This window comes from Loxodonta africana, chromosome 7 (assembly GCF_030014295.1).
Source record: "Loxodonta africana isolate mLoxAfr1 chromosome 7, mLoxAfr1.hap2, whole genome shotgun sequence".
In the NCBI taxonomy this organism is placed as follows: domain Eukaryota; kingdom Metazoa; phylum Chordata; class Mammalia; order Proboscidea; family Elephantidae; genus Loxodonta; species Loxodonta africana.
Window position 1 is genome coordinate 56,093,222 of NC_087348.1, and position 288,358 is coordinate 56,381,579.

The 288,358-nt window shown below is 38.9% G+C and overlaps 3 protein-coding genes across 3 annotated transcripts; all 3 read left to right on the top strand.

Moving 5' to 3' along the window:
- The first annotated feature begins 39,007 nt into the window (after positions 1–39,007).
- LIN7C (lin-7 homolog C, crumbs cell polarity complex component) lies at positions 39,008–52,125 on the top strand. Its single transcript, XM_003412310.4, has 5 exons — positions 39,008–39,096; positions 44,220–44,338; positions 44,599–44,670; positions 47,916–48,125; positions 48,712–52,125. The coding sequence occupies exons 1-5, from the start codon at positions 39,012–39,014 to the stop codon at positions 48,865–48,867; spliced, it is 642 nt and encodes a 213-aa protein (XP_003412358.2). The 5' UTR covers positions 39,008–39,011; the 3' UTR covers positions 48,868–52,125.
- Positions 52,126–82,781: 30,656 nt separating this feature from the next.
- LGR4 (leucine rich repeat containing G protein-coupled receptor 4) lies at positions 82,782–206,809 on the top strand. The gene is made up of 18 exons (XM_064288342.1): positions 82,782–83,074; positions 149,066–149,137; positions 172,118–172,189; positions 176,279–176,350; positions 185,859–186,074; positions 186,928–186,999; positions 188,761–188,829; positions 189,725–189,796; positions 189,979–190,050; positions 190,563–190,631; positions 192,175–192,246; positions 193,691–193,756; positions 195,439–195,510; positions 197,395–197,466; positions 197,762–197,887; positions 198,726–198,841; positions 199,097–199,180; positions 202,761–206,809. Exons 1-18 carry the CDS (start codon positions 82,890–82,892, stop codon positions 204,026–204,028), a joined length of 2,847 nt encoding a protein of 948 aa, XP_064144412.1. The 5' UTR covers positions 82,782–82,889; the 3' UTR covers positions 204,029–206,809.
- A 2,767-nt stretch (positions 206,810–209,576) lies between these two features.
- CCDC34 (coiled-coil domain containing 34) lies at positions 209,577–234,725 on the top strand. The gene is made up of 6 exons (XM_064288343.1): positions 209,577–209,951; positions 214,293–214,428; positions 220,815–220,922; positions 231,036–231,194; positions 231,906–232,047; positions 233,700–234,725. Exons 1-6 carry the CDS (start codon positions 209,605–209,607, stop codon positions 233,912–233,914), a joined length of 1,107 nt encoding a protein of 368 aa, XP_064144413.1. The 5' UTR covers positions 209,577–209,604; the 3' UTR covers positions 233,915–234,725.
- The last annotated feature ends 53,633 nt before the right edge of the window (positions 234,726–288,358 follow it).

The following is a 288,358-nucleotide window of genomic DNA, read 5'->3' on the forward strand; positions in this document are numbered from 1 at the left end:
TCTTTGTAGTCACACCCTCACCTCATCCCTTGTCTCTGGCAACCAGACATAAAATTATGTCAATGAATAAAGCTGGACAATGAATAAGGAAGATGGAAGAAGAAATGATTCATTTGAATTATGGCGTTGGCGAAGAATATAGAATATATCATGGACTGCCAGAAGAACAAATTTGTCTTGGAAGAAGTACAGTCAGAATGCGTCTTAGAAGCAAGGATGGTGAGACTCTGTCTCATGTACTTTGGGCATGTTATCAGGAGGGATGAGTCCCTGGAGAAGGACAGCATGCTTGGTAAAGTAAAAGGTCAGCGAAAAAGAGGATGACCCCCAATCAGATGGATTGGCACAGAGACTACAACAGTGGGCTCAAACATAGCAACAATTGTGAGGATGGCACAGGATTGGGCAGTCTTTTGTTCTGGTGTACATAGGGTCACTATGAGTCAGAACCCACTTGATGGCATCTAACAGCAACAATAACGACAAAGTTCTATCTTTTCAAGAATATCATACGAATGGAATTATACTGTATGTAACCTCTTGACACTGGTTTCTTTCATTCGGTTTAATGCCTTTTAGATTCATCAAAGTCCTGTGTCCATAGAATTTGTTCCTTCTTATTGCTGAGTGGTATTGCATTGTGTGGATGTAGCACAGTTTTTTTTATCCATTTACTCATTGAAGATATTTGAGGAGACAGAATATGCACAAATGAGACCATATCAATTAGCAATAACTATCATTTATTTAAAACATATTATGTACCAGACAGGAGCCCTCATATGCAAGGTACTTTATGTACTTTTAATCTCTACCACCATCCTGCATGGTATAAATAATAGGGAGGATAGTCTCATGGAAAGAGCATAGGTTTTGGAATCAGAGACTGGAGTTTGAATCTTTCCTCTCTTGCTTATTAGCTGTATGACCTAAAAAAAAAAAAAAAAAAAATCTGTTCCATCAAGTTGATTCCGACCCATAGTGACCATGTAAGACAGAGTAGAACTACCCCAAAGGGTTTCCAAGGAGCAGCTGGTGGATTTGAACTGCTGACCTTTTGGTTAGCAGCCAAGCTCTTAGCCACTGTGCCATCAGGGCTCCACGTGACCTAAGTCCATTATTTAAACTCTCTAAACTTTGATTTTTCATTTTAAAAATGGGAATGAAAGTTGCTGTGAGAATTAAAAAGTAATAATATATCAAAAGAGGAAAGAGTCTAGTAGGGGAGAAAAAGTGGGGGTATTAGAGTCCAAAATACTTCACTTCAAACCCCAATATCACCACATAAGAGCTTTGAGACCTTCATCAATTTACTTAACCTCTCTGAGTTTTGAAAGCTTATATATAAAATGGAACTTATTAAATAGATAAATAGACAGATGGACAGGTTACCTTCCCATTCACTACAAAACCTCTTCCTCCTATAGGCATTTCCTTCTCAATTATTGGCAGTTCCATCCAGCCTCTGAGTTGTTCAGATCAAACAACTCAGTCATTTTTGACTCTTCCCATAACATACAATCAATTTGAGAGCAAATTTCATTACTTTTACTTTAAAAATTGATTCAGAATCCTTCTACTTTCACTGCCTTCTCTTCTAGCATCATAGTCTGAGCCACTTTTCCTATTTTTATACCCTTCTAACTGGCTTTCCACCTTTGCCCTGCCACTCATTATTATCACTACCACAGCCAGAGCGACACTTTTAAACATAAGTCAAATAAAATTCTCCACTGGCTTTCCATCTCAGTCAGAGTAATAAGTCAAAGTTTTTACAGTGGCTTAAAACATCCCTCCAGAGCTCTGCCACAACTGCCACCCATCCTACCCTGCCGTGATGGTTAATTTTAAGTGTTAGCTTGGCTAGGCTATGGTGTCCAGTTGTTTGGTCAAACGCTAGTATAGATGTTGTGATGACTGTATTTATAGGTTATTAACATTTACAATCAGTTGACTTTAAGTACAGCAGGTTACCTTCTATAATGTGGGTGGGACTTGTCCAATCAATTTAAGGCCTTAGGAGCAAAAACTGAGGTTTCCCGAAGGGTAAGAAATTTTGCCTCAAGACTGTAACACAGATACCCTGCTAGAGTTTGCAGACTGCCAGAGATTTCAGACTTAAGACTGCCTGCCCTACAGATTTCAAGCTTGCCAGCCCCCAAAATCAAGTGAGCCAATTTCTTAAAATAGATCTATTTCTCTCTCTCTCTCTCTGTGCGTGTGTGTATGTGTGTGTATGTATACCATATCCTATTTCTGTTTCTCTGACAGTGTACTCTCACCAAGTTACCCCTGTGACCTCTTCTCTCACCTGCTCCACTCCAGACCCACTAGCTTCCATGCCATTCTGGAATACTCCAGGCTTTCTCCACCTCAAGGACTTTAAACCTCCTATTCCTTCTACCTGGAATGTTCTTCACCCAAAGGGCCTCAAGAATCAATACCTCACCTCCTGTAAGTCTTTGCTCAAATTCCCTTTTCTCAGAAAGACCTTCCCTGACTACTCTATTTAAAATTCCCACAGCCCACCCTCCACCCAGTACCCTCTGTGCCCTTGCCCTACCTTACTTTTCTCTGTAGCATTTTCCACCATTTGACATTGTTACATTTTACTTATTTGCCTTTTTGTCACAGTTGTCAGTTCCCCCAACACACACTCATACAAACTAATATACTAGAATGGAAACTCCGTGACAGCAGGTATTTTGGTTGTTCTGTTCATTGCTGTATCCCCAGAATCTAGAATAGTATCTAGCACTTTCTCCTTCTTTCTTTCTATTTCTGTCTCTCTCTCTGGCATGTATATGTATACATGTGATGTCAATAAAATTCCGTTGTTCATGGGACCCTAGAGAAAGCGGTATACAAGCAAATCTCAGCTTCCATAGCTTGTTAGAAATAAACCTCCTCTTCACTGGGGGGGAAAAAAATTAATACGTATGTGTTAACACCTACTGTGTGTTGGGTACTACTCAAGATAAAAAAGACATAATTCCTGTCCTCATGTGCACTAAGTATCTATTTTGAGAAAGAAACAAGTAAGAATGTAAAAAGTAAGAGAAAGGTGCTCACAAAAATATTTTACTAGTGAGGAGGGAATTGTGAGAGGTTTAAAAATACATCTAATGCGGGCAAGATAAACCCAGCAATAACAATCAATTAGAGAGAAGGCAAATGGCACAGTGAGTTTGGTGCAAAAGATTTCCCATTTGATCAGCCTAGGGGGTTGGTCAAGATGATTCAGGTTCCTTTGACTGTGAGTCATCCATAGTTTCATGAATGTTTTTTGCCTGTGTTTGTGGTTATGAAATGATCCTCAAGCTACCTTTCTTAATATTAGAAGACTTCATTCTAACCAGTACAAATTGTTAGGCCAGGGAGTGGGTGTTTACAGTATGGGTTTATTTGTTCTCCAGCAGGCCTGGGTTGCAGTGAACTCAGCATTTACAGGATAAGAAACACCTGCTAGAATCTTCTTTAATTCGCTGAATGGGACTAAACAAGAGGTGCTTAGGGGCACATTTAGGGGAACTCAAAGAGCTAGATAGAGGAATGGGGGTGGTGAATAGTAATAGCTAAAGTGTTCCTGTATTCTGAAAACAAAATTGTCCCTCTGAGTAAACATTTAGCAAATTGGCAGATACATAGCTCCAGTGGACTGAACATGCCAACAGCAACAGTGAAAAGAAGTCTTGAGGACACACCTCCAATTTCCAAGCCTTATTTCATTAGTGGAAACTTTTGGAGCTCTGGTTCATGCCCTAGAAACCTAGCTCTGAGGTAAGGTTGCAGGGACCTGTGGACACAAAAGAACATCTGCAAAAACTACACATTCTTTAATGGAGCTTGTTATGGATTGAATTATGTAGCCCAAAAAGATATGTTAACAACAATAACAAAAAGATGTGTTAAAGTTCTAACCCCTGTACCTGTGAAAGTGACCTTGTTTGGAGAAACACAGTTTTTCTTTGTGGATGTTATCAGTTAGGCCACGCTAGAGTAGGTTGGGTCCTAATCCCTTCTGAGTGGTGTCTTATAAAAAGAGAGAACAGACGCAGAGACTGAGTCACACAAGGGGGAAGAGAGAAGCCTTTGAAGATAAATCTACAAGCAACAGAGGAACAGAAACTAGAAGAGAGGTGTGGAAAAGTTCCTCTCTCAGAGTCATCATAAGGAATCTGCACGGCTGTTACCGATTTGAACTTGTAGGCTCTAGACTGTGAGAAGATGAGTTTCTGTTTTTTGTTGTTGTTGTTAGGTTCCATCAAGTCAGTTCCAACTAATAGCTACCCTATGTACAACAGAACAAAACACTGCCTGGTTCACCATCCTCGTTATCATTGTTAGGCTTGAGTCCATTGTTGTAGTCACTGCGTCAATCCATCTACACACTGAGCATCTTCCTCTTTTTCGCTGACCCTCTACTTTACCAAGCATGATGTCCTTCTCCAGAGACTGGTCCCTCCTGATAACATGTTCAAAGTATGTGAGATGAAGTCTTGCCATCCGTGCTTCTAAGGAGCATTCCGGGTCTACTTCTGAGACAGATCTGTTCCTTCTTTTGGCAATTTACAGTATATTCAATATTCTTTGTCAAGACCATGATTCAAATGTATCAGTTCTTCTTCAGTCTTTGTTATTTATTGTCCAGCTTTCACATGCATACGAGGTGATTGAAAATACCTTGGCTTGGGTCAGTCATGTCGCTTTGAGGACTAAGGTGCACCTGACCCAAGCCACAGTATTTTCAATCACCTCATATGTATACAAAAGCTGGAAAATGAATAAGGAAGACTGAAGAAGAATTGATGCCTTTGAATTATGGTGTTGACAATGAATATTAAATATACCATGGACTGCCCAAAGAATGAACAAATCTGTCTTGTAAGAAGTACAGCCAGAATGCCCGTTGGAAGCTAGGATGGAAAGACTTCGTCTCAAGTACTTTGGATATGTTATTAGGCAGACCAGGGCCTGGAGAAGGACATCATGATTGGTAGAGGGTCACTGGAAAAGAGAAAGACCCTCAAAGAAGTGAGTTGACAAAGTGGCTGCAACAATAGGATCAAACATAGCAACAATTTTGAGGATGGCACAGGACAGGGCAATGTTTCTTTTTGTTGTACACAGGGTCTCTATGAGTCAGAAATGATTTGATGGCGCCTAACAACAACAAACATCTTTCTGGTATTCTCTGCTTTCAGCCAAGATCCATTTGCTATCAGCAGTGATATCCCTCATTCCGTGTCATCTTCTGAATCCGGGCTGAATTTTTGGCAGTTCCCTATTGCAGTATCCTGCAAAGCTATTGAATTATCTTCAGCAAAATTTTACTTTCATGTGCTGTAAATGATATTCTTTGGTAATTTCTGCATTAGGCTGGATTTCCTTTCTTGGGAATAGGCATAAATATGGATCTCTTCTAGTTGGTTGGCCAGGTACCTCTCTTCCAAATTTCTTGGCATAGACAAATGACCACTTCTAACACAGCATTTGTTTGTTGATACATCTCAGTTGGTATTCTATCAATTCCTGAAGCCTTGTTTTCCACCAGTGCCTTCAGTGCAACTTGGACTTCTTTCTTCAGTACTATCAGTTCTTGATCATATGTTACCTCCTGCAATTTTTGAATGACGACCAATTCTTTTTGGTTCAATGACTCTGAGTATTCCTTCTCTCTTCTTTTGATGCTTCCTATGCTGTTCAATATTTTCCCACAGAACCCCTCAATATTGGAACTCAAGGCTTGAATTTTTCCTTCACTCTTTCAGTTTGAGAAATGCTGAGCATATTCTTTCCTTTTGGTTTTCTAACTCCAGGTCTTTGCACATATCATTATAATTCTTTGTCTTCTTGAGCTGCCCTTTGAAATCTTCTTTCAGCTTTTTTATGTGATCATTTCTTCCCTTTACTTTAGCTACTATATGTTCAAGAGCAAGTTTCAGAGTCTCTTCTGACATCCACTTTGATCTTTTCTTTCTTGCTTGCTTTTTGTTTTTTTTAATTACCTTTTCTTTCTTCGTGTATGATGTCCTTGGTGTCACCTGGCAACTCATCTGGTCTTCAGTCATTAGTGTTCAATGCATCAAATCTATTCTTCCGATGGTTTCTAAATTCAGGTGGGATATACTCAAGGTCATACTTTGGCTCTCGTAGACTTTTTAAAATTTTTTCTCCAGCTTCAATTTGAACTTGCATATGAGCAACTGATGGTCTGTTCCATAGTTGACCTCTGGTCTTGCCCTGACTGATGATATTGAGCTTCTCCATGGTCTCTTTCCACAGATGTAGTCGATTTGATTCCTATATATTCCATCCAGTGTAGCCCATGTGTATAGTTGCCTTTTATGTTGTTGAAAAAGGTATATGCAATGAATAATTTGTTGGTCTTGCAAAATTCTATCACATGATCTCCTGCATTGTTTTTATCACCAAGACCATATTTTCCAACTTCCGATCCTTCTTCTTTGTTTCCAGCTTTCACATTCCAATCACCAGTAATTATCAGTTCATCTTGATTGTGTATTTGATCAATTTCTGACTACGGTAGTGGGTAAAAAATCTTTAATTTCTTCATCTTTTGCATTAGTGGTTAAAGCCACCCATTTTGTGCTATTTTATTATGGCAGCCCGAGGAAACAAAGACAGAATTCTTTTGGAAATGATAGGAGTAGCTGAAAACTGTACGGTATTTGCTGATTTCACATGCATTATCTCGTCTAATCCTCACAGCATCCCTGAAAAATACTATTGTTGTCTTCTTTTCATAAAATATCAAACTGAGGTCCAAACTGATGAAATGACTTTCCCCAAGTGGCAGAGCCAGGATTTGAATCCTGGTGTTTTTACTCCCAATCCTACACTCATCTTTCCCTACTTGCTGGACTGAAATTCTGGAAAATAGAATTTGTAAGGCTCTGATATAGAACAGTGTTTCTCAACCTCGATTGCACATTGGAATCACTTGGGAAGATTAACAAAACCCTGATGCCTGGGTACCAACCTTAACTAACCTTAGAGATTCCGGTTTAATTGGTCTGGGGTAATTACAGTCTGGGAAATATGGTCTTTTAAGCCCCCAGTTGATTCTAATATTTAGTCAGTATTGAGAAAACCTATGGAGGAATTATGTAAATTATAGATTCCCTAAGCTCTGTCCCAGGACTATTGAATTAGAGTCCCTGGAGGTGAGCTGGAGTAATAGTGTTATTTTATAATTTTTTTAGGCCATTCTAGTAAGTAGTCAGATTTGGGAACTGCTGGTCTATCACATGACCTTTAAAGCTGCTCATGGTTGGAAATTACTGAAGGTTCAGGTACTCTTTCCACCTCTGTCATTGCCTGTATGTTCTTGGGGAACTGATTTATCTTCACAGCACCTCTGTTTCTTCATGCTAACATAAGGCTATTGACATTTGTTACAGTAATCTCTCTAGAATCTTCAAAGAAAAAGTGATGAATATGAAAGTGTTTTAAAAGTTAGAATACATCATACATTTGCAAGGCATTATTACCATTTCTGCTCACTGGTCTTCCTGGTTTTTATCTCTAAAATTGACTGCTTTTTTGAATAGGACACCTCCATAGAAGAGGGATCATAGTCTTCACTTCCTACTCTTTCTCTTATCCTGTCTGCAACTCACAAGAAGAGTCTATTGGCTAAGAAGAAGAGTAGCTGCAGATTCTCTTTCCCATCAGAGACAGAATCCATAGAGGAACTTGCCTGAATGGAAAGAGATTAGAACTGTCTATCCCCTTCCCCAACACACACACAGGTATTTGTTGTCAAAGATACAAATTCTACCAGAGGACTGAACATTAGCCAATATGCTTAGCCACACACAAATTCAATTCAGAAATGAGATTGTCCACTACCAATAACATCCCATCCCATTGAGAGCATGCAGCTTCTTCACTGAGGCCACACAAGGGCTTTCTGTGTCTAGCTCTATAATGGGAGTATTAGGAGTGACTTGGGAGTGTGGAGGAGATACATAAAGAAACAGAACACATTACACAGATGCTTTCTCAGTTCAGATCTAGCTCCTGGCTTCTAATAGGTCCTTACTCTTCTCCAAATTTTCAAGTGGCCAACATAAGGGGACTGATGGCCTTCTAAGAGGTTTTAACTCCTTCAACCATGGGGAAGCCTCTGAAAAATACTAATGTCTGGGATCCACTCCCAGAGATTCTGACTTTAATGTTCTGAGGTGGCACTAGTAATCTGTAAAGCTCCCAGGGAGATTCTAGTGAGTCCTCAGCGCTGAGACTCTAAGGAGAGAAGGTGACAGATGATGAGGGGCCATGTCTGTATGCCCTGGACTTCACTTTGCTCTGGAGGCTTTTCTGTGATCTAACTGCCAATCCAACACCATACTGACCTCAGGGGAGTGTCTATCTCTTTTAAAGCTTGTTTCTTGAGGGATAGAAGTGATTAGGCCATGACTTTTAAAAAGGCTTGACTAAATTCTGAGGGAGAACCAAAGTAAAATGACCAAGGAAACACAGGAAGAAAATAGAGTTGTAAATACAGATTTTTTACCATAACTTCAGTCACTCTATAGCACTTGTTAGCAGCCTATTCCTACCTAAAATCCTGAAAGCAAAAGCTATTCACTGGCCCACAATTGCCAAGAGGATGTTTCCCAGGATGTAAATAGATATTATAGCACACACACACAAAGTTCTGTGATTGAGTAAGTTTGGAAAACACAGGGTTAGACAATTATACGTGTGAGACAAGGGCCCCCCTCTCCAGCTTATCCCTCAGAAAAGAAAGAATTGTTGTATATTCCAGTTTCTATAGTCTTTCATATTACTGGATTTTCTTGTAGTTGCTTTATTATAACCAACGGCGTATTATTTAGAAGTGACACATGAACTGAATTTGCCATTTAGGTGTTTACCTAAAATAATCACTACATAGAAGACAAATAAATGAAGAAAAAAAAAAATCCCAGAGTTATATAAATGGGTACTTGAAGCTGGTGGTGTAATTTCCTAGGACAGTTGACACACAGAGTCTAAAAGTGCTGAGGCTCAAACAAGGAAGAAGATAAGTGCTCTAGAAAACTGTTAGATGACTCAAAAGGCAATTTTAATAATGAGGAAAACACTGATGTCTTCCTCATAAAATGTGAGCAGAAGAAAAACACATGAAATTTGAGTTTTAAAAAAGCAGTATTTCTACATATATATTGTTCTATATTATGTAATTACGAATATCCACATGCATCTAAATTCATAGATCAAATATTGTAAGTAGACATTTGCTTATTTCACGCATCTCTAGTATGTACTTACCCATTGCCATCAAGTTGATTCCAACTCACAGCGACCCTACAGGACAGAGTAGAACTGCCTTGTAGAGTTTCCAAGAAGTGGCTAGTGTATTCTAACTGCCAGCCTTTTGGTTAACAGCCAAGCTCTTAACCACTATGCTACCTAGTATGTACTTCCCAACCCACCCAGTATGTACTTATATTCCTCCAAATCCCTTTTTTTTTTTTTTTTTTACAATTTTCCTGGGGAATATGGGGAATCACTTATGATCATGCATAAATAGAAGTGTTGATTCTTATAGTGTTTTTCAGAGCTTTAAATATAATCGTAATGCATTGCCACACCCTAAACTGAGGAAAAGCTATAATATAGTATATTTCTCATTCTTATTTGACTGTGGAAACTTGATTCATGTGGGACAAGCGTTCTGCAGAATAAATAGTGGGGAACACTTTTCTTACTCAACAGAACCCAACCAGCCTCAAAAATTCCTTTCCTTTGATATCTAAGCAGCATGCCTCCATGTGTGGGTACCATCTTACTGCTCACCATATTGAAGCTATCTTTTGATGGGTTAGTCCATTTCATCCAAGAGAAGCCTTTAACTTTGTTCTTTTCTGTGTCCTGCCACTCACTGGGGTTCCAACCTTACTGAGTCATTGGTATAACAAACAAGCTCACCATTTAAGTGGGATCCCAACCCCTAAAACAGAGTGTTTTGGTCATTTTCAAGCTCATTAGTCAAGAGTATAATAATCCCTTAACCATACAGCATTCAAAACATCTATCCTAAGAATCATACACTAACACAGTTCAACCATTATTTCCCATATGCCAGGTGATATAGGGATATATGATGATGGGTAATAATATAAATTGTAACTTGGGCTCCTTTGGTCTATGATACTGATGATAAAGTGAATAATAACAACCAATGATATTAATGATTGTGCATTGAATGCATACTATTTGGTGGGCTCTGTACTAAGATCTAACGTTTAATGCTTACTACAGTGATCCCCATAAAATTGGTGCTGTTATCTTCAATAATTTTCAACTAAGGAACCAGTTACCATTGAGTAGATTCCAAGTCGTGGTGACCCTATGTTTGTCAGAGATTTGTGCTTCATAGGGCTTTCAGTGACTGATACTTCCAAAGTAAATCAGCAGGCCTTTCTTCTGAGGTTTCTTTGGGTAGACTCAACCCTTCAGCCTTTTGGTTAGCAGCCGAACACACTAATCATTCATATCACCGTTTGTACTCCCAGCTAGGGAAACAGAGAGTCCAAGTCAAAGTAACTTGCCCAGAATCACATAACTAGTAAGTGGTCAAGTCCACTTACTTTACCCTTTCTGACACTGCGTTTCTCTATCTTTAATTTTCCATGGATTTTTCCCAAGCTACCTGAGAGCAAAAGCAGTATAGTTCTACATTCCAGGTTACACCTTGAACCCAAAGTGACTGGCTTTTATACAGTAGCTTCAGCTTGTGGCAGACTGATGGAAATAAAGTAGATTAGTAAAGGTCCTATCTGATATTTCCCTGAATAATCCAGAAATCCAAACACTTTGACAATTGACCAGACATGTTTTTGGCAAACAAGTTTTTATGTATATTATTTTTAAAAAGGCACTTGGTCTGTTGTATTTGATAACTCTTCTATGAAGAAAATTCTGGGAAATGTTTTCTCCCAAGAAGGGTATAGTGGAGAAAGCCAGGCTGATTTAGATTAAAATCTGGGCCTACGCATGACTTTGGGCAAGTTACTTAGACATTCCTCATATAAAAAAATGGGAATAATTATGTTTCCTTATAGAATTGTTATGAGATGTAAATCAAATAATATCATCTGTAAAACCAGGCACATAGAATTGGTCCAATAAATGATAGCTATTTGAAAAACAACAACTGAAAAGGGTCCATTTGCTCTTCTGCCCATTAAATTGCATGTTGAGTCAGTTCTGACTCATAACGACACTATGTACAACACAATGAAACATTATCAGGTCCTGCACCATCCTCATAATCATTGTTATGCTTGAGTCCATTGTTGCATCCTCTGTATCAAAACATCTCATTGAGGCTCTTCTTTATTTTGCTGACCCTCTACTTTCCCAAGCATGATGTCCTTCTCCAGAGACTGGTCCCTCCGGATAGCATATTCAAAGTATGCGAGACGAAGCCTCACAATCCTTCCTTCTAAGAAGCATTCTGGCTGTACTTCTTCCAAGACAGATTTGTTCATTTTTCTGGCAGTCCATGGTATATTTAATAGACTTCGCCAACACCATTACTGAAAGGCATCAGTCCTTCTTTGGTCTTCCTTATTCACTGTCCAACTTTCACACGCATATGAGGCAACTGAAAAGACCATGGCTTCGGTCAGGTGCACCTTAATCCTCAAAGTGATATCTTTGCTTTTCAACACTTTAAAGAGGTCGTTTGCAGCATATTTGCCCAATGCAATGCATCTTTTGACTTGTTGATTGCTGCTTCCATGGATGTCGCTTGTGAATCCAAGTAAAATGAAATCCTTGACAACTTCAGCCTTTTCTCTGTTTATCATGATGTTGCTTATTGGTCCAGTTGTGAGGATTTTTGTTTTCTTTATGTTGAGGTGTAATCCATACTGAAGACTGTAGTCTTTGAACTTCATCAGTAACTGCTTCAAGTCATCCTCACCTTCAGCAAGCAAGGTTGTGTTGTCTGCTTAACACAGGTTGTTAATGAGTCTTCCTCCAATCCCGATGCCCTCTTCTTCTTCAGAGAGTCCAGCTTCTTGTCTTGATTGCTCAGCATACAGACTGAATAAGTGTGGTGAAAGGATACAATCTTGATGCACACCTTTCCTGACTTTAAACCACACATACCCCCTTGTTCTGTTTCAGTGACTGTCTCCTGGTCTATGTACAAGTTCCTTATGAGCACAATTAAGTGTTCTGGAATCCCCATTCTTTGCAACGTTATCCATGATTTGTTATGATTCACACAGTTGAATGCTTTTGCATAGTCAATGAAACACGGGTAGACGTCCTTCTGATATTTTCCACTTTCAGGAAGGCTCCATCTGACATCAGCAATGATATCCCTGATTCCACATTTTCTCCTTAATCCAGCTTGAATTTCTGGCAGTTCCCTGTCGATGTACTGCTGCAACTGTTTTTGAATGATCTTCAGGAAAATTTTACTTGTGTTTATTAATGATATTGTTGATTAATGATATTGTTCGATAATTTCTGTATTCTGTTGGAGCACCTTTCTTTGGAATAGACATAAATATGAATCCCTCCCTGTCAGTTGGCCAGGTAACTGTCTTCCAAATTTCTTGGCATAGACAAGTGAGCACTTCCAGCGCTGCATCCGTTTGTCGAAACATCTCAATTGGTATTCTGTCGATTCCTGGAGCCTGGTTTTTCACCAGTGTCTTCAGTGTATCTTGGAGTTCTTCCTTCAGTACCATCGGTTCTCGATCTTATGCTACCTCCTGAAATGACTGAACATCAACCAATTCTTTCTGGTGCAGTGACTCTGTGCTTTCCTTTCATTTTCTTGTGACGCTTCCTGTGTCATTCAATATTTTGCCAATAGACCTTCAATATTGCAAATTGAGGCTTGATTTTTTTTTTTTTTTTTCGGTTCTTTCACCTTGAGAAATGCTAAGCATGTTTTTCCTTTTGGTTTTCTAACTCAAGGTCTTTCCACATTTCATTACAATACTTAGTCTTCTGAAGCCACCTTTTGGAATCTTCTGTTTTATCTCATTATTTCTTTCTGTCTCTTTAAAACCAAAAAAATCAAACATGTTGCTGTAGAGTCTATTTGGACTCTCCGATAGGACAGAGTAGGACTGTTCCATAGGGCTTCCGGGGAGTGGCTGGTGAATTTGAACTGCCAGCCTTTTGGTTAGCAGCTGAGCTCTTAACCACTTTGCTACCAGCACCCTTTTTTCAGTTGAGGTCCTTTAATTAACTGATGTAATATTACTTACAAGTTTTCCTTTAGGGGGTGAACACACTGCTCAGAATGATATTTTCTTTTTAAATGGCTCATATTTGGCAGAAAAAGATAACATTAACTATAAGCAGGCTTCTAAACCTGCCTGAGGCTTACCTTGGGCAAAGATGATACAACTTCCCCACCAAAGGTAAAGCATAAATGTACACTGATGGAGCTTCGGTGAAGAAAGCTGCAGACCAGGGAATAGCCTCAATATTTCCTAAGTGCACATATATCAATGTACATGCTGGCAGTTCTCCAGCCACCAGAAAGTCTTTGTACTCAGACAACTCATACTGGGGAACACTTTTTTTACCCAAAAGAGCCCAACCAGCCCCAAAAATACCTTAAGCAGTTTCCTTTTCTTTGATCTCCAAGCAGCATGCCTCCGTGTGTGGGTACCATCTTACCGCCCACTAAAATGAAGCTATCTCTTGCTGGGTTAGTCCATTTCATCCAGGAGAAGTCTTTAACTTTGTTCTTAGTAAGAAAATCCTTCAAAGTAGAGTTATGAGGACTATTTGCATACTCTGTCTATTAAAACCACATAATATAATTTGGGCTTTTGATAAAGGTCATAATTAAGAAAAGCTTTAATTCTTCATAAAATTATGTGTGCAGGAACACTAATATGTTCTTTTATCCTTCTAGTTTATTAGCAATTATTAATAAATTATTTGTATCATTAGCATTTTACAGATTTATATTTAACTTTTAAGATATAAATAAGTCTTTACTGTTGTTCTGGATGCAAAGGACACTTATTTTTTAAAAAATCAAATACAGTGGCATTTGCCAAGGTCAAGGAAGTGACTATGATTTTGCAGGATTTTTTAATGTGTCAATAATGTAAATGCTTTAGATCAGAACACACAGTGAATTAAATATGTCATAGGAAGAGGGCACCAAAAAAAAAAAAAGAAACCAAACCCGTTGCATCCCTTCCTACTCGTAACGACCCTATAGGACAGAGTAGAACTGCCCCATAGAGTTTCCAAGAAGTACCTGGTGGATTTGAACTGCTGACCCTTTAGTTAGCAGCTATAGCACTTAACTACTAAGCCACCAGGGTTTCCAATATTGATGATGCAACTTACTAGCCTCAGTTTACTTGTCGATAAAATGAGGATAATATAACTTGCAGAGTTGCTATGGAGGTTAAGTAAAATGACATTTGTAAAGAGCCTAGCATGAAACACAGTCCAGAGTAGACATGTGATATACAGTGGTTCCTTTTGTTTTTCCCTCTGTGGAGATAGGCTCCACCTGGCAGGTTCTGACTCCATGGAAACAACTTAAATGTTCTTAGGGGACAGAGAAGACTGCTTTTAGCAGGCAGCTCAAAACCTCATAGATCCAGGGTCAACTCAACCCGGATCTATGGATAAAATAAATTAAAATCCATGCTGAAAATTGTGGACATAGACTTATTAATTTATATTTTAAATGTGTAAATGAAAAAGAAGGAGGTGAGAATCTGTCTCAACTCAGACAAAAATTCTGTGACTTTGGGAAAGTTTATCCTCATCTTTATGCCTCAGTTTATCCACTTTCCTCCCAGGGATAAAATAATGAAAAAAAAGTACACTGTCATGGATTAAATTGTGTTCCCCAAAAACATTTGTCAACTTGGTTAGGCCATGATTCCCAGTATTGTGTGGTTGTCCTCCATTTTGTGATTGATATAATTTCCTGTGTGTTGTAAATCCTAATCTCTGACTGTGGGTAATGAGGCACGATTAGGTTATATTAAAGAGGATTAGGGTGGGATGTAACACCCTTTCTCAGGTCATATCCCTGATCCAATGTAAAAGGAGTTTCCTGGGGTATGAGCTGCACCACCTTTTATTTTATGAGATAAAAGGAAAGGGAAGTGAGTAGAGAATAGGGAACCTCATACCACCAAGAAAGCAGTGCTAGGAGCAGAGCATGTTCTTTGGACCCAGGGTTCCTGCACAGAGAAGTTCCTAGTTCAGGGGAAGATTGATGACAAAGACTTTCCTCCAAAGCCGACAGAGAGAGAAAGCCTTCCCCTGGAGCTGACGCCCTGAATTTGGACTTGTAGCCTACTAGACTGTGAGAAAATAAATTTCTCTTTGCTGAAGCCATCCATTTGCAGTATTTCTGTTACAGCAGCACTAGATAAACCCATTGCTGTCAAGTTGACTCTGACTCATAGTGACCCTGTAGGACAAAGTAGAACTGCCCCGCAGGGTTTCCAAGAAGCACGTGGTGGATTCAAACTGCCGACCTTTTGGTTAGCAGCCATAGCTCTTAACCACTACACCACCAGGGTTTCCAGTACTAGATAACTAAGGCATATACTAAAAGTCTCAGAGCTCTTCCCTTCAGAACTCATTATCATGACATTAAAGCAGTTCTTTGTAAAGCAATGTTTAGAATTACTGTTGCTATGTAATTAGAAGGAATAAGATTTTGTTGTCCTCTATTTATCGGAAACCAAATTCTGAGTGGCGGCCATTTGGGTAGAAATGCTTGATCACCAAAGGACTTATCGTCTTTTGCTTCACGGGGCTGGCAGCCCAGTTCAACCTATACCCAAACGAAGAGAATTTAAATAACATACATGATAATTCAATGAACTATCCAACAAGAACATTTTCTTATTTTGGCTCATTTCCAGTCATTTTCTTGGAACATTGAAATTGTCTTCCACTTAGGATCAGCAAGACCACCCACCAGGTAGGTTACATCATGTACCTAGCTCACAGGAGAGCATTAGTATATGATAATAACAATGGCCCACATTTGTATAAATAAAGCACTTTCATATCCATTAACTTATTTGATCCTCAATAACTCTGACACTGGTTTTTCTTACTATCCTCATTTTACTCATGAGGAAACTGAGGCTCAGTGAGGTTACATAGCAGATTGCAAAGCTAGAAAGTGGGAATGGGAATGGGTAGGAAAAGGGAAAATTTGACTCCTACTCAAAGAGATGATGGACAAGAATAATAGCAGAAGTGCTGTCCATTCTCTATGGGAATGGGGCCGTATGTAACAAATACAATTTTTTAACAGAGCAGGGAGTGGATAATCTGTGGTAGCAGTGACACTCCACCTGCATGTCATCTTCTGTGGGTTCCTGGGCCCAGGCCTGAGATGTTTTCCAGTTGGTTACATGAATGTAAGCAATGTGATTCATTCTGGCACCATTTAAACTTTAAGTTCATCTCAGATGTAAGGACAAAGGAGACTACGCCACCAACCTTGTTTATTTTGGTAATATAAAAGCAGATTACCCAAAGCTTAAAAAAAAAAAGCTGTCTTCCTTGCCCTACCCTTAGGGAGTGCTAGAATATGTAAACTAGAAGGGCTTACATATTGTGTTAAGTAGCAAGAAAGAAGAGGAAAAACAGAGTAGGTCAACCCAAAGTCAAAATCAACAACCTTTATGAATCTAAGCCTTAGACTCTTTGCCTAAAGGGGATGAGGGAGGAGCCAAGTTTCCACCCTCTTAATGCAGAAATGAGACCAATTGTTGATGGAGAAAGGAGGATCTTTTTCTGTCCTCCTCTCCCTAGAAAAGTCGTGATTAAATAACAACACAATGGTGCTGCTCTAAACCCTCATATCCTAATTAAAAAAAAAAAAAAAAATAGAAAGCAAAAATTGCAAGGTTTTTTTTTTTTTAATTATATACTCAATTCATCTATAAGTCAATAACAACAAAGTAGGGTGTCTCCAGTCTTGGATCTAGAATTAACAACAATTTGTAACCAGCCCTTTTGGCTCTGTTCAGATGCCAAGTGTGGTAGTCCAGTGGATTGTCAGTTACAGGTATAGGATTCCCTAATCTACAGGCACTAAAATTCCTGGATGATGAGCAACAGATTTCAAATGGTTGCAGAGACTTGAAGGAAAAGAATAAGACTCCTGGGACTGAAAATCAACCAGACATCTGGGTTGCTTTCTTGGTGTCAAATGTCATCCCTCTGGTCCACAGACCTCTTTTAGACAGAACCATACTCAAGCTCAGCACGTTCAGCAATGCACAGACCCAGCCCAGCACTTAGATCACCGCCAGCCTGAGATCAGGCCTGAGGACATCTGTCCCAGCCAGGAGAGGAGGAGTGCCAGAAAGCTTGAATTCGGCCTGCCTTCCCATGTTTGTTGGGACTTGCAACATCAGTATCAACAGAGAATTTTGATGTCGGGTGGCAAATCCCTGTAGGCTTGGCTTTGTACAAGGTTGAACAGAAAAATCTGCTTAATGAAGGCTTTCAAGGATGGATTATGGTCCTATGGTGATCAAACCATTTCAGCCATTCCCCCACAATAGGGATCGCATCACCATCAATGGAACCAGGCCAGTTCTGGGCCACATTAAAAAGTAGGCCAAATCTGTCCTTGGTGTGCTCAAAGCCAAGTGTCTCTACCCATCTCCCTTCTTTCAACGTGCTCTACGTTCCCTGTCTTTTTCCTACCCTTCACCTCAGCAAGGCCCAAACCCTCCTTGCTGCCTCTAACTATCCAAGGATTCTTCCCAGTAAACTGATTATCCGAAGCAAAGACTTGCCACACTCCAACAAATATTGAGTTTTAACCATGGGACAGACAATATGCTTGATATAAGAAATGCAAATGTATGAAAGACATGCTCCTGAGCCTGGATGAAAAACCCATCGCCTTCAAGTCAATTCTGACTCATAGCAACCCAATAGGACAGAGCAGAACTGCCCCATAGGGTTTCCAAGGAACACCTGGTAGATTCCAACTGCCGATCTTCTGGTTGGTAGCCATAGCACTTTACCACTATGCCACCAGGGTTTCCCCTGGATGAGAAGAGCTGTATAATTCATGCAACCGTATGTGCTGAACTTCCTACTAAGGGCATGAAGTAGTGCTAGGCATGCTGGAGGATATGAATATTAAGGAATATGCACTTTCTACCTCCAGAAATTTCTCAAAATCAAGAAAAGACAGAGGCAAAAGAGGCTGAGCTGTGTAATGAAAAGACCAATAGTGTCTTCCCAGTTACCACAAAAGCTTCTAACCACCCCTTGCTTCTATTTTCTTCTCTGTAATATTAATAATAATAATCCATTCACCACTCAGAAGCCAGGGTTTTTAAAAATTTGAATTAGATCATGCCACTCTAGCCTAAAACCTCATAAAGGTTTCCCCTTGTGGGTAAAATAAAATCCAAACTCCTTCACCATGACCGGACAAGGACCTGCATGACTGGCCCCTGCCTACATTTTCAACTTCCTCACTTCAGACACTCTGAACATTATTCTGTCCCTCTAACATTCCTGCCTCAGGGCTTTTATCTTTGTGGTACCCTCTGACTGAAATGCTTTTCTTACAGAGTTTTGTATGGCTAGCCTCATCTCGTCATTTAGCATTCAGATTACATGCCCTTTCCTCAGAGAAGCTATAACAGTCCAAGTTTTCCAGAGAACCAGAACCAAATATATATACGTACATATAAACAACAACAAAAAAAAACTCACTGCCGTTGAGTCGATTCTGACTCATAGTGACCCTATAGTACAGAGAACTGCCCCATAGAGTTTCCAAGTAGCACCTGGCAGATTTGAGCTGCCAACCTCTTGGTTAGCAGCTGTATCACTTAACCACTACACCACCAGAGTTTCCATATATATGTGTGTGTGTGTGTGTGTATTATACGTGTGTGTGTGTGTGTATAATATATATACACACACACATAAACAGCCCTGGTGGTGCAGTGGTTAAATCACTTGGCTGCTCCTGAAAGTTGGTGGTTTGACACTATTGGTGACTTCAAAGGAGAAAGATGGGGAAGCTGGCTTCCATAAAGATTTATACAGCCTTGAGAACCATATGGGGCAGTTTTACTCTGTCCTATAGGGTCACTATGAGTTGGAATTGACCCAACGGCAGTGGGTTTGGTGTGGCTTTATATGTTGTGTTGTTAGGTGCTGTTGAGTCACTTCTGACTCATAGCAACCCTATGTACAACAGAACAAAACACTGCCCAATCATGCGCAGTCCTTATGACCATTGTTATGCTTGAGCCCATTGTTGCAGCCACTGTGTCAATCCATCTCGCTGACCCTCTGCTCTACCAAGTATGATATCCTTCTCCGGGGACTGATCCCTCCTGATAGCATGTTCAAAGTACATGAGACGTAGTCTCGTCATCGTCGCTTCCAAGGAGCATTCTGGCTATACTTCTTCCAAGACAGATGTGTTCCTTCTTTTGTCAGTCCATGGTATATTCAGTAGTCTTTGCCAACACCACAACTCAAAGGCGTCAATTCTTCTTCAGTCTTCCTTATTCATTGCCCAGCTTTCGAAGGCATATGAGGTGACTGAAAACACCATGGCTTGGATCAGACACACCTTAGCCCTTTAAGTGACAGTTTTGCTGTTTAACACTTTACAGAGGTCCTTTGCAGCAGATTTGCCCAATGCCATGCATCATCTAATTTCTTGACTGCTGCTTCCATGGGCATTGATTGTGGATCCAAGTAAAATGAAATCCTTGACGACTTCAAACTTTTCTCTGTTTATCATGATGTTGCTTACTGGTCCAGTTGTAAGGTTTTTGTTTTCTTTAAGCTGAGTTGTAATCCATACTGATACATATATATATGCATATACACACACACAGAGAGATTGATATATTTTAAGGAATTGACTCACACAATTGTGAGGGCTGGTAAGTTTGAAATTTGTGGGGCAGGCTGGAAACTCAAGCAAGAATTGATGCTGTAGTATTGAGTTTGAAATCCATAGGGCAGGCTGGAAACTCAGGCAGGGTTTCTGTGTTGTAGTCTTGAAGCAGAATTTTTTCTTCCCTGAGAAGCATCAGTTTTTGTTCTTAAGGCCTTCAGTTGATTGAATGAGACCCACCCGCATTATCAAGGGCAATCTCCTTTACTTAAAATCAGTTGATTGTACACGTTAATCACATCTATGAAATACAGCAACTGGGTGCCATAGCCCATCCAAGTTGCCAATAAAATTAACCATCATGGATGCTTTCACTGACAAGCCTATCTAAATGAGCCCCTGCCAGTCACTCCCACAGCTATTTTCTTTTCTTCATTACACATATCACTATCTGAAATGATTTTGAGTTTTTATTTTTTAAACTTGCCTAAATAGAAAACTCAATGTTAACAAATTCAAAATTGAGCTACATATTTGCCTGCTTCAAACCTCCTGCTCCATCTTCAGTCTTCTCCATCTCATTTTAAGGCAACTGCATTCTTCCAATTCTTTCAGTGGTTCGGATCAAAAATTCAGGCATCATTCTGAACTCCTTTCTTTCTGTACAATACACCTAGAGATTCTCTTTGTTCTACCTTCAAAACGTAACCACTTTTCACCACCTGCTTCACTAACTCCCTGATCTAAGCCGTTATCACCTTTCACCCGCATTGTTGTAAACAGCCTCCTAACTGGTCTCTCTGCGTCTTGCCTGCTGCCACATCATCTACTTTCAACACAGCAGCAAGAATGACCTTTTAGAAGTAAGTTGAGTCGTGTAATTACTCTCCTTAAAATCTTCCAATGGCTTCTCATCTCGCTCAGTAAAACTAATGACCAGCATGTAAACCTATACTGTCCAATACGATAGTTACTAGCTGCTGATCACTTAAAGTGTGGCTAATCCAAATTGAAATGGTCTGTAAGTGTAAAATGCACACCAAATTTCAAAGAATTAGTATGAAAAAAAGAATGGAAAACATCTCATTAATAGTTTTATATAGTACACATTTTTTGCATTCATTGGATTAAACACAACATGTCATTAAAATTACCTTTTTAAACTATAAAAAACTATAGCTGCTAGAGATTCAAAATTATACTTTTAGCTCACATTTGTGGCTTGCTTTGCATTTCTACTAGAAGCACTGATATAGAGAGTATGTAGTTACAAGATTGGATAAGATAATCTATGGAGTAGATATAGATAGAGAACATTAGAGGTCTAAGGATGGAATCCTGGGTCCCTGCAAAATTAAGAAGTCAGGTAACCTATATTTGAAATGTGAATTTAGAATATAATTCTGGACATTAAGGTGAGGTCCATGTTCAGGGAAATAAAAAGGAACAATTGAAGAAGATTAAGAGTGTCTAATGAGGTCAGGAAAGACTCAAGAGGATGATACTCCAGAAGTCAAAAGAAGACAAGGTTTCAAGGAGGGCAGGATTAATTGTTTCAAGTGGTTTTGGTGGGTCAAGTGAGATGAAGTCTAAGAAGTGACAATTAGACTTGGCAATATGGAAGTCATTAGCGACATTGCAAGGAAAGTTTTGGTGGGGTGGTGAGGCTAAAAGTCTGATTAGGGTGGAGTCAAGAAAGAGAGGAAGCAGAAGCAAGGACTACAAGCATGGACAACTCTTTGGAGGAGTTTTGCTATCTAGGAGATAAGAAAAATGGGAAGATAGCTGGAGGGAAACATGGGACCAAAAGACAGTATTTTAATATGAGAAATACAACATGTTTACATGCTTATGGAAATAAACTGATGATGAAAAGGAGAGATCCTCTCTAAAATTGGAACAGTGAGTTTGCTAGTGTAACATTCTATACAGATGTGAGGTACTAGAACCTGCTGCACAAAAGGGGGGGTCTACCTTGGATAGGAACCTGGACAGTTCTTCGAAGTAGCAGAATGGAAGATGGAACATGGGCATAGATGCAAGTAGATTGGTAGAAGTGATAGAAGCAGCATGTGGAAGGTTTCTTCTAATTGCTTCCATCTTTTTCCAGTGAAAAGGGAGTCAAGGTCATCATCTGAGAATAAGGAGACATGAGGAAGTGTTCAAAGTCTGAGGAGAGGCGAGGAGTTTTGAAATTTTGTGTGTGGAGTAAGAACGAATAGACTAGAGGTAAAATTGCTGGGCCCACTTGAGTTTAGTGGTTCATAAGTTTGAAATGAGACCATGAAGCAAGGTCTCCAGCCAAGTTCAGCAACCATAAAAACAGATGCAGGGTAGGAAGAGCACTGTAAATAGCCAGGATTGGAGTTTTGCCAAAGAAGGAAAAAGAAGTGTGAGAGGTGCCAGAGTTGAGGGTATGTGAAGTGAGTAATTATAATGATAGACTATGATATCTAGGATGGATAAGGAGTGAAGTACGGGTATGTGGAGTATGAGGGACATTGAAAAGATGGCAGGAAAAATGAACTGGGTAAAAGAATTTTTAAATTAGAGTGCTAGGAACAGTGAGCTAGAAAGATAATGGTCATGGTCTTAGAGTGGAATGTTTGAGGTTGAGATTATAGAAGGGTAGCAGTTATGGATAAGGATAAGGTCTAAGATAGGGTATGAATAGCCCTTTCTTTGGGAATGAGTGGCTGAGGCTGAAAAAGAACATGATCATTAGAGAAGACATCAAGGGACTCAGAGGCCTGAGTACTGAAATGATAATATACATGATGACTCAAATTGCAAGAATTATGACAGGTATATTGTTGGGGCAAATGATGGTGACCTGGGAACTCAAATCTTCAAGGAATGTTGAGGAGTGACCCAAAGTTAGAAGGTGACTGCAATAAAGAGCAGCAGCTGGTAATGATGTCACACACTTCTTGCCAAGGTTCTTTAAGGGAGAAAAGTACTTGGCCTGGTAGGAGCAATGAAAACCTCTAGGTCCGGAATTCTATTCTAAATTCACATTTCAAATATAGGCTACCAATCCCATAAGAGTCATACTGTATCCCCAAAGAAGCTGGTATAACTATAGGCCTTCTGCTTTAACTTAAGCACGACTTGACCAGGCTGCAAGAAAGCAGAACTCTGGAAGTTTCAAGTTTCAGTTAGAACAAGAATGTATAGGGAATGTTCAGAGAAGAGATTGATGAAGGACCACAGAAAAGTGGGAGATGGGGCACGGGGTCAAATTAGGAGCTCTACAGATGAAATGTTGCTTATCAGGAATGGCCTGGGAATTTGGGTCTTCTTGTGGTGTTATGGATTGAATCATGTCCCCGGGAATATGTATCGGAAATCCTAACCTCTGTGCAAGTGGTTATAATTCCATTTGGGAATGGGTTGTTATTGTGATGTTAATGAGGCAGGATTAGTGTAGGGTGTATTTTGAGTCAATCTCTTTTGAGATATAAAACAGATTAAACAAGGAGCAAAGCAGAGATGGAAGAAGAGAGGTGTCAAGCCACATGAAGATTGTGCAGCCCCAGATGCTCAGAAAAGACAAGGACCTTCCTCCAGAGCTGACAGAGACAAAAAGTCTTCCCCTAGAGCTGACGCTCTGAATTTGGACTTTTAGCCTTCTAAACTCAGAGAAAATTAATTTCTCTTTGTTAAAGCCAACCACTTGTGGCATTTCTGTTATAGCAGCACTAGATAACTAAGACATGTGGTAACTGCTGTAAACAGGAATAAGTAGGAGTGGTGAGATTGTTCTTGACTGTCTCTTAGGCAGACTGTGGCAGGAAGCTGTGGGTATTGAGAGGGAAGAGAAGGCAAGAGTATGGCCAGGATCTTGCCAGGGTGCTGGGAACGCTTTGAAATTTGGTGCCATCATCACCATGCCCTCAGACCCAGGATTCATAGCTCTTTCATTAAACCTTGCCCTAAAAGAGTTGAAAAACCCTTAACTGAATCAGTTCATACTTTCATAAGGAGGGTTACTAAATTCTGAAGTATGTAAAAGAAGTAACAAACAGAAAGGACAAAATATGCACATTCCAAATGTAGATATCTGATACCAGAAGAGTCTTACCCTATCCACAAAGAAGCTAGTATGACTAGAGGCTTCATGAAAGCCTTATTAATTTCAGAGACTAGAGGCATTGCATAAGACCTGTAGGGAGAAGATGTTTGGAAAGCCACAGCCACATGGTGGGTATTTTTCTGTATGTGCAGCTGTCCTTGTATAGAACCTTCTTCATATCATCATCATCAACAACAAAACACGTAAAAATCAGCTCAACAATAAATGTTTACTAATGGTTACAAAAATAAAATTGTACCTGATAACTCTGAATGAGGGATATTCAGATCAAGTTAATTGAGATCTAGCAAGATGAGTCAGTGGCTAAGGTCTGTAGAAATGCTCTTAATGATTTTTACAATTGTTTCCTTAATAATGGAATCTTAATAAGCAGGTCGATGTTAAATTAATAACATGGAAGCATTCTAAAAAGCATAGTGAAACATGATTTTAATCCACTCACTCAGAATTAAAGTCATACTGCTGTTTTTTGGTTGTTTTTCTTCCTGATATAGAATATCATCTATTGGAAGGAAATATTTAAGCTAGAGGATGAAATTTAAAATGTAATTTTTAAGCATAATAAGGAAGAAAAGTATAGTTTTAACAACAACCATGCAAAGCCTATGTAGGCCCAGAGCTCTAATCTTTCTACCACTCACTTGCTCCACCCATACTTCATTCAATAAATGATCATTGCGCATGGGTAATATGCCAGGCAGTTGCTACCTGCCAGAGAGTTAGAGAGGAATAAAATACTATTCGTACCCTTGAGAAGTTCACTATCTGGTTGGAGAGAACAAATACTTGAGTAAACACCACATAAAGCGCAGTACAGAGAATGAAACTTTTGAAGTGGGTGTTGAAGGGTGAATAGAAGTTTGTTGGACAGAGAAGAAAAGCATGTCAAGCAGAAGGCAGACAGACATGACTAAACACGGCCTATTTAGGGAACATGAGCAGTTCTGTGGGACAGGCCTATAGGAACCTAAAAGGGAGCAGTGGAAAATGAACACTTTGCTCCACTTCTAGCCTTGACTTCTAGACGTCACTTCTCCACAATGAATCAGAATGATTTTTCTGAAATTTGGGTTTTAGCTGGGGCCGCCCTGCTCCATGTCTTTGTACATCCTCCCCACCTTTCTACCCCAGTCCCTAGTCAATCCAAGTATAGCAATTTTCCATAAGAAATCTAAACACAACAAGCATGAAGTGATTTCTGTAGATGTTACTGAAGATTTGCAGGCCATGAGGAAGGGTGTCACAATACAAATCTCAGCATCGCACCTCTCTCTCACAGCCCTGCCTTGCTTCTCCTTGTCAAACTCCCCTCTCCCCCACATCCTTCCAGGTCCAATTATGCAGAACTGCTCTTCTCTTCTTTGAAGTTTTGGCATTTTCCAACAGCCAGGTCTTATCAATTAACAATACTCTAGCAAAGTTGACTGTCTCACCAAAAGGAATGCTCTTACTCTCTACTGTGAGAGTAAGAAGCCCCGGTGGTACACTGGTTAAACACTTCACTGCTAACCGAAAGGTCGGTAGTTAGAACCTACCAGCTACTCCACCGGAGAAAAATATTGCAGTCTGCTTCCATAAAGATTACAGCCTTGGAAACCCAATAGGGCAGTTCTACTCTGTCCCATAGGGTCACTGTGAGTCAGAATCGACCTGATGGCAATGAGTTTTTAATGGGTACTGGGAGAACCAAAGCTGCTCTCTCTGGTTGTATTTCTAAAACATAGTTCTAATCCTATCATTTCTGTTTTTTAAATCCCTCAGCAGCTGACTCTAGCCCAAAGAATAAAATCTAAGCTTTCAGGAGCCTCTATACCAGCCTCTAGCTATCTCTTCAACTCTGCTTTTCTGCCACAGTCTCCTCAACCCCAGCCACGTACCCTATGTCCTACTGAACCCCTCCACATTTTCCTAAACAGGACACACATTTTTTCCTGAATGGCTTGGCTCACATAGTCCTCTCGCTGAGATTCCCATTCCCCATTTATCTACTTGTGAAAATTCTAGTCATTCCTGTACAAATGTTTCCTTCTCCCTAAAACAAAATTTCTCAACCTTGGCACTATTGACCTTTTGAGCCAGACACTAATTCTTTGACTTTCTATTATTGAATTGTGTTATTTAAATGTTCTATACCAATCTGAATCAGATATATGATTTGAACACATTTTCTCCCATTCCGTGAGTTTCAGTTTCTTGATGGTACCTTTTGCAACACAGAAGTTTTCAATGTTGATGAAGTCCAGTTTATCTATTTTTTCTTTTGGTGTAATAGCTAAGAAACCATTGCTTAATCCAAGGTCATGTAGATTTGCCCCTATGATTTCTTGTAATAGTTTTATAGTTATGTATATAGCTCTTTGAAACATTTTGAGTTTATTTTTGCATACAGTGTGAGATAGAGATTCAATTTCAACTTTTGCATTGGGTTGTCCAGTTGTCCCAGCATCTTTGGTTGAAAAGATTATCCTTTCCCCATTGAATGGTCCTGACAACCTTGTCAAAATCAACCGACCATAAATGTATGAGTTTCTTCCTGGATTCTCAATTCTATTCCATTGATTTATATGTTTATCCTTATGCTGGTACCACAATATCTTGATTATGGTAGCTATGTAATAAGTTTTGAAATCTGTAAATTTGAGCCCTACAACTTCATTTTTCTTTTTCAAGATTTTTTTTGGCTACTGGGTTCCATGAATTTTCATAAGAATTCTAGTATCAGGTTATCAATCTGCAGATCAGTTAGAGAACATCACCATCTCCACAATATTAAGTGTTCTGCTCCATGAACATAGAACGTCTTTCTGTTTATTTAGGTCTTCTTTAATTTCTTTCAGCAACGCTTTGTAGTGTTCCTAGTACAAGTTTTGTCCTTCTTTTGTTAAATTTATCCCTTAATACTTTATTCTTTTTGATGCTGTTGTAAAGGGAATTTACGTTTTTCTTAATTTCATTTTTTAATTGCTCAGTGCATGTAGATAGAAATACAGTTGGTTTTTGTATCATGCACCCTTGCTGAACTTGTTTATTGTAATTTTTTTACTATATGATTTTCTATATATATATATGCATTATAAGAGTATATCCTCTGAAAATAAGGACTTTTACTTCTTCCTTTCTAATCTTTTTTTTTTTTTTTGCCTTATTTCCCTGGATAGACCTTTCAGAATAATGTTGAACAGAAATGGTGGTGGGTGAAATAAGTCAGTCACAAAAGGACAAATGTTGTATGAGTCAGCTATTATAAGAACTCAAGAAAAGTTTAAACACAGAAAAAGCATGCTTTGATAGTTACGAGGTGGGGGGGGAATCACTAACTAGATAGTAGACAAGAGTCAACTTCAGTAAAGGGAAGGACAACACACAATACAGGGAAAGTCAGCACAACTGGACCAAAGCAAAAGCAAAGAAGTTTCCTAGACACAGCCAGACATTTCGAGGGACAGAATAGCTGGGACTGGGCCCTGGGGACCATAGTTTCAGGGGACATCTTGATCAACTGTCACAATATAGCTTATAAAGACAATGTTCTACATTCCACTTTGGTGAGTAGCATCTGGGATCTTAAAAGCTTGTGATCAGCCATGTCAGATACATGTATTGGTCCCATTCTACTCATAGCAAAGAAGGATGAAGAAAACAAAAGACACAAGGAAAAAATACTACCCCAAAGGACTAAAGGACCGAATGAATCAGAGAATCCACCAGCCTGAGACCGGAAGAACTAGATGGTGCCTGGCTACCACCAATGACCACCCTGACAGGGAACACAACAGGGACTCTCAGGCAGAGCAGGAGAAAAATGTAGAACAGAATTCAAATTCACGTAAAAAGACCAGAGTTTATGGTCTGACAGAGACTGGAGAAACCCCCAAACCAAGGCCCCTGAATTCTCTGTTAACCCAGAACTGAAACCATTCCTGAAGCCCATTCTTCAGGAAAAGATTAGACAAGAATATAAAAAATAATACGAGGAACGTGCTTCTTAGTGCATTCAAGTATATGAGACCAAATGGGCAGTTCCTATCCAATAGCGGGATGAGAAGGCAGGAAAGGATGGGAACTGATTGAATGGACACAGGGAACCCAGGATAGGAAGAGGGTGTGTGCTATCACATTGTGGGGATTGCAACCAATGTTACAAAACAATATATGTATAAATTTTTGAATGAGAAGTTAGCTTGCACTGTAAACTTTTACCTAAAGCACAGTTTTTTTAAAAAATGATGAGAACAGACATCCTTGTTTTGTTCCTTATCTTAGGAAGTGTCTTGGGCTGGGTTCTCTAGAGAAGCAAAACCAGTGAAGTGTGTGTGTGTGTGTGTGTGTGTGTGTGTGTGTGTGTATAATGGAAACCATGGTGGTTAAGAGCTATGGCTGCTAATCAAAAGGTTGGCAGTTCAAATCTACCAGGTGCTCCTTGGAAACTCTATGGGGCAGTGTTAGTCTGGTTCTTCTCTGTCCTGTAGGGTTGCTATGAGTCAAAATTGACTCGATGGAAATGGGTTGGTTTGTATATATATATAATTTTGACTCATAGCGACCCTATAAGACAGAATAGAACTGCCCCATAGGGTTTCCAAGGAGCACCTGGTGGATTCAAACTGCCATCCTTTTGGTTCGCAGCCATAATTCTTAACCACTGTGCCACCAGAGTTTCCATATGTATATATATATCTTAGAGAAAGAAAGAGACTTGTCTCAAGGAAATGGCTCATGCAGTTTTAGAGGCTGGCAAGTCCCAAGTCCATGGGTCAGGCATCAAGTGTCACACTGGAGGCTTCTCCTGACTCACATAGCTGCAGGGGTTGACAAACCCAAGATATACACATCAGACGGCAGGCTGCTGGTCCAAGTTCCAAGAACTGGAGGTCAGATACTGGTGAGCAAAATCCACATTCTAGAGCAGAACAAAAGCCAGCGAGCTTTGCCATAAATTCCACACATACTGGATGCGGGTCACACCCCCAAGGAAACTCCCTTTTAACTGATTGGCTACTCACAGCAGATCCCATCATGAAGGTGATCATATTATATCAGATCTCACCATGGAGGTGATTATATCATTATACGACTGCCAAACTACATCATAACTGCCAAGCCACTGAGAATCAGGGCCCAGCCAAGCTGACATACAACCTTAAGGATCGCAAAAAGCATTCATTCTTTGGCCATTAAGTATAATGTTAGCTATGGGTTTTTTTCGTAGGTGCCATTCATCAGGTTGAAGACGTTTCTTTGTATACCTAGTTTGTTAAGTCTTTTTATCATGAAGGAGAGTTCAATTTTTTCAAATGTTCTTCTGCAGCTATTGAGGTGATCATGTTTCCCCCCTTTATTCTTTTAATATTGTGCATAACATTATTCATTTTGGGATGTTAAACTAATTTTGTATTCCTTGAATAAATCCCATTTGGTCATGGAGTGTAATCGTTTTTATATGTCGCTGGATTTGGTTTGCTAGTATTTTGTTGAGGGCTTTTGCACCTATATTCTCAAGAGATATTGGTCTATAGTTTTTTGTTGTTGTTGTTGTTCCTTTTTGTTTGTTTTCTTCTGATGTCTTTGTCTAGTGTTGGTATCAGGGTACTTCATTTTTATGCGAATAATGCATGCCGTCTGTGTTTGCCTGCTGGCTGCTCCCCCACCCCGCCAGACACTCTCACAAGTACCACTTTGCCAAAACTCTTTAACATGATGCTGTAAAAAAAGAAGTAGCATAGTGCACCTATGAAAATACCTCAAGGGGGGAGGGGAGCACTGCTGGCAAACAAACACAGAGGGCAGGCACTATTTGTGCAAAAATACTGTAACACTGGCATCATGGAACTAGTTGGGAATTGTTTTGTCCTCTTCTGGTTTTACAAAGAGTTTGTAAAGAATTGTTATTAATTCTTTTAAAAATATTTGGTAGAATTCACCAGTGACACCATCTAGACCTGGACTTTTTATTTGTGGATAGTGTTTTGATTACTAATTCTATCTCTTTACTTTAGGTCTATTCAGATTTTCTGTTGCTTCTTATGTCACTTTTGGTAGTTTGTGTCCCTCTAAAATTTGTTCATTTCATCTAAGTTATATAATTTGTTGGCATATAGTTATTCATAGTATTCCTTTATAATTCTTTTTACTTCTTACATTCTTCGTTTGAATCTTCTCTAGTTTTTTCTTGGTCTGTCTAAAGTTTTGTCAACTTTGATGACCTTTTCAAAGAATGAAATTTCCATCTTGTTGATTTTCTCTATGGTTTTTCACTCTCTGTTTCCCCTCTTATCTTTATTATCTCCTTCCTTCTAGTTGCTTTGAGTTTAATTTGCTCTTCCTTTTCCAGGTCCTTAAGATAAAAGCTCAGGTTATTGATTTGAAAACTTTCTTCTTTTTTAATACAAGTATGTAAAGCTACAAATTTCCCTCTAAGCATTGCTTTAGCTGCATCATGACTATATTCTAAAGCCTTGCAGAGAACTCTGATGTACATGCTTGGTGAGGATTCCTGCAGTTTTTTGCCACTGTAAACTCTATGTTTGTTTTTTCTATTCCCAAGCATGGTTGCTAATCCTTGAGTAAACAAAGCTTTTCTTATAAAGCCTTGATTTGGATTTGATTAGACACTGCAGAAAGACTTTTGCATGCAGCTCAAAGATTTCTTTCATAGCCCAGTCCACAACAGAAGGACTCATTTGTTTTACTTGGTTTTCTCTGTGAGGTGAGGACTTCCTAGATTATATGGGCCCTTCCTAAAGGACCCTTTCAGTTAAAAGTGTCCTTTTCTGCCTGCATGTCTGCTACTCATATTTGTGGCAGCTGTGACACAATGTTTATATATTTTTAAGCAGAAATCAGTGAATAATGAAAGGTTTCCAGGCTACCAAAAGTCCTTTCTCTTTGGTCTGTGTACTTTGCTATTAGCCTTGCTTTTTCCATAATTTGGCAGCATTATTACCCACTCCACGTGACAGCTGACATCATTGCTGTAATGAGAATTCCAAGCAGCGCCACTGGATCAAAGCCCATCTGTGTGCCTGCTCCCACACTTGACAAAACAAATTCCAAATTCATTCAGCATGCCAGTGCCATTTAGTCACTGTGACATATCCCAAATTTTGGACTCTGTGCAAAAACCAATCCGTGCCCACAAAATTAATCATGGAACACATTTTATGACGTTTGACAACAACTTAAAAGGTTCTCTTCTCTGGCAGGTGGCTCTGCCAATCTGCAAGTATGTGCACGACAAATTCTGAACAATATATTGTGTGGCTGAAAATACATCGTGCAGAATGCACACCCTGGAGATAACCAGAGTAACTCCAACCAATCCTGAAATCTGTCTGTGGGACACATAAGCCAGAGCACTGTATTGTGAAGGAAGGATGATGGCCTCAGGTACATGTAGAAAGCCAAGGAAAAGGCAACAGCTCGTGTGCCAGTAAATGCTGAGAACATTGGCACAGTCGCCTGTGTTGGCAGAATCAAGAGTTTGGGGAGGCTAATTTAAGCGACAAGATCCTGGCAAACAGATTTATTTAGGGCAAGGGTGCGTCAGGAAGATGCCAGAAAAATACATCAGTTTGTGCGTTTACATGTTCTATAGAGTGATGATGAAACAAGTGACATTAATAAACTAAAGCTTCATTTTAATATAATCTGCAACTCATCATAAGGAGCCCCGGTGGTGCAGTGATTAAGCACTCAGCTGCTAACCAAAAGGTCGGCAGTTCGAACCCACCAGCCGCTCTGTGGGAGAAAGATGGGCAGTTTGCTTCCTTAAAGATTTGCAGCTTTGGAAACCCTATGGGCCAATTCTACTCTGTCCTACAGGGTCACTATGAGTTGGAATGGACTTGACGGCAGCGTGTTTGATTCTTTTTTTTCTTTTGGCAACTCATCATAACAAGGAAAAGGAGGGTTTACTTTAGATCTCTGGTTCCCCAAGACGAAGTTTTGTGTTCTGATCTGAGATCTGTGACTAGAAAAATTCCCTTTAAATGTGGTCTTGAAAAGAGGTTCCCCAAATTGATCAGACCAAGTAGTTCTATATATCATTCAATTCATTTTAAAACACAGGCTGTTTTACATTTTACAATATCATTCACTTCAAATAAAGCAAGTCTTTTATCCAAAATTTTACATTTCTGAAGGGCATATCACAGGAATTCTGTTGGTACAAGAAAGAAGCTGATACTTTAATTGTACTGCTAAATGCCTGCATCATTCCCTTTACTTAAGAATAATATTTTACTCCATAATAAGACATAACTGCTTTAAATATCTATAAACCCGTTGCTGTCAAGTCGATTCCAACTCATACAGACCCTGTAGGACAGAATAGAACTACCCCATAGGGTTTGCAAGGAGCACCTGGTGAGTTCGAACTGCCAATCCTTTGGTTAGCAGCCGAACTCTTAACCACTGCACCACCAGGGTTTCCTAAATAACTGTACTATGTAAATATCTATACTATACAGTAATTTGCATGTTCATTTAATGTGCAAATTTTATCACTGTGTATGGTTTGACGGGCAACAAACTAGTAAAATATTCCACTGTTTATCTCTTGCTTCCTTGTACTACTTTCCACTTTCCTAGTACAAGACAGCTTCCTACCCCCAACTATTCCCCCCTCACTCCATTTTGGGTCTTATTGATGCTGTTTAGAACATTATATCTGCGAAGTTTCAGGTTAAGAAAGCTTCTACAACCTGGCAGCCTGCTTAGGACATTCATTTTTTACACAAAGGCTAAATTTGCATAATTTTGCTTTCTCTGGGATTTGTCTAGACCCAGACTTCCTATTCTAGTTTGAGTGTATCTCTTTATTCAAGGCAGGAAGTAATAGGAGGAAGCAAGAGGTGAAGAGGAGCTCTTCCACAGGAAGAGCAGTTCTTGATTAGGAAGCCTGGCGATTTAATAACCTGTCAGAGGCATAAAAGCAAAAGCAGCTTTGCCCTATTCGTGCTCACAATTGCCTCCTTTGAGACATGGGACTCCAATCAGCCTTCTATACAGTGAAAGAGATGGGCTCTCCAGGTCCCTCCCAACTCTCATACTAGAGAATTTCATGATACAGGAGGAACATTTTAGATCTCTCCTTCTACAATAGCTGCCTCTTTTTTTTTTTTTAATTTTGTAAGTTGAATACAAATGGATTGTTAGTTAATTGAATCGTGTTTCACCCTCTCAGAAGGAGCTCCTAAATAGTTTTTCTTGCCTATGCATCAAATAATTAACGATGTGTAAAATTTTAGTCCACTAGAAATGCTGCCCTTCATGTAAGATCACTGTATTCTTTTGTAATAGAAATAATTCTCTCAATAATTTGCTTCTTCAGTGTCACAGAGAAACAGATTTTGAGCCAGAAAAACACTAGAAATAATCTAGTCCAAAAGACCCCAAAACACTGGCCCTTGTGTCAGGGTGGCTGCATCAGAATCACAGGCAAGTTTTTTAAATGTGTATTCTCAGAGCCTATCCCCAGATATTTTGATTTATTAAGCCCAAGAGGGCCAAGAGAATCTGGATTTAAATAAATATATATTTATATTAACACATTAAGTTATATATATACATATGTGTGTGTATATATATATTTATATGTGTATATATATATACATATGGAAACCCTGGTGGCATAGTGGTCAAGTGCTACAGCTGCTAACCAAGAGGTCGGCAGTTCAAATCCACCAAGTGCTCCTTGGAAACTCCAAGGGGCATTTCTACTCTGTCCTATAGGGTTGCTATGAGTCGGAATTGACTCGATGGCAGTTGGTTTGGTTTTTAAATATATATATATATATATGTATGTATATATATATATACACACACATACAGGAAACCCTGGTGGCATAGTGGTTAAGTGCTACGGCTGCTAACCAAAGGGTTGGCAGTTCAAATCCACCAGGCGCTCCTTGGAAAGTTTATGGGGCAATTCTACTCTGGCCTGTAGGGTCGCTATGAGTCGGAATCAACTCAACGGCACTGGGCTGGGATACACATATAAGAAACCCTGGTGGCGTAGTGGTTAAGTGCTACGGCTGCTAACCAAAGGGTCGGCAGTTTGAATCTGCCAGGCGCTCCTTAGAAACTCTATGGGGCAGTTCTACCCTGTCCTCTAGGGTCGCTATGAGTCAGAATCGACTGGGTTTTTGGGATACACATATATATACACATACATATATATGCATGTATACATACATATGTATGTATAGGAGCCCTGCTGATGAAGTGGTTAAGAGCTCAGGCTGCTAATCATAAGATCAGCAGTTAGAATCCACCAGCTGCTCCTCAGAAAACCTACAAGGGAGTACTATACTGTGTCCTACAGGGTCGCTATGAGTCAGAATCTACTCGACGACAATGGGTTTGGTTATAGACAATTTTCATATGCAGACAGATCTTAGTCAACAGATGAGGATACAGATCTGGAGCATATAGTGAAAGTGATATTCTCAAGGTCACACTATCTCTTGGTGGCTTAGCCATGATTAGAAACCAAAGCTCCTGACACCTAATCCAGTGTTTTTCCCGTAATATCAAACTGCTACTCATCAAATTTGAAACATGTTGTTTCCCAAATGTATACGTAATATACTAGACAGGCCAAATACATTGCCTGCCATGCCCTTATCCATTCTGAGGGAAGATGTTCTGCCCCCAGACCCTACAAAGGAGAGCCCTTAGTTAACCATGCATGGTGCCACACCGTCTCTACTTCACCAGGGGAGGAGGTATCCTAAGCTCACAAACGGGTCCTCTCTGGCCTGGCTGGTGGCCACACTGCTTCTCCTTGCCCCTGACCTTGGGTCTCTAGCTCCTGCTTTCTCTCTGGATTCCTGGCTGGGACCCAAAGAAGAGCTCCCTACTGTTGCCAGAGTGGGTCAGAGAAGCAATTAAAATTTGCAGAATTTTAAAAAATCATTTTAAATTTTGGCACCCCAGATTAAAAGCCACAATTGCCCTACCTTAGTTTTTATTTTTGAACTAGGGCCATTATAAAAAGAGGATATGAAGTTTTTTTCTATCCATGATAAGATATAACATAGATTATGTATTTTTAAGGAGCCCTGGTGGTGCAATGATTAAGTGCTTGGCTGTTAACCAAAAGGTCAGCTGTTAGAACCCACCAGCTGCTCCATGGGAGAAAAGACCTGGCAATATGCGGCCATAAAGATGTCAGTCTAGGAAACCCTATGGGGAGTTCTACTCTGCCCCATAGGCTTGCTATGAGTCGGAATCAACTCAGTGACACACAACAACAGCATGTATTTAAAAAAATAATTATATCAACCTTTTCTATCTTTTTTTGTATTGATTATTTTTTAAGATTCCATTTTCTCTTTTTTGGGTTTTTTCTATCTTTTTTTGGATTGATTATTTTTTAAGATTCCATTTTCTCTTTTTTGGCTTATTATCTCTCTCTCATAGTTGCTTTAACTTATTCAAGTCTACATTCAAAGTAATATACCATTTCGTGTATAAGAATCTTACAACAGTATATTTCTACTTCCCCTTCTCCTTTGGTAAACCTCAATAAGTTGTTATAATTTTTGTTTTAAACAATCTATTTCATAGTTTTGTTCCTTTCTATAGATCAGCATTTCCTTTTGGAATTATTTTCCTTTTGCCTGAAGAACTTCCTGTAACATTTCTTGCAGTGCACATCTGTTGGTGATGAGCAAACAACAGATAGGACAAATAGAAAACAAATAGTGAGATGCTAGATTTTAAACTGAAATTTATCAATAATCACATTAAATATAAATGTGATTTTGCATTTAAAATCTCTGCCAATTATAAGGCAGAGATGGTGAGATTTGATAAAAAGCATGACACAATTATATGCATATAATTTACATATAAATACTTTAAATAAAAACACAATATATAAACACAAAAATACATTAAAAGTAAGAGAATGAAAAATGACATACAACAGTAATACTAATCGAAAGCTCAAGTGGCTCTATTTCATAGCAGATTTCAGAGCAAACAATATTACCATGGATAAAGAAATAAAAGCATATGATAAAGAAGTCAACTTAATAAGAGGAAATAAATATGTATTCACTAATATCAGAGCTTCAACATGCATGAAGCAAGAAATAACAAAACTGCAAAAAGAAATAGGCAAATCCACAATTTGAGTCAGAGATTTCAACACTTCTCTCTCAATATTTGATAGAAAAAGTAGATAGAACACAGTAAGGATATAAAATATTTAAACAGCACCGTCGGCCTTGACCTAATTGACGTTTATAGACCATTCTACCCAACAGCAGACTTTAGTTCCTTTTAAGTACACACAGAACCTTTACCAAAATAGAACAAATTCTGGGCAAGGCAACAAGTCTCAATATATTTAAAATAACTCAAATCGTATACAATATTTTCTCTAATCACAATGGAAAAAAATCAGAAATAACAAAAAGATATCTTTAAAATACCCGCATATATTTGGGAACTATGAACACTTCTAAATAACTCTTGGGTGGAAGAAGAAAACCAGAATGTATTTTGAGGAGAATGAAAATTTGTGAGATGCAGATAAAGCAAAATTTAGAGGGACATTTATAGTTTTAAATCCCTGTATTAGAAAAGGAGAAAAGCTCAAATCAAAGAACTCAGCTTGCACATTAAGAAGTCAGAAAAAAGAAGAGCAAATTAAACTCTAAGCAGAATGAAGGAAACAATAAATATAAGAACAACAATAAAAAAAAAAATAGAGAAAACCAGTTCTGGGTCATAGAGAAAATCAATAAAATTGATATACTCTATCTATAATGGTTTAGAAAAAAGAGAGGGAAGACTAAATAAAAATAATAAGAATATTATTAACAACTTTGTCAGTAAATTCAATAAAGCTTAGATAAAATGGACACATTTCTTGAAAGATACCTACTACCAAAGCTCATTCAAGAATATGCTCTTTAAATACCCCTATGTATTTTAAAAATTGGATTTGTGGTTAAAAACCTTCCCATGGGCACACACATATATATATATATATATGCAAATCTAGGCTCAGATGACTATGTTGGTGAGTTCTGTCAAACCCTTTAGGACATAAATAATATTAATTCTACACAACCACCTCTAAGAAACTGAAGAGGAAGAAATACCTGCCAACTCATTCAATGAGTCTACCCTTATCCTGATACGAAAACCGGACAAAGACATGATAAGAAAGAATCAGATTGATATTCCTCATGAATGTAGATGTAAAAATTCCTTTAAAATTTAGGAAATCAAGCCCAGCAGTATATAAAATGATAATACATCATGACAAATTGAGTTTATCCCAGGAATGCTGAAATTTCATACAACTGTTAGGAAATGGACCCAGACAGTATAAGAGCAATGTCTGCATTTGTCTTCCTAGTGCCTAGCAAGGCACCTGGTAGATATTAAACATTTAATAAACACTTACTGAATACATTTGTTATAGAACAAATGACAACACTGAATAAGAGATAAGCACATGAATACCACCTCAGGGTTTTTAAGGGCCATGAAAGACCAAAGAAGGGAGGGGGGGAAAAAAACCCATTGTGGTAGAGCCAATTCCAACACAAAGCAACTCCACAAGGTTTTCAAGGCTGTGAATCCTTACACAGAAGCACACTGCCACATACGTCTCCCTCAGAGCCACTGGTGGTTTCTAACCAACCCTTCTGTCAGCAGTTGACGGCTTTACCCACTGCATCACCAGGGCTCCTTCAAAGAAGAACAGTATGGAAAAAGGGAAGGCTTAGTAGAAGTGGTATTTATTTGGCACGGAGCTGAAGAAAGGGTTCAACTTAAGGGTGGACACAGTTCAGAGAATCAGATGAGATAAAGAAGGGAAATCCAGGCAAGAACAACAGGAGTGAAAACTGGAAGCAGGAATAAACATGGTTTTGAATATACTACCTCAAATGGAGTGGTGGCTGCTCTTGGGGGGGTAACGAGAAAAAAGGTGAGTTGGATGAGTTAGGGTCAGAATATGCTAGGTTTCAGCAATAGGAAATAGGGAAAAAAACATTGAAAGTTTCTGAACAGACACCTGTGGTGATGAAACCACTGTTCAAAGTAAAAAAAAGAAAAGTAGTGGTGACATTCATGATGGATTAGGAGAAGAAAATACAATAGCTGAATGGAGAGGGTTAGACCCAGGGCAACCAGGAGATGTTAAAGTAATCCTGTCATGAAATGTTTAAAACTTGTACATGAAAGCATCTAACTCAAGGTCAACACAGCCTAGGGCTTGGGTAAATGTTAGTGGAATCTAAACTGAAATTAGAAACCTATTTTTTCTTGATTCAGGAACTTCTCAGTGGTCCTAGGAATCCGTAACGCATCGAGAATATTATTCGCTTTATAAAATTTCATTTATATGAGATTTTGGATTAGCTTTTTAAAATTATTACTTTAGGGTGTACTGAAATGCCTTGCTCTCTGCCTCACCCAGATTGTTTCACGCTGTTTTTACTAAACGCACATTTCCACCCTTACTCTCAAACAGATTTGTAGGGAAGATTCAACCGTTGAATTTTTAAAATTAAAGAACTGCCACAAAAGGAGAAAGTGCTATGCGTAGGCAGTTTATTTTCAACATCTCATTTACACGCCTAATGGCCACGTACTCCCAGAGATTAAGAATGGAAAGGAGCTTGGAGATAATACCCCAGTTCCACAGAAGGGATTAGGGGAATGCGAGGGTGAACTGTACACGGTCACGAAGCCGCTAATTGTCACGCAAGGACTAGAAGTCCAGGCTTCCTGACTCTTTTACGCGGGGCCAAGAATTCCAATAGAGTAGGATAAAGCTTGAACCCCGAGGCAAGGACTAAGTGTCTGGAAAGAAGCTTTGGTAGATCTCGGGAGGTCAAAGCACTCCAGAATTTCCAGACTCCTGACAGAGAGGCCAAGGCGTAACCCAACTGCACAGCGAACCGGCACCCTCACCCGCACCTCCCGCTCTCGCGATACTAGCCGGCCCTCGTCCTCTGGGCGAAGCCCCGCCCAACACAGATGCCCCTCTGTCGTCATTTCCTGTGGGTCTGCAGGCAAAGGGAGAAGATGGCGGCTCTAGGGGAACCTGTGCGGCTGGAGAGGGGTGAGTGCTGCCAAGGCCGGATCGGGATGGGCGGAGGGGGTGGCAGTGTGCCGGGTTGCCGGAGGGGAGGAGGGGAGACCCAGGCTCCGACACCCGGAACTAGGCGTCTCTTGCGCTGGCTCCGGCGACCACCGAAGTCGCTGCGCCCGACCCCGGGGAGGGCGCTTGCGGTCTCTTGATTGATACCCAGACCCCGCCTTTGCTCTCACGAACTGTCCCAAAGCACAGCACAGTCACACACAACATGATTCCTGCGTTCGCAAACACACACTCGCTGTCTGGTTGCACATAGCAGACGCGGCATTCAGAGACACGTAAACCGGAGAAGGAAACATCACACACCACTTAGAGCTTTCGTTATGTAGCCCTCACGCAGTGCCTCTATATATTCGTGCATAAACCCAGTGTCTTCGCCTTCACTTACATATCGCACACTTTTCAGACGCAAAGTACATTCCCACAGAACCCCATTTATTTACACGGAAAAATTCTGTCGTTACTTTCACCACTTCACTTGTATTTGGGGCGGGGTATTTCCTGCCTTTAGTGCCCCTCCCAGGGGTGGTGTAGGTGTTTTACTGACTTAGTCTTGGAAACGGAGTTGCGTAACTTGGTTACCTAGGCGGAATAGTGGTAGATGGTAAGTAATTGGGATTGCAATCTCGTTCGTTCTGTACAAACCCTACAGTTGCTAGCTGCAGTTGGTTACTTGCCTTTTAGGAAAGATGCCAAGAAGAATAAAACCTGTTCTGCTGAGTAGTTAGAGAAAGCTTGTTGAAAATCCTTGACTATGCTCCTACCAGTGTCCTGCTACAGATTTTCAGTATTCCACTCTTTCCTCCCCAAATCCTTTATTTCAAACAATTTCAAAGTACGCGTTTGACATAGCAGTGTCAGAAGTCATCGATGAGACTTAAGGAGTACAGAATGAACAATTTGAGTACCAGTAGTAAACAAAGTAAGTCCCTGGGTGGCCCACACGGGTTGCATTGGACTACTAACCTGAAGGCTGTAGGCTGGAACCCACCCACTGGCAATGCAGAGTAAAGACGTGGTGATCTGCTTCTGTAAAGATTACAGCCAGGAAAACCCATTAGGAGCAGTATTACTCTCTTACACATGGTGTAGGTCCAGGAGTCTAAATTGGCTGGATAGCACCAGGTTAATGACGATGTAGATTGAAATTATCTTGCAAATATTAACATCTTGCAGTTACAGTCTGTATGCTAAGTAACTTCTCTAAGAAGTGAATACATTTTCAGAATTATTGTACTTACAGAAACCTTTTTCCTCATACCGTCACACAAACAAATGCATGCTTAACATTGTTAGTTTGTTCCTTATGGTTTTCAGTTGGGAAGTCTCTTTTTAGGTGAAATTGTTTCTCTGCAGCCCACCAGGCTATTAATTAAAGCATTATTTTTGACAGAGGAGTAGCTACTCTGGGAAGATTTGCTAAGTTAGGCCTAAGACTGTGACGTCTTCCTCCTGAGTACAGTGGCACTGTGCTTTGTAGCTGGGAACAAATCTGTTTGGTGTTAACAGGAGTAGGTGTTTTTCTTTGAAAGCTAGTTGTAGGATTCTGACATGTTGGCAGTCTTTTGTATTTTTAACTGCATGCAGCACACAATCATAGGGAACTTCACATTTGACATTTAGTTTTGGTAGTTATGGCCTTCCCCCCACTCCAGGTCCCCCCTTCTTCAGTTTCTAATTAATAGTATGCATTACTGGTGGTAACCATTTAGGAGCATAAGACAGTCAGATTAACATCAATTCTGATTCTTTAGAATTCTTAACAGACTTTATTGTCAAACAGTTCAATGCATTTTACAGTGTCACATTGATATGCCTGATCAAGATCCTGAGTGCCTTCTGAATCATCCAAACATGATTCATTGGAACGCGTTTAATCACGTATTAGGTACAGTGTAAAGAATATTTTACTTTTGCAAATTTTTTGTTAATTGGAAATTTTTATATGGCTTATGTATTTTAACTTTATAAACCAAAATAATTGATGAACCATCAGTCCTGTTCATCAGCCATCCTGGTGGTGGGAAATCATAGTGGAGATTTGTTTGTTTCCATTGCGATTGATTAACGTCGTTTTCAGCTTTTATTTACCAACAATCGTGAAGATGGCACAGGACTGGGCAACCTTTTGTTCTGCATATATAAGATTGCCAAGAGTCAGAGCCAACTTGACAGCACCTAACAACAGCAACGTTTTTATTACCTGAAATTGAAAAATCTACTTCTTTCTTCTTTACGTTTATTCCTAGTTTTCCATCTGTAAACATAAAGGCTGTATAATTCCATAAAAAAATTTTTCTAGTCCTTCAGTATAATATGACATTCAGAACTTCCTTTTTTTAAGTCAAAAAGAGATACGGTAATAGTAGAATAATAGGTATTATAGCCCCCTGGAGTAAAAAAACAAGAAAAAATAAATAAAGTAGAGATAATCATTAACACTATTATAACATGACTCTGAAACTTATAAAATTTCATAATTCAGAAAACGTATTTGAACACTTATCCTCACACTTCGCATTGAGAATTGCCTAACATGCTAAATATATTTTTATAAATATATATAACTCCTTATTATTTCTTATGATTAATTGATGCCAGTATAATACTTATGCTTGTGATATGCCAGGCCCTGTTCCATATATTGTTTGGTTCTGTTTTCAAGTAATTTATGAGGAAGATAGCATTATTTCCATTTTACGGTGTTGGCAGCTGAGACATAAGAAAACCATTGCCGTGGAGTTGATTCCAACTCATAGTGACCCTGTAGGACAGAGTAGAACTGACCCATAGGGTTCCCAAGCTGTCATCTTTATGGAAGCAGACTGCCACATCTTTCTCCCATGGAGCACCTGGTAGGTTTGAACTACCTACCTTTCAGTTTGCAGTTGATCCCTTTAACCACTTTGCCACCAGGGCTCCTTAACTGAGAGGGAGGTTAAATAACTTGTCCAAGCTATTTTTGGAGCTGGATTGACAAAATTAATTGTTTTTATTTTTCTATTTTGTAAGCATGTGTATTGAATTAATCTTGTTTTGATTAAAACACCATGTTAATGATCCAAATTTGAAAATAGACCAGTTAGTTTTATTCATTTATACTATTGTTTCAAATATGTCTCTGCCACAGACAGTTTATATCTATATATGTATCTGTTTTCCTTTGAGAAAAGAACAGTGATTTCACCAGCACACAGTGTTTTGTACTGTTCAGTGCTTTGGTTACTAATAATGATAATTAGATAAATTTTTATGACAACAAAGTTTCTCATAATACTGTCACCTTTTCTGAAGCAGTACATTGTTCGTGTTGTCTATCACATTTCAACATTAGTTCTTTCCTGGACATCTGTAGTGTTTTGTTTTCAATTTTTCTGTGTCTGTCAAAGATGTTATTTTCCAAATTTTATACTTGTATGCATTTGAAGGGCAAAATATTGAACGATGCAGGAAGCATCAAGAGAAGATAGCAGGAACACACAGTCACTGTACTAAAAACAACTGGTTGACGTTCAGCCATTTCAGGAGGTAGCATATGATCAAGAACCGATGGTGCTGAAGGAAGAATTCCAAGCTGCACCGAAGGCACTGGTGAAAAACAAGGCTCCAGGAATTGACGGAATACCAATTGAGATGTTTCAATAAACGGATGCAATGCTGGAAGTGCTTACTGCTCTATGCCAAGAAATCTGGAAGACCACCCAACTGGAAGTGATCCATATTTATGCCCATTCCAAAGAAAGCTGATCCAGTAGAATGGAAATTATTGAACATTACCATCAACATCACACACAAGTTTAATTTTGCTAGAGATAACTTCAAAAATGGTTATGCCAGCACATCGAGAGGGATCTGCAAGAAATTCAAACAGAATTTAGAAGAGGACGGGAACGAGCAGCATCATTGCTGATGTCGGATCTTGGTTGAAAGCAGAGAATACTAGAAAGGTGTTTACCTGTGTTATATTGACTGTGCAAAAGCATTTAACTGTGTGGATCATAACAAATTATGGATAACATTGTGAAGTATGGGAATTCCAGAACACTTAATTGTGCTCATGCAGAACCTGGACACAAAGTCCAAGAGGCAGTTGTTTAGACATGAGGAGGGGCTACTGCATGATTTAAAATCAGGAAAGGTGTGAGTCAGGGTTGTATCCTTTCACCATGCTTACTTAATTTGTATGCAGTCTTCACAACTGGACGAGTAAGCAACATCATGATAAACGGAGAAAATATTGAAGTTGCCAAGGATTTCATTTTACTTGGATCTGTAATCAATGCCCGTGGAAGCAGTAGTCAGGAAATCAAATGACTTACTGCGTTGGGCAAATCTACTGCAAAAGACTTCTTTAATGTTGAAAGATAGCACCTTGAGGACTAAGGTACGCCTGACCCGCGCCATGGTATTTTCAGTGGCCTTGTATGCATGCAAAAGCTGGACAGTGAATAAGGAAGACCAAAGAATTGACGCCTTTGAATTATGGTGTTGGACAGGAATATTGAGTATACTGTGGACTGCCAGAAGAATGAACAAATCTATCTTGGAAGAAGTACAGCCAGAATCCTCCTTAGAAGCAAGGATGGTGAGGCTTTGTCTCATGTACTTTGGACGTCTTATCAGGAGCAGCCAGTCCCTGGAGAAGGACATCATGCTTGGGTGAAGTAGAGTCAGCGGAAAAGAGGAAGACCCTCAACAAAATGGATGACACAGTGGCTACAACAGTGGCCTCAAACATAGCAATGATTTGAGGAAGGTGCAGGACTGGGCAGTTCTGTTCTTTTGTACATAGGGCCACGATGAGTTGAAACTGACTTGATGGCATCTAACAACAACAACATGACACCAGTCTATCTTCCTAATGTACTGTAAGATTTATCATTCTTCTTAGTTTTTGCTTTCCTACCCTCCATGCACACACACTTATACACATATGCACGCTCACACTCTGACAGTTTTTTGTCCATCTTCTACGTATTTCTAGTTACTCCTCAAGGAGTGAATCCTGATAACTTCACTGTTACATAGTCATGTAGAGACTCCCCAGAGAAATTGATCTATCAATGTGTGTCTGTTTAACTCTGTAGATATTTGTAGAGCAATTGAATTGTTGGAAAAACTGCAAAGGAGTGGCGAGGTACCACCACAGAAACTTCAGGCATTACAAAGAGTTCTGCAAAGTGAGTTCTGCAATGCCGTAAGAGAGGTGAGTAAACCAGATTAAAATTTACTAAAAACTTGAGCAGATTAGGTAAGATAATACCCTGAAATTCGGGTTCACAATTTTGTAAGGAAATAATCTTTAGAAAAACATTAGAATTTACCCTGCTTGTTTTTTGGGTTTCTAAAAAAACCGTTTACAAAGATGTGTAACTTTGCTAAAATTTTAACATTCGTTAACCCCAAAAAGACCTCAAATGTGGTATTTTCTGGAATTTAAAATTGTGGTGCTAATGTTTTTTACAGGTATACGAACACGTCTATGAGACTGTGGACATCAGTAGCAGTCCTGAAGTGAGAGCTAATGCGACTGCAAAGGTAAATTTTTTTCATTTACCAAAAGTGAGAGAATTCTTCGTAAATTAGAGACTTAAAACATATAAATGCGATTATTAGATTTATAATAGGCTTATTTTGAAAACTAACACAGTGTCTTTCAAACTGTACTGAACTTCTCAAGTGCTAAGATAAGCAGGAGATTTTTAAATTAGATTCCTATAGGATATTTTCTGAAGTTTAGATAGTGCATTAAAAATGAACTTGCACACAAATGATAACATACATATACACTACATAATTGTTATACCTGGAATTATGCAAATTTTAATCAAAATTCTGAGGTATAAATTATTACTTTTATTTTATTGATGAGGACAACTATGGCAAGCAAGATTGGGTTGCATGTCTCAAACTACAAAATTAGTAAATGATGGGGCTAGGGCACTTTCTCCACAGCCTTTGCTGTCTGCTTTAGCTCTGCAGATACAGTATAATGTCTGTATGGATGACCTGTTCAGAGCTGCACATGGCAGGTTTTATGTGCTTTTCTACACCAGTGTTTTCCTCAGATAATTCAGGTATTGACCTCTATGTTCATTAGACTCCATTAGGGTAAATTACCAGCAGAAGGTGACCTACACTAGAATTAATATTAATAAATGATTTTTCATTAATAATGTCTTAGCTGGAGCCCTGGCAGCACAATGGTTAAGAGCTATGGCTGCTAACCAAAAGGTCAGCAGTTCAAACCTACCAGCAGCTCCTTGGAAACTGTATGGGGCAGTTCTGCTCTGTCCTGTAGGGTTGCTATGAGTCAGCATTGACTCCATGGCAGCATGTTTGGTTGGTTTCGGTTTAGTGTCTTAGTTAGCTGGTGCTGCTGTTAACAGAAGTACCACAGTTAGGTGGCTGTGAGAACAGGAATTTATTTTCTCATGGTTCTGGAGGCTGAAAGTCCAAATCCAGGTCGTGGCCTTGTTGATTCCTTCCTTGTTGGTAGTCTCGGGTGTTCCTTGGTGTTCCTTACTTAGTATCCATCTTTCCCAGTGTGTGCATGTGCCTGTTTAATCTGCTTTTTTATGAGTCAGAAGTGATTAGTTGTAGGACATAGCCTACAAAGGTATGGCCTCATTAACATAATACAGAACCCTATTTCCAAATAGGATTACACCTACAGAGTAGGGGTTAGGATGTGTACAGTGTTCGTCTGCCCACCAAGCCTGTTTGCCAGGTGCTGTGCACACAGGACTGCACAGCGCTTCAAGGCACTGGATGGGCCAGGAGTGACCTGAAATATCTTAACACTTTCTACATAATCCCAGGGTATTCTTTCCAGTCATCTCTGAAAAAAATTTGTCAACATTCAAACTTCAGAAACATGTGCCTCAAAAGTAGTTTTTAGTCTATAGGAAAATCCAACACTTCTACAACAAAAAGACAAATAACCCAATTAAAAAATGAACAAAGACTATGAACAGACACTTCACCAAAGAAGACATTCAGGCAGTTAACAGACTCATGAGGAAATGCTCTCAGTCACTAGCCATTAGAGAAATGCAAATCAAAAGTACAGTGAGATAACCATCTCACCCTGACATTACTGGCACAAATCGAAAAAAACAGAAAATAACAAATGTTGGAGAGGCCGTGGGAAGACTGGAATTCTTACTGCTGGTGGGAATGAGATATGGTACCACCATCTTGGAAAACAATACGGTGCTTCCTTTAAAAGCTAGAAATCAAAATACCATACAATCTAAAAATCCTACTCTTAGGAATATATTCTAGAGAAATAAGAGCTGTCACACGAATAGACATGTGCACACTCATGCTCATTGCAGCACCGGTCACAATAATAAAAAGATGGAAACAACCTAAGTGTTCATCAGCAGATGAATAGATAAGCAATTTTGGTGAATACACACAATGGAATACTACACAGTGATGAATCTGCAAACATCTCACAACAGATAAATCTGGAGGGTATTATGCTGAGTGAAATAAGTTAATCACAAAAGGAGAAATACGAAATCACTACTGTAAAAACTCATGAAAAGGTTTATACACAGAAAAACAATCTTTGATAGTTATGAGGGAGGGGAGGGGTAGGGAGGAAAAAACACTTAACTAGACAATAGGTAAGTGGTAACTTTGGTGAAGGTTGAGACAATACACAATACTGGGGAGGTCAGCACAACTTGACCAAGGCAAAGTCAGAAGATTCATAGACACATCCTAACTCACCGAGGGGCCGAGTTACTGGGCGGAGGACTGGGGACCATGATCTCTGGGGATACAAACCCCAAAACAAACCCACTGCCGTCAAGTTGATTCTGACTCATAGCGACCCTATGGGACAGAGTAGAACTGCCCCTTAGAATTTCCAAGGAGCGCCTGGCAGATTCGAACTGCCAACCTTTTGGTTAGCAGCCGTAGCACTTAAGCACTACACCACCAGGGTTTCCGTCTCGGGATATCTCCCTCAATTTGCATAACATGATTTATAAAGAAAATGTTCTACATCCTACTTTGGTGAATAGTGTCTTAAAAGCTTGTGAGTGGCTATCTAAGAGAAATCTGCTGGTCCCATCCTGTCTGGAGCAAGGGAGACTGAAGAAAACCAAAGACAGAAGGGAAAATTAGTCCAAAGGACTAATGGACCACAACTACCACAGCCTCCACCAGATTGAGTCCAGCATAACTAGATGGCGCCCAGCTACCACCACCAACTGCTCTAACAGGGATCACAGTAGAGGGTCCCAGACAGAGCAGGAGAAAAATGTAGAACAAAATTCAAACTAACAAAGAAGGACCAGACTTATTGGTCTGACAGAGACTAGAGAAATCCCAAGAGTTTGTCCCCTGGACACTCTCTTAGCTCGGTACTGAAGTCACTCCTGAGGTTTACCGTTCAGCCAAAGATTAGGCAGGACTATAAAACAAACAATAACACATGTAGTTCAACCCTGTAAAACCCAGTCCCGGTGCCGTCTGTATATGAGACTAAATGGACACACCAGCCTGGGGGCAAGGACCAGAAGGCAAAAGGGGACGGGAAAGCTGGATGGATGGAAATGGAGAACCCGAGGTTGAGAAGGGGAGAATGTTGGCACGTGGGGTTGGCAGCCAATGTCACCAAACAATATGTGTATTAATTGTTTCATGAGAAACTAATTTGCTTTGTAAACTTTCACCTAAAGCACAAAAAAAGTAGTTTTTAAAAGAGATAAGAAGAAGTGAAGTAAAAAAGGTCATATTTTTAAGTATGTAAGATTTTCTTACAGGCTACTGTCGCTGCATTTGCTGCCAGTGAAGGACATTCTCATCCTCGAGTTGTTGAGCTGCCAAAAACAGAAGAGGGCCTTGGATTCAATATTATGGGAGGCAAAGAACAAAACTCTCCAATCTATATATCTCGAATAATTCCAGGTGGAATTGCTGATAGACATGGGGGCCTCAAACGAGGAGATCAGCTCCTTTCTGTTAATGGAGTGGTAAGGATGCATTTTATTTCTGTTCATAGTGATGTGTTGTGACCACTTGGGAGTGTATTCAAGTTATAGAAACAAGATGTTGACTGGGGCGGGGGCGGGGGGGGGACCAAAGAAACTTTGTAGTTTAGAAATCCCCTGGGTGAATCCCAGGCAGTATTGTCTTTTTTAAAGAACTTAAAAGTGTTTTTTGTTTCTTTCCAGTGTAAATTAGCAATGTTTAGTGTGGTTTTTATGAAGTAATTAAGCTCTTTAGTAGTTAAGGCAATACATTAAAGTAGAAATCTACCCTCATTTTAGTCTCCTAGAATGGTAATTGCTTGATTTACTTCTGACTTAGTGAAATAACAGGGCCGGTAGATTGATGTGCTGATATTCGGAACTTATAAACCAGTACCTAGACTATAAGCAGAATATGATTTAGCAGAGGATTTCACACTGGTTAAAATGACAAGGCCAGATTTTGTTTAGTTTTATAGTACTGAAATGATCTAACAACATTTTATTTGTATGCATTTTAAATATTTTTACATTTTGAGCTACTTACAAAACCTAGATAATAATTGCATGTGTGTGTTTTTTTTCCTAGAGCGTTGAAGGAGAACATCATGAAAAAGCTGTAGAACTGCTGAAAGCAGCTCAAGGGAAGGTTAAACTAGTAGTACGATATACACCAAAAGTCTTAGAAGAAATGGAGTCACGCTTTGAAAAAATGAGATCAGCAAAACGCAGGCAACAGACATAATGCAGTTTACAACTTTATATTCCACTTTGCTTTTAGCTAGAGAAGTTTTGCTTGTGACCTACTGATGGCCGCAATGCCAGTGATTGTAAAAAACAAACAAAAACTTCCATGAATTCTCCTTGCCATTTTATAAATGCCTATTTTAACATCATTTATGGTTCCAGAGATGCAGATGCTTTTTTCTGACAAGAAAAAGTAAAAGGGGATGAGGGCAATTCTGTCCCGCTGTTTTTACAGGCATTTTTCAAATGCAGATTTTGTCATAAAGTTGTTATAGATTTTTAAAAATGCTTTTTTAATATTAAAATGTACTTTTAACATTCTTAATCTTTTTTTAAAAAAAGCTTTCTTCATTTGGCTGCTTATTTAAAAATAACAGCTCTCCAATCCTTTTTTTGCTTACTCTGTTTTTTTTTACCTGTAAAATTTCTTTATGGTTTTCCAAGAAATTCGACATCAAGTCTCAGCTCAGCAGTTCACTACACTGTCAGTGGTAACATCACCGCTGCGTTTTGTACTTTTGAACACACACACAATACCGTAATCAATGGGAAATCATAACTTGGCACAGTGGAAGTTTTTTACTTTTATTTAAACATAATGTATAAGGAATATTCATTTATACTGATTTATAAAAAGTTTTTAAACACTGAAACAATCATTGCTAAAATATGTATTCTTTCAAAATATTAGAGCAGTAAGGTAAGGGGATGTAATTTGATTGTTAGCATCCCTGATTACATCCCTTTCTATTTATATTCAGTAATATATCTTAAACTACAAGTGCATAAACAAGTTCAAATTTCATCTTTCGCAAATTTGTTTAATGCTATTCATTTTTATTTAAATAGAGTTCTTTTATTTTGGTCCTTTTCGTTCCTAGAGATGAGCCAGTTTTAGTTTTCATGAGCAATAGTGGAAGCAAAGAAGAAAAAGCAATTCTTTTCACCTCAACTAGCTGCAAGAGTTACACAGTTTTACTAGCTCAATTTAAATGATTGATTTTAAAGAAGAAGGAAAGATGTATTTAAGATGTATAGAAATTATGAGGTGATACATTAAGAATCTGCAGACTCTTTGTCAAAATGAATAAGAACTCATTCATATTGAAATGGTTGGGTTTAGAAATGCAACCTTTGTTTAGTCATCAGAATGATGGGGATTTTGAGGGGTTACTTTATTTCATTTGTCCACTGGAGGTCACTGTTTCACTGAAAGGCAGCTATTAGTATATGACTGTGACTGAGGTCTTTTTAAAGGCTGAAGTTAAATGAGGTTCCTTTTTCATCACAACTTAGAGGAAAATTTGTATGGTTTTTAAAAATTTTAGGTGACAGATGCTAAAAAGAAGATAATGGATTGAAATATATAAGGAATTTGGCTTAATTACCCTGTGTAAAAAGTGGGCATTTTGTAACATTCCTTCAGGAAGAATAGAAATGTGTACCTTTTCCTGCATGTTTGTGAGCACTGTTAGTCTTAAAAGATTATTCCAGTCTTCAATGATTTTCAGAATAAAAAGTCAGTCAGCATTGTTATTTATCATTTAGGTATTGAACACTGGATTGCATGGTTGAATGTGTCTCTAGTCCGCCTCCAAATGTGCTTGTTATTGATAGGATCGTGTTGTTAAATTGTATATTTTCAAAATTAGTTGATGTTTTTAAAATGTTGAGACCAAAGTAGTGTAGGAGAATTAAGGACTTAATTTAATTGTGAAATTATTAGAGATATTTGTTGTAGAGGTTTATATATTAAAGAGAGGTATCAGTGCATATAAAAAACAGTAATATTATTGTTATGCTTGTATTCTTGCATTACAGGGTAAGTAAACCCTGAAGAAATCTTATTTTAGTGTAGCTACAGCTGAATAGTTTTTAAGGGTATGTCAGCATTTCATTATAAATTATAGCTTCCTGGTTCAATATCAGCTGTTTCAGAACTTTCAGCCAAGTTAAATCTCTTTTGGTGTTGCAACTTAGTAAATTGAGTAAGCTGTTTTTTTTTTTCGTTCCACAGTAATCCACAATCTGTTCTTTGTGTGGGTTGGCACGTATTTATAATTCTTAAAATGAGGATAGTTTAAAGGAGCCAAATACAGTAGTTTTACTTGCTACTATTAAGCCTGAGCAGCAGTAGTTTGTTTTCATTAATACGGTTTTCAGTGTATCCCAGAATTTTAAATCTTGACCATAGAAAAAGTCATTCAGTGACAAAGATGTACAGTAGTGGTCTAGTATAGGGAGGAAATGAAAGGAATTTTTATCTTATAAATATATGGTTCATGAACACAAGTTGGCACATTTAAGTGCATAATAGATGTTTGATTTGTAAATTATAAATTATCTTCTCCAGTTTCCATTTATTTTCATGGTATTTCAAAATGGAGTGACTCTTTGGTTCTCAACCTTAGTTAAATATTAGAACATTCTGCTGAGTTTTAAAACAATATTGATACCTGGGTCCCATCCCTCACCAACTAAATCATAGTCTCCAGGGTGAGGGTAGGCACTTAAAATTTTTAAAAGTTTTCTAAGTGGTTCTAATGGACACCTGAAGTTGAAGGTCACTAGTTTTCCCCCTTTAAAAATGCTCTAATCACACTGGACTTGGTTTGGAAGTATCAGAATAATTCAGTTTGCAACTACTTAATGATTGCTTATATTTCTTAGTAATTTCTTTAGGAATAAAAGGTACTTGGCATTCCTTATCTGGGAAGTAATTGCAATCTACCTTTATTATTGTTTTTTAAGATACAGTCTGTCAGGAGTTTAAATGTTAAATGTCTGTCATCTTTCCGCTCTCTTCACCTTTAAAACTTACAAAAGTAGATGTTTATTATTTGAGAAAGCATGTTTAAAAGTGCAGATGAGAAGTACTGTCATTGAGAATTGTGTGCTGTCTTAAATGGCCACGTTATCCATTCGTATAATATCAGATTATAGTGCCTAGTTCTTGGGGTTTGATGATTCAGAGATGTGTTTTTTTTTTTTAATCATTGTCCTCCTCTAAATTTTTAAGTCATTTTGTTCAAGTACTTAAGTAATTTGGCTCAAGTACTTTGTTTACAATTAAAATGGATATTATAGCATTTAATAGAAGAAATGGTTATGACCTAACTGAAAAGAATGTCAGCATGACTTGGTGTGGATTTAAGAGAATACATGTGAATATTTTATAATGTGGAAAGATCATTGAAATATCAAGGATACTAGTAATTGTATTTCCTGAATAAATGAATGTTTATGAATTTTCTAACTGCTAACAGTCTGGTTTTTATACTTTTTACTGCCCCACATTTCATTAGCTTCAAAGGTTGTGCGGTTCTCTAATGGTTAAGTAAAAGGGGAGGGGGGAACGGGTCACTTGCTTATTAATTAACAAGAACTTGCAAACTAATTTGTACCTGGATATGGTTTTTAGTAATGACAAATAGTATGCTTCTGCTTTAATTTTTAACTTTAGTTTGAAGTAAAGAAATACAATACCCAAGTGGATTTAAAATAACTCTTTCCAACAGATGACCTCATTATTTATCCATTTAATTCTGACTCTAAGGTTCATTCAAAAGAAATCCCTATTAAATTCTTGTCCTGTGGATTTGAAAAAAATCAGATATAACTGTACACAGTAGGTGTGTTTCTTAAAGCTGTGTGTAAAATAAGTTTTAAATGGAGTAAAAGTGTTATCAGTGGTGGTTGTGGAAATGAAACTTCAAATTCCTATATTTTGGCTTTCATTTTTCATAAAGTACAACTGCAAGAAAAAATTCTTGTAATATTTTAAGAGAGGCAGTATGGTAGGGAGTACAGCGACCCAGACTTGAATATCATGTCCATCACTCATTAACTGAGTAACTTTAGACAAGTTACCTAACTTCTCTCTGCCTTAATTCCCTCACTGTCATCAGAAATCAGAACGCCCATGAGTGTTACAAGGATGTCATTATTTCGTGCAGAGCAGAGTAAGCACCGTTTGTTTTTTGCTGTTATTTTCATGTAAAATACCTTCAAGACCTTATTAGCTCAAGAAAGATACTGTGAGGAAGTGATTAAAATTAGCAAGTCCCTATTTTTGATGCCTAGAAAACATAACCCTTAAATTATGCTTTATACCTTTATCAAGATTAAGACAAAGGAATTTTCAGATTTCTGTCCATTCTGATCAAAGAAACTCGTATGGAATTCTAAAATTAGTGGGGTTTTTCCAGACACAAGGTGGGGGTTGAGGCCACATTCAGAATGAAAAATCAGGAAAATCATGTCCAAGTAAAGGATTTGTTCAATTAGAAAAGCAAATTGTAGGGAGATTATGTCCTAACTCTAGAGGCAATGGATTGCTGGAATGGGTGTAAAATTCACTGCTGTGACATTTGAAAAGGCATGGTAATGTACAAGTAATCAGGTACAACTAAAAACATTTATTGTTAGACCTCTCTTTAAAATTTTAGTAGACCAGAATACCCGTTCTGTAAATCGATTCTGGTTTTGTTATAGTCACTATTGTTGCTTATTCTGATTTTTAATATGATGAAGTGATGAGCCAATGTTTGTATGTTTATTTCTTTAGTGGCAGATAGCCTCCACCTGATGAAATCTTTGAGTTGCTTTAAGAGCAAAACGTAAATTCAGTCAGAACCTGTTGGTCAATTTGGTATCTTTTAATTCTTTTAATAATGGGACACATGCTTCACGTAAATAACCAGGTAAATGTAAGAGTGCTCCTAAGTCTCAATCAAATGCCAAAGTTTTTTTGAACAGAGCCAAGACTTGGTCCTTTTTAAAGTGTTTTCTTTAGGAGAGGAAGTCTCAAAGAATTTTAACATGTTACAATTTCTCCAGAATTGTTCTAACTAGTTGGATAAAAAAGAAGAAAATTTAGCCATTGGCTGCAGGTAAGTTCCCTTTATATGGCAGTAATCAAAACTAATTCATTTCAAGGTGGGGCCAAGATGGTAGGGTAGCCAAACGCTTCCAGTGATCCCTCTTACAACAAAGACCCCCCCAAAAAAAAAAACACGTGAAATGAGTATATTTATGACAACCTAGGAGCCCTGAACATCAAAGGCAAAGTTAGAAAATGGACTGAGCAGCAAGGGGGTGGGAGAGAGGGTTCAGAAGTGGAGAGGAGCTGCTAGACCTCAATTGCCAGGATCCCTCAAGCACCATTCCTAGGAGCAGCTGTGATGGGCTGGTGGTAGCTTTTGACTGAAGTTTCCTCAGGGAGAAACAGCCAGCCGCGCAGCCTACTCACAGCTCCAGAACCAGAGAAGAACGGCGCTCTTGGCAAAAGCCAAGTACTTGCGTATATTGTAAAGTGCCCCCTTCCCCCAAACTGGTTTCAGTGGCTGTTGATTTCCCTGGGCCTGAGATAGGTCCTGCTGAGCGTCCTGAGCCATTCTCCTGGCCTTGGAGAAGAATTAAATTCACAGGGGAAAAGATAATTTGCCAGCTCCACTAACCTGGGGACCTCAGGACAGAAGTGGCTTCTGCCCAGGCATAAACAGTCCATGGACTTAGAATACCTTTCCCCACAGCATGGACCTGTATGGGCCTATTTCAGGAGAATAGGCCCTTGTTGACAGACTGCAACTGTTTCAGCTGTGTGGTGGAGAGGTGGGTGGCTTATGTTTGACACCGCTTTGCCTGTTAAACAGGGTCCTCACTTACCCACATGAGGGGCCTAAGGATTAGTGGCTCCACTCAGGTCACCCAGCCATCTGTGACAAAGATCCAAGGGTAACTGGTACCTCCCAGTCCTTACAACCAAAAGCATTTGGTACCCATGGTGTGTCTGCAGAATCCACCCACCTGTATGCTCTAGGGAACAAGGATGTGCTTTCCTCGCAGACACTCAAGAGTTGGTTGTCAGCCCCCTGCCTTGTTCAGATCTTGACCCCCTACTGCAACCGAATACCTGTACCTACACCAATCACCCCTTCTCCTCTAAGTCTGTAGGACAGAGTCTGTACCACACACTTGATGACCAAGTACCCGGACACCTAAGCTGAATCCATACAAGAAAAATGAATGGAACCCTAGGCTGATATACCTGATAACAGCTCTAGCCATCTGGTGCCAGGACATCAGAGCCTCAAAGGTGAAAATAAGCTAGCTCACTCAAGCAACCTATCTGGGCATATCAAAACAAAACAAAGCAAGAAGCTAGGATACAGTAAGCAAACAAACTAATACAATAACATAGATGGCTCAGAGACAACAGTCAATATCAAATCACATACAGAAGCAGACCATGATCGCTTCAACAAGCTCTGAAAACAAAGAATCAAGGGATCTTCTGGAAGAAGGAGCCTTCCTGGAATTACTGGATGCAAAATACAAAAGATTAATATACAGAACTCTTCAAAACATCAGGAAAGGAAAATATATAAACATAATCTACTTAGCACATAAAATTAAATGGGAAAAAGAAACTGTCAACACACAAAAAGGACATCAAAATGATAGCACTAAATTCACACCTATCCATAATTATGCTGAATGTAAATGGACTAAATGCACCAATAAAGAGACAAAGAGTGGCCCACAAAAAAAAGAGTGTCAGAATGGATTAAAAAACATGATCCGGCTATATGCTGCCTACAAGAGACACACAAGCAAACTAAAACTCAAAGGATGGAAAAAAATATATCAAGCAAACAATCAAAAAAGAGCAGGAGTGGTAATATTAATTTCTGACAAAATAGACTTTAAAGTTAAATCCATCATAAAGGATAAGGAAGGATACTATATAATGGTTAAAGGGACAATATACCAAGAAGATATAACCATATTAAATATTTATGCACTCAGTGACAGGGCTGCAAGATACATAAAACAAACTCACCATTGAAAAGTGAGATAGCTCCACAATAATAGTAGGAGGGTTCAACATGCCACTTCCGGTGAAGGACAGGACATCCAGAAAGAAGCTCAATAAAGACACGGAAGATCTAAATGCCAGAATCAACCAACTTGACCTCATACACAGAACACTCGACCCGACAGCAACCAAGTATACTTCCTTTGCTAGTGCACATGGAACATTCTCTAGAATAGACCACATATTAGGTCACAAAGCAAGCCTTAACAAAATCCAAAACACTGAAATATTACGAAGCATCTTCTCTGACCATAAGGCCATAAAAGTGGAAATCAATAACAGAAAAAGCAGGGAAAAGAAATCAAACACTTGGAAACTGAACAATAACCTGCTCAAAAATGACTGGATTATAGACGACATTAAGGATGGAATAAAGAAATTCATAGAATCCAATGAGAATGAAAACACTTCCTATCAGAACCTTTGGGACACAGTGAAAGCACTGCTCAGAGGTCAATTTGTATCAATAAATGCACACATCCAGAAAGAAGAAAGGGCCAAAATCAAAGAATTATCCCTACAATTTGAACAAATAGAGAGCAACAAAAGAAACCCTTAGGCACCAAAAGAAAGCAAATAATAAATATTAGAATTAAGTGAAATAGAACACAAAAACAACTGAAAGAGTTAACAAGACCAAAAGCTGGTTCTTTGAAAAATTTAACAAAATTGCTAAACCATTGGCCAAACTGACAAAAGAAAAACAGGAGAGGAAGCAAATAACCCAAATGAGATTGGTGATATAACAACAGACCCAACTGAAAAGAATCGGATCAGATTACTATCAAATATTGTAGTCTATAACTATGAGCCCAGGAGACAGAAAGGGCCACATGAACCAGAGACTTGCATCATCCTGAAACCAGAAGAACTAGTTGGTGCCCAGCCACAACCGATGACTGCCCTGACAGGGAGCACAATAGAGAACCCCTGAGGGAGCAGGAGATCAGTGGGATGCAGACCCCAAATTCTCACAAAAAGGCCATACTTAATGGTCTGACTGAGACTAGAGGAATCCTGGCGGTCATGGTCCCCAAACGTTCTGTTGGCCCAGGACAGGAACCATTCCTGAAGACAACTCATCAGACATGGAAGGGACTAGACAGTGGGTAGGAGAGAGATGCTGATGAAGTGAGCTATTTGTATCGGGTGGACACTTGAGACTGTGTTGGCATCTCCTGTCTGGAGGGGGGATGGGAGGATAGAGGGAGTTGGAAGCTGGCAAAATTGTCACGAAAGGAGAGACTGGAAGGGCTGACTCATTAGGGGAAGAGCAAGTGGGGGTATGGAGTAAGGTGTATATAAACTTATATGTGACAGTCTGACTTGATTTGTAAACGGTCACTTGAAGCTCAATAAAAGTTAAAAAAAAAAATTGTAGTCTAACAAATCTGAAAACCTAGAAGAAATGGATGAATTCCTGAAAACGCACTACCTACCTAAACTAACACAAGAGGTAGAACAACTAAATAGACCCATAACAAACGAAGAGATTGAAAAGGTAATCAAAAAACTCCTCCCCCCCACCAAAAAAAAAAAAAGCCCTGGCCCAGATGGCTTCACTGCAGAGTTCTACCAAACTTTCAGAGAAGAGTTAACACCACTACTACTAAAGGTATTTCAGAGCACAGAAAAGGTTGGAATACTCCGAAATGCATTCTATGAAGCCAGCATACCCTGTTACCAAAACCAGGTAAACCAAACCAAAAAAACCACTGCCGTCGAGTCAATTCCAACTCATAGCGACCCATAAGGACCAGGTAAAGACACCACAAAAAAAGAAAATTACAGACCTATATCCATCATGAACTTAGATGCAAAAATTCTCATCAGAATTCTAGCCAATGGAATTCAACAACATATAAAAACAAATAATTCACCATGGCCAAGTGGGAGTCATACCAGGTATGCAGGGATGGTTCAACATTAGAAAAACAATGTAATCCATCATATAAATAAAATAAAATACAAGAACCACATGATCTTATTAATTGATGTAGAAGAGGCATTTGACAAAGTTCGATACCCATTCATGATAAAAACTCTCAGCAAATTAGGAATAGAAGGAAAATTCCTCAACATTTAATAAAGGGCATTTATACAAAGCCAACAGCCAACATCATCCTAAGTGGAGAGACTCTGAAAGCATTCCCATTGAGATCGGGAACCAGACAAGGATGCCCTTTATCACCACTCTTATTCAGCCTTGTGCTGGAGGTCCTAACCAGAGCAATTAGGCTAGACAAAGAAATAAAGGACATGCAGTCAGAATCGACTCGAAGGCACTGGGTTAGATTGGTAAGGAAGAAGTAAAAGTATCTCTGTTTGCAGATGACATGATCTTATACACAGAAAACCCTAAAGAATCCACAAGAAAACTACTGAAACTAATAGAAGAGTTCAGCAGAGCATCAGGATACAGGATAAACATACAAAAATCAGTTGGATTCCTCTACACCAACAAAAAGAACATCGAAGAGGAAATCACCACATCAATACCATTTACAGTAGCCCCCAAGAAGATAAAACACAGGAATAAATCTTACCAGAGACGTAAAAGACCTATACTAAGAAAACGATAAGACACTACTGCAAGAAACCAAAAAAGGCCTACATTAAGCGGGAAAACATACCTTGCTCATGGATAGGAAGACTTAACATTGTAAAAATGTCTCTTCTACCAAAAGCAATCTCTAGATAAGATGCAATTCTGATCCAAATTCCAACGACATTTTTTAATCAGATGGAAAAACAAATCACCAACTTCATAGGAAGGGAACAAGGCCCCAAATAAGTAAAGCATTACTGAAAAAGAAGAACAAAGTGGGAGGCCTCACTCTACCTGATTTGAGAACCTATTATACCGCCACAGTAATCAAAACAGCCTGGCACTGGTACAACAACAGATACATAGACCAGTGGAACAGAATTGAGAATCCAGACATAAATCTGTCCACATATGAGCAGCTGATATTTCACAAAGGCCCAAAGTCAGTTAAATGGGGAAAAGACAGTCTCTTTAACAAATGGTGCTGGCATAACTGGATATCCACCTTCAAAAAAATGAAACAAGACCCATACCTCACACCATGCACAAAAACTAACGCAAAATGCATCAAAGACCTAAATATAAAATCTAAAACAATGAAGATCATGGGAGAAAAAATAGGGGCAATACTTGGAGCCCTAATACATGGCATAAACAGTATACGAAACATTACTAAGAACGCAGGATAGAAACTGGACAACTGGAAGCTCCTAAAAATCAAACATCTATGCTCATCCAAAGACTTCACCAAAAGAGTAATAAGATTACCCACAGGCTAGAAAAAGTTCTTAGCTATGAAATTTCCAGTCACCGCCTGATCTCCAAAATCTACATGATACTGCAAAAACTCAAATAAAAGAAGACAAATAACCCAATTAAAAAATAGGCAAAGGATATGAACAGACACTTCACTAAAGAAGACATTCAGGTAGCTAACAGATACATGAGGAAGTGTTTGCAATCATTAGCCATTAAAAAAAAAATGCAAATCAAAACTACAACTAGAGGCAGGGCCAAGATGGCGGACTAGGTGGATGCTACCGCGGATCCCTCTTGCAACAAAGACTTGGAAAAACAAGTGAATCGATCACATACATAACAATCTACAAACACTGAACAACAAACACAGATTTAGAGACGGAGAACGAATAAATACGGGGAGGCAGAGATTGTTTTCAGAGCCTGGAGCCAGCGTACCAGTCAGCGGATTTTCTGGAAAAACTAGTTTCCCAGTGATGGCTCAGAGACAGCAGTCCATATCAAATCACATAAAGAAGCAGACCATGACAGCTTCTCCAACCCCCCCAAACAAAAGAATCAAAATCTTTCCCAAATGAAGATACAATCCTGGAATTATCAGATACAGAATATAAAAAACTAATTTACAGAATGCTTCAAGGCATCACAAATGAAATAAGGCAAACTGCAGAAAAAGCCAAGGAACACACTGATAAAACTGTTGAAGAACTCAAAAAGATTATTTAAGAACATAGTGGAAAAATTAATAAGTTGCAAGAATCCATAGAGAGACAGCATGTAGAAATCCAAAAGATTAACAATAAAATTACAGAATCAGACAACGCAATAGGAAGTCAGAGGAGCAGACTTGAGCAATCAGAATGCAGACTGGGACATCTGGAGGACCAGGGAATCAATACCAACATAGCTGAAAAAAAATCAGATAAAAGAATTTAAAAAAATGAAGAAACCCTAAGAATCATGTGGGACTCTATCAAGAAGGATAACTTGCGGGTGATTGCAGTCCCAGAACAGGGAGGGGGGACAGAAAACACAGAGAAAATATTTGAAGATCTCCTGACAGAAAACTTTCCTGACATCATGAAAGACGAAAGGATATCTATCCAAGATGCTCATCGAACCCCATTTAAGATTGATCCAAAAACAAAAACACCAAGACATATTATCATCAAACTCGCCAAAACCAAAGATAAAGAGAAAATTTTAAAAGCAGCCAGGGAGAAAAGAAAGGTTTCCTTCAAGGGAGAATCAATAAGAATAAGTTCAGACTACTCAGCAGAAACCATGCAGGCAAGAAGGGAATGGGACGACATATACAGAACACTGAAGGAGAAAAACTGCCAGCCAAGGATCATATATCCAGCAAAACTCTCTCTGAAATATGAAGGCGAAATTAAGATATTTACACACAAACACAAGTTTAGAGAATTTGCAAAAATCAAACCAAAGCTACAAGAAATACTAAAGGATATTGTTTGGTCAGAAAACCAATAATATCAGATACCAGCACAACACAAGGTCACAAAACAGAACGTCCTGATATCAACTCAAATAGAGAAATCACAAAAACAAACAAATTAAAATTAATTAAAAAAAAAATACACATAACAGGGAATCATGGAAGTCAATAGGTAAAAGATCACAATAATCAAAAAGAGGGACTAAATACAGGAGGCATTGAACTGCCATGTGGAGAGTGATACAAGGCGATATAGAACAATACAAGTTAGGTTTTTACTTAGAAAAATAGGGGTAAATAATAAGGTATCCACAAAGAGGTATAACAACTCCATAACTCAAGATAAAAGCCAAGAAAAACGTAACGACTCAACTAACATAAACTCAAACACTATGAAAATGAGGATCTCACAATTTACTAAGAAAAACGTCTCAGCACAAAAAAGTATGTGGGAAAACGAAATTGCCAACAACACACATGAAAAGGCATCAAAATGACAGCACTAAAAACTTACGCTGAATGTAAATGGACTAAATGCACCAATAAAGAGACAGAGAGTCATGGACTGGATAAAGAAACACGATCCATCTATATGCTGCCTACAAGAGACACACCTTAGACTTAGAGACACAAACAAACTAAAACTCAAAGGATGGAAAAAAATATATCAAGCAAACAATAAGCAAAAAAGAAGAGGAGTAGCAATATTAATTTCTGACAAAATAGACTTTAGACTTAAATCCACCACAAAGGATAAAGAAGGACACTATATAATGATAAAAGGGACAATTGATCAGGAAGACATAACCATATTAAATATTTATGCACCCAATGACAGGGCTGCAAGATACATAAATCAAATTTTAACAGAATTGAAAAGTGAGATAGACACCTCCACAATTATAGTAGGAGACTTCAACACACCACTTTCGGAGAAGGACAGGACATCCAGTAAGAAGCTCAACAGAGACATGGAAGACCTGCTTACAACAATCAACCAACTTGACCTCATCGACTTATACAGAACTCTCCACCCAACTGCTGCAAAGTATACTTTTTTTTCTAGCGCACATGGAACATTCTCTAGAATAGACCACGTATTAGGTCATAAAACAAACCTTTGCAGAGTCCAAAACATCGAAATATTACAAAGCATCTTCTCAGACCACAAGGCAATAAAACTAGAAATCAATAACAGAAAAACTAGGGAAAAGAAATCAAATACTTGGAAACTGAACAATACCCTCCTGAAAAAAGACTGGGTTATAGAAGACATCAAGGAGGGAATAAGGAAATTCATAGAAAGCAACGAGAATGAAAATACTTCCTATCAAAACCTCTGGGACACAGCAAAAGCAGTGCTCAGAGGCCAATTTATATCGATAAATGCACACATACAAAAAGAAGAAAGAGCCAAAATCAGAGAACTGTCCCTACAACTTGAACAAATAGAAAGTGAGCAACAAAAGAATCCATCAGGCACCAGAAGAAAACAAATAATAAAAATTAGAGCTGAACTAAATGAATTAGAGAACAGAAAAACAATTGAAAGAATTAACAAAGCCAAAAGCTGGTTCTTTGAAAAAATTAACAAAATTGATAAACCATTGGCTAGACTGACTAAAGAAACACAGGAAAGGAAACAAATAACCCGAATAAGAAACGAGAAGGACCACATCACAACAGAACCAAATGAAATTAAAACAATCATTTCAGATTACTACGAAAAATTGTACTCTAACAAATTTGAAAACCTAGAAGAAATGGATGAATTCTTGGAAAAACACTACCTACCTAAACTAACACATTCAGAAGTAGAACAACTAAATAGACCCATAACAAAAAAAGAGATTGAAACGGTAATCAAAAAACTTCCAACAAAAAAAAGTCCTGGCCCGGACGGCTTCACTGCAGAGTTCTACCAAACTTTCAGAGAAGACTTAACACCACTACTACTGAAGGTATTTCAAAGCATAGAAAAGGACGGAATACTACCCAACTCATTCTATGGAGCCACCATTTCCCTGATACCAAAACCAGGTAAAGACATTACAAAAAAAGAAAATTATAGACCTATATCTCTCATGAACATAGATGCAAAAATCCTCAATAAAATTCTAGCCAATAGAATCCAACAACACATCAAAAAAATAATTCACCCTGATCAAGTGGGATTTATACCAGGTATGCAAGGCTGGTTTAATATCAGAAAAACCATTAATGTAATCCATCACATAAATAAAACAAAAGACAAAAACCACATGATCTTATCAATTGATGCAGAAAAGGCATTTGACAAAGTCCAACACCCATTTATGATAAAAACTCTTACCAAAATAGGAACTGAAGGAAAATTCCTGAACAGAATAAAGGGCATCTATGCAAAGCCAACAGCCAATATCACTCTAAATGGAGAGAACCTGAAAGCATTTCGCTTGAGAACGGGAACCAGACAAGGATGCCCTTTATCACCGCTCTTATTCAACATCGTACTTGAAGTCCTAGCCATGGCAATTAGGCTAGACAAAGAAATAAAGGGTATCCGGATTGGCAAGGAGGAAGTAAAGTTATCACTATTTGCAGATGACATGATCTTATACACAGAAAACCCTAAGGAATCCTCCAGAAAACTACTGAAACTAACAGAAGAGTTTGGCAGAGTCTCAGGTTATAAAATAAACATACAAAAATCACTTGGATTCCTCTACATCAAGAAAAAGAACATCGAAGAGGAAATAACCAAATCAATACCATTCACAGTAGCCCCCAAGAAGATAAAATACTTAGGAATAAATCTTATCAAGGATGTAAAAGACCTATACAAAGAAAACTACAAAGCTCTACCACAAGAAATTCAAAAGGACATACTTAAGTGGAAAAACATACCTTGCTCATGGATAGGAAGACTTAACATAGTAAAAATGTCTATTCTACCAAAAGCCATCTATACATATAACGCACTTCCGATCCAAATTCCAATGTCATATTTTAAGGGGATAGAGAAACAAATCACCAATTTCATATGGAAGAGAAAGAAGCCCCGGATAAGCAAAGCATTACTGAAAAAGAAGAAGAAAGTGGTAGGCCTCACTCTACCTGATTTCAGAACCTATTATACAGCCACAGTAGTCAAAACAGCCTGGTACTGGTACAACAACAGGCACATAGACCAATGGAACAGAATTGAGAACCCAGGTATAAATCCATCCCCGTATGAGCAGCTGATATTTCACAAAAGACCAGTGTCAGTTAATTGGGGAAAAGATAGTCTTTTTAACAAATGGTGCTGGCATAACTGGATATCCATTTGCAAAAGAATGAAACAGGACCCATACCTCACACCATGCACAAAAACTAACTCCAAGTGGATCAAAGACCTAAACATAAAGACTAAAACGATAAAGATCATGGAAGAAAAAATTGGGACAACCCTAGGAGCCCTAATACAAGGCATAAACAGAATACAAAACATTACCAAAAATGATGAAGAGAAACCCGATAACTGGGAGCTCCTAAAAAATCAAACACCTATGCTCATCTAAAGACTTCTCCAAAAGAGTAAAAAGACCACCTACAGACTGGGAAAGAATTTTCAGCTATGACATCTCAGACCAGCGCCTGATCTCTAAAATCTACATGATTCTGTCAAAACTCAACCACAAAAAGACAAACAACCCAATCAAGAAGTGGGCAAAGGATATGAACACACATTTCACTAAAGAAGATATTCAGGCAGCCAACAGATACATAAGAAAATGCTCTCCATCATTAGCCATTAGAGAAATGCAAATTAAAACTACGATGAGATTCCATCTCACACCAACAAGGCTGGCATTAATCCAAAAAACACAAAATAATAAATGTTGGAGAGGCTGCAGAGAGATTGGAACTCTTATACACTGCTGGTGGGAATGTAAAATGGTACAACCACTTTGGAAATCTATCTGGCGTTATCTTAAACAGTTAGAAATAGAACTACCATACAACCCAGAAATCCCACTCCTCGCAATATACCCTAGAGATACAAGAGCCTTCACACAAACAGATATATGCACACCCATGTTTATTGCAGCTCTGTTTACAATAGCAAACAGCTGGAAGCAACCAAGGTGTCCATCAACGGATGAATGGGTAAATAAATTGTGGTATATTCACACAATGGAATACTACGTATCGATAAAGAACAGTGACGAATCTGTGAAACATTTCATAACATGGAGGAACCTGGAAGGCATTATGCTGAGCGAAATTAGTCAGAGGCAAAAGGACAAATATTGTATAAGACCACTATTATAAGATCTTGAGAAATAGTAAACCTGAGAAGAACACATACTTTTGTGGTTACGAGGCGGGGAGGAAGGGAGGGTGGGAGAGGGTTTTTTATTGATTAATCAGTAGATAAGAACTGCTTTAGGTGAAGGGAAAGACAACACTCAATACATGGAAGGTCAGCTCAATTGGACTGGACCAAAAGCAAAGAAGTTTCCGGGATAAAATGAATGCTTCAAAGGTCAGTGGAGCAAGCACGGGGGTCTGGGGAACATGGTTTGCGGGGACTTCTAAGTCAATTGGCAAAATAATTCTATTATGAAATCATTCTGCATCCCACTTTGAAATGTGGCGTCTGGGGTCTTAAATGCTAACAAGCGGCCATCTAAGATGCATCAATTGGTCTCAACCCACCTGGATCAAAGGAGAATGAAGAACACCAAGGCCACACGACAACTAAGAGCCCAAGAGACAGAAAGGGCCACATGAACCAGAGACCTACATCATCCTGAGACCAGAAGAACTAGTTGGTGCCCGGCCACAATCGATGACTGCCCTGACAGGGAGCACAACAGAGAACTCCTGAGGGAACAGGAGATCAGTGGGATGCAGACCCCAAATTCTCAATAAAAAGACCATACTTAATGGTCTGACTGAGACTAGAGGAATCCCAGCGGCCATGCTCCCCAGACCTTCTGTTGGCACAGGACGGGAACCATCCCCGAAGACAACTCATCAGACATGAAAGGGACTGGTCAGCGGGTGGGAGAGAGATGCTGATGAAGAGTGAGCTAATTATATCAGGTGGTCACTTGAGAGTGTGATGGCAACTCTTGTCTGGAGGGGGGATGGGAGGATAGAGAGAGAGGGAAGCTGGCAAAATTGTCACGAAAGGAGAGACTGAAAGGGCTGACTCAATAGGGGGAGAGCAAGTGGGAATACGGAGTAAGATGTATGTAAACTTATATGTGACAGACTGATTGGATTTGTAAATGTTCACTTGAAGCTTAATAAAAGTTAATAAAAAAAAAAAAACTGCAACTAGATTCCATCTCACTCCAACAAGGCTGGCATTAATCAAAAAAAAACACAAAATACATGTTGGAGAGGTTGTGGAGAGAGTGGAACACTTATACACGGCTGGTGGGAATGTAAAGTGGTACAACCACTTTGGAAATCAATTTGGAGCTTTCTTAAAAAAACTAGAAATTGAACTACCTTACAGTCCAGCAATCCCACTCTTTGGAATATATCCTAGAGAAATAAAAGCCTTTAGAAGAACAGATATATGCACATCCATCTTCATTGCAACACTGTTGACAATAGCAAAAAGATGGAAGCAACGAAGGTGTCCAACAATGGATGAATGGATAAATTATGGTATATTCATACAATGGAATACTACACATCAATAAAGAACGATGATGAATCTGTGAAACATTTCATAACATGGAGGAATCTGGAAGGCATGCTGAGTGAAATTATTCAGTTGCAAAAGGACAAACATATTATGAGACCACTGTTATAAGAACTTGAAAAATAGTTTGAACAAAGAAGAAAATATTCTTTGATGGTTATGAGAGTGAGGAGTGAGGGAGGGAGGGAAGAAGAGGAGTTTTCACTAATTAGACAGAAGATAAGAACTATTTTAGGTGAAGGGAAAGACAACGCACAATACAGGAGAGGTCAGCACAACCGGACTAAACCAAAAAAGTTTCCTGAATAAACTAAACACTTCGAAGGCCAGTGTAGCAGGGGTGGAGATTTGGGGACCATGGTTTCAGGGGACGTCCAAGTCAACTGACATAATAAAATCTATTAAGAAAACATTCTGCATCCTACTTTGGAGAGTGGCGTCTAGGGTCTTAAAAGCTAGCAAGAGGCCATCTAAGACACATCAGTTGGTCTCAACCCATGTGGAGCAAAGGAGAATGAAGAACACCAAAGACACAAGGTAATTATGAGTCCAAGAGACTGAAGGGGCCACATAAACCAGAGACTACATCAGCCTGAGACAAGAACTAGGTGGTGCCTGGCTACAAGCGATGGCTGCCTGACAGGGAACAAAACAGAGAACTCCTGAGGGAGCAGGAGAGCAGTGGGACGCAGACCCCAAATTCTCGGAAAAAGATCAGACTTAATGGTCTGACTGAGACTAGAAGGACCCCAGAGGTCATGGTCCCCAGACCTTCTGTTAGCCCAAGAAGGAACCATTCCCTAAGCCAACTCTTCAGACAGGGGTTGGACTGGACCACGGGATAGAAAATGACACTGGTGAAGATAAACTTCTTGCATCAAGTAGACACATGAGACTATGTGGGCAGCTCCTGTCTGGAGGGGAGATAAGAAGGCGGAGGGGGTCAGAAACTGGCTGAACGGACACGAAAATAGAGAGTGGAGGGAAGGAGTGTGCTGTTTCATTAGCGGGAGAGTAACTAGGAGTGTATAGTAAGGTGTATATAAATTTTTGTATGAGAGACTGACTTGACTTGTAAGCTTTCACCTAAAGCACAATAAAAATTAAAAAAATTAATTCACTTCATCTTAGGGTAACAAAAACCTAAACTTTAAATTTTGTTTTCTATTTGGCCAAAAAAAAAAAAAGTCATGAAATAAGACAATATTTTTTATTTCTGGTATCTCTTATGCAATGTGCTTTTGAGCCCAAAGTTTAGATGCTATCTAACCTTTCACTTTGTGTTATAAGGGAAAGAATGCTGGCCTTAAGTTCCAATTCTGCCAGTGAACGTGTGGCTCTTGAGTCCTAACTTCCTTGATGAGAGAGGTTGATGGTTTTCAATCTTCCTCCTCCCCTTCCTCCCCTCCCTCCTCTCCCATTTCCCCCCTCTCCTCCCCCCTCCTCCCTTCCTCCCCTCCCCTCTTGCCTCCCCTCCGTCCCCTCCCCCCCTCCCCTTCCCTCCCTCTCTTCTTTCCTCTCCTTCCTCCCCTCCCTCCTTCCTTTCCCTTCTCCCTTCCCTCCCCTGTGTTTCCTCTCCTTTCTTCCCTCCCCTCCCCTGTGTTTCCTCTCCTTTCTTCCCTCCCCTCCCCTGTGTTTCCTCTCCTTTCTTCCCTCCCCTCCCCTTCCTCCTTCCCCTCCCCTCTCTTTCCTCCCCTTCCTCCTTTTCATCTCCTCCCTCGCCTTCCCTTCCTCCCCTTCCCTCCACTCCCCTTCCTCCCTTCCCTCTCTTCCTCTTTCTTTCCTTCCCTCCTTCCTCCCCTCCTTCCTCCCCTTTCCTTCCTTTTCCTCCCTTCCTCCCCTTCCAGCCCTTTCCTCCCCTTTCCTTCCTTCCTTCATCCCTCCCTCTCTCCCTTCCATCCATGTAGTGATCAAAACTACTCTGGTTCAAGGACTTCTGGGAAAACCCTTATCCTGCCCCGCCCCGTGCTCCTTCCCATGCCTCAGAGCTTATGGTTTTCTCTGAGCACAGTTTGAAAACCTCTATCCTAGACTATCTCTAAGATCCATGTCTGTTCTAAAATTCAGTATTAAAATGCTATTGATTTAATGCAAGTGATTTTTATCATGTGACATATAAGCTAAATAGTTCATATATAAAGCATTTGTTGTTATATCTGAAATATCGATAATAATAACTGTTTTCCGTTAAGCATCTAGTAGGCACTGAATGTAACAACCCAGCAGTGTAGGTGTTAGCCCACATTCCCGGAATCAGAGGCCAAATCGGTTTTCCCAGATCACACTGTTAGTAATCAACAAAGCCAAGATTCAGCTCCAAGTTTGTCCTGAAACTCTTACTTTTTCCCCAATACCGCATTGCACTTTTAGCTAGTTTTTTCCTCTATTTTATTTTTTAGGTTTCTTGATGGTTTTTGCTTAGATATTTTCTATTTTAAGTTAGAGTCCTGTGTCAGAAGAAAAGCAGAGAATGTTTAACCAGTCAATTTTTACACATCAGTACTCGCTTGGATATTTTCAGGTTGGCATCTTCTCCCCAGTATATAGGTATAGATATTAGAGTTCCATTAAACCACGTTAGCACAATATCACTTTCTACCTAATGGGTTACGCTGAATCACAAAATTACAAATAATAAGTAGGTTGTAGCAGTTAAAAAGATTTACGCTATGAATGCTATAGAAAGTGACCGCAATTTAAGTGAATTATAGCCATAGCAAAAAAAAAAAAAAAAACCTTAAAAAATGACAAAAGAGTATTTTAATGACTGTTTAAAGAAGTGGAAGGTACTAATTGCAGAAGTGACAATGGGAAAAGTTGAAAGAAGAACTTTATTGGCTGTGTTTTCATTCATTTCAGTAAACTTAATTTTGAGTCCCGTTTCAGTAAGTAGAAACGTAAAATTTCTCCTCCCATTTAGCCGTTTGCTCGGCAAGTGTGTATTTTGCTCGGCAAGTGTTTATTGTGCATCTGTGCTGATATGAGCTCATGTTCTAGTGGGAGAGTCAAGATACAGAAAATGTAATTTTAGGTGATGAGTGTTATGAAGTCTAGCAGGGTGGGAGGGTTAGAAAATGATGAGAAAAGTAAGACTCAGGGACATTGAATCACTTGTTAACGTTCACAACTAGTGAACCCATAGTTCTCCCCCCATACTAGGCCGTGTCTAGGGTGGGCTCAGGGTTGCGGGTCCAACATGTCTGAGCAGTTAGGTTTGTGGTTTTAGCAGGAACCTCCATACAGCACCCTTCCCATGATGCTTGCAGTTACTAAGTCTTGGCACTGTTTTTACCATCTGTCAGTTTGTCATACTGTGGTGGCTTATGTGTTGCTGTGATGCTCGAAGCTATGCCACCAGTATTTCAAATACCAGCAAGGTCACCCATGGTGAACACGCTTCAGTGGAACTTACCCACTAAGACAAGGAAGAAAGGTCTGGCAGTCTACATCCAAAAATTAGCCAATGAAAACCTACGAATCACCTTGTTTGACTCGCTTGCTTTGGAGATGTATTTCATCAGCAGAAATCAATCACTTGAGGAGGACATCATGTTTGGTGTGGTAGAAGGCATGGGAGACCTTTGCAGAGACAGACTGGCACAATAGCCACAAATGTAATAGACTCGGACATGTCGGCCATAGTGAGGATGACATGGGACCGAGCAACTTTTCATTCTGTTGTACACAAACTCACCACGCGTTAGCCTTGACTTGATGACAGTTATCTACAGCACTATTTTAGAGCACCTTTTTTTTTTTTTTTACTCTGTGCTGATGACCCCTCTCCGTCAGTTAGTCTTCACATATCCACTGGCTCCCCACCCCAAGGAGAATAAAAACCTAAGCACTTCGTCATGATCCACCTAGCCTGCAGTGTCCAGGTCCTGCCTCCCTCGCTAGCCTTCACTCATTCTCTTTCCCTCTACACCTCTGCTTTTCACCTGTCTCCCATGTGGCAGGCCTTTAGACTTGTTTATTCCCTCTGCCTGGAATCTCCTCCACCCTCTGCTGATGTATTTGTCTATTTCGCCCCAAGATTATAGACTTGTTGCGACAGGCAGGCACCTATCTGTTTTTTTCAAAGGCATATACCCAGAGCCAGTGAGGAACAGTGACTGGCACGAATGGGCACTATGAGGTCAGGAAAGGTCTTTCGGAGGAAGTAACATTTGATGGCAGACCTGAATGCTGTGAATTGAAGAAGCCAGTCATGCGAATATCCGGGGTGTTGGTTTTTTTGATATGACCCAATAAGTAGAATTTCTTCACCACTAAGGTTCTGAGTATGGTAGGAATAAATGAGTGGTAGATGGGGGACAACATATCACCTTTATTATTTATTCATTTCATACCACAAATATTTATTGAATTTCTATTAGTGCCAGTCATGTTCCAGGAAGTAGGAATATGGCAGAGAAGAAAACAAACGCTTGCCCTAGTGGAAATTAACTGCCTAGTAGTTGCTATCGAGTTGATTCCGACTCATGGTGACCCCGTGTCTGTCAGAGTAGAATTGTGCTCCATAGGGTTTTTAATGGCTAATTTTTCAGAAGTAGATCACCAGGTCTTTTTCTGAGGTGCCTCTGGGTGGACTCCAACCTCCAGCTTTTAGTTAGCAGCTGAGCACATTAACTGTTTGCCCCACCCAGAGACTCCTCGTGGAGCTTACATTCTGTTAAAGGCTGAGCAGGAGAAAATAATTTAGGCTTGAGAACTAAAAGGGCTTCCTCAAAGACTGACTTACTCAGGACCAGGACTGAATTCTCCACAGCCGTATCCTGCTCGAGCAGAGCTTGTGCACTCCATACAGGGAAAAGAGCAATGGTGACATATGCAAGCCTTTCCTTCTTCCCAGGTATACCAATTGGATCCTCATTCCATTCAGTGGAGCAAACAGAACAATGTTGCAGATGATAACCAGGAGTTGTTTTAACAGAAGACAATCCCAAGGGTAAAGGAGAACATCCTTACCTAACAAAGGAGAGCACAGAGGCTGAGCGCACAGCAAGAGAACAGGCCCTTGGAAGGGAAAGACTTGGACATCAGAGGAGCTCCTAGAGGGCCAGTGAGGCTGTGTGAAGACAGAACCTTGAGAGTAGGCTAGAGAGCTAGGAAAGGGCCAGATTCTAGAGGTTCTCATAAAAACCTGTTGCAGTCGAGTGGATTCCAACTCATAGGTACGCTGAAGGACAGAGTAGAACTACCTCATAGGGTTTCCGAGGAGTAGCTGGTGGATTTGAACTGCCAACATTTTGGTTAGCAGCTGAGCTCTTACCCAATCTCTGGAGCCGACTAGGGAGGGCTCCAGAGATTGTTATAGGCTATGATAAAGGGTTTAAGTTCTATTTCAAGTGAAACAGGACTTCATCGAAGCATTTAAACAGGGGAGTTATGTAATCTGATTTGTGTTTTTAAAATATCATTCTGGCAGCTATACGAAGACAGCTGTGGGTAAAGGGTGTGAGCAGGGAAACCAGTTAGGAGCGACCCTGAGGTAGAAGTAAGACCTAGAATGTGTGGTGTCCCGGAAGCCAGGCAAAAGCATGAAAATATAAAAATATCTTTTGAGCAGAATACCTGAAAAGAAAATTGAAACCTACATTATTCAACCACGTTTGTAGCAAATGTTGACAGAATTGGAATTCTAGAAACCAAAATGTGACTTATTTTATAACATTAATATTTTTCTAGGGTTATTTTAAAGCTGGTTAAAACGGCTTTAAATCATTTTTTCCCGTTTTGTCCTACTTTTTCATATTGTACCACAAGATGGCGAGAGAGCACTACTTTTTGTATTTTAGTTTTTTTTTGAGGGGAGCAATTTTTAACACAAGATCACGTCTATGCTTAAAAACGTATACAATCTTTTAAACTCGAAATTAATATTTAAGTTTATTTTACAATATTCTAAATATTGTATTTATAATATTCTAGTATTGTAAATGTGGAGAAACAACTCTTCCCAAACAAAACAAAAACCAAAAAAAAAACTAAACCCAGTGCCCTGGAGTCTATTCCGACTCACAGCGACCCTATAGGACAGAGTAGAACTGCCCTATAGAGTTTCCAAGGAGTGCCTGGAGGATTCGAACTGCCAACAAAGCTATATAAATTACCAAACTACATAAATATCCACCATTTAATACATAGGTTTTCTGAGTGAGTGTGTGTAGGGGAGAGGAATGTATGTAAAATTGTTTTAGTCCTTTTACTAAATATAATGATCCCTGGTGGCAGCAATGGTTAAGTGCTTGGCTGCTAAGCAAAGGGCGAGTGATTTCAACTCACCAGCCATTCCTTGGAAGAAAAGACCTGGCCATCTGCTCCCTTAAAGATTTATAGCCTTGGGAACCCTACCGGGCAGTTCTACTCTGTTCTATAGGGTTCTATGAGTTGGAATCAACTCGACAGCACACAACAACTAAATGTGGACAACTTTAGTAAACGGAAATTATCTTTGGCTTTGCATCTCTTAGTTGTCTTCAACCAAGCTCAAACAAGATGTTTAATTAAGAGAAAAGTAGATTCAGGCAGGGCATGGCAACTTCCTTTAAATAAATCAAAGCCCATCTGAGGTATTGAGATTAATTTGCTTTGTAAGACACTGAATTTGTCAAAAACTTTTACTTTTCCATGAAATTTAAAAATGAAACCAAGTATACAGTGGAAAGAGCAATTGACCTAGATATTTGCTCTAGTTCTGCTAGTAACTTGCTATGGTGCATTGGATAATTTAGTTATCCTCTGTGGGTCTGATTTCTCACTGTTAAATGAGGGGATTTAACAGACGATCTCCAAGGCTCCTTCTATTTCTAAGGATTTGAAAAGCGCCAAGGAGAAAGCGTTTGGCGTGACATAAGAGAGCCCTTTCTAACAGCCAGAACCACCCAGAAATGGACTCTACTGCCTATGAAGAAGCAAATACACTATCCCTAGAGGTTGTCAAGGAGCCCTAAGTGGTGCAGTGATTAAGAGCTACAGCTGCTCACCAAAAGATTGGTGGTTCAAATCTACTAGCTGCTCCTTGGAAGCCCTATGGGGCAGTTCTACTCTGTCCTATAGGGTTGCTATGAGTTGGAATCAACTTGACATCAACAGGTTTGGTTTTTTTTATTTTAGAGGGATCCAGAACTCCCTGGATGTTGCAAATGGTTAAGTGCTTGTCTACAAACCAAAAGGTTGGTGGTTCAAACCCATTCAGAAGTGCCTCAGAAGAAAGGCCTGGCGATCTCCTTCTGAAAGGCCACAACCATGAAAACCCTATGGAATGCAGTTATACTCGGAACCACATGATGTCATTATGAGCCCGAATCAACTTAATGACAACTGGAAGAAGTACCAAAACAGCATGGATGTTGTTGAGCATTCTTAAGCCTTTAGTAGGTGATTGAACTGTCTTTAAGTTTTCTAAATTTTGTAAGTTAAATTGAATTAGAAGCTGCTTGAAGGGAGGGACTGCATGTCATACCTTATATCCCAAGGCTGCCATAAAAATGTACCTCTCAGATCTCTGACTGTGCGAGACTGACTAACAGTCCCCACTGTGAAACCTTTACCGCATTTGTGCCAAGGTGTTGCTTTCCGTAGGCTACCCCCAGCCAGTGGCTGAGCTCAGCAGGCATAGTAAGGCAGGCCCACTCCTGGGAGACGTGGAACTCCTCTGATGGGTGATTTTGTCTTGAGGACTCCCCACTGGGCTTGCTGGACTTTTATAGAACTGTAGTGTGGTCTAAGATTCTTTCACCCGATCTCTTTTCTTTCCTTTTATCCCTTAACCAGGGTCAGATCTGCATCTCACTGTAATGGCTCTGCCAGCCTCCCCGGCGCCCTCCCCATTCTCCCTTCCAAGTGTTTCCCTTCATACGTCTCTTGCGTGAATAACCCCATCGTGGTGTCTGCTTCTCAGAAGACCCAAACTCACATATTCCTTGATCAGAGTTCCAAATGGTGGGGGCGAGGGGTGGTACATCAGAATGAGAAACTTCTTCAGCATTGAGAACCCAGGGTCCTATCCCAGACCTACTATATCCAAGTCAATGAGAGTGGAATGTACAATTTCTATTTTTAAAATCTTCCACAGGCGTTCTATATGTAGACAGCCCATTATTAATCTAAACTCTTTACATCCTAGCAGAGTAGATTCTGAAGAATGGGCGCATGGTAAACATTCCTTGAAAAAAAAAATCCAAAAATTGTTGAAAAAACTCAACAACTTTATGTCACTTTAGAATAAAAGGAGAAAACTGGCAGTTACTATAATGCATTTCCTATCACCTTAAGAGCTTTCACTATCTCTTTTGCATTGAATTTTTTTTAAACTTTCCCCACTCTGCTTTACTAATCAAATTCATATGTTTTAAGGCTAACATGAGGAAAAAAAGAAAAAGTTTAATAAACAGCACCATCTTTTGCCAACCAGACCCCAAGAACAGCACTTTCTGCATCATCCCTGCATCCAGCACCATTGATTCTGTTCCCACAGCTTTCTTTGCTTTGCCCCCTTTCTAAAAAAAAAAAAAAAAAGGAACCCTGAAAATTACAAATGGATGGTAGTTTGCTTCTGTTTTAAAAAGTATCGTTTTGGAGGTTTGGTTTTAAAATTAGTTCAAAAACATTTTCAAAACCTTGTTGTTACGGTTGTTGTTAGCTGCCATCAAGTTGTCTCCAACTCATGGCAACTTTATGTGTAACAGAACAAACCCTGCCTAGCCTTGTGCCATCTTCATTGTTGCTGGGTTGTTAAAAAGTGACCTTGGGGTTGTTAAAATTTTTACTCTGACTGTTCCTTCCTGGTATTTTGAAAAGAAACATGGTGGCAGTCACTAGACAAAAATAAAGATTTGGGAATTACCCAAAAGGTGTTTAACCCTTTGCCGTCGAGTCGATTTGGACTCATAGTGACCCCATAGGACAGAGTAGAACTGCCCCATAGGGCTTCCAAGGCTGTAATCTTTACAGAAACAGACTGCCACATCTTTCTTCCGTGGAGTGGCTGGTAGATTTTAACTGCTGACCTTTAGGTTAGCAGCTGAGCACTTTAACCACTGCTCTACCAGGACTCCTTAAGAGGAGTTTAAGAGTATCTTTTTTTGAGACAATATTAGGTGTCCAAGTCAGGAAAAGAATGCAGAGTTACAGAATGTATAGCCTTCCTTCCATAGTTTCTCCTTGGGTCTGAAATTTCTTATTCCCTTCTCCTTTTCTGTGTTCTTCCTCCATATGTTCCATGTAGATGAAGGAGAGCTTTCTAGAACGTTTCAGTGACAGCGCCAGCAACACCACCACCACCATCTTGTCCTTGTGTGCTGTTGATTTCGATTCCCACTCGTGGAGGCCCTATTAGACAGAGCAGAACTGCCCCACAGCGTTTCCTAGGCTGCAGTCTTTATGGGAGGAGTCCTGGTGGTGCAGTGATTAAGATCTCAGCTGGCAGTTTGAATCTGTTAGCCATTCCTTGGAAACCCTATGGGGCATTCTACTCGGTCCTATAGGGTCACTATGAATTGGAATGGACTCGAGAGCAGCAGATTTATTTTAGTTTGTTTGTTTTTTAATCCTTATGGGAGCAGATTGTCAGAGCTTTTCTCCAGCAGAGTGGCGGGGTTGGGGCGGGGGTTTGAAACCACCGACCTTTTGGTTAGTAGCTGGGTGCTTAACCATTGTGCCACCAGGACTCCTTATCCTTCACAAATAGCAGGTTTTCTGTATGCACAGTTTTGGTGGTACGCACAGATTTTTTTGCATGTAGTTCCTTAAACGAATTGCCTCATGCTGAGATCTTCCCGAAACATTTAAAGTTGTGTTTAGAATTCTGAGGGAATGTGGAAAGGAACCCAATTCCATCTGCTTTGTGTCAATAATTTGGTCCTAACAAATTCTCAGTATAATTAGGTGGTACGCTTCCTCGTTTTCCATTTTGATTTTTCTGTCTTTACTTTTGTATCTTTTATCACATCTGGTTTTAACACTCGTTTCTCACTAGTAGTTTATGTACTCAGATGTTGGGACCCACATGTGGTTCTGCAATTCAGAAGTTATTTCTCTGAGTCCCATTCTCCTCTTCGGTTTGGGAAAGCTCAGAAAATCAAATTCACAAAGGATTAGGCATGAATAGGAAACCCTGGTGGTGCAGTGGTTAAACGCTACAACTGCTAACCAAAAAGGTAGGCAGTTCAAATCCATCAAGTGCTCCTTGGAAACCCTATGAGGTAGTTCTACTCTGTCCTGTAGGGTCCCTGCGAGTCAGAATCAACTTGATGGCAAGAGGTTTGGTTTTTTGTTTGTTTAGGCATGAATAGAAATATTTTTTCTGATATCTATCCACATGTTTTAAAATTTCAGGTCAATGTAAGTCTTCCAAAGTACTGAAAAGGACATGGGTCCTCAGAGTGAACCCCCTAAAAGGAACAGGTCAGGAGGCAAAGAGACTTTTTGGTGATGTTTTGAAAAGGGCTTGCTTCAAGAGCAGCCTTCACCCAGTCATGCCAGAAGCCTCGCTATAAGCCAGTACATCCCAAAGATATGTCGGTTCTGCACAGGTGGCATTTGTCACTGCCCAGCATCCTCAGTCCTTGCCTGAGCTCCAAGAGGAGTAGAGGAAAGAGTGACCAGAAGCCCAGATTCACCCATGTGTGCAAGTTAAAGGATGTTTTTGATTTGTCAACAATTTTACATTGTTATTTTTTATGCTTCAAAATAATCATTGTTTTAAAGTGATAAAATATAGAGACTATTTTCTGTGCAAAATAGGACCATCATAAGGACACAGAAGGAAAGGACGATATGTAAAACCACCTTATTTAAGATCAGAATAAAATGACTGGAAACCTTGGTGGTATAGTAGTTAAGAGGTACAGCTGCTAACCAAAAGGTGGGCAGTTCAAATCCACCAGGCACTCCCTGGAAAGTCTACAGGGAAGTTCTACTCTATCCTATGGGGTCGCTAAGAGTCGGTAATCGACTCGATGGCAGTGAGTTGGGTTTGGTTTTTATAGAATGACTGCAGGCCTTTGTGGCCCTATATGGGACCTTCTCCATCCCAAAGCCCAAATGCAAATATGGAGGTATCAGGTATAGAAACAATCTATTGATGGTGGAAATAACACATGTCTTGAGGGCTCAATTATTACAGACTCAGTATATCAGATGTCCGATGGGTAGGATTAGACCTGATATTTTTTCTTTACTCCCTGAGTCTATTATGGTTTGAAATGTTTATGTATGTATATATACACGTGCATATGTGTATATATATATATTTTTTTTCTAATATACATATTCAGCTTCTAACTTTAGGTGGTGAGTTTGGCACCTGTGCTTTTATTTATCAATACCTGTTTCTCACAGTTCATGAGATTGCATTGAGTCAAAAATATTTGGCATGCTTTTTGAATAAACGGAAAGTGAACCTTAAGTTCCCAGGACTCTCTCTGGGCCATTCCTTCCAGGAAATGGAACATTTTTAAGCTTGTAATGGGCTCTTTTTGGTTCATTCTGCAATATAATTTTTAGCGTGAGCTTAGCATGGAAACCAGATCTTTGAAAGTGCTTGAACTCAGTTTGTAAGAAAAGATGGTCATCTTTGAGTTATGTTCCTCTGAATTTGACATCATCTTGCCAACACTTTTCAAAATAATCAGTAGATTTCAACAAAGGGTTAGCATCTTATAAAATGGGCTTGGCAAACTGAGGCCTACAGGCCAAATCTAGCCTACCATTTCTTTCTGTCAATAAGTTCTATTGGAACACAGTCACATATTTGTTCATGTGTTATTTATGGTTGCTTCCTTGCTACAATGGCAGAGTTGAATAGTTTATCCTATGGCCATATGGCCCACAAAGCCTAAAATTATTACTATGGGTCCTTTTCAGAAAAAGTTTGCTGGCCTCTGCTATAAAACAGTGAAGAAAAATATGACCGACCCAATAGAAAATAAATAGGCAAAGGAAATAAATAGACAGTGCACAGAAGAGCATACTGTAATGGCCAACAAATGCATGAAAAGATGAGGTTGTAATTAGGAACATTCAAACTTAAACCACACTGAGATTCCATTTCACATGCAAATCTTTAACTCTGATAATATCAGGTGTTGGTAAGTTGTAGAGCAATGAGCACTCTTATCGTCTGCTGAGGGTAGCATAAATAAGTACAGTCACTTTTGAGAGCAACTTAGCAACATCTAATAAAGATGAGTGCACATAATTTATGACCTAGGAATTCCAGCAATTCCACTGTTAGATACACACACACACACACACAATCACATACACATATATAAAGGAAATACACACATTTCAGAGAAACTCTTGCATATTTGCACAAGGAGACATGTAAAGAATACTTCATAGCAGCATTGTTATAAGAAAAAACAGAAATAAATTTAATATTAATAAGAGAATGGATAAATAAATAAATACTGGGTATAGTCTTTAAGGATCCCTGGTGGCACAGTGGTTAAGAACTTGGCTGCTAACCAAAAGGTCAGTAGTTTGGATCCACCAGCCGCTCCTTGGAAACTCTATGGGGTGGTTCTAGTCTATCCTATCGGGTCACTGTGAGTTGGAAGCAGCTTGATGGCAACGGGTTTGATTTGGTTTTATAGTCTTTAAATGGAATACTATACAGTAATGAAAAGGAATGAAAAGTAGCCACATATTTCATGAATATGAGTAAAACTCACAAGTTGAATGAAATAAGCAAATTGCTGAAGAGTACGGAATGATATTATTTACACAGGCAAAGTAATACTACATATTGTTTAGGGATACATACATACTAAAAGCATGAAAATATGTATAGAAATTAATTGTAAAATTTAGGAATGCTTTTACTTCTCAGCGAGAGGAAGAAAGAAAAGGAATATGATTCGGGAGGGGTACAATAGGAGCTTCAACTACATTTGTAGTATTTCTTTCTTAAGCTGCCAAAAAAAAAAACAAACCAAACCCAGTGCTGTCAAGTCAATTCTGACTCATAGCGACCCTATAGGACAGAGTAGAACTGCCCTATAGAGTTTTCTAGGAGCGCCTGGTGGATTTGAACTGCTGACCCTTTGGTTAGCAGCCGTAGCACTTAACCACTACGCCACCAGGGTTTCTTTGTAAACTCACACTGGTTCCTTTTTAGAAGCTGGAAATATCTCATAAAAAGTGAAATTCTATGTGTTTGAGGGTTTTTTTTATCTTGTCAATCATTATTGCACTGCCTGAGAGCCCCCACTGTCTCCTAGCTTCTGTTTCCTTAATGGGGCCCCTTGAACCATTTGCCCAGCAAGCAGGGCCTCTGCGCACTGTGCTGCAGGCTCCATGCTGACAAGAGTGCCTGGACAAAGGGGTCAGTGGGCCAAATCCCAGATTGTCTACCAGTCAACAAGCTCTGTGCCCAAGGTGAACATCACTAGGATGGGTGCCTTCTTCTTTGTCTAAAAGCACCACACAGGCTATGGAAGCGCTGCAGCCAGGCTCTACTTCCTCTTATCTAGCCCAGGGACTCAAACATACCAACAATCATGAGGATGGCACAGAACGCGACAATGTTTCCTTGTTACACGTAAGGTCGCCATGAGTCAGCAACTAACAACAACAGCCCAGGGACATGACAAAATTTACTCATGCATTGCCACGGAAGATTAGAAAGAGCAACCACTGGAGGCAGCGACTGTATTAAAGTTCATTTTTGCCTGCCACCAAATCTTTGTTCAGCTCAATGTGATATCTTTTGAGGTCTTCATGGTTTATGTGAGAACTGATCGTTTTTTTCTAGTTATCCGGGATAGTAAATTAAAAGTTAGCAATTTTTTGCTCTCTTGGGGGATGTTATCCAAGAAGTGAAGACAAATTGGCCAATTTATCTTTAATGCAAAGGAAAAAGCACATATAATAAAGCAACTATCAGAAATACTAACAGATCTTAACCCCTTTCTTCTCTACTCTCTTTTGTTCCTGATCCTTTGTTTTCTTGGCCAAATTGCAAATCTGAGTCTTCCTTTCCCACCTCTTTATCTGATAGACAATAGGGATTTATTCTTCATACACTCTACATTGAAACTACAGATCCTCTCATCTACGTTGCCAGCCATAAAATTTTATTCCTTGAAAGCAAAGAATATAGGTCTCCAAGTGTGGTTTATGGACCACTTGTATCCCTGTCCTGTGATGTTCAGTAAAATGCTGATACCTGAGCTCCATCCAGGCCTTCTAAATCAAAATATTTGGCAGTGGGGTTCTACATTTTTAATCAAGCATCCTATGTGATTCTTTTGCCTACTAAAATTTGAAAACCACTATTTTAAAACAAAGAAAATGGGTTGTTTGGAAGAAATAAAATTAATCAGTTTGGTCTAAATTTATTATTTTTAAAAATCAGAAGAAAGTGATATCTTGGCAAGAGAAATTTTGTTATCCTTCCACTGTTGTGAGAAAAAAAAGAGAGCGAGAGAGAGAGAGACAGAGGTCTTAAATGAATCAATTGGAGAAATTAACTTTACAATTTTTCATTTCACTCTTTCATGAGATTTGCTAAAACATAATAGAGATGATTTAGACAATGAAAGCCAATTTAGTGGTGGCTCCAGGAGCAGCAGACGAGAAGCCAGGGGCCCAGGACTTGTTTTGGGATGATCAGCACAGTATCTGAGAGCTTCAGATTCCTTGTCTATAAAACCAGAGGGCTGTCCATCTTTCTTCAACCTCTCTTTCCGCCCAATAGTTTGAGGATATGTCATTCCTAAAACTTGAAATCAAGTCATGTCTGTATTTATTGACTCTCTGGCATGTACATGGTGTCCCTGGGTAGCGCAACTGGTTAAGCACTGGGCTACTAACTGAAAGTTTGGTGGTTCAAACCGACTCAGAGTCACCTCAGAAGAAACGACTGGTGGGTCATCTGCTTCCAGAAGGTCACATTCGTAAAAACCCTACGGAGGGCATTTCGACTCTGAAATGTGTAGGGTTGCCATGAGTCTGAATCAACTCAACGACAACTGGGTAGCATGTAGATAGATTTATTGTATATTAGTCATGTGCCCAGCCTGGCATTATTTTTAAGATAAACACCTGAATAAAAAGATGTTGAAAATTTTTTTTTTCATTTTAGACTTCCAAGTCTGCACCAACCTGTTTCCATTTTCTTTAATTTCCCTAACATGAGATGACTAGTCAACTTTATATGATAGTGACATATTTAATCCTGCCTGCCTTACTCCAACATATTATGAGAAATATCTCCAATACAGAATACAACAACCCAAAGGGATAGGGGAAAGCAAGAAAGGAGGTGCCTGTAAAGCAGTATTTGGTACAGATAAGATTCTGCAAGCTCTGTTAGGCCACAGGGAGTCAAAGTCCAGGAAAGGAGGGAATGCTGATAAGTAATTACCTAACACGAAAGTTGGCGCTGGCTTCTCGACTGTGGTCACCTAGCACTTAAAATGCTTTGTGTCTGGAGAAATTGTTCAGTGTCCTGAAACACACCTCGTTTGACTCTTACAACACCCCTGTATTTTAGAATTTTACAGTGGGTGGAAAAAAAGCAGTCAAATTCAGCAAAACTCTCCCTGTATCGTCAATGGTTAATTGCTAAGACTACCTGTGCATCAAGATAGGTATAAAGATTTCAAGTGAAGTGAGAGGCTGAAGGCAGGTAAAATGCTTCAATTTAGGATATAACTAAAATTCAAAAATGTGTGTCAGATAAAGGGAAACTTTTTCTCTTCTCTTCAAAACCTATCTTCCGTTTCCACAGCTCCCAACCTCCTCGTCCTTTGGAATTGGAACAGTGGAGAGTCATTTGAAACTTAACTGAATGCTGGAGGCAAGTTATACTTTTCAGGTCATCCAATTAGGAGATCCAATTTCTGCAGAGGAAAGAAAAAGACGAGTGGGGGAGGGAAAAACAAAACAAAACAACCCTGACTCCTCGCCTTCCGATCTTTCCACCTTCAATCCACAACCTGCCACGCAAATCCAGCCAAGTCAGGGATTTTGCCTTAAAGCACCACCACCACCACCTTGTCACTCACGCCCGAGAAACACTCCCCTCTGGTCCTACTCTCGGCCAATGGCTGCCCCTCTCTCTGAATAATAATGAGCTCGAGACCTCCCCGGGCCAATGGCGCTCGGCGAAAGGGGTTAGTTTTGCATGTACCTAAGTGATTTGCATAACCCAGCGGCTGGGGGCTTGGGAACCGGAGCGTGCAACCCTAGAAGGGAAAAGGACTGGAAGAGCTTTAGCGGCGGCGGGGAGAGAGCGAGCAAGAGCCTGGGTGTTTGTGCGAGAGCCGGGCGGGGACTGCAGCGAGGGGCCGGCATGGCTGAAGGCTGCGCTCTGCAACCTTGAAGAGCGGCTGCGGCGCGACGCCGAAGAGAGGGAGGCGGGTGCGATGGCAGAGCGCGGCCCCCACGCTGCGCCCGGCCGGGCCAGCTAGCCTGAGCCGCCGGAGGAGCGGGGCTGCCTCTGCGCTTCCATGGGGCAGCGGCAAAGGCGAAACTCCCGAGCGCCGCGTCCCTGCGCTGCCGCCGCCGCGGACTGTTGAAGGGGCCGAGCCCGAGCCGAGCGCGGAGGGAGGAGAGCCCCCGCCCCAGCCCGCAGACCAGCCGCCCGCGGCAGCGGGGGGCGTCGCAGGGCCGAGGAGCGCGCGGAGCGAGCGGCGCCGCGGGAGAGGCCGGCGCGGGAGGCGGCTGCAGCAATGCCGGGCCCGCTGGGGCTGCTCTTCTTGCTCGCCCTGGGGCTGCGCGGCTCGGCCGGGCCCAGCGGCGCGGCGCCGCCTCTCTGCGCGGCGCCCTGCATCTGCGACGGCGACCGTCGGGTGGACTGCTCCGGGAAGGGGCTGACGGGCGTGCCCGAGGGGCTCAGTGCCTTCACCCAAGCGCTGTGAGTGCGGGCGGCGGGGGACCCGGGGGGAGGGGCAGAGGGGCGCCGTGGGGGCGGAGCCAGGGGTTGGTCCCCCACGGGGGGGCACTGGTCACCTGTGTGTGTGTCGCGGGGGGGGGGTGTGCTTTGCACCCACTCGCGTCGCAGACTTTCCAATCCGGGTCCGAGCCGTAAGTAGCTCCTTTTACCAGACTTTTCGGGCACGTTAAATATCCATCCCCCAACCCGCAACTTTTAAGTGCATTTGGGGCCAAGAAAGAGGGAGGAATCTGGAAAATCTCGCCCCTGGCAACCTTTTCACGCGACCTTCCCTTTTCACGCGGGCCCCTGCTCAGCTGGCAGGAGCCTCGCGACTGGCAGGGGTGAGGACGCGGAGAACTTGGCCTGAGTCTGCAGACCGAGGCACGTTTCGTGAGGAAGCACCTGGAGCCTCCTGGGTTCCAGCACGTGGGGAAAGGAAGCACCTGTACCTCAGTCAGGGCGACTCTCCTTCCAATTTGGCCCCATCCAGGTAGAGCGAACTGGCACCTCGACCCAGTTCCACTCTGGACTCCTCCACAAACCCCGGGCTTCTGGAGCACGCCGGGGAGCCTGACGAAAACACGGGACAAGGAGGGGAAATTGCAGGTTTCTCTTGGTGAAAGTACTCTTCTTACCCAACAAGGCCTTTTAAAGAAGGAATGCTAACCTGAGGTAAAGAATGTTTGGAGAAAAAGTTCCAAAGCGTATGTTCACTCGGCCCAACTCGCAAGGTAGTTGTCTGCTGCACCTTAACTAGCACCCTTTTCTTTTAAGCTGCCTGGGGTCAAGAGAGTCCCTCAAATGGTTCTGATTTACAAAATCTCCCCGGAGCAGAGACCTGGGAACTTTAGACCTTTTTTCAGAAAAGAAGAATCATCTAAAATCGGTGTTGCAGGTGATGTTGGCAAATGCCACCCATAGAGAAAGCACTGGGTAATTGAATGCAGGGTGTTTGCCCTTGTTCTTCCATGTTGTGTTGTGTGGCCAGTTGGGTGATTAAATCAAGAGCAGTGAAAGAACTGTTTGAGGGAGGAAGGGATTCCAAGAGGCCCTTGGGTAAAGGGAATTTCCTTTTACCTTATAGCTACTGAAAGGGACCTCTTAGAAACAGAGTTTTAAAGGCATAATAGATCCTGTGATGAACTCGTTTTTATGCAGGCCAGAGCACTGCTGTATTTCCAGGTTGGTGGTGGTGAGGTGTTCTGCTTGCCCTCTGCAGATGGGTCTTGAGTGAGTATTGCAGCTTGTTGATCAGGAACCTGTCTCATTCTTTAGCCTGCAGCCCGCCCCCCCCCCCCATTTTTTTCCTGTCTCAGGTTAATTACTTATTTGAAGTTCATTTCTTTCAGTATGGTGAATTTAACTCTTAACCAAAAAGCTCACTTTTGCAGTGTACAGTAGTTTATCCACAAAGGTACATTAGGTAGGAAAGTTAGAGCAGGGGTGAATAGAGAGGAAAGGAAGACCTGAATAAAGGAGATGGGACTATTTTCCTCCAAGTCCTCAAACTTTTAGGGAATTCATGCAGGAGAGTTGCCATTACCTGAACCTCTTTCAAAGCTCTCTCTACAGTAGAGAAGTATGATTTTACTGTCCTGACCAGTATTAAAGTCTTTGCTTAGCAGATTCCTTGGTTGTTAATGAGTAAACCTGCCCTGTAAGGGGAAGTGCTGTGGTTTTATAGTGGTGCCCCAAACCACACAGAAACATCACATTTTCATGAGAACGTGCATCTCTTTCTGTAGCTTCAAGCATCTTCCCTTAAGGCTCATCCAGGGGAGTGAAATGCTGAATCCTCAGCTTTGAGCCTCAGAAAAGTTACTGTTTATGGCTTGGGAAGCAAAAATAATTGGCACCAGTCCAGATTAGATTTCCTAACCTACCATCATCAGGGTTTTTTTTTTTTTTTTTAGTATCATCACAGCATTTTCTGAGCTGCATTAGTGAGCAAATGTGTTATATTTTCTAGATTTGTGCCTTATAGGTAGGTTGCCCATATATTCTGCTAACTCCCCATTTCACACTCGGAAATATCCCAGTTTGGACTATATATGGCAACCCTATCTATAGGGGATTTCAAGGCCAGTGTATTTGCATTTTATATATGGGGAAACCAGCTAGTCCAGTGATTCTCAGAAGGTGTGTGTGAGAGGGGCAGATGCTGCAGGTCTCTGCATTCCAGTGGGACTTACAGGACCCCTTGAAGTCACCTGGGGGCTCTTTCCAAGAACTTCCCATCTGCCCTCTCCCCCCACAACTTTAGTGAGCCACAGTTACCAGAGGATGAGATCCGTGGTCCCCAAACTTTTTTTCACTTATTCCTCTAAGTTAGTTTCTTTGAGCATGTGCATCAAAGTCTGTTTATTTATACATAAAAAAACATAAATATATATATTTATATGAAGCCATGGTATTTTTAATAACCTCACATGCATGCAAAAGCTGGACAGTGAATAAGGAAGACAGAAGACGAATTGATGCCTTTGCATTATTGCGTTGGTGAAGAAGATCAAACACACCGTGGACTACCAGAGAAGTGAACAAATCTGTCTTGGAAGAAGTACAGCCAGAATGCTTCTTGGAAGTGAGGATGGCAAGACTTTGTCTCACTTACTTCTGTGTATATATAAATATAAAACCCTTTGGTTTTATAGGTAAGTGCCCTGTGGATGGATGCATCCCACTTTGGAGGCCTCAAGACTGACTGACAGAGAGCAGGGATTTCATTTTTGAGCCCAAAGAACCTGGTACATACAAAGCACTTAAAATGTTGGAGTGAAAAAGACTTAAGGACACACAGAGGGGCAGAATTGGGGTTTGGAATTCAGACATGATTCCCACGTGGGATTGCCAAATTCATTGTGCTCAGCATTTAGCCTTTTGTCCAGTGATTTGAGAAGGTCCCAAAGAGTGGATACCTGCTTCTTAAGGCTCGTTTAAACTTGTTCAGTCCAGCAGTGTCTATTCCCTGCTGAAAGCAGCTTCACCAGAGTCTGGGGGTAGAGTCAGATGTAATCCGCTGTATTGTTTGTGGGATTCCTGTTTTCACACCATTTGCTGCACCTGTAGTGATTATTTCTATTTCAGAACAGCAGTTCTCGACCTTGTATTACAGGGCACTGGCTTGTCACACTTTACCCTAAGGTGTGTGAAAGGAAGTAATGTTACTAATATTAAAATTCCAAAGTTTTTTTCAAAAGGATTCAAGGTGATACCCGTATTATGATAGCCCTGTAATGGGGCCACTCATAATCACCTACATTCCATTCTTGACTGGGGGGAAAAGGATGAAATTTCAGTGGTAGTGGCAAAGGGATCATGCATGTATATCTTTCTGGTTTTTGTTACTGTCACCATTTTGAGAACTTTGGGCCCACAGCACAAATTTTCACCATCATAGATGTTACCTGGTGCATAGTGTAAGATTATAAAGGCTGTCTCTGGGGCTTCATGGAAACAGTGGTGAGTCATCCGAGTCCTCACCATGCCACTGAGTAATTGTGTGACCTTGGGCAAGTCATTCCACTTTTTTTCTGGTGACCATTTCCTCATCTGAAAAATGAAGCGCTTGGATTCATTAGATTATTTCTAAGGCTGCTTTCTGATTTTATAATTTATCGCCATTTTAGGGTGGCAAGGTGATGGTAGTGGTCTGCATTCTTTTATAAAAAGATCCCAGGAGCAGCAGAATATCTTTCTAGTTGAAGCACTTGCCTATTTCTTACAGCTTACTTGGAGCAGTTCTTTGTGTTTGGAAGTGTGTGTTAGGAAATTTGCCATGGAGACTTGTTGCAGAATGCAGGGCTAGCTAAGGCGCTTTGCTAAGGTAGAATAAGCCTGCTTGTTTCCTGTGGGTATGGCTTAACACTTGGAAAATAAAATCACTCTGTTTCAGTAATTTGGATACTGTACAAAAAGTTACTCAACGTCCTCGCTTCCATATAATTAGTCATCATCTCTCAAAGCCTGAGTGTCCTGTGCATGAGCAGGTTACTGAGCTTTTTATATAGAATTGATAGTTTCCAGAGGGGCTTTTGAAGTGTTTTTTAAGAACCTGTTGGTTTTTCTTCTCTTTTTTGGAATTATCTCAGATCCTTCCCTAAGATTTAGTTTTTCACTACATTTAACGCCTTTCTTCTTTTAATAGTATCATTTGAAAGTATTTTCCTACAGTATCAGCTGGGTTCTCTGGCAGGTCATTAATCAGCCATCTAAATGTTTGATCCTTTATTGATGGTCTAAGTTTTGATATCTCTTGGTTTCTTAATTATTCTCTGTAAATTTCAATGTTAGCTTTGTTTAGTGGGTCTTGCTAAAGATGCATTAGTTTTTACATACAAGTAAACTTTGTTCTAAATAAGGACAGTATATGAAAATCCTGAAGTGTAGATCCTTCTTTTTTCAAACTGCTGTTTAAATACAGCATCGTGCTGGGAATATGGAAAGCTGGGTTCCCGATCTGTCAGTAAATCATAGGAGTGACCTTGAGTGGGTCATGTACATTAGTTTCCTCTTCTGAAAAACAAGGAAGTAAGCAACTCTTACTGCCAAGGATTTGCTCCTTCTGTTAAATTCGATTTTTGATTTTTATACATTTGTCGGATCCTCTCTGTTGTATTAAGTGAAGTATAGGTGTCTAAATCATGAAATCTCTGTCCACAGAAGACTCTGCATTTGCCCAGCTCTACTGGAATATTTCTGTTGAATGGGGAACTCACTTTCTTACAAGGCAATAGTGCACTGGATGTGGTGTGAGGTGTACCCAAGACTTGAACCAGCAATCCTTGTATTCTAGGCTCCTTGTTGTTAGGTACTGTTGAGTTGGCTCCAACTCATAGAGACCCTATGTATAACAGAACTCTTGCATTAACCACTAATATTTTATGATCTCCAGTCAAATTAAATGTGTATGCCAGATATGGTATCACAAGGATTTAATGTCCAGTCACTTGGCTCTTAACATTACGATTGGAAGGTAACATTTGAAAACTTAATCTCTTAGGAAAGATCAAAGTTCTGTGTTTTAGTACGTAGATCCAGGCAAGTTGAGGCATTTTCTTAGCCTCTGTCTCTGTCAGTCTGTCTCTCAGATTCTTATTTTAGTCACCTTACATTAGTGGAAACCACTGATAGCTCAGATTTTTGGATTTTGGTTTCTGAGCTCTTTGGTTATGCCTATTCTTTTGTTCTCTCCTATTTTCCTTATCAATACATAATGAATATTGGACTAGATGGTGGCTTTGCTCTTTGCTTTGAATTTCTGTTAATCTGTAGAATATTAAGTTGTAGAATCTTTTTAGTGATTTTTTGAAATTTAAGACTGTTCCACTTTGATCTTCTTTATCAAAAAAATTATAAACAATATCTATGAAAGTACAGTAATTATTGGCATAAAACCAAAAAGCCAAACCCATTGCTATCGAGTTGATTCCGACTCATAGTGACCTTATAGGACAGAGTAGAACTGCCCCATAGAGTTTCCAAGGAGCACCTGGTGGATTCAAACAGCCGACCTTTTGGTTAGCAGTAGCACTTAACCACTATGCCACAGGGTTTCCTTTTGTTGGCATACCTGGGTAAAAAGCTAAACCTTGCCAAATGTACCTTTAACTCTGAAAAATTTAGCTAATGTAACTTAGAGTATTCTTGACAAAGCAGCTTGGCTTTTTTAATTTTGTAACTAGACCTCAAGGTTTTGAGTTTAGAAATGTGTCATCTAGCTTCTCTTAAACTGCTCCTTGGAACCTTCAAGTTTGTTGCTAGAACTTGTTTTCCTATATATAAAAGAATATGGATAACTTTTCCCTTTTTTCCCCCAAACTTTGTTCAGTGATGTGTAGCTTTTAAAAACCTTGATTGAAGATGATGAAATGTTCTAATTTTGAATCCTGTCATGGAGGGGGGAAAAAAAAAATCAGGGTATTTAGCAAATCAGTACTCTCATATAATGGCTAATTTGTCTGGCCTTCCTTGACATTTCTTTTGTGTCTTTAAACACCTGATGGTCAAACAGCATGCCAGGTGTCAGCTCTATTGTTTGAAATTGGGTGAGTTCAAAATAGAGTTTAGGAATCAGTCTTAGCTTAAGACAGAGCCTGATTTTATAGTTCATGCAAGTTTAATAACTTTTCAACTTTCTAAAGACTTTTAGCAAGTTAGTACTCAAATACCTCTTTTACATAGCAAGATGTAATTATGTAGTAATGCACTCTGGATCCAACCACACATAGACAAGTATTTATTATTAAACTTTGTGTATGCCTGGGACAGTTTTTTAGCAGGGTTCTTAAAGTGTGCAAAATATGCTGTGTCCTGTACAGACAATTAAAACTGAATGTTTGGATTGGTTGTTTTTAGTCTCTAAAACATATTTTCATACCATTCCATATTTTTAATTGCCAGAAAAGCACACTAGCCTGGCCCTCCTCACTACAGTAAGTCTACAGCAAGATTTGGCATCATGCGTCTCTTATTTTAGATGCAAGTAATTGAGGTTCAGGAATGCTCTTTTAGGATCCAAGAAATGAACATTTTTTTAAAATATATTTTTGTAGTTTTCTTAGCTTTCTGTATTGAAAGGTCTTATGGGTAAAACATCGAACCACTCTCATGTGGCAACATGTTGGCCCGTAAGTATATAAGAATATCCTTGTAAGGAAATGTAAACCATAGATATTTTGGGAAGTAGCCGGGCCAAGACTGGGTTTACTCTTAGATCCCAGGCTGGTCTGTTGTCTGTGCTAGTGAGAAAACGTGTGGAGGACGCATATTTAACATAAGGTATAAAAAAAAAAAAAATTTTTACATATATACGTAATCTTAAAAATAAAGCTTACCACTGAATGAATGAAAATCTCAATGTGCCCTAACAAAAAAGTAATTTGGATATTTAAATCAGCTTTTAGAACCCAGTGTCCGGAAACCTCATGACTTACGTTCCTCTGTTCCCTTGTATCGTTAAAAGTTCTATTTGGGGAGGATTTTGTTCCTGAGAAGAGTGACGTAAATTTGGCAGGAAGACAGCCCCTTTACCTTCGAGCTGTGCTAGGCGTAGCTGAGGAATGTGCCTGGGATCACTTCAGGTCTCACTTCCCCTCCACCCCCCGCAGGCTTTGAGGTTCCCATGTGTGTAAACCACAGGATAATTTAGTTTAAGTGGCAACATCGAAAGTCTTCTAAAGAGCTTGATTACAGCTGCTTTCATATGAGGGTAGATGGATTTTGTAATTCTCACTCTCTTCACGTTTCTTGTTTTCAAGGTGCAGGATGGGAGGCCTGCTTCGAAGTTGGCAGTCTTTTCCTTGAAACTCTGGGGACTAAGCTATGATGCTGATTAACTTCTGCGTGTTTCTCATTTCCCTAGGGGTCGAGCTGCATACTTAGAGGCCCTTGAAGAAACTACATGGACACTATTGAGTGTCTTTCTGAAAGGCTTGACAGGCCAGATTTGTTTTTCAGGAAGGAGGAGACTCATGGCTGCCACTCTGTTCTAGACTGTTACCCTTCCTTTGTGTGCAGACCATCTCAGACAGCTGCTTTGTTGTGGGAGACCTCTCCAGAGAAAGAGAGCACTGTCTCTTGAATAACTTATACCTTCCAAACCAAAACCAAACCCAGTGCTGTCGAGTCAGTCCCAACTCATAGCAACCCTGTAGGATGGAGTAGGACTGCCCCATAGAGTTTCCAAGGAGCGCCTGGTGGATTTGAACTGCTGACCCTTTGGTTAGCAGCCGTACCGCTTAACCACTATACCACCAGAGTTTCCAACTTACATCTTAGGAACTGAATTCTAAAAACAACTCTTTTCTGCTCTGTAGTGGGGGAGACAAAACAAATAATGTTGATATTGACCTTCAGGTTTCTTAATGTACTTGAAGACTGTTCACATGCTCTTCAGCCTCTGTTATGGGGAAGTTAATCCAGTCTTTGCATTTTTCGCATTTGATAATTGCCGTTTCAGTCCTCTTTAAGCTCTCTGTATCTCACCAAATTTGAAGCATACAGAGAATTCTCATATAATTTGAACTCTCAGCTGAGTTCATAGAAGGATACTGAAATATTTTAGCATCTTTTTTTTTTTTTTTGTAAATTGCATATTGTGGGTTTACTACTGGTATTTAGCAATTTATCATAATTCTAGTTTTCATCCTTTCTCTGCTACTTCTGCTAGTTCATTTCATTTGATTAGTTTTTTTTTTTTTTTTCCCTCATGAATATTTTCCTATCTTTGTCTGTAACAGAAAAATTTTCTTGTTGGCCTTCTGCTCCTCTCCAAGGTCATTTTGAGTCTGTGGTAATGTAATCCAACTCTTTTTTTTTTTGTCACTATCGCTACCCAGTCTTCTTTTACAGGCATACCTTTGTGAACAAACTTTCAAAAATGGTTTTGTTTTTGAGAGTGCGACACAGGGAATCAAGACCCCTGAGCTCAGGAGAGTGTTTCTAAATCTGTGAGCTTGGGTAAGTCACTTAATCACTTTGAACATCAATTTTCCGATCTTCAAATAGAGGTAGCTTGACTTAATCCTCCACGGCTACAGCTGTGGAATAGACTCAGCTCCCTGAGAAACTCTCTTTAGCATGACCACTCTGGTGACAGTGAGGACCCTGTTTATTGTCATTTCTTTGGGGAGTGACTAAAGTTGTCCACGTGTGTTATCTCGGTGTGATTTAAAATTCTAAACCACATTTCTCTAGTTCTTTGGATGTATATCAAGTTCAAAGCCTATTGTAGACCTCACAGGTGAGCCACTGTGCTAATGGAAAAAGACTACTCATCTAGCAGATTTTTAAATTCAGAAAACCATGTAGATCTTGGTGAAGACAGAATAATACATATGCTTTTATGAAGATACATTCTTTTAAGCGTTACTGGAGTCCCTGCATGGTGCAGATGGTTTGGTCCTTGGCTACTAAGTGAAGGGTTGAAGGTTTGAACTCACCTAGAGGTACCTTAGAAGAAAGGCCTGGCAATCTGCTTCCAAAAGGTCATAGCCATGAAAACCCTATAGAGCCCAGTTTTATTCTGGAACACATGGGATTGCCATGAGTTGGAATCCAATTGACAGAAACTAGTTTGAATTTTTCGGTATAGATGGTACTCCTTGCCTTCTAGGAGCCCTGGTGGTGCAATGGTTAAGCACTCGGCTGCTAACCAAAAGGTTGATGGTTCAAACCTACCAGCCACTCTGCAGGAGAAAAGACCTGGTGATCTGTTCCTATAAAGATTACAGCCTGGGAAACCCTGTGGGGCAGTTCTACTCTGACCTATTGGGTCACTGTAAGTTGGAATTGACTCCATGGCACATAACACTTGTCTTCTGACAAGAAACCCTGGTGGCAGGTAGTTATAGTTTCTCTGGAGTAGAGACTTCAGGGGAAAATTATATTGTCTTGCTTCAGTCTTTGTGACTTGACATTGCTTTCCTGAGATGGCTGGTCAGGTAGAAAGATACAGTCCTAATGGGAGAACACAGTGTTTCTCCTCAGAGCAAGCAGGCGTATGACCTTGTTCTGTCAGTGTGATCTTTAGCTACCAGTTTTCTACTTCCAGACCTTGAAACATCAAGGATTCTCATTTCAACAATGCTGACTCTTTGGGGACCCTCATTCCAACTAGTGCCCCCTGTAGTTTCTTAAATCACCTTCAAAGCTGAGGTTGGATAAGATTTACTCAGAATTGACAACTTAGCTGTGTTCTTATTTCTTGCTATCACTTTGTTTCTAGAAATATTCAGCTTATGAGACAACTTTTTCTTTTAAGTACTTTGAAATTGTATTTTACTAGTTATTTGATACCTATATATTCCTTTTACACTTTTACACTTGCTTCAGTTTTGTGGATAAAGAGAAGCTTATTTCTTGAAAAAATTTTAGAACTTAAATCCTTTCTTTAAAGTCTTTCATATTTCTAAAAAGTTAACTGGCATTCTTGTTAAGCACAGTTAGATCTTAGAAACTTTAAAAGTTTCTGGGTTTTGACTCAGATCTGATTTGAAAATGAATCATGAAGCTAACGTAGCAGCTTAATGTGTGCGACAGTACTCACAGCTTATTTAGGTTGACTGAATGTGTCCAATACAGTTGTGCATTTTCCACCCTGGTTCTCGTTCTTTAAAAAAAGTGTATGAAATTTTTTTCCCATTACCATCTTGACATCTGCCTGGTTACACATGAATAGCTTGACCCAGTCCCTCAGCAGGGAGACTACCGTGGCCTTGCTTTCAATAGTCATGTCAGTGACAAAGAAAACATATGGAATATTTCATTCCTGTCTTTTGCAAACAGAGTCTGGGGCTGTAAGGGCATGCAGCAGAAGGCTTCATACTTCATGGTAGGTTGACAAGTTTGTGAGCTAACCACAGGCTCTGCTGTTAGTAATCAAACTGTGTTTTCCAAAGCCCTGTTACATTCTATCGAAAGGAAATCTCCAAAGGGGATTTGTGTGTGTGTGTGTGTGTGTGTATGTGTGTGTGTGGATACAGGGCATTGGGTGCTGTCTTCTCCGATTTGATATGTGGTGTGCGTTTGATGGATGCACAAGATGGGAACACAGATGCTTGATTTCTGATAGAATATGTCTTGCAAACAGTGTGCCTTTATGGTTTTCTTTTTGTCAGTCTACTGAAAGAGATCAGTGGATCTTCCTCATGCTAGCTAAGCACTCCTGCTTGCATAGTACCAGCCTTCTACTCGAGGGCTGTGCTTCAGTTCAGCTAGAGTAACGACTTCGTTTTGTGGCATCTGAATCTGCAGTGGAGACTAGTCAGCAGGTGTGGCAGAGAGGACCAGGAACGTGGAAAAAGAGGGGTAAGTTAATCGCTGTCTTTCTCAGGTCATCTTCGGATAAAAGAATTTGCCCTTGGCAGCACCCTGGCTGAGGTGGCATTCCAGAAGGAGGAAAAAACAAAACAAAACAAAAAAACCTATGACATCCAAAGATGGGAAGATTCATGACTTTGGCGGAGGAAGTAATGACATATTTCATCAGAGTCCTTTCCAGCCCTCAAGTTAGCCCATCCTGAATTTCTAGTTTCATTGTTTTACAGACATGTGGGCCGGCTTTGACATGAGTTGATGATTTATCTAAAAGGAAATGAGAGCCTATCAATTATTTTATCACAGATATAGGTAAATCTTTGAATTTACGTATAAATCTCACCTAGAAGGTATTTCTGCTGGTTCTTGATATCATTCCTCAGCATAAACTGTATAACTGCATGCTGATAGGAATTACTGCATTTCACATCTGTTCATAAGAGCAATCCCTGCTGCAGCTCTTGATGATAATTGATATCTTTTAAATTTGTTGGCTCTTGGAATGTTAAATTGAGTTTGTGTTTTATGTTTCTTAATGAATATTTGAGGTTCCCCCCTTTTTAGTGCCTCTAGATTTTTATCCTAAAAGAAAAGGTTTAACCTTGAGTATCCATCTTTCTTTTTTATTTTCACTTAACTGACCTTTAGGACTGTGAATTCATAGGGAATATTTACCCAAAGCTCTCAATCTTAAAATTCACCCTTTTAGTGTACAACTGTGCCTGTTTTGAAATGTATGCAGTCATGTTATCACCACTACTATCAAGATTTAGAGTATTTCCTTCACCGTCCAGAGTTTCCCTGGGCCCACTGGTAGCCAACCCCTCTCTCTACCCTCAGCCTCTGGCGACTGCTGAACAATTTTCTACCTTGTGTCTCTTACTTTATAAAGTTTTGCCTTTACCAGGATATCTCGTAAATGGAATCACACACAATGTAGTTTTTTGTATCTGGCTTTTACTTACCATAAGGCTTTTGAGATTCTACCATGTTGTTGCATGAGTCAGTATGCCATATTTCTTTTTGTTGCTGAGGAGTATTCCATTATAGGGGTGTACTACAATTTGTTCCTCAGTTGAGGGGCATTTGCCTTATTTCTAGTATTTGGGAATTACAAATAAAGCCACTGTACATATTTACATAGAGGTTTTTTATATAAACATAAGTTTTCATTTCCCTTGTCTAAGTACCTAGGAGTGGGATCACTGGATCATGTGGTAGGTGTAGGTTTAACTTTATAAGAAAATATCTTTGTCTACATTTTTATGTCTTGGAAATGTAATGAGGTTGATAGCAACAACTGATTGCCTCGATGTGTTGTTAACATGCTGTGTAGTATTAGCAAAAGTAAAAAAATTGTTTATATGTCTTTATTGTTAAAGGAATAGAATTCTTTTTTGATGTCCAGCTGTTACTGTGACAGCCCCAGAGACTCCTGAGAAATAATCTCAACATGGAGCATTTTGCTTAGAGTGAAAAAACTTGAATTTTTAGTGTGTCCTATGTTTACCTGTTGGCAGCCAGTCGATTCTGACTCACAGCGACCCTATAGGACAGAGTAGAACTGCCCCATATAGTTTCTAAGGAGTGCCTGGTGGATTTGAACTGCCAACCTTTTTGTTAGCAGCCGCAACGCTTAACCACTATATAACCAGAGTTTTCAAGTCTAATTCATAAAAGTGGAAATTTGATGAGGAATTGCTGGGTCTACTTTTGTATTCAGCGTGTTACATGTGTTAACTACAATTTCGACAATAACCCTTCCAACAACATGGCATGGTTCCCACTTTATAACCAAGGAAACTAAGACTTGAAAGGGTTATGTAACTCACCCAAATGTCCCAGAGTCAGTGGATAGTAGTTTGTAAAGCTCAGGTGTTCAGTATTTATGTTTGTTCATCTGTGTAGTTTGCTTGGGTATTTGACAGTCTATGAGAAGGGCAAAAAGTTACAATGAGAAATGAATTGGTGAGGAGCTACAGGCTCTTGTAGGAAAAACAGAACTGAAAGTAAAGCATACTAGAAAGCACACACATTTACATCTATACACACAGTGAAAATATGAGTTGATAGAGGAATGTCTAATATTCAAAAGTCTATTTACTGTGTAAAATGAAGCTATCTTTCATTCATACCCACCAAACCAAACCCCATTACCATCGAGTCGATTCTGACTCATAGTGACCCTATAGGACAGAGTAGAGCTCTGCCCCATAGGGTTTCCAAGGCTGTGATCTTTACAGAAGCAGACTGCCACATCTTTCTCCAGTGGAGCAGCTGGTGGGTTCCAACCTCTGACATTTTCAGTTCACAGCTGAGAGCTTTAACCTCTGTGCCACCAGAGCTTCTCTTTTACTCATAGCAGGACGAAAGAGAAGTGTCTTCCAGTGAGTCTCTTCTGCTTCTTGTCCACCTTCATTTAAAAGCATTCTCATCATTTTCCACGTTAATGGTGTTTTTCAGTTTCAGGAAGGTATCAAGCCTGTGCTTTTTGGCTTGCTTTTTCTTCTTTTGTGGAATTCACTCACATGGTATATGAGGATCAGATCTGTTAGTATACTCACCCTTCTGTTTCTTTAGGAGCAAATTTCTGAATATGCTTCTTTAAACCAAAACCTAAAAGTAAATGAAAAAGCAAAGTGTGTAGTATGATGGTTTCCATATAGTGAGTGCCCTTTTTCACTCACTGGAATTTCCTGCCTCTCCTGTTGAAGATGTTTTTATAGGGAAGTCAGCATAAAAGTGAATCACCCATGAACCTTTTTTTTCCCCCAAGGCATTTCATTTAGTCAACTTGGTATTAATTTAGTTGGTACTCTTTAGCTTAGTTGAACACTGTGTTTGTTGATTGTGTTAGCTGATGTTTATTAAGCTGTTAATATTTTACAGACTTACCGGGTTCCTATTTGAATCTGCATGCTCTTTCCTTTTGGAGCAGAGCGGTTCATGAACGGATCTGTGGCCACAGTTGCGGTGTTGAACGTGCCAGCAATAGGCAGTCCCATCCTGGATACTCCTTTGCTTGTTGACTCTTAAGGTTATCTTCTCCTGGAAGCATTTTGCTTTTTCATCTCATTTATCTTACGTATTGAGTCATAGAGGACTTTGTTATGGTCCATCTTGCCATTCAAATAAATCATCATCATCATCATTTTGTTATTAACTTAGTCACCAATAATAAGTGTTACTGAGTTCCTGCTATGACCAGGCATGTGGAAAGTGCTTTACATGTGTTATCTATTTAATCCTCCCTGCAGCCCTTTGAAGAACAGGTTGGTATTCTCCCCATTTCAGAGATAAACCATAGAGGGTCTGGGCACACAGGTAATAAGTGAGGTTTTTTGAGGTGGAGTTTTGAATCTTGTTGTTTTTTTTATTTAGACCAGAGCTTATGGTATGAGGGAGTTGTACAACAGTATCTTTCGGCGCTCTTCCTAGATGAAGGCATTCTTCTGTCTTGCATGTCCTGGATATCATGAATTGCTTATTGGGTTAAGGGACTTGGAACGGGTAACATAGCAAAATGGGAAGCAGATTGAGGTCCAAGCCCCAGGGTTTCTGCTACCCTCTGGCTTGCTTACTGTTTTGTCCTCTTGAAGTGTTCTCATCTTTTAGAATGTACGTTTGGAAGGGATCTTAAAGATCATCTAGTGTAGTAGTCGTAAAACTCTTTGATGGACCACCCATCAAACAGCCTGGGTCCTTCAGTGGGAGAAACAAACAAAAAGTCCATTTCCCTCCAGGACGTGTGTTTATATATACATATTTATAGACATATCTTTATTTGCTAAAACTTTTAATTATATGAATCACAGCACTAGATTCTTTTCCATATTTTTCCCTCCCTTCTCCGTTGATCTGGCTTGAATTCCCGTTTAACAGAGGAGAAATGCAGTTACATACAATTGTATGACTTGTGTAAAGTCATTTGTAGCCCTCCAGAATATGTTAAAAACAAAACAAAGCACAGAGGAAGAAGCATATTGTCAGAATAGATGGTCGTCCTCTCTTGGACTGTGTAAACCTTTAGTATTTAATGAGACTCTTTACATGTGTTACTTGTGGCTTGTGCCTGTTGAATTGTAAGATTCCCTGTGCCTCTCCCTTGTCTTTTGTCTAGTCTTCCATGGACCTAGTACTCTGTTGAAATTGTAGGAGGTGAATAAAAAGGCTTATTGCAAGTCATTTTATCAGTTCAGACTGTTCTTTCAGAGATACTACTATTTGTATAATGGTTCACATAATAAGTCTTTCAACCTTCAAGTAATAATTACTGAGATAATGTTCAACATATAGTTATTAAGTGCCTTGACTGTCAGGAACTGTTCTAGGTGCTGGAGACACAGACTTGGATGATACTTTTGAGTCCTTGTCCTGATATAACTTATCTGGGGGCTAGGGGAGTGGAAGGTTCCGAGGTGGTACAAACGGTTTGCGCTCAACTGCTAACATAGAGATTGGTGGTTTGAACCCACCCAGTGGTACCGTAGAAGATAAGACCTGGCAGTCTGCTTCTGCTAAGACTACAACCGAGAAAACCTTATAGAGCTGTTCTACTCTGTAACACATGGGGTTGCCATGAGTTAGAATTGACTTGACAGCAACTAACAGCAACAACAGCAACAGTGGAGTAGACAAAACATAAATAAACGCAATAAATATATAAAGTCAGGTAATTTTAAGTACTATTAAAAAAAATAAAGCTAGATGACAGAGGCTTTAAATAAGATAGTCAGGGAAGTCTTAAGTGAAGTAAATAACCCCAAAATACCCAGTGCCATTGACTCGATTCTGACTCATAGTGACCGTATAGGACAGAGTAGAACTGCCCCATAGAGTTTCCAAGGAGTGTCTGGCAGATTCGAACTGCTGATCCTTTGGTTAGCAGCTGTAGCACTTAACCACTATGCCACCAGGTTTTCCCAAATGAAGTAAATATATTTATTTATATAAATGAAGTAAATAAGATAATCAGTCATTTATCTGTAAGAATATAAATCCATCTTAGCAACGGCAAAACAAAATGATTTTAAAAGTTCCTTTCTGCCCTGTTAATAATAACTTAGTCACACCTGTACAGTGGAATACTACACAGCCATAAAAAGGAATAAACTATTGATACATAACAATCCAACTATTGATAATAACTTGGATGGCTCCTGAGGATATTATACTGAGTGAAAAAAGCCAGTCTCAAAAGGTTACGTGATTCCATTTTTAACACTCTAGAAATGACAATATTATAGTGAGAACAGATAAGTTGTTAGGGTTAGGGATGGGGGGGCTTGTGACTATAAAAGGGTAGCATGAGGGATTTTCTTTGTGGTAATAGAACAGTTATGGTGGTTTTATGACTCTACACGTGATTTTAAAAATGCATGTAAAAAGTAGTGAAATCTGAATAAGATCTTTTGCTTAATAGTGCTATACCAATGTCATTTACCTGGTTTAGCTAATGTATTATGGTTGTGTAAGATACTACCATTGGGAAAAACTGAGTGAATTGTACACGGAGATTTGGTACTATTTTTGCAACTTCTTGTAAGAGAATCTTATATTATTTTAACAACATACACTAGATCAATTTAGAGCCCTGAGAAGCCTTAGTCTTGGCCTCACCACTTTATTTTGCAGATGAGGAAACAGAGTCTCTGAAGTGCGATGAGAACCTGAGGTTGCAGAGCTAATTTGAATCCAGACCTTTTATAAACTCTCAGGTTAACATTATTTTGCTTCCCTAGAGTATAATTGATTTTAATTGTTCCTGGGAAGTTTTTGGAAGATTATGTGAGTGTCTTCAATCTTTTTCCCCAGCTCCCCCCTACACACCCCCAATTGTGAGTGTGTGTGTGTGAGTGAATGAGTCAGCGAGAGACAGAAGGAGAATTCTGTGTCCTGAAGCGTAGAAAGCTTAATAACACCGCTGTGTGGTTTCCAACATGCCTATAGATTTTAATTAAAAAGCAAGCATTAAGTATATAATTTAAATGATTTTAGTCATGTATTTGAGTGAAACCCATAACCATCTCATAATATGGAGGTGCTTCCATACTGAGTGCTTTGTAGACTCTAAGTACTGTGGGGAATGGTGTTGGATCTCTGCCTGTGAATTAGTAGCTGAGTGGTGTTTTACTTCTGATGAGTCAGTATATTTGCCTTAATTGCTGGATTAACCAATTTCTTACCTCCCACAAAAAGCACACACATTTGTATAAGGAAAGGATGCATGAATGAAGTTTTAGGGACTAATTTTTGTGGTATTTAAGCAACAATAGTCTAGATTACCCACAGCCTTAATTTCCTTTCATGAGTCCTATAGATAGGCTTTGTTACCATTTACACTTGATTACTTCATTGTTAACCCCAGCGATGTGATTTAGCATGCAAAGACTTAATTATTCCTTTCTTGCCTAGTGAGAAATTTCCTTCCAATAATTGCCTCCACTGCCCTTTAGCCTCTTAAACATTGAGTTTATTTGGAACAACATGGTCACTCAGTAAGCAATTCTCCAAGCTCGGCAGTGCCTGGAGCTGTCTTTGAACCATAATTTATACCTTTGACATAGTAACTTAGGCCACAGTTCTTGAGTGATGCCCGGTGGGTGCTCTTCATTAGAGTAGTGGCATGGTGCATTTGTCTAACATCCCAGGAAGAAAAGTTCAGAGCTAAAAAGCACTAAACAGCTCTGTGGTGGTCTCTCTTTTTAAATTCAGCCTTTCCTTACTTTAAGTGAAAAGTTATGCTAGCTTTGGAAATAAGATTAGATTCTTAAAAAGCTTTAGTATTTTTGGCAAGTGTTTTTGTGAGACAGTGACATGTAACCAGAGTTTAATAGTATAGACTAGACCATTACATAACATTACATAACATGTTATAGGCCATCATTCATCGGACAGGAGGATCCCATTTGTTGGAACTGACTTGATGGCAGTTAACAACAATCCAGGGTTAGTCTGCTGGAAAAGAGAAGGTTTTCTTTTACCTTTTTTTTTTGTATTTGTTTTTAATTTTCAATATAGCTTCCATTTGGAACCCTAAAGCAAGGAATGGAGATAAGAATAAAGATAGGGAGCAAAACTTTCTGTGAGATCATTTTTCATAGCAACAACATTCTGGGAAGTTCTCTGTTTCATTTTCCTAGTGAATGTTTGTGGCATTGAAACTATATATTTTCTGGGAGAAAGAATTGAAAGCATTAATTCTATGCAGGGCTTTGTTTCAAGTGAAGTCATATGCCTCTGTCTCTATTGACAATTTACAAGATTTGTTTAGCGTCTTTTTTTTTTTTTTGGTCACATAATTTTTAGAGCTTTAGCCTTAAGACTCCCTGTCACCTAGCTTGAAAATTCTATCACTTCCCATTTCCTCAAATAATAGTAATTACCGCATTTCTCTTGGAGCAGGTCTAGAATACCAGTGGAATCATAGATAATTGAATCTTCTACAGTAAAAATACTTACATGCTAGTCTGTCCTTGGGGCTACAGCTACACTCTGTTACAAAGTAGAATATCACATTTATTAGACAAGCTAGAAGTATTTTGAAGGAAGATGTTTTCTGTAGCCAGGTTCTGCCTTTTGATTTCCATGATTATAAGACTTTATTTTTTTTTTGCCTTAAGTCATCAGTTTTTAGGGGAACTGACTCGTTTTGCCAACATAAGAAATCAAAGGAGCACTTACTGAAGAGATGTAGATAATAAAGCAGTCGTGATCCTTAAAGGATTGGTCGGGAAGCGCGGCAGAAACGAGCGAGGCCCTCCAATGATGTATTTCCTAGAGTGTTTTTCAAGAGTTCAGAATATTCAGTGCATTCATTTGCCATTTGATTTCTGTAAATAGCATCTCAAGTAACATAATTTTGCTCATAAAGGGATATTATTTTTAAAATATCACACAATGTTTGAAATAGGTTTCTGTTAAACTTTATTCTTTAGTTCACTATTATCCTTTATGTTTGGCAGATTCATTATATTTAAGTAGGCATTAATTACTTTACAGCCAGCCAGGAAATATCTGGACAGTGTTAAGGTGATGGATAGCACTTTCTCTTGCATGAAGGTAATAAGACTTCTTGATGTAGTTTGATTTATTACTACAGACCAGTTCAGATAGCTAGGTATTGTCAACTAGGTGAGGTTTTTTCCCCTCTATTTGCGTATTTCTATGACTTGATGGCAATGGGTTTGGTTTTTTTTTTTTTGGTATAGAAAAATAAATCAGAATTTATTATGGTTTTTTTTTTTTTTTTTGTCTTATTTGAATTTGAAGTATCATTGAGACCCAGAAAATGAATAGGCATCCCTTGGTAGCCTAGTCTGGTGTTTGGAGAGGTGAAAGGCAGTACCCCTGTCCTCAGGGGTCTTGCTCCAGTGATTGCTTTAAGGAGCCCTTTCCTATTGGTTTGTTAACACTTCCTAATGAGCCCTGGTGGTGCAATAGTTAAGCACTCAGCTGCTATCCAAAAGCTGCTACCCATCAGCCACTCCTTGGGAGAAAAGACTTGGCAATCTGCTCCCATAAAGATTACAGCTTAGGGAACCCTATGGAGCAGTTCTGTTCTGTCATACAGGGTTGCCATGAGTTGGAATTGACTCCCTACAGCAGACAAAACAACAACAAGGAGAGCGGGATGTGGCAAATCTGCCCGACATTGTCAAATACAAATACCTATTTGTAGTCTTAATGTGTAATTTAGACTCTCAAGCAATCAGTGTTTTATGACCAAAGAATTTGGGTCATAAACAAATGGGTAGCAAAATCATTTTGTTTTCATAACATTTGTTTCAATTAAAGAACAACTAAAGCCATGGATGATTTCTTTTTAATTTAATAATAGTTTTTATTTAGTAATGATTACACTGAAGACAACGGCTCTACTAGAATTCTACATGTAAACAAGTGTTCTTGTATTTATTGGTAACATCTTTGGAAAAAAAAAAGATGGAAACAGCACATTTGTTCATGATCCAAATTCTTTAACTGCTTACAGTGCTACAGAAAGCAGTAAGCGTAATGAGAGAGCCACAGGGTATATACCTGGAGTGAGGACGTGTGCTATTTTAAGGTGGTGTGTTAGGAGTTTCAGGGTTCTTTGGAATGAAGTGTGTTAAATAAACATCCTTAAACTGTATTGCCTTTTCTTGATTTAGGGAAATGAGACACATTGGTTGTACATAAGTCTATTAAATATTTGACAGTTTAATGCATTGTTGAAAATGCACATTAGTCATATATGTGGTGAAGGCATAACATCAGTCATTAATACAATAGAATAAATCTCCAGATGCCACATGTTCGAAATTGTTTGTAACCTCTCTGAAGGCAGGGATCAAATCTCACTCAGCATCTTTTTAGTTCTTTCCTCACCTACATTTGTGCTTTTAGATATGAATACGTGAATGACATGAAGGACTTGAAAGATTGCCTCTGGGAATTATACTTTACCAGGTGACATTTTATTAATTCACTTGCATAGCAAACTTATATTCCTTGAACATTGAGTGAGGGGCTGTTGTTCTGCCAGGTGTCAGCTGTACCCTTCGAGGGAGGAGGGAAAATGTGGACTCTGCTTTTTGTCTTAAACATGTACCATGCTATTAGTGTGTGCCAGGAATTGTGCTAAGAACTTTACATTTGTTACTTCACTATCAAAACAACCACATAAGAGGGATGTAGATATACTGTCTTTATCTCCATTTTAAGCTGAGAAAAATGAGATACAAAATGTTTAACTTATGTAACACAGGGCTTCGAACCAGTTTGTTCCGCTTCAAACCCGCGCTGAGAATTTGCATTCCCACCCCAGAGGTACTGAATCACGGTGATTGTTCTGTATGATAAATTTTGAGACCCTCTGCTCTACTAGTGGTTCTCAGAACTGGTCCCTAACCAGCAGCATTAGCATCACCTGGGAACTTGTTAGAAATGTAAATTCTCAGCAGGGGTTCTAACTGGTTTGAAGCCCTGGCGTGAGGTCATGTGGTTTGCAAATCTCTAATCAGGATTTGAACCCAAGCAGCCTGACTCCAGGGTTTGTGTCCTGAACCACTCTACCACGCTGCCTCACAAGTGCCTATGGGTAATACGGTTTGGTGGAGGACACAGACTGAAACACAAGCACAATACAATGTGATAGTGCCATAAAGGAGGGATGAACAAAGAGCTGTGAGAGCGAGGAGGAAGGGAATTTACTCTGCCTCAGGGAGTTGAAAGGCTTCGCAGCAGAGGTGACATTTGAGCTGGGTCATTTAGTCTTCTGCAGGGCAGCTGCCAGAGCTCTGCCTTGTTTGAAATAAGCACATTTACAAGAGAATAGTGAAGCACATTCCACTTGATGGATTGGATTGACAGATTGGAAGTAACTCCCCAGAATGATGGCTTTGTTAGGTATTTGTTCTCCAAGAACCCTACCTGCCACTCCCCTTTGGTGAATTGTGGCAAGAAAGCTGTCACATTAAGCTGTCACTCAGGATATTTGTGAGGGGTGAGGGAAGAACAAATTATGGGCAGAATTACGTATTTTCAGAACCATCTAAACCCCAGAAAGATTATATTTGGGAGCATTTAAAAATGAACACAACAGCCTTTTTTTTTTTTTTTTTTTTAAGTTGCGAGAAAATTGAATAACGAAAAGTTAATTAGGCTATGGGTATCTTTAAAGCAGACATCCTGATTCTTACCCACTGTGAATATAAGAAGTTCTGTTAAGGCCAAAATAGAGGCAAAAAAGGTACAGACAGAAATCAGCTATAAAACTGTACAAAGTTCTTATAGAGATCGCTTACTTGTAAAAGTCCTTTACCTTTTCCTATGTGATTTTTCAAGTTTGGAGGAAGCAGTTTCAATTCCAACATGTTTTACCTTTGTCTCACTTTTCTATGTGAGCTGTTTGCTTTAGGAATATTTCACGTCTTACTGTTTTCTTTCAATCTGTATATGTTAAGTTATTGAAAGGCTTAGAAGACCAATCTTGGCCATTCTAAATTATGGTTGGTAACAGTTTTATTTCTGGAAGAATGGTTTAACAGCACTTAGAATTGGCACTCTGTTTCCCTATTCTGACTCCTGCTTTCCCCACCTCCCTCCTAACCAAGGCCCGCATTCACCCTCTACTCCCTAAGCCCGAAATGGGAAGAACCTGCTTTGTTACTGATGATAATATTTAAGCTCCAAAATTTTAACAGTATTTCAGTTGCAAATAAATGGAAATTGTGTATTCTGTTTAATGTGTTTCAGAAAATCCTTGCTATTTTTTTTTTTTTCTTTAAATACAAGAAAACAGGCGTGTAATGCCTCATTGAAAAAAGCCTGTAGGGGTGCTTTGTGCAGGTCTTAATTAAGGGCTTTGAAAGACCAAACAAAAGGGAAAAGGAAAATGCTACAGGGTTATTGTTATTCCACCCCATTGGCTCAGCTAGCTGACCATCCATTGGAGCATTTTGTCCATTTTGAAACTGAATGACACTTTTGTTCGTGATTAACAGAGGTGAAAGAAGCCAATTATTGGGCAGTCTTTTTCCATAGAGCAGCTGCTGTTGGATTTAACTGCAGGCAAATATGGCCTTTTACTACCACAAGGATGTTGTGATGACAGTTTATTTTTATAGAACTATGTGGTAGAAAACAAATCTGTCTGACTCCTGTTATGAATATGCACTGGAATTTATTATGAAAGGGTGATTTTAATGCTCTAGTTGTTCCATAGTTCTCTTTCTAAAAATTAACACACATAAGTGCACGCGTATGTGTATAATGCATGCATATTTATATGTGTGTTATGTACACACGTTTTTAGAACAATTTTGTATGTATGGGATTCCACCATTAAAGTTTTATATTTGTTAATCTGTATGTTTATAAGTTGCTTCAAACCTTCCCTCTTTTAATTTTAATAAAACCCCCCATAACTTGTTAAAGTTGCAGCATCATTAAAACCTGCTGACGTTGAGTTGATTCTGACTCATAGCGACCCTGTAGCACAGAGGAGAATTGCCTCATAGGGTTTCCAAGGCTGTAGTTTTTATGGAAACAGACCGCCACATCTTTCTCCTGTGGAGCGGCTGGTGGGTTCAAAGCTCCAACCTTTCAGTTAGCAGCCGAGCACTTAACCACTGCACCACTAGGGCTCCTTGCAGCATAATTAGTGAAACACAAAGTGGTCTTGACTGAGTCTCAAGCCGTATTGATGTACAGACTATTTAGCCAGTACCAGCTGCCATTGAGTCAACTTCGATTCATGGTGACCCCAAGTGTGTCAGAGTAGAATTGTGCTCTGTGGGGTTTTCTATGGCTCATTTTTTGAAAACAGACCACCAGGCCTTTCTTACACAGTGCCTCCAACCTTTCAGTTAGCAACCAAGTGCATTAACTGTTTGAATCACCCAGAGACTTCACAGATGACTTAGGTGGGACAAATGAGTGCTAGAGAACACCTGGCCATTTCTTTAAGATTCCTGGTCCCTCTGGTATTCAGTGGTAGGACTCTTACTTGGGGAGATCTCCCATTGTACCTTGATATTGAATGTGTAATAATGGGGTATAGCTTGGAGGAGCCTGAGGTTCAAGCTCTCAGGATACACTCCACTCTGATATTCCTTCTCTTACACAAAGGAGCAGAACATGGGACTTTGGGAAACAGGGGTCACCCATAATTCCTTCAGTAAGACTTTCAACCTTTTCCTCTTTTGAGACATCCTGGTGCAGTGGACAGAGCACAGCTCCAGCACTTTCCAGGGACAAGATTTTTAACCTTTCTGAGCCTCAGTGTACTCTTACTAGTCAGAGATAATAGTACTGTCTTTTCAGAGTGATTGTGTCAATTAAATGAGTTGAGCATGTTAAGTGTCGAGCACAGTACCCTTGCATATAGGAAATGTTTGATCAGTGCTATCTCCCTTTCTCTTTTGCTGTGGGCAACGCCTCATACCTAAATCTGAAGCCAAGGGGCAAGAGTCCAGTAACTTCGCTTCTTACCCAGTTAGTGCATTACTTACCAGATTTTCAAGTAGCAGAGGGTTAAGTTTTCAGGGGTAACTTAATGAGAGTAAGTGACTTCTCTCTCTAGCCCACTTTCCTTTCTTCACTGGCCTAGACCAGAACCTGCATGGCATGTCCTACATTGTAGACCACCTGTGAAGATGTACTCTTATAATTTGAAAGTCTTCTCAGGCTGGGCTCTGTCTTGCTTTGTAACTTTGGGAAAGCCATTTAACCTTTATGCTTCTTTACTGGCAACATAGTGATGACATTTAACTCATTACCCACTTTTTGGGTTGTTTTTTCTTTTTTTTTCTTAAGACAATTATAAGAGGCTTTTAAGACCACTGTAGATATCAGTACATTGAAATGGGAAGGTGAGGTCCCTAAAATTGTAAAACAAAACTAAATGAAGCTCTGTGGCAAAGTAGTTGTGTAACTCCATGCAATTAAGTGATCAGTTGAATATGCTGTTCAGTATTAAAGTTGATTTTGTGGCCTGCAGGACTCTGGATGGCATTTTTACTCCCAAGGGAAAGTAAGTAATTCTGCTCTTCTTGCAGACTTCTCAGAAAAGGTGGTATTTGAGCTGGCTTGGGTGTCTTTTCTCGATTTCCCACTTCTCCATATCAAACCCTTGCCCCGTGTTATCTGAAACCTTCCTTCTGCTGTTGATAATCTTACATCGTCAGCCTTATCACTGACTCTTCCTTGTGCATTTTGGTGAAAGGCTGCTTGGTTTTCCATGTCCCGATTATCTTGGGGTTAAGAGCGTAGCATTGAAGTTCCTGCCATTCCTTTTCACTGCAGGTCATTGAACTTTCATTCTTACCTGCATTCTGTGTCCCTTCTGTGGTCCATGGTCTTCAGCTTTTACCCCTCATGAACACTGTCACTGGCTTCTCTGCTGGTGGTTCCCTTTTCAGAAGAATTAGGTGCCAAACTCATGGTCTTTCCTCTTACATGGGAAGTCCTATCATGGACCTGTTATTGTCCCCTGTTATTGTGTGTTAAGTGTGTAGGATTACATTTTTCTAAGAACTCATGAAAATAATTGAACTTGGATTAAAAGTTGACTCAACAGTAGTACTGTGCCCTGTAAAATCAGAATCTTTTCCCCACAAGGTGCATGTTAAATAAGAGATCTCAAAAAATAGAAAGACCTTCTACCTCAAAGCATGTACACAAGTACCAGGTAGAAAACTCAAGGTAATATGGGAATTTCCTCTCTCAGGTTTCACAGACTGGAGTCGGGTAGCTTTCAGAATTGATTTGGAGAAGGGTCATCTGGGCATACAGCTGTGTTCCTTCCCATGTTTTCCATGTCTGTCCACATCCCTTCATTCTGGTTAAGACACATTGTAGAAATAGCACCTAAAGTAAAGTTAGAGGGTGACTATTCATATTTAAAAAAAAAAAAAAAATTCACTGTTTTTTTTTTTTTTTTTTTAGGGATGCCGCATTTATAAATATTTGCTCAATACCTGATTCATGAAAGGGCCAGGATGTGGGGAGGGAAGTGGCACAGTTAGCAGAAAGAGGTAGACAGAATAAAATTTCCAGTATTGGGAGCCTTGCCAATTGAAGATGCACTTGAAGTGGAGGACAAGTGGACTTTAAAATGAGTGTGGAAGATCGATTCCGTTCCTACAATTTAGAAAGAATATCTCCATTATGAAACATCAGTATTCTTGGACATCAGGGTTTCTCAACCTCTGCACAATTGACATTTTAGGTCGGATAATACTTTGATGTGGGGGCGTCCTATGAATTGTATGATGTTTAGCAGCATCTCTGGCCTCTACTCACTAGATGCCAGTGGCATCTCCCACTTGTGACCACTAAAAATATCTCCAGACGTTGTCAAATGTCTCATGGGGGATAAAATCTCCCCCGCTTGAGAACCACTGCTGTACCTTCTCCAGAAGAGTATAAATGTTTTAGTTCAGGAAAATAAATACTCTTTCTAGGCTTGTGTTCATTTACCTATCCTTTCTGAGTTTTCAAGGTTTCGATGACCGTATGTATGTAGTACAAATTGGTTATCAGTTTGTACTGGAAGGAATGTGAGAATTGGATTCTGGTTTTGATTTTTGTTGTGTGGCTTTGAATAAAGACACTGTCCCATTGGGGCCTCAGATGTACTCATCAGTATAAATTCTAGGGGGTGGGGTGGGTTGAACAAGATCTTTGCTATCTTTTTAAGTGCTGTGTGCATGTATATGTGTTCAGTCCTTTATGAGAGAGTTAGGTGAAATATCTATAAAGATTTTAGATGTGAAACCCCTTCTTTTCTGTGCGTAGCATGCCTGTAATTGGAAGGACAGGTCCATTCCCTGTTCTTGCAGGAAATACCTGAGCAGGTGGTGTTCAGTAAAAATAGAAACTCCCTCCAATTTTAACTCACTATAAAGCACTGAGAAAAAAAAAAAAAAAAAAAAAGCCACTACATGGAATTATATTGGTTTTAATGATTGCGTCTAGGAAAACTGGAAACCCTGGTGGCGTAGTGGTTAAGTGCTATGGCTGCTAACCAAGAAAAGGTCAGCAGTTCGAATCCACTAGGCGATCCTTGGAATCTCTACGGGGCAGTTCTACTCTGTCCTGTAGGGTCACTATGAGTTGGAATCGACTCGATGGCAGCGGGTTTGGTTTTCTAGGAAAACTTTTTTCAACACTGGAAAATAGCAGTTCACCAGGCATGGATAATTATGATTTCTCTTCAAAATAGCAATTTATATTAAAAAGAAAAAAAGGTCAAAAAAGTAGGGTTCCCTGGCTATTTTTAAGGGAGAAATTACTAAGATGCAAAATAAGCCTTAAAATAAAAACGAATGTGTGTCTATTTGGACTAACTTACATGTTTACATTGATTGTCTTGGCTCAGCCACCTAAGTGGCAGTTTGCACACTGGCCAAGATTTTCAGCCCTGGCATCCCCCAAATCTTAGATCTATCTCAAGTTGTATGGCTCATGTTGCTATCTAAGTATTGGATGGAACCAACAAGAGAACCAAAATAAAATAGGGGAGATATTTAAAATGAAAACCAGTTAGTAACCAAACAGGCGGATGCAGTGCCATGCCAGGATTTTTTGTGTCCCCTCCCCCACTTGCAGTGCAAGGACTGGCTAAGGGCCATCTATCATTACAAATACAGGATTTGCAAACATAGGCTATTTAGGTCCAGAGTTAGTTGTAGATGTGTGATAGCTGCATGATAACATTATCACCAAACAATATTAAGTTAACACCTGTGGCAAGGGCAAGTTTTTGCTACCGTGTCATAAACTATAATTATGAAAATTGTAGGGCTCTTAGCAAACATCTTTACTGTTATCATGACTTATTTTCCTGAGATGTTTCTTTCTCCCCCTGCCTCCACATAAATGGTGAAAGCCTATGGTGAAAAAAAAAGAACGATAGAATGTATGTTTATAAGTGGCTTTACTTTCTACCAAACCAAACCAAATTCCCATCATTACAGGATAAATTTTCTGTACAAGGGAATGGTTTTAAAGCACTTCTTAAAATCATTTGTTAGTATTTGACAGTTTTTGAAGGATTGTGGTATAGTGATTAGGGAGACAGGGTTTTGGAGTCAGGCCGCTTGGGTGTTTAAGTCCTGGCTTGATATCTCTGCTAGGTAATTTTGGGCAAGTTATTGAATTTATTTGTACCTCCATTTCCAGTTTTGTAAGATGAGACTAGCAATGGTCCTACCCCTTATAATTTTTATGAGGATAAAGTTTTTAAACCATTTACCACAGTGCCTCCCCTATGGTAACAACAGCCAAAAAACCAAACCAAGCCCATTGCCATCCATTCTGACTCATATCAACCCTATAGGACAGAGTAGAACTGCCCTGTAGGGTTTCCAAAGCCACGTTTTTCTCCCGTGGAGCCGCTGGTGAGTTCAAACTGCCACCCTTTTGGTTATCAGCTAAGCACTTGACCACTGCACCACCAAGGCTCCCTTGGTCACAACACAGTTGTTATGGGTTGAATTATGTCCCTCCAAAATACGTGCTATATGTCCTAACCTCTATGCCTAATGTTATAATCCCATTTGAGAACAGGCTGTCTTTGGTATGTTAGTGAGGCAGGATTAGTGAAGGGTGTATCTTGAGCCTATCTCTTTTGAGATATAAAATGATTAAACAGGTGAGCAAAGGAGCGATAGGGTAAGATAGATGCCAAGACACATGAAGTATGTTGATTTTAATGATTGCTTCTAAGAATACTTTTTTCAACACTAGAAAATAGCAGGAACTAGGAAGCAGAAGATGAAGAGACAAGGACCTTCCTCCAGAGCAGGGCTTTAAACAAGTTTAGTAATTGTTATCGTAAAGTAGAGTAGCATACGCTGCTAGTGATTGGAATGTGAAAGCTGGAAATGACGAAGGATCAATAGTTGGAAAATACGGCCTTGGTAATAGAAATGATGCCCCAGATTGCATGATAGAATTTTGCAAGACCAACGACTTATTCATTGCAAATACCTTTTTTCAACAACATAAACGATGATTATACATGTGGACTTTACCAGATAGAATACACAGGAATCAATTTGACTACACCTATAGAAAGAAATGATGGAAAAACTCAGTATCAGTCAGAGCAAGGCCAGGCGTGACTGTGTAACAGAGCACCAATTGCTCATATGCAAGTTCAAGTTAAAGCTGAAGAAAATTAAAATGAGTCCATGAGAGCCAAAGTTTGACTTTGAGTATATCCCACCTATATTTGGAGACCATCTCAAGAATAGATTTCATGCATTGAATACTAATGACTGAAGATCTGACAAGTTGTGGGATGACATCATATATGAAGAAAGCAAAAGGTCATTAAAAAGGCAGGAAAGAAAGAAAAGACCAAAATGGTTGTGAGAAGAGACACTGAAACTTGTTCTTGACCATAGAGTAGCTAAAGCAAACAGAAGAAATGATACAGTAAAGGAGCTGAACAGAAAATTTCAAAGGGCAGCTTGAGAAGATGAAGTAAAGGATTGTAATGACGTGAAAAGAAACCAAAAGGGAAGAACATGCTTGGCATTTCTCAAGCTGAAAAAACAAAGAAAAAATTTAAGCCTGGAGTTGCAATATTGAAGGATTCTATAGTCAAAAAATTGAATGATGCAGGAAGCATCAAAAGAAGATGGAAGGAATACACAGAGTCACTGTACCAAAAAGAATTCGCCAGTGTACAGCCATTTCAGGAGGTAGCATGTTATCAAGAACTGACGGTACTGAATGAAGAATTCTAAGCTGCACTGAGGGCATTCGTGAAAAACAAGTCTCCAGGAATTGACGGAATACCAATTGAGATGTTTCAACAAACAGATGAAAACCTGGAAGCGCTCATTCATCTATATTAAGAACTTTGAAAGACAGCTACCTGGCCAACTGATTAGAAGAGATCCATATCTGCACCCATTCCAAAGAAAGGTGATCCAAGAGAATGCATAAATTATTGAGCAATATCATTAATATCACACGCAAGTAAAATTTTGCTGAAGATCATTCAAAAGTGGTTGTAGCAGTACGTAGACAGCGAACTGCCAGAAATTCAAGCTAGATTCAGAAGAGGACATGGAACAAGGAATATCATTGCTGACGGCAGATGGATCTTGGCTGAAAGCAAAGAGTACCAGAAAAATGTTTACCTGTGTTTTATTGATTATGCAAAGGCATTCAACTGTGTGGATCATGACAAATTATGGATAACATTGTGAAGGATGGGAATTCTAGGATATTTAAGTGTACTCATGTGTAACCTGTACAAAGACTAAGAGGCAGTCGTTCAAACAGAACAAGGGAATACTGTGTGGTTTAAAATCGAAAAGGTGTGCGTCAGGGTTGTATCCTTTTGCCATACCTATTCAATCTGTAAGCTGAGCAAACAGTCTGAGAAGCTGGACTGTATGAAGGAGAACGGGGCATCAGGATTAGAGGAAGACTCATTAATAGCCTGCATTATGCAGATAACACAACCGTGCTTGCTGAAAGTGAAGAGGTCTTGAAACACTGATGAAGATCAAAGATAGAGCCTTCAGTATGGATTACAGCACAACATAAAGAAATCAGAAATCCTCACAACTGGACCAATAAGCAACATCATGATAAGTGGAGAAAAGATTGAAGTTGTTCAGAATTTCATTTTACTTGGATCCACAATCAACAGCCATGGAAGCAGCAGTCAGGGAATCAAAGGAGGTATTGCATAGGGCAAATCTATTGCAGAAGACGTCTTTAAAGTGTTGGAAAGCAATGACATTGCTTTGAGGACTAAGGTGCGCCTGACCCAAGTCATGGTATTTTCAGTCGCCTTGTATGCCTGGAAGAGCTGGGCAATGAATAAGGAAGACTGAAGAAGAATTGATGCCTTTGAATTATCGTGTTGGTAAAGAATATTAAATGTACATTGGACTACCAGAAGAACAAACAAATCTGTCTTGGAAGAAGTACAGGCAGAATGCTCCTTAGAAGCGAGTATGGCCACACTTTGTGTCTTGTGCTTTGGATGTGTTATCAAGAGGGACCAGTCCCTGGAGAAGGACCTCATGCTTGGTAAAGTAGAGGGCCAGCGAAAAGGAAGACGACCCTTGTCTTGGTTATCATGGGTTTTTGGGGGGCTATAACAGAAATATGACAAGTGGATGGCTTTAACAATTTTATTCTCTCACAGTTTATGAGGCTAGAAGTACAAATTCAGGGTACCACCTCTAGGGGAAGACTTTTTCTCAGCTCTTGGGAAAGATCCTTGTCTTAATCTTGCCTTGAGTCTAGGAGATGTCTTAGCACAGGAATCTCAGGGTAGAAGGGTGGGCTGAGTTCCTGGCTGGCTCTTCTTTCTTTGTAGTAGTCTGGTAGCTTCTTTCTCCCTTTATCTCTTCTAAGATAAAAGATAATGCAGGCCACACCCCAGGGAAACTGCCCTTATGTTGGATCAGAGCTGTGTCCTGTGTAAGTCTATTGCATCCCACCCTAATTCTCTGTAACATAACCTAATCTTGCCTCATTTACCAGGCAGAGATTAGGATTTACAACACATAGGACAATTACATCATATCACAAAATGGAGGACAGCCACACAATACTGGGAATCATGGACCAGCCAGGTGGACACATATTTTGGGGAGACACAATTCAATCCATGACAACCCTCAATGAGATGGAGTGACACAGTGGATGCAATAGTGGGCTCAAATAAAGCAATGATTGTGAGGATGGCTCAGGACCAGGCAGTGTTTCATTCTTTTGTACATAGGGTTGCAGTGGTTCGAACCTACTTGATAGTACCTCACAGCAGCAACAGTGTGGTGATTTTTAAGTAAATGTGCTTTGATTCATTTTAAAGGGCTTTTTTTTTTTTTAAATTGTGTTTTAAGTGAAAGTTTACAATTTAAGTCAGTTTCTCATACAAAAACTAATACACATATTGTTATGTGACCCTAGTTGCTATCCCTACAATGTGACAGCACATTACTTCTCTCCACCCTGTATTTCCCGTGTCCATTCAGCCAGCTCTTGTCCCCCTCTGCCTTCTCATCTCGCCTCCAGACAGGAGCTGCCCACATAGTCTCTGTGTCTACTTGAGCTAAGAAGCATACTCTTCACCAGTATCATTTTATGTCTTATAGACCAGTCTAATCTTTGTCTGAAGAGTTAGCTTGGAGAATGGTTTTAGTTTTGAGCCAACAGAAAGTCCAGGGGCTGTGACCTCTGGGGTCCCTTCAGTCAGGCCATTAAGTCTGGTCTTTTTACGAGAATTTGAGGTCTGCATTCCAATTTTTTCCTGCTCCATCAGGGATTCTCTGTTGTGTTCACTGTCAGGGCAGTCATTGGTGGTAGCCAGGCACCATCTAGTTCTTCTGGTCTCGGGCTGGTGGAGTCTCTGGTTTATGTGGCCCTTTCTTTCTCTTGGGCTCATATTTTCCTTGTGTCTTTGGTGTTCTTCATTTTCCTTTGCTCCAAGTGAGTTGAGACCAATTGATGCATCTTAGATGGCCGCTTGCTATCTTTTAAGATCCCAGATGCCACTTGCCAAAGTGGGATGCAGAATGTTTTCTTAATGAACTTTGTTATGCCAGTTGACCTAGATGTCCCCGAAACCATGGTCCCCAGACTCCTGTCCCTGCTGCTCTGTCCCTCAAAGTATTTGGTTGTATTCAGGAAACATCTTAGCTTTTGGTTTAGTCCATTTGTGCTGACTTCCCCTGTATTGTGTGTTGTCCTTCCCTTCACCTAAAATAATTCTTGTGTACTATCTAATTAGACAATATCCCTCTCTCTCCCTCCCCACCCTTGTAACCATCAAAGAATGTTTTCTTCTGTGTTTAAACCTTTTCTTGAGTTCTTATAACAGTGGTCTCATGCAATATTTGTGTTTTTTTGACTGACAAATTTCACTCGGCATAATGCCCTCCAGATTCCTCCATGTTATTAGATGTTTCACAGATTCATTGTTCTTTATGGTTGCTTAGTATTCCATTGTGTGAAAATACCATAATTTGTTTATCCATTCATCCATTGGTGGGCACCTTGGTTGTTTCCATGTTTTTGGTATTGTAAACAGTGGTGCAGTGAACATGGGTGTTGTCTTAGCCATCTAGTGCTGCCATAACAGAAATACCACAAGTGAATGGCTTTAACAAAAAGAAGTTTATTCTCTCACATTCCAGTAGGTTAGAAGTCCAAATTCAGAGCACTGGCTCCAGGGGAAGGCTTTCTCTCTCTGTTGGCTCTGGAGGAAGGTCCTTGTCATCAGTCTTCTCTTGGTCTGGGAGCATCTCAGCACAGGAACCTCAGGTCCAAAGGACACGCTCTGCTCCTGGTGCTGCTTTCTTGGTGGTATGAGCCCTGTCTCTGCTCACTTCTCTGTCTTATATATCTCAAAGAGATTGGTTTAGGACACTGCCTAATCTTGTATATCTCATCAATGTAACTGCCACTAATCCATCTCATTTCATCACAGTGATAGGATTTACAACACTTAGGGAAATCACATAAAATGTGGACAAGCACACAGTACTGGAACTCATAGCCCAGATAAATTGATATTTTTTTGGGACACAATTCAGTCCATGATGGGTGTGCATATATCTATTCGTGTGAAGACTCTTATTTCTCTAGGATATATTCCAAGTAGTGGCATTGCTGGATTGTATGGTAGTTCTATTTCTAGCTTTTTAAGGAAGTGCCAAATCGATTTCCAAAGTGGTTGTACCATTTTACATTCCCACCAGCAGTGAATAAGTGTTCCAGTCTCTCCACAACCTCTCCAACATTTATTGTATTTTTTGGAGTAATGGGATGAGATCGTGTCTCATTGTAGTTGTGATTTGCACTCCTCTAATGTTTTTTTAATGGCTAAAAAAAAAAATTTTTTTTTTTTTTTTTAATGGCTAATGATCGTGAACATTCCTTCATGTATCTGTTAGCTGCCTGAATGTCTTCTTTAGTGAAGTGCCTGTTCATATCCTTTGCCCATTTTTTAGTTGGGTTATTTGTCTTTTTGATGTTGAGGTTTTTGCAGTATCTTGTAGATTTTAGAGATTAGATGCTGATCAGATTTGTCGTAGCAAAAATTTTTTCGCAGTCTGTAAGTTGTCTCTTTGGTGAAGTCTTTGGATAAGCATAAGTGTTTGAATTTTAGGAGCTCCCAGTTATCTAGTTTCTCTTCTGGTGTTTGTGCATTGTTAGTAATGTTTTATATTATGTTTATGCCATGTATTAGGGCTCCTAGCGTCCCTGTTTTTTCTTCCAAGATCTTTGTCATTTTGTCTGTGATCCATTTTGAGTTAGTTTTTGTGCGTGGTGTGAGGTATGGGTCTTGTTTCATTTTTTTGCAGATGGATATCCAGTTATGCCAGCACCATTTGTTAAAGAGGCTGTCTTTCCCCCATTTAACAGACTTTGGACCTTTATCAAATATCAGCTACTCATACGTGGATGAATTTATGTTTGGATTCTCAATTCTATTCCATTGGTCTATGTATCTGTTGTTATAACAGTACCAGGCTGTTTTGACTACTGTGGCAGTTTAATCGTCTCTAAAGTCAAGCAGTGTAAGGTCCCCCACTTTGTTCTTCTTTTTCAGTAACACTTTACTTATCCAGGGCCTTGTTCCTTTCTATATGAAGTTGGTGATTTATTTCTCCACCTCATTAAAAAATGCCATTGAAATTTGGATCAGGATTGCATTGTATTTGTAGATTGCTTTGGGTAGAATAGATATATTCACAATGTTGAGTTTTCTTATCCATGAGCAAGGTATGTTTTTCCACTTATGTGTCTTATAGTTTTCTTTGTATAGGTCTTTTGGGTCTCTGGTGAGATTTATTCTGAAGTATTTTATCTTCTTGGGGGCTATTGTAAATGATTATTGATTCGGTGATTTCTTCTTTGATGTTGTCTTTGTTGGTGTAGAGGAATCCAACTGATTTTTGTATGTTTTTCTTATATACTGGTAACTTTGCTGAAATCTATTAGTTCCAGTAGTTTTCTTGTGGATTCTTTGCGATTTTCTATGTATGAGATCATATCATCTGCAAATAGAGATACTCGTACTTCTTCCTTACCAATTTGGATGCCCTTTATTTCTTTTTCTAGTCTAATTGCTCTGGCTAGGACCTCCAGCATAATGTTGAATAAGAGTGGTGATAAATGGCATCCTTGTATGGTTCCTGTTCTCAAGGGAAATGCTTTCAGACTCTCCGTTTAGGATGATGTTGGCTGTTGGGGTTGTATAAATTAAAGGGCTATCCTTTATTCTAAGGAAACCCTGATGGCGTAGTGGTTAAGAGTTTGGCTGCTAACCAAAAGGTCAGCAGTTTGAATCCACCAGGCGCTCCTTGGAAACCCTATGGGACAGTTGTTAGTTGTAATAAATGACTGTTAGTGGCTTATGTGTGTACCGTGTTGTACTTTCTATTGTTATTTTAATGGTGAACCTTCCCTACTTATAAATAAAATGTCTACTGTATTACAGTGTATGCTTTGACTTGTTGGCAGCAGCATCCAATTTTGTGTTCGTACAGCTTCCAAATCACATAACATCCTGTTTCACAGAACCTATCGTGGATGTCAGGTGACACATGACTGTGTTTGATTAATGCATTCTGAGAGTAACTGTGGACGAGTAGTATATGCTGAAGAGTAAAAATAGTATCTTCAATTTTCAGAGGGCTCTGTATTTTTTTTTTTTTTTTTTAATGTTTTCATACTTTCCCAGCCCTGTGTGGCAGGTCAGATGTTTTCCTCATTTACCCATGAGGAACCTGAGAGCCTTTCTAAGAGCATACAGACATCATTTAATTTTAGAGTTGGAAAGATTTTACATACCATGTCAGCCTCACTGCATGAATGAGAAACTGGAAGCTTGAAGGAGTTAAGGGACTTGCCTCAGGCCACATGGCCAGAGTTTGGCTATGGCCCTTGGGAGTTGCACTTCATTTTTTAAGTCCCATTTTAGCCTCTAGATTGAACCACTACTCTGTGTCGGATCTGTGTTATGCCACTTGTAAAGAGAAGTAAATAATACTCTTAGCTCAAGGAATTTGCACAGGAATGGGGTGAATGATTTGTTTTGCCTTTGTGTTTAGCTCCATAAAAACATTTCAGCAGATGAGTGACCATGGATACAGACTTTGGGAGAAAGGTGCGTACTGAGTGGGGTTTTCAGGAAGAGCATTTTAGAGGAAACCTTGGAGAAAATTAGATTAGGCTGTGGGAGAAAAGAGTAGAATTGTGTTCTGTATGAGTGGTCTAGTGTTCTTATTGTTAGCTACTTCAGGTCAACTTTGACTCATGGTGACCTTCTGTTTAACAGAATGAAATATTGCCCAGTCCTGCATCATTCTCATAATCACCAACATATTTGAGTGTTATTTTTGTGCCTATTGTGTCAGTCCGTCTCCCCAAGGGTCTCCCAGTGCCTTGCTATCCCTCTATTTCACAAAACTTGATGTCCTCCTCTAGTGATTGATCCCTTCTGATGACATGTCCAAAGCAGTGGACAGGGTTCTGTGGTGATCTATAAGGTTTTCATTGGCTAATTTTTGAAAGTAGATCAATAGGCCTTTCTTCTTAGTCTGACCTAGTCTGGAAGCTCCACTGAAACCTGTCCACCATGGGTGACCCTGCTGGTATTTGAAATACTGCTGGCATAGCTTCCAGCATCATAGCCACACACAAGCCACCACAGTGGTCTATAGTGTAGTGTTCCTTAACCTATTTGTGGTGAGGGGCCAGTCCTTTTTTTTTTTTTTCTCAATCAAGTATGGACAGACATTTCTCTAAAATACAATAAAAATGAATTATTAGAAAAATGAAATGAAAACAATTTTCAATCCAATGTGGATTGATACTTTTGTAATATACAATAAAAATATTAGAGAAATGAAATGAAAAAAGAAAACAAAATATAAACACAGAGTTTTTATTATTCAACTTAAGACACAAAATTACTTTGTTATAACTAACAATGGGGCATTTTTATAAAAAATAATAAATTTCTGCTGAAACAGTGCACAAACGTTTTACAGATAGTCATTTTGGTGTCACCCTCTGACAGTATCACAGGGTGTGGTCCACACCCCCCCCCGCACCCCCCTAGTGATGCCACTGAATCACTGCAGTGGCTTTCAAATTTGAGCATGTATCAGAACCCCCTGGGGCTTGTTGACACGAATTGCTGGGCCCCACCCCCAAAATGTCTGATTAGTAGGTCTTGAGTGGGGCAAAGAATGTATATTTCTCAGAAGTTACTAGGTGATGCTGGACCACTTTGAGAACCCTTGGTAGAATGGTTTGTACTGGTGCATAGTGCTATGTGAGAATTTTTAAAAAATAAATAGAAAGAAGATAATTTGAGTGGTAAGAAAGAGAAAGAGAAAAAAAAAAACTGGATAAGGCCAACTGTGCATTACTCTAGGGGGATTTGAGAAAGTCTATCTGAAGGGGAGACATTTGGGATAAAACCAGAAAGAAACGGGGGTTGTGGTGCAAAGGCCTGGAGGCAGGAAAGGTTTAGCGTGTGAACCAGAGAGAAGCTCTAGTGGGCTGGGTGGAATGCTTTGAGATGAGGTTGGGGAGGCACAGAGGGACAAGTTCAGCAGGGCCTTCCTAGAGTTCTCAGGAGAGGACTGGAATGAACTGTTTCTTCTTCCAAAAAAATATTGCTTTGGCTGCCATCCAAAGGGTGAATAGGAGAGGGGCAACTGTGGATACAAGGAAATCCGTTAGGAGGCTACTGCAATGGTCCAGGGAGAGATGATGATGGCTTGGATTAGGATGGTGGCTGTGGAAGTAGAAAAACAGGATGGAGACGAGCTAGAGGAATGAATCCGATTCTTTGTCTAGTGGTTTATGACATTACTGAATGCTCATAATGGAGACCCATGAAAAGTTAAATTTTCTATGTGCTGTTTTAGAAAGCAGAGAACTGCAAAGAGCATTTTATAAAAATTGTTTTTACTGAAAGTTTTTTAAATACCTTCCTTCTTCCCTGAGGGTGAACCCTCAGCTATCTGGAAAACTTGGCCATCCAGGACAGCTTGTTCTCTGAGATCTCTCGTTTATTAACGTGGAGTATAATCTGTGTGTGTGTCATTGCTTAATTGTTGGCATGTAGTGACTCAACTGGTAATTTAAATTAATAGACTGTGCATATAAGCACACTATTGTTCTTCTTAGATCTCGATGGAGCTTTGATTGGCACTTAAGTGATGGCATATTTGAATTAATTTACTGTAGCTGAGAAAGAGCTGGGAAAACACATTAGGAAAAAAATAGGTAATTGTGATGTAGAAGTGAGAGGAATACATTCAACATGAGAATGAGCCTGAAGATACAAATGCTTCTGGACTTAAAGAAGGGAGGAATAAATGCCAAGTGCTCACAGACATCTGGGGCCTGTCTCCACCGCTGCACTCTTAGTAGGTATTGTCAGCGAGTAGTCCTTCTGCTCATTGATGAGGAAACTCACGCCCTTGCCCTTCCCATCCTGCTCTTTCCATGGGGGCGACTAGTCCCATCTTAGGTCTCCCCTTTCCCTGTCTCTTGGGATCCTAGCCCAGGCAGTTCCACCTCAGGCAGTCCCTTACTCACATGTTTACACACATCCTTTTTAAACCTTGCATTTCTTTTCTTTTCTCTTTTAAATCTTGCCCAGTTACCTCAGGAAATTCTCTCTCTCCCTCTTTGTTCTATTCCCCAGCCAAAATAAGAAAAAAGAATTTCTAGTCATGGTTAGTATGTGTAAATATTCATGCTATGAAAAGCCTATTGACAAATGATCTAATTACCAAATTCAGTGGCTAATGTGTTTACTGATTTTCTCACCAGCATGTGACAGCATAGTGCTTTCTCTTTTTGAAACTCTTATTTGCAGGTTCTTCTCTCTCCTTTCTGATCACTCCTGTTTTCTTCTGTCTCCCCTTCCTGTTTCTGCTCCTCAAGTAGAGTTATTTCTAAGTATTTTTTCTTGGCATTTTCTTTATTTTTGTTCTACTTCCTCTTTGGCTGATACCATCGACTTCTGCAGCTTTAATTCACCATGTTGATGACTCCCACTTCTTTATCCCCACTGACATTTCTCCTCAATCCTGGGCTGGATAACACCACATGACCCAAACTGAGCTTACTCTCATCTCTTCTAGTAGAACCTTTCTTCTTGTGTGTCCCCAGTTAATGGTAATCTCCCAGTTCCATGAGCAAGAAACCACAGTGCCATCTTCAAGTTTTGCCTTTTTTTTTTTTTTCCCAACTTCTAATCACTAACAAAATTCTGTTGGTTCTGCCGCTTCGGGAACTCTTTCGTTTCCTCTCTGTACCTATGCTGTTGTTTGGTTCAAGACCTCATTACCTCTTATAGTTGACCTCTCCACCTCAACCTTCTTGCCTCTATAATCATCCTTTCATACTACCACCAAAACTTATTTGTGCATTTGTTGTTTTACGTATGCCAGGCACATACGAGGAGCCCTGGTGGTGTGGTGGTTGACAGCTCCACTGCTAACCAACAGGTCAGCAGATCACATCCACCAGATGCTCCTTGGAAGCCCTATGGGGCAGTTCTGCTCTGTCCTATAGAGTCGCTATGACTTGGAATAGACTCAGTGGCAACGGGATTGGTTTTTTGGCTTGGCACATAGGAAGTGCTCACAAAATTTGCTAGTGTAATCCACCTTATTCCACAAAGAATTCTAAGTTGTTTATAGGAAATGTATAAGATAAGAAATAAGCATATGAGAAAACCAAGACCCCCAAAACAAATTAAGAAAAGTCAGTTGAATACAGATTACAGAAGCTACTCGCCTGATGTATATATTCGTGAAAGATGGGCTTCCATTTTGGCTCACAGCATCTTAGTTGCCAATAGGAAGAGGGAGACAGTACCCACTTCTTGATTTCACATTGTCCTTAAGATAAAAATGGCAAGTTATGCAGGAGAAGCACAGCAGTTCTTGGTATTGAGGTCAGAGAGAAATTCTTCCCCTTGCCCATTATTAAAATGAGAGATTAGATGGTGATCAGGTGCCGATGATAGTAGTAGAAATAACAGCTGACTTTGAGTGTTTGTTATGGGCTAAGCACTGTGCTAGGCACTGGCCAGAGGTCATATAATCTGATTCTCACAATGGGGTAAGAATTATCTCCAGTTTACACTTGAAAGAACTAAGGCACAGAGAGATTAAGGGATATGTCCAGGGCTGTAGGACTAGTGAGTAGGGCAGAGCTGGTTGGTAACCTCTTAACCACTATGCTTTCTAGTTCAGTGATTCTGTGAGATACTATTTATAGGACAAAGCCTATATTTTGAAATTTCGAGGAAGAAAACTTAGTTTTACTGAAATCCAATTTTACATCATTCCCCTCAAATTATTTTTAAATCCAGTAGCTTGTATTTAAATGAAAACATCGGTCTCTTATTTTCCCCCAGATCTGTTTGCTTGTAAGGTTATGATTTGGTTATAGCAATAGACTTTGGGAAGGAATCTGTCAGTAACGTTCTTGTCTGTTCATAGGAAATGTGGTGTTCCTGATCGCCATTCCCAGCACAGATCAGGTGTCACTTGTAAAGAAGAGGTTATTTTATATGTCCCTCTTTTCTTTCCCCCTGCCATAGGCCTTTGACTTCCTTTAAAAACCAAAAACCAAACCCATTGCCTTCGAGTCGATTCCGACTCATAGCGACCCGATAGGACAGAGTAAGACTTCCTTTAGGTAGTTGAAAAATTGTTAAGCTTTTCTTTTTTTTTCCGGAAGTACTGTGTTAAGTATTTGCTACCATTACTGTGTAATGCATTTAACACAGTGTCTGACATGTCATTCATTCAGTAGATACTGTAGCCACACATTGTGCTAGAGGCTTGGCATACAGTTGTGAGCAACAACAGAACCTACCCTAATGGAGCATAGGGTCACAGTAGAGGAGCAGGAAATCGATCAAAGAGATATTTACAAATTCCACAGATGCTCAGTAAATGTAAGTTGTTTTTCATATTATCTTCATAATATTGTACAGATGAGGAATTAGAATTTTATTCAAGCCTTTTCTCAAGGCAATCCAAAGCAAAATTTCCACCTCTTACCATCACAACCCATTCACCATCATTCAGCCATAGCTACTATTAGTGGAATAATTATTTATTATCCAAACCAGGATACCTTTGAGAGCAAAAGTATCACTATTAATAATTATACTAGGACAATAGGTATAAACCAAGATTGTCCCAGGCAGGTTTGGATGTATTGTCATCCTGCTTACTGTTAACCTGAATTGATTCTCCAATCTTACATTCTTTAATTATGGTTAAGCTCTATGGTGTGTATGTATGTATTAGAATTGTGTACCAGGTGTTTGCTGAGGACTTGATGAATTAGTCATTCCCTTCACCACAGGGGCTTATTTTCTAAGACATTATTTCTTCTCTGTTTATCCATTTAAGTAGCAAAAACTGCTTCAACAAAACATTAAATCAACTGCAGAATTGAGAGATTTTCTTATATCAGCATACTCAAACAAAAACTTTGGATGTATTTTGGAGTCCTGTGTGTTTGTCTGTCTGTCTCTGTTTTGTTTTAATAAACATAGTTCATGATAGCATACCGTTTCCTGTCCAGGGAACAAAATAAAGGGCCGTAAGACCCACAGTGATTGCAAAAAGTAAAATGAATTAATATCCATCTCTACTTATGTGGAGCGAAAGAGAATGATGGAGTTCAAAGAATCAAAGAAGAAACCAATCCACAGGACTAATACCAAAAAAAACCAAATCCAGTGCCATCGAGTGGATTCCGACTCATAGCGACCCTACAGGACAGAGTAGAACTGCCCCATAGAGTTTCCAAGGAGCGCCTGGCGGATTTGAACTTCCAACCCTTTGGTTAGCAGCCGTAACACTTAACCACTACACCACCAGGGTTTCCAACAGGACTAATAGCCCACGTGAACTACAACCTCTTTAAACCTGAGACCAGAAGAACTAGATGGTGCCCGGCCACCCACCATTCTGACCAAGGACAAGATAGGAAGTCTGGGATAGAATGGAAAAAAAAGTAGAGCAAAACTCAAATGCCTTAAAAAGGCTGAATCTACTGGAACAACAGAGACTAGAGGAACTCACCCCTGAGACTGTTGCCCTGAGATAACCTTTGAACATGGAATTGAAATTATTTCTGTGGGTCACCCTTCAGCCCAATAATAGATTGGCTTATAAAATAAATATTATCACCCATAAGTAATGTGCTGCCTTAAAGAATGAACTATATGAGACCAAGCTGTCAACATTTACCCAAAATCAAAGGTGAGAAAGCAAGGAAGGGAAGGGAAGCTAGATCAATGGAAACAGAACAAGCAGAATGGAAATAATGATAGTGTTGACACACTGTAAAAAATACAACTAATGACACAGAGTAGTTTGTATAAAAATTGTTAAAGGTGTTAATTTTCACCTAAAACACAATAAAATACTATGGAAAAAAACTAAAAGGAACTAAACTTTTGGTTTCAAGGACTCTTTAAAACTGAAAGACTTGTCAACAAATGGAACTGTCCAGGGGTATTACAAAACTAAGTTTCAGAATCTTTACTTCAGAAGGTTTAGGACCATCATGTAATGTGATTAAATAGTCTCTCCTCCAAAAAAAGACCCCCAAAACCCATCGCCATCAAGTCGAATTGTGACTCATAGTGACCCTATAGAACAGAGTAGAACTGCCCCATAGGGTTTCCAAGGCTGTAAATCTTCACAGAAGCAGATTGCCATATCTCCATGGAGCAGCTGGTGGGTTCAAACTGCTAACTTTCTGTTAGCAGCCAAGCACTTAACCACTGCATCACCAGGGCTCTTTAGTTTCTCCTATATGAAATAGTGATTTTAATGAGTTCTCAGTCATTCCCAAGGGAATATCTCAAGTGACTTTTTATAAACTGTCATTATCAATGTCCGTTGTCTTTAGTCAACAGAAATGATGGAGTCATCCAGTTACAATTTTGAGTCATTGCTTTAAGGATAGAATACATTTTATAAGCCTTTTAAAAATGGCCATCATATGGGGGGGCGGGGGATGAGAGAAAGAGTGTGTGCCTGTGTGTGCATGTGTGTTTGGGAAGGTGTCACGTGCCTCATGGCCTAAAGGGAAGCGATTGCCTGCAAAGCCTGCCTTACAGGGAAGGTGAAATTCTTGAGAGCCTTCCTTAGGGTTCAGGTCTTAGCCTTGAGGGTATAGACTGCCTCATCATTTACAATTTTCTTCTTGCCTGAACGTAATGAGGTCAGTGCCTCAGTGTCTTGGAAGTTGAAGCTGATCTTGCCCAACTTGCTCTTTAGGAGGCCCTTTTTGGATTTGAGGCATTAGAAGGACTTATTGGAGTGCAGTGTTTTTTGACTTTTTTTTTTTTTTTTTTACATCATTATTATCTAGGATGGTTTGGTCAGGGTTATTCATAAACATTTTGTGCACAGTAAGTGTAAAATATCACGGCGTTATCATATACTTTTCCAAAACCTCAATAAAGCCCAGGGTATCAGAATAGAAATTTATCTAGCTCAGTTTATTTATCAAGAGTTCTATTGAGACAATTGAAAGTAGTAGTATAATAAAGCCATCTAAATACCCTGTGGTTCTCAGAATTATTCTCTCATACTGTTACTGTCAGTTTTAGAGAGAGCTGATGTCATGAACTTGTGAAGGCACTGGGCTGCGGACAGGTGAAGGGAAATTTTAAATGTTTACCAAATCCACTTGACCAACTTTGTGTCATCGGCAGAGCAGCGTTAGTTTGAACTCAGTTTAGATGGAGGAATAAGGAATAATTGACTTAAACAGCCAATTCCTTGAATTGATGGTTCTGCATGTTTCACTGACAGTATGTAAGAACTTGAGTCTAAGCCAAGGAATTCAGACTTTGTGATCGATCGGGAAGAAGGAAGCACACACAAGCTGGGATGAAATTTCCTGAAACAATCCTTACCTTTACTACATCTGATGTATCTGATTTTTTCCTATTATTCTTTCCTATTTCACTGTTTTAAAATGTTGGCCATGATCCATTAAAATGATTTCATAACACATTAATTGGTTGTGATTAAAGTTCAAAAAATACTCGCCTAAATAGAAGTTTTCGTGGGTGTGTGTTTGAAGGCAAGGACTATGAAGTCATGTTTTCTATCAGTAGTGTTAATAATACGTGTAGCCATAATAAAACACAAACCATTTAGTTAATTAGAATATTTACCATAATAAATGCTGTTGGATTGATTTCTTTATGAATAGAACATTTTGTCTGTTAGGATGAAGTAACTGAGTGTTTCCAATCTGGCCAGATGACAGTCCTTACAATACTTCTTGTTGATGTTAAATTGACTTTTGAAATAGCATTTTGTCTGTGTGTCTTGGCTGGTAATGAACACAGTTTTGTCATTGTTAGGGTTACCAGAACAGCTGTTGACACTCAAAGAATGCCTGGGAACACTCATTAGGTGGGAAGACAACAGAGAATATTATCACTTATCCCTTGTCTGTTCCATGTGGTGCCAGATGCTAGGATACTTGATCAAATTATAGAAAGAAGAATAGTCTTTGTTTTGTCCTTGGCATTTATTTTTCTTTGCCATTTAGTAAAAATTTCTCCTAGAATTAGAGGATTTTGTATTTTCCCCCTTAGAACACATCCCATACTTTAAAACTAGGCTCTGTTTAAAAAGACAAAAACAAAGAAAAACAAACAAGCAAAACTTGTTTTAATATTAGAAAATAATCAGTTACCGTAAATAGTTTAATTGTTTAGTTACCTTTTTAAGGATGTGTAATTTAAAACACACTTGCCGTTCATTTGCAGTATGATATTTACACACCGGTGTTTAGTTCTCTTCTTTTCTAACTTGTAGGGTTAGCGTCTCCTTGAAGAACACACCCTGAAATGTCTCCTGGGCAGTATTGCTTCATTCAGAGCGTAAACAGTTACAGCATAAAATATTACCTTTGGAAATGAAGTCATGCGTCTTTCTTAATTGCTGAACTCTTGTAATTCCGACGGGGGTATGTTTAAGTCTATACTCATTCATACACTTGCTAACACAAGCAAATGTGCCTACACATTTAGGAAAAACATGCGTCTTGGGGTTTCTTATTTTCTGCTAATTAGGTATGGTATGCGCAGGAGCTAGAGTGCCAAAGTAAGAGTCATGATGATGGATTTGGAAAGGACCTTAAGAGCTAGTACAAAGTATTTTACAGTAGAGGAAGCTGAGATTCAGAGAAACTGGGTATCTACCAGAGCTTCCTAACTTCCCCTCATTTCATCCCATTGTAATTTATGGCTGCCAGAATGATGTTTCTAAAGCAAACCCGACATGCTTAAACTTCCTCTGGCAGCTTTCCATGCTTTTAGATTGAAGTTGTGATTTCTAAAGTCTCATGTAAGACCCTTTAGAATATACTTTCTGCTTGTCTTTTTTTTTTTTTAATTGTGCTTTATGTGAAAGTTTACAAATCAAATTTAGTCTCTCATACAAAAACTTATACACAGCTTGCTACGTACTCCTGGCTGCTCTCCCCTTAATGAGACAGCACACTCCTCCTCTCCACCCTGTATTCCCTGTGTCCATTCAGCCAGCTCCTGTCCCCCCTCTGCCCTCTCACTTCGTCTCCAGGCAGGAGCTGCCCGCATAGTCTCATTCTGCTTGTCTTACTTGCTGCTTTTGCAGCTTGTAGCCATGCTGCTTGTAATTTTGGAATTCCTTGGTGGTCTTATCTCTTTTGACCCTACGACTTACAATTTTCTAATTCCTTAGTGGTTTTCTTTCTTTAACCACTGTGTGCTTTTTACACGTCTTATCCCCTCTGCCTGGAAGGTACCTCTTTCCACCTCCAAAGCACACAAGTTATCTAATTCAGGGGCTTTCAATTCTTTTTTTTTTTAAACTCTAAACCCAGTGCGGCCTGCGTTTTATATCATATTAGTTATTCATTCTGGTTTTTTAAAAGAAATAAATACTGTTTGCCACCTGCTGATTAGATTTCATGTCCCTCTGTATGCTACCAACTTCCTAAGGGAAGGGTAGAATTGTTTGAGGGTGTTTTTGGTTGCTCTGAATTAGTGTGCTGGAGGAACAGGGATGCCAGATACCCTATAGTGAACAGGATTGCCTTGAACAATGAAGAGTTATCCTGCTTGACATGAAAATTTTGTCCCCCCTGAGGAACACTGCCAATCTAATGAGTGAGACGAAAGATAGAAATAACAGCTCTCTGGGTCTATCCTTTTTTACCTCAGCACAAGAACCCCTACCTTTGGAAGCCTTTCTTGAATTGCACCACACTTATCATAGCATTTATTTGTTATTTTATTTGTCTCACCAACAGCCTTGGAAAGCTCTTTAAAGTGGAGACTGTTGTCTCTGTCTACCTGATGCCCAGCACACAGGCACAAACCTATTAGATGCTCAATAGAGAATGAAGTGACATGTCCCAGTGTCCCCTTGCAAATTGATAGCAGAGGCTGGGGCTTGAGGGATGTTATGGATTGAATTGTGTCCCCCCAAAGTATGTGTCTACTTGGCCGGGCCAGCCATGATTCCCAGTATTGTGTGATTGCCTACCATTTTGTCATCTGATGTGATTTTTTGTATGTTTTGTAAATTCTAACTCTATCATTTTTGTCATGTTAATGAGGTAGGGCTTAATCTACAAGATTAGGTTATGTCTTAAGTCAATCTCTTTTAAGATATAAAGAGAAGCAAGCAGAGAGACATGGGGACCTCCTACCACCAAGAATGAAGAACCAGGAGGGGAGCATGTCCTTTGAACCTCAGGTCCCTATACTGAGAAGCTCCTAGGACAGGGGAAGATTGATGGCAAGGACCTTCTTCCAGAGCTGACAGAGAGAGAAAGCCTCCCACTTGATCTGACACGCTGAATTCAGACTTGTAGCCTCCTAGACTGTGAGAGAATAAATTTCTCTTTGTTAAAGCCATTCACTTGTGGTATTTCTCTTATAAAAAAAAAATAGCAACCATAAATAACTAAGATGTGGGGGGAGACCCTAAGGTTTCTGACTCTTACGTCAATGCAGTGCCTCACATTTTTTTTGTTTTGGGGCAGGGTTTGGAAAGAGGACCTCTAGTTACAGGAAGAATTATTTCTCTCTGTGGGACAAGTGTGAGAAGTAGGTAATATCAAGTATGCTTTTAATTATAAAAGGCAACACAGTTTTTTTTTAAGTATTGAAGTTTAATTGGCATACAGTAAAATTCACCCTTTTTAGTCTATAGTTACACAAGTTTTTGAAAACTGTATATAATTGGGTAAGCCAAAAAAAAAAAAAAAATGCCCTGCCCTCAAGTTGATTCCAGCTCATGGAGACCTTCCTCATAGGACAGAGTAGAACTGCCCCATAAGGTTTCCAAGGCTGTAAATCTTTACAGGAGCAGACCGCCACACCGTTCTTTCTCAGAGCAGCTGGTGGGTTTGAGTCGTGGACTTTCTGTTTAGCAGCGGAGCACTTAACCACTGTGCCGCGAGGGCTCCTACATAATCGTGTAACCACAATCAAAATCAAGATAAAGAGCATTTCTATCACCCCAAAGAGTCTCCTGTGCCCTTTGAAACCAACCTTTTCCCCACTCCTCAGGCCTTGGTTATACTGATTTATTTTCTGTAAGTTTGCCTTTTCCAGAATGCCATATACATGGAATCGTATAATATGTAACTTTTGAGCCTGGTTTCTTGAACTTAACAGCCACATTGTTGCTTATGATGCTAACATTTTTGTTGCTGGGTAGTATTCCATTGTGTAGGTATACCAGAATTAGTTTGCCCATTCACCATGAGCAACAATGAGCTCAAGTATAACAATGATTGTAAGGATGGTTCAGGACCCGGCAGTGTTTCATTCTGTTGTGCATAGGGTCGCTATGAGTCGGAACTGACTCAGCGGCACCTAACAACAACAAAAATTCACCGTTTGAAAGATATTTTGATTGTTGTTAGTTTTTAGTGATTATTTATACCGAGGATTACTGGGTCATGTGGTCATAAGTGTATGTATTATTACATAAGAAACTGCCAAACTGTTTTCCAAAGTGGTTATGTTATCTTGTGTTTCTACCAACAGTGCATGAGCGTGCCAGTTGCCCCATATCCTCACTAGCACTGGTTATTGTCGGTTATTCTTATTTTTAAAAAATGTTAGCCATCACAATAGTTGTGTTGTTATTAGGTGCCATCAAGTCGGTTCGGACTCATAGCAACCGTACGTACAACAGAACGAAACACTGCCCAGTTCTGCGCCATCTTCACAGTGGTTGTTATGCTTGAGAGCGTTGTTGCAGCCGCTATGTCAATACGTCTTGAGGGTTTTGCTCTTTTCCACTGACCCTCAGCATGACCCCAAGCATGATGTTCTTTTCAAGATTGGTTCCTTGGTCCCTCTTGGTAACCTGTCCGGAGTACTAAGATGAAGCCTTGCCATCCTGGATTCTAAGGAACACTCTGGCTATATTTCCTCCAAGACAGATGTGTTTGTTCTTCTGGCAGTCCATGGTATATTCAGTATTCTTTGCCAACGCCATAATTCAAAAGCATCAGTTATTCTTCGATTTTCCTTATTCATTGTTCAACTTTTGCATATGAGGTGATTAAAAATACCGTGGATTGGGTCAGATGCACCTTAGTCCTCAAAGTGACATCTTTACTTTTGAACTCTCTAAAGATCTTTTGCAACAGATTTGCCCAATGCAACATGTCGCCCGATTTTTTTAAAATTGTACTTTAGATGAAGGTTTACAGAGCAGATTAGTTTCTTATTAAACAATTAATACACATATTGTTTTGTGACAATGGTTGTTAACCCCATGACGTATCAACGCTCTCCCCTTCTCGAACTTGGGCTCCCTGTTATCAGTTTTCCTGTCCCCTTCTGCCTTCTCACCCTTGCCCCAGGACTGGTGTGCCCATTTAGTCTCATGTTGTTTTAGGGGCCTGTCTAATCCATGGCTGAAGGATAAACCTCAGGAGTGACTTCAGTACTGAGTTAAAAGGGTGTCTGGAGTGCATCTGATTTCTTTACTGCTACTTCCATGGGCATTGATTGTAGATCCAAGTAAAATGCAATCCTTGACACCTTCAATCTTTTCTCCATTTATCATGATGTTGCTTATTGGTCCAGTTGTGATGATTTTTGTTTCTTTGTGTTAAGTATAATCCATGCTGAAGGCTGTAGTCTTGATCTTCATCAGTAAGTGTTTCAAGTCCTCCTCACTTTCACTAAGGAAGATTGTGTCATTTGCATATCGCAAGTTGTTAATAAGTCTTCCTCCAACCCTGATGCCGCATTCTTCCTGTAGCTCAGCTTCGTGGGTTATTTGCTCAGCATACAGATTGAATAAGTATGGTGAAAGGATACAATAGTCGTGTAGTAATATCTTACTGTGGTTTAATTTACATTCTCCTAATGACTAATGATAATGACTAATGAAGGAGCCCTGGCTGCACAGTGGTTAAGAGCTCGGTTGCTAACCAAAAGGTCAGCAGTTCCAATTCACCAGCCACTCCTCATCCTGTAGAGTCACTATGAATCGGAATCAACTTGATGGCAACCAGAATGACTAATGTACATTTTATGTGTTTACTTGCCATTTTTGTATCTTCTTTTTCTTTTTTTTTTAAGCCAGTAGTATTTATACAAACCTCAAAAATAAGCAAAAAACAAAAAGCATTTTAGAATGAATACATATGTAGTAGAACTCACAGCAGCCGTTGTTATTGTTGTTGGCTGCTGTGGAGCCAGCTCCTGACTCCTAGCAGCTCCTGCACACCGGAAGGAAAGGCTGCCTGGCCCTGCCCTGCACTCCTGACTATTGTGATCCATAGGGTTTGCATTGGCTGATTTTTTGGAAGTAGGTTGCCAGGCCTGTGTGTCTTCTTTGGTCAAGTGTCTGTTCAAATCTTCTTCCCATGTATAAATTGTTTTCTTGTTATTAAGTTTTGAGAGTTCTTTACATATTATAGAAACAAATCCTTTATTTGGTAAGTGTTTTGCAAATATTTTCTCCTAGTTTATGATATGTCTTTTCATTTTCTTAACAATAGCAACACAGCTTTGAAAGTCTTCAGCAGAAAAATTCTACAAGGTCCTAATATAGGGGTTTTTATCCATGAAAGTAGATAATCATAAGGTATATTAAGCATTCTTCATCTCCTATAGAAAACTATTTATTTACTTTTTAAGATTTGAAGCTGGCATTTTCTCTGCCATTCTATGTTGTTAGGAAAATTATATACTAGGATGTTGAAGTAGCTTAAATGATTTATGGCTTTACAAGATGATAACTTTTCTCTGCATTAATTAATCCTACTTATTAAATGCCAGTATCCTTGTAGGAGCTTTCCTCTTAAGGATTCCAAGGCTGCAGAGAGGCAAGTTTTGGATTCCTTCTTTTGGGAAGCACCATGCCTTTGTCCTGAAATGCTAAGGAAGATACCAGATAATATGAAGCCAGTTTATCTTGTGGCACAAAACCATTTGTAGTAGAAATGTTGCACATAGGATTAAAAGGTGGTTCTGACATCTAGTTGCATTCTACAGGGCTAAAACACACAGGGGTCAGAAAAATAGCTCGGGAGCAAAATCTGACTAAAATGGCATACCTGTTGTTTTGGTCCCATCTCTGTAGTATAAAAATTGGTATCTTCACAGGTATGTAGCTACTCTTATTCTTTTCAGAATAAAATAGTGGAATTTTTAAAAGCATAAATTTAATTGAATGTTGCAATACCACCTTAAACGGTAATAACCCAGTGTAGCAAGTTAGAGTAGATTTTAATGAAAAAAAAAAAAGAAAGAAAGAAAGAAAAAGAACCATAAACATACTCTTTTGAAGTTAATGCGTCCCTATCCTAGAACAGGGCCTTGTACATACCGTGGATAATCGGTACTTCGTAAATATTTGTTAAATGGATGACGGGATATCGCTCTTTCTCTTTTTAAAGGAAAACCCTCAGTTAAGTTGCACATCATATTCCTTTTGGCATAGTGGTTTCCAATAGCAAAGATGTTTCCTCTCATGATAATATGACCTGCAAAAAATGGCATTGAAATGTATTAAAACTTAATATTTATACGTTCATAAAAAGATTTTCAGGGAAATTTTTTTTTTCATTTTGTAAATGAAAAATCTTAATTGTCAAGAGATGAACACGTTCAGAACTATATGATTTCAGATTTATAAAAATGCATGCCATTCCTAGAAAAAGAATCTGGAAGGATCCCATGAAATAAAAACAAACAAACAAACAAACAAAACCCAGTGCCGTCGCCACCCTATAGGACAGAGTAAAACCGCCCCATAGAGTTTCCAAGGAGCGCCTGGCGGATTCGAACTGCTGACCCTTTGGTTAGCAGCTGTAGCACTTAACCACTACGCCACCAGGGCTTCCCCATGAAATATAGCAGTAGTTATCTCTGAGAATTGGTATTGTGGGTGGTTTTATCTGTATTTCAGTTTTTAAAAAAGACAGTTAACAAAGGTTACATTTGTTATTATAAGAGGGTGGGGAGAAAAAAGATCACTTGTCCAAAGATGTGGAATAGTGACAGAAACAAAACTAAACGCTTAAGCTTTTTCTAGAACTTGGGTGTTACGTGTGTCTACACCAAGGCTTCAAACCAGTTCTTCCTGGTTCAATCATGGCTGAGGAAGCAACGCTGGAACAGACTTGAATTTTAAAAAAGTTTGAGTGAACCAGAACCGTAACAGAAGGGGAAAATATGGGTCGAAACACTGCTGGAAACTTAATCTCCTTATTAGAAAACAAGGGCAGCGTACGCATTGCATAGCAACCAAATTGTCCATCTAATTTTGCATAGAGTTGGAAAAACATCAGTGCCTCCTTCAAAGTTGATGGCCAACCTCACCGCTTTGAATGTGTGTCACTCCTCAGTTCTGGCTATAATCCAGCCTCACGCATCAGGCTCCTGCAAGGGCTCACTCTTCCAAACCTTCCATGTCAGGGCTTCAACCTGTAACTCTTCCCGTCCCAGATCTGTTCTGATTTCACTTTGTCAGCCCTGACTGAACCGGTTTGAACCAGTTTGAAGCCCTGATCTACACGACTTGTGGATGAGAGAGACCTTCCTTCCAAAGTTATTCTGCCTGAGGCAATTTTTGAATTTAGGTTTTTTTGGTTTTGTTTTGTTTTTTTGATGATATTATAGATAACTGTTAACTGGAGATTGGCCTGAAATTTCTAATGGATTACAAAAGACTCTGAAAAATCACTGGAGTGGTATTAGTTCTTAATCATTATCAACATATGTTTGTTGAGCTTAAAGACTCACCACCATTTAAGTCCTTGTATTCTTTAGAATTTATATGTAATAAAGTGACTTTTTTTACCTACCAAGTCATATCTGAGATACAGTCAGTAATATGGCAGCAGCAGTACTCTTTTATCTAATACAAATAGGAGGGCTTATTCAAATTTAGATAACACTGGGCCTGTCACAGTGTATTTAAAATTAAATAATTCTGTGGCAGAAGGCCCACATGTAGTAAGGACGCAATGGCAGAGTCCACAGTGGTACAGGCTTGGCCATCAGCAGACAGGTTAAGCTTGCTTAGGGAGCATTTTACAGGGATTTTAAAAGACACCTTGTTGAAACATGATGTTCTTCTTTACTCTGTAGATGCTTTAGCATTAGGGAATTTTATGGGGTAAAAAAGATGAGAGTTTAACCACCGGGGAGTTTTAGCAGTCCCAATTAAACAATTGCACCCTTTAAATTTTAATTTTAGAATCGGTGCCTGCTGGTGTTAGGGCATTCAGCTATTTTTCCTAGTGAAGTGATGTGCTTTCGTATTTCTGAGCTCCGTGTTTAAGTTGGGACTATTGTATTGTGTGGGTGTAATGTGCAGACATATGCTCTGTTCCAGTTGGTGTACCTTGAGAAACCTAACTAAAGAAATCTGTTACGAAAACAAATATGCAGAGAAAGCATACATACAAGTGTACTTTTTTCTAACTAACCAAAGTTCTAGATTTTATCCCCTGCTTTATCACTAAACTGCATAAGCCATCCTAATCTTTTTGAGAATGGATCTTGTCTTGCCTTGTCCTTCTGAAAATTTCCTGTAAGAATAGAATCTCTTTTTGATTAATTGGGCCTCAGCTTTTTTAAAATGAAATATGGCATTCGACCTTGAAGGGCTCGTCCATGTTTCTGGTACTTAGAGTCTAGTTGTGTAGTTAGAAATGACTTTTGGTTCTAGGTCTTTTGTACAATTTAGTGTTTCTTTTGTGGGAGAGTGATTTTTTTCTGGGAAGGCCATCAGAGGTGGGGTGTGATGGTTGGCGTGCTGTTAGTTAAGTCTCTGTCCACTGGATTCACATAGCTATCAGGAGTAGCAAAAACTTCAAAGATGACAAGATAATAACCATTTCTTGTTGAACTTAGGATACTTTACATTTTCTGATCTTCACAGTAACCTACAAGGTTAAGTTATTATTATCTCCATTTCACAAATGAAGGAGCCAGGGTGTCGTGGATTGAACTGAGTCCCCCAGAAATGTGTGTCACCTTGGTTAGGCCATGATTCCCAGTATTGTGTGGTTGTCCTCCATTTTGTGATTGTAATTTTATGCCAAAGAGGATAAGGGTGGGATTGCAACACCCTTACTAAGGTCACATCTCTGATTCAGTGTAAAGGGAGTTTTCCTGGAGTATGGCCTGCACCACCTTTTATCTTATAAGAGATCAAAGGGAAGCAAGCAGAGACTGGGGACTTCATACCACCAAGAAAGAAGAACCAGGAGCAGAGCGCATCCTTTGGATCTGGTGTCTTGCCCAGAGAAGCTCCTAGTCCAGGGGAAGAATGATGAGAAGGACCTTCCTCCAGAGCTGACACAGAGAGAAAGCCTTTCCCTGGAGCTGATGCCCTAAATTTGAATTTGTAGCCTACTAGGCTGTGAGAAAATAAATTTCTCTTTGTTAAAGCCATCCACTAGTGGTATTTGTTATAGCAGCACTAGATAACTAAGACACAGAGCTCAGGAAAAATAAACAGCTTGCCCCAAATCACATAGCTAGTAGGTAGTCAGTCTGTAGTTAAATCTTGGTCTGTCTGTCTCCAAAGTCTGCACGCTTCCAACTACACCAGGTTAGCTGCAAGTCGAGGCAAAGTCAGCTCTCTTGAAATTGTCCTTCAGAGGCAATTGTAAGTTGGTGATACTCTGGCTTTGTGTGTTTGTTTGTTTGTTCTCTATGTTATATTTATTTATTCTTAGCAACCCTGGATGGTGAATTACTGGGTTTAATTACAGATGTTACTGGTAAAGAGTGTGTTGCTCATGTGAGGTGCACCTGAAGGTGCATCTTCTAACTGAAGTTCAGTTCAACTTTCTTTTACATATGTATTTTAATAATTTATATGGCTTTGTGCCTAATATATTTATGATTATTGGCATATGGCTCTCATTTTTTAATTACTACAGTTTAATCATCCCTCCCAGCATTCTTTCTAACCTTTTAATTTTAAAGTCTGTGCATTTTAAATTCTCATGCTGGTGTTAGTGATGTCAGGTCTGGAATCTACTCTTAGACTGTCTGTAGATTGTTTATCGCCATTAGCCCTTATTATTTAAATGAATACCCACCCACCTTATACTTTGTAACCACACGTTTCCAGAGCTTCTCTGGCGATAACATCTTGTAGCCTCCCCCAGCCCCCTTTTCTTTTTCTTTACTTTATTCATACATGTATTATTACTTGTAACTAAAACTTGGAAAGTGTGAGGGAAAAGATACCTGTAAAGATAGAAGCTCTCCGGGTTTGTGAAATTCAGAACAATTTGGAAACAAGTTTTGCTCCTGAACCTGAAAATTTGAAACAAAACCTCACCACTTATTTGACGTAGGTTTGTAAATATGGAGTTCCACTAATTACATTTACAGCTCACAGCAAAACTACCTGCTATGTCTACCTGCAAGGATGGCGGGACTGCGTCTTACATACTTTGGACATGTTGTCAGGAGGGATCAGTCCCTGGAGAAGGGCATAATGCTTGGCAAAGTACAGGGTCAGCAGAAAAGAGGAAGACCCTAGATAAAATGGATTGACACAGTGGCTGCATCAGTGAGCTCAAGCATAACAATGATTGTAAGGATGGCTCAGGACCAGGCAGTGTTTTGTTCTGTTATGCACACGGTCATTATGAGTCGGAATCGACTCAGTGGCACCTTACTTACAACAACACTTCTTGTTAACTCTGAGAGAAAAAAATGAGAGAATTATATATGTGCCAAGGATTTCATTTTACTTGGACCCATAATCAATGCCCATGGAAACAGTAGTCAGGAAATCAAACAATGCATTGCACTGGGCAAATCTGTTGCAAAAGACCTCTTTAAAGTGTTAAAAAGCAAATATGTCACTTTAAGGAGTAAGATGCCCCTCACCCAAGCCATGGTGTTTTCAATCACCCCATATGCATGTGAAAGCTGGACAATGAATAAAGAAGACTGAAGAAGAATTGATGCTTTTGAATTATAGTGTTGGCAAAGAATGTTGAATATACCATGGACCTCCAGATTAATGAACAAGTCTGTCTTGGAAGAAATATAGCCAGAATGCTCCTTCGAAGCAAGGATGGTGAGACTTCATCTCTTGTACTTTGGACATGTTATCAGGAGGGACTAGCACCTGGAGAAGGACATTATGCTTCGTAAAGTAGAGGGTCAGCAAAAAAGAGGAAGACCATCAATGAGATGGATTGACACAGTGGCTGCAAAAATGGGCTCAAACATAGCAACAATTGTGAGGGTGATGCAGGTCCGGCCAGTGTTTCGTTCTATTGTACACAGGGTTGCTATGAGTTGGAACTGACTCGTAGTACCCAACAACACAACAAATCTTTTCAAAAAAATTACAATGCAGAAAATAGTGTGGTATAAATTCTAATTACTTGTTTTTTCTGATGAGTCAGTCAGTTCTCTCTAGACCTTTTCTGATGAGGCAATTAATCAGTTTTCCTGTTACTTTGATATTCATTTGGATTCAGGTGTGCCAAGCTTAGAGGAAAGTATATGGAGTGTCTCATTTTGTAAAGCAATAAATTATGGTTGTCCTTCTTTCTCCTTTTATTGGAAAGACAAAAGTGAAACAAAATTGTATGATAATTTACAGGATCACTCTACTCATCAGATTATTATTTTGCCTTTCAGTATGATTAAAAGTTTATTGTAGTCTTAAGAATTTTGCTGGTTAAAGCCAAATGTGTTTTCAGTGGGAGTGACTCTAGTTTTATCATGGCAAACTGATAGTCTTTAAGTTTTGCCATATGGTAAACTTTTCAAAAACATGTCTCTTTCATAAAATGAACCTCGATAACTTCTCCAGGAAGCATGGGCTCATCCGTGAAAATAACAGAAAAAGATTAATCATGGAAATATAGAATGTCAAGCTGAGAAGCCACACAACCAGTTACTTCAACTCCTTCATTTTGCAGATGAGCAAACTGAGGCTCAGGGTTACATAACAGCTAAATGGCAGCGCCTGGAGTTGAACCTACTTCTTCTAACTCCAGTTTTGATGCTGTTTCTCTCCAGGGCACTGCTAGAGTATTTATGAAAAACAAAGTGTTCCTTTCTCCCCATAATGACATCTGACAAAAGTAGCATTGGGGCAAGTGTTTAAAAATAATAATTTTGGAAAAGTTGTTAATCTTCTTCTTCTTAAAAGGATTTGAATTATTCTCAATGATGTGTAATGTATGTGAGTCTCTACCACCATAAGGATTCATCTCAAAAAAACTTTCATCCTAAGAAATGATGAACTCTGTTTCCCCAATTGCTAAAGCTGTTTATGGTTCTTCCTGAGATTTAGTGATGACTATGCCAAGGTCTTGAGGCAGTATCCCTCCTGCTTTTTTTTTTTTTTTAAATTTTTATTAAGCTTCAAGTGAACATTTACCATTCCAATCAGTCTGTCACATGTAGGTTTACATACATCTTACTCCCTTCTCCCACTTGCTCTCCCCCTATTGAGTCAGCCCTTACAGTCTCTCATTTCGTGCCAATTTTACCTTCTTCCATCTCTCTCTATCTTCCCATCCCCCCTCCAGTCAAGAGTTGCCAACACACTCTCCCGTGTCCACCTGATTTAATTAGCTCGCTCTTCATCAGTATCTCTCTCCCCCCCACTGACCAGTCCTTTTCATGCCTGATGATTTGTCTTCGGGGTTGGTTCCTGTCCTGTGCCATCAGAAGTTCTGGGGAGCATTGTCTCTGGGATTCCTCTAGTCGGAATCATACCATTAGGTGTGGTCTTTTAATGAGAATTTGGGGTCTGTATCCCATTGGTCTCCTGCTCCCTCAGGAGTTGTCTCTTGTGCTCCCTGACAGGGCAGACATCGATTGTGGCCGGGCACCAACTTGTTCTTCTGGTCTCAGGATATTGCAGGTCTCTGGTTCAAGTGGCCCTTTCTGTCTCTTGGGTTCTTAGTTGTCGTGTGACCTTGGTGTTCTTCCTTTGCCTTTGCTCCCGGTGGGTTGAGACCAATTAATGTATTTTAGATGGCTGCTTGTTGGCATTTAGGACCCCAGGTGGCACAATTCAAAGTGGGATGCAGAGTGTTTTCATAATAGAATTGTTTTGCCCATTGATTTAGAAGTCCTCTCAAACCAAGTTCCCCAGACCCCAGCCCCTGCTTCGCTATCCTTTGAAGCTTTCATTTTATCTCGGAAACCTCTTTACTTTTAATCCTGTCCAATTAGGCTGACCTTCCTTGTTTTGAGTGTTGTCTTTCCCTTCACCCAAAGCAGTTCCCATCTACAGATTGATCAATAAAAAGCCCTCTCCCTCCCTCCCTCCCTCCCTCCCCCCTTTGTAACCACAAAAGTATGTGTTCTTTTCCGTTTTTTCTATTCCTCAAGATCTTATAATAGTGGTCTTATACAATATTTGTCCTTTTGCAACTGACTCATTTCGCTCAGCATAATGCCTTCCAGATTCCTCCATGTTATGAAATGTTTCAGAGATTCGTCACTGTTCTTTATGGATGCGTAGTATTCCATTGTGTGAATATACCACAATTTATTTACCCATTCGTCCGTTGATGGACATCTTGGTTGCTTCCAGCTTTTTGCTATTGTAAACAGAGCTGCAATAAACATGGGTGTGCATATATCTGTTTGTGTGAAGGGTCTTGTATTTTTAGGGTATATTCCGAGGAGTGGGATTTCTGGTTTGTATGGTAGTTCTATTTCTAACTGTTTAAGATAACGCCAGATGGATTTCCACAGTGGTTGTACCATTTTACAATCCCACCAGCAGTGTATGAGAGTTCCAGTCTCTCCGCAGCCTCTCCAACATTTATTATTTTGTGATTTTTGAATTAATGCCAGTCTAGTTGGTGTCAGATGGAATCTCATCGTAGTTTTAATTTGCATTTCTCTAATGACTAATGATCGAGAGCATTTTCTCATGTATCTGTTGGCTGCCTGAATATCTTCTTTAGTGAAATGTGTGTTCATATCCTTTGCCCACTTCTTGATTGGGTTGTTTGTCTTTTTGTGGTTGAGTTTTGACAGAATCATGTAGATTTTAGAGATCAGGCGCTGGTCTGAGATGTCATAGCTGAATATTCTTTCCCAGTCTGTAGGTGGTCTTTTTACTCTTTTGGTGAAGTCTTTAGATGAGCATAGGTGTTTGATTTTTAGGAGCTCCCAGTTATCGGGTTTCTCTTCATCATTTTTGGTAATGTTTTGTATTCTGTTTATGCCCTGTATTAGGGCTCCTAGGGTAGATCCTATTTTTTCTTCCAAGATTTTTATCGTTTTAGTCTTTATGTTTAGGTCTTTGATCCACTTGGAGTTAGTTTTTGTGCATGGTGTGAGGTATGGGTCCTGTTTCATTCTTTTGCAAATGGATATCCAGGTATGCCAGCACCATTTGTTAAAAAGACTATTATTTCCCCAATTGACTGACACTGGTCCTTTGTCAAATATCAGCTGCTCATACGTGGATGGATTTATATCTGGATTCTCAATTCTGTTCCATTGGTCTATGTGCCTGTTGTTGTACCAGTACCAGGCTGTTTTGACTACTGTAGCTATATAATAGGTTCTGAAATCAGGTAGGGTGAGGCCTCCCACTTTCTTCTTCTTTTTCAGTAATGTTTTGCTTATCCGGGGATTCTTTCCTTTCCATATGAAGTTAGTGATTTGTTTCTCTATTCCCTTAAAGTATGACATTGGTATTTGGATTGGAAGTGCGTTGTATGTATAAATGGCTTTTGGTAGAACAGACATTTTTACTATGTTGAGTCTTCCTATCCATGAGCAGGGTATGTTTTTCCATTTGAGCGTGTCCTTTTGAATTTCTTGTAGCAGAGTTTTATAGTTTTCTTTGTATAGGTCTTTTACTTCCTTGGTAAGATTTATTCCTAAGTATTTTATCTTCTTGGGGGCTACTGTGAATGGTATTGATTTGGTTATTTCCTCTTCGGTGTTCTTATTGTTGATGTAGAGGAATCCAAGTGATTTTTGTATGTTTATTTTATATCCTGAGACTCTTCCAAACTCTTCTATTAGTTTCGGTAGTTTTCTGGAGGATTTCTTAGGGTTTTCCATGTATACGATCATGTCATCTGCAAATAGTGATAGCTTTACTTCCTCCTTACCAATCTGAATACCCTTTATTTCTTTGTCTAGCCTAATTGCCCTGGCTAGGACTTCAAGTACGATGTTGAATAAGAGCGGTGATAAAGGGCATCCTTGTCTGGTTCCCGTTCTCAAGGGAAATGCTTTCAGGTTCTCTCCATTTAGAGTGATATTGGCCGTTGGCTTTGCATATATGCCCTTTATTATGTTGAGGAATTTTCCTTCAATTCCTATTTTGGTGAGAGTTTTTATCATAAATGGGTGTTGGACTTTGTCAAATGCCTTTTCTGCATCAATTGATAAGATCATGTGGTTTTTGTCTTTTGTTTTATTTATGTGATGGATTACATTAATGGTTTTTCTGATATTAAACCAGCCTTGCATACCTGGTATAAATCCCACTTGATCAGGGTGAATTATTTTTTTGATGTGTTGTTGGATTCTATTGGCTAGAATTTTATTAAGGATTTTTGCATCTATGTTCATGAGGGATATAGGTCTAAAATTTTCTTTTTTTGTAATGTCTTTACCTGGTTTTGGTATCAGGGAGATGGTGGCTTCATAGAATGAGTTGGGTAGTATTCCGTCTTTTTCTATACTTTGAAATACCTTCAATAGTAATGGTGTTAAGTCTTCTCTGAAGGTTTGGTAGAACTCTGCAGTGAAGCCATCTGGGCCAGGACTTTTTTTTGTTGGGAGTTTTTTGATTACCATTTCAATCTCTTTTTTTGTTATGGGTCTATTTAGTTGTTCTACTTCTGTATGTGTTAGTTTAGGTAAGTAGTGTTGTTCCAAGAATTTATCCATTTCTTCTAGGTTTTCAAATTTGTTAGAGTACAATTTTATGTAGTAATCTGATATGATTCTTTTGATTTCATTTGGTTCTGTTGTGATGTGGTCCTTCTCGTTTCTTATTCGGGTTATTTGTTTCCTTTCCTGTTTTTCTTTAGTCAGTCTAGCCAATGGTTTATCAATTTTGTTAATTTTTTCAAAGAACCAGCTTTTGGCTTTGTTAATTCTTTCAATTGTTTTTCTGTTCTCTAATTCATTTAGTTCAGCTCTAATTTTTATTATTTGTTTTCTTCGGGTGCCTGATGGATTCTTTTGTTGCTCACTTTCTATTTGCTCAAGTTGTCGGGACAGTTCTCTGATTTTGTCTCTTTCTTCTTTTTGTATGTGTGCATTTATCGATATAAATTGGCCTCTGAGCACTGCTTTTGCTGTGTCCCAGAGGTTTTGATAGGAAGTATTTTCATTCTCGTTGCTTTCTAAGAATTTCCTTATTCCCTCCTTGATGTCTTCTATAACCCAGTCTTTTTTCAGGAGGGTATTGTTCATTTTCCAAGTATTTGATTTCTTTTCCCTAGTTTTTCTGTTATTGATTTCTAGCTTCATTGCCTTGTGGTCTGAGAAGATGCTTTGTAATATTTCGATGTTTTGGATTCTGCAAAGATTTGTTTTATGCCCTAATATGTGGTCTATTCTAGAGAATGTTCCATGTGCGCTAGAAAAAAAAGTATATTTTGCAGCAGTTGGGTGGAGAGTTCTGTATAAGTCAATGAGGTCAAGTTGGTTGATTGTTGTAAGTAGGTCTTCCGTGTCTCTATTGAGCTTCTTACTGGATGTCCTGTCCTTCTCCGAAAGCGGTGTGTTGAAGTCTCCTACTATATATGTGGAGGTGTCTATCTCACTTTTCAATTCTGTTAAAATTTGATTTATGTATCTTGCAGCCCTGTCATTAGGTGCGTAAATATTTAATATGGTTATGTCTTCCTGATCAATTGTCCCTTTTATCATTATATAGTGTCCTTCTTTATCCTTTGTGGCGGATTTAAGTCTAAAGTCTATTTTGTCAGAAATTAATATTGCTACTCCTCTTCTTTTTTGCTTATTGTTTGCTTGATATACTTTTTTCCATCCTTTGAGTTTTAGTTTGTTTGTGTCTCTAAGTCTAAGGTGTGTCTCTTGTAGGCAGCATATAGATGGATCGTGTTTTTTTATCCAGTCCGTGACTCTCTGTCTCTTTATTGGTGCATTTAGTCCATTTACATTCAGCGTAATTATAGATAAGTAAGTTTTTAGTGCTGTCATTTTGATGCCTTTTTATGTGTGTTGTTGGCCATTTCATTTTTCCACATGCTTTTTTGTGCTGAGACGTTTTTCTTAGTAGCTTGTGAGATCCTCATTTTCATAATGTTTAACTTTGTGTTTATTGAGTCGTTACGTTTTTCTTGGCTTTTTTCTTGAGTTATGGAATTGATATTCCTTTTTGTGGTTACCTTTTTATTTACCCCTATTTTTCTAAGTAAAACCCTAACTTGTATCCTTCTATTTCGCCTTGTATCACTCTCCATCTGGCAGTTCAATGCCTCCTATATTTAGTCCCTCTTTTTGATTATTTTGATCGTTTAGCTATTGATTTCCATGATTTCCTGTTGTGTGTATTATTTTGTTTATTTATTTATTTTTTAGAATTAGTCTTAATTTGTTTGTTTTTGTGCTTTCCCTGTTTGAGTTGCGTTGATATCAGGACGTTCTGTTTTGTGACCTTGTATTGTGCTGGTACCTGATATTATTGGTCATCAGGCCAAACAATCTCCTTTAGCATTTCTTGCAGTCTTGGTTTAGTTTTTGCAAATTCTCTAAACTTGTGTTTATCTGTAAATATCTTAATTTCTCCTTCATATTTCAGAGAGAGTTTTGCTGGATATATGATCCTTGGTTGGCAGTTTTTCTCGTTTAGTGCTCTGTATATGTCGTCCCATTCCCTTCTTGCCTGCATAGTTTCTGCTGAGTAGTCTGAACTTATTCTTATTGATTCTCCCTTGAAGGAAACCTTTCTTTTCTCCCTGGCTGCTTTTAAAATTTTCTGTTTGTCTTTGGTTTTGGCAAGTTTGATGATGATATGTCTTGGTGTTTTTCTTTTTGGATCAATCTTAAATGGGGTTCGATGAGCATCTTGGATAGATATCCTTTCTTCTTTCATGATGTCAGGGAAGTTTTGTGTCAGGAGTTCTTCAACTATTTTCTCTGTGTTTTCTGTCCCCCCTCCCTGTTCTGGGACTCCAATCACTCGCAAGTTATCCTTCTTGATAGAGTCCCACATGATTCTTAGGGTTTCTTCATTTTTTTTAATTCTTTTATCTGATTTTTTTCCAGCTATGTTGGTGTTGTTTCCCTGGTCCTCCAGAAGTCCCAGTCTACATTCTAATTGCTCGAGTCTGCTCCTCTGACTTTCTATTGCGTTGTCAAATTCTGTAATTTTATTGTTAATCTTTTGGATTTCTACATGCTGTCTCTCTATGGATTCTTGCAACTTGTTAATTTTTCCACTATGTTCTTGAATAATCTTTTTGAGTTCTTCAACAGTTTTATCAGTGTGTTCCTTGGCTTTTTCTGCATTTATCCTAATTTCATTCGTGATATCTTTAAGCATTTTGTAAATTAGTTTTTTATATTCTGTATCTGATAATTCCAGGATTGTATCTTCATTTGGGAAAGATTTTGATTCTTTTGTTTGGGGGGTTGGAGAAGCTGTCATGGTCTGTTTCTTTATGTGGTTTGTTATGGACTGCTGTCTCCGAGCCATCACTGGGAAACTAGATTTTCCAAGTAGTCAGCTAAAAAAAAAATGCAGTCAGATCCCTATCTAAATTCTCTCTCTGGCTCCGGGTATTCGGATGTTAATGGGGTCGCCTGGGGAGGGTGGGGGAGGGATCTGAGAGCTAGGAGTGTAGCACCACAGAATATAGAGCTGAACACCACGTTCACGCTCCGCCCCCGTTTGCCAAAATCCGGGCTGGACGGGTCCCTGGCTAGGACACTGCTTTCCTTGCTCGGAAAGCAGTCCCTTCCTCCTGGGGACTTCCTCCGGTGCGCGGCACCGCTCGTGGGCACTGGGTGGGCGTTTCCCACACGAACGGGTGGGCCCGCCCCCAGGGTCTATTCAGGCGATTATAATTAGATCCCGCGGTCACGCCCCGCCTGTGCGCGCGCGCGCCCAAATCCCAGCGGGATGACTTCCGGGTTGAGACGCTGCTTTCCCTGTTCGGGAACCAGTCACTTCCTCCCCGGGACTTCTCCTTCCGGAGCGCCACACCTCTCGCGCGAACTGGGTTGGCGTCACCTGCACGGCCAGGTGGGCCCGCCCCCTGGGTCAATTCAGGGCAATAAAAATGGTCTCCGTGCTCACACCCCGCTCGTGCGCGCGCCCAAGCCCCAGCAGGACGGAACCCCGTCTGGGACGCTACTTTCTGCGCTTCGGGACCAATCAGTTCCTCCGCACGGCCAGGTGGGCCCGCCCCCTGGGTCAATTCAGGGCGATAAAAATGGACTCCGCGCTCACGCCCCGCCCGCGCGCGCCCAAGCCCCAGCAGGGTGGCACTCTGTCTGGGATGCTACTTTCTGCGCTTTGGGACCAATCAGTTCCTCCGCACGGCCAGGTGGGCCCGCCCCCTGGGTCAATTCAGGGCAATAAAAATGGACTCCGCGCTCACGGCCCGCTCGTGCGCGCGCCCAAGCCCCAGCAGGGCGGCACTTTGTCTGGGATGCTACTTTCTGCGCTTTGGGACCAATCAGTTCCTCCCGGGGACTTCTCCTTCCAGTGTGCCGCACCTCTCGCGCAAACTGGGAGGGCGTCACTCGCACGACCAGGTGTTCCCGCCCTCTGGGTCAATTCAGGATAATAAAAATGGACCCCGCGCTCATGCCCCGCCCGCGCGCGCGCGCGTGCCCAGATCGCAGCGGAATGGCTCCCCGTCTGGGATGCTGCTTTCCCTGTTTTGAGACCAGACACCTCCGGGGATTTCTCCCTCTGGTGTGCCGTGCCACACGCGCGGACTGGGTGCGCGTCCTCCCGCACGAACGCGTGGGCCCCGCCCTGGGGTCACTCCAGGGAAACACAGCTGACCCCCCCCCCGCGCGCGCCCCGTCGGCTTCTCGCCTAACTCCCGGCGGACAGCAGGGCACCCCAGCTGGGACGCTGTTCTCCCCCCTCTCAGATCAGTCACTGCCTCCCGGGTGTTTCTCCCTCTGGCTGCGCCCCTACGCCGCCCGCGCCAACCTGCTAGGCTTCCTCCCGGGATGGGTTCGGGGGGGAAGGGGTGGGCCCCCTTTCTGTGCCGTCTGCCCCCCTGGGCTCTGCCCCAGATCGAGCTCCGAAGGTCACCTGCCTGGTGCGTTGGCTCCTAGTTCTGAAAACAGTCGCTGTCTGCCCGTATTTGTTCGTCCTCCGTCTCTAAGTCTGTGCTTGTTGTTCAGAGTTCATAGATTGTTATGTATGTGATCGATTCCCTTGTTTTTCCGAGTCTTTGTTGCAAGAGGGATCCGCGGGAGCGTCCACCTAGTCCGCCATCTTGGCCCCCCCCCTCCTGCTTTTTAACCTCAGTAGAATTTAAGGGTTTGCTTTATGTCTTGACTGCCATTGGAGAGAAATTAGCAGGATTCAAAAGATACTGAAAGAAAGCTGAGTAATTCAGATCTTGGGCTCTGAAGTTCATATTTCCTCTTATACCACTTTCTTGTTGAATGGGCTTGGGAAGATTATTTTACCTCGGCAAGCCTCAGTTTCCCCATTTGTAAAGTGAGACTCTGTCCAGTCTTATCATGTTTTGAGTGTGTTGGCTGCTGCTGCTGGTTTGCTGCTGCCATTGTTACTATCCTTTCTTAGCCAAAAAAAAAAAAAAAATTCCAAACCTGCCTTGAGAAGGGAAACCCTGGTGGCGTAGTGGTTAAGTGCTACGGCTGCTAACCAAAGGGTCAACAGTTGAAATCTTCCAGGCGCTCCTTGGAAACTATGGGGCAGTTTTACTCTGTCCTATAGGGTCGCTATGAGTCGGAATCGACTCGATGGCACTGGGTTTGGTTTGCCTTGAGAAGGGCTAGTGAGAAGGAGTGTAAACTCCGTTCCCGAGTCTTAATGGAAAAACAGATGGGGAGAAACGACTTGCCTATCTTGGTACTTTCCTTTAAAAGAAAATTTCTCTTGGCTGAAATGATGAAAATGATAAAGCATTCTTCTTGTTAGCTGACTTTGACATGCTCGATTTCTCTTTTACCTCCTTGTACTGGTATGTCTAATCTGGTAATGAGAATGTCGCACATGTGAATTTTTATGGTGATTTCAAGAGAGAAGAGAAGCGAGGACTCAACCACCGAATTCAACACTAGATGCGAGGCAGAGGAACCTGAGTGAGACCACTGATCCAGTGCCTGCAGGGCTTTCCCCTTGGGAGGCAGTGTTAAATTGTCTTTCACGGTGTTGATATTAAGTGGAGTTTGGAAGGAGAAAGCCAATTCAGAAGGCAGCTGCTAGGGAAGAAGGAAATAGTTAATAAAGTGTTTTGTAGCTGTTTGGACTAGTTAATTGTTGAGTTATATCGTGGAGTAAGTTCTCTCCTTTCTGCTGACTCTGGAAGGGGAAGCTGCAGCTGTGTTGCATACCTGTCGTGTATGCACTTGTCTCTAGCCTGCATCTGTTCATGGGCTAAAAATGAAATCCACTTAGGAACTATTACCTGGAGGACTTTTATAAGTTTTTCAGAAAATATGATAGAGCCAGGATGTTTTTCTATCCTTGACAGTGGCTCCAGAAGCCATGCTTGCCTGAAAATGTATTTGATCAGGTCCCAGGGTATCCATTTGTTGATTTCTATAAGGCACAGTACTTTGAGGAGTAGACGACTGGGAAGCCACACTGGCCTACTCATTATAGGTAGTTTGAAACCCTATTTTCAAAGATACTTAAACGGGAAAAATCCAGGGTCTGAGTAGAAAAGAATCATGTTGGATGTTTCTAAATTATAGAGTGTAATTTATAATAAAATATTTAACTTTTTTATGTTTTCTCATCATTGTATTCTGATCCAAGTTATGATTATTCATATGAATGCCTTCAGTGCTCATTTTTCTGGCTTCTTTACAAATTTTCAGCACTCAGTTACTTTTCTGTTGAACTAAATGCTTTAATATCACTTATTTAACTATCCTTTTAACTTTCTGTTTTCTAGGGACATCAGTATGAACAACATTACTCAATTGCCAGAAGATGCATTTAAGAATTTTCCTTTCCTAGAAGAGTTGTAAGTATTTAAGAAATTCTTTTTGCTATTCTCCTTGGAAGCTCCTATAACAGAGTTTGATGTTTGGTATTTGGGGGGTATTCAGAAGTGTGCTTTGTGTGGAAGAAATTATGGCTTTTTTGGGGGGATGGGTCTTGATTTTTTTTTTTCTTTGAAGCACTGTAATTGCTGAAGCTATTTTTGAAAGCCAGATCTAAAAAATGGTACCTTCATAGGACTTTTTTGCTGCAATTATTTTCACCATGAACGCTGCAGTGACACAGTTAATTACAGTGTTATGCTGAGATAACAAGGCTACTGTGTAATTACCATTGTTGCCAAAGGAGTTGCCGTATGGGTAACACAACCTTACAAAAAAAATACAAGGTGTTTCAGGGTCATGATGCAGTAGACAACTTCAACAGTCAGCAGACAGCTGAGTGTGGTTTGAGGGTGCCCTCGGACATTGCAGGCGACCTTTGGGGATGGGATGAAGGCACGGAACATCATCCAGGTCTCTAAGGATGCTTCGGAACCTATCATGTTGGATCGCACATTTCCAATTTCTGGGAAGATGAGCAGGCTGAGGGGAGGGGAGTCGTCAGTGACAAAGGAATGCTAGGGAGGCTCTATCTTTGAAATGGGTTTGTTAGTTGGATTGTTTCGGGGAACTTGTGAGTTTGGATGGACTAACAGTTTACATGTGGTAAAAAGTTTCCTTATTATTTTAACCTCCATTCTGTTTTGTTCTCCATACTTTTTTGAAATTCATAGTTAAAATAGGCACTTTTAAGTTTTAAAGGAATTAGGAAATATAACTGTATTATATTTTAAGTCCAGGTGAAAAAACAAAATCAGACTTGAATCAAGTTAAATACAAGTTTTTAAAGACCAAGCTAATGGATTATGTAATATGTGGAGGTAAGAAGGTGACAGTTTGATACTAAGAACATCAAAGAGCTATAGCCCTGAAGGAATCTAAATTCATATTACAGACTGTGTAATATACCCCAGCTGTTGAGTATTACATCCAAGTCCTATGAATGTGCCTATCTTAGCTCAGTCCCTCCCCCAGAATGGGGAATAGGGCATAAATATAAGACAAACTGATTGTACTACCTACTTCTGATAGAATATTGAAATAGCAGTTAAGGATTTAATAAAATTAAGGTGAACATTTTACTTCCCACAGTACTTAGTTGAACCTAATGCCCCCATAGCAAAAACTGAACAGAGAGTATTTGCCACTTACAAGCCTATGAACTGGGTCAGGTTACTTAACCTCTCTCTGCTCAGTTTTTTCATAGATCTAAGGTGGGGGTAATAATAATCCCTCCCTCATGATGTTCAGGTGAATACAGAATGAATTAGTACGTGCTAAATGCTGAGGACAATGCCTGAAACAGAGTGAGCATTATGTAAATGTTAGCTTGTATTTATTTTAATATGTTAAACGTGTATAGGGAAAAAGAGCACTTAGAATACACAGCATATGTACACCTAATGTGATCCTTGGGTAAAAAAATTAAGTGTATGGTGTATTTTCTTTTTTTACCTATCTGTATTTTTTGTGTTTTTCTATAGTGCACATAATTTTCTAATAAAAAATTATTTCATTTTTTAAATTAAAATTTTAAACTAAATTTAAAATGAGTGAACTATGTATCTGGAGGCCCTCCCATCTGCCATCAAGCTTTTAAGATTCTTAACCTGTTCCTTTTTATTTCACTTAGAAATAGGCTTTAGGATTATTAGGATTATTTTATAGGCTTTAGGATTATTCTCTCTTTACAGAAGTAATTATGTGATGAAAGGACATTAGCAAGTGGTTGTTCAGTCCTTGTGTAACAGCTGTAAGATGTGTGATGACACCAGGTAGGAAATGGAGAAACTCTCCTTGTTCTGGAGGAGGCTATTGTGTGCAGGCCACCTTTGTTGATGCCTTTGATAACCAATTATACCTGAAGGATTTTATGGAGGGATCTGGATGGAGTCAAACCTGGTTAATCTTTGCTTTGTGAAGCTTTCGTCTTGGATTTCTTAAAATCTCAAATGACTGAACATATGTCAGCATCATTAACCCTGTCAACCGAGACTTTTAATTGGAACCAAATTAAATCTGACTGCTAGTTCTCTGTTGCTAGGTCAAGTTCTCTTTCTACTCTGCTATCACAGTAATGAACCCCATCCAATCAAGTCAGGGTGTTTCAGAAATGAATTCAGTTAGGAGAGCCGATGGTTAATTTTAAAGAATTGTTCCAAATAGTCTTTAATATTCTAGGTATTCTTTAAGCGTTCAAGGAAATTTGTTTTCCAAGTTAATATAAGAATGATAGAAATCCATAGTTTTTCATTTATAATATGTTGTAGTTGATTTTGACATTCCAAAATGATGGTGCCGTGACTACTGCAGCATAAACGTTTGTCCAGAAGTCATCTGGAAGTCATTTAAGAGTGATTGTGAAGCTGAAGTGCCCTGAGTAGAAATGAATGCTGTGCCAAGGGTTTTTTTCTGTGATAGTTAATGAGGTGTATTTTACAGTATGTGACTAGGTTTGGCCAAATTTAATAGGGTAATGTAGAATGCCTGGAGTCGTTGAGTGAAATCACTTCCCAACAATACATACGAAGTGTTTATAGATATTTGTGCATTCACTTACTCTCTAAATAAGCACTGAATCATACTCTCTGCCAAGCGTTATGGTAGGTGCTAGGGGTACAGAGACAAGTGAAATGGTCCTTGTCCTTGAAGAGGTGACAGGGTGCTAGAGTTGCCTTGTCCGATATCATAGCCACTAAATTAACCACATGAGATTATTTAAATTTGGTCTAATTAAAATTTAAAATTTAGTTGCACTAACCACTTTTCAAGTGCTCAGTAGTCACATGTGGTTAGTGTCTACCATATTGGAAAGTGCTGATGTAGCTCAACTCTGTCATTCCAGAAAGTTCAGTTGGGCGTTACTAGCCTAGAGGGAGAGGTGGAGATACTAACACTTGGCATGGCATGGTGAAGGTTGATGTTGAAGTATGTGTAGGGTCAGTGGAAGCCTAGAAGCAATGTATTTACTTGAAATTGTAGGATTTGAGGGACACTTTTAAGAGTAACTTTGAAGGACGCATAGGAATTAGCCAGATGAGTAGTAAGGATGTTCCAGGAAGAACTTTAAAGCATGTGCATAAACCAAACCAAACCCGTTGCCGTCAAGTCAGTTCTGACTCATAGCAAGCCTATAGGATGGAATAGAACTGCCCCATAGAGTTTCCAAGGAGCGCCTCGTGGTTTTGAACTGTCGACTTTTTTGGTTAGCAGCTGTAGTTCTCAAACCACTACGCCACCAGGGTTTCCAGCACATTCCAAAAATGTTAGAACACATGAAGTGGTTACGTTATATAGGCATGAGACAGATATAGAGAAATGTTAGGAGACGAGGCCAGATCATAAAAAGACTTTCTAAGCTAAGGAATTTAGACTTTATCCTGAAGGAGTTTAATTTGCTACAAGGGGCAGGCACTAGGGAGGAGATGGATTTTTGCTTGAAACAACTGGATACCATTCACTGAACATAGAACCAGTCTGTTTAGAGATGAAGAATTCAATTTTGTAAAGATATGACAAGTACTAGCATGTGTATAAAGCTTTACAATGTACAAAAGTCTGTTCTCATTTGATTATCAAACTCTGAGAGGAAAATCAGTTTTACACAGGCAGAAGCCGAAAGGAAGATGTTACATGCCTCTTTCAAGTTCATGTGCCTGGTGTGCAGTTTTGCTGGGACTCGAAGTCAGATCTCTGGAGCCCTGTTCTTTTTACAACAGTGACTGATGTATATGTGTTCTCACAGGAAATATTTCATCCAACTTCTTCAATGAAATGTACTTTAAATACTGTTGTTGCCAGTTTCATTTTCATAGATAACTTACTTTTGAAAGTTTTGTAACTTATGAACATTTTTAGCCAGTGATTATTTTTCTCTTCTCTGGGAATAGAAAGGCATGGATTCTGGCTCTAAATTCAATACTCACAGAATCTAAAATCTTGGGAAAGCCTCTTGATGTTTGTACTTCGGTTTCCTCATCTTTAAAACGGGGATAATACCTGTCCTGTCTGTCCTCACAGGACTATTGTAAAAGGGAAAATGGGATAGTACACGTGCTTTGGGACCATAAAGTGCTATGTCCATGTGAGGTGAGATAAATTACCTAATCATTGTAAACATCGCAGTCTTTCTTTTTCTTGAAGTATTTGGGGAGAAGTTATTTTTCTTGGGGATAGGAGTTGGAATGGGCCCACTATAGGCTTCTGTTGTAAAAGGAAAGCTAGAATTTTTGAAAGCACTCATTAAGAATCAGCAGGAGCTATTTGTCTGATGTCAAGCTGCCACAAGTGTTTTCAGCTCTCCTTTAGATCTCTCAGTGTTTGTAGCCATTTAGAGGATGGCTGAAATTCGGAGTTGTGTAAATGATTTAGTTAGACCAGTAGAAGGAATGTGCAAACACTTCTCCATAGGCTATCACTGAAAAATCCCTGTGAATGTTCCATTGGGTTTAGGTGTTGCGACAGCAGTAGAAGCCACTGCCAGCTTTGGCGCTTGTACAGCTATTGTTTAATACACGTCATAAAAAAAAAAAAAGACTAGATAATTCCATTCACTTTGAAATGTATTTTGACTTTGGAAGACTCTCCAGTGCTAAAGTGTAACTTAGGTGTCCGAGTATGAGCTCAAGATGACTGGTTGTTTTATCACAGGCAAGATAATGAATTCTAAATGGAAGCATTACTTTACAAAAAGGAGACTAGTGAATAATTTGAACAGTTAGATTTAAAATCAAATACAAACAGGAATAGGACAAAACTAGTTTTAAATAGTTTAATTTGGCTACTACTTATGTATATAAAATTTGTACCAAAATAACTTCAGACTTGCAAAATGTTGCAAGTATGAAGACTTTTCACACATACCCTTCGCTCAGATTCCCCAAATGTTAACATTCACCGTGTTTTTTTCCCTTTCTCCACACACACACGCATAAAATGTATGTACTTTTTAAAAATGGACTATTTGCTCCTTTTCCTCTAAGTATTGCAATGTTTATTCTACAGAAGGGTATTCTCTTAAATGACTGCAATACAGTCATCAAACTCAGAAAACTAGCATTGATATGTATTATTTAATCTGTAATTCTTAGTCAGTTTTCAATAGATATCTCACTATCATCCTTTATAACAGAAGAAGAAAAAAAAATTCTGGTCTAGGGTGTAATCCAGAATCACAAGTTACATCTGGTTGTTGTGGCTCAATAATTCATTTCAAATTTCTAAAACTAATTTTTTCATAGTTTCTACCTGAAATAATGAAGATAACTAAAATTGGTCAAACCTGGAAAAGGGAAATTATTTTAGGGTACAATAGAAATTGTCACCCAACATCTATCGAAGGTTTACTTTGTGCATAAAACTTGATACATACCACTTGATTTAGTGCTCACAGGGCCATTATGAGGTAAATAGAATTTACCATCATCAATTTACAGATGTGGATATGGAGGCTTTAAAGAGGTGGGAAAAATCAAAAACAAAAAAAAAATCATACCCTGGTCATACAGTAAATAGCAGAGCCAGGATTTGAATCCATGTTGATCTGAGTCAAGTCTTTCCTCTTATCTTCTACACTGTACTGCTATACTCTTACCTGCAGCGGTAGTGGATTGAAGGAAAGCTTAAGGGACCATCCACTCATTATCAAAAGTGGTTACTTGCCCAACATTTCCCTTAATAAGTTCATTGAACAAAAATATTGAGAAGGAACTTTTTGTACATTGATGGTGTTGTATCTAGCCATACCGTTTTACGGATGAAAGTATCAGAACACAATAGTAGATAACTGGCTTGTCCAAGGTACCACAGTACGTAACAGAGCTAGAATTAGACCTACATAGCTCAGAGCCATTTCTACTATATATCCTATCAGCTTTTATATCACTTAAATATATAGATAGTCTCAGATATCTTTCGGATTTATTTAGAGCTGTAGAAAGTAGCTATTGTTCTCTTCTAGTACTTATAAGGAATTTCCTTTGTTTCTAAACTCACTTAATGTTTACTCCCTTGATGAAACCTTTTCCGATAAGCTCTATCAACTGCAGTAATTTTCCAGAAAAAGCAAAATAGTTCCTCGGTTGTTTCGGTGATTTTTGGCAGTTACAAATACTATATTCTTTGGGAGCATTCTCTCATTTCACCTTAGCCATCTGGTAGGATGGCTTGGTAGCAAAGATCGCTGCCCTCACTGTTGGTAAGTACACAGTGAGCTGGTAGAGGGGATGATTTGTCTGATTCATTCTGTCTCCTTTGAAGTGTCATTTGGGAGGAAAAGTGAGGAGAGAAAAATGGGAAGGGAGCTTGCATAAATTGGGAGCCTACTGTGTGCTGGATAGGCCCTCCTAGAACATAGTTGATTTTTTAGTTATAGAATTCTGTGAGCTATATTTATTTCCATTTTGCTGATGAGGAAGCTGCGATTTTTCCTCAGAGTTTAGTAACTTGCCCAAGGTCACATAACCACATAACTAGTTAGTAATAAATCCAGGTTTCAATCCCAGGTTTGAATATGCCCCTGTACATGTGGGGAAGATAAGGAAAGACTTACTAGACAATTCATTAATCAAGCATACTTTTGTTAGGCAAAGCACTATGTCCAGTGTTGCTGAATTAAATGAGATTCTTGCCTTCAAGGAAGATGAAATGTACACTAGAGTTATGGGAGTTCAAAGAAGAGGGGAGATTACTTCTAGCAAGAAAGATTAAGGAAGACCTCATCAAAGAGCTGGCATTTCTGCAGAGCCTTGAGGGATGGTAGGAGTTATTCATGAAGACATGTGGAAAAAAGGAGCATGAGCAAAGATATGAAGTCAGACTAGGATAGGTAGTAGAAATGTGTTGTTCAATCTGGCCGGAGTGCTGGATTCTTGAAAGGAAGTTTCAAGAAAGAAGCTGGAGTTTCGGGCCAGATGGAGGGCTAGTTGGCAGACTAAGGAAGCGTTTAAGCTTTTGAGTGGTTATTGAAGGACTGGCTTGCTCAGATAAGACCTTCAATAAATACAATCTCAAAGCAGAGAGTAGAATACTTGGAACTGAGAGAGGGCAAAGAGACAAATGAAGTGAATGGCAGTAGTGCAGGTGAGAATTAAGTGGTGATGAGAAGAGGAAACCTATGCAAAGGTATTACGGAAAAGGGCTACTCAGCTGGAATGAGGGGGGTGACATCGATAGCACTTAAGTTTAAGATAACTGGGGGTCTGGTGGTGCTTTTGACAAAATTAGAGGCAATACAGGAAGAGAAAGTGTTTCAGAAGGGAGGGTGCTAAATTCATTTTGGAATATACATATTGAATTTAGGTGGGATATGGATGGGGGCAACTAAAAATACAGAACTGGAGTCCAGAATAGATACTAGTTATTATCATGGATATAGATTTGGGAGTCTTTTATTTTGAGGTAATTACTGGAAGCATTAGATTGAAAGAGCTTGCCAAGAAAGAGAGGGTAGAATAAAAGGGAAGGAGGCCAAAGACAACTCCTTGGGAAACACTTGAATCAGGGTGTGGGAAGAAGACCAAGTGCCAGAGGAGCAGGATAACTAGGGCAGAACTATGCCTCAGGAGCCGTGGGAGGAGAGGTTTTTCAGAAAGAAATGAGGAAACAGCACTCACACGCTGGAGAGAGATGCCCATGTCCAGATATTGACAAAAGGCCTCGAGTTTTTTTTTTAATTTTTAGAATCATTTCAGTAAGGTGGTGAGAGTGACTTTAAGGTAAAGATTTTTGTCAAGAAGCAAGCATTTTGGAGCTGCTAGTAGTTTTTTTTTTTTTTTAGTAGGTTAGTAGGTGGTATTTGATTTGTGGGGAATTAAACAGTTTGGAATATGCACTGTTTCGGCAAGAGTCTTCTGGTTAAGAGACTGAGACCCAGCTTAGGCATAATAGAAACTTTATTGTTTCATGTAGAACTAGAAAGTTCAGAGGTAGAGTTGACTTCAGGTGGTACTGATCTAGGAGTTTATTTAAAAGTTCTCATTAGTTTTCTCATATTCTCTATTTCATATCTTCAGTTGTCTCTTCTTTTGTGTTTTGGGATCGTTCTTTCCTGTTGCAAATAGTCTACCTCCATGTAGTTGGAAATCTAACCTTCAACAGTCCAAGTGCTCATCTTTGCATTTTGAGATCCAAAATGAAATCTGAAGTCTTCCTTGTTGCATTCAGCAGAAAAGTCCTAGGGGACACTGATTTGTCAGACTTGAATCAGTCTCTTCAGGATGATATGGTCCAAACTGGGCTATAGACTCATTCTTGCTAGGACTGCTTGGAATGGGGAAGGCCCTCAAAGGAAATAGAAGATGGGAGGAAAGAAAGCATGTTGGGTAGAAAGAAGCCATAACTATCATAGTCCACTAGAATCTGGGAAATGTTTGTTTAATTGGGACAATCCGAAATGAACAAAAGGATTGCTGAAGATAGAAAGGTCCCAGTTAAAGCCTAGATAACATAAATTTGTACTGGAACCAACTGGCTTTGTAAGTTTGTCCTATACTGCTTAGCAACCCAGGGGTGGAGGAAATGAAAGATACAATGTATGCAGAATTTGGGTTTGATAAGTCAGGATTTCATAGGGGAATGTTGTTGGCCTTGTGTGCCATCAAGTCAATTCTGACTCTTAGCGACCTCATAGGACAGAGTAGAACTGCCCCATAGGGTTTCCTAGGTGGAAATCTTAACAGAAGCAGATCACCAAGTCTTTTGTCCTGTGGAGTGGCTGGTGGGTTCCAACTGCCGACCTTTCAGATGGCAGCCAAACTCATTTATTTATTGTATTTTAGATGAAAGTTTACAGAGCAAACCAGCTTCTCATTAAACAATTAATAGACATATTGTATATGTGTACGTAAAGATTGAAGTTGTCAAGGGTTTCATTTTACTTGGATCCACAATCAACAGCCATGGAAGCAGCAGTCAAGCAATCAAAAGATGCATTGCATTGGGTAAATCTGCTGCAAAGGACCTCTTTAAAATGTTGAAGAGCAGAGATGTCACCTTGAAGACTGAGGTGTGCCTGACCCAAGCCATGGTATTTTCAATTGCATCGTATGCATGTGAAAGCTGGACAGTGAATAAGGAAGACCAAAGAAGAATTGACATCTTTGAATTGTGGTATTGGCGAAGAATATTGAATATACCATGGACTGCCAAGAGAATGAACAAATCTGTCTTAGAAAGAAATACAACCAGAATGCTCCTTAGACGCAAGGATGGCGAGACTGTGTCTTACATACTTTGAACACATCGTCAGGAGGTATCAGTCCCTGGAGAAGGACATCACGCTTGGCAGAGTACAGGGTCAGCGGAAAAGAGGAAGAAGACCCTGAACTAGGTGGATTGACACAGTGGCTGCAACAATGAGCTCAAGCATAACAACGATTGTAAGGATGGCGCAGGACCAGGCAGTGTACCGTTCTGTTGTGTGTAGGGCCGCTATGAGTCAGAACCGACTCAGTGGCACCTAACAACAAACAACAACAGACCTTTTGGTTAGCAGCCGAGCTCTTAACCACTGCACCGCCAGGGCTCCTCATAAGAGAATGGGAGAAATTAAACAGGAAAATCAAGTGCTTCATTGTTATAAAGTGATCGATATGATATTCAGAAAGTATAAAAAGGCAAACGAACCCACAGTTTGCTGGTTCATTTATTTATTTTAATCAGTGCTAATAATTTGTTTTTTGACTCAAAATATTAGTGACAACAAATAAATGAAAATATATTTCATTCTCTTCTAGCATGCTTGAATTTTCCATCAAGGAAATAGACTGAGTCATTTCTTTCATGGATTCTGCACTCTTAGACAAGCCATGCTTATTCAACATAATATTATACGCTTTAGTCGAACCTGTAATTCAAGAATTTATTCATTATTTTTCCTTGTTCACTACCTATTACTTTGGGCTACTTGTACATTCCAAAAAAGATCGTGTTTGAGATGCTAGAAATGTTTGTATCACATTTGCTTTAAAAAAAAAAAGATCATAAAATTAATGGATGTTCAATTAAAAAAATCTAGACATATAGAGGAACCCTGATGGTGCAGTGGTTAAGCGCTCGGCTGCTAACCAAAAGGTTGGCAGTTTGTATCCATCATGTGCTCCCTGGAAACCTGATGGGGCAGCTCCACTCTCTGCTATGGGGTTGCTATGAGTTGGAATCAACTCACCAGCAATGGGTTTGGTTTTTTGGGTTTAGGTGTGTAGAAAGATACAAAGAATTAAAAAAAAAAAAAAGAATAGAAGGGAAAAAATCACCCATTGTCTCACCTCTGAGAGGCAACCATGGTTAATGTTTTATTGTATATCCTTCTCCTCTCAGATTTTTCTTCGACTTTATATATGCAATTCCTTTTTAAAAATGGAATCTTAATATATAAACCATTTTTACTATGTTGATAACTTAATATTTTATAATCTTCCCATGTTAGTAGATGTTTTCTTAAATCGTCATTTAATAAATATGGGTATTTCATCATTTGGATCCATCACATTTTATTTAACCAATCTCATACCAGTAGAGTATTTATTTACTCTCTGTTGCTATTATAAACAATCTTAGAGACATTCTTATGCTACCTTTTTGTGTATTAAATATTCTGTGTTTAACTGTGATGTTTTTGCCACAGCCTCACATGCTGTCTTTCTAAACCTTTGTAACAGGATTAGGTTTGATTATATATAACAGAAAACGCAAAATAACAGGCTTAAGAACATAAGTTTTTTTTTGGTTTTGGTTTTTAATATATAAAAAAGCCATTGCCATTGAGTCGATTCCAACTCATAGTGACCCTGTAGGAGGGAGTAGAACTGCCCCATAGGGGTTCCAAAGCTGTAATCCTTATGGAATCAGACTGCCACATCTTTCTCCATAGAGTGGCTGGTGGGTTTGAACCGCCAGTCTTTTGGTTAGCAGCCAAGCCCTTAACCACTGAACTACCAGGACTCCTTTTTTTAGTATTAAAAATATTAAATCTGAAGCCTCACTACCTGGAGCTACTATGGTGCATCATGAAGTCAGCAGGGATGCAAGGCCTGATGTTTTTCTCTGCAGTTCTTAGGGTATAACTTCCATCTCGTGATCACAAGATGACGGTCTGCTGGAACTGCAGCTATCATGACTGAATTCCCAGCAGCAGGGAGGATAAAGGGAAAAGGAAGAGGGGGCTATTTCCCAGTAGCCAACTTCCTTTAAGAAGCCATCTTGAACATACCATACAATACTTTTGCTCACACGTCTTTGGCTAGAACTTAGTCATATGGGCACACTTAGCAACAAGGATGCTAAGAAATGTGACCATTGAGTTGGGCATATTGTTGTCTGGGATAAAATCAAGGTTTTGTTACTAGGAGAGAAGGCAAGAATGGTTATTGGTTAGGTAATTAGTTAGGGTACTTTTGGCAGCAAGTAACAAAAGTCAATTGAAAGTAGCTTAAACAATAAAGAAATATATTATCTTTGTGAAAAGGTGCTAGAACTGGCCTAGGACTGATGAATGGAGTTGCTTGACCACATGATCAAGAACCCTGGTTTCCCCCCATCTTCCTAGTCTGCTGTCCCCAGTAAGGGCTGTGTCCTCAAGCTTCACTATGACTAGGGTTTCTCCACGTATTATATTCACACATGGTGACATCTAGAGGAAGAAGAGGGCCATCCCGTCTACTGTTTCCGCCTTATAAGGAAAGTTACCTTTCTCAGAAGCCCCCAGCAGGCTTCCTCTGACTTCATAGACCAGAACTGGGGTCACAGACTCACCCCTCACCAGTCACTGGCAAGGAGACTAGAATCGCCATGATTGGTTAAAAAAAAAAAAGACCAATCAAAATTTACTTGTGGAGCTGAGTCCTGTGGAAGAGAACATACTTCAACAAATCTAGGCTCTTTTATGAAGGCACGAATGGGTGTTTGGCAGTCAGCAGTGTCTGCCATGTTTCTTCTCTGTGCCATTCAAACCTTACCCATTTTATACAGTTCACTTCAGGCCCTTTTTGACATATGAAGTCTTCCCTGGTCTTCCTTTTTTGAACCCCTCTTGCTCTCTCTCTCTGTTCCTCACCACTTAGCGCTGAATTGCATGCTTTGTTGTATTTTATTCTAGGTGTGTCAGTGTGTACTTGTATCCTCAACTCCACTGGCCTTTTTCTAAGAGTAGGGCTATTATCACAGTTTCCCCTTATGACCTTTGGTGACAGTAACTACATTTTTGAACTGAGGGAGGGGTTAAGACAAAGAATTTCTTGCCATTTATGAGTTTATTGATGTGAGAAGCCTCATCAGCCTTTATAAAAATTAAATTCCATTGGGGATTTGTATCTAATCAATTATCTTTATTTAAAAGAAATGGAGTGAGAAATGTCCTGGGAAAACTCTGTACTTAACTTTGTTATATCTATGGTTCTTGGCCAGTAGTAGAAGCTCAATAAATATTTGTTGGTTGGCGTTAGTTGGAATTTTTTTTTTTAAGCTAATAGCATATTATTTTCTCACATGGGTGCATATTGCCAGAGGATAAATGACGAGGTCATCAGGATAACTTTGCTCAGGAAATGTAACCATTGCCAGGGTTTTTATTGATTTACCTATAAAATAATGTTTGCTATAGATTACTGTAAGAGGAAGTGAGAGACAAATAAGTCAGTTGAGTGCAGGTGGAACTTAAATTTCTTTCATTGAATAAAGCTTTTTCATATGAGGAAAAATACTAGTTGGCCCTGAAGAGAAGCCTGTAGACCCAGTTTTAGCTGAGACATGTTTATTTTTTTTTAAGCATTACCGCTTTAGTTTTTGTGCTTTAAGTCCCTTGACATTACACTGAATTTAATAATCTTCCTTTAAAGACCTTGGGAATTTCCATAGTAAGGGTTCTTAATATATACATGCTTTCAAAACATATTCAGGTCTTACATATACTTACATAAAAGTTGCATGAAGATGCAGAAGTCTTCCCTGATTTGTGAAGAAATAGCGTAAGACACTGTTAATTGACTTGGGACTCTTTGATATACGATACTGGGTGAGATTTAACCTTGATTGAAGGAATGTCCAGGGAAAACTATCAAGGATTCTCTTTAGATATTAATCCTCTTTGTTGACTAAGAAAATAACCACATCCTTTGGTCATTCGTATAAAATAAAACAAAACAACATTAATTTCTAGGATTTACATTATTTAGCTGTGCTATAGGACCTTTTTTTTTTTTTATAGGACCTTGGGCAGGGCATGTAGGAAAAAGGCTCATTTTCCTTATCCGTTAAAAAAAAAAAAAAACAGAAACAGGGAAGATAATAAGTGTGCCTGGCTGGTCACACAGGGTTGTTTTAAGGGCCAGTATAGTAGGTTGGTGAATATGAAGAGTGCTATAGAAATGTTAGTTTTTTTAAATGTGTATTTATGCCCAATGTCCCTAAATGGGATCCAGTACACCTCTTGAGGTGTTTTATTTTTCACAGGATCCGGTATAGTTCTGAGCACACAGTAGGACCTTATCATATAAATAAATAATAAAGAACTTATAATGGTGTTTTTTATAATTTTTTTTTAATTTTAAAATGATTGCCAAAATTTTGGATCTGGTTGATTTAACATGATATTTAATAAGAGAAGAGAATGTCACTCACCTTCTGTTAATTGTTTTCCTGTTTTTATATTTGCCCAGTTCAGTTTGGACATAGAAATGGCTTCTCTGAAGGCAGTGTCATGGGCTGTTGGTCGTGGCTATTGTACTTTGCACATAGCATGACACTGTGCTGATCTACCTACTTGAGGGAATTTAATGGCATAGCAGGAGTGACAGCCTGGACAAGTTTGGGTATAATCTGTGATGGTCCATGAAGGTCTGTTGAGAGGGGAAAAATAGGCATAGAAAGAAATGGTGGGGGCGGGGGAAGAAGACATTGCTGAGGGGTAGATAGATAATTGTAGATCAGAAGGGTCAGTACTCAAAGCACTTTTGAGTAGGGACTTAAAATAGTAGAATGCCTGGCCATCTGGTAGCCATCTCTACATGTGAGTGCAATGGAGGCCGTGGCCACTATCTTCTGGCTTTGTGTGGCCTCGTGGCCCCTTTCCCACCTACTCCCCCACGTGTCCATGCCATTAGTAAAGCTCTCTGTTGTTTCTATGCAGAGCATGCTTCATATCTTACTGCTGCAGTTGTTCTTGCCTCGCTCTGCGTGCTCCACCCATCTCTTCACAACAGCTGCTGCAAGTTAACTATCCACCACTACCCCCCTCCCCGCCCAGCTTGGTACATATGTCTAGTCAGTCTAATATTGTAATCCTTACTCTACTAATTCTTGGCTACAATTCCAGCCAAATGGCTACAATGAAATTGCTGTAATAGACCAGAAGAAACCTAAATTCAGGCATTTCTCAGAAAATTATGCCAATTAATTTATTATCTATTTTCATACATGCCTCTTTTTTTTCTTAAGTTGCTTCCCAAGTGAAGAAATCCCTGTCTAGTTCAATGTGTTTCATGAAGGTGTGAACCCTCTGGCCCCAGTTACCTTCTGAAATGTGGCCTACTCATTTAAACATACTACTGACCAGTGTCCCGTGTTTAGTAACCAGCCATGTTTCTGCTTTTTCCCTTTTGGGAGGGATGGTAGATAGAAAATTTCATCTAGCATAAACATTAAGAGTGGAGGATATAGTTGTAAACTCTAGCCTCCCGAAAGCTTCCCCTGGAAGGAACCCCCTGATGTGAATCTGTGGTCCTTATGAATAATAAATGCACACAAAACAGATTCATAAAGACATTACACACTGAGCCACTTGTATCCTGTTTCCTGGAAGGGTTCCAAATCCAATGGGAGAGCGGAAGTTAATGGATTGCCATTTTCCTCTCCTCCACCCTTTTTCTCTCTCTTTCCTCTCTGCCTTTGCTCCTGGGGCAATTGCAACAAGCAGGATAAAGAGGAGTTGCCTTAAGGTAGGCTGTGTCCCCATTTGAAGTCCTACTAGACTTGTTTTAATTCTGTGTGATCATGAGCACAATGTGGGGTGTGTTCAGATAATACTGTTGACCAGTGGTCCGTGTTCCCTTGTGTAAAGCCTCTCCACTTCCGTAAGATATTATACCCCCACAGTATGTTGAGAAAGAAAATTATTGCCATAGCACTAGATACATTAAAATTTAGCCAAGTGGTTCTTTCCTGCTTAGGAGAGTGAAGGAGGAAGGGTGGGTAGAAAGGAGAAAACATATAGAAAAGTGAAGATAATCGGTAAGCTCTCCTGCTCTTGTAAGTAGCAGTGTTCTTTTCGAATCCAGAGTCTTATGTCAAGGCTTAGTTGCAGTGCTACACCAAATACCAAGCACCTGCTGCATGCAAGTTCCTATGTGAGTTAGGGAATACAAGATGAATATGACCTAAAACCTGACCATATTGTTGTTAGCTTCCGTGGACCCCATGCACAACAGGATGAAACACTGCCCAGTCCTGCACATCTTCATGATTGGTTGTGTGTTGGACCATTGTGATCCATAGGGTTTTCATTGGCTGATTTTCAAAGGGAGATTGCCAGGCTTTTTTTCCTAGTCCTTCGTAGTCTAGAAGCTTTGCTGAAACCTGTTCAGCGTCATAGCAAAAAGCCAGCCTCCACTGACAGATGAGTAGTGGCTGGTAGCTGTGCATGAGGAGCGCTGCATGGGAATCAAACCTGGGCCTCCGTCATGGAAGGTGAGAATTCTACCACTGAACCACTACTGTTTCCAGATCCCACCCGTAAGGAACATCTAATATAGTTGAGGGAGATGAGGCACATACATAGTAACTAAAAGCAAATGGAGCCCTGGTGACGCAGTGGTTAAGAGGTCATTGCTAACCAAAAGGTCGGCAGTTCGAATCCGCCAAGTGCTCCTTAGAAACCTTATGGGGCAGTTCTACTCTGTCTTATAGGGTCGCTATGACTCAAAAGCAATGGGTGTAGAGGCAAAATAAGATGTGCCCAGTGAGAGAGCTTCGTCTAAGGTATCTGGAATCAAAGGAAGGTAATAGCATATGATTTTCGTACTGGTTGTAGTATCACTTGTTCAGTGATTATGAATAAGGTTTCAACTGGCAGAGATAAGAGTGGGGGTATTTCAGGTGAAAGAATGGCATGAGCAGAGTCAGGTTGAAAAGCGTGGCAGTGTTTGGGTGTGTTTGGGTATAGTAACAGTGCTGAAATGTAGGGTACAGGGAACACTGGGTGATAAGGTGGGGAGGGGAAGATAAGGTTGTACTAAGTAGCCTTGACTGAAGGTCTAGCTAATTCAGCAGGTAGAAAAGAGAGCCTTTGGAAAAACTGATCAGAGTTGTGCTTTATGAGATTTACCCAACAGCGTTATAATTAAGTGTTTTGAGGCAGGGAGTCTTGTGGAAGTTCTTGGCAATAATCTGGAAAAAAAAAATAATGAGTGCCTAAACTCAGGTGATAGCAGGAAGAGTAGATGCATTGAAACCTTGCAGAGAAAGGTTATCTATGGTCTTTGGGAACAGAGACCATACAGGGCATAAAGGGATGAATCGAACGAGACCTGGGACTACCTTTAGCAAAGCAGAAAAGGGTATCATTTTTCACCCTAACGATTTTTTTGTTTTCTTCATAGCCATTAAAATAATAAATAATAATAAAATATCTATGGGACAAAAGAAAAAATGTAAATATCAATACTTAGCAAATTAAAAAGGTTTTGTGGAGCCAGCCAACAGATCCTCATGAAGCAAGAACCTAAGAAAACCATTGAATATAGCACAGAAGTATAAAACCAGGCATAGAATGAGGAGTAGTTGGTCTTTGTTGATAGAGGGCCACTGGTGAGATCTTCTTCCTCAGAATCAACCACCTCTTTTTCTTTGGAAATCGCTAAAGAAGCGCAACAGAGAATGTTCCATCTCCTAAGCAGAATCTCAGTGGGCTTGGGGCATGTCCCACCCTTGGATGCTCAGGGTTCCCATCCTTCCTGCCATCCCACTGTTCATCTTGGCTTTGGGAAGGATGGTACTCTTGGTCTGTTGGATATTTCTCTTTAATTGCAGTTTGGAATTCCTAATGCCATAGTCCATGCTCGTTAGCTTTTATATGCTGGATGAAAGCTGTCGATTCATTACAACAAGGCTATTAAGCTGGCCACGTCCAGTCTGCTCCAGCTTGCAAAAAAGCTGTCTACCACCTCTTCTTTCTGGGAATTAAGTGACACGCCAGAGGCATTACTGTGGAGGGAGGAGTAGATAAGCATTGGAGCTGGCCAGACCAGCGATGGAATGTTGGCTTCCCCACTTACCAGCTGTGTGACTGATGCCAGGTCACCCAACCTCTCAGGGACCAGAGAAGCAGGACTATTGTGATGCCATGATTGAGATGAAAGAATGTGTGTAAACCTCATGTCACAGTGCTTGTAACTACTGTAGGCTCATTACATAGTAGGTTTTTTTTTTTCTCTAAAGCTTTTGGGACTTTGTCCCTAACCCTACTATTTATTAATTTTGCTTTTTACTGGATCTGAGCTTTTAGACGTGAAGCATCCCCAGGGTCTGCTACAAGGAACACTGGCTCATAAAATAAGCAAAATGTGAAGAGGCTCTGGAGGGTGCAGCTGCAGCTGCAAAGTCCTTACCAAGCTGCTATGTTTATTATTCATTAACACAGCAGCTTGGTAAACTTAGGTAGATATGTTCCTGAAGGTTCCACATGATATGTTTACTCTAGTATGAAACAAAGTAATCAAAGTAGTATGCCCTTTTGCTCGGCATTATCACCATCCACCACATACTGGTAGTGTTTATTTTTCCAGATAGTTGGCTTGTATTTAAGGATAAGCCATATGCAGAGAGCTTCATTTTATCGTTTATATTAACGATAAGTAGTGGAGAAAAGAGGATGCTTTTTGAAGCTAGGTTACTTTAGTTTTCTCGTGGTTTATAAAGGGAGTAAGATTTGAGAAAAGGAAGCAAATATTTTGGCTGATGTGGTTAAAGACTCTAATCTGTTGACAAGTAAAGATTATCAGGTATTCTGTGTTTTGCCACTTCCTTTGTTACTTAACAAAATGCTGTTTTTCATGAGCCTCAGCACACGAGGCTGGATGCCTCAAGGAAAGCCTGTGGATAGAGGGATATTTCAAACAAATACTAAAGCCAAAAGAATTAGAATTAGAATCCTGTAACATCACCAAAGTTGGTTTATACTATGTTTCTTTTTGTGTGCGTGTGGACTCTGGCTTTTTAACACAAGTCTTTTAGACAACTGTGAGAGCAGATTGACAGTCTCACAACTAGATAAGGCCCTGGGAAAAGATGGCTACTGCCCCCTTAGGTCCTTATGGTACAATTTAATATTTTAAAATGTGACCTTTTAAATACATTGCATTACAGCTATGAACATTATCAATTGAATTTAATTAGTCAGCCTGGGGTGTAAAAAGCTCCTTGGAAGGGCTTGCAGTAAACTTATGCTAAGATTGATGATTGGGTGCTTTGGCATTGAAATGGTGAGCATTTTGAAGGAGGAGATTCTGAGAGAGCAGTTTTTGGCTAAGGAGGTATCATTTTGGTGGGTGGTAACAGAAGTGTTCTTGAGAAATATTCGTCATTTCTCAAGCTGAAAGATCGGAAGAAAAAATTCAAGCCTCGAGTTGCAATATTGAAGGATTCTATGGGCAAAATACTGAACGATGCAGGAAACATCAGAAGAAGATGGAAGGAATACACAAAGTCACTGTACCAAAAAGAATTGGTTAGTGTTCAGTCATTTCAGGAGATAGCATATGATTAAGAATCAGTGTTATTGAAGGAAGACGTCCAAGCTGCTCTGAAGGGAATGATGAAAAACTAGGCATTAGGAATTGACAGAATACCAATTGAGATGTTTCAACAAAAGGATAAAACACTGGAGGTGCTCACCCGTCTGTGCCAAGAAATTTGGAAGGCAGCTACCTGGCCATCCAACTGGAAGAGGTCCATATTGGTATCCATTCTGAAGACAGATGATCCAACAGAATGTGGAAATTATCGAATAATATCATTAATATCACACACAAGTAAAAAAATGGTTGCCGCAGTACATCGACAGGGAACTGCCAGAAATTCAAGCTGGATTCAGAAGAGGACGTGGAACCAGAGATATTGCCAATGTCAGATGGATCTTGGCTGAAAGCAGAGCATATCAGAAAGATGTTTATACGTGTGTTTTATTGACGATGCGAAGACATTCGACTGTGTGGATCATAACAGATTATGGATAACATTGTGAAGAATTAAGAATTCCAGAACACTTAATTGTCCTTATGCAGAGCCTGAACATAGACCAGGAGGCAGTTCTTCAAACAGACCAAGGGGATGCTACTGTGTAGTTTAAAATCAGGAAAGGAAAAGTGTGCATCAGGATTGTATCCTTTCACCGTACTTATTTGGTCTGTATGCTGAGCAAATAATCTGATAAACTAGACTATTTGAAGAAGAACGTGGCATCAGGATTGGAAGAAGACTCATTAACAACCTGCATTATGCAGATGACACAATCTTGCTTGCTGAAAGTGAAGAGGACTTGAAGCACTTATTGATGAAGATCAAAGACTACTGCCTTCAGTGTGGACTACACCTCAACATAAAGTAAACATCCTCACAACTGGACCTATAAGCAACATCATGATAAATGGAGGTAAGATTGATGTTGTCAAGGATTTCATTTTACTTGTATCTATAATCAATGCCCATGGAAGCAGCAGTCAGGAAATGAAATGACCTATTGCACTGGGCAGATTTGCTGAAAAAGACCTCTTTAAAGTGTTAAAAAGCAAAGATGTCACTTTGAAGGCTAAGGTGCTCCTGACTCAAGCCATGGTGTTTTCAATTATCTTTGTATGCCTGTTGAACAGTGAATAAGGAATACCGAACAATTGATGCATTTGAATTATGGTGTTGGTGAAAAATATTGACTATATCATGGACTGTCAGAAGAATGAACAAGTTTGTCTTGGAAGAGTTATAGCCAGAATGCTCATTAGAAGTGAGAACGGCAAGACTTTGGACATGTTATCAGGAGGGACCAGTCCCTGGAGAAGGATATCGTGCTTGGTAAAACACACTGTCAGCAAAAAAGAGGTAGACCCTCATCAAGATGGATTGACACAGTGGCTGCAATAGTGGGCTCAAGCACAGCAACCATTGCGAGGATGGCTCAGGACCGGGCATTGTTTCATTCTGTTGTACATGGGGTTGCTATGAGTTGGGATCGACTTGACAGCACCTAACAACAACATAAGTGTGGGGCTGGTGGAGTTGGTTAAGTGCTAGACTACTAGCCAAAAGCTTGCCAGTTCGAAACCATCCAGAGGCACCTTGAAATCCAGGCTTGGCGATCTGCTTCTGAAAGTCCACAGCCTTGAAAACCATATGAACACAGTTCTACGCTGCACTGTGCGATTGCCATGAGTCAGAATCATCTCATAACAACCAACAACCACCACAGAAGTGTGAGCATCATGGACTGTCTTTGGAGAGTTTGTATTTGGCCTGCAAGACTAAGGTGCAAGAAACAACGTGTAGAAGGTAGCCTGTGATAAAGTGTAGTTGTGAGCTCTAAGAGTTCAGACATGGAGCATGTTAATAAGAACTGAAGTTTTGAAGGGAACATTGGAGCAGAGTTTTTAAGGTGTGAAAATGAGGCTGCTAGGTGAGGCATTTAAAAGATGTGATTGTGAAGCTGAGTAGTCTAGAATCAAGAGGATTTGCTTTGGAGAGATATTTTAAAATGGAGACACTGAAGAGACCATAAAACCAGCATCTTCAATTCCTTGTTTTACATATGGTGAAGTCTGAGGCAGATGGCACAAAGTGAGATACTATGAGCCCAGTTTATGGGAAGCCTCCAAAGTCACGCAGTATAAAGTTTAGGTGCTACGGTGCGGAGAAACAAAGTGCATGCTAAGAGGAGTTTTTAGGAAGAATTTAATTTAGGGTCATAAACCCTGTATTAAATTGTGGTATTGCCTGAGAATCCAGTGTTGTTATCCTTGGTATTGAGGAAATAATTTTACAAACTCACCCCTTTGGTTTCTATGACCTCTGGTTATTCCACTCCACCCACCTTGTCCTCCTCCCCTTCTTCCCTACACACACCTTCTGTACACAGGAGTCCTACTCATTCAGGCTTCTATGTTAATGCTAGGTAAGGATCAGGTATTATCCTTCCCAGGAGTATTTGCATTTTAACTGGGTCAAAACTTCAAGAGAAAACAGTGCCTCTAAAAGTACTTTCAGACCTCAGTGACTTCAAGTTTCCTGTGCTCCTAAAATCAGAGTGAGTAGGTGGAACAGATTGGAAGGAGATGAAGAGCAAGCTGTGTCAGTGTGCTCCAAGGCTCCTGAGTATCTAGTGCAATGCCTGGCACTTGGTTTTTCTAGTTCCCATTGAGTTACCTTCAACTCATGGAGACCCCATGTGTCAGAGTAGAACTAAGCTCTGCAGGATTTTCAATGGCTGAGTTTTCAGAAGTAGATCACCAAACCTTTCTTCCGAGGTGCCTCTGGGTGGACTCTAACTTCCTACCTTTTGATTAGTAGCCACAGGTGTTAACTTTGCACCACATAGCAAGGGACTGGGCACTTGATAGGCACTCATTTTGTTCCGTGAATGAATAAAACTTTTTAGAGAATGAATGAATTAATGGATAAGACTCAGAGTGTTGACAGGCTGAATAGAAAGGACAGGTGGAAATAAACCTCTTAAAGAAGGAAATAATATGACTTGATAACTATGCAGCCCCGAGACAGTAGGAGAAAAGAGTGTTTAAAAAAAAATCTGTAGATACAGAATCCAGCTGCTTTCGAGTTCAGCGACAGACCAGGAAACCAGGCGAGTCCTGTGTTTAATCACAGGGACACACAGTTATCCTTTTTAAGTATCTGACAACATTCCTTCAGTTCACCTGTTTACAAGTTATATGAATTGTCCTATTTCCTGCTGCTTCTACCTAGTGCCCTCTGTTCAACTTTTCCTCCCACTCCTGTGTGCACAGGAAAATGGGAGGAAAAGTGAAGCTCAGAATGAATTGTTGTGCTCAGATTTCTTGCAGAAGGATCCGAAGAATTTTTACCCTTAAAAAAGAAAAAAAACAAAAAGTTGCTGTTGAATCATTTCTGACTTATGGTGATCCATGTGTGTCAGAGTAGAACTGTACTCCATAGAGTTTTCAATGGCTGATTTTTTTGGAAGTAGATCACCAGGCCTTCCTTTCAGGGCACCTCTGGATGGCCTGGAACCTCCAACCTTTCGGTTATCTGTCGAGCACATTACCAGTTTCCACCACCTTCCTCTCCTTTTACTCCCATCTAAATTTGTCAGTTTAAAATTTCTTTGGGACAACTTTTATTTTTAAAAAATGTACAAACCTTTGTTTTAGAAAGTTATGCTTACAATGACTTTCACTTTTTGCCTCCCATTTACACGGAATACGCTGCCCTTGGTTATGCAGAGATAACATGCTGTCTGCCTCCAGAAGGCAACTGTCCTTTAACAGGCTGGTTTACTGGGATCTGTATAAACACTCCTGCCTGCTGACCAGTAGTCTGCATTTATGAGGCCCTTGGAAACCACCACAAGCTGCCGAGAGTGACCATGAATAGCAAACTTAATTTGGTTTAATGTGTTTTGGCTTGCTTGACCTCACCAGAATAAAAAATCTGCCTGTTTAAGTGATTGTATTGGGAGTGGAAAAAAAAAAAAAAAGAAAAATCTAGAGAAATTTCTCCCTTTGTAAAACTCCTGGGATCATTTTAGTAAAGATTTAAGTCGATGTTTAATGTCAGATAGACTTGAGAAATGTTTAACATAGAGCTTTAATCACAGATTAGGTTCTTATGAGTTCTGAATTATAAAAGTCTGAATTATTATTTTTTTCTCTCGCTGCCTTTTTTTCTAGACGATTGGCCGGCAACGACCTTTCTTTTATCCACCCAAAAGCCTTGTCTGGGTTGAAAGAACTCAAAGTTCTGTAAGTAATGCAATTTTAGAGTTTCACAGCTGGCTGTGTATTTTCTTTCTGCATAGTCAACATGCTTAGAGCTAGGTTAAGCACAGTCTCTTTTAGTTCAGGATTAAAAGATTTAAGGAGTGGCCAATGGGTAGTGTGGGAGGCTAGAGGTTGATTTCAGCAACCTTGCGTCTAGATAACAAAAGTTAAAACCCTAAATAACAGACATTCTGACCTCCCGTGCATTACAGTTGAGAGTTAGGCTTTTTGTATGTCTAACGCATTGAATCAAAACCATACTTAAGCTAACTGGAAGGGTTTTGTTTCTATTTACTATAGTTATAACAACTTAGAATTAGCTGACCCTAAAGGGAAAAAGTCAGGAACTCTAAATATTAAAATCATTTTAAAATTAAAGGGGATTGAGGTACGTGTGATTTTTACCAAGCTGCACCGAAGGCTCTAGGAATTGGCAGAATACCAATTGAGATGTTTCCACAAACAAATGCAATGCTGGAAGCGCTCACTCGTCTATGCCAAGAAATTTGGAAGGCAGCTACCTGACCAGTAGACTGGACAAGATCCATATGCGTGCCTATTCCAAAAAAAAGGTGATCCAAATAAAGGTGATACTACAAAATACAAAAAGTATCAAACAATATCATTAATATCACACGCAAGTAAAATGTTGCTGAAGATAGTTCAAAAACGATTGCAACGCTACGTCTACAGGGAACTGTCAGAAATTCAAGCAGAAAAGGATGTGCAACAAAGGATAGATATCATTGCTGATGTCAGGTGGATTGTGGCTGAAACACAATAAAACTTTGTGTTTTATTGACTATACAAAGGCATTTGACTGTGTGGATCATAACAAATTATGGATAATATTGTGTTCCAGACACTTAATTTTGCTAATATGGAACCTGTACGTAGACCAAGAGGAAGTTATTTGAACAGAACAAGGGGATTCTTCGTGGTTTAAAATCAGGAAAGGTGTGTGACAGCGTTGTATCCTTCTCACCATACTTATTCAATCTGTATGCTGAGCAAATAATCCAAGAAACTGCACCATATGAAGAAGAATCCAGCATCAGGGTTGGAGAAGACTCATTAACAGCCTGGATATGCAGATGACACAACCTTGCTTGCTGAAAGTGAAGAGGACTTGAAGTACTTACTAATGAAGATCCAAGACTTCAGCCTTTGGTATGGATTACACCTCAACATAAAGGAAACAAAAATTCTCACAGCTGGACCAACAAGCAACATCATGACAAACAGAGAAAAGATTGAAGTTGTCAAGGATTTCATTTTACTTGGATCCACAACCAATGCCCTTGGAAGCAGCAGTTGGGAAATGAAATGATGTATTGCATTGGGCAAATCTGCTGAAAAAGATCTTTTTAAAGTATTAAGAAGCAAAGATGCATACCTGACCCAAACCATGGTTTTTTCCATCACTTCATATGCTTGTGAAAGTTGGACAGTGAATAAGAAAGACTGAAGAAGAATTGATGCATTTGAATTATGGTGTTGGCGAAAAATATTGAATATACCATGGACGGCCGGAAGAACAAACAAATCTGTCTTGGAAGAAGTACAGCTGTCCCGCGGTATCGGCAGGGGATTGCTTGCAGGACCTCCTTCAGGTACCAAAATTCACGGATGCTCAGGTCCCTTATATAAAATGGCATTTATTTGCGTATAACCTGTGTACATCCTCCTCTATACTTTAAATCATCTCTAGATTACTTATAATACGTAATACAATGTAAATGATATGTAAATAGTTGTTTAATCACAAATGAAACTTGCTCTGGGAGGTATCCTTTCTCTTCTATGAGTTTCTTGAGCTCCTCTGGGAACCCTGATGCTGCCCTGGCGTCAGGCAATGCCAGTTCTCCCTTGATCTTTACATTCTTGAGGCTGTAGCGCTTTAACTTGCTAGCCAGGCAGCTCTTACTTCTTCCTGTAGCTCTCCTCAATCCCTTCACAGTCCTGCTTAGAGAGGCTAAGCACTTTTTCATGCATAATTTTGCCTTCAACGGGTATGCTTCTGTGACATGTCCTCTAGCCCCACACTTAATGCTGTCTCAGTCTTTGCAAGCATTTTATCACGAATCAGAGAGATCGTTTTTGCCCTTGTAGGGCAGCACTAATGCTTCACGAATTTCTGCTGCTTTCTGCTTTATTGTGCAAATGCTTGATCCTTTCTTACCGACCTCACAGCCCACTTCAGCCAGCAACATGCCAATTTTCAAAAGATCTAAGATTTTTATTTTCTCATCCAGAGTTAGCACTTTACGCTCCTTCTTAGCCTTTGCGGGATTGGTTTCATCACTTAATTGCTTTTTAGGAGCCTTTTTTTATTTTCTACAGAAACAAAGGGTACACACAAGTTCAAATGAACAAGACACAAAGTGAACAGTGCTCAAACAACGAACGCTGGAGAGACACTGAGGGTCTGTGATGTGGCGGGAGGCTACAGCAGGGGGTGCCTACACATCACTTTGTTCCTGAGAATTCAGCATAGTGCTCAGTGTGCAGCAAATTCAAGTTTTGCTTTTTGGAGCTTTTTTTTCCCCTGAATTTTTTTGATGCATGGCTGGTTGAATCTACATATGTGGAACCCACGGATATGGAGGCCCGACTGTACAGTCAGAATGCTCCTAGAAGTGAGGATGGCAAGATTTTGTCTTACTTACTTTGGACATATTATCAGGAGGGACCAGCCCCTGGAGGAGACATCATTCTTGGTAAAGTGGGGGGTCAATGAAAAAGAGGAAGACCCTCAACGAGATGCATTGACATAGTGTCTACAACAGTGAGCTCAAACATAGAAGCGATTGTGAGGATAGTGAAGGACTGGGCAGTGTTTCCCTCTGTTGTACATAGGGTCACTATGAGTCAGAACCGACTCGAGGACACCTAATGACAGCAACATGATTTACATAGCCTACGGAACCCTGGTGGCATAGTGGTTAAGAACTGTAGCTGCTAACGAAAAGTCAGCAGTTTGAATCCATTCCGTGCTGCTTGGAAACTGTATGAGGCAGTTTTACTCTGTCCTATAGGGTCGCTATGAGTCAGAATCGACTCCATGGCAATGAGTTCTTGGCTGTGGTCAGGAGCATCAAGTGTGGCTGGTTGGGAAACAGTGAACTGGCTGCCAGCCCAACTTCTACCATTACCTTGTTGAGTGATCCTAAGCAAGTCAATCGACCTCTCTGTCCTTTACCTCTTCTGTTCTACGATTGTAACAATTCATGTCAACCAATCATTTTATTAATGTGCCTAGCAATGAAGTTAGACAAAAGTTAGAAGGACTGTTTGTAGTACTGTTCTTCAGGCTCTAACTATATGATGATTAGAGCTCTGTTTCTGCCCTGACCCCAGATGCACTGAGGAATAGGAAAATTGGCTTTTCCTCTTGTCCATGTTTCTGGACTTTGCTTCATTCAAATTGAAAAGGCATTAGGGATTCCAGTGGTTTGTTTGTTACATCTCACAATTAACTTGTTATACCTCCCAATTAACACTATTTAACAATACCAGTGGTTAAGCACTCAGCTGCTAACCGAAAGGTTGGCAGTTAGAACCCACCAGCTGCTCTACAGGAGAAAGATGGGGCAGTCTGCTTCTGTAAAGATTACAGCCTTGGAAACCCTTATGGGGCAGTTCTCCTCTGTCCTATAGGTTTGTTATGAGTCAGAATAGACTCGAAAGTAATGCGTATAACAGTACCTAGATCGGTGAATGTTATGAGTCAGAATAGACTCGAAAGTAATGCGTATAACAGTACCTAGATCAGTGAATGTTAGCTAGGGGTGCCTTAATTCCCAGAAGAAGTTAAACCATTGGAAATGTGAGTTACTTCCATTAGGAGATGGCTCGGTATAATTGCTTGGGTTTCATTTCTGGGTTTATAACAAATGCGTCTTGCTTTTTTGCAATTCTGTTGACTTATGCACTTTCTATCCCCTCCCCTCCTCTTTTTGGCTATTGAAAGGTTTTTTTTTTTTTTTTTTTTTGAAAGAATGGCACTACATTTTCCTAAGAAAAGGGTAACAATTGTTTGTTATTCACTAACCAAAAATTTCCTTCCAGAACACTCCAAAACAATCAGTTGAAAACAGTACCCAGTGAAGCCATTCGAGGACTGAGTTCTTTGCAGTCTTTGTAAGTAACTTTTTGGTTTTCCGTATTCTTGAATCAGTTAAAGAGGACCACTCTGACTGTTTGTAAAGAACTGGAATCCCAGGGAAGGAGGAGTTATCCTCTCATCTAGAATAAAAATGAGGATGGTAGGTGGTTGTTTTTTAAGTGTCCTTTGGTGAGGGAAAAAGAGGAGGTTGAGGTTCTGTTTACCTCCTTTCTTGTCTCAGAGGCTGAGAGAAAGCAACTGAGTTTTCACTGCTGGGCACACATCATGGGCTGACGATCAGCACCTCTTTGGAAGCAGAGTTACATGTGGACAGAAGTTCTAGTTTCTCATACCATAACTATGACAAAAGCTTCTGTTTTAGGTGGTAGTAACAATTAGAACAAATCAAATATATTTCCTCATCTGTGGGCATTCAGTACACATTGGGGGTAACTTAATTGCCTTCACCGCTCCCTTTCCAGGTTTTTCTTTTTCAAGAAAAGTTTGATTTTATGTGGCATGTCTGAGGCTTGAAATTTTGCTTTTACTATGTTCAGTCACTAATTTCAAAAGTTTTCTCAAATAGCACTTCACTTTGTCCTTTTTTCATGTATTCGTGTGTGTGTGTGTGTGTGTGTTTAACCTGGAGAACAGGGGTTATTACTTCTAAGGTTTGGGTATGCATATACTCCCCACCCACCTAGTGGGTGGGTCAGGAAGCAGAGCTACCACAGAGGGACATGCAAAGCCACATAAGATTTTGGAGAAACAGCAGTTTTTATTTTAAATATACAAAGTTTTGTTAATAACTGGATTGCATGTCAGGGGCTAGTGTTATGGCTTAAACTCCAGAACTGCCCACTTGCAGGGTAGAAGATCAAGTTCTTCTGTCTTTCTTGTTAGGTGCTATCGTGTTGATGTCAACTCATAATGACCCCATGTGACAGAGTAGAACTGCACCATAGGGCTTTCTAGAGAGCCCTAGTGGTGCAGTGGTTAAGTGTTCAGCTGCTAACTGAAATGTTGATGGTTCCAACCCTCCAGCTGCTCCACAGGAGAAAGATGTGGCATTCTGCTTCTGCAAAGATTACAGCCTTGGAAACCCTATGGGGCAGTGTCCTGTCCTGTCCTGTCCCGTAGGGTTGCTAGGAGCCCTGGTGGCCCAGTGGTTAAGAGCTACGGGTGTTAATCAAAAGTCAGCAGTTCAGATCCACCAGCTGCTCTTTGGAAACCCTATGGGGCAGCTCTACTCTGTCCTACAGGGTTGCTATGAGTTAGAATCAACTGAGCAGTGGCAGGTTTTTTGGCATAGGGTTGTTGTAAGTCAGATGGCAACAGGTTTGTTTTTCTTTTTTTTTTTTAATCTTTATGGAAGTGGATGGCCAGGTCATTTCCCCTGCTGATCTACTGGTGTGTTCAAACCGCCAACCTTTTGTTAGCAGCCGAGTGCTTAACCATTGCAGCACTAGGGCCCCTTTCTCTGTCTCTAGGGGTACTTTTAAAGACGAGTTTGAGGAGCACTGACCTAAAGCATGTGATTATTGCAGTTTGGCTTTTGCCAGAATTTTAAACAGCCCTTGCATATTTGTTAGACTTGTATATGTTGCTCTAAAAAAAAAAAAAAAGGTAATTTCAGATTAATTAGAATTCTGAAACGGGACTGTCTGGTTTCAAATTCCAAGTCTGCCACTTACTAACTGTGTGATATTGGGTATTAATTTCTCTGCATGGCAATTCGTTTATTACCTACCTTGCACTTTAATTCATAAAAAGCACTCAGGACAATGCCTAGCCTGTGGTAAGTGCTCAGTAAACATTTGCAGAATCTATGAATTTTGTTAATAATAATGATGATGACCTGTTCTATTGTTCTTTGATTACTAGTTCACCTGATTTGCCTAACTAGGGGAAGGCACCACCATTACCAACTAGTTGCCATCGAGTTGATTCTAACTCATGGCAACTACAAGTGTGTCAGAGCAGAATTTCATTCTGTAGGATTTTCAGCGGCAGGTTTTTCAGAAGTAAGTTTCTACGCCTTTCTTCAGAGGCGCCTCTGGATGGACTGGAACCTCCAACCTTTCAGTAAGCTGCCAGACTACATACACCCAGGGGAAGAAAACATCTCAAAATGAAAATGTATTCCTAAAAACAAGAAACTATGTTAGCTTCACTAGAATAATGGGTAAAAATTTTCATCTTTTCCTGCTTTAATTCATGTTCTAAATACAGTGGAACTAGAGCATAGTTTCTCAGAGTATGGCAATTTGACTACCAGCCACAGAAGTGTTAGTGGAAGATTACTACAATGCCATTTCCTAGGGTTTTATCCTACAAGTACTGATATTTTCTCTTTAAAGGTCCAGGAAGTCATATGTTTAAAAATCTACCCCTGATAATTCTCCTGTACACCCAAATTTTGAGAACAATCCTGAAAGAAACTGTAACAGTTATCATGCATATGTGTTCAGGATTATAAAATTACATTTAGCTACATTGCATATTTGTGTAACAATTTGTCACATTTTTTTACTCCCTTTCGAAATAACTGTAAGTGTAATATTTTATAGGAAATAAAAATGTGTGTGTTACAAAACTTTAAGTGAAAGTGAGTGAATTGTTTGTCTCATCTATTTGCTAATATAAAAAACAGTTTTAGATGCATCAAAATCGCACTACTAGACATTATAAATTATAGATTATCTTTTGATTTTAGATTAGATAATGAGAAGTGAATATGAAAGTAAAAATATGTACTAGTGAAGCATATCATATGCTATAAAAGTATATTTAACATCATATACAAGTTTCTGGGTGTTGGCTGTTGAATTTCTAGTTTAAATAGAAGTTTAATTTAAAGTAGAAATATGCTAAGGAACTCATTTCCCCAAAACACCAAATTATGGAATTAGCCACAGTTTTTTTTTAATTAGGCAGGTTCCAAATAGATGCTTTTAATGAATTAATTGGAATGAGTTTCTTTACCGAAATGTGATTTAGCTGACTTTCTACTCTTTCCCACCTTGGAAGAAGCCCTTGGACCTGAACTCAGTAGACATTTTAAATTGATCTTGTTTTATTTTGCTTCTTGAAAAATAATTTTGCTTCAGGATAGGCAGAGTTGTTTTTATTTCCAAAGACTTAGTAATCAAAGTGCTCAATTATTTTGTCTAGTGTTGTTGTTGTTAGGTGCCATCTGAGTCGATTCCAACTCATAGGGACCCTTTGCACAACAGAACGAAACACTGCCTAGTCCTGTGCCGTCCTCACAATTGTTGCTATGCTTGAGCCTCTTTTTGTCTAATAGAAGGCTTAAAAGGAGAAGGTTAAAATCTCATTTTGAACTTTAAAACAGAAAAATTGCGAAGATAACATGCAAATAATTTCCTTCTAATTTGTGATCAATAAATATATGAAATTGTACGTAACATTTACCGGTAATATAGATCATTCAAGATGGCATTTTTCACAGAACTCACAGGTTTCTCCCTCCTCCAAAACAGTGTTTTAAAAAAGCACACTGTATTCATCATTCATTGAGTTGCATAGTTTAAATTATTTCCAAAATGGAAGAGGGGCATGGGAAGACAGGAGTCAAAGTATTTTTTTTTTTTTTTTTAAAGGCATTGGGATGTTTTTATATGTATCAGAAACACAAAGAGCTGTGTGCCATGCCTGTTTTATTTAAGAAGGAAATGTTCATGGGTTTGTTAGCATAGTGGGTGCAGTGGTCAGGTTAGATACAATTGAAATTCTGCCCTGGTGTAAAACAGTCTTATCAGCACTTGAGTCAGTTTGAAAATCTGATCTTCAGACTTGAATTACCCGAAAGATTTCCTTGTGGTTTTGAAGTAGTGCTTAAAAGGAACAAAGTTCATTAGAGGTTGAAATTGACCAGAAGTGGCTTCATGTAGTATGTGTATGTACGCTTGGTGATGTGTATAAAATATGAAAGGAAATTGTTCATATTAATAAAAAGGTAGCATACAGCATCCCACAAAGCCATGAAATTGGCTAAAGCATTATCAGAGTATATTAAGGTAACATATAAGAATTAGCTCCAGTAGCATTTTTCTTTGTATTAGATTACATTTATATTGACTATTAAAGAATCTCAAAGATTAATTTTCCTAAGTTTCCTGCAATAACAGAATTTCTTTATTCTTTTTAAAGTAGAAAATGGTGACAAAATCTGTTCATAATACTATAATATTTATGTTGTTTTTCAGTTAGGAGTAGAGAGAAAAAGAGAGGGCCTTTGATTGCAAAAGAATAGGTCTTTGTAACAGACTCATCGGTTAATAACTGCATACAGAATTATTATTTTATTTAGAGCAAGAAATAGTAAATACTTGAGTCTGAGTAAGATGTAAAATAGGCTTTTGAGAATAGAAAATAGCGTATTTTAAAAATGAAAGTAGTAAGGGAATTCAGTTAATACATTGTTAACCATTTAACCATAACATACCCCTTGCCATCGAGTCGATTCTGACTCATAGTGACTGTATAGGACAGAGTAGAACTGCCCCTATAGGGTTCCAAGGAGTGGCTGGTGGGTTTCAACTGCCAACCTTTTGGTTAGCAGCCAGACACTTTGCCACTGTGCCATCAGGGCTCCAAACCATAAAAGTTCATTTAAATAAGGTGATAATTATCTTTTGCAGTATGGAGTTTAAATGTCAGAATATCTTAAAAAGCCTACAGAACCTCTCCACTTTGTGCAACATCTCGTGCCATTACCATCTACAGAAAGACTCAGTTATAGTATTTTTTTGGCCTGTCGGTTAGGATGAATATTAATAGAGTAGTAGGTCATTGTAAAAAGCCACAGTTCTTGTCCCCAGTATGTCTCCCTTCCTTAGCCACCTTAGCACTTTGGTATTTAATTTATTCTGTTTACTGTTCACTAATTGGTATCTTTCTTTTTAATTGTCACCAAATCACTTTGTGTGTTGCCTCCTATGACTGAATTAATTTAGCCCTAATTCATTTTGCTGGAAGGAGAAATGATTTGGCAGTCCCGGCCAGCTATCCAAGTCCATTAACCGCATGGATGATTGATTACCCTGAACGCTGATATTTCTCCTCGGTAACAGATTCCTCTAACTTCCCTTCAACCCATCCGCTAACCTTCGCTCCACCCTCCAGTGAACATTGATTAAAGAAGCAAGTGGGTATATTTTATTCCACTGCAGGGTAATCCTTTTCAACTCCAGGGAGGTGCAGAAGATGGGACAGGTATTTTCTAGTTATCCTGTTGAAACCCTCAGGGTTTTTAAGAGAAAAGAAAAAGAAAGACCTTTTCTCTGTGAAGCATCGATCTCAGTGTAGGTGTAAACTCTGCAGTTATGGGTGTGCCACCAACACTGACGTGTGAATTGAGGTGTAAGGATTCACCCTTTGAGTCATCACAAATCCTTCTTCCAAATAAGTTTTTATTTGAGGGTTCCATTTTTCCAAAATTCTTCCTTTTAATCTTATGTGTCACTTCAAAATTTTGACAGTCTTTTAGTACAAAGGAAATGGGTTTATCGTGGTATTGTTTTGCATGGAAAATAGTTTCATTACTATTTTAACTCAAAACTCACCTGATTATCTTGCTATAAATTAAGGCCATTCCTTTTCTTTGGCCATATAGTGCATAAAGTTCCAGAGGAATGTAAATGATATATATAGCACTGGATTTATGTTAAAAAGGCACTGGCAACTTTCCTTATGATAGTATTTTACCACACCTTAGTGAAAAACTTTACTTATAGGAAGGATTTAGTTTCAGTGGGCTATTTTATGTGTATGGGGAGGAGTACCACTCATTATTTTGGTGAATATAAATGCATGTTATCACCAGTATAACACAATAAGCAATTTAGACTTTTAAACCTGTAATTGGAAGACATTGTCTATTTGTACTTATTATAATCCTAACCCCTTACCTGGCCTTTGGGGGCCTGCATAATCTGGCCCCTGATTGTATCTCCCTGTACCTTCCCTTCCTTTCCTCTTGTATCCTAATCTAAAACCCTTGGCTGCTCCCCAAAAGGTTGGATGTTTGAGTCTGCCCAGAGGCTCCTCAGTAGAAAAGCCTGGCAATCTACTTTTGAAAAATCAGCCATTGAAAACCCTATGAAATGCAGTTCTACTCTTGTTGCTGGGAACTCAGGTTCTGCTCAGTGCGACTCCATCAGGGCCAAAAAGACAGAGACCAAGTTGGGGCTCATGAAAGACAACTTTTTGGTGGGCCAAGCAAGGAGACAGTCAGGGAAAAGTGCCTTCCAAGACTGCTCAAAGGCAGCTTGTTGAGGCTGGTTTACATGGGCAAGATCAGTTACAAAATACAAGATGGCGTGCGCGCCTGCAATGAGTAAGCATTTTCTAAGGCCTGGGTTTGTTGGATTCCTGAAACAGGAGGAAGTTAGCCATTTTTGTTCATTAGCACGTTAGCTCTCTACCCAGGGGTGGAGAATTTACCAGGCATGAGGCAGTTAATGAGCTAAAGGTTATCTGGAGTGCCAAGATGGGGGGCAGGACCAGTTTTAGTTGGTTTAGGTTGTTTCTCTTCAAGAAGGTTCTGAGGAGAAAAAGAAACAACTGCTGGGCATGGGCAGGGTGAGGGGCTATCTTGAGCTTAAGAAAAAATGGCTCTATGGCTGTAGCCCTGTCTTAACTCTGACACACATGGAGTCACCAGGAGTTGGAATCGACTCCATGGCAACTGGTGTTTTTTGGTTTGTGTTCTAAGCACTCTGACCTACAGGGAGTTGCTGGACCACACCCAGCTTGTCTCTGCCCTTGTTGTTTCCTTTGCCTAGAATATTCCTTGTCCATTCTCATTGTTTGCTCATTCTTCAGGTCTCAGAGATGCTTTTCCTAACCAATATGCTCCCCCTCAACCCCTGTTAATCTTTACCTCAGTATCCTGATTCCTGTTTATCTGCTTATAGCACTTCTCAAGCACTCTGTAATCATTTTATTTATTACATATTGTGTCACCCCCCACCCAAGAATATCAGCCTCAGGAGTGCAGGCATGTCGGTTATGTTCACCATTTTATTCTTTGTGCCTAACAGGGTGCTCAATTAAAATGTATTGAATGAATTAAAGACGATCAAGTTTGCTAAGAATATAATTCAATTACATTAATTATTTAGCTAACTGTGTATTAGTGTCTTTCTCTTCCTAAGTATGGAAGCTCCAAGAGGTTGTGAATTGTATCTGTGTGTGTGTGTGTTTGTGTGTGATTTAACACGTTCTTATCTACTTTTTTTTTTTTTTTTATCTACTACCTAAAGCAAATTTCCTAAACAGTTCTGTGATTAATGCTTTGACAGCCTGTTGTACAGAGGATTCCTGTGTCTTCTCAGAGCTGGGCTTTAGAAAGCCCAAGGAAAAAACAACTCTACAAATGTTTGTTTTCAGGCAGATTTTTAAGGCTCATTTTCCTAAGCTCTCCCTGTTAGTGCGCTTTCACTTAACTACGTCAGAAAGAAAGCCTCAGTCAAACACCCACAAGGATCAATGGGTTTGATTTTTGGTTTCAGTCTGCCTCAAGAAGTCCCTGCATGGGTGCAGATGGTTAATGTGCTCAGCTGCTAACCAAAAGGCTGGCAATTCAAGTCCACCCAGAGGTTCCTCTGAAGACAGGCCAGGCAGTCTACTTCTGAAAAATCAGCCATTGAAAACCCTATGGAGCATAGTTCTACTCTGACTCATATGGGGTCACCATGAGTCAGATAGAATTGACTCAAGGGCAACTGGTTTTTTAAAATCTGACTCAGGAAGTAGAATCTATTTGAGGTTTGCCATAGCTAGCTAAACTGGAGCCCTGGTGTTAGGCTCCAGTTTAGCTATGGCAAACCTCAAATAGATTCTGCTTCCTGAGGCAGCCGTGGTGGCACAGTGGCTTAAAAGTTGGGCTGCTAACCAAAAGGTCTGAGTTCACATCCTCCAGTCACTCCTTGGAAACCCTATGGGGCAGTTCTACTGTTCCCATAGGGTCGCTATGAGTTGGATTTGACTCGATGGCAATGGGTTTGGTTTTTTTTCTTTTAACTTTTTCATAGTTAACTAGGAGCTGGGGCCCAGTCTTGCCTGGAATAGAAAGGGAAGATTATGTCTGGAACTAAATTTCAAGTACGCTAGGGGACCAGAGGTAGTAAATATTTGAAACAGGGCTTTGAACCATTCCTTTCTCGAAAGAAAGAACCAGTTCAAATCCTTGATTTGAAATTACAAAAACCACTCTAAAAGAAAGACTTTCTTGAAAGCTTCCAAACTCTATTTCTGAAAAATTATTCTGTCATTTTGACTTTTCACCAGTTCTTTGTATTCCCTAATTTTTAGCAAGAAGTCCAAGCCTGTAAGGTATGAACTTATTTGGTAAAGAGATATGAACAGTGGATTTATGAGGAAAGTTGTGATTTTCTCTCTTAATACTAGGTTGTCTCTGTGTTGAAAAGTGATTATTCCAATGATTACACCTGATCATGCCAACAATAACACTTAAAACCAAAACACCAAAGCCATTGCCATCGAGTCATAGCGACCCTACAGGACAGAGCAGAGCTGCCCCATAGGGTTTCCAAGGCTTTAAATCTTTACAGAAGGAGACTGCCACATCGTTCTCCCACAGAGCAGCTGATAGGTTGAACTGCCACACCTTTGGTTAGCAGCTGAGTGCTTAACCACTGTACCACCAGGGCTCCTCAATTACATTTAGGACTTAGTTTTCCAAATTTTCAGATGGTGACTTAATTTTAAATGTGAATTAACCTATTAGTAAAAAAAATGTCTTTAATTCAAAATTTTTTGGGAAAATTAAACTTGAAAGTCATAACATTGATTAGAGTATCAGTTTGATTTTTCCTATAGACAATTTGACCTTTCCCTAGTAACGGTTAATTCTGGCAAACTTAAACTTCACAGTGCTAGGAGGAGAAAGGTTGCTTTGCCATTACCCTACAGCTATATTTTTAACTTGCCTGGTGGTAATAAGGATAGTTGAAAATCTATTGAAATGGTTTGTTGCTTAAATTTTTTTTGTGAATATTTTCTAAATTTTTTCTTATCCTTTGGTACCAAATCAGAGTGCGATTAAATTTAATATCAGATATTAGTTATAAAACTGGAAGTAAAGTAGCTTATTTGTTCAGCTTAGTTTCTTTAGTTATTCTGTATTTTTGGTAGGTATAATTCTGCTACATAAAATTCAAGCCTGAGCTTTGTGAGAGTTCTTTTCCTTTTTAAAAATGTCTTTCTGTTATAAAGTTACTTACTAACTAAAGTTACTTGAAGGATTCAGATTTGGGTAAATCCCTTTGTTGTGAAGGAAAGAACTGACTTTGTCATACACTGATCTTGGAAAAGTTATTAGATTTTATTAGAACCTCCAGTGAAAGTAAAGAAATAAGGTATGACATGGCCCTAGTAATTTTTACAACTCCCTTTTTTTTTTTTTTTTTCAGAGCTTTGAGAATTATGTGACTGGGATCAACTCATCCCACTAGAACTTGTTACTGAACGTGGTTGTTTCTGTGTCTCTGTCAGGCGCCTAGATGCCAACCATATTACCTCAGTTCCCGAGGACAGTTTCGAGGGTCTTGTTCAGTTGCGGCATCTGTGGCTAGATGACAACAGTTTGACGGAGGTGCCTGTCCATCCCCTCAGCAATCTGCCAACTCTGCAGGCATTGACCTTGGCTCTCAACAAAATCTCAAGCATCCCTGATTTTGCTTTTACCAACCTTTCAAGTCTGGTGGTTCTGTAAGTATCCACCCCTATTAATACCATATTTTTGTGTTTATTTGGGAGAGAAAACAGGTTTATTGTGATGAATTATCATGAAAGTATCTCATTGCTTACCCTCTGGAATCATTAGTGTTTAGGGGAATTGGTGTTTTTGAAGATCAAATTATGCTGACTTTTTAAAATACAAAATAAGACAATTAAAAAAAATAATAATCCTATTTTAACTTTTGAATCTTTCTGTGATAAATGATCATTTATAATCATGAAATGAAGTTGGATCATTCAGCAAACACTTATACTATTTTTGTTGTGTGCCAACAATGTGTTCTATGTTAAAAGAAACTAAATCATTTTGAGATCCTCACAGAAAATATGTTCCAGGGGTAGTTCATGTTTTTACCAACTTTTCTGTTCAAAGAATATATGATCCTGTGTGTTGTGAATCTTTCACAACGTGAACTGATGAAATGCCTTCCCTTTTATAACCCCTCACTGGTGAAAGCTGGCTGTCTTCCTCCGTATCATTCCCCACCTCCGTAGGAGAGCTCATCAAAGTTTTGCTTCATATGATGAAGAGCTAAACATAACTTTTATTTTGATATGGGTAAATAAAAAATAATCTTCAATGTGTGTACAATTTTCCCATTAGAGAAATTTTCCTTTTTATCAGTGTTCTATGTTCAATGAATTCTAGTCTGTGCACTGTATATCAAGAGATAACTGTCCAATGCTATTTGTTTTCTGTAGTTAAGTGTTGGAATGTTTATCTACACCATTCCTTTAAGCCATACCACTTCAGACATATAAAACAATGATAATAGTTGCTATTGGGAGGTGTAAAAGTTATTTCCTGCTTTTTTTTCTGTAGGCATCTTCATAACAATAAAATTAAAAGCCTGGGTCAACACTGTTTTCATGGACTAGATAACCTGGAGACCTTGTAAGTGTATTCATGTTTTGGGTAGTCAGATTGTGATGTTGACAGTGAATTCTGTTTTTCATTGCTGAAAAAAAAAAAAAAAAGTGTGTGTGTATATATATATATATATGTCTTGAATTCAGCTCATTATTAATTTGCTTTAATACATGACTAAATTCTTGCCATCACATAACTCAGAAACAGTAATCTAAGTTGATGGTAAAAAATGGTGTGCAAGTGTGAATTTTATGTTTCTTTAAAAAAATGCATGTTAAAAGCAGCTCAGTATGTGAAGATTTAATGTATCATAGTTTTGGAACTTTGAAGCTTATAAATTGAATTCTGGATAAAATTCCACACTCATCTCTCTTAGAAGAAAAATAGTGTTGTTTTTTGTTCTTTTTAATTTTGTTTTGTTATTTTCCCCATGACCTTGATTGTCTTGCTAATTGAATACTATATCTGCTTTCCTATGTTTAAATGCAACAAATGAAGGTTTTCCATTATTGTTTATGATGCTTTTGTTGTTGCTTCCACTGACTAAAGTGTTAGGGGTTTCTGGCTGTTTTAGTTATACATTGCGCCACATTATGAATAACAGACAGTGCAGCTGCGTGTAATCGAGAGTAGGATCTTTATTTTTGTTGTTTTAGTTTACATTAGTTGCCTTTATTTGAACATCTACAATATTTGTTATTGCGTTGTAGTAAATGATCCATAAAATGTCTCAGTTTAGTCAGATAGGTGATTAAAACCTGATTTGAATGCTTAGTGTTTGTAGTATTTTGTTTAACTGAATTTTCTGGTTAACGGTCAGTGAATGAGAAGACATAAACTCTTTAGGAGTCTATTAAGCCGTTTTCCTGTCTTGAGCAATTAAAGGACAGTGAACATCAATGGATATTTGAAAGTTGAAGCTCTTAAGAGTTCCATACTTAATTCAACTTTCCCAAGTGTGTAAATACTAGTGTAACAGACAGAAGACTGAATGGGCCTCCTAATCCTAGGCCATGTATACCATTCCAGTTATATGAAAATTAAATCTCTTGTTCCCAGTTAAACTTTTCAATTACTACATTTTCCTTTTATGTAGAAAGGAAAACAAAATAGGTCTCTAAGGAGGTGGGCTTTTAAGTTTCATTCATTTTGAAGTCAGCCATATGCCAACATGCTCTTTAGGTTAAGAGAAATTAAAATTTAAACACTCAGAATTAAGACTCATGAATTCAGTTCTGTATGACTTATCTCTTCCTAATAATTAGAACACTTTCAGCAATTTGTTACCAGCACAAGGCCAGTAGTTGTTCCGGTTCACCATAGTCCTTCTCCTTGTTGATCCTCATGTCAGGTCATCATACTGATGGTAGGGCTTGGGTTGGCTGCCTCTGTCAGGAAGCCACTCTAAACACCAAGTGGAAACCTCAGTTTCATGGTATCTTCATTTATAAATGGATATTCAATAAATTATATTCTGTGAATTTCCTGAGAAATGCCATTCAGATGATTTGTTTATCTAATGCATCAATAATATATGATTCTGAGAGTTCTTTGAACTTGTAAATTGCTGGTCTAAAAACATTGAAGTATCTTTTTTTATTATTCAGTATTCTGGGGAAAAGTGTAATTCGATAAAATTCCACAGGGTTTTTATGGTAATATAGTTGGTAAAGAAAGGTAACCAACTGGAGAATGTGGATTTTTAAAAATACATCTGTACCAAAATGCCTTACAAGTTGTGGTCAATTCAGTATTCTTGGATATTTTCACTTCTTTTTTTCCTAGGGACTTGAATTATAATAATTTGGGGGAATTTCCTCAGGCTATTAAAGCCCTTCCTAGCCTAAAAGAGCTGTGAGTATTGCTTTGTTCTCTTTATGCCTTAATACCCATATAGCTTACCATTCAGTGTGTCTACCATGATATTCTAGAACATCTTTATTCTATTATGTAGATCCATAACACACACACATAAACATACACGTAATCATACAAATTGGATTGTGTTAGCTGGCGTGGACAATTTTTTGAGCATAGAGCATTGTATAGGGCTAGATATTAGTATCAGAAAAAGGTATAATGTATGGTGTCTGTCTTTAAGGAGCTTGTAGTCTTAGTCCTACTGAGGAGGCTGATCACATGAGACAGATAGTTTGGAGGTAGAAAAAAGTGCAGAGTGAGTAGGATTAGGAAATCATTCCAGAAAATGGGCTCGTTAAGGCTTGGGGTCATTGGAAAAGGTATCCATAAAGAGAAGGAATTTGGGCTTGAAAGAACAGAAAAATTCAAATAAATGAAAGGAATGAGGGAGAGTTTTGGATGTTAAGATTCGTCACAAGCAGAGGTAAGAATAACGTATATGGCAAAACGGGGATCACGTATGGTGAGTTGTCAGCTGATATTCTAAGACACATTGCTTAAAGACTAAATGCAGGCAACAGTGAGAGATTTGGGGGTGAACACCTCGTTCCCTGCAGTTTAAAGTTCTTTGATGATAAAACAACACAGAAATGTTTATGAAGGCTCTGATAGATAACTAGGATAAGTAGCAGGTTTGAAAAGAAATTAGATGTGGTCCTGAAAAATATGAGTTGGAATTAAAAGCTCATGTTCCGCGCACTTTAAAAAATTTCCCTGTAGTCACTATCAGTTGTGTTTTATATAATACTTAACAGCAGTAGATACATGGGTTTTAACTAATTTCACAAGGAGGTATGCATTTCAAAGTATTTTTTTCCTATCTTCTTAGGGGATTTCATAGTAATTCTATTTCTGTTATCCCTGATGGAGCATTTAGTGGGAATCCACTCTTAAGAACTATGTAAGTATTTTTGAAAGTTTCTTTTACTGTGTTATCATCTAAAGCTATGTCTGTACAATGCCAAACATCTGGATGGAAAACAAAAATTCAGGCTTTTAGATATATGGCCTTTGTGTACATAGATTTAATATTGGATTTCTTGTGAGCATAAAAAAAATTTATGTTTTTTATTATTTTTACAGACATTTGTATGATAATCCTCTGTCTTTTGTGGGGAACTCAGCATTTTACAATTTATCTGATCTGCATTCCATGTAAGTATTATGAAAATTAAAAAGCAAACTTGAATATTTAAATGATCATTTTAATGGAAAAACAAGGATTTATTATGGTAGCTTCAGAAAATAAAATCTTTTTTCTTTGGGGTAAATCCAAAGGATGCCTCTGAAATTTGTAATGATATAGGTTTATGTGAACACTTGGCCAAATTATCAAACTTTTGTGCTTATTCAAGAGAAAAAATTAATTTTATTTTGAGTTACTATAATGCTCTAATTTTAAATTATAAACCAAAAAAACCAAACCCAGTGCCGTTGAGTCGATTGCGACTCATAGTGACCCCATAGGACAGAGTAGAACTTCCCCATAGAGTTTCCAAGGAGCACCTGGTGGATTCGAACTGCCGACCCTTTGGTTAGCAGCCATAGCACTTAACCACTACACCACCAGGGTTTCCAATTTTAGACTATATATGAGATAAATGAAAATGTTATCCTCTATGAAAACTCTGTTTTACATTAATTTTCTCTCTCCCAATTTCTTTCAGAGTCATTCGGGGTGCAAGCATGGTACAGTGGTTCCCCAATCTGACTGGAACTGTTCATTTGGAGAGCCTGTAAGTGTGACCCTTTGAAGAGGGGCTGTGTAACATGACACTGCTAGCCCACAGTGTGACAGTGCTTTTCTGTGGTGACATGGCTTTATGCTTTTTCTTCCAATCTCCCCTACGTGATCATCGTCATGAATGTCACGCACAGAGATGGAGATATAGAGCTTGCGGTTAGTCCCCTCAGGTAGAACACAGCCTAGTTTGTAGAGGTGACATCTGAAAAGGTCACTGAAAATATAAGGCAGTGACTGAGTGCCAAATGAAAGGCAGTGCTTTAGGAATTCAGAAATGGGAGTGATTGCTATAGGCTATTAGAGAAGGTTTCATGGAGGAGGTAGAATGTTTCAAAATTGAATGCTATCAGGTTTCCCAGAGCTGCGTATTTTATTTAGAAAGGCAAGATTTTATAAAAATGGGAATACCAAAAGTATACTCAGGGATGGCATACAGATGATCAAATCCAGCTAGAATTGCATGTTTATACTGATATAGTACATGGTATGTAGAAATTTGAAAAATTGGGATTAGATTTTAAAATGGCAAACCTGAATATCTGGTTATGGCAAAGTTTCCCACCGGGTTGCCTGTGAATCAATTACCGGTGTATCCAAGATTTTGATTACCTCAACTCTCCAAATAGCTAGGTGGTACCTAAGGTGGCTCGGGTCCCCAGCCACAGTACGCTATATAAGTATTATAATTGCCACGTGCGCCAAGTTGTAAGAAAACAGAAAAATTGATAGCACTGAGCTAAGGAGTTTTACCTTGACTTTTAAGGCAGTTTGGAAGTGTTGAGAATGTTTGAATAGGCAATATGAGGAAGGAAAGGAAAAGAGAGACTAGAAATGGGTCAAATGGTGAGCAGGCCATGGGAATAGTCCACTTGGCCAAATGAACACATGTAACCGTGAGCCTTCCATGCCTTCAATCCGTCACTGGAGTTGCATGTTCCGTCTGGGATTCCTCCATGCCTCTCTGCATCCTTTCACCACTCATCTGCATAGTAGCAGTAAAAATGGACAGAATGGGTCAGATATATTAGATATTAGAGGAAGAAAGAACAGGAATTGGGGACTGACCACAGATGAGAGCATAGAAAGGAGGAAAATAAGAGAAAATTTTAATAGGTTAACTGAAAAAAATAGAAATAAATTTTTAAAAAGGTAAAAATAGAGTTCGGGGGCAGAGTGCTACTCTAGTTTCAAACGTTTTAAGTGTGAGGAGGTGACAGAACTTGCAGATGATTGTGTGCAGGCGATGACTGTGAATTGGTGTTTTTCTGTTGGTCCGTGTGGGAAATCCAGCCCATTGTTTGGACAATAATGATATCCTGTTTCACACGTTTTTCTACATTACTGTGAAGATGGTATCTGTACGGAGGGTTAGATCATCTTCCGACATGCCTAACTTTAGGGAGTAATGAAGCAATTGGGTGCATAAACTCTAGTCCATGTGAAAATATATCACATTTATTTTTCAACATCAGAATAACATTTTGTTTAACCATCTTGACTTGAGTCATTTCTCACATGAACAATGTTTTCCACAGGACCCTGACCGGTACTAAGATAAGCAGCATACCCAATAATTTGTGCCAAGAACAAAAGATGCTTAGGACTTTGTAAGTTGGATTCTTCTTCTCTTCTCCTCATATTTTTCTTTTATATATTTCATACATGTTGAGTTTTATTTTTAATTAACTAATTTCATAGGGTGATTTTAACTTATTATTTGTTCCCTTCATGGAAATGAGTAGCAGTTTTAGTAGTTGACAGGGTATGTAATGTGCATTTGAATTTGATTTTAGGGTTATGTATATATCACACATCTGGTGACATTACTTTGAACAAAGTAAAACCAAGCTGGCTCTTCATTGATTTTTTTTCCTTAGCCTAATTCCTTGTCTCTGTTCTAGTTCTTCCAGGGGCCTTAGCTAACCAGATTCTGCTCTCTCATCTATAACCTAAGCAGAGCCCAAATCTTTCTTGAATCAGGAACCAACTGATCATGCTGTTTTCCACAAACTTTAAGATGACCCAGAAATTATAAATAAATAAATAAGTTATTGCCATGGAGTCGATTCCAACTCATAGCGACCTATAGGACAGAGTAGAACTGGCCCATAGGGTTTCCGAGGAGCAGCTAGTAGATTTGAACTGTCTACCTTTGGTTAGGAGTCAAACTGAGCTCTTAACTGCTGTGCCCCCAGGGCTAAATAAATAAATAGACGAGGTAAAAATGTCACAAGAATAAACAAGTTACTAAAGTTGTTAAGTTTTCAGCAGAGGGAGATGTTAACGAAATAAGTGACTGATTGATTAAGCAAGTAGTTAAATGGTGTAATAGGATATCAAACTTCAACATGATGATTACCCTTGAGAAAAATTGCAGTGGGGTTGGCTGAGAGTTAATTAGTTTTAATATTTGATTTCATAGAAATAATTAAAAAGAATGTGAATGTGCATACCCTGCCTCTTATAGCTTTTTAATTAAAGAACATCACAGAAATTACTTATGGCACAAACAATATCATGAAAGTATACATTTTTAAAAATATCCATAACTTTACACTTAAACATGATTTTCATAATTTATTTTTATATATTTAGGTTATGTATTTTATCTTTATGTTGTCTATACTCAATGTTATGTACTGGAAGTTTACAAATACTTATACTAAGCCTACAAATAATAAGGATATAATGCTTGGTAAAGTCGAGGGTCTGGGAAAGAGGAAGACCCATAACAAGGTGGATTGACACAGTAGCTGCAGCAGTGGGCTCAAACTTAGCAATGATTGTGAGGATGGCACAGAACTGGGCTGTGTTTTGTTCTGTTGTACGTAGGGTAATTGTGAGTTGGAACCGACTCGACAGCACCTAACAACAATAAGCCTATTGTATCACTGAGGAGTTCCAGAAGCTAAGTCTTAGAAAAAAAGTAGTTAGTTTTCATGTTCAGTTATATCTCTTTATCATTCTTCTTTCATTGCTGCTAAGTATAGCTCTTTTAATATAGTGTTCTCATAACATAAAATTAATTTGCCAATTTCCCATCATTTTAAGGGACTTGTCTTACAACAATATAAAAGACCTTCCAAGTTTTAATGGATGCCACGCTCTGGAAGAAATGTAGGTTGGTCTTTGATTTACTTTTTTAGGTGTGGTGTATTATTAGTTTGTTGAGCATTTCTTTTTTAAAATAAATAGCTTTATTATTAAGAAATTAGAAGTTCATGTAATCAGATGTTTCTATGAATAAAATGTCAAATTGTACTGGATATGTTCGTGCAAACAGGGTTTATTAGACACCTATGTATTAGGCATTCTATGAGATGCAATGGAGGTGGGGGTGGGGGGGTTGTGGAGGTTGGTGTGTACAACAAAAACTTGTCCTAACTGTTGAGGGAAACCAGACATGGATACCAGTAGCCACATGTATACCTATGTCATTCTGCTCTGATGGAAGTTGGTGGGGATGTGGGAGGGAGGGAAGCATTTAATTCTCCCAGGTTTGATCCCATTCTTTCTATAGTTGCCATGATTGTGCTTCTTGGATTTTTACTCAATCTATTATCTCTCTCACTTCTGAGGTTGGTGGATAAGGAATTTAGATGGTGTACCAGTTAACTCTTACTATAACTTGTGATGAAATACCATTTAGTGTCTCATTTTATAGATGGGTAAACCATGGTTTTATTTTTTTTTCCTCTAAATTTTACTTATTTTGTTGTTGTGAGAATATACACAACAAAACATAAATCAACAATTTCTACATGTACGATTTAGTGACATCGATTACATTCTTCCAGTTGTGCAGCCATTCTTACTCTCCTTTTCTGAGTTGTTCCTCTCTCATTAACGTAAACTCACTGCCCCCTAAGGTTTTTGTCTAATTTTTAGAGTTGCTGTTGTCACTTTGATCCCATATAGGTAGCTCTTAAAAGAGCATAATGCTCAAGGCAGACCTTTTTTACAAGTTAAGCTAAATTGTTGTTTGGTTTTAAGAATACTTTGGGGGATATTTTTGGTTTAATGTTTAAAGATTATCTCAGGGCAATAGTTTCAGGGGTACCTCTACCCTCCATGGCTCCAGAAAGCCTGGAGTCCATGAGAAATTGAATTCTGTTCTGCTTTTTCTCTCTTTCGGTCAGGATTCTTCCATGAAATCTTTGATCAAAATGTTAAGTAATGGTAGCCAGGCACCATCCAGTTCTTCTGGTCTCATGGCAAAGGAAGCAGTTGTTCATGGAGGAAATTAGCCACACATTCTACCTCCTCCTCCTATTCCTGACATTCTTTCCTCCTCTGTCAGTCTAGGTGAATACAGACCAATTGTTGTGCCTTGGATGGCCACTTGCAAACTTTTAAGACCTCAGGAACTATGCAACAAACTAGGAGATATAACAGAAGCACTAAAAATATTATTTGGCCAGTTAACTGGGATGTCCCATGAAACCATGACTCTGAACCTCCAAACCAAGGAACCAAATCCCAGGAGGTGTTTGGCTGTACATAAGCAGCTTCAGCAGCCACTCTTTTTTTTTTTTTTTTGTCATTTTTTGAATATCTGTGTACAGCTTAGTGACAGCAATTGTAATAATCAGCTGTGCAACCCTACCCTTAATCAGTGTGATTTATCCATCATTATTAACCCTCCTTTTTCCCTTCCCTCCTGCCAGTTCTCTTTACTTTTAACCAGATCAATTAATGTTACATATGAATGGGTATTTAAAGTTAGAAAATGTTTAAGAAATTTTATTTTTTAAATAGAAAATACTTTTTTCTCGCCTCTTTTCCTTTCCTTTTTTTAGTTCTTTGCAACGTAATCAGATCCATCAAATAAAGGAAGGTACTTTTCAAGACCTGATTTTCCTAAGGATTCTGTAAGTTTGTCTATGATTATCAAAGACATAAAATTGTTGTCAAGCTATAAATAATATACTATTACAGTTCCCATGTTAACACATAGACTTAAAGATATGATTTATTTTATATAAATATCGTTTAAACTTTATCACATGGTACTTTATGAGTAATCTACTTTTGGAATTTTTACCTTAGCTAATTGATGGTGTTGTGCTTTGGCGAGTAAAACGTGTAAGAGAGATAGCTTGTTTGTTTTCAAGTTGTAATAGTGTGGTTTACCATCCATTAGGAGTTGAAACTATAGCTAGGGGGCTAAAACTAGCCTCCGACCTGTTTCTGTAACTTAAGTTTTATTGGAATGCGGCCATGCCGTTTTAAGTACTGTCTAAAGCTGCTTATTTTTTTTTAAAGCTGCTTTCGCTATACAGTGGTATAGTTGAGTAGTTTCAGTAGAACCCATATGACCAACAAAGCCCAAAGTATTTACTATCTTGTCCTCTACAGGAAAAGTGTGCTGACCCCTGCACCAGGATATCTGTCATTACAAATATAACCAATATGTAGTAGACGCACTCATTTAAAAATTTATTTCTATTTGAGTACGCATTTGTACCATGCACTCTGTTAAGCTCTTGGGAATGTAGGGATGACTAAGACAGGCCTAAAGGTGCCCTAGTGGTAGATTGGTTAAGTGGTCCGCTGCTAACTGAAAGATCAGCACTTGGAACCCACCAGCTGCTCCACAGGAATGAGATGTGGCAGTCTGCTTCAGTAAAGATTACAGCCTTGGAAGCCCTATGGGGCAGTTCTACTTTGTCCCATAGTGTCACCGTGAGTCAGAATTGACTTAACGGCAACAGGATGGATGGAAGACCGACCATGTCACTGCGTTTATAGAACTTTAGTGTGGAAAACACAGATAAACTAAATAAGTGAACTTTTTTTTAAATACGAAAAAATTTGAAAAATGGAAGTAAAATAAAGTTACATATATCGAATCCTGATTTCTAGTAGATCCTAGTTAAGAAATAAAGCATGCATTCTACTAGGAAATCTTGTATTGGTAGTTTGGCTTGCTAGATTTTTCCTTGCTGCTGACAGGCTTGCTGTGGGCCTCGGAGGTCATGTGGGAAGGGGACTGGCTCCTAGCTGCCATCACTTCTAGAGCACTGATAAGTGACAACAATGAAAAGCTGGCCTTTTTATAATTCGTAACCAAATTTTTGAGTTTTCCTGTTATCCGGTAGATGTGTCATGAAATGAATTTATCTAATCTTTAAATTTCTACTAAGGCCCAATTTAAGTGTGGTTGGAGATTATTTCTCTGTTTTATCAATCCTGTAATATCAGAATTACTCAGTGGTGTTTCTCAATATAGAGTGTGCCTCTCCTACTGATATGATTTTTATTTCCTGCTTGGGAAAGAATGATATCTGAAGCCCTTCTGGAATGCTCTTGTTTGCATATTGATTGTTTGTCTTCCCTCAGGGCCTTATCACTAACCTTTGAGAAGGCAAATAATATGAAGCCTGTTTTTATTTTCAGCTTTGTCATGAGCTGGGCTTTTCCTCACCTACTTAATAATACAATATCAAGGGTTATGTCGTATCTTTTATATTTTTTTGAACTGTTACCAGAATGATAAAATAGAGAAAATTGACAACTATTTTTAAACAGATGCTGGTTAGAATTACTACTACATGGAACACGTTCTAAGAACTAGATTGTTGTGAAGGAGGCATTCAAAATAATCCGAAAAAAATGTTGTTGGACAAGACTGAAAATCTTTGTTATCTTATCAGGGGTATTGTATGACTACCTCAGATTCTAAAGTGTAGTTGAAGTAACTGACTTGTGAGTGTTTATTTGAAAAGATTAACCTGTTACTCTAAAAATTGCAGAGATCTGAGTAGAAACCGGATCCACGAAATTCACAGCGGAGCTTTTGCCAAACTTGGGTCAATAACTAACCTGTAAGTAGATGATTTTATGCAGTAATAACATGAACGCAGTGAATAGCGCTACAGAAACTTGTGATTTAACGCTGTCTTATGAAAATATTTTTCTGTATAGTTGTTCCTTTGTATACATGCTAAGCTGCATTGATGTGTTAACAGCTTCTATGATGGCAAAATGAATGCGAGATCTGTCATCTCAGCACAACTAAACCTCATCTTAGCGCACTTTTATTTCTGACATTGATAAATCTACAGATGCTTTTATGTGGTTTGTATCTTAAGAGTTAACAAAGTTTCATATACATTTTAGAGACTTAAGTTTCAATGAATTAACTTCATTTCCTACGGAAGGCCTGAACGGGCTAAATCAACTGAAGCTTGCAGGCAACTTTAAGCTGAAAGAAGCTTTAGCAGCAAAAGATTTTGTGAATCTCAGGTGTGTTTTTGTTTAATTTTTCTCTTTTGTTGAATATGTCGTAAGCTTCTAAATTATAGGGTGTCCAGGTTTTTGATGTGGTTTCTATCTGTTCTGGGAGTCTATAATTTATTTTCCACATCAGTTCTTACGAATTCGGTCAAAAATAGAATTTGACCATTGTGCCATAGCTTTGAGAATATGAACTGGAGCCATTGATGCTATCAAAAAGATGATACAGCAGAAAGTTTTCTATGCACTGGACTTCCATTAGCAACAAGAAGGCAGAAACCATGTAAGTGGGAACCTACAAAAAATTGATAGTTGCTATAATACTTAAAAAAGAAACTAGAGTTATAGGGGAAACCTTATTAATATAGTAGAGAAAGGGCTTGAAAGTATTATTGTGGAAGAAAAGAGTAAATATTTTCACTACATTTATGTGAGCAAGGTAAATTCATTTAATGGTTAAAAAGTCATAGGACCTGGGGGTATTAATTTTAAATGAAGCTACCAGTTTCAAATAATAAATTGGGGGTCATTCATTTGTAAAAGGAGCCTGATAAAATCTTAATGTAAATTGCAATATTGCTATTAGAATTTTAATGCAGTTTGATTTACAGTCACTCTTGAGCATCTTTTATATAAAGGGAGAAACTGTGGTATCCTATGACACCGGAGCTCTTTTTACAGATGAGGAAAGCGAGGCCCAGAGAGAATGAGTGACCAGCCAAAAGCATGTGAGAGTCAGGTCTTTCTGGCTCCTAGGCTGGAGGTTTCAAAGATTAAAATGCTTTTTAAAAACAAAAGCATGCCTTTGAAGTTACTGTTGAATGTAGATTTTACATTTTTTTCCCAGGTCTTTATCTGTACCATATGCTTATCAGTGTTGTGCATTTTGGGGTTGTGACTCTTATGCAAATTCAAACACAGAAGATAGCAGCCTCCAAGACCACAGTGTGGCCAAGGATAAAGGCAAGTGTGTGGACTTTTTTTAAAACAGAGCACTCTTTAAGGCACCCATCAGTTTCTACTATTGTAATCCTTTTGCGAAGGATCAGTATGAAATCTGTGAAGAAGATGGAATATTCTGTGTTACTGGTATCTACTGTGTTATCAAGCCTCGTCAAGCTAAATTTACTTCATATACATGAGAGAAAATTACAGAAAAATATGGTTATTTTGAATTGCATAGTATTTTCATTAAACATCCTTTATGTTATCTATCAGGTACTGCTGATGCAGCAGGCGTCACAAGCAGTGCTGAAAATGAAGAACATAGTCAAATAATTATCCACTGTACACCCTCAACAGGTACGCCCAACCCGTTTTGCTGCACTTTAAACCAACATTAGGCAAAAAGGCATCTAAGACATTTGGGGATTAGATGTGATTTCTATGATAGGTTTCGGATGATTAAATGATCTCTTAAAACCTTTTGACTCAAAATGTGGTCTGTGGGCCAGCAGCTTAGGCATCCCTTTGTAGACTCTCAGGCCACCAAATAAGAATCTGAGTGTTAACAAGCTACCCAGGTGAGGGTTCCAGTGCATTAAAATTTGGGAAGCACTGTCTTATACTCCTTTAACTTTAGGACTATTCTATAAGTTACAGGTCTATAAAATTTTTAGTTTTATCCACTCTTCCCCCCTCCACAACCCCTTTTTTTAAATGCAAGTTCGCCTTTCCTTTTCTCTCTAATTTACTTCATTGATGACTAGTAGACTTGGGAAAGTTACTGAGCTGAAGCCACATATTTGGTCGTGTTGTAATGACATATTCTTTCTAATGTACCAGATAAAATAGATTTAGAATTTTACTGTAGAAGAAAATATGAAATATTTTGGCAAACTGTGTGCTGTAAAGTTAGATTCCTTTGTTAGTATAATGTCACAGGATGATCTGGACATTAATTTCATGCACAGTATTATAATTATTATGGGTTCATTAATGATTACTGCTGAATTGTGAGCTCCTAAAATTTTTTTTTTTTTAATGGAACCTATAGGAAACCCTGGTGGCTCAGTGATTAAGTGCTCGGGCTGCTAACCAAAGGGCCAGCAGTTCAAATCTGCCAGGTGCTCCTTGAAAACCCTATGGGGCAGCTCTACTCTGCCCTATAGGGTCGCTATGAGTCAGAATCGACTCGACAGCACTGGGTTTGGTTTTGGCTTAATGGAACCTATATATATATATATATATTTTTGTAATTAATACTTCGCACAGTACCTTGTAGAGTATAAGCCTAAGGCTACCACATGGCTGAAGTGAATTGCCAAGCATCATTTATGTCATTTATTTTATTGTGTGTTAGTCTCTATATCAATTGTTAGAGGTTAAGGGGTGCCAAGGACTCACTTCCCCCTCTGGGATTCATGTGTTGAATAATGTGCATAAAGAATTGACAACCAAATGAGAAAGGAACAGTTTTATTAAAGGTGAGGCTAGACCTGAACACACAGTGATTCTGTTTCTTCCATGCTGAACCTAACTAAGCCTTGGGTCAACCAGGGCAAAAATTGGTCTGAGTTCATCTCTTTCCCAAGGCTGTAGCAGGGATGAGCTACAGTCCCGCCGCTCAGACTCAGGTCAGTATACTGGCCTGAATCCACCCAGAGACACCATGCTTAATGCTGAAGCAGGAAGTATAGGACAGCCCTAGACTTTCTCTTAGGACTGGGAGGAGGGGGCAGGCTTCCAAAGACAGAGATTGGGTGGAGCTGGCTCTCTAGGCTTTTAAGGCAAAGTAACTCCACCTACTAATGAAACACTCCCCAAAGGGTGCCTTGTTCTAGGTTAGATGAAGGAATACTTCCTTGAAGGATGAGTTAAGATGCAGAAATAAAACTTTCTCTCTTACTGCTTCCCTGAGGGAGGGATTAAAAAAAAAAAAAAAAAAAAAGACAAAGTCTCTTGAAGACAAAAAGGACAAACATGTATGAAATGTCTATAGTAGGCAGATTCATAGAGGCAGAAAGTAGACTAGAGATTAACAGGGAAAACACTGGTGGCTTAATGGTTAAGTGCTAGCAGCTGCTAACCAAAAGGTCAGCAGTTCAAATCCACCAGGCGCCCCTTGGGAACCCTATGGGGCAGTTCTACTCTGTCCTTCAGGGTTGCTATGAGTTGGAATTGACTCTACCACAATGGGTTTGGTTTGTTTGTTTGTTTCCGTTGGGGAAGAGGGGATTGCTTAATGGGTACAGTGTATGTTTGCGGGGGATGAAAAACTTTCGGAAAAAGTGATGATGGTTGTACAACATTGTGAATGTAATTAATTCGACTGAAATGTACACTTAAAAATGGTTAAAATGGAAAATTTTATGTATTTTACCACTGTAAAGTAAAAAGTGAAGTGTTATCTGGAAATCAGATATAAATGGCGCGAGCTGGCCCTTTTAGGACTCTGTATATATCAAGGCCTGAAAGGCTTTGTCTGGTATATCAAATTCCATGACAGTTCAGAAAAATAAATCAGAACGTGTCTTTTAGACAATTGTAAAACATAGTTTTCTTGTGCTTTGTCGTCAAAATTTTTTCTTTAAAAATTTTTCTTTAGTAATTTTTAAATAAAATACTTGTCATTTGTGATATAACTAATATATCAAAGTCAGTTACTAGAATCCACAATTCAGGCCTATTAAATTAGCTATTGCAATCTTAGTTTAAGTTATACAGATTTTTATTGGACATAGCTTTGTTTGAGTAGTTAACATTATTGTGTGAGTTCTTAGGTGTATGATCTTACTGGATATCCTTGGTCTAAAGTTTAATCAAACACTTTGAAATCTCAACTTTTCTGGCTGGAAAATGGAGATATTTATACTTATCTTATCCTGCCTTATCAGATTGCCTTTGAATCATAGAATTGTGTGTAAGCACACACACACACACGCACACATACACATATATAATTATTACGAAGTATACTTTGGGATTAGGAAGGAAGAAGAAAAAGAGAACTAATATTTACTGAAGTCCACCTGTGGGCCCAGTAACCTGCTTAGGTACCTAGGCAGGTAATTAAAAGTAATTAGGTATACAATTTTACTTAAGCTTCACCACTCTATGAAACAGGCATTATTCACAAATGAGAAAATGCTGCAGGTGTTTTAAGTTGCTTTCTCAAAGTCATAGTAGCAAGTTGTTGTTAGTTGCCATCGAGTTGGCATGCACAACAAAATGAAATGTTGCCCAGTCCTGCACCATCTTCATGATGGTTGGTATGCTCTAGTCTATTGTGGCCGCTGAGTATTTTGAGTGCCTGGCAACCTAGGGGGTTCATCTTCCAGCACTATATCCAAAAATATTCTATTGTGATCCATAGGGTTTTTATTGGCTGATTTTCAGAGGTAGATCTCCAAGTTTTTCCTCCTAGCCTGTCTTAGTCTGGAAGCTCCACTGAAACCTATCCACCATGGATGACCCTGCTGGTATTTGAAATATCAGTAGCATACCTTCCAGCATCATAGCAACATGCAGCAGCAAGCCACCACAGTACAACAAACAGACAGGTGATAGAGTAGCAGGTTGTTAATCTTAAATCCGACCCTAGTTTCTCTGATTCCAAAGTCTCTATTCCTGCAGTGTATCAAGTACCTTCTCTGTACTAGATACTGTGTATTATATATTAGGTATAAGAGAAAGTGAAAAAAAAAAAAAAAAATCACTGTATGGCCTTACCGAATGTTTAATAAGATAAATTAGAGTCATTTATTTTTTAAAATACCTAGTCCATGACTATAGCATCTCAGAAGTAGTGATCTCTTTCAATTTGCTAGAAGGTTTAATTATTTTAGATTTACCTCTCAGTTTCTTCATCAGGCTACATCATTATGAAATACGGTATTTTCCTAATTATCTTTTATTTCTCTCTGTCTTTTTTTCATTTTAGGTGCTTTTAAGCCCTGTGAATATTTACTTGGAAGCTGGATGATTCGTCTTACTGTGTGGTTCATTTTCTTGGTCGCACTGTTTTTCAACCTACTTGTCATTTTAACAACGTTTGCATCTTGTACATCGCTGCCTTCCTCCAAGTTGTTCATAGGCTTGATCTCCGTGTCTAACTTATTCATGGGAGTCTATACCGGCATCTTGACTTTCCTGGATGCCGTGTCCTGGAGCAGATTCGCTGACTTTGGCATTTGGTGGGAGACTGGCAGTGGCTGCAAAGTTGCTGGGTTTCTGGCAGTTTTCTCCTCAGAAAGTGCCATATTTTTATTAACGTTAGCAGCCATTGAAAGAAGCTTATCTGTAATGAAAAATGGGAAAAGCAGTCACCCCAAACAATTCCGGGGTGCTGCCCTTTTTGCTTTCCTGGGTGCTGCAGTAGCAGGCTGTTTCCCCCTTTTCCATAGAGGGGAATATTCCGCGTCACCCTTGTGTTTGCCGTTTCCCACAGGGGAAACACCGTCCTTGGGATTTACTGTAACCTTAGTGCTTTTAAACTCCTTAGCATTTTTATTAATGGCCATTATCTACACTAAACTTTACTGCAACTTGGAAAAAGAGGACCTGTCAGAGAACTCACAGTCTAGCATGATTAAGCATGTTGCTTGGCTAATATTCACCAATTGCATCTTTTTCTGCCCTGTTGCATTTTTCTCATTTGCACCATTGATCACTGCAATCTCTATCAGCCCTGAAATAATGAAGTCTGTTACTCTGATATTTTTCCCATTGCCTGCCTGCCTGAATCCAGTCCTGTATGTTTTCTTCAACCCAAAGTTTAAAGAAGACTGGAAGTTACTGAAGCGACGTATTACCAAGAAAAATGGATCGGTTTCCATTTCCATCAGTAGCCAAGGTGGTTGTGTGGAACAAGATTTCTACTATGACTGTGGCATGTACTCACACTTGCAGGGGAACCTGACTGTGTGTGACTGCTGTGAATCGTTTCTTTTGACAAAGCCAATATCATGCAAACACTTAATAAAATCACACAGCTGCCCTGCATTGGCAGTGGCCTCTTGTCAAAGGGCAGATGGCTATTGGTCTGACTGTGGCACGCAGTCTGCCCACTCTGATTATGCAGATGAAGAAGATTCCTTTGTCTCGGACAGTTCCGACCAGGTGCAGGCCTGTGGACGAGCCTGCTTCTATCAGAGTCGAGGATTCCCTTTGGTGCGCTATGCTTATAACCTACCTAGAGTTAAAGACTGAATTAATGTGTCTGTAGCTGTTTCCCTCACCAACCAAAATCACAGTGTTTTTAGAGTGAACCTTATTCTGATCTTTCATGTGGAAAGCACTTCTGTAATCACTACCTGGGGTCACTTAGAAGAAGGGGATGGTGGTAGTATATGTCTCAAATGACACATTTTCAAAGAACAGGTGCCTAAATTATAAACTAGTAAAAAAAAAAAATATCCAAGCAATGTGTGGTTTATTTGAAACAAATTTTTAACTTGAAAAGGATTTTAGGTAGAGTAGCAATATAACGTTAGCATTCTCTGATCCATAAGGAGCAAATTTATACCTATTGCTGAACTAAGCACAAAATAAAGAACAGCTGTTAATATCTTTTTTAAAATTATTTTGAAATGTGATTTTTATATACCTGAAGAAAAACTCTTGCTAATTTTAACGTTTTTTAGTATATTATCACTACTTAACAATTTTTAGTATATTAATCTCAGGACAACTTACTGCAGGGCCAAAAAAGGGATTATCTCCCAGGTAGAACTGTGAGAGTATACATAGGCATTACTTTATTGTATTTTCTGTTTCCACCTTTGACATGATAGAATCATAAGTTTTGTTTAAGTGATTTACAAATCGAAAACCTTAAGGTGTTTTTAAAGCAATATTAACAGCTGTTAGTTGAAAACAAAATACCAGAACATTTGTTTTCAGTCATTAAACATTGCTTGGGTGCAATCACAGTCCCTTTTTTCCCTCAGTGTTTTGTGATCATACTACTAGGAAAAAGTGAAGGGCTAATTGTTGTGGAGGTTTGGTAGATTTGGCTAAACTGCCAATTAGTATGGGGTTTTTCATAGTATCTGAAGGATTTGATGGCTCCGTGTAATGTTCCCATTAATAAACATCACCTAATATCATTGGAAGAATTTTCCAGCTTTGTTGGTATGATATCTATTTATAGCTTGAATTAAATAGAAAATAGACTGTAGTAAATAATTACATTTAATTGGAAACCATTGGGAGTAATTATGAAAGCATTTACACTTACTTCTTAGTTGGAGTTTCCTGAACCTGTGCTATTACATGGGCACGTCCATGCATTTTCCCTTTACTGTGATTACAAAAGAGCCTGTTCAACAGCTCAGATACTGAACTTTGGTGAGATAAGACAAATATGTCATTAAGAAAAACAAAAAAAATAGGAATAAAGCTTAGTCCTATGTTTTTAAAAAATAAAATTTTACTTGATTCTGGTGTATGGGCTTTTGGCATGTCACTATGGAGTCTTAAAGTTAAAACGTTCAATATGTCTTTTGAACAATATGCTAAATCAGTAATAAACCCACTGCCACGTTAGTTATTCTGGATATACTAAAAAACGTTAAGCTAGATTGCAGTTTAATAATTAAACTGTATATACTGTGCATATAATGAATTTTTATCTTATGTAAATTATTTTTAGAACACAAGTTGGGAAATGTGGCTTCTGTTCATTTCGTTTAATTAAAGCTACCTCCTAAACTATAGTGGCTGCCAGTAGCAGAATGTTAAATTGTGGTTTATATACTTTTTTGCCTTGTAAATAGTCTTGGTTGTACATTGTCAGTGTAATAAAAATGGAATCTTTGTATATCAAAATCATGTAGTTTGTACAAAATATGGGAGGGATTTATTTACAGTCTGTTGTAATTTTGTAAGGCCAACTATTCACAAGTTTTAAAAACTGCTATCATGTTTGTATATTTACACATCTGATAAATATTAAATCATAACTTGGTAAAAATACTCTAGTGAAAAGTTTTTTTTTTTTTTCCAAAATTCAGGTTCCTAAAAGCTGGTTATTTCATTCATTTAAAAAATAGAATAGCAGATATATAAAATATTTGGTAAACTATAAATATGATGTGTAATATTGCACTAAGTGTTTGAAATTATCAAAGTTTCTAGAAAGCAAATCTGTTTTGCCTTAGTTTTACAACTAGGTACATTAATGAATTTATTTAGTGCTAAAGTAAGAAAATTAAAGTAGAATTACTAATAGTTTCCATAACAAAGTGAAAAGTATTCAAAGTTATATTGGAAGTAACCATTAAAAAACACTGTTTTGATGCTTAAAAACCTATACATATTTAAGAACGTTTTGCTGAAATTTACAAGGTTTTGTCCTACCTTAAGTCTGAACCATTCCTGTGAAAAACAAATTGTGAAATTTAAGAGAATACCATCAATTAGTTCTTTTATTAAAAGCTAATAATCAAAAAATCTGCATGATACCACATGTACTCTGTTGCTCACAATACCTCAGTATTCATGATCCCAAAGCCCACATTTTAAAAATGAGGAAATGGAGGGTTTAGTGAAATTTAATTGAATACTTGAGTCACATAGCAAAGTAGAACCCAAACCAGAACCCAAGACCTCTTAATTGTGGACATAAATTTGTTTTTTAACTTCAGTGTATGTTGGAAATTTCCATAACACCATGTACCCATCACCCAACTTTGACATTTATCCATAGCACATGGTCAGCCTTGTTTTATCTTTATCCTACTCAGTAACTTCCTCCAATGCCCCCTGGCTTATTTTGAAGCAAATATAAGACATCATATCATTTCATCTGTAAATACTTCAATATGTCCAGAGATAAATTTTTTAAGTTGCATAATACATTGCTGCAGGGCTGACTGGTAATGGCATTATTTTTGTAAAGAAGTCAGAAGTTTACAGATAAGAATTTTTAAGCAAAAGTCACTTTTCACTTACACAGGTTACAGAGCCAGCAAGAAATACCAATTACCTCAAATATACCATGAAAGTGAAGATAATAGTAAAGAGAGATGTTACTAAGTCAATGCTTTAAATCTTCAAGGGAGAGGCTCTGTTTTGAGCTTACTTATATATTTATATATAATTCTAAGCTTGATTATGGCTTCTTAGCCCCAGTAATGAAAAGGCACCGTGAGAAAGGAGACCACAGGACTCGATTATGTTCAAGCACCAGCACTATTCGGCTGTTTGCCTCTTAGCCTTTGGGGCTCCAGTGTTGCTACAGCAGAATGCAATCATCGATCATGATGATGACCCTGAGGCATCAATGAAAGGTTATACTTTTTAGTAAAATGTTTTAAGGAGGCAGAGAAGTATATGACATTTTAGATTCCCATACCAAAATGGTAAAGTAGAAATATTTTGGCGTTTAAGTGAGGTTATTTACCATTTATCTGTCAGGTCCTGTGCTAGGAGCTTTTAGGAGTAATGAATGAGATACGACTGTGACGTTATTTCCCTATTTAACAAAGTAGTGAAATAGGATTTCAAAGGTCAAACAGCTTGTTTTAAGGACACAGTGAGTAAAAGGAAAACCACTGACTCAAGTCCAGGTCCTTTTTAAAATTCTTTAAAATTTATTGTGCTTTAAGTGAAAGTTTACAAATCAAGTCAGTCTCTCATACAAAAACTTATACACACCTTGCTATGTACTCCTGCTTTCCCCCAAATGTGACAGTACATGCCTCCTTTTCACCCTGTATTCCCTGTGTCCATTCAGCCAGCTCCTGTCCCCTCAGCCTTTTCATCTCACCTCCAGACAGGAGTTGCCCACATAGTTTCATGTGTCTACTTGAGCCAAGAAGCTCACTCTTCACCAGTATCATTTTCTGTCTTACAGTCCAATCCCTGTCTGAAGAGTTGGCTTCGGGAATGGTTCCAGTCTTGGGCTAACAGAGGTTCAGCAGACCATGACTTCCAGGGTCACTCTAGTCTCAGACCATTAAGCCTGGTCTTTTTACGAGAATTTGAGATGTGCATCCCACTGTTCTGCTTGTCAGGTCTTCTCTGTTGTGGTAGCCAGGCACCATCTAGTTCTTCCAGTGTCAGGCTGCTGTAGCCTCTGGTTTATGTGGACTTTTCTGTCTCTTGGGCTCGTCTTTACCTTGTCTTTGGTGTTCTTCATTCTCCTTTGCTCCAGATGGGTTGAGACCAATTGATGCATCTTAGATGGCCACTTGCCATCGTTTTTAAGACCCCAGACACCACTCACCATAGTGGGATGCAGAACGTTTTCTTAATACATTTTGTTATGCCAATTGATCCAGGTCCTTTTTTTACATGAAAACCTGTTTTTCCCACTACAGTTACGTAGGTTTTGTCTACTGGGAAATAGCTTCTGAAAGTTACCTCTTTTATGAAGCCCTAATGGGGGCCAGTGCCTTTTGATGCTGTTGTTTTGATTCTAGAAATGTTCTGATAAAAGGATTTAACCAGAGATAGGCCAATATTTAATAACTAGGATAGAGTAGGCAAACTCCATTGAGCCAGTTTTACTCCTTGATCGATTTTATGACTGAGTTAAACTGCTTCAATTTCCTTCCATTTTCCTTTAATTTTGAATGAAATTTTAAACAGATTTTCCACTTAGTTTTGACCATGTATTTTAAAAGTATGTCTTCTGCATTCTGAATTGTCCTTAATCAAAAACCAAACCCATTGGCCCTCAAGCCGATTCTGACTCATAGCGATCCTATGAGATGATATGAGATGACCCTATGATATAATGAATTGTCCTTGGTTGATATTATTTCTACTATATCTAATTCTGTGTCAAATTTTGCAGATACGAATTTTGTCAAAGATTTTGCTATCACTTTTGGTCAATGACATTTTACTGTGTGCTATTTTAGCCATTATCAGTTTTCACTTTGTGATATTTTTACCAATAATATGCATTATGAATAAAGGGGACAAAAAACGTATTTATTTGCAAGTGTATGCAGTTTTGTCAGCAGCACCATGAAGAAGCCATCCTCGACGACCCCATTCCCAATCCCTAAGAGCGTGCCTTCTACGGGCCCGCAATTTTTTTTTTCCTTCATAAAATACATATCACAGTATATTTTAACAATATGTTTCTTCACTACAAAACACTGTGGACCTCGGGGATAAGGGCAGGGCTTTTATTTATCCCCTGTGCTTAGTACAGGACCTAGCACACATCAGAGACCAAAAAATTCACACGCATAGAGAAACTAGATCCCTAGCAAACGAGATACTATCAAAACCAGTAAAAGCTTACCCCAAAAGTGCATTCTTGGTTACTAAAGTTCGCTCCCTCCCCCACATGAAATATGGCCATGTGCTGAATAAAATTACGACTGATGCCTATAGCTTTGGTCTTTTAACGCTATGGGTAGATGAGGCTTCCGCCTCTTGCCATTTAAAAGCCTGCCTTAGTGACAGCGGTTTCCACGTACCGAATGATCTATCGACCCCACAGTAAGCAAGACTACGGGCCCTCAAAGTTGCAAACCGAGAGCCGGCCGCTGCCGGAGAGAGGAGACGCAGAGTTAGACAAGCTCACAAGCAGCAGGCGCCTGCCGCACCCGGGGAGAAGAAGGGCTGGCAGAAAACACGGGACGCAAATCCCGGGCCGAGGAAGCCAAGCTAGGCAGGCCCGGACAAAGCCCTCCCGGCCTCCACGCGTCGCCAGGGCAACCGGGGCGCGTGCCGGCTCGGATTGGCCAGGCCCAGAGCTCGCAGGGCCTGCTGGGAGGGCGCGTCCCCGCCGCGACTCGGCCGGTTTGAACTTGGCGGGCCAGATGTGGGCGGTGGGGCGGCCAGGGGCTGCTTCTGTTCCTCCTCACAGCCGGTTCCCGGTAGACTGCAGGCCCAGGTCTCGGCATTCCTCAGGGTCTTTCTCCATCCTCATGGCGGGCGCCCGGGGGCAGGGGCTGGAAGTGATGCCGGTGTCCGTGTGCTCTCCGTCGCCGCCGCCGAGCTGCAGCAATTCCACCATGTCGCTGTTGTCTCCCCTCGGCCACCAGAGCTTCCCGTTTGACGAGGATGACGGTGACGAGGAGGATGAGGAAGATGTGGACGAAGAAGGTCATGACTCAGAGGCCAAGGTGGCGAGCCTGAAAGGAATGGAGTTACAGGGGTGCGCCAGGTAAACCCGAGGCCGCCCGGCCGATACAGCCATTCCCAAGTTACCTTAGACCCTCTAAGTACCTTCCTCTGCCGGCCAAACACGCCCGTTTTCTGCTTCAGGGGTTGCTTCTGCTGCCTTTTTTGCACATAAAGAGTTTGGGATTTCCTTGTGATGCATAAGCAGCAAAGTCCTGGATCACTTTACAGCTGACAACATGTTTTCTATGATTCTTAAACCTTTTTCATGAGAATATGATGATCATTACAATCTCACTCCCCAGAAAAATGCTACGGTTTAAGGAGTTTTATGAGCCCTTAAAAGCCAGATAGTGGACTCCCAAACTCTTGTTCAAACCCCTAATATCAAAATGTGGTTTACTGCACCTTGGTATTACCTGTGGTTATTTGGAAAAATCTACCCATTTCTAGTGAAGTAGGTTTTAGTAAGTGGTACACTTAGTCGAAGACGAAGAGCTTAATCATAGAAGAGCCGAAACACAGAGGTTAGAGATGTCAACCTCAGCATCCAGAGCCAGCATTGGGTCTGATCTGAGCACTTCCTTACAGTGGAATTAAAAAGAAAAACCCATTGTTGTGGAGTCAATTCCAACTCATAGCAACCCTACATAGAAGTCATTGAATCAAAATATGTTAGAACCAAAGGGATTATTACGGCTATCTTAAATTGTTTACTTCTACATTTTTGCATTCAGCAAACATTTGTTTTGTGTCACTAGTCTAGTATTTGGGACTGTGGTTAAGATAGACATGGTCTCTACCTTCATAGAATTAAATCCTAGATCAGTCTACTCATTTTATAAATAAGAAAACTGCAATTTAGAATACAAATAAAAATGTCTGATCCAAAAGCATACATTTCATTATTAATCGAGCTGGGGCTAGTACCAAGTGCACCAATATGTTCTCTCTTCCTTATTCTACTTGACTGTTATTGGATATATAGAAATAGGAGCAAAGGCCTTATCCCTGCAGGAATTTCTGTTCAGGTGTAGACTCATTACATCGTCTTCAGAAAACGTAAGTTCCTAATTGCGATTAAGAGGTCGGCTGCTAACCAACAGGTCGGCAATTAGCCACTCCTTGGAAACCCTATGGGGCAGTTCTACCCTGTCCTGTATTAGGGTCACTATGAGTCGGAATCGACTTGGCTACAATAGGGTTTTTGTTGTTGTTTTAATCATCAGACTGTACAAAGCACAGTGTAGAAGATCTAAGACCAGAGAACACATGCTTAATGTATAAGTATTAAGATAGTCCCCTTAAGTATAAGTCATTTAGACCCAGCGTGAGTGAATGGAATATGGAACCATGTGAAGTGAGCCACGCGCAAGGTTACAAGAGTAAGTCTCTTTAAGGATGAGAAGAAAAAGTAAGTACATGATTGGAATGGAGATCGGAAAGAGTAACCAAGCAAATCACTTCTCCAGACTGGCATTCTGCATCAACCTTAATGTTAGAGTTTCAGGAGTCCGTTTTCTCCTGGGCCTATACAGGGATTCTTCAGGACTGAGTTGGTACCAAAGTTTTGTTTTGTTTTTTTTTTTTAAGTTTTTTAAGGTTTTAGAAAATACCTTCCGAGTATAAACAACGGGATTGAGTAATATGAAGGAAAGAGTGGCCATCAACACTACAGATGCTACTGATACCTTGCATCACCTTCTAAAAGCCAAAAACCAAACCTGTTGCCACCGAGGCAATTCTGACTCATAGCTACCCTATAGGACAGAGTAGAACTGCCCCATAGAGTTTCCAAGGAGTGCCTGGTGGATTCAAACTGCTGACCTTTGATTAGCAGCCGTAATTCTTAACCACGACACCACCAGGGTTTCCGTAAGAGCCAGAGCCCTGATGAAATGGAGCCCATCAGGGAAGGAACCAGACATGTCCCAGGTTATCCAAGGCCTGAACGAGTTAATCACAGTGGGGGGCTGGGGGTGGGTGGGATTAAGGCTGCCTTTTTCTTTTAAATCACAGTTCAGTCCCTATTAATCAAAGGACTTGTTAGGGTATGGGTCTAGAAAGAAAGGATTTGTCAGGCATTGTGTTTGGCAAGTGTCAGATGCATATTAGGTGATCAATAAATGAATGAATGCAACCTCATAGAGAGGTTCAGTAGTAGAATTCTCACCTTCGATGTGGGAGATCCGAGTTGGATTCCTGGCCAGCGCACCTCACGCGCAGGCACCACTCATCTGGTCTGTCAGTGGAGGCTTGCGTGTTGCTATGATGATGAACAAGTTTTCAGCAGAATTTCCGGACTAAGATAAACCAGAAAGGAAGGCCTGGCAGCCTGCTTCCAAAATCAGTCATGAAAACCTATGGATTACAACAGTCTGATCTGTCACAGATTATGGGGATGGCGTGGGACCAGGCAGCAGTTTGCCCTGTTGTGCACATGCTGTTGTAAGTCAGGACCAACTGGGACATCAACTCAGTAAGCTAAGGAGAACAGGAGATCAGCTTGAGAAAACTGAAGGAAGTGGAACTGATATGACAAGATGATTATATGGGTGTGGGAAGTAAGAGTGAGCAGGTGTGGAAGGGGAGCAGAAGGCGTCAAAGATCTGCCTGGTGTCTGGCTCAGGTAAATGGGTGATTGGGTGGAAACTATCACTGAGGTAGGATTTTAAGAGAAGGAGGAAAATTTTTCTTAGGGGAACATGAGGTAGGTGGGTAGTAGAAGATGATTACTTGTGTTTGGACTGATTGAGTTTGATATCTAAGTGGAGCTGTCTCTCAGGTGGTTGAAACTAAAGGTCTGGCGCTCAGGAGAAAAGCCTAGCTTGGAATTACTGTTCTGGGTATCATCGGCATGTAGTGATAGTTGAAACTTTAGAGCAGATGAGGTCATTCGCAGGATTGAAAAGGAAAGACATGTCTACAAAATAAACAACCCATCAGTCAACAGTGTCTCTCACTAGAATACAAATTCCTTGAGGGTGTGGATGCATGAAGAAATACAGCAGCAAAAAAACAAAACAAAAAACAAGCTGAAGCTATGAGGTAAAGAAAAGTTGTGCTTAGCTGTGGGCCAGGCAATTAGTTGCTAGAAGCAGGAGTGTTAAAGAGACTCGTAGCCTACTCTCTAAAGCTGCTTTGGGTCCTGAACAACTTTACTTTTTATGGGTGCTGATTGTTGAGCTTTTCCTGAGTATTGGGAGGTTTGTGTATCTGGTCAAGTCCCTGTGTTCTTTATTTGCATATACTTTCGATACCTTTCCCTTACCCTCTCCTCTTTACCTTGAGTCTGTAGTTAGTTTTCCTTTTACCCAGAAGAGACACACTGACAGAAGGTATGTGGTGGAGATGGAGACTACGGTAGGAGATAACCAGACTAAAAAAACATCTGGTGAAAGAGTCGACTGAAATGTCTGAGAAGGGCCATTTTGTTTTTATTTTCACTAACTTTCAGAACAATATCGGACTTACAGAAACATTGGAAAGAGAGTATCTTTTTGTTCACCCCTTACCCAGAGTCCCCAGTTATTAACAGATTGCTTTATTAATCTCTTTGTATGTAATTTTTTTCCCCGTATCGTTTGAATAAGTTGCAGACATGATGCCCCTTTATTTCTAAATACATCAGTGTGTATTCTACATAACTGCAGTATAATTATCAAAATCAGGAAGAAAAAACATCGTTACTGTACTACTATCTAATCCCCATACATTATTCAAACTTTGCCACTTGTTCAATAATGTCCTAAAAAGGAAGAAGGGAATGGAAAAGGAAGGGAAGACTACTCTGGGATCTGATTAGGATCATGCATTTTAATTCTAGTCCAGTTGCCGATGAGTTGATTCTGACTCGTAGCTACCCCAAGTGTGTCTGAGTAGGGTTTTTAAAACCATGGGGTTTTTAATGGCTGACTTTTCAGAAGTACATCACCAGGCCTATCTTCCGAGGTGCCTCTGAGTGAACTTGAATCTCCACCCTTTCACTTAGCAGCCGAGCATGTTAACTCTTTGCACCACCCAGCGACTCCGCATTGTAATAGTTGTCCAGATATAAGACTTTTAGAGGAAGAATAGTGTTGGCATTGAGTTTAATGTACTGGGTTTGGGTCATCTCGGTGGATTTTTTAAATAATGTGGTTTTAGGAGATGAACGTATTCAAAGACAGTTTGATGGATAATTTAAATATTGGTCTTTTCATGATTTTTCATATATATGTATTTACATATAGTTCATACATATTTACATATAAATCACAATATTGCTTATAGATCAGAACACTGTAAATACATAATCATGGCTTACACTGTACAGCTAAGCGATTCTGACTAGTAAGCCAAAGAGTTTTATGTACAATGCCACACTATGCTCTCTTTGTACCAGTGAGGTAGAATCAGAAGATACCCAAGAAGAACAGAAACAGGTGTGCTTACCAGAAGGCAGCCTGACACCATGGGAAGTGTGGTTTATTGGCAAAGAAAAAGAAGAACGTGACCGTCTGCAACAGAAAGCTCTAGAGGTAAAACTAGATGGTTTTCTTTTTATTTAATCTGGGAGCTCACAAAGTAGAGCTGCTCTTGAAATTAAAATGTTAATGTCTCCCAAAACAAAGTGTTTGCATTTGCAGTATCAGTTTACTACAGCAATTTTAATAACTCTGTTTTATAATAAAACTAAAAGTAAAATATATTCACTAGAAGGATATTTGGAAAATAGAAGCGTAATTAAGAAAATTTAAATCTCCTCTAATCTTTTACCGTGTGAAGATAACCACTATTAATATTATAGTTTGTAACCTTCCAGATTTTCTTCCAAGTAAATTTAAAAAACATTTGTACGTGGAAATGTGTATCTATAGACATTTAACAGTGGAGCTTGATCATATATATATTTAACTAAGGCTAAGTCGAAATCAGGAAATGACATTTCACAAGGTGAAATTTAATTGTACTGTCAGTAAAAATTTTAAGCAAAGAGACAAAAATTGAAATAGAGATAGGAATCTACCCCCTTATCACTCAAAGAGCATGTTCCCCAGACTGAGTACATGCTGGGAGATGGAAATCTGTTGATCTTTCAGGATGTTTCCATTTTTCTCTGACGGCCTGCCTTGTTGATAGACGTTTCTCTGTGTGTGATTCCAGTGTATAAAAATATGTATTGTGTGTATGTGCTTGCACTATGAATCTGAAATATAGGTCAGCTACTTCATTTGGAGCTCAACTGAAACAGCTTTAGGGAAGAGATCTAATACATTTTTCATGGATAATTTTGACTATAGACAATTTTTGACTCATGTACTGACTTTAAAACTTAACCCCTGTGTAAGATGTAACTCCCCTGAATGACTTTGTGTTGTGTTTGTGTGTGTGTATATATATGTGTGTTGGGGGTTGGGGTTGTTATCCATCACTATCTGGACTCTAAGTAACCAAACTCAAAAAACAAATAATTTTACATAGATTTTCACATGAATCTCTCACTCTTTAAACCCTTAGTATTTTTTTTTTATTTGCTACCCACCACCTAGCAGCCAAATAGATTTAGAGGATTTGGCATCACTCATTATCTAAGCCCACTCTTAGAATTCTCCTTATCCAAACACAGGAACCAAATAGATTTGGATTGTGAAAGATACTTGTTTTTAATCAAATAGAATGAAACCCTTTTGTAACTTGTTTTTTTCTGCCTGTTACATTGTTGTTATATTCCCATATCATTCAATATTTTCGTATCATCATTTTAAATGGCTACCTAATATTTTATTAAAATACATTTTAAATGTATTAAATGCACATATTAAAATATACTTAGCCAATTCATTATTGGTGGATAGTTAAGTTTATTCTCACCTATAAGTAACCATGTTGCCATAAAAATCCTTGGAACTAAAGTTTTGCCCATATCCATGACATTCCTTGGAATAAATTTTCTGTATCACTTTTGAAACTAGTTGTTTATTTCTGTAATGGGTATCTAATGAGGTAGGCAGTCGTATGTTCAGGAGGCCTGGCATGATTCAGATGATTGTGGGAACCAGTACATTATGCCATTTTCCCTATTATATGATACTTAGTTTTCTAAAATACAGATTTATTCCTGGAAAAATACACTGTGACAGAAGTACTTGTTTTCTCTTAGAAGGGCACAGGGCTTGACCAAGGTTTGGTGTCAGGCAGGCTTAATAAAAGCTCTAGTTCCAAACTTGTTATTTGTTGGCTGACCTTAGGCAAATTACTTAAACTTTTAGCTTCAATTTCATCATCTGTACAAGAGGGATAACATAATATCTATGTCACAGGATTTTTACAAGGATTAAATGAGACAAAGTATAAAGAAGGCTGGTTTTAATTTTATCAGTACTTTTATATCATTGTTATTCATAGCCTTCTTAAAGCCTTTTCATTTATTTTCAGAATTAGTTTGTATTATCGGTACCCTGGCCAGACTCTCTTCTCTTAATTCGACCTCAATATTACCGTTACAAATTACATAATTTAGTGCAGTGGCTTTCAAAATATTTGCTTACAGTGAGAAATCTGCTTTGTGTTACATACAAGCGTGTATATATACACACACGCATAAATATTTACCTGAAGTAATATTTTAACTATGTACAATACACTAATGTATTCTTTTTGAGGGTGCTCATAAGCCATTAAATTGATTTTAGACTCACAGTTCGGAAAACACCAATGTGTAAGTGAGTCAGTGGAAAAATGGAATTCAGTTTATGGTATTTTGCTTTATGTCTAGCCTTGCTAGTAGCCACCTTTTATATTAAAAACATGGAGGATCACTTCAAGTCATTTTTAGAGTCAGTATACAAAGAAAGAAATTAATTAAATTACAGGACTGCACTGTAATCTTAACTCTGTAACTTTGGAGAAGTTTTTTTACTTCTCTGAGCCTCAGTTTCTTCATCTAAAAGCCAGACGATAGAGAGGCAATAGTGCAGTGGTTAAAACCACAAATTCTTGAGCCGTATTTTGTGAGTTCAAAACTTGGACCTTGGGCAAATTCTTCACTTCTTTGTGCTTTGATTTCTTCATCAGTAAAAGGGAGAGAATAATACTTACCTCACAGTGTTATTGTTGTGAGGACTAAATGAACATCAGGATATGGCCTGGAATATAGGGAGCACTCAATAAAAGTTAGTTGTTATTATGTATAAAAAGGAGATAATAATAGCTACCATGAAGAGCTGTTTGAGAGCAGATTAAAATAATGAATATAAAGTCCCTACCACAGTGATAAAGCACGTACAAAAAACCTAACCAAACCCAGTGCCGTCGAGTCAATTCCAACTCATAGTGACCCTATAAGACAGAGGAGAACTGCCCCATAGAGTTTCCAAGGAGTGACTGGCAGATTCAAACTGCTGACCCTTTGGTTACCAGCTATAGCACTTAACCACTACGCCACCAGGGTAAAAAAAAAAAAAAAAAAAAAAAAAGCACATCGCAGGGTATAATTATTTCTAATTTGGTTGAGAGATGAAAACCTTTTCATGCAGTTAGTAGCTTGACATTTCTTATGGCTTCTCCCTTATTCTGAATCAATTAAAATATTTTAGCACAAATCTTATACAAATTATATTGGGGACATCATAATATATAGGCCAGCTACTCAATTTATTGTAAACTCACCTTAGGCTGTTGTGATAGTTGCATTCTTTTCATGCTTTTCTCTTTGTTTCATTTTCTAAGTCCTTCTTTCCTTATATTTTTGTCCTTATTTACAATATTTCCTTTGTTTACAAGTCATATCATTAAAAGCACAGATTTTTAACCATAAGAGCAGTTTATGTTAGATCCCTATTAAAGATAAAAAGCACAAGGCCCAAAGAAGTAACTTTGCCAAGGTTTTAATTAGTGATGTTGATGGCATTATAGTCCAGTTTTTAACTTCCAATTTAAGTGTTTTCTTCAGGATACTGAGATGTATTTTAGAAATAAATGGGTCAGACTTAGTATTATTTAACTTATTCTGTCTTTTTTATTTTCTTCTTTTAAAACTTAAAGGATAAAATTTAAATGAAGATTTAAGGGGTAGTTGGGTCGTTAAAAATACCCTCACCACTCATATATTTGATTCCAGTAAGACAGCTAGATTTGTTTCAAACCTCTCTGTGGGATTGAGTGAAAAAATTATTTTAACCTATCAAAATTACCCACTTACAAATGTTTTGCATTTGTAACTGTTGTTCAGATGGTCCATGTGGTAAACGTCGAACACTGGTTTTGTGAAAAACGATAGTATTGGTTTTCTAGACTGTTTAAATTTTATTTACATTTTCACTTTTTTTAATTCTTTAGCAGACTGCTGTAAATTCTCTATGACCTTTGGTTAATTCTCATGTTTAACATTTGCTTTACTGTTTTAGTACAGCCTGTTCTAAATTATAAAAATTATACTAGTTTGTAAATTATCTAGGTGCTTTTTCTTTTTTGTTTTTTTATCATCCTGCCTTTGGCCATTTCATTCATCAGCACTTAATGAGGAAAAGGGCAAGATACAGAGTTGGTGAAACACACAACTCAATTTTTCCGATTGTTACCTTCAGTGGCAAAAAGTTCTTTGAAAGTAGGCAAAAAAGCATGTTTAAGATCCTCAGTGAATTTTGGTTATGCCTAATCAAATGTGTACTCTGTGAGAAAATAGCTGTAATCCTGTTGAAATCCACTGGCGTACCAGAAGACGATGCGGGAGTCTCGTGAGAGAAGAATCCAGTTGTGTCCTGGAAGAGGCTTGCCTTGGTGGTGAACAGATGGAGGCATTCAGGGTGGAAATCTTAAGAGGGGCCAGCGTTGGAGGGGAGAGTCAGGGCTCAGAATGTGATGTGTATTCTGAATTGCCAAATTACTTGAACAGATTTCCTGAGCTTGGAGCACTGTTTGGGTTAGTAGTAGTATCTTCTAGGCACGTTTTGAGATTTCCTTCCTTAAAACTCCTGTATCAGCATTAACCACAAAATAGGAACACAAAGTCTGGTTGTTTTTTTTTTTTTTTTTCCTGAGTTTTGAGTTTAGTTATATGAAGAATCTTAAAAACATACACAAATTTAATTAATGATATCTTTAATTGTATATTAAAATAATTAACTTTTCTTAAAAATAAAATTATATGAATTCAGAACTATTCTGGAAAATTTTCAATATATACTTGTCAGTTTTGTATCTAGCCTGTTACAAAGTCTTATTTTTTATTTTATGTATTTATGTATGTGTGTATACACACAAAGACACACGCACATTTCCCCCCTTCTTGTTACTCAACAGAAGTCTAGACCTTCTTTCCCTCATAGCCCATATACTGCAGCAATTTACTTTTCAGTCTCCTTCAAAATAGTTCTGATCTCCTCAGATGCAGTCTTCAACCTTTAACTAAATCATCCCTTTTGCCATGTATTCCTGCTTTATAAGGTTCGATTTACTTTGCCTGTCTCAAAAAACCTTTTTCTATCTAGTTAGTACCACACTCTAATTTTTTACTACCCATCCCCTGCCACCACTTCCTCCTAGACAAGCCATCTCCTTACTGCTGCTTTCATGGTGCATGCTCATTTCTGAATGCCCTGGTCCATACTGTGTCTTCTCTGCCTTTACTTTCTCTTCTTTTCTTTTCTCTTATCTCAACTCCTGCTATAGGCTATACTTCACAATATGACACTTAATTTTTGGGTGTATATAAGATCAGATTAGATCAGAGACTTTGGAATTTCATCTTTACATCTCAGTTCTTGTTAGCTCATTAGTAGGCATTTCATAAACATATACTGAGTGAGTAATGAAGAAATAGCATATGCAGAGGTAGTGAAGATCGCTAAACCCAAGATGGATATTTGCTTGTTGCAGTAGGGTTCAAGAATTGGAAGACTTTGCAGAGTGAAGGCAATTATTTTCTGTGCAGCAGAATTTTAGGATGAGAGGTTGTGGGAGGCCAGTATCCTGGGCCCAGTTGTTTTAATGTGCAAGAGATGTATCCTTGGTGTAGAGTTTATCTTCATTTGTCTGAAAGTTGAAAAAACATCCTTCCCACTACCATCCATCCCTGGGTAGATAGGTTTTAGAAAGGGAGAAGTGAGGTCCCATGGGAGATACGTAAAAGTATCTGATTGTTAGTATCTAAGGAGAGACCAGAAAAATTACGAGTAATTATGATAGTACCATCCTAGAAGTCTAGTTTGAACAACATTCTCTACTAATGCAGTAATTTAACTGATGAGTGACAGAGTGGTGGCATTCAGCTTACAGTTTTATTTGGCCATACCTTCCACATTCTTTCTTCTGAGGAAATGCCCAAACGTGTAGATTCGAGTGACAGCAAGGCAGTTAAATAACCTGGGATATGAATGTGGGTTTGTTTTACACTTCAGCAGCTATCAAATCAGTGAAAAAATCTGGATTATTTATTTCCCTAAAGAAAATTGAATGGCATCGTTAAACATTTCTTATTTGGTATAACTTTGAATTCAAGTTTTTATATAGGGATTATTTAATTCCTATCTTTTATCTTCATCAAGAATCTAGAAGCTTTTGTAACTGTAAAAAAAAAAAAAAATTACAGTTCCCTTGAGTTTTTGCCAGTGCCTTACAGTGATGCCAGAATTTATGTGTGGGAAAGTTGATTTCACTGAGGGTAATTTAGCTGAAGTTTAGTCTAAGAAACTAGTGTTTTGCTGCCAAGCAATTATTTGCATTTCTAAAAAATGACTTATACTTTTTACCAATGCTTTTTTTCATCATGGACTACTTACTTAAGTAAGCTAGCGTCTCTCTAATGGTATATTTTCTATGAAAAAAACTATATTCTTGTTTCATTTGGTTAACCTCAGCCTTTTTTAAATATGTGCTATGAGTACTTGCTATTAAATGTTGCTTTTTCTTTAAATAAAATCCACAGGAATTAAATCAACAACTAGAAAAAAGAAAAAAAATGGAGGAGCGTGAAAAAAGAAAAATAATTGCTGAAGAAAAGCACAAGGAATGGGTTCAGAAAAAGAATGAACAGGTAAGGAGAAAAAGACACACAGTGATACCTCTTTTGCAGACTCTTTCCATTACTGCCTCATTACCTAGGTTTTTCTTCTATTTCTTTCTTCTCTGGATGTTTTTTGTTTTTGTTTTTTTATTCCTTATGGATATTTATCCAAGGCCCTGTCTTCTGCCCTTTACTTTTTTCCCTGCTCCCTCATAAATACTTCCTGTCTGCAGGCTGTCAGCAGGTCCGTATCTCTAGACCTGACTTTCTGGAGTCCTGAATTTCCATCTGTTAGGTCTGCTGGTACCTCTGAGCCTGCAAATCTAGCCTGCAAATCTAAAATAACCCTTTATTGCCCATTCTCCCTATATAGAGCCATTCTCCTAATTTCTTTCTTTTATTACCGCTGCTGTCTTCTAAGTTACTCAAACATAATCAAAATTCTTCTGTCATTTGTGGTCATCCTTTCCTTTTCTTTGCAATTACTACTCCTCTGTGTGCGATCTCTTCCTGTCTGGTCCCATTGCATCTTTAAACTTACTTGTTGCTTATTTCCCCATTCTGGAACGTAAGATCCATAATACAGAAGGAATCTTTGCCTTTCTTGTTCAGTTCCTTATCAGCTAAATGAGTACCTAGCACATAAAAAAATAGTAAACCCAAAAACCTGTGAACATTGAGTCGATTCTGACTTACAGTGATCCGATATTACAGGGCAGAACTATCCCGTACGGTTTCGAAGGCTGTAATCAGACTGCAGCATCTTTCTCCCATGGAACGTCTAGTGGGTTCGAAACACCGACTTCTCACTTAGCAGCCAGAAAGCTTAGCCACTGCGCCACCAGGGTACCTTAGCATATAGTAAACCTGTTGCCATTGAGTCAAATACAACTCATAGCAACCTTTTAGGACAGAGTAGAACTTCCCCAGAGGGTTTTCAAAGCTGTAAATCTTTACAAGAGCCTACTGCCACATCTTTCTCCCATGGAACAATTTGTGGGTTCGAATCTCCAACCTTTTGGATAGCAGCCAAGCGCTTAACCACTGTGACAGGGTTCTAGTAGTTAGGCTCAAAAATATTTGTTGAATGAATGAATTCATCCTTTATATCTTGCTAAAGAAATCCCCAATTCAGAAACTATTTTTCACGTTTCCCCACTGTCCTCTGGATAAGGTTTTTACAACTCTACCTGGCTGATTAAAGACCTTCTGCTTTTTGATCTAAACTTCCATTTCAGTTATGTCTCCCTCCCATTCTTCCCTTATCCTATACTGTTGCTTTTACTGGGATCCTTTCAGGAATACACACAGGATAATCACAACCCATCTTCTTAAAGTATTAGTTTTCCTGGAAAATTTTGAGAGAAAATGTTACTTTTTATATTAAAACAAGCACAGATATGTTATGGAATAGGATATAAATTTTATATTTTGAAGATACACAACCAGTTTCAAAGAAATCTTGACCATTGAGCTATGCTTTATAGCCCCTGGGGATATGTATTCATGGGAAATTTTAAGAACACTTTCATTCTTAATGTTCTGTATTTTTATATATGATATTTCTTCAGCTTGGAATCTCATCATATCCTCTACCCTACCTTTCCGTTCACCATCCAACTCAAATCATTTCCTGCATGTAGCATTCCCTGATTGTTGTTGTGTGCTATCCAGTCAATTCCAATTCATAACAACTCTATCGGACAGAGTAGAACTGCTCCATAGGGTTTCCAAGGCAGTAATCTGTACGGAAGCAGATCACCAGGTCTTTTGTTTTCTTTTTTTGAATATTTAATTGTGTTTTAGGTGAAAGTTTACACAGCAAATTAAGTTCCCATTTAACACTTTTTGTACAGATTCTTCTATGACACTGTTGATAATTTTCACAATGTGTCAGCATTCTCATTATTTCCATTCTATTTGTTCTGTTTCCATTTATATAGCTTCCCTGCCCCTCCTTGCCTTCTCATCTTTGGCTTTGATTAAATGTTGACTGATTGGTGTCGTATGTATAGTTGATTGTTTAAGGGAGCACATTCCTCACTGGTGGTATTGTTTATTTTATAAGCCGATCTATTATTTGGATGGAAAGTGACCTTTGGGAGTGGCTTTAATTCTGATTCAAAAGGGTACCTTAGGGCGATAGCCTCCAGGGTTCCTATAGTCTCTATCAGCCCAGAAAGTCTGGTCTTTTTTAGGAATTTGAGTTTTGTTCTACATTTTTTCCCCCTTTCTGTCTGTGACCCGTCTACTGTGTCCCTGGTCAGAACCGGTTGGTAGTGGTAGCCAGGCACCATATAATTCTTCTGGTCTCAGGCTAAGATGCTGTAGTTCATGTGGGATATTAGTCCTGTGGACTACTTTCTTTGAGTCTTTGGTTTCCTTAATCCTCTTTTGCTCCAGATGGGAAGAGACCAATAGTTGTATCTTAGATGGCCTCTTCCAAGCTTTTAAGACCCCAGATGCTACTCACCAAACTAGGATGTATAGGACACTATCTTTATGAACCATGTTATTCCAAATGACTGAGTTGCTCCACGAGACCACTAGGTCTTTTCTCCCGTTGAGCAGTTGATGGGTTGGAACCGCAGACCTCATGGTTAGCAGCCACGCATTTCTAACCACTGCACTGTGGGGGCTCCTTATTCCTGATTACATGCTAGAAATGATCATTCCTTCTCCAAATCTCTGTTAAATTTGTGGCACTTTGTAGCACTTTTATCATCTACTGCCTTGTATTATGTATTTGTTTTGTTGCTGTTTTGTATTACGTATATGTCTTTACTCTCCTTGAAATTTTAAGACCCTTAAGGACAGGAATTTTTTATATTACTTTTTATCCATTACAGAGATCTAGCACAATGCTTTGCATACAGTAAGCATTTGTTATTTGGATGAATAATGTATTGTCTTCTTTTTCATTTTCAAACATTCATATATTGGATCACAAATTAGAAATTTTAAAAATACTCTGTTTTCTGTTGTGGTTTTTACATATTTAAGATGGTACTGCTTTTGTTACAGTCTGATTGGCTGGATTTAGACAAATGTTTAAATTATATAACAGAGTTTTTAATTTTTTCATTATAATTTTTTTGTCCATATCTAATTCATGGTGTTATTAATAAGGGCACCGTTTTATGTAGATAATATTAGTAAACTGAAAATGGCGTACGTAGCCTTCTTCATCAAGGTATTGTAAGAAGATTCGTTAAACTGCTGTGTGTTTTAACCATAAATGTATTTGTTCTTTACTTCAGGGGTAAATTGTTGCTTTGTTTTGTTTTTTTAGTTTACTTCATACCATAATACAATGAGAGAACATTTTTGTGAATAAATGCCAAAATCAAAATGTGTGACAGTTACAAAACTTTGGGTAATATTGTTTGAAATGTATAACTGTAAGACGAAATAGTATTACATGTGTAGAATAGCATGCTCTCTCTTCTAAAATCCTCTCTTATCTTCTAGCTCCATTAAGCTAATTTTACCGTGCCACTCAAATATAGTTGTTTATCTAAGAATGTGAGATACTGCTGGGAGATGATATATTCACTGTTTAATTAGTGGCAGTAAACCTGAACCAATTATTTGAGAAAAAATTCTTTCTTTTGAAGGGAAATGGCCTGCCCTGACATAAATCACTAATTATTATTGAAAGCAAGATTCTGTAAGTTTGAGAATAGTTCTAAAATGAACCTGAGAAATTTAATCTGTAGAAATCATGTGCATGTTAAGAAATAATTGATTATTCTAATTTTTTTTTTCTTTAAAACCTATCACATTTCTTCTTTCAGTCTTAGTTACATTTACCTCTATTTGTAAAGACTGCTCTCCTGGTTCTTCTCTTCCTGTCTGGCATCTAGTTTTTTCCTCCTCTGTTTACATTTCATGGTGTGTGGTCTACCCTGCCTCCAGCTTCATTCACATTTTAGCTATATCTGTGGTTGTTATTTTCCCCAAGTCATTTTCACTGTGTTCTATCAAAAAATTAGACAAAAAGAATTTACGTATCCATTAGCAAAGTTAGTCCCTTGTAATATGACTGTAAATTGTTAAGTCCTCTGAAAATAAATGGTTTATCTCATCTGGTCTTCTTACATCTACACTGCCTTACTAATTTTTTTTTCTAGATTTGTTTTTTACAGTATGCTTTGAAATATTTTGTAAAGCATCTTTACTTTTAGTGTTTTAAAAATATTTAAAATAAAAACTATTTTTTAATTCTCAAGATGGGGAACCGACTTTTTTAATACAGGCAGCCCCCAGATTATGAACAAGTTCCATTCCTAAATCTGTCATTAAGTCAAATTTGAACGTAAGTCAGGAACAGTTAGGTGCGGTTTATGTCTAACGTCAGTCAAGTGTTTGTCTTAGTGTACAGTATGTAGTATACCTTTCTATGCATAAAAACATTAGAAACACTTCCACATACCCTAAAACATCTTTAACATGATAATACAATAATAATAATACTGTTTTGATGTGTGTCACAAAGTAGCTCCCATTTGTTATTACAAACCTTTGTATGTATCTCAAAGTTTTAATATAATAGGCTTTACAAGGGTTGATTCATCACTATTGTTTGTACATAAGTCAGATGTTAGTTAAACCAGGGACTGCCTATATAAAAGTTCATTCAGATCCACAAGCTGTATGATTGATAAAACTGTCTCTCATCATTGATGCATTTGACAAATCCTTATTCAACTTTACTATATGCCAGGTACTACTTGAGGAACTAAAATAGAAATTCAGAGACTTTAAACGGCCAGTTGTTTTGTTAGTTTCCTATCGTTGCAGGAAACGAAGGTTCTCTCAGGCACCATTTTAAGAAAAGGAAGATTTATTGTTGTGCTGTATGTGGTGTAGTTCCAGGGTGTCAGAAAATCAGAAGCCGCTTAGGAGATGGCTACTATCTCTCAGTACTTCTCTCTGAGTGCCTGCTCTATTCTACTCTTGCTAACTAAAGGCATTCTATTCCCTCCTCTCTAGCTTAAATCCTGTAGAGAACCTGTCTTATTTTTTTTAATCAACTTGAATAAGCTATAATTTGTTGTTGTTGTCGTTAAGTGCTGTCAAGTTGGTTTCAACTTACAGTGACCCTGTGTACAACAGAACCAAACACTGCCCAGTCCTGTGCCTTCCTCACAATCATTGCTGTGTTTGAGCCCATTGTTGCAGCCGTTGGGTCAGTCCATCTCGTTGAGGGTCTTTGTCTTTTTCGCTGACCCTCTACTTTACCAAGCATGATATCCTTCTCCAGGGGCTGGTCCCTCCTGATAACACGTCCAAAGTGCAAGAAACAAAGTCTGGCCGGCTTTGTTTCTAAGTACATTCTGGCTGTACTTCTTCCAAGACAAATTTGTTTGTTCTTCTGGCAGTCCTTGGTGTATTTAGTATTCTTCGCCAACACCATAATTTAAAGGTGTCAGTTCTTTGTTGTTCCTTATTCGTTGTCCAGCCTTCACATGCATATGAGACAGTTGAAAACACCATGGCTTGTGTCAGGCATACCTTAGTTCTCAAAATGATATCTTTGCTTTTTAACACTTTAAAGAGATCTTTTGCAGCAGATTTGCCCAATGCAATATATCATTTGATTTCTTGACTGCTGCTTTCAAGGGCATTGATGGTGGATCTAAGTAAAATGAAATCCTTGACAACTTCAACCTTTTCTCTGTTTATCATGATGTTGCTTATTGGTCCATTTGTGAGCAATTTTGTTTTCTTTATGTTGAGGTGTAATCCACACTGAAGGCTGTGGTCTTTGAACTTCATCAATAAGCCCTTCAAGTCTTCTTCACTTTCAACAAGCAAGGTTGTGTCATCTGCTTAACACAGGTTGTTAATGAGTCTTCTAATCCTGATGCCTTCTTCATATGTCCAGCTTCTTGGATTATTTGCTCAGCATGCAGATTGAATATAAGCTATAATTTGTATATAATAAAATATGCCTGTTTTAAGTGTAGAGTTTGATGAGTTTTAGCAAAGTTTTATACCGTTGTAACCAACACCACGGTCAAGATACCAAACTTTTCCAACTCCCAAAAAAATTCTCTTGTGTCCCTTTGCAGTTAACCTCCGGTACTGCCTCCCCAGCCAGCCTTAGCTTCAAGGAAACCATTAACTGCTTTCTGTCCCTCTAGATTAAGTTTGCCTTTTCTAGAATTTCATATAAATGGAGTCATAGAATTGAAACTCTTTTTTGTTGAGCTCCTTTTGTTTTTAAATTTATTCTGCTATGGAATGTCTCAACTTTTTACCTTTTTATACTGAACAGTATTCTATCCTGTGTGTACAGGCAGTCCCCGGGTTACAAATGTCAGACTTACAAAGCCTATTGTATTAAAAATTTGAAGTACACACAATGGTTCATAATAACAGGCACTACCTTGCAAAAAGCATCAAAACGTTATTACTATATTATTAAGGTAAAGATGTTGTAGCGTATGTGGAAGTGTTTCCTTAATGTTTTTTACGCATAGAAAGGTACACTATATACCAAGACAAACATTTAAGTTACTGATGTTAGATACCAGCTATACCTACTGTTCCAACTTATGAACAAATTTGACTTAAAGTAGATTTAGGAATGGAACTCAATGTATAATCCAGGGTCTGCCCATATACCACAAATTGTTTACTTATTTACCAGTTGATGGACAATTGGGATTGTTTCCAATTTTAATGTATTATGAATAAAAGTCTGTGACCATTCATGTACAAGTTACAAGTCGTTTTGTGGACATTTGCTCTTGTTTTACTTGGGTAAGTACCTAGGAGCTAAATTGCTGGGTTGTATGGTAAGCATGTGTTACACTTTATAAGAAATTGGCAAACTGTTTTGTAAAGCACTTGTACCATTTTACATTCCCACAGCCATTGTCTGAAAGTCCCATTTGCTCCACTTCCTTGTCAAATGTGTTATTGTCAGTCTTTTTCATTTTAGCAGCTGTAGTGAGCATGTAGTGGTATATCATTGTTCTTTAATTTGCATTTCCGTGAGGTCTGTTGTTTCTCTTCATGAGCTTATTGACCATCTCTGCATCTCTTTTGTGAAGCATTAATTAGTTCACCTCTTTGTCCAGTTTTTGGGAAGGATTATTTGTTGTATTAAACAAAAAAAAACCAAACCTGCTGCCGTCGAGCCGATTCCAACTTATAGTGACCTTATGGGACTGAGTAGAACTACCCTATAAGGTTTCCAAGGAGCACCTGGTGGATTTGAACTGCTGACCTTTTGGTTGGCAGCTGTAGCTCTTAACCACTACGCTACCAGGGTTTCCATGTGTTGTATTAAGTTGTAATAAGAATTCTTTATATCTTTAGGTTACAAGTTCTTTGTCAGATTTTTTTATATATATATATATATATTTGAGATATTGTGTTAGATGTTGTCGAGCCAGTTCTGACTCGTAGCAACCTCATGTACAACAGAACAAGACACTGCCCAGTCCTGCACCATCCGCACAATCATTGTTGTGCTTGAGCCCATTGTTGCAGCCACTGTGTCAGTCCATCTCGTTGAGGGTCTTCCTCTTTTTCACTGACCTTCTACCCTACCAAGCGCGATGTCTTTCTCCAGGGACTGGTCCTTCCTGATAACATGTCCAAAATATGCAAGAGAAAGTCTCGCCATCTTTGTTTCTAAGGAGCATTCTGGCTGTACTTCTTCCAAGACAGATTTGTTGTTCTGGCAGTCCATGGTATATTCAATATTCTTTGCCAACACCATAATTCATAAAGAATTGCATCAATTCTTCTTCAGTCTTCCTTAGTCATTGTCCAGCTTTCACATGCATATGAGGTAATTGAAAACATCTTTGCTTTTTAACACTTTAAAGAGGTCTTTTGCAGCAGATTTGCCCTATGCAATGTGTCCTTTGATTTCTTGACTGCCGCTTCCATGGGCTTTGGTTGTGGATCCAAGTAAAATGAAATCCTGGACAACTTCAGTATTTTCTCCGTTTATCATTATGTTGCTTATTGGTTCAATTGTGAGGATTTTTTGTTTTCTTTATGTTGAGGTGTAATCCATACTGAAGTCTGTGGTCTTTGATCTTCATCAATAAGTGCTTCAAGTCCTCTTCGCTTTCAGCAAGCAGGGTTGTTTCACCTGCATATCACAGGTTGTTAATGAAATATGTATGCATTAAAATGTATATTTTTGATACATATTTCAAATATATATAAATATTTGGAATGAATATATATATATATATACATCAAATACTTTGTCCTAGTGCGTGGCTTCTTATTTAATTTTTCTTAATGGTGGTTTTTAAAGAGCACAGGATTTTAATGTTGATGAAATTCAATATTTCAGTTTTTTTCTTTTTGTAGTTTGTTGTTTTGTGACCTGTTTGAGAAATGTTTGCCTGCCCCAAAGTGTAAAAGTATTTCTCTTTGTTGTCTTCCAGAAGTTTTATAGCTTTAGCTCTTACTTACATGTCTACTTCAAGTTAATTTTAATGTATGGTCAAGATAAGGGTCAAGGTTCATTTCTTTCCATATGGAGATGCAGTTGTTCCAACTTTATTTGTTGAAAAGATAACCCTTTCCCTATTGGATAGTATCCTGTAATTACCATGCCTGGTTTTGAAATCTGGGTAATGCTGGTATCTTGATACGAGCTTGGATGTGTTCCCTTTTCTTCTATTTTCTAAAATAATTTGCGTAGGATTTGGTATTATTTCTCCCTTAATACATATGATAAAATTCACCAATGAAGCCTTCAGACGCTGGAGTTTTCTTTTGTCGGAAGGATTTTTTAATTTTGAATCCAATTGTTTTTACAAGTAGAAGGTTATTTACGTGCTTTATTTCTTTTTTAGTCAGTTTTGGGAAGTGGTGTATTTTAAGATATAGTGCATTGTATTGGCATAAAATTGTAATGAGTCTCCGTCTCCTCCTCCCTTCTGCCTGCCTCTTGTAACTATTAATAAACTTTGGTCTCTATACACCTGCTTATTCTAGATATTTCATTTAAGCGGAAAAAAAGAAACGGAAGCGTACAATATTTGTCCTTTTGTCACTGACTTATTTTACTCAGCGTAATGGTTTTTTTTTAATGTTTGCAGTGTTCATCCGTGTATCAGGATTTCATTTTTCTTTATGGCTGAGTAATATTCTATTGTATATATCTATCTACCACATTTTATTTATTCACTCATTTATTAATGGACATTATTGTGATTTTTCCTTATTTCAAGAAATTAAAACGAGAAAAGAAAGATCCTTTATGTTTACTATTTCATACCTTAAGTATCATTTTGTAGATAGACTTTTATCTGGTGGATCATCCTTCAAATGAGAAAGGAACAAACATTTCATTATAGTTTATGTAAGGGGGTCTGCAAACTTTTCCTATAAAGGGCTAGATAGTAAATGTTTTAAACTCTGTGGCTTAGACAGTCTGTGTTGGAGCTATTCAGTTTTGCTGTCGTAGTGCAAAAGCAGCCATAAATAATAAATATGTGAACTGATAGGTGTGGCCATGTGCCAATACAACTTAATTTACAAATATAGGTTGCTGGCAGATCAGATTTGGCCTTCCGGCTGTACTTTGCCAGCCCCTGGTCTGTGTAAGACTTTTAAGAATTACATTGCCAGAGATTTGCCTGCGTGTGCCCTTACAGCAGTACTTAATGGGCCAAAGTAAGTATTCTTTTGTCTTCCTGTAATTCACTGATGGAGAAGATTTGCTCAACTATTCATATTGGCAAACCTTCTTAAAAGGAAATGTGTACGTATGTGGCTTCTATTTTAGAGAGAAGAGAGACATTCAATAAAAAAAAAATAAGATTTAGGAAAATATAACCGGTTGTAGTTGTTATTCACATATTTATTCACCAAATCTTTGTTGAGCACCTATTGTTTACTGTCCCGGACTCAGACTGTACTTTTGTGAGAAAGACATCACCGCCCTCATAAAACTTACAGCCCAACTGGTAGACTAACATTGAACAGGTAATTGCAGATATGTTGTACATTTTCATAAGCCACGTTGTACCACACACTGTAGTATCACCTATTTTAAGAAATAACTGAAGTTTCACTAATTACTGTATGTAATGATCCTTCCTGGTATGAAGGTAATTACAAGTATTCCAATTACATCTCTCTTTTTTTTTATTTAAGAAAAGAAAAGAAAGAGAACAAAAAATTAATAAAGAAATGGAGGAAAAAGCAGCAAAGAAACTAGAGAAAGAACATTTGCAAGAAAAAGCAAAAGAAAAATATCAAGAGTGGTTAAAGAAAAAAAATGCTGAAGAATGTGAAAAGAAGAAGAAAGAAAAGGTATTTTTATTAGAATGACCTGCTAGAATATGTAACTTTGTTGTTTATATGTGCTAACTGTAAAATAAACACATGGAGCTATTTGTATTTATTCTAGTATACAGCGTTTAAGCTTCAGAAATGAATATGCATTTGTAGTTTTCTTTGGTTGAGAAATGTTAATAAACTTGTTGATATTTTCTCAGTCAGGTTCAGAACTTTTTGTTGTTGTTGCTTTTAAATATTTTTCAACCCATTTTTATGGAAAGTCTTAGTACAGTAAAACCTGTGAAAGCCGGAACCTGTGAATGGCGGAAACCTGTCAGAGAAGGAAAACTCAAATGTTTTCACTAATAGAGAACAAGAGAAAAGTGGTAAGACTGCACCCTGTCAAAGGCAGAGAACTTGTGAGATCCAGAAAAACAAGGCAGCTCTGCCGAGTTCCAGTTTTCACAGGTTTCAGCATATATTGTAATTACAATTCTTTTAAAGCAGCAAATTCCTTTTTTCTCTTGGGTTTCATGTCCTATTGTTGTTCAGAGGCAGACTCCTTAATACCACATTCCTGATTGTTTTGAATTTCACTCTCAAATTACATAAATATGATTCGGTGTTTATGGCCAGTAAGCAACTAGGGTGGGAAACTGTTGGGGGAAAAAAGTAGTCGATAATGAATGGAATTTTTAGTTACAGAAAATATCCCTGAAATTTTTTTGGTCTTGTCATTTTAAGGAAAAAGAAAAACAGCGGCAAGCTGAATTACAAGAAAAAAAGGAAATAGCAGAAAAAAAATTTAAGGAATGGTTGGAAAACGCAAAAAATAAACCTCGTCCAGCTGCAAAGAGCTATGGTTATGCCAATGGAAAACTTACAGGTTAGTTTTTATGCTAGTGGCTTTCATAAATATGGTTTGCAGGAGCAAATATTATATATTTAGTTTCCTTTTGGCACAAATAGAAATGTTTAAAAATATTTTTTATTTCAAATTACCACTTTCCAAAAGATTATATGTAGCATACTGTATTCCTGTGGGGATACCACAAATTTATTGTCATTTTACGTAAATCAGATATGTGGTATTTTCTTAAAAGTCAATGGTTGCAAAACTCAAACTTATGCTTTAATGATTTCTAACAGTAAGAAACAAATAAAATTCTTTTATAGTTCATGAATGATAAAGCCTTAATCAGGGTATATCAAATGGGTTACTTTTCCTTCCGTTCTTCTGACTGACTCTAAAGCAGAGCTTCAATGCCTCCGGCACAATCTTTTTGCAGGGTGGAATACTAGACAACACATGAGCCAGACGCAAAGCCAGTTGGCCTTTAGGCTTGGTGTGATTATAAATGGCAATGCATGCTTTTCTCCGTGCTTCACGTTGGAAGCTCATACCTTGCTGACAGCTGCCTTCACTTGTTTAAGTGATTTATTATGAAAAATACTCCGTTTCTTTTTTGTTCACACAATAGAACATACTCCAGACTTTGTTTTGACCATCTTGGTGAAGTGTGTGTTGACATATCTTTGCAGTCAAAGTGGGCGGCTGGTGTCTGAATGACACATTCCTGCTGTCAGAGTTTAGGCCTCTCTTACATGTCACAAAGGTCATTCATTACAGCTACTGAGCATGGTCTGCTTCCTTTTTTTTGTTTGCTTGAAAAAAGTATAATGATTAGGCAGGAATTGTAATCACATGATTGGATGGTAAAGTTAAAATTTTAGGTGAGAATACATATTGACCAAAAGCTAATTGATAAAACAATGGAATACTTCATTAATTTTTCGTGTTTTTAGTGAGTTTAATTGTAACAAATGGTGTATTTGTTTGCAAATGCCCTACTGCTCATAAATCTCTATTCTTTATGCCCATATCATTTTTTACCAATTACGAAATAAAGGAACTTATGTGCGTATGGTGACTAGAAGATTTGGGTATGATCTGCAAACTGTTCCTCCTTCATACAGTAACCACACACCAGGCATCACGATGCACTGAACACCTCGTGCATCCCAGTAAGCAAGCGCTCTGTACTTAGTAATCAAAAGTACAGTGATAATGTGAAATCTTACGGATTTGAGTGACAGTAATTCAGCATTTCAGTGATTCTAAACAAGAATTTTGATTCATATGCAAAGTAATTTTTTTTCTGTAACGTTTAGTGTCTGACAGGAAGAAACAGTACACAGTCCATAGTTCTCCAAACTGAATTAAGAAAATGAAGGTTTGGTTCAACTTAAGGGTTCTAAAATTAATTTCTTCATAAACTTTTGTAAACATTTTTATTGGTATTTCTTCATAAACTAACTTTTGGATTCTTAGAATTATTTATATTTTAATATTTACTGAAATATTCACTGCATTTGAGAAGAGTTAGCATTCAAGAGTTCAGGTTTTAAGTGAATCAGACTGGTTTATCAATGACATTTTTGCCTTTCTGATTTTTTAACATTTTGCTAGGATTTTAAAATAAGTCATTTCTTTGATTTCAAGTTTTCTCTTTTTTTTTTTTTTTAAAATAATTTTAGGATTTTACAGTGGAAATTCCTATCCAGAACCAGCCTTTTATAATCCAATTCCATGGAAACCAATTCATATGCCTCCTCCCAAAGAAGCTAAGGATCTATCAGGAAAGAAGAATAAAAGACCTGTGATAAGTCAGCCACACAGGTCATCATCTCTGGTAATTCATAAAGCCAGAAGCAATCTTTGCCTTGGAACTCTGCACAGAATACAAAGATAGCATATGTGGGAAAGAACATGTTTTTACCTGGAGCTGTTTAATTTTAAAGGCAGAAACCATTTTTTACTACTTGATCAGTAGTTCACATTTGAACTAATGACTGACAAATTCCCATTTTTGCATTTGTATGTGGAGTAATTGAGATATTTTATATATTCTGATTTTTATACAATGTTTCAAGGTTGATCTTCGCATATTGTTTTGCAGGATAAGTGACTAAATGTCTAAGAATTGTTTTTGTATTTGGTGTGTATTAAAGCTAAACTGTAATATCAGTAAAACAACAATTTTTCTTGCATTGTTCATCCTCTGTGTTCTTGGTTTTATGTTTATGAACATAGTAGGATTAAGATTAAATCATTCAAACAATCATTTCTAAACTGCATACTTAGGATAACTTAGAAAAATCTTTATGGGTTAGAATCCTAGAGTAATCAAAAACAGTCTTGGTGATTTTTAGTGTATTTTTCTCTACATAGGTATTTAAAAATAATTAATTGGTAGCATGATTTGGAACAAGGAAATGAGGACTGGACTTTTCAAAGGAAAATTTAAAACATTTTTTGGTACTGTGGATCTTGAGACACTAGTGAAATAATATTTTGCTGCACTTTGTAAAAATACCTGTACATTAATTATCATCAGTTAGCTTGCTAATTTTGAAATGCAAATTTTGACTTGAATGTAGAATTACCAGTGTATTATTTTTTATTGTTAAAAATGTTAAATGTTCAGAGATCTTATTAGTAAGTGCATTTCAAGTCATTCAAAGGGTTATTAAAATGGTGCTCAGAACTTTTAAAATTTAAAAGTCTGTATCTCTTTTTAGAGGGCAATCAAGAAGTGAAAATTTGTTGTGGCAGTATAAAGTTCAGTAAATTCATTTAAAAGTGGTACCTATTTAGAATACATTTCCATGTTTCTGGTAGGTAGTCATCTGCCAAGTTTTTGGTGTTTAATCTGCCAGTGATATTGGTTAACACAAGAAAAAAAAAAACAGATCTTTGAAAGGTTTAATGTCATCAGAAATCTAGGAAAATTTACTTCTAAGCAGAGAGCGTTTAGGGAGGAATCAGTAGAGTTTTCTGATTTAGAGGTTTAGAGGCCTGGTCATCTTTCTCAGAACTTTTTGGATACAGGGCAACTTCCAAACGATCATTCTGCTTGAAAAATTTACCTATAAAGAGAGAAGGTAGAATTTTCCAGGGTAGCAATAATCTTATATATAAAAAACATATTTAGTCTATAATTTCATAGGAGTAGATTGACAATTTATAGCTGTAACAATAATTCTAATGAGACTTATCATTCAATCATTAATTAATTACTTTGACCAATATTACTTAAATATTTACTCTGTGACAGACATTTTGCACATCGATTTAGAAATTTAAATGGTATATTATTTCTTTATTTTAGCAAACATTCATAGCCTAGCCAGGGAACATGTAACAGCTATCAGTGATACATGGTTACATACTGTTATAAGAGTTCATTTGGGAACATGGGTAAGAGAGAGTTCAACCTGTGAAGGGTTTAAGAGGAGGTGACATTTGAGCTAGTAAAAGATAAACAGGAATTTTCTAGATGGTCATAGAACTAACCACACTCAAGAATACATGGTGAGAAGTAGTTAGGGGAGAAACGGGTCAGATTGTAAAAGACTTTACTACAGGCTGCAGAGTGTGGACTTGATTATATGGGCTTGTGATGACCTGTCTTACGACCCTCAATGATAGATTTTTAAAAGATATTAACTACCAAACATCTATTATTAAAATTCTCTCATTTTTTTTTTTTTTTATCACTCAGAGTCTTCTTCAAACCAATCAATTACCATGAGTAATTTCTCCTAAAGTCAAGGAACTTCATATTTTAGGCATTACAGCTATTTGAAATTTCTGCTGATGTTTTAAATATTTATCTCTTGGACTTCTATTACTACTTTGATTAAGACTGCTCTAAAATATCTAGGTAACCTATAAGGTCAACAAATTCATGATCTAATAGTAACAACAGGGATGGTAGACCTGAGTCTGTCTGAGTTCTGGCTTTATCTGGAAGATACCTAATTTTTTATTTTTCAAAGTTTAATACTTTGTTAGAAACATCATGGGGATATAAATAATAAGGGAAGTATCTGAAAATGCAAGTCTTTTTTTGTATTATGATAACTGATAAAATATACCAGTGCTCTTTTTCTTTAGTGAAAATTGACTTACATAATAATTGACATCGGTCGATATACCCATCTTGACTGACGATATTCGGAGAATAAATTAACTTTCCAGTGCTTGGGGTAGACTTTCATTACCCCATGGCTAAAAGTGAAAAGTGAATTCTCCTGTTTTCACTTTCTTCAAAGTGATTGAATAAAAATTGATTGAATGCCTACTCTGGGCTAGTTACAATTCTAGATGCTGGGGATTCATCTGTGAATAAGACAAAAAAAAGCCCCTGCTGCCTTCATGGGCCTTATACTGACCAGAGAGAGCCATTAAACATGTAAACAGATTATTTAGCTATAAGTGCTGTGAAGAAGATAAAACAGGGTTTAGGATAGGTAGTGACTGGGTGGAGGAGAGGGTGCACTACTTCACATGGGGTGAGAAGGAAGATTTCTATGAGATGGCAGCATGCAGATGAGCTAGACTTCCAAAAATCTGGAAAAAGAGCCATCCAGTCAGAGGGAACAGCTAGTATAAAGACACTAAGGTGGAAATGAGTTTGCGATCTTCAAAAAGACAGTATGGCTAGAGTGGAAAAAATGACAGGAAAAGTAGTGGGAGGTAAGTTTGGAGAGTCAGGCTGGGGCAGAGCATATATGAGGGTAAGTCAAAAAGTATTGCTACAAAATCATAGAAACCTTTAACAAAAATATCAGAATGTGAAGCTGTTGTTTCTCGACGTATCCTCCATCCAGGTCTACACAGTTTCTGAGGGTGGTGTTTCCATCTCCAACCCTTCCCTGCATAGTTACACCATGGAACTCTCCTGTGCTCTTCAATTTACGCTACATCAAGATGGCAGTTTTGGCATACTGGAGGGACACAAATCCTGTTCATTTTAAATGTTTCTTTAAATTTTAGGAACAAAAAAATCCGAAGGGGGCAAGATCAGGGCTGAAGGATAGATGGGGTAAGAATGAGCAGGTGCATTGTCAACGTTGGGAAAAAAAAAGTCCTTGGTGTAAATTTCCTGGGCTTTTTCTCACCAATACAGTTTTCAATTTTTTTTTTTTTTTTAAACTCCTTTGTAGCCTCAGTGATCATCCTGTGTTCTTTTAGAAAATCTATCAAGATTACCCCTTTGGAATCTCAAAAAAACAGCCACCACTACCTTCTGAGCGGTCTTCTCTCTCTCGGCTTATCTTTGAGTTCTTCTATACCTTCCTTAAAACACTTGATTCATCTAAAAACTGTTATTTTATGTGGGGCAGCATTCCCATAAACTTGTTGGAAAGCTTCGATGATTTGAGACGATGCCAGCTTAAGTTTTGTTAAAAATTTGATATTAACCCTGACCTCAAAATCATTTTTTTCCATGGCACAATAAGTATTTTTTTTTTTTAAGGCACACTAGTGAGACTAAGACAACAAGTGCATTACCGAGAGAACTTGTCTGCAGCCATCCACTGATAGCAGAGACATGTTTAAACACGTTTTGTTTGGAATAATGCTGAGTTTGGGAGCTTAGATTTTATTCTAATTGTAGTTGGAAGCCTCTGGAAGATGTTAAGCAGGAAATTGATATGATCTGGTTTATGCTTTGAGATTGCTCTGGCTACTGTGAGAGAAGTGGCCTATTGAGGCGTAAAGATTTAAAGTAGGAAGCTAGTTGGAAGGATTTTGCAGAATCCAGGGAAGACCCCATGATGATTTGGATTAAGATGACAGCAGTGACATGGTAAGGAGAGATGAATTTAGGATATCTTCTGGAGGTGAAAAAAATAAGACTGCTAACATTTGAATGGCAGGTTGAGGGAAGGAGGAAAAATCAGACATGACTTGTAGTGAGCTGGCCTCATCAACTGGTTAATAACGGTGAAAGAAATAGGAGGATGTGATAGTAGGTTTATGGGCTAAGATGGGAAGGGGGTAGGTGGTTGTTAAGGATTCTGTCCTAGATCTGTTAAGTTTGAGGTTAGATATATGTGTCTGATCCTCAGGGGAGCCAGGATTGAGGATATTCATTTAAGCAACATCAGCATGTAGATAGTATTTAAAAGCACGAGGCTGAATGAAGTGACTTAGGAAGAGTTTAGATAGTAAGCAGAAACGGATGAGCACGCCAATATTTAGAGATGGAGCAGTCAGCAAGGATCCTGAGAAGGAGCAGCCAGAACAGTAGAAGAAAACACAATATTATCATTATGAACCTGTAGTCTACACAATAGAGTATGATGTCACAGAAGCCATGGGTAGCAGTATTAAAAAAAAGCAGTGAATTGTAAACTTTTTCCAGTACTGCTGGAGAAAGAAGTAAGAGAGAGAGCCTACCTAATAGGATTTGGTAAGATGAAGGAAGGTCATTGTTGACCACAATAGCTAGCATTTACTGAGCATTTCCTATATGCCTGACACTATTCCATTTGCTTTTATATGTGCCCTTTTAATCCTCACAATAACTGATCAGATAATTTTATTATCCTCATAGTTAAGGGAACTGAGGCACAGAGAAGTTATGTCACTTTTATACCTCGTGATTCACAGAAGAGGGATTAGAATTTAAGAGGTCTATTTTTTAAAAAAAAAAAGAAAAAAATTTTTTTAATTTTTTTTATTATTAAAGTCTAAACTTAACAACTGTGTATTTCCTCTTTTATATACCATATTTTTACACAAATAATGTGCACCTTCTAAGTTTGTCATTCATGCCCTTCCCCTGCAGGGTATTTACAGAAGTACCCTATGCCAGTATTTTTTTACATGTTGCTGTAAAAAAAAAAAAGCCTGAGGTGGGGGGGCACAGTTGGCAAACAAACATAGAAGGTGCATGTTACTTGTGTAAAACTATGGTAATATATATGCTAAGAAGAATTGGTACGAAACCACAATCAAAGTAGATTGAAATGAGAACGGGAGGTGAGAAAGTGGAGACCATAACTGAAGACAACTCTGGGAAAGTTTTATAGTAAAAAGGAGAAGGTAACTGGGATGGGAATTGATGAGGACATAAAATCAAGGACATTTGCTGTTTTGCTTAAGATGGGTGATGTGTTTCTCTGCTTATGGCGATGAAGCAAGTAAAAGAGGACTTGAAGATGTAGGAGAGATCAAGGATAGTTTTAGGAATGTGGTCCTTGAATAGCAAAAATGATGGCTTTTTATAGAAGCAAGGAAATTTCCTTTTTAAAAGGACAGAACGCATTGTATGTAGGTTCAGATGCATTGTGGTAGTAAGACAATATAGGTAGTTCAGATAGCTTCTGGTTTCTCAGTGAAGTATGAAGAGAAGGCAAGGTCATCAGCAGAGGGGTAGAAGAAGGTGTTGCAAGTTTAAGGAAAAGGTGATCGAGAAACAAGCATCTAGAAGGGGGAAAACAAATATAGTAGAGAAATGAGTGGGACTGATGGGCACTGTTGTTCGCCATTTGATATTTTTGGTCATAAAGTAAGACCAATGAACAGTTCTGCCATGTTTTTCTCCATTTCTGGAGAAAAGTTTAGCTACTTGGATTTCAGCCCAGAGTGAGGCTTCATTGGTGTTGGACAAGCAGGCAAGTAGAATAAAGGGAGAAAGGGAAAAAGCAGTTAAAGACTTTTTAAGAGAGGGATTATACTGAAACATGGGATTTAGTAAGGGATGGGTGATTGGTGGTGAAGAAGAGGCCTTCAGTAGATAGCGTTTCCAGTAGCATTGTAGAATGTTGGGTTGGGGATACTGCTGGAGAGGTAGGAGCTTATAGTCAGCAGGTAGTGATGACAAAATCCAGAGCATGACCATGGCAGTGGGTGACCCAGATGGAGTATATGGATGGAGTTGAGGAATTTAAGGAACTGACAGGCTGAGGTTTGGGAAGGTGTTTTTTTTTTTTTTTTTTTTTTTTAATGATATATTCTTCTGTCAGAATGAACGAATCTCTCTTTGAAGAAGTACAGTCAGAATGCTCCTTAGAAGCGAGGATGGTGAGACTTCGTCTCACATACTTTGGACATATTATCAGAAGGGACCAGGCCCTGGAGAAGGTCATCATGCTTGGTAAAGTAGAAACCAAAAAAAAAAAAAAACCCACTGCTGTTGAGTCGATTCCGACTCATAGCAACCCTATAGGACAGAGTAGGGCTGCACCATAGAGCTTTCAAGGAGCACCTGGCGGATTTGAGCTGCCGACATCTTGGTTAGCAGCTGTAGCACTTAATCACTACACCACCAGGGTTTCCGTACAGGGTCAGCAAAAAAGTGGAAGACTCTCAACGAGATGTACTGACACAGTGGCTGTACAATGGGCTCAAACATAGCAATGATTGTGAGGATGGCACAGGACCGAGCTGTGTTTTGTTCTGTTTATATAGGGTAGCTATGAGTTGGAAGCAACTTGAAGGCACCTAACAACAACAACAATGTTGAAATTGGCAAGAATTATGACAGAAATAGTAGTGGCAAAGAACACAGACAGTGAACCAGGTGGTAGAATTTCGGTGAACCAGGGTAACTGATTAGCCAGATGACAGTAAAAAGGAGTAATATTGACTAGTGAGATAAAATATTCTTCAGAAGAGCTGGGAGTTTTGAAGAAGGAAGGATATAAAGTGGCTTGGAGGTAGCAATGGGGAACAGGATAGGCAGGAAAAACACCTACCTACCAACCAACTCGAAGCCTTGAGGTATATACCCTGAAGGTATTGTTGCCACGGGTCCATTGCAGTCATGAAAAGCTCTTAAAAGCATGGCCATAGCAGGATGATTTGGCAGGGTAGAGGCCAAAGGCGGAGCCACCAGTAATGAAACTGTGAAACTATTCCAGGGAAAGGTGATTAAGGATCAGTGGAGGGCAGTAGGGATGGAGAGGATAGGAAATGTATGAAAGATCCGTCAGAGACAGAATTTAGAGGATTGTTTTAGAGCCAACTGGTGATGAAAATATTAATGGAGAAAGAGAATACAGAAAAGAGGAAAAAAAATTGGGAGTAAGAAATTGGATCATTTTCCTTTTAAAGTGTTTATCAAACTAATATATGCACACAGCTTAAAAGTCAAATAGTATTAAAAATTTTATGATGGAAAACAGCAGACTTTTGCCTCACTTTTCACTATTTCACATTCCTGCTCCCAGGGGGACATTTTCTTGTATTATTTCTTTGATAATCTCCTCCCCACAATTCCTGGAATTCCTTTTAGGCAAGTGTTAGACTTCCTGAATCAATCCTTTAATTACTAAAAAGAAATGTTTTTTTTTCCTTCTGTCTTCTCCCATGGTGGTTATGGGGGAGGAGGTTGCTTTCTATGAGATTTCCTTGATATTCTAATTCTTGAATAATTGTTAATGTTTATCTTATTTTAAATTCCAAGCACTCTTTCTTTTGCTCTGTTTATTCTTTCAGTAGCATCCTATTCTTATTTTATAGATGTAATAGTTTTCTCATCTCTAGGATATTAATGACAGTTGCATTTTTTTTTTCTTTTTTAATTGGTTCTGTTTCTTCTGGGTTCCTTTTTCCTTCTTTTCTCTTTTTCTGTTTAGAGGTTTTCTTCAAATGTTTGTTAATCCCAGTCTGACATTCATAATATTAACCCATGTCCGTTCATACTTAAGAGTAGGATATTAAAAAGCTGAGTGGAAGCTATGTGGGCATTAGATAGGGCTTGTTGATGGTAGATTTTTGTTGTGGGGTACCTCCAAATACCTGGAAGTCTCTCCCTTTAGACTGTGCAGATTCTTAGGGAAGAATCTTCTAGTATTCCTGGGGGTTATAAGCCTGGCTGCCAGTGTTCCTGAACAGGGCCAGGGAAGATGGCTCTGTGTTTCACTGTACTCATGTTTCAGTCTATGTTGGAGCCCTGGTGACACATTGGCTAAGAACTACAGCTTCTAACTAAAAGGTTGGTAGTTCAAATCCATCAACTGCTCCTTGGAAACTCTACAGGGGAGTTCTACTCTGTCCTATAGGGTCACTGTTGCGGATTGAATTGTGTCCCCCCAAAATATCTGTCAACTTGAATAGGTCATGATTCCTTTGTATGATTGTGTACTATTTTATCTTCTGAAGTAATTTCCCTATATATTGTAAATCCTATCACTACGATGTAATAAGATGGATTAGCAGCAGTTATATTGCTGAGATCTAAAAGATTAGGCTGTGTCTTAAGCCAATCTCTTTTGAGATATAAAAGAGAGAAGGAAGCAGAGACGGGGGACCTCATACCACCAAGAAAGCAGTGCCGTGAGCAGAGTGCATCCTTTGGACCTGAGGTTCCTGCACTGAGATGCTGCCAGACCAAAGGAAGACTGATGACAAGGACCTTCCTCCAGAGCTGACAGAGAGAGAAAGCCTTCCCCTGGAGCTGGCATCTTGAATTCAGACTTCTAACCTACTGGACTGTGAAAGAATAAACTTCTCTTTGTTAAAACCACCCACTTGTGGTATTTTTGTTACAGCAGCACTAGATGACTAAGACAGTCACTATGAGTCAGAATCTACTGGACAGCAACTTTTTTTTTTTTGGTTAATGCATAAGCCCTGCTCTCCTTTGTACCTGGGACCTCCATATGCTGGCCCTTTCAGGTTTCTTCAGGTTGAATCAGCTCTCTCTCTTTTTTTCTTCAGCATCTCCCTCTCAGCCACTTAGGTGGTAGCTAGTTTTTCTCTCTGAACTCAGTTATTTCACCTCCATCTACTCTCTATCCTCTAAAAATGTGTTGAAATCTTTGGTCAACACTTGTATTCTCTTTGTCGTTGTGGATATATATATGTATGCATTCTGCTACCAAAAACACACACCATCAAAAAAAAATTTTTTTTTTAATAAAAATTTGGAAAAATGTAAATTTTTGGTTGGTAATACAGATTTTGAGAGATATGATCTGGTAATACAAGGCACCAATAAGATGGGTGGCATCACCAATCTGTGGTATGACAATATCCCAATAAGAACTAAACAGAGAATTTATTGTGGGTGCCTTCCCATTAGGTTACTCGGGGAACCTCTGGTTTTCCAAATATGACACAGAGAAACCAAAGCAAACCCATCGGGGCTCCCTAACTATCACACAGGGAAGCCATAATTATGCTTAAAAGCCTTATCTCACAGAAATAAAGGGAAAAAAGGCAAAAGTCTGTAAAACTAACACATCCAGGAAGCATCACCTAATAGAATGCTCGATCTACACAACAATGAGGCTCCAAATCTGGTCTGCTGAGCTTCATGCATTTCAAAAGGGACTCACCTTGATGCTAAAAAAGTGGCTGGAATACCATTAAACCAAAAGTAACTTTTTAACTAAAGAGTGAAAGAAATCTCTTTGCCATCATCTTAGCGATGTTTGGGCAATGAAAGGAGATAACTCTGTGATTAATCTGCTGTGTTTAACTGGACATCTGAGTTTAGTTGTGAACGTATTAACATACGGCATTCATAGGGATATATAGGTTTGTTGTCCAGGTGAGCAATTAGTTTAGGGATAAAGGTTTAGGCTTCATTAGTGTAACACAATTATTGAAGTCATCAGATGGATAGCATATTCCCAGGACAGCCTAAAGCAGGAGACTCGTTCATTCAACATATTGGCCAAGTGCCTGCCATGTGCTAGTAGTGAGAAATAGACTAGGACAGGACCCAAGGAAACGGCATAAAGATAGAACAGAGGGAAAGAAGCCACTAAAGAGCAATGGGCATGGTGAGAGAAGGACAAGAGGACAGTGCAGTCACAGTGAGGGAGAAAAGTCTTAAGAAAAGAGGAATAGAATGTTTTCCATACCTGCAAATGCTTAACCTAGCAGTTAAGTGCTACAGCTGGTAATCAAAAGGTCCACAGTTTGAATACACCAGGCCCTTCTTGGAAACTCTATGGGGCAGTTCTACTCTGTTTTATACGGTCACTATGAGTTGGAATTGACTCGATAGCAATGGGTTTTTTGGCTTTGGCACTGATTAAATTTGACCTAATCTTGAACCTGTTCGCACTTTCATTCTAGCGGAGATAATGGTTAAACCAGTACTTAACTTAAAACACAAACTATGAGAGGGCATATCAGGAGGTAGCTAACCTTTCTTGGGAATCAGGAAAAGCTTTCAGGAGGAAATAATTAAGCTGAGACTCAGGTTTGAGGCGCCCAAATAAACAAAACTTAGAATTTAATCATTTTGCAGGCTGGAGAGGAAGGAATGGGCTCAGAACAATGGTGGTCCATATGTAACCTTTCTCTCAAAGGATAAAGACCAAAGATAGGTGAAATGACAGCTTTTGAACATCAAAGAGACTTTCAGACGACTTGTATAGATTGACACACTGCTACAAATGCGACAAAGGAAATTTCTAAAATCTTAGTCATTTGTGAAGAAAATCTTTAGAATTCCACGGAAAAATAAACATTGCAGTTGGATGATAAAAATAAACCATCTGTGATCTCAGAAGCTCAAGTAAGACAGATGAGTCTATTTATTTAGAAATAACTTGTTAGTGAGCTAATTAGCAATTCAAAGGTTGCATTTTCCGCACTCTTGATTGTGTTACCCACAGCCCGGGTGAATAACGGAGTAGTTTACATTACACTAACAAATTCCACTTTATGACTAAACTAAAAACTAGTTTTCCTTTATCTGAAAAAAGAAAACATAACAAATAATATTCAAGTGTTTACCGTGCCTATTAATATTCTAAATTAAATTCATACATTGGCTTGAAACTTACACATGCACACAGTTACTTTACAGTGAACGTTTACCTACTACTGTTGCAAATGGCAGTATGCCTGAGAAATAAAATTTTTCAGAAAGGGCAGAGGCATCTTGAATTTCCCTTTAAAACTGGAAGGAGGCAAGAACATTTTAGAAGGGAAACTGTTCAATTATCTGCCAGGGAGAAAGCTGGGCCTTATGTTCAGGAGAAAAAGTTATGAATGAACACTGCCCTTTTCTTTCCCAGAAACCACCGAGCCTCCTCCTTTACTTTTCTTACTCATAGTGTTGTAGCTGATAGAACTAGCAAGTGAACTTGGAAAAAAGGAGAAGCCTCGCCCTTCCCATCAGCTTCATGGCCCTGGGAACCACCTGAGGGCAATAGGGTGATGGAAGGAATCATTGTTTCTCTCTAGTGGCAGCCGCACAGGTGGGAATGGAATGTTTTCTTAGTTTGAATAAATTTACCAAAACAACCTTCCAGTGCCTACATGTCTACAACTCTATTTCTTCAGCCAAAGGCTTTCGTCTCTTGGTGTAGACTGAGATGTAAAGTGCTCACGTAGGTAAATATGGAAGGTAAATCTTAAGAGGCGGCTCTCAATAAAATAGAGGAAATTCTTGCCTATTTCATTATCTATACAACAAAGATAGTAGGTCGATGGTGTTCAAGGTCCCTTCTGGCTTTAAGAGTCTATTATTGTGTGTGGTTCATTTTCGTATTTTTTTAAGAAGGCAGGTCTCGTTCACTGCTCATCTCTTGTAAAAGCAGTTAGGGCAGCCTTAGTTTCCCTCTTAGAGGGTGGAGTGTGGCCTGAAGAGCTGACTCTTAGGAAGCCTGCCTATAGACTGAGTCCAGCTTTTGCTGCCTCAGGAGAAGCAGTAGAGACCCAGCTAGGTTTGAATACATGCTCTGGTACCTGTGCTATGGAGTCCCTGGGTTATGCAAACAGTTAACACACTCAGTTGCTAACCCAAAACGTTGAAGGTATGAGTCCACATAGAGGTACCTCAGAAGAAATGACCGGCAACATACTTCCAAAAAATCAACCACTAAAATAGAACATAGTTCAACTTTGACACACAAGGGGTTACCATAAGTCGGGGTTGACTTGATGGCAACTGGTTACCTATGCTGTGGGTCCTCAGACAAGTCTCTTAATTTCTCTGAGCCTCAGTTTACTCTTCTAAAAATGGGCACAATAATGCTGCATAGATGGTCGTGGACATTAACATACCACGTAGGGTACTTAGTACAATGATGCATAGAAGATGCTTAATAAAAAAATTTTGTATATCTATTAATAATGATTATTTTGTGTATAATCATTATTAGTAGATACACAAAATAATCATTATTAATACATACACAAGATAATCATTATTAATAGATACACAAAATAATCATTATTAAATTTTTTTAGATACACAAAATAATCATTAATAGATACACAAAATTTTTTTATTAAGCACCTTCTATGCATCAAACATTGTAGTAAGTACTTTACATGGTATGTTAATGTCCTAATAATGAGGAAACCCTGTACTATCTTCTTAATTTTTTGTGTGAAATTTAAAACTGTTCTAAAATAAATAGTTTTCCTTTTAAAAATTGGGATAACAATAGGACTTTTGGGGGATGAAATGAGATAATTAATACATTTCGGGATTTAGTAGAGTCTGGCATATGGAATAATAAATGCCAGTTTTTATTCTCTGAACAGATGGAAACCCTGGTGGCATAGTGGTTAAGTGCTACGGCTGCTAACCAAGAGGTCAGCAGTTTGAATCTGCCAGGCACTCTTTGGAAACACTATCAGGCAGTTCTACTCTGTCCTATAGGGTCGCTATGAGTTGGAATCGACTCGACAGCAGTGGGTTTGGTTTTTGTTTTTTTTATTAATAATGAGAGTAGCATTTTACCTCCTGTCAGTAGATTATAAGAGGTTACAAATTTTCCAACAAGTCGTACAATTAAGGGGAATTCCTTATGAATGCTACTGAGATGTCCTCTTCACTAGACTGTGGCGCTGTTTTTTCAGTTTTGTAAAATATTTAGTTTTTGAAAGGTGCCGAAATATCTTCAGATAGGTGAATGCTTTATGAGCAGTCAGTCTTTTAAAGACACAACACCTTTAATATAATCGGTTTCTTTGTTATAGTTTTGCAGAAATCTTCCATATGAATTTGATGAGAGAAATCCAGGCATATTTTGGCTGTTCTCTGGCTAGCTCCGTGTGTCTAATTAAATTTCTAAGCTTTCTTAATGTTTCTTGGAACTGCATTTAAGTTGTCTTTGGCTGAAATCAGGGAAAGTTGTTTCCCACATTTCCTAAGAACCAAATAGAAAAGTTAATTAAAACAAAAAGTTAAAAGTTTATTGTATTATTTTGGATTCTCTGAGAAACAGACACCAAGACAGAATTAGTCATGCAAGTGAATTATTTGGGTAATAGCCTCTGAGGGAAAATGAGGAGCTAGCCGGAGAAGGACTGGAGAGCCATTTGACCATGATATAGGTCTGACCCCTAAAGAGGAGAGAGGGAAGGAAAGAAGGCTGGGTCGGGACAATATTAGATTGTGGTGCAGTTCTAAGAAAGGTCCCACAAGGCTGATGAGGAGTTGTCCAGCCAAAGTCTTCTGTCAGAGAAGCCCACGTTTTGCAGTTACAGGCCTGTCTTGGAGTTCCTGCTTCATTCAGCCATTGGTGGGAGCAGTATGTGGAAGCATGGCCTCAGCTAGAACATAGTAGTAGATTCAGAGCACAGCAGCAGGAACCTTTGGTCAATTATCTTTCTCACAGAGAGATTTGAGAGTCCCATTTCCATGACCACTACACTTACATTCACTGTCATAGCCTATATTACGAGGAGTCATTTTAGTGCAACAATTAAGCACTTGGCTGCTAACCGAAAAGTTAGTGGTTTGAATCTACCCAGTGGCTTCATGGGAGAAAGACCTGGTGATCTGCTCCCGTAAAGATTACAGCCAAGAAAACTCTATGGGGCAGTTCTATTCTGTCGCCATGGGGTCACATCCAACAACAACAGCCTATATTATAAAGTCTTATATCCTACGTAGTTAAATTTTATTTTTTTCAAGTATTAGTGACACAAAACACGTAATGCTGCATTGAGACACACCCAACAGTATTCTAGAACCTCTTTCAATTGCAAACTGAGGGTAGAGTAGGAGATTGGGCCTCAGACCTGTTCTCCCAGGTTTCCATGGCATACCCGGTGAGGTCAGGTATGAGCGGTCCATCCCGGGTTCCAGCAATAATGGAATGATTTAACTGTGTTGTTGTTGTTAGGTGCTACTGAGTCAGTTCCAACTCATAGTGTTCAACAGAATGAAATGCTGCGTGGTCCTGCACCGTCCTCATAATTGTTGCTAAGTTTGAGCCTATTGTTGCAGGTGCTGTGCAGCCTATCTCATTGAAGGTCTTGCTTTTTTTCATTGATCTTCTACTTTACCAAGGATGATGTCCTTCTCCAGGGATTGGCCCCTCCTAATAACCTGTCCAAAGAAAGGGAGATGATTTATCTGTAGAGAATTTAAAAGGAATAAAAAGGACAAAAACTTAGTCTGATTTTTATTATCATCATATGCTGGCATCCGCAAATAACATCAATGATAAATATTTCACCCCAACATAGCAAACTGCTCCCCCTGGCCCACCACCCCCCTAGCCTGCCACTGTCAGCCTTTCTTTCCCTTTTGTATTTTTTCAGCCATGAATGTTGACCAAGGAATTCATATGTTTTTTCCCATCCAATTTCTGAGATGAATGGGCTTTGGAGCCTTTTTGGAAACCTTAGATGTGGGTGGGCTTTAATGTACAGGTCTATGTGCTTTCAAAAATGAAAGAAATTACTTCTTTCAATAGACCATCTGGGACCAAAACTGGGTTTTGAAAGATGGGAGAATCTGACATGACAAAAAAGGAAGAAGTTGGGCATTGCGGGCTGGATGTAAAGAATGCCTAAAAGCTGAAAAGGCTAAAAAGTACGAGATATATTTGGGAAACTGTGAATACGCAAAAATAACTAGCTTCGCGTGGGCGGGGGATGGTGGTGGTGGGACATAAGACTAAAGTAAATTGTAACCAGAATTTAAAAATCGCTGAATGTCAAACTAAGGAGTATGTAGGTAAATGCGATGAGAAATTTTTGAGTTGGAAAGTGACCCGTTGAAGGAAACGGTGGTGTGCGGCGTAGAGCTGGTTGCAGGTTTGTTCAGAGAATTTTAGTATAGTCATCATAGGTGTCAGGACACAAAGGCCTGAATTAGGGTAGAGGTGGTGGGTTTGGAAACTAACTCAAGAGATGTGAAAGAAGCCTCAATAGCTCGAGGTCAATGTGCATAAGACAGAAATTAGTCTGCCTTCCCCAAAACCGCTCTTCTTTCTGTATTCTCACTCATTCATTCAACCATTCATTCAACAGATGTCTATGGAATGTACACCTTGTTCCAGGGGCTGTGCGAGGTCCTGATACCTGGTTGATGGTTAAACTTTGCCAAGTGTCCTGTACTAGAAACCTGGAATTCATTTATCCTTGACCCTTCTCTCCTACACTCTCACCTCCATCTAATCAGTAATTGATTCCTCCTGGTTTTATGCCCGCGATCAGTGGTTCTCTCACACGTGTACACATTAGAGTCATCTGGGGGATTTTTTATAAATTTCAAAGCCCAGGTCACACCACACCCCAGACCAATTAAGTCTCAAGCTTTTTTGAAGCTACCCAGATGATTCCAATGCGCAGACAAGTTTGGGGACAATTTTCTTAAATGTTTTTGAAATTTGACTTCTCTTTCCATCCCTACTACCATGGGGCTTGTAATTTCTCACTTGAGTTACACCCTGGCTTCCCATTTGGTCACTGTGCTTCTAATCTTATTCCCCTTATACTGATCAATTCACTGATCTCCCAGAAATGAAAACTGACCATACCACTGCTCTGTTTCAAACACTGCAAAGACTTCCCACACCTACAACGTTACTTCTCCACCCTTTATTTTCCTGACTTCCCAGCATCAATTAGCATAACACGCATCCATCTATGAGTATTATCCACGGTGATTTTTAACTTATTTGGTCATGTTCCCCCAGGAAGTTTGTCAGAATGTTGAAGAAGGGGTCACATAGCCTGTGCAACTTGAACAATAATTTCTCCTTTTTATCCTTGTTCCTTCTCATCATTCTACCCCATAACTAAGGGGCTCAAAACTTAATATGGAATACAGGACTATCCTCTGATGTGGCCCTGTCTCTCTAATCTTATCTTTCACCTATCTCTACCATCTTATTGTTTTTCCATATACTCCAAATGTCTGGTAAGTCCTAGCATGAACCATATTGTTCCCATCTATCATGACTTTGCTTATTTCCGTCCTCTCTTTCTGGAATGCCTGACCTCTTACCCTCTCCCCCAATGCTGTCCCTTAACCTAATTTTACCAGACGAGTTGAGGAGTGACATTAAGGACATCATACATGAAGAAAGCAAAAGGTCATTAAAAAAACAGGAAAGAAAAGACCAAAATGGATGTCAGCAGAGACTCTGAAACTTGCTCTTGAATGTAGAGTAGCTAAAGTGAATGGAAGAAATGATGAAGTAAAAGAGCTGAACAGAAGATTTCAAAGTGTGGTTTGGGAAGACAAAGTAGAGTATTATAACGAAATGTGCAAAGACCTGGAATTAGAAAACCAAAAGGGAAGAACGCATTTGGCATTTGTCAAGCTGAAATAACTGAAAAAAAAAAAATTCAAGCCTCATGTTGCAATATTGAGGGATTCTATGGGGAAAATATTAAACGACACAAGAAGCATCAAAAGAAGATGGAAGGAATACAGAGTCACTGTACCAAAAAGATTTGATTGATGTTCAACCATTTCAGTAGGTACCATATGATCAAGAGCCAATGGTACTGAAGATCATATGCATGTGAAAGCTGGACAATGAATAAGGAAGACTGAAGAAGAACTGATGCCTTTTAATTATGGTGTTGGTAAAGAATATTGAATATACCATGCACTGCCAGAAGAACAAACAAACCTGTCTTGGAAGAAGTACAGCCAGAATGCTCCTTAGAAACAAGAATGGTGAGACATCTTCTTATGAACTTCGGATATGTTGTCCAGAGGGACCAGTCCCTGGAGAAGGACATCATGCTTGGTACAGAGTAAGTGAAAAAGAGGAAGGCCCTTAATGTGATGGGTTGACACGGTGGCTACAACAATGTGCTCAAGCATAGCCAAGATTATGGGGATAGCACAGGATTGGACAGTGTTTCGTTCTGTTGTGTGTGGGGTTGCTATGAATCAGAACCCACTCTGTGGCACCTAACAACAACAATGGGCTCTATTCTCAAAAAAATGTACATAGGCACACATACACATACAATTTCACATATAATTTCTCATAGTTCACCACCTGTCCCAAACCACCTGCCCCCAAGCCCCTCTCTGAACCCAGGGTAGCCATATAGTTCCATTGTCAGATACCAAAGCTTGCTTGGTGATGATGATAGGTCATAGGCTTGAGAGTTGAGAAGAATTTCTCCCCTGCTCAAATCTTAGCAGATCTAAACATGTGGTTTCCTTGTTGTTGTTGTCATTGATGGGTGCCATCATGTCAGTTCTGACTTGTAGTAACCCCATGTACAACAGAACAAAGTGGTCCCACACCACCCTCACAATCATTGCTATGTTTGAGCCCAGTTTTGCAGCCACTGTGCCCATCTGTCTCACTAAGGGCTTTCCTATTTTCGGTTGACCCTCTACTTTATCAAGCATGGTGTCCTTCTCCAGGGAGAACACGTCCAAAGTATATGACATAAAATCTCACCATCTTTGCTTCTAAAGTGCATTCTGGCCTTAGAAATACTATATTTTGCTTTTACCCTTGTAAAGCAACTTGTAAAGAGCAACAGGCCGAGTAGAGCTATTCCTTGATGCTGCCACAACTCTCAGCCCAGCCTGCCACCTGAGCATATTCCGGATTCCTGTCTATTGACTAAACAAGTCACTAATTTATTCACCTGCTAGCTACTGTGCATCTTTGAGAGTTGGATTCTGAAAAGACCTCCTTATAAACTTCAACCAGCAAGAATAACTTACCTTGTTGCCACCTGACTTTCTGGCTTCTGAATTTCACTTCTTTTACATGATTCTCCCTCATTTACTCCCATTCCAAATTAAGAATTTAGGAAAGCAATGAAAACATTGTGACTTGCAGAAATAGAAAAGTGATTACTTAAATTTTTATGGGATAAAGGGACAGGGTTGCAGCCAACTCTTGCCCAAGACAAGAGCAGTGACACTGAAAATTGAAAGCTCTGGACAATAAAAAATGCCATTTTTGATTATGATTTATACTAAAAAACAAACAAACAAACAAAAAAACCCAGTGCCATCAGTTGTAGTAGTGATTTATACTATGATGTTATTTTTGTATCTATTGATTTTTCTGATCTTATTATTTTTGGGTTAGTATAAAAATGTTTTTGCAATTATTGTATGGAGTGGAAATGGGCATGTTGGGAAATTGACTTGGGATCCAAAACATGCTTTGGTTGATCCATACATGACATTAGTAATTGAGATTTGATACCTCTTCTAGAGATCATTTTTTAGCATTATGTAAATAATGGAGATTTCTCAAAGTGTAATGTGAACTCTGAGTGAAAAAAAGTAGAAGTAGTGAGTGCAAAAGAACAATAATCTATAAAAAATTATTTTAGTCAATTGTATGTTTGATTTTTAAAGGGTACCAGTCTGGATAAAGGATTAAAAATACTGCCCCTGTTACACAAAGAGATTTTAGGTCATGGAACTATTCTGTGTGATACTGTGGTATTGGATTACATGACTCTATGTGTTTTTCAAAACCCATAGAATTGTACACCGCAAAGAGTGATTTTACTGTAGGCAAATAAGAAGTCAACCAGGATATTGGGGAACTTAAGATGGAATGCAGACTGTGACAAATGAATCTAACTGTATGACAAATACAGGACATAACTTCTCTGAAGGGTTGGGGAAGAAGGATCTGACCTGAATAACTGTGGAAAACTGTTTTGTTTAGATACTAGCAGGCTAAAGACAAAAAAGAAGAGTACAAAAAATACGGTACTCTAGTCAGTTAGTTTGTTTATCTCAGGGGTGAAGTTTAGCAATTCTGAGACCACTTTCCACGTATACTAGGGCTGGACAAATGAGTAAATATAGTGTAGATACTGGAAGCCATGGCCAGGTCTCACTATCAGAGACAGGAGTGGCAAATAAGAGGAGGGGGGGAAAGATTACTGGATCAGAGTTGTAGACATTAGCATGAACTCATGTTTATTTTCATATGCATAAAGAAAAGTACAGATATAGAGATATGTGTGTTTATAATGGGTAGTATAAAACATGTACTTCCCACTGCTGTTCCCTGAGAGAGCTGAGAAACAATGACACCCAAGTAGCGATGAACATACTCAACAACCAGATTTTGGTTTCTAAATACAAGAGGCAGAACTAGGGCTTCTTGAAGAAATGTCTAATTCTAGGGCTGGGGTGGAGAAAATATGAAATAAGCCTAGAGCATCTTTATAATGTCAGAAAGTAAGGGGGGGTAGGGAAATGGGGGCATGTCAAAAGGACACAGAGACCAACCTGAAAGAGCTCCTGATATCCAAAGATGGAATAATTTGAGCAATAAAATAAATAAAAATGGGCATTGGGTTATAATCTAAAGAATTAAATACATATCCATGAGTCCATTTTCCATAAATGATTGATTGAATGAATGAATAGATAAATACATTAAACAAGCAAATAAACAGGCAGGATGGGGAAGGTCAAATCTTTCTTAGAGAATTCCAGTTAATACACGTAGAAGGAATAGGGAAATAGAAAATTACCGTTAGAGCACTCTAGTAGTAATTGCTGTAGATGAGATCCACTGATGAATGCTAAAGTTAGTAGGTGAAACTTTGAGAAACAGGATATTTGTATAGCCTCAAATTCTCTCCCTCAAGATATTCATTAATTACTCTGGTGATTTTAACATGGTCCATAAATTTTTTTTATATCTCCCCCTCCAGGAGGTAGAATTAAATTTCCTTTCCATTGAGTATGGCCTAGGTACAGTGGCTCAATGCTAATGAAGAGAATATGGAGAAATATGGCAGACATTGCCTTAACCAAGCAATCAGGCTTAATATCACCAGTAATAAGTCAGGCTGATATCATGGACTCCCTGATGTGACACGATTGATGATGATAGCAGTACTTCACTTCTGTGGTAATCTTCCCCAAAGTCCATTAACCCACTACCAAAAAAATTACCTCAGTCTAATCATGAGAAAACATCAGACAAACCTGATCTGTCCCTCATAAAACAATACGGAATTTACAGACTATTAAAAAGGTTCTGATTTAAATTGGGATTGACTGTACCAGAATTTGCAAATTGGGGGCCTATGGGACTTCATTTAGCCCTCCAGCATGTTCTCATTGGCCTGCATGTTTTTTTAATTTTTTAAATTAGTTGCTAATATTTAAAAGAGGGACTTTTTACATAAAAACCTGGGTTTCCATGATCTGTCTCTCTTTTTTAAATAATATTTTATTGTGTTTTTGGTGAAGGTTTTACACAGCAGCTTATGTTACCATTCAATACTTTCTACACAAATTGTTCAGTGGCATTGGTTACATTCTTCACAACGCATGAACATTTTCGTTATTTCGGTTCTGGTCATTCCATTTCTATTATCTCCTAAACAATAAGGTCTGACAGCACCACGTGTACATTCTGACATGGCAACAGTTGGCGACAAATGGGTAGTGGATGCTCCTATTACAAGGTACACGCTTTTCAGTTTTTCACAATTCTTTTGTTGTTGTTGAGGTGAAATTCATGTACCATAAAATTAACATTTTAAAGTAAACAATGAAGGGGCATTTAGTGCCTTCACAAGGTTGTGCGACCATCACCTCTGTCTAGTTCCAAGATAGTTTCACTATCCCCAAATAAAACTCCCTATCCATTAAGGAGTCACTACCATTTCCTCTTTCCCCAGGCCCTGGAAACCACCAATCTCCTTTCCATCACTATAGATTTATCTCTTCTGGAAATTTCATATTAATGGAATAGTAAAATATGTGGCCTTTGGTTTCTAGCTTCTTTCACTTAGCGTAATGTTTTTGAGGTTCATCCGTATAGTAGCATGTATCAATATTCCATTCCTTTTTATGGCTGAGTAATATTCTGCTGTATGGGAATACCACACCTGGTTTATCCATTCATCAGTTGATGGACGTTTGGGTTGTTTTTGCCACAGTTCTTAACTCTGCCTGTTGCCTCTCACCTTGGCCTGCTTCACTCACGTGCTTTACCATCCCGTCCTCTTCAGCTTTTGAATTTGCATTCTCTGGTCTACGTAAAGAGGCTGGAGGTATCCATTTCCCTCAATTCCTGCACTTTCCTTCCAGCCAGGGCTTCAGACCTGTTCAGTCACGGCTGATGAAGTGAAACCAGAATAGACTTGAATTTTTACAATTTGGATGATCCAGAATGATAACCGGAACAGGGAAAATTATGGGTCAAAGCCCTGGAATGGGAGACTCAGAAGAGACGTAGTAAGCCTTTTTAGGCCCCTGATGTGTGAGATTGGATTATCGGCAGGGCTGTGGGAAGCAACAAATATTCAAAGCAGCATGATTGTCTGTCTTCTTTGAGCCGGGCACCTCTGTGTCCAACTCTGCTCAAAATCGGACAGGCAGGAGATTTCGTTGTTATGCAACATGTACGCTGCCTTGTTTTCTAAGAGGGAGATTAGGTTTCTAGCAGGGCGTCAACCCATAATTTTTCCTGTTCTGGTTATCATTCTTGTTCACCCAAATTTTAAAAATTCAAGTTTGTTCCGATTTTGCTTCCTCTGCCATGACTGAACTGGGAGAACCAGTTCGAAGGCCTGCTTCCAGCACAGAACTTGAAGTAATGAATGAAAAATCTTCAGTTTTCTTAAAAATGCACCTCTACACTAGATTTTTGTGTTTTCCCCTTGAATTGTGGTCATTTTCTGATAAATACTGGTTATAAGTGAGGGTTGCTTTTATTTATTTATATTTCTATTCTTGGCATTAGAAAATTGGACAGTTTGAGAGGATCCCAAATTGTGGGTCGAGCTTTGCCCATCTTACAGTAAGCAGTGACTTTATATATGCATCTGGGTTTAATTATAGCTGGCATTTCTAGACTTTGGGGCCAAATATGCATTGCTGAGATGTCATGTGCTCCTGGCAGTCCAAGAGTATAATCACTCAGATGTATAATCACTCCTCTGGCTTTTTTTAACCTGCCCTCTGGGTCTGTGTTAGTCCTCCCTCTCCCTGCCTTGCACTCCTGGAAAGAACTTTTTTTCTCACTTCAATCCCTGCCTGTATCCCCTCTGAATTCTCCTTTATTTGCCATGTAATCATTCAAACTAAGTAAAATGATTTAATTTCTCTATGGTTATAGCTTGCCTCCTTGAGTACAGTATAAAGTCCTGTATGTTTCAGTGCAGAGTATATGGAATAAGCATACAGTAAATGTTTGAATTAGTGACTCAACAAGCCAAAAAATTCCCTTTAAAGTATACCTTACTTCTCAGTATTAATAAACAAGTTAAAAGTGTTCAATTTCATTTTTTAGAATAATGCTTGTAATTATGATTAACAGGCATAGTCATGACAATGACATTCCTTGTTAAATCTAGCCAACGAATGTATTGGTGTAAATCCATTACCCTCCTGTGAGTTTTTCATATTGCAGTAGCTTGTACGTTGCTGTGATGCTGGAAGCTGTGCCACCAATATTGCAAATACCAGCAGGGTCACACGTGGTGGATCTTCTAGACTAAAACAGGCTAGAAAGAAAGTCCTGGAGATTTACTACTAAAAATTAGCCAATGAGAACTTTATGGATCACACCAGAACATTGTCCTACTCACTTGCTTTGGACACGGCATCAGGAGGGATCCATTGCTGGAAGCAGAGGGCAGGTAATGGGGAGGGAGATGCTCTGTGAAATGGATTGACATAGCTACAATGAACATGCCAGAGACTGTGAGGATGATGCAGGACTGGACAACACTTCCTTCTGTTTTACATAAGATTGCCATGAGTAGGAGTTGACTGGACAGCAGTTATCTATCTGTGTGTCTGTCACCTGTGAGTGTAAATTGATGTTTCTAAAAATGAGTGCTACAAACAGACTGTGTCAGAATCACCTATGGTGTTGGTTAAAAATGGAGATCCTTGGATCCTGTCCCTGAATTTATAGGCTTATTCAGTCTAATGGTTGAGCTCAGGAATCAGCACTTTAACAAGCTCTCCTGTAGAATCTCATGTGCATTAAATTTTGAGAACCACTGGGATTCTTTGAGAAGAAGTTAATGTATTCACTTAGAATAATCCAGGTAGATCGAAAGCTCAACTTCAGTTGGTATAGGGGGAAATGAAACAATCAAGTTGTATATTCAGTGAATGACAATTTCAATTTGATGCTTGGGAAGTTAACTGGCATGAGTCTACAAATGAATGTTGTTTAGTTTTAACTGTGTGGAATTAAAATCCTAAAAATTTAACAAATTCCAACTAACCTGATAATTACTGAGCTGAAACACAGAATTAAATCACTGAAAAACGCCACCTCTATATGATTAACACAGAAATTACCAATAAGGACATAATTAGACAAGTAACATTACTCTCCCCCAAACTGAAAATGCAGTTGAAAAACTATTACTGCATAACAACCTCCAAGTTATAGTTAGTACTTACTGATATTTTAAAAATTCTTCTTTGTTTATTGCTATCGTGAAGAAATTTTGGAGTATATTGAACTCACTTTTCAAGGCATTGCATTCAGATAATGCAGGCCTTTTGTGTTATTGGAGTTAAATAAACCAAAACCAAAAACCAAACCCACTGCCATCAAGTAGATTACGACTCATAGCCGCCCTACAGTACAGAGTAGCACTGCCCCATAGGGCTTCCAACGTTGTAATCTTTGTGGAAGCAGACTGTCACATTTTTCTCCCCAGAATCGGGCTTGTGGGTTTGAACCGCTGACCTTAACCACTTTGCCACCAGAGATACTGGAGATAAATAAACAAACCATCAATAAGTGAGACAGCAGTGTAACGAAATGATCACAAAATACAGGTGGCACAGTACCTTACTTGGATAATATAAAGGAATAAGTTGCAGGCAACCGAGCGAGGGATTTTTGTTGGAAAAACCAGGATTTTTTTTCTGGCTGTGTTTTTCATACTCATATGCAATGTTTTCCTACCTCCTGTCCTTTGATATTTTGTAGCCCTTAAATATGTGACTGGGTATAGGTCTTGATGGGGTGGAGAAGCAATGGCCTTTTTCCTTTAGTCTGTAAATGATTTAAAATATATTTTGCATGGGATTATATTTGATTTTTATCCATAGACTGATAGTTCACTGTGATTTAGCAGAAGCAGAACTCCTTTCAACCTCAAGCTAATAATAATGGAGTCGTCGTTTATACAGAATTAAATATGTAGTAGATCTAGGCTGAGTGATTTATCACATTGTCTCATTTAACCCTTACCAGAATCTGCTTGTAGCACAAAGGAAACGGAGGGTACAGATGGCAGTAACCTACCTGAGATCATCTGATTGCTGTTTATTCTTTTTCAAAAGGTATTTTATTATTTTTTTGTGCCAATGTGGACAACCAAACATATACTCATTCACAATTTCTACGTGAACATTTCAATGACATTGGTTACATGCTGCACATTGTGTCACCTTTCCCACTACCTCTACCTGTATTGCTTCATCTCCATTGATTAAGCTCTCTGTCCCTTAACATTCTCATCTGCTTTAGATTAACTGTTGTCAATTTTAAGTCATCTAGGTAATTCCTTATAAGAGTGCAGTGCTGAAGACAAATGTTATTAATTGTGCTAAACCGTTGTTTAGTTTAGCAATGGCTTCATGGCATAGTTTTGGTTCAGGGTTTAAAGATTCTTTCTGGGCATTAGATTTGGGGGATTCCCCCAGTCTCAGTGGATTCAGTAATTCTGTTTTCCATATGAATTTGAAGTTCTGATCCACACTTTTCCTCCTTTTGATCAGGATCTATCTGTTGGATCTTTGATCCAAATATTTAGTACTTGTAGCCGGCCATTTCCTTTGGTTTCATGGTAACGGAGGTAGTAGTTCATGGAGACAATTTAACATGCAGGGCATTTCTTTCTCCGATTCCTGGGTCTCTTTCTTCCTTTGCTGTTCTAGGAAATAGAGACTACTCCTTGTATCTTGGATGGCTTCTTGCAAGCTTTTGAGACCCCAGGCGCCACTCATCAAACTAGGATACTTTAAAATCACTATTTATTCTAGCTTCATACATTAAATGGCTCAATTGGTGCCAAAGAAGGCAAAAGGAAGTTTTTTTTTCATTACCAAAGGCAAGTTTGTCCCTCACTTAATGGAAGATACAAGCCACAAAGACTGCAGGCTAACAAAGAGCAAGTTCTACCTAGGTTAGCAGTCTGTCAATAAAGTTTCAACTCGTGATAAAACAGAAAACAGAGCTGAGTACAAATTCAAGATAGAGAGCCTGGTCTGCTTTTCCTGGTTCTTTCAATCAAACAGTACGATCTCATTATTTTGTTCCAGTTTCTAATTCTAAGAACTCCAGATACACCCAAGATCAAATGTAAATAGCAAAACACATTCCAAAATCGAGTAAGTGATTTTTGGATTATCTGGGTCACTGGTCCCCTCCACAAATGTGTGTAATCAAGAACTGATGATGCCACATATGATAAGCAGTCTTTGATGAAAGATTTGATACTTAATTCCTTGAAGAAGTTTCGAGTTCTTGCCAGTTTTGACAAGCTGATTTTTCAAGAATGCGCTGTTCAGTCCCTCAGATTTTAGAATGTTGTTTGAAATTCTTTGCTACTTAAGACAAGGAAGACAAAGTCATGTTTCAGAGAAAAAAAACCCGAAAGAGTCTAATTGGAAGTACCCGCCTGAGCCAAATTGGACAATATATGTATTAACTTTTGCTATCGAAACAAACTAAAACCCAGCAATCATAAACTAGACTTCCATCAAAGTGAAGCAATCACTCTTTCCCTGGCCTCACTTTATTCTTTTCTCCTACGTACAACTTTTATAACGTAGTTGTCAGGCCAGTCATTAAATTCACATTTGTATTCTGACCATGAGGACTATTTTGGCTTCCAAGATGGTCAAGTTGAACTGCTTTGAAGCTAGTAATCTGTTGAATTAGCTGGCTTCTTTCATGGTATTCCAGAACAAACAGATCCCCTTTAAAAATCCCCACTTCTGTTATTTCAGGTGGTTTGAGTATGTTATTCTTACATAAAGATGTTAGGGTTCTTCCAAGAGAGGTTCAAAGAGAGATTTTAGAAATAAAATGTTAAACAGACTAAAAGGACCTTCTGTATAATGAGCATGTCACGGGATGAAAGACGAGGTTAAAAGTGGTCATCACTTTACTGTGTAGTCAGAGTCATTTTTTTAAAATAACTTTTATTGTGCTTTAAGTGAAAGTTTACAAATCAAGTCAATCTGTCATGTGTAAACTTATATATACACCTTACTACATACTCCCAAGTATTCTCCCCCTAATGAGACAGCCTGCTCCCTCCTTCCAGTCTCTCTTTTCATGACATTTTGCCAGCTTCTAACCCCCTCTACCCTTCCATCTCCCCTCCAGACAGGAGATGCCAACATAGTCTCAAGCGTCCACCTGATGCAAGTAGCTCAATCCTCATCAGCATCTCTTTCTAACCCATTGCCCAGTCCCTTCCATGTCTGCTGAGTTGGCTTCGGGAATGGTTCCTGTCCTGGGCCTACAGAAGGTTTGAAGGCCATGACCGCTGGGGTCCTTCTCATTTTTTTTTTTTTAAAGTGCATAGAAAATCTTAAGGTAGGTCTAAGTTTTAGAAAGAAATGCCATTCTTAGAACAAACAGCAGAAGACAAATAATAATGTTTACTGAGTGCTACTCTAACAACACTAAGAGCTAGGTACTATTATCATCCCTGTTTTACAGATGAAGAAACTGAGGTACAGAGAGGTTAAGACATAGGTCCAAGGTAAGGATGAAAAGCTATCAAATTGAAGAGGCAGTGGAGCATAATGCGGAGCATGGGCTTCATAGGCATGTAGAACTGGGTTCAAATTCCAGCTGTGACACTTGTTAGCTCAGTAACTTTGAGCACATTTCTTCGCCTCTATGCCCTGATCCGTAATATGGAATTATAACACCTGCTTCAAAGGATGGTTTTGAGTATTAACTGAAGTTCAGTATATAATAATGGTACTGAGCATTTATTGAGTGTTTTTCATGCACTAGGTACTGTTCTAAGCATTTTATGTTATTTAATCTTTACAAACGCTTATGTAGATACTTTCATTATCTTTACTTTTACAAACGAGAAAACAGTGTTAGCATAGAGGAGCTAAGTAACTTGCCAGTTAGTAGAATAAAAGCCATTGCCGACGGTTGAATTCCGACTCACAGTAACCCTATAGGACAGAGTAGACTGCCCCATCGGGTTTCCAAGGCTGTAAATCTTTATAGAAGCGGACTACCACATCTTTCTCCTGCAGAGTGGCTGGTGGGTTGAAACCACAGACCTTTTGGTTAGCAGCCGAACGCTTTAACCACTGTGCTATGAGGGCACCTTAATATTAGAGAAGGGTTCCAAAATACCTAGCATAATACCTGGTATATAACACCACCCAAACCAAACCCATTGCTGTCCAGTTGATCCCGGCTCATAGTGACCCTATAGGACAGAGAACTGCCCCCTAGGTTTTCTGAGGAGTGGCTGGTGGATTCAAACTGCTGACCTTTTGGTTAGCAGCAAAGCTCTTAGCCACTTTGCCACCAGGTAGTAACTATACTGTTAGTACTTAGAGAAAGGGAAATGTTGGCAAGTTGTCAGAATAACAGTAATCCTTCCCATTTCCTATGTTGGCTTTATTAATAAGGGTTGGAGGGTAATAACAGAAAAAAATACTAAGTTCATGGGGCCTATTTAGGGTGACCTAAATCTATGCATCAGTGTGAAATCAGAAAGGAATAAACTAATTTTTAGCAAACTAAATGTCAACTGATACATAATACATTAAAGCAACTGCTCCAACTTTCTCATCAATGGTACCAGGCAAATGAATTTAGTCTTAAAACCACCTTTTTTTAAGTTATTTTTTGAGATTGTTTTTCTATCTCAAGTTTTGCTATCTAGCTATCTATTTATTTATTTATTTAAAATCTGTGAATGGTTGCCATGTAAGTTTACTTTGAGAATGTCTTTTGGTCAGTCCTTCAAGCCCCATTCTCTCTTTTCCTCTCCTATAATCCCAACTCTATCCATGCCTCCAACACATAAATTCAAACACCCCAGAGCTATACAAAAAAAAGTAGTCTTTTAAAACTCCATCATTAAACACACACACACACACAAAGGAATGTTTGGAACCAGTATGCTGAAGCCCAAAAGATCTATCACATTCTAAAAAGAACCTTTGGCATTAATGGAAAAACCAGAACCAATTGTAAAGCATTATTACTGCACATACATGCAGTATGTGTGAAGCTAAGATCACTCCTTTAATCTCTCATAGCAGAGAAAATCTAGACAATGTGTCTATTGTTTAAATTCCTACTGCACTCTTCCCATATCCTGCTGTATCTTTGCTTTGTTCATGTATACGTGCGTATAAAATGCAAACACCCATTTCAACTTCTTGGAAATATGGTTTGAGTCCTTAAACTTGATTCCGAGTTTTGGCTCCTCATGCACGTAAAAAAGGGAAGTCACGTAGCTTCAATTTCAGCAAACAAATGGTGTCATGTAAATGAGTGGTAATTTTCCCCATCCAAGCAATAACTGTCACTTAGGGCAGCTATGTGGTGAACTCATTTTTAGCAAGGAAACTTCTTACTTTTTACACTTGTGAAATTAATTTCCCAGCAGTGTCTTAAAAGTATCTTAAGTTTCTTCCTACCACAAAGATTTCCATAGCCTTTAATAACCCTTTTTTGATGCCTTATGACTCAATTACACATTAATAAAAATAATGATGCTAGCTAAAATTAGTGGGGGATTACTAGGTTTCTAGCACCTTGCTATGTCCTTTATGTGCCTAGCTCACATAATTCGTTCATCACCTCTACTAGATAGATTTTAATATACTCATTTTATTGATTTTTGGTCTGTGTCAAATTTGTTAAAATACTGTTACACAACTATTCACAGTTTTTAGGAGAAATATTCTTTCTTGAGAGTCATCAGAATTATTACACCTTCCTTATTAATTTCTTCTTAAAATGTGGTTTCAGTTATTTAGTTCATAGTTTTGGATATGAGCTGTGAGCTAGTGTCTTAGTTTCTTAGTGCTGCTATAACAGAAATACCACAAGTGGGTGGCTTTAATGAACAGAAATTTATCCTTTCACAGTTTAGGAGACTAAAAGTATGAATTCAGGGCACCGGCTGGCTCTAGAAGAAGGCTTACTCTCTCTGTTGGTTCTAGAGGCAAGTCCTTGTCCCTTTTTAGCTTCTGTTCCTCAGTTCCTTGGCGATCTTCATGTGGTGAGTGGCACCTGTCTTCCCCTACCTGTGCTTCCTTGGTTCTGTGCCTAATCTATTCTTTTTATATCTCAAAAGTGACTGGTTTTAGACACATCCTACACTGCTATCTGCTGCAAAAGACATGGCAGCTGACAACAACAACAACACTGTTATGACTTCATCAACATAACAAAGAAAGTCCTATTCCCAAATGAGATTACATTTACAGGTATAGGGGTTGGGATTTACAACACGTATTTTTTGGAACACACTTCCGTCCAGAACAGCTAGGAACTCCACTGTACTATGTTTTGGGCAACAGAGGTCAGTAGGGTACTTTCCCCATCCTCATAGCTCACTGTGTAGAAGGGAAGGAAATCCAAACAAAAGTTATTATGTAATAAATTCAGTAATAGAAATATGTATAAAATACAGAGATGGCAGAAAGGAGGAAGTATAGGGGAGGGATAGAGGGTGTCAAGGAAGACTGGTTGGATGACTAAATAAATGAATTAGAATTTAAAGGACAAAACAAAGTTAACCATGTGGGCAAAAGAGGAAACGCATCCCAGAGAAAGCAAGCAACATGGGCAAAGGCACAGGGGCACGAAACCATAGGGTACATTTAGATAATTCTAAACACATTGTATAGCACATAGTACTGCAGTAGAGTTTGAAATGGAAGGGAAGAAGAAAAAGGTAAGTGTCTGTGAAGGGCCAAGGAAGCAATAATAAAAGACCTTGGACTTTATTTTATAGGGAAAGAAGAACCTATGCAGGGTTTTAAATGTTGAGAAACATGACATGCTCATGTCTTGGAAAACACCTTTCAACCACAATGTGGAGAGTGGATTAGAGAGGGGTTAGAGAGAGAAAGACCCTTTAGGAGGGTACCATGGTAGCCTAAGCAAAAAAATGTTGAGGCCCAGAACTTAGACTCTAAAAAATCCCAGAACTTAGACTCAGGTAGTGTTAACTAAGAGTTGAGAGGAGATTTGGCAGATAGTTGGAAGTCAAAAATCAGCAGGATTTGTTTGATGTGAGCGATAAGAGGAGAAAAGAAACTAGGATGATTGAAGTTTCAGATTTCGGAAATATATGAGTTAAGGGCTAGACTTTGCTATTTGTAACAAACCTCTCTACTCTACACCTCAGAATAACAGAGGAACCCATGCTCCTGTTTCTCTGCCTTGTTCTTCTAGTGCGTAGCTTCCAACCTTAAAGTCTCCTCTTGTTCCAAGATAGATGCTGGAGCTCCAGTCATCATGTCTATGTTGCAGGACAGAAGAGGGAGGAAAGACAAAAGCACAAAGAGAAGCCCCTTCAAGCTGAATGAGCTCTCTTTAAGTAGTCTTCCTGGAAATCTCATAAAACACTTTTACATCATTAGCCAGAACATAGTCACCTAGACCTATTTAAATACTAGGAAGCCTGGAAAATGAGTCATTCTGGGCAAGACTGTGTCCAGATAAAAACTGGAGATCTTTACCCAGGAGGGAAGGGCAATAGTTTTGGGATTGCCAATTAGTAATGTATGGTTCATGAGGCTTGGTGAAAGATGATGCCACAAAGGGAAACTCAAGGGAAAAACTTTTCAGATCACTGAAAAGAAAGAAATAGAGGAAGAGGATACAGTGACACGGAATGGCTGGGGAGGCAGAAGTAGGATCGGAAAGAATAATGTGAAAGAAAAAGGAGAAAAGAATTTCATGATGGAGGGGGTAATCAAAAGCGTCAGATATTATGAATTGCTCAAATAAGAGAAATAAGAAATGTCTGTTGGATTAGATAGGTGGAGGTCATCATTGTTGGCTTTCAAAAGACCAGTTTCGGTGGAGAGGTGAGGGCAGATACAGACTGCCATGGATTAGGATATGAATTAAAGATTAGAAAGTAGAGACAAAGACTAGTGCCAGAAAGGGGTATAGCCAAAAAAAGAGAATCCAGGGTTAAACGAGTGGTTTTTAAGGATGATAGATATTATTGGCTAGTAAGAAGTAGCCAGAAGAAAAGAAGAGGCTGAAGATACAAATGAGAGCCTTGATTCCATCAGCACGGCAGAATAGACATCTTGAAACAGAAGCAGTTAAAATTCAGGAGTGAAACTTTGAAAGAAATTGCTGAACTGCTATGAAATTAAGGACTCTACAGATGCCTGAAAGTTTTCATTCCAAAAAGAAGGATCAGTAATTGAAAAATACGGCTTTGATGATAGAAATGAGGTGGGAGATTGGATGACAGAATTTTGCAAGACCAATGACTTCTTCATTGCAAATGTCTTTTTACAACAACATAAATGGCGATTATATACTTCCACCTAGACAGACAGAATACAGAGGAATAAAATCAACTACTTCTGTGGAAAGAGATGATAGAGAAGCTCAGTATCATCAGTCAGAGCAAGGCCAGGGGCCAACTGCAGAACAGACCATCAGTTGCTCATATGGAAGTTCTAGTTGAAGCTGAAGAAAATTAGAGCAAATCCACGAGAAGCCAAAGTATGACCTTGAGTATATCCTGTCTGAATTTAGAGACCATCTTGAGAATAGATTTGATGCATTTAATACTAATGACTGAAGATCAGATGAGGTATAGAATGTCATCAAAGACACCATACATGAAGAGAGCAAAAGGGCATGTAAAAGACAGGAAAAAAGAAAAGACCAAAATGGATGTCAGAAGAGACTCTGAATCTTGCTCTTGAACATAGAGTAGCTAAAACAAATGGAAGAAATGATGAAGTAGAAGTGCCGAACAAAGGGGCAGTTGAGAAGACAAACTAAAGTATTATAATGAAATGTGCAAAGATCTGCAGTTAGAAAACCAAAAGGGAAGAACGCGCTCTGCATTTCTTAAGCTGAAAGAACTGAAGAAAAAATTCAAGACTCAAGTTGCAATATTTAAGGATTCTATAGGCAAAAAATTGAATGACACAGGAAGCATTAAAGAGGATATAAGGAAACACAGAGTCACTGTACCAAAAAGAACTGGACGACGTTCAACATTTCAGGAGGTAGCATATGATCCAGAACCAATGGTTTGAAGAGAGAAATCCAAGCAGCACTGAAGGCATTGGCTAAAAACGAGCCTCCAGAAGTTGATGGAATACCAGCTGAAATGTTTCAACAAATGGATACAGCACTGGAAGTGCTTGCTTGTCTATGCCAAGAAATTTGGAAGGCAGGTACTTGGCCAACCGATGGGTAGAGATCCACAAATGTGCCTATTCCAAAGAAAGGTGATCCAACAGAATGTGGAAATTATTGAAATTATCATTGCTATCATGCACAAGTAAAATTCTGCTGAAGATAATCCAAAAGTGGCTGTAGCACTACATTGACAGAGAACTGCTAGAAATTCAAGTCAGATTCAGAAAAGAACATGGAACGAGGGATGTCATTGCTGATGTCAGATGGATCCTGGCTGAAAGCAGAGAATCCAGACAGACCTGTGTTTTATTGACTATGCAAAGGCATTTGACTGTGTGGATGATAACAAGTTATGTATAACATCGCAACGAATGGGAATTCCAGAACACTTAATTGTGCTCATGGGAAACCTATACGTAGACCAAGAGGCAGTTGTTCAAACAGAACAAGGGAATTCTACTTGGTGTAAAATCAGGAAAGGTGTGCATCAAGGTTGTATCATTTCACCATACTTATTCAATCTGTATGCTGAGCAAATAATCCGAGAAACTGGACTATATGAAGATCATGGCATCAATATTGGAGGAAAACTCATTAACAACCTGTGACATGCAAATGGCAAAAAGTTGCTTGCTGAAAGTGAAGAGGACTTGAAGCACTTACTGATGAAGATCAAAGACCACAGCCTTCAGTGTGGATTACACCTCAACACAGAGAGAACAGAGTTCTCATAACTGGACCGATAAGCAACATCACAATAAAGTGAGAAAAGTTTGAAGCTGTCAAGGGTTTCATTTTACTTGGATCCTAAATCAACACCTATAGAAGTAACAATTAAGAAATCAAATGACACATTGCACTGGGCAAACCTGCTGCAAAAGGCCTCTTTAAAGTGTTGAAAAGCAAAGGTGTCACTTTGAGGGCTAAGGTGTGCCTGACCCAAGCTGTGATATTTTCAATCAACTTATAAGCATGAAAAAGCTGGACAATGAATAAGGAAGACCTAAGCCTCTGAGTTATGGTGTTGGCAAAGAATATCAAATATACCATGGACTTCCAGTAAAACAAACAAACCTGTCTTGGAAGAAGTACAGCCAGAATGTTCCTTAAAAGTTAGGATGGCGAGACTTTGTCTCCTGTACTTTGGACATGTCATCAGGAGGAACCAGTCCCTGGAGAAGGACATCATGCTTGGTAAATTAGAGGGTTCGTGAAAAAGAGGAAGACCCCCAACGAGGTAGATTCACACAGTGGCTGCAACAATGACCTCAAATATAGCAACGATTGTGAGGAAGGTGCAGTGCCAGGCAGTGTTTCATTCTGTTGTACACAGAGTTGCTATGAGTTGGAACCAGCTTGATGAAACATAACAACAACAACACAGACACCTAAAACAATATGAAAGAAGGAACCATGAGAGATAATCCAGCACCAAATCTGGCCTTTGTTCTGAGGGTTCCTGAACCTAGAGATGCCGAGTTTCACTTTTGATGGCTGTATGGAGTGTGTGGGACAAAATATAACACCCAGATCCTGTCTATTTAGCATTTGCAATAAAAGAAGCATGCATAAAGCTGGACCCCAAAGGGTAAGGACTCAGTATAAAGGGGAAAAAGACATAAACCTTGCAAAGCAGAACGGGAAAGAAACTTTTCCTTTCTCAACTGTGGTGCTCAGAGAAGGAGGAGAAATTTTTCCTGAAAATCTGTAACTACACATTTGTTCTTACAACTCAAGTGAAGAATTCAATTTTCAAGTGGTCCTTAACTAATAGTGTTTCCAAGTCACTGACATAAGCAAACACAAAGGCTTTCTGAAGGAAATCAGCTCTAAATCAGGGCTCAAAGAATTACCCTAAGGTTCTAAAGAAAATTTAATAAATGATCCTGGAATGACCCACGTAGATTAAAGAATACAAAAGAAATTGAGCCGTACCCTGCACCATACACAAAAAAATCAAGTTTTGGTGAATGAAAGACTTAAATGTGAAAACATAAGCACAAGCTTTTAAAGGTCTGTATAGTTTTTTTTTTTTTTTATAGTAGAATATGGGAACCCCTGGTGGCATAGTGGTTAAGAGTTCGACTGCTCAGCAGTTGGAATCCACGAGGCACTCCTTGGAAACCCTATGGGGCAGTTCTACTACAGGGTTGTTATGAATTGGAATCGACTCGATGGCAATGGGTTTGGTTTTTGGCTTACAGTAGAATACAACTTCTTAATATGGAGGGAGTCCTTAGACATTAACAAACAAGTGAAAAAAAAAAAAACAACTGCAAACCATAGAGAAAAAGATTGATAAATTAAACTAAATGACTTCATCAAAAAACTCAATAAAGTCAAAAGACAAGACATGAAGTGGGAGATGATATTTGCAAATCATTTTCAATAAAGGGTTAAAAAACTCAGAATCAAACCTATTGCTATTGAGCTGATTCTGACTCCTAATGACCCCATAAGACAGAGTAGAACTGCCCTGTAGGGTTTCCAAGGCAGTAATCTTTACTGAAACAGACTGCCCTTTCCTTGGGTGGTGGGTTCCAACTCCCGACGTTTCAGTTAACAGTGAATGCTTAACCACTTTGCCACCAGGGCTCCAACAAAAGAGTATGTGCATGTTTTAACTTTCCTAGGTAATGATAAAACATGTTCCAGAAGAATTCGATTTATACTCCCACCAAAAAAACATGTAAGTTACGATGCTCCATAGTCTTGCCAATTTAGTAATAAAAGAACTTCTTGTTTTTTTCAAATTTGTTAGTATTTTACACTATCTTGTTGTGGTTTTAATTTGCATTTCCATAGTTACTTATGAGACTAATCATCTCTCCATGTTTTTGGGTTCTTTGTGCTTTTTCTTCCGTGAAATGCTTGTTAATATATTTACAGCATTTTTCTATTAGGTTGTCTACATCTTATATAGTCCTAAAAGTTCTTTACACTTTTTTGGTGCTAATCTTTTGTTTATCATTACCTAAAAAAAAAAAAAAAAACCCACTGCCGTCGAGTCGATTCGGACTCATAGTGACCCTATAGGACAGAGTAGAACTGCCCCATATAGTTTCCAAGGAGCGCCTGGTGGATTCAAACTGCCGACCTCTTGGTTAGCAGCTGTAGCACTTAACCACCACGCCACCTACAAAAGTTAAAACAAACACATTCTCCATAACCCAGCAATGTTACTCCCAAAGCAGTTTTTACTTTTTCTTGATTGCGGTCAGGTCACACTAGGGGTAAACAAGGTTTTTTTTTTTCTAATGCACTAGGTGTTGCAGATAGTTCAGCACTGGGCTACTAACTGAAAGGTTGGCGCTTTGAACCTACCCGAAGACCCCTCAGAAGAAATTTACTTCCGGAAGGTCACAGCCATTGAAAACCCTATGGAACACAGTTCTACTTTGAAACGTGAGGTTACCATGAGTAGGAACTGACTCAATGGCAACTAGTAGTGGTAGAATAAAATATGATGTAATTGAGCAGAACAGAATAGAAATAGAAAATATCAGAATGCATTGCCAATAATAAGGTTATATATTGTTTTGCTAATCATTTTGGATGCTAATAGTAAGATTTTGAATTGTTTTGCTAATCTTTTTGGGCTGTGTTGTAAAATATATTTCTTATTGTGAGTTGAGTTAGAAATTTTTTGAAAGTCACTCATAAGAGCAGCAGGACATAATTATAAGAATGTCTGTAATAGTTTTGCTTATAGTCACAAAAAGCTGAAAATAGTCAACTATCCAACGACAGTAACATGATAAATGATGAATTAGTAATCTAATGGAATATTCTACAGGAATAAAAATGAGAGAATCTTGTAGATTAGTCATGAAATGGAATACTTATCAGAAGTGAAAATAAAGGAACTACTGCTACACACACTCAAATGGATAAATCTCAAAAGCATAACATCGAGTAAGAGAAATGAGTCACAATATAATCACAATGATGCTATTTATATACAATTTAAAACTCAGCAGCAATTAAACAATATGTTGTTACTTCTACATACATAAGTATTAAAATTATAAACAAAGGACAGAAGTTACTCTTGAGTGGGAGGGAGAGAGATGCAGTAGAGTGCTGTACAAAGCATGCTTCAAGGTACCAATAATGCTCTATATTAACCTGGGTGATGGGCATGCATGTCATTGTTTTATATTACTGTTTAAACTAGATACTTTTACATACATTTATGTGTATGATGTATTTCCCAATTTAAAATGATTAAGAAAAATACAAGTAAGAAGTTAATTGGTGAAGTAGAATCCTTGAGGCAATGGATTGAGATGGGCTTCAGAGCACAAGTGCATGGGCATTTCTTGAACAGAAGGAAGATCACCTCCTTTTCTGAGACCATAGCAGGAAGAGGCAAGGATGGGAACAGAGGCAGGTATGCTTCCAGGTGTGTATATGGAGTGGGAAGATAAGACAAGAAAGTTGAGGTAATTTAAGTCTGATGAACCCTCTTGGTTCAAGAGTGTAGAATTGAAGTAGTCTTTTGAGAATGAAGGGGGTTTGAGTAGAAGGCACAGGTTGAGTAGAAAAGGCTTAGAAGAGGATTCAAATGGAGAAGGCATACCACTAATGGCCCTTGAGGCAATTTTCATGGATACATAGGCAATGTTGTTTATTTTATTTTAATAGTTATGAGTTCATTTTAATACAATGTTTCAAATTTTTTAATAAATTTGTGTTTATTTTAGTGTGTTCTAGGAAAAAACAACTAGTGCATCAAATCTAACATTTCATGGCTATTACTTACAAAACAAAAATGAGTAAAGAAAGATATTCAGTAAATATTAGTTCACGTGCTACTTGGCTATGACAAAAATTATGAAAGTAGTGCTTAAATACCTGGGAAACTTTGATTAAATATGATATCCAATAGGGCAATTGGAAAAAGAAGACCGCTATGGGTGAAAAGATTGGTGAGTGGTGGTGTCTCAGAACTGTGCCTGAAATCGTAGCGTGGTGGTGTCTCAGAACTTAATTCTTCATCGAGAAGTCCCTGTGCTTTCATGTGGAAGTTGCCAATAAATGCTGAGAGAAGTGGATTTGCCAGAATCAAGGTAAGCAAAGTAAGCTGGTGAGTGGGATCTGTAATTCATTATCGAATTCAGCAACTCCTGCCGTTGTTGTTGGCTTACTGTGTATGGGGACAATGGGAGAGACAAGAACATATAAAATCACAATAGTATCACAGGACACTCATAAAGGTATAAACTCTGCTATAGAAACAGGGGGGAGTCGATAACCAGGAAAGCTAGAGAAGACACTTGAGGTAGCATTTCACTAGGCGGCCCTGGTCAGTGAGAAGTGAGAAAAGTTACATGATAAAAGCTGAGAGGCATGGAAGGGCATGATGCATATAGATGGTCTCTGAGATGATCCAAAAAGGCCTTCCTAACTCAGACAAAGCCTTAATAATTGGCCTTGTTGGCTGAATGTTCTTCTAGCCATTAGAATCCTTTTTATTCAAATTTTGATAGATCCCTTTTAAGCTATGAAGCCCTTTCTGGGAGAGCTAAGGGAGGAAGCTGTAGTCACTGCTTGGGTTTGTTTGCCACCCAATCTAGGCTGTAGGAGTGGATCACAGAACAGAGAGCAGAACTTTCATAAGAGCACCCAAGAATTCAGAACCTGAGGTTACCTGTGTGGCGTTTTCTAGGGCAATGTCCCAGGTAACCAGAGGTCACTGATTAGTTAGGAGGGGAGTGAACAGGGTCTCAGAGGTGATGATGCGATGAGAACCATCAAATTATTTTGTTCATCAAATATTTGTTGAGTGTGCACTGGTGCCAGGGGCTATGTTGAGTGTTGGGAATGCAACAGAACAATATAGACATTGTTCCTATCCCCTGGGGGATTATGTGGGAGAGACTTATATGAACTACTAGCCATCACTGTTCATTCAGACTTTTCTAAAGCCATTGGAAATACCAGGATGAAAAGAGATAAGAATTTAGAGGCAGTGCTGGTTTTAATAATTGGAACATGAAGTGAAAGAAGTACGAATCTAGGAAAATTGGAAGTTGTCAAAAATGAAATGGACCACATAAACGTTGATATCCTAGGTATTAGTGAGCTGCACTGGACCAGTCCCTGGAAAAGGACATCACGCTTTGTAAAGCAGAGGGTCAGTGGAAAAGAGGAAGACCCTCAATGAGATGAAATGACACAGTGGCTGCAACAATAGACTCAAGCTCATAAGGATGGAGCAGGTTCAGGCAGTGTTTTGCTTTGTTGTACTTAGGGTCTCTATTAGTCAGAACTGACTTGATGGCACCTAAAAACAACTGGTTTTTGTTCACTGAAAAAAGCCAGTCCTATATTCACTGTGCTGTTCCTTCAGGCTCTCCACAGAGCCAGCTGGTGAGACTGTGGTATGCTCTTACATTTGAAAAAATGCTTCCAAATTGCTACGTTCCTAGAAACATCTCAGTTTGCTGCTAATCCCAGGCATGCCTGTGGGAATGCTAGAATGCCTTGATGCCAATATTCATAGGATTTTCCTTAAATGTTAACAAATATATACTAATTTGTTCAATCATTTTAAATACTCTGAACAATGGACTAAAGAGATAACTGGATACGCATAGAAAACATCGTAATTAAGGGGAAAAGTAAAAGAATTTAAAAGTTCATATTCCTTGGATTCTTGACATCTTAAGATTATATCCAACAGGTGTTGATGAGTTCTTAGCTTTGTGTCCATCGAGTATAAGAGGGTCAGTAAGCATCTGAAAGGGTGATCTATGAATTTCCCGGTATTGCATGGAAAAAAATGTAAGTATGGGCCCGTGAGTGTCATCATATTCTCAAAGGGATTACCTAAAATTTAAGAGTCACTCTTACTAGTTGTTTTTAGTTGCTGTAGAGTTGGCTCCAACTTATGGTGACCCCATGTACAACAGAATGAAATGTTGTCTGGTCCTGTGCCATCTTCATGATTGTTAGTATGCTCAACTCCATTTCTGTTGCTGCTGCATATTTTGAGCACCTTCCAACTAGGGAGCTCATCAACCAGGATTATATTGAAAAATATTCTGTTCTGATTCATAGGATTTTCATTGGTTAAGTTTTGAAAATAGATTACCAGGTCTTTCTTCCTAGTATGTGTTAGTCTGGAAGCTCCACTGAAACCTGTTCACGATGAGTGACTCTGATGTTATTTATTTTTTTTATTAACTTTTATTAAGCTTCAAGTGAACGTTTACAAATCCAATCAGTCTGTCACATATAAGTTTACATACATCTTACTCCCTACTCCCACTTGCTCTCCCCCTCTTGAGTCAGCCCTTTCAGTCTCTCCTTTCGTGACGATTTTGCCGGCTTCCCTCTCTCTCTATCCTCCCATCCCCCCTCCAGACAGGAGATGCCAACACAATCTCAAGTGTCCACCTGATAAAATTAGCTCACTCTTCATCAGCATCTCTCTCCCACCCGCTGACCAATCCCTTTCATGTCTGATGAGTTGTCTTCGGGGATGGTTCCCGTCCTGTGCCGACAGAAGGTCTGGGAAGCATGGCTGCCGGGATTCCTCTAGTCTCAGTCAGACCATTAAGTTTGGTCTTTTTATGAGAATTTGGGGTCTGCATCCCACTGATCTCCTGTTCCCTCAGGAGTTCTCTGTTGTGCTCCCTGACAGGGCAGACATCGATCGTGGCCGGGTACCAACTAGTTCTTCTGGTCTCAGGATGATGTAGGTCTTTGGTTCATGTGGCCCTTTCTGTCTCTTGGGCTCCTAGTTGTCGTGTGACCTTGGTGTTCTTCATTTTCCTTTGCTCCAGGTGGGTTCAGACCAATTGATGCATCTTAGATGGCCGCTTGTTAGCATTTAAGGCCCCAGATGCCACATTTCAAAGTGGGATGCAGAATGTTTTCATACTAGAATTATTTTGCCAATTGACTTAGAAGTCCCCTCAAATCATGTTCCCCAGACCCCCGCCCCTGCTCCGCTGACCTTTGAAGCATTCATTTTATCCTGGAAACTTCTTTGCTTTTGGTCCAGTCCAATTGAGCTGACCTTCCATGTATTGAGTGTTGTCTTTCCCTTCACCCAAAGCAGTTCTTATCTACTGATTAATCAGTAAAAAACCCTCTCCCTCCCTCCCTCCCTCCCTCCCTCCCCCCTTCGTAATCACAAAAGTATGTGTTCTTCTCAGTTTTTACTATTTCTCAAGATCTTATAATAGTGGTCTTATACAATATTTGTCCTTTTGCCTCTGACTAATTTCTCTCAGCATAATGCCTTCCAGGTTCCTCCATGTTATGAAATGTTTCAGAGATTCGTCACTGTTCTTTATCGATGCGTAGTATTCCATTGTGTGAATATACCACAATTTATTTACCCATTCATCCGTTGATGGACACCTTGGTTGCTTCCAGCTTTTTGCTATTGTAAACAGAGCTGCAATAAACATGGGTGTGCATATATCTGTTTGTGTGAAGGCTCTTGTTTCTCTAGGGTATATTCCGAGGAGTGGGATTTCTGGGTTGTATGGTAGTTCTATGTCTAACTGTTTAAGATAATGCCAGATAGATTTCCAAAGTGGTTGTACCATTTTACATTCCCACCAGCTATGTCTAACTGTTTAAGATAACGCCAGATAGATTTCCAAAGTGGTTGTACCATTTTACATTCCCACCAGCAGTGTATAAGAGTTCCAATCTCTCCGCAGCCTCTCCAACATTTATTATTTTGTGTTTTTTGGATTAATGCCAGCCTTGTTGGTGTGAGATGGAATCTCATCGTAGTTTTAATTTGCATTTCTCTAATGGCTAATGATCGAGAGCATTTTCTCATGTATCTGTTGGCTGCCTGAATATCTTCTTTAGTGAAATGTGTGTTCCTATCCTTTGCCCGCTTCTTGATTGGGTTGTTTGTCTTTTTGTGGTTGAGTTTTGACAGAATCATGTAGATTTTAGAGATCAGGCGCTGGTCGGAGATGTCATAGCTGAAAATTCTTTCCCAGTCTGTAGGTGGTCTTTTTATTCTTTTGGTGAAGTCTTTAGATGAGCATAGGTGTTTGATTTTTAGGAGCTCCCAGTTATCGGGTTTCTCTTCATCATTTTTGGTAATGTTTTGTATTCTGTTTATGCCTTGTATTAGGGCTCCTAGGGTTGTCCCTATTTTTTCTTCCATGATCTTTATTGTTTTAGTCTTTATGTTTAGGTCTTTGATCCACTTGGAGTTAGTTTTTGTGCATGGTGTGAGGTATGGGTCCTGTTTCATTTTTTTGCAAATGGATATCCAGTTATGCCAGCACCATTTGTTAAAAAGACTATCTTTTCCCCAATTAACTGACACTGGTCTTTTGTGAAATATCAGCTGCTCATACATGGATGGATTTATATCTGGGTTCTCAATTCTGTTCCATTGGTCTATGTGCCTGTTGTTGTACCAGTACCAGGCTGTTTTGACTACTGTGGCTGTATAATAGGTTCTGCAATCAGGTAGAGTGAGGCCTCCCACTTTCTTCTTCTTTTTCAGTAATGCTTTGCTTATCTGGGGGTTCTTTCCCTTCCATATGAAATTGGTGATTTGTTTCTCTATCCCCTTAAAATATGACATTGGAATTTGGATCGGAAGTGCGTTATATGTATAGATGGCTTTTGGTAGAATAGACATTTTTACTATGTTAAGTCTTCCTATCCATGAGCAAGGTATGTTTTTCCACTTAAGTGTGTCGTTTTGAATTTCTTGTAGTAGAGCTTTGTAGTTTTCTTTGTATAGGTCTTTTACATCCTTGGTAAGATTTATTCCTAAGTATTTTATCTTCTTGGGGGCTACCGTGAATGGTATTGATTTGGTTATTTCCTCTTCGATGTTCTTTTTGTTGATGTAGAGGAATCCAAGTGATTTTTGTATGTTTATTTTATAACCTGAGACTCTGCCAAACTCTTCTATTAGTTTCAGTAGTTTTCTGGAGGATTTCTTAGGGTTTTCTGTGTATAAGATCATGTCATCTGCAAATAGTGATAACTTTACTTCCTCCTTGCCAATCCGGATACCCTTTATTTCTTTGTCTAGCCTAATTGCCATGGCTAGGACTTCAAGTACGATGTTGAATAAGAGCGGTGATAAAGGGCATCCTTGTCTGGTTCCCGTTCTCAAGGGAAATGCTTTCAGGTTCTCTCCATTTAGAGTGATATTGGCTGTTGGCTTTGCATAGATGCCCTTTATTATGTTGAGGAATTTTCCTTCAATTCCTATTCTGGTAACAGTTTTTATCATAAATGGGTGTTGGACTTTGTCAAATGCCTTTTCTGCATCAATTGATAAGATCATGTGGTTTTTATCTTTTGTTTTATTTATGTGATGGATTACATTAATGGTTTTTCTGATATTAAACCAGCCTTGCATACCTGGTATAAATCCCACTTGATCAGGGTGAATTATTTTTTTGATGTGTTGTTGGATTCTATTGGCTAGAATTTTGTTGAGGATTTTTGCATCTATGTTCATGAGGGATATAGGTCTGTAATTTTCTTTTTTTGTAATGTCTTTACCTGGTTTTGGTATCAGGGAGATGGTGGCTTCATAGAATGAGTTGGGTAGTATTCCGTCATTTTCTATGCTTTGAAATACCTTCAGTAGTAGTGGTGTTAAGTCTTCTCTGAAAGTTTGGTAGAACTCTGCAGTGAAGCCGTCCAGGCCAGGGCTTTTTTTTGTTGGAAGTTTTTTGATTACCGTTTCAATCTCTTTTTTTGTTATGGGTCTATTTAGTTGTTCTACTTCTGAATGTGTTAGTTTAGGTAGGTAGTGTTTTTCCAAGAATTCATCCATTTCTTCTAGGTTTTCAAATTTGTTAGAGTACAATTTTTCGTAGTAATCTGAAATGATTGTTTTAATTTCATTTGGTTCTGTTGTGATGTGGTCCTTCTTGTTTTTTATTTGGGTTATTTGTTTCCTTTCCTGTATTTCTTTAGTCAGTCTAGCCAATGGTTTATCAATTTTGTTAATTTTTTCAAAGAACCAGCTTTTGGCTTTGTTAATTCTTTCAAGTTAATTCTTTCAATTGTTTTTCTGTTCTCTAATTCATTTAGTTCAGCTCTAACTTTTATTATTTGTTTTCTTCTGGTGCCTGATGGGTTCTTTTGTTGCTCACTTTCTATTTGTTCAAGTTGTAGGGACAGTTCTCTGCTTTTGGCTCTTTCTTCTTTTCGTATGTGTGCATTTATCGACATAAATTGGCCTCTGAGCACTGCTTTTGCTGTGTCCCAGAGGTTTTGATAGGAAGTATTTTCATTCTCGTTGCATTCTATGAATTTCCTTATTCTCTCCTTGATGTCTTCTATAACCCAGTCTTTTTTCAGGAGGGTATGGTATTGTTCATTTTCCAAGTATTTGATTTCTTTTCCCTAGTTTTTCTGTTATTGATTTCTAGTTTTATTGCCTTGTGGTCTGAGAAGATGCTTTGTAATATTTCGATGTTTTGGACTCTGCAAAGGTTTGTTTTATGACCTAATATGTGGTCTATTCTAGAGAATGTTCCATGTGCACTAGAAAAAAAAGTATACTTTGCAGCAGTTGGGTGGAGAGTTCTGTATAAGTCAATGAGGTCAAGTTGGTTGATTGTTGTAAGTAGGTCTTCCGTGTTTCTATTGAGCTTCTTACTGGATGTCCTGTCCTTCTCCGAAAGTGGTGTGTTGAAGTCACCTACTATAATTGTGGAGGTGTCTATCTCACTTTTCAATTCTGTTAAAATTTGATTTATGTATCTTGCAGCCCTGTCATTGGGTGCATAAATATTTAATATGGTTATGTCTTCCTGATCAATTGTCCCTTTTATCATTATATAGTGTCCTTCTTCATCCTTTGTGGTGGATTTAAGTCTAAAGTCTATTTTGTCAGAAATTAATATTGCTACTCCTCTTCTTTTTTGCTTATTGTTTGCTTGATATATTTTTTCCATCCTTTGAGTTTTAGTTTGTTTGTGTCTCTAAGTCTAAGGTGTGTCTCTTGTAGGCAGCATGTAGATGGATCGTGTTTCTTTATCCAGTCTGTGACTCTCTGTCTCTTTATTGGTGCATTTAGTCCATTTACATTCAGCGTAATTATAGATAAATAAGTTTTTAGTGCTGTCATTTTGATGCCTTTTCACGTGTGTTGTTGGCAATTTCATTTTTCCGCATACTTTTTTGTGCTGAGACGTTTTTCTTAGTAAATTGTGAGATCCTCATTTTCATAGTGTTTGACTTTATGCTAGTTGAGTCGTTACGTTTTTCCTGGCTTTTATCTTGAGTTATGGAGTTGTTATACCTTTTTGTGGTTACCTTTTTATTTACCCCTATTTTTCTAAGTAAAAATCTAACTTGTATTGTTCTGTATCGCCTTGTATCACTCTCCATCTGGCAGTTCAATGTGTCCTTTTTTTTTTGATTATTGTGATCTTTTACCTATTGACTTCCATGATTCCCTGTTATGTGTATTATTATTATTATTATTTTTAATTAATCTTAATTTGTTTGTTTTTGTGATTTCCCTATTTGAGTTGATATCAGGACATTCTGTTTTGTGACCTTGTATTGTGCTGGTATCTGATATTATTGGTTTTCTGACCAAACAATATCCTTTAGTATTTCTTGTAGCTTTGGTTTGGTTTTTGCAAATTCTCTAAACTTGTGTTTATCTGTAAATATCTTAATTTCACCTTCATATTTCAGAGAGAGTTTTGCTGGATATATGATCCTTGGCTGGCAATTTTTCTCCTTCAGTGTTCTGTATATGTCGTCCCATTCCCTTCTTGCCTGCATGGTTTCTGCTGAGTAGTCTGAACTTATTCTTATTGATTCTCCCTTGAAGGAAACCTTTCTTTTCTCCCTGGCTGCTTTTAAAATTTTCTGTTTATCTTTGGCTTTGGTAAGTTTGATGATAATATGTTTTGGTGTTTTTCTTTTTGGATCAATCTTAAATGGGGTTTGATGAGCATCCTGGATAGATATCCTTTCGTCTTTCATGATGTCAGGGAAGTTTTGTGTCAGGAGTTCTTCAACTATTTCCTCTGTGTTTTCTGTCCCCCCTCCCTGTTCTGGGACTCCAATCACCCGCAAGTTATCCTTCTTGATAGAGTCCCACATGATTCTTAGGGTTTCTTCATTTTTTTAAATTCTTTTATCTGATTTTTTTTTCAGCTATATTGGTGTTGATTCCCTGGTCCTCCAGATGTCCCAGTCTGCATTCTAATTGCTCGAGTCTGCTCCTCTGACTTCCTATTGCGTTGTCTAATTCTGTAATTTTATTGTTAATCTTTTGGATTTCTACATGCTGTCTCTCTATGGATTCTTGCAACTTATTAATTTTTCCACTATGTTCTTGAATAATCTTTTTGAGTTCTTCAACAGTTTTATCGGTGTGTTCCTTGGCTTTTTCTGCAGTTTGCCTTATTTCGTTTGTGATGTCTTGAAGCATTCTGTAAATTAGTTTTTTATATTCTGTATCTGATAATTCCAGGATTGTATCTTCATTTGGGAAAGATTTTGATTCTTTCGTTTGGAGGGTTGTAGAAGCTATCATGGTCTGCTTCTTTATGTGGTTTGATATGGACTGCTGTCTCCGAGCCATCACTGGGAAACTAGTTTTTCCAGAAAATCCGCTGACTGGTACCCTGGCTCCAGGCTCTGAAAACAATCGCTACCTCCCTGTATTTGTTCGTTCTCCATCTCTAAGTCTGTGTTTGTTGTTCAGGGTTCGTAGATTGTTATGTATGTGATCGATTCACTTGTTTTTCCGAGTCTTTGTTGCAAGAGGGATCCGCGGTAGCGTCCACCTAGTCCGCCATCTTGGCCCTGCCCCTGATAATCCCTGCTGTTATTTGAAATACTGGTGGCCTAGCTTAAAATCGTAGCAACACACAAGACACCACAGTATGACAAAGTGACAGATGGGTGGTGGATCATTTGTATAGATCCCTTGAAAGTGCTTCCATGAGGGTGCAAAGGGCAATACAGCCCATGAGTGTATTTGTGTATGATTTTACATAATTGTCATGTTGGTATTGTCATTAGGTGCCATCTAGTCAGTTCCGACTCATAGTGGCCTCATGTACAACAGAACAAAGCACTGCCTGGTCCTTCACCATGCTAATAAATGTTGTTATGCTTGAGTCCAGTGTTGCAGCCACTGTGTCAATCCATCTCATTAAGGGTCTTCCTCTTTTTCCCTGTCCCTCTGCTTTACCAAGCATGATGTCCTTCTCCAGGCACTGATCCCTCCTGATAACACTATCCTTGCTTCTAAGGAGCATTCTGGTTGTACTTCTTCCAAGATGGATTTGTTCATTCTTTTGACATTGCACTGTATAGTCAATATTCTTGAAAGGCGTCAATCAATTATTTGGTCTTCCTTAGTTGTCATCCAGCTTTCACAAGAATATGAGGAGATTGAAAACACTATGGCTTGGGTCATGTGCATCTTAGTCTTCAAGGTGACATCTTTGCTTTTTTACACTTTAAAGAAGTCTTTTGCAGCAGATTTGCCCAATGCAATGTGTCTTTTGATTTCTTGACTGCTGCTTCCATGTGTGTTGATTGTGGATCCAAGTAAAATAAAATCCTTGACAACTTCAGCATTTTTTCCATTTATCATGATGTTGCTTATTGGTTATGAATGTTTTTGTTTTCTTTAGGTTGAGGTGTAGTCCATGCTGAAGGCTGTGGTCTTTGATCTTTATCAGTAAGTGCTTCAAGTCCTCTTCACTTTCAGCAAAGAAGGTTGTGTCATCTGCATAACGCAGGTTGTTAATGAGTTTTCCTCCAATTCTGATGCCCCATTCTTCTTCATATAGTCCAGTTTCTTGGACTACTTGCTCAGCATACAGACGGAATCAGTATGGTGAAAGGACACAACCCTGACACATGCCTTTTCTGACTTTAAACCATGGAGTGGTTTGCCATAGAATACGAAATAGTGTAGCAGAAAAGCACTGGCCTAGGTGTTAGAAGACTAGGCCTTCAGTTCTAGTTCCCGTTACCAGCCATGTGAACTTGTACAAGTCTTGGCCCCACTGAACCTCAGTTTACTTATCTATTAAATGGGGGAAGATTACCTCTTCTTCCTACTTCCTACAGATTTTTTTTTAAATGGTCAGATCTCTATGAAAATGCTTTGAAAGCTGCTAAGTGCTATTAAAAGCAAGAAGCTTTAGAAAATGTTTATTATCTGTACCCACAGTAGGAGTATGTTCTTGGTCACTACAGGGAGCTTTAGGGTTCAGGGGAAAGATAAACTAATGGTGGCTATTCTTGAAAGCTTGAGGCCTCTATGAGGAATTAATTATTAAAATAAAAATATTTGCATTTTATGTGTATAACTTAGATTTTTCATTCATTCATTTTTTTTTTAACTCAGATATAGATGCTATGAAAACAAGTATGACCATGGTTCCTTGTGACACAATTTTTTCTACCCATTAATCCATAGGATTCATTTTTCTGACTTTCTCTAAATTTAGTTCTTAGTATTTGTGCATAATCAATTTAAAAGTAAAAAAAAAAAACTAGAAAACATAATTTTGCAGAAGTCCATAGGAAGAAATTACTTTTCCATGAGCAAAAATGATTCATTGTAAATTCTATGACACATGGCAGTGTTAGAGGATTTTTGTGCCTAGGCAGGATGGGGAAGTACATTGTCTAACTTTGGCATATGCTTAAAAGTCTTGCTTTGGATTTTCTAATGGCAATCTCTGCAGTTCTTAATTGGTGTGCTGTCCTCATGGTAGGGCTAGAGTGAGAAGAATCTTACTCCTTTAAAAGAGCCTGTTATACCAGAGTACCCCAGAATGGTTTGAAGGAGGAGGTATAGTAGAGAGAAAGACATGAGGGGTTTGCACATGGGGGGATCAGAAATTCACTGATTCCCTGAGTGTATAATGGGTAATTTTTGTTCCCTTTTGCGGCCTCAGTTTCTCTTTCTGATTTTGATCCCCATCCCATATCCTCACCCCACACATATACAGAAATAGTCAGATGGTCTGTCTTCGTGAAGTGTGGAATACTAGGGGATAAATCTCAGGCCCTAGATGATGAAAGGCAAATATTTGCAGGAGCACAAAGCTCTTAAATTTATCAGATTTTTCAATCCAAATTTATTTTGAGAAGATAGAGTCTTGATATTTCTTTTCCTTATAGGCTTCTCCCCACGCTTCTGTCAGTTTGTCGTACTATGGTGACTTGCATGGTGCTGTGATGCTGGAAGCTCCGCCACTGGTATTTCAAATACCAGCAGAGTCACCCATGGTGAACATGCTTCAGTGGAGCTTTCAGACTAAGACAGACTAGGAAGAAGGACCTGGTGGTCTACTTCTGAAAAAATTGGCCAGTGAAAACTCTATGAATAGCAGATGAACGTTGTCTAGTATAGTGCTGGAAGGTGAGCCCCTCAGGTTGGAAGGTACTCAAAAGACAACTGAGGAAAAGCTGCCTCCTCAAAGTAGAGTTGACCTTAATGACATAGATGGAGTAAAGATTTCAGGACTTTCATAAGCTGAGGTGGGATGATTCAAAATGATAAACACAGCAGCAAACATCCATTAATAATCAGAACATGGAATGTAAGAGGTATGAATCTAAAAAAATTAGAAATTGTCAAAAATGGACCACATAACGACCTTTATCAGGCATTAGTGAGCTGAAATGGACTGGTATTTGTCATTTTGAATCAGACAGTCAGATGGTCTACCATGCTGGGAAAGACAAATTGAAGAGTAATAGTGTTCATCAACAAAAAGAACATTTCAAGACCTATCCAGAAGTACAATGCTGTCAGTGATAGGATAATATCCATATGCCTACAAGGAAGGTAAGTTAATATGATTATTATTCAAATTTATGCACCAACCACTAATGCTAAAAAAAAAAAAAAAAGCTAAAGATGAGGAAATTGAAGATTTTTACCAACTTCAACAGTCTGAAATTTATCAAACATGCAATCAAGATACATCCATAATTGCTGGCGATTGGAATGCAAAAGTTGGAAAGAAAGAAAAAGATGGGCAGCTGGAAAATATGGTGTTGGCTATAGAAAGGATGCTGGAGATCACATGACAGAATCTGGCAAGACCATCAGCTTATTCATTGCAATTACCTTTTTTCAACAACATAAATAGCCACTGTATATGTGGACCTCACCAGGTGGAAAACACAGAACTCAAATAGACTAGATTTCTGGAAAGAGTTGATGGAGAAGCTCAGTATCATCAGTCAGAACAAGGCCAGAGGCAGACTGCAGAACAGACCGTCAATTGCTCATATGCAAGTTCAAGTTGAAGCTGAAGAAAATTAGAGCAAGTCCATGAAAGCCAAAGCACAACCTTGAGTATATTCCACTTGAATTTAGAGACCATGTCAAAAATAGATTTGACACACTGAACACTAATGTAGACCAGAGGAGTTGTGGAATGACGTCAAGGACATCTCACATGAAGAAAGCAAAAGGTCATTAAAAAGACAGGAAAGAAAGAACAGACCAAAATGGATGTCAGAAATGATTCTGAAACTTGCTCTTTAACTTGGAGCGGCTAAATTGAAAGGAAGAAATGAGCTGAACAGAAGTTTTCAAAGGGCAACTCGAGAAGACAAAGTAAATCATTATAATGAAATGTGCAAAGATCTGCAGTTAGAAAACCAAAAGGGGAGAACATACTCGGCATTTCTCAAGCTGAAAGAACCAAAGAAAAAATTCAAGCCTCGAGTTCTAATATTGAAGGATTCTATTGGGAAAATGTTGAACAACCCAGGAAGCATCAAAGAAGATGGAAGGAATACACAGGGTCACTGTACCAAAAAGAATTGGTTGATGTTCAACCATTTCAGGACGTAGCATATGATCAAGAACTAATGGTACTGAAGGAAGAAGTCCAAGCTGCACTGAAGTGAATGATGAAAAATAAGGCTTCAGGAATGGCTGGAGTACCAACTGAAATGTTTCAGCAAATGGATGCAGCGCTGGAGGTGCTTGCTTGTCTATGTTAAGAAATTGGGAAGACAGCTCCCTGGCCAACCAACTGGAAGAGATCTGTATTTGTGCCCATTCCAAAGAAAAGTGATCCAACAGAATGAAGAAGTTATTGAACAATAAATATTCTATCACACACAGGTAAAATTCTGCTGAAGATAATTCAAAAAATGGTTGTAGCAGCACATCGACACAACTGCCAGAAATTCAAGGCAGACTCAGAAGAAGACATGGAACAAGGGATATCATTGCCGATGTCAGATGGATCTTGGCTGAAAGCAGAGAATACCAGAAAGACGTTTACCTGTGTTTTATTGGCTATGCAAAGGCATTGGACTGTGTGGATCACAGCAAATTATGGATAACATTGGGAAAAATGGGAGTTCCAGAACTTAATTGGGCTCCTGTGGGACCTGTACGTAGACCAACAAGCAGTCGTTCGAAGAGTACAAGGGCAGACTGCACGGTTTAAAATCAGAAAAGATGTGTGTCAGGGTTGCATCCTTTCACCATGCTTATTTTGTCTGTATGCTGAGCAAGTAATCCAAGAAACTGGACTGTAAGAAGAAGTTGTCAAGGATTTTATGTTATTTGGATCCACAGTCAATGACCACGGAAGCAGCAGTCAGGATACAAAAGATGTACTGCTTTGGGCAAATCTGCTGTAAAAGACTTTTTTAAGGTGTTAAAAAGCTAAAAAGTCACTTTGAGGACTTACGTTTTTTCAATCACCTTATATACATATGAAAGCTGGACAATGAATGACTAAAGAAGACCAAAGAAGAATTGATGCTTTTGAATTACGATGTTGTCAGAGAATATTGCATATACCATGGACTGCCAGAAGGATGTATAAATCTCTCTTGGAAGAAGTACAGCCAGAATGCTCCTTAAAAGCAAAAATGGAGAGACTTCATCTCAAGCACTTTGGACATATTTTCAGGAAGGACCAGTCTCTGGAGAAAGACATCATGCTTGGTAAGGTAGAGAGAGGGTCAGCAATAAAGAGGAAGACCCTCAACAAGATGGATTGACACAATATCTGCTACAATGGGCTCAGACATAGCAACCATCGTGAGGAAGGCCCAGGACCAGGCAGTGCTTCATTCTGTTGTACACAGGATCACTGTGAATCAGAACCGACTTAAGACACCTAACAACAACGTCCTCTAGGTTGTATTTAAGTCCTGCAGCAAAAGACATGCCTTCCAAAACCAGTGAACATCATTTTTTTTTTTCTGCATACATTTGCAAGGAGCAGCCTATAGATTTACTTACTAATATTAATCGGCAAAACTGGTAATAAAATTGTCAATCATGGGATCTGCCAAATTTCCTCGATTCTAAGATATACTCCTCCAACTTTCCTTCTTAAAATTGGGGATATGACTGTGTCTTATTGAAAGAAATGTAGACCTCCCTCGACCTGTCAGCCCCCAAAAGCTGTTATTAAACAGCTTTGGTACAATCAATGGCCTTTTTGAATGGAAAAAGTATTCCAGAATTTTTTTTTCTTCCTTTCCTCCCTTCCTCCCATATATTTCTCACACTTGAAAGCACTAAAAAATCTCCCCCACGCTACTGTGAAGGAGCCCTGGTGGTGATGTGGTTAAGCGCTCAGCTGCTAACCAAAAGCTCGGCAGTTGAAACCCACCAGCCGCTTTGTGGAAGAAAGGTTTGGCAAAGCGCTTCTGTAAAGATTACAGCCTTGAAAACCCTATGGGGCAGTTCTACTGCGTCCTGCAAGGTTACTATGAGTCGGAATCAACTGGGAGGCACACAACAGCTCGCTACTGTGTTGTAGCTTCTACTGCAGCCATTGGAGTCTCAGAAGTCACCTCAGCAGAAAGGGTTTTCTCTGAGTATGCTGACAGTCAGAAAGGCAGGAGGTTGCAGGTTATAAAGATGAAGCCCTACTAGGCTTGTTCACTGTAGTTTATGCGAAACAGCTGCCTTCCCTGTTAGAGGCACTTGTTTAAGGCTCCTTCCTCCCTTCCTCTGAAGTCTAATAACTAACTGGGACGAATCAGCTGTTTTGGGTCAGAACAAGCTGGAGGCTCTGCCAGTCCACTTCATGCATCGCCAGACCATATTAGCAACGGGAAAATTTCTAAAACAATGCAAACAGCTTGATCAATGACTTCCATTAGTGATTACAGTCCAAGTAATTTTCTCCCCACTTTGTTTTTCAGAGGCTGCTGTTTCTTAAACTTACCAGTGGTGAGATGCAGAAGGTGGGTAACAAAATCACTGCTCCCTAGTTCAGGGCTTCCAAAATTTTAACATACATGTGGCTCCCAAGGGGAAAAAAAATTTTTTTTTTGCTTGTTAAAATGCAGACTGACTCAGTAGATCTGAGGGTGGGGTTGGAGGTGGCGGGAGCTGAGACTGCATTTCTGTGGAGCTCCCAGGTGATGCCCTTGCTGCTGGTCCTTGGACCACATTTAGTAGTGTGTCATTGTGTGCTGTCGAGTCAATTCGTGCTCACGGAGACCTTATAGGACAGAGTAGAACTGCCCCATAGTGTTTCCTCGACTATAATCAAAAGGCCCTGTTGTTATCTCTATTTCCTGTTTCAAGGTGTTGTGTGATGTTAGTAGGATAAGGAATACCTTTTCTAATCTGATCCTTAGACATTGTCGGAAATGAAGAATTGAATAAGTAATGATTTCAAAGCCCAGGGGAAATCATGAGGTCACAGATTCTGGTTTAACTATTAAGTTGGGTCAGCAATGACTTCAAATTCTAATTCACTGCAAATCAAAATATTGAGAATAGACCTGCAGCACACACACACAGAGCAGAATTCAGGGAGATCTGGTTTTTCTCCTGTGATGGCAAAGCCACTATCTGAGGATGTTTTCTTGTTGGCAAGCATCATGCTCTACACTCCACTGAACAAGGATCCCAGCAGGAATTGGATTAGAGTCTGTGACCGATTCCTCTGGCTCCAAATCCTCTGTGTGCTTTATCTGTATCCTCACTACCAGGAACTCCTCCAATTATTGCTTATGTAGACGGATGAGAGTTCTTCAGCTTTGGAGAAATTTCAGATAGGTTTTGAATATTGTCAGGAGCGCTGTTTTTTGCAATTGCCATTTAGATAATTAATTTGGCTCATTGTTTATTGCTTGGAGTCTACTATTACTTCCACAATTTCTGTTTCCTTGGTTAAACTGTAAGTTTGTTATGATTGGAGAGCATGCTTTCTATATTATAGGACTGGAGGATTGTCAGTGACCTTTAAAGTCATCAAGTTCAATTTCCTCTTTAATATTTGAATCTCGTCAAGCCAGCCTCTGCTTGAAACCCTTTGTTAATGGGGATCTTACTACTTTACACTCTATCCTTCGAAGAGCTCTGATTGTTAGAACAGCTTTCCTCATATGGACTCAAGAGTTGTCTCCCTGTGGCTTTTGCCCATTAGCCCAGTTTTACTACTGGGAGCAATTCCTTTGTCTTGTATAGAATGTGGACACAATGCTTATTACTGGATAACTGACTTGTTCAGGCCCAGGACTTGGGAGATACCTGTGCCTTTGGGAGTTCCTCACGCAGCAGAGTAGCCTTCAACTCCTGACTTGGGGAATAAACCTGGGGCAAGGTCCAGAGCTGTTTTCCCCGGAATTGTATGTGTCAGAGTGAAGTAGGATAGTTGCTGCTCATAAGGACTTTACCCTGCTTCATTACAGGGGCTTAAGACTTCCTGCATGTCTGTCTTAAATTCAGCCTGAATTAAGCCTTAAATGAAATACAGGATGAGGATTCATGATTACTCATGGATTTTTACACAACCAGATCATTCAATAAGAATTTTAGAAATGGCTCCAACTTCCAAACTATTACCTTTTCTTTAGTT

Coding starts and splice junctions, on each gene's coding strand:
- LGR4 (XM_064288342.1), top strand. CDS start 82,890: ATGCCGGGCCCGCTGGGGCTGCTCTTCTTGCTCGCCCTGGGGCTGCGC. Junction 197,467..197,761: donor CTTGGGTCAATAACTAACCT/GTAAGTAGATGA, acceptor TATACATTTTAG/AGACTTAAGTTTCAATGAAT. Junction 197,888..198,725: donor AAAGATTTTGTGAATCTCAG/GTGTGTTTTTGT, acceptor TTTTTTTCCCAG/GTCTTTATCTGTACCATATG.
- CCDC34 (XM_064288343.1), top strand. CDS start 209,605: ATGTGGGCGGTGGGGCGGCCAGGGGCTGCTTCTGTTCCTCCTCACAGC. Junction 209,952..214,292: donor GAGTTACAGGGGTGCGCCAG/GTAAACCCGAGG, acceptor TCTTTGTACCAG/TGAGGTAGAATCAGAAGATA. Junction 232,048..233,699: donor TGCCAATGGAAAACTTACAG/GTTAGTTTTTAT, acceptor AAATAATTTTAG/GATTTTACAGTGGAAATTCC.
- LIN7C (XM_003412310.4), top strand. CDS start 39,012: ATGCCCCTCTGTCGTCATTTCCTGTGGGTCTGCAGGCAAAGGGAGAAG. Junction 39,097..44,219: donor ACCTGTGCGGCTGGAGAGGG/GTGAGTGCTGCC, acceptor TTAACTCTGTAG/ATATTTGTAGAGCAATTGAA. Junction 48,126..48,711: donor TCCTTTCTGTTAATGGAGTG/GTAAGGATGCAT, acceptor TTTTTTTCCTAG/AGCGTTGAAGGAGAACATCA.